General features: G+C 52.0%; 23 protein-coding genes across 35 annotated transcripts in view; 14 read left to right on the top strand and 9 right to left on the bottom strand.

Annotated features, from left to right (window-relative positions):
• The window catches only part of MFNG (MFNG O-fucosylpeptide 3-beta-N-acetylglucosaminyltransferase), a 14,632-nt gene extending 7,450 nt beyond the window's left edge, over positions 1-7,182 (bottom strand). For both annotated transcript variants that reach the window (XM_051785042.1, XM_051785043.1), the window contains exons 1-4: positions 5,849-7,182; positions 778-826; positions 159-261; positions 1-64 (exon numbers count right to left, since the gene is read on the bottom strand). The exon at positions 1-64 is cut by the window's left edge and continues 90 nt beyond it. In XM_051785042.1, coding sequence (XP_051641002.1) covers positions 1-64; positions 159-261; positions 778-826; positions 5,849-6,187 — 555 coding nt within the window. In that variant the 5' untranslated portion in view covers positions 6,188-7,182. The remainder of the gene's footprint in view (positions 65-158; positions 262-777; positions 827-5,848) is intronic.
• A 3,337-nt stretch (positions 7,183-10,519) lies between these two features.
• CARD10 (caspase recruitment domain family member 10) lies at positions 10,520-27,117 on the bottom strand. Its single transcript, XM_051785034.1, has 21 exons — positions 26,911-27,117; positions 24,777-24,995; positions 24,270-24,407; positions 23,610-23,935; positions 21,621-21,803; positions 21,107-21,262; positions 20,840-20,965; positions 20,516-20,710; positions 20,280-20,417; positions 19,402-19,517; positions 19,108-19,148; positions 18,309-18,429; positions 17,645-17,825; positions 16,715-16,838; positions 16,133-16,373; positions 15,780-15,849; positions 15,320-15,419; positions 14,692-14,850; positions 12,916-13,037; positions 12,162-12,277; positions 10,520-11,915 (listed from the first exon to the last, which is right to left on the bottom strand). Exons 1-21 carry the CDS (start codon positions 26,915-26,917, stop codon positions 11,708-11,710), a joined length of 3,087 nt encoding a protein of 1,028 aa, XP_051640994.1. The 5' UTR covers positions 26,918-27,117; the 3' UTR covers positions 10,520-11,707.
• Positions 27,118-40,001: 12,884 nt separating this feature from the next.
• Positions 40,002-135,347, bottom strand: LOC127470004 (arf-GAP with dual PH domain-containing protein 1-like). 2 transcript variants are annotated; one of them, XM_051785039.1, is made up of 11 exons: positions 134,965-135,347; positions 133,867-133,997; positions 132,877-132,968; positions 132,706-132,788; positions 131,881-131,993; positions 130,169-130,315; positions 128,413-128,496; positions 128,008-128,070; positions 127,425-127,496; positions 126,705-126,936; positions 126,050-126,616 (listed from the first exon to the last, which is right to left on the bottom strand). In XM_051785039.1, the coding sequence occupies exons 1-11, from the start codon at positions 135,053-135,055 to the stop codon at positions 126,588-126,590; spliced, it is 1,137 nt and encodes a 378-aa protein (XP_051640999.1). In that variant the 5' UTR covers positions 135,056-135,347; the 3' UTR covers positions 126,050-126,587. The 2 variants fall into 2 exon arrangements, with proteins under 2 accessions (XP_051641000.1, XP_051640999.1); XM_051785040.1 differs by lacking the exons at positions 126,050-126,616; positions 126,705-126,936 and adding an exon at positions 40,002-40,011 and having other exon boundaries at positions 127,296-127,496.
• On the top strand, positions 40,980-49,294 carry CDC42EP1 (CDC42 effector protein 1). Its single transcript, XM_051785038.1, has 3 exons — positions 40,980-41,376; positions 44,890-45,778; positions 46,823-49,294. The coding sequence occupies exons 2-3, from the start codon at positions 45,337-45,339 to the stop codon at positions 47,617-47,619; spliced, it is 1,239 nt and encodes a 412-aa protein (XP_051640998.1). The 5' UTR covers positions 40,980-41,376; positions 44,890-45,336; the 3' UTR covers positions 47,620-49,294.
• On the bottom strand, positions 50,495-69,527 carry LGALS2 (galectin 2). 7 transcript variants are annotated; one of them, XM_051785049.1, is made up of 7 exons: positions 69,297-69,524; positions 64,081-64,182; positions 63,773-63,844; positions 58,283-58,389; positions 52,195-52,277; positions 51,801-51,960; positions 50,495-50,700 (listed from the first exon to the last, which is right to left on the bottom strand). In XM_051785049.1, the coding sequence occupies exons 4-7, from the start codon at positions 58,286-58,288 to the stop codon at positions 50,554-50,556; spliced, it is 396 nt and encodes a 131-aa protein (XP_051641009.1). In that variant the 5' UTR covers positions 58,289-58,389; positions 63,773-63,844; positions 64,081-64,182; positions 69,297-69,524; the 3' UTR covers positions 50,495-50,553. The 7 variants fall into 7 exon arrangements, with proteins under 7 accessions (XP_051641009.1, XP_051641007.1, XP_051641010.1 ...); XM_051785047.1 differs by lacking the exon at positions 64,081-64,182; XM_051785050.1 differs by lacking the exons at positions 63,773-63,844; positions 64,081-64,182.
• GGA1 (golgi associated, gamma adaptin ear containing, ARF binding protein 1) lies at positions 71,479-81,929 on the top strand. The gene is made up of 17 exons (XM_051785036.1): positions 71,479-71,646; positions 72,037-72,121; positions 72,414-72,489; positions 73,085-73,183; positions 74,454-74,577; positions 75,061-75,161; positions 76,117-76,197; positions 76,609-76,746; positions 76,886-76,967; positions 77,180-77,287; positions 77,587-77,742; positions 78,508-78,572; positions 78,714-78,892; positions 79,000-79,283; positions 79,485-79,654; positions 79,898-80,008; positions 80,180-81,929. The coding sequence occupies exons 1-17, from the start codon at positions 71,616-71,618 to the stop codon at positions 80,288-80,290; spliced, it is 2,001 nt and encodes a 666-aa protein (XP_051640996.1). The 5' UTR covers positions 71,479-71,615; the 3' UTR covers positions 80,291-81,929.
• SH3BP1 (SH3 domain binding protein 1) lies at positions 83,248-93,221 on the top strand. Its single transcript, XM_051785037.1, has 18 exons — positions 83,248-84,034; positions 85,827-85,869; positions 86,242-86,346; positions 86,735-86,811; positions 87,094-87,205; positions 87,297-87,373; positions 87,751-87,886; positions 88,509-88,577; positions 88,972-89,062; positions 89,354-89,496; positions 89,592-89,703; positions 89,800-89,881; positions 90,184-90,264; positions 90,375-90,491; positions 90,930-91,021; positions 91,203-91,332; positions 91,501-91,616; positions 91,785-93,221. The coding sequence occupies exons 1-18, from the start codon at positions 83,973-83,975 to the stop codon at positions 92,117-92,119; spliced, it is 1,980 nt and encodes a 659-aa protein (XP_051640997.1). The 5' UTR covers positions 83,248-83,972; the 3' UTR covers positions 92,120-93,221.
• On the top strand, positions 93,351-95,753 carry PDXP (pyridoxal phosphatase). Its single transcript, XM_051785045.1, has 2 exons — positions 93,351-93,965; positions 94,227-95,753. Exons 1-2 carry the CDS (start codon positions 93,389-93,391, stop codon positions 94,550-94,552), a joined length of 903 nt encoding a protein of 300 aa, XP_051641005.1. The 5' UTR covers positions 93,351-93,388; the 3' UTR covers positions 94,553-95,753.
• Positions 116,350-119,944, top strand: LGALS1 (galectin 1). Its single transcript, XM_051785046.1, has 4 exons — positions 116,350-116,473; positions 118,072-118,151; positions 119,149-119,320; positions 119,736-119,944. The coding sequence occupies exons 1-4, from the start codon at positions 116,465-116,467 to the stop codon at positions 119,877-119,879; spliced, it is 405 nt and encodes a 134-aa protein (XP_051641006.1). The 5' UTR covers positions 116,350-116,464; the 3' UTR covers positions 119,880-119,944.
• Positions 122,288-125,982, bottom strand: LOC127470006 (urotensin-2 receptor-like). The gene has a single exon (XM_051785041.1). The coding sequence runs from the start codon at positions 123,383-123,385 to the stop codon at positions 122,291-122,293; it is 1,095 nt and encodes a 364-aa protein (XP_051641001.1). The 5' UTR covers positions 123,386-125,982; the 3' UTR covers positions 122,288-122,290.
• A 917-nt stretch (positions 135,348-136,264) lies between the features above and the next one.
• NOL12 (nucleolar protein 12) lies at positions 136,265-139,678 on the top strand. The gene is made up of 6 exons (XM_051784360.1): positions 136,265-136,377; positions 136,472-136,577; positions 136,663-136,711; positions 137,117-137,259; positions 138,196-138,302; positions 138,924-139,678. The coding sequence occupies exons 1-6, from the start codon at positions 136,301-136,303 to the stop codon at positions 139,093-139,095; spliced, it is 654 nt and encodes a 217-aa protein (XP_051640320.1). The 5' UTR covers positions 136,265-136,300; the 3' UTR covers positions 139,096-139,678.
• Positions 139,679-144,656: 4,978 nt separating this feature from the next.
• Positions 144,657-150,974, top strand: LOC127469841 (serine/arginine repetitive matrix protein 1-like). The gene is made up of 8 exons (XM_051784655.1): positions 144,657-144,770; positions 146,091-146,224; positions 146,620-146,731; positions 147,256-147,457; positions 147,862-148,213; positions 148,995-149,127; positions 149,491-150,471; positions 150,744-150,974. The coding sequence occupies exons 1-8, from the start codon at positions 144,657-144,659 to the stop codon at positions 150,861-150,863; spliced, it is 2,148 nt and encodes a 715-aa protein (XP_051640615.1). The 3' UTR covers positions 150,864-150,974.
• A 1,223-nt stretch (positions 150,975-152,197) lies between these two features.
• TRIOBP (TRIO and F-actin binding protein) lies at positions 152,198-166,619 on the top strand. Its single transcript, XM_051785069.1, has 14 exons — positions 152,198-152,449; positions 156,177-156,233; positions 156,583-156,651; positions 157,097-157,186; positions 158,027-158,136; positions 158,584-159,148; positions 159,745-159,855; positions 161,829-161,976; positions 162,481-162,592; positions 163,067-163,226; positions 163,572-163,685; positions 163,995-164,081; positions 164,932-165,095; positions 165,814-166,619. The coding sequence occupies exons 1-13, from the start codon at positions 152,444-152,446 to the stop codon at positions 165,091-165,093; spliced, it is 1,791 nt and encodes a 596-aa protein (XP_051641029.1). The 5' UTR covers positions 152,198-152,443; the 3' UTR covers positions 165,094-165,095; positions 165,814-166,619.
• Positions 166,620-172,177: 5,558 nt separating this feature from the next.
• LOC127470026 (histone H5) lies at positions 172,178-173,129 on the top strand. The gene has a single exon (XM_051785076.1). The coding sequence runs from the start codon at positions 172,361-172,363 to the stop codon at positions 172,937-172,939; it is 579 nt and encodes a 192-aa protein (XP_051641036.1). The 5' UTR covers positions 172,178-172,360; the 3' UTR covers positions 172,940-173,129.
• Positions 173,130-175,328: 2,199 nt separating this feature from the next.
• GCAT (glycine C-acetyltransferase) lies at positions 175,329-180,870 on the top strand. Its single transcript, XM_051785072.1, has 9 exons — positions 175,329-175,558; positions 175,645-175,775; positions 176,358-176,459; positions 176,980-177,126; positions 177,430-177,584; positions 178,901-178,983; positions 179,359-179,530; positions 179,963-180,084; positions 180,515-180,870. The coding sequence occupies exons 1-9, from the start codon at positions 175,345-175,347 to the stop codon at positions 180,664-180,666; spliced, it is 1,278 nt and encodes a 425-aa protein (XP_051641032.1). The 5' UTR covers positions 175,329-175,344; the 3' UTR covers positions 180,667-180,870.
• Positions 180,871-183,007: 2,137 nt separating this feature from the next.
• LOC127470024 (noggin-like) lies at positions 183,008-184,808 on the bottom strand. Its single transcript, XM_051785074.1, has one exon. It carries the CDS (start codon positions 184,602-184,604, stop codon positions 183,570-183,572), a length of 1,035 nt encoding a protein of 344 aa, XP_051641034.1. The 5' UTR covers positions 184,605-184,808; the 3' UTR covers positions 183,008-183,569.
• Positions 184,809-186,545: 1,737 nt separating this feature from the next.
• On the top strand, positions 186,546-189,086 carry GALR3 (galanin receptor 3). Its single transcript, XM_051785073.1, has 2 exons — positions 186,546-187,213; positions 187,783-189,086. The coding sequence occupies exons 1-2, from the start codon at positions 186,864-186,866 to the stop codon at positions 188,663-188,665; spliced, it is 1,233 nt and encodes a 410-aa protein (XP_051641033.1). The 5' UTR covers positions 186,546-186,863; the 3' UTR covers positions 188,666-189,086.
• Positions 189,087-196,051: 6,965 nt separating this feature from the next.
• Positions 196,052-203,619, bottom strand: ANKRD54 (ankyrin repeat domain 54). Its single transcript, XM_051785075.1, has 8 exons — positions 203,282-203,619; positions 202,890-202,937; positions 200,644-200,742; positions 200,129-200,200; positions 199,676-199,723; positions 199,442-199,566; positions 198,468-198,575; positions 196,052-197,787 (listed from the first exon to the last, which is right to left on the bottom strand). The coding sequence occupies exons 1-8, from the start codon at positions 203,601-203,603 to the stop codon at positions 197,713-197,715; spliced, it is 897 nt and encodes a 298-aa protein (XP_051641035.1). The 5' UTR covers positions 203,604-203,619; the 3' UTR covers positions 196,052-197,712.
• Positions 203,620-203,712: 93 nt separating this feature from the next.
• Positions 203,713-213,532, top strand: EIF3L (eukaryotic translation initiation factor 3 subunit L). The gene is made up of 13 exons (XM_051785071.1): positions 203,713-203,992; positions 204,097-204,145; positions 204,256-204,466; positions 205,084-205,163; positions 205,408-205,469; positions 206,812-206,881; positions 207,596-207,669; positions 208,476-208,647; positions 208,909-209,063; positions 209,828-209,998; positions 210,968-211,465; positions 212,465-212,545; positions 213,283-213,532. The coding sequence occupies exons 1-13, from the start codon at positions 203,960-203,962 to the stop codon at positions 213,319-213,321; spliced, it is 1,695 nt and encodes a 564-aa protein (XP_051641031.1). The 5' UTR covers positions 203,713-203,959; the 3' UTR covers positions 213,322-213,532.
• Positions 213,533-216,552: 3,020 nt separating this feature from the next.
• Positions 216,553-237,978, top strand: MICALL1 (MICAL like 1). 3 transcript variants are annotated; one of them, XM_051784004.1, is made up of 16 exons: positions 216,553-216,758; positions 222,867-222,915; positions 224,914-225,055; positions 226,130-226,233; positions 226,936-227,072; positions 229,296-229,876; positions 230,417-230,480; positions 231,554-231,936; positions 232,214-232,692; positions 233,176-233,310; positions 233,627-233,753; positions 234,119-234,209; positions 234,938-235,011; positions 235,403-235,517; positions 235,852-235,898; positions 236,188-237,978. In XM_051784004.1, exons 1-16 carry the CDS (start codon positions 216,613-216,615, stop codon positions 236,307-236,309), a joined length of 2,796 nt encoding a protein of 931 aa, XP_051639964.1. In that variant the 5' UTR covers positions 216,553-216,612; the 3' UTR covers positions 236,310-237,978. The 3 variants fall into 3 exon arrangements, with proteins under 3 accessions (XP_051639964.1, XP_051639963.1, XP_051639965.1); XM_051784003.1 differs by having other exon boundaries at positions 216,554-216,758; positions 231,551-231,936; XM_051784005.1 differs by lacking the exons at positions 216,553-216,758; positions 222,867-222,915 and having other exon boundaries at positions 224,953-225,055; positions 226,134-226,233; positions 231,551-231,936.
• Positions 237,065-242,161, bottom strand: CUNH22orf23 (chromosome unknown C22orf23 homolog). The gene is made up of 6 exons (XM_051784006.1): positions 241,996-242,161; positions 241,692-241,754; positions 241,136-241,312; positions 240,525-240,659; positions 239,319-239,419; positions 237,065-239,024 (listed from the first exon to the last, which is right to left on the bottom strand). The coding sequence occupies exons 1-6, from the start codon at positions 242,144-242,146 to the stop codon at positions 238,920-238,922; spliced, it is 732 nt and encodes a 243-aa protein (XP_051639966.1). The 5' UTR covers positions 242,147-242,161; the 3' UTR covers positions 237,065-238,919.
• POLR2F (RNA polymerase II, I and III subunit F) lies at positions 242,142-245,393 on the top strand. Of its 2 annotated transcripts, XM_051784008.1 has the most exons (6): positions 242,142-242,256; positions 242,371-242,440; positions 242,568-242,698; positions 244,265-244,336; positions 244,621-244,712; positions 245,204-245,393. In XM_051784008.1, exons 1-5 carry the CDS (start codon positions 242,237-242,239, stop codon positions 244,685-244,687), a joined length of 360 nt encoding a protein of 119 aa, XP_051639968.1. In that variant the 5' UTR covers positions 242,142-242,236; the 3' UTR covers positions 244,688-244,712; positions 245,204-245,393. The 2 variants fall into 2 exon arrangements, with proteins under 2 accessions (XP_051639968.1, XP_051639967.1); XM_051784007.1 differs by lacking the exon at positions 244,621-244,712.
• Positions 245,394-248,557: 3,164 nt separating this feature from the next.
• Positions 248,558-259,233, bottom strand: SOX10 (SRY-box transcription factor 10). 2 transcript variants are annotated; one of them, XR_007904067.1, is made up of 5 exons: positions 259,063-259,233; positions 257,421-257,877; positions 251,440-251,705; positions 249,310-251,046; positions 248,558-249,267 (listed from the first exon to the last, which is right to left on the bottom strand). XR_007904067.1 is itself a non-coding variant. In XM_051784509.1 (4 exons), the coding sequence occupies exons 2-4, from the start codon at positions 257,828-257,830 to the stop codon at positions 250,331-250,333; spliced, it is 1,392 nt and encodes a 463-aa protein (XP_051640469.1). In that variant the 5' UTR covers positions 257,831-257,877; positions 259,063-259,233; the 3' UTR covers positions 248,558-250,330. The 2 variants fall into 2 exon arrangements, 1 of the variants encoding a protein (XP_051640469.1); XM_051784509.1 differs by having other exon boundaries at positions 248,558-251,046.
• Between the last annotated feature and the right edge of the window lie 12,323 nt (positions 259,234-271,556).

The following is a 271,556-nucleotide window of genomic DNA, read 5'->3' as shown; positions in this document are numbered from 1 at the left end:
GGACAAGAGCTTCAGGAGGGCCTGAGGGTTCAGGTAGTTGTCATCATCCAAATGGCAAAACCAGCTGGGGAAGATAGGAAAACACAAGAGGTTTGTGGCAAGGAAGGTGCCTCTTGCTCTCAGGGAAGCAAGAGCTTCCCACACCAGCTCTGCCTCACCTCCGGCCGCTGACCAGGAAGGCGTCAAACTCAGCTGCCATCTTGCAGGAGAGGGCCAGATGGCTGTGCTCGGCAGAGCAGTTGGTGAAGATCACATGGTCACCTGCCAGAAGAGGGAAAGCACTGTCACAACGGAAAGCAGTCACAAGGACGTCTGGGCAGGAAGGAAGGAGTTTGTCCACAGCCAGCCTCCTCATGGCCTCCCAACAGGCACCCCAGTCCATGGTGACATGGGTTCCAGCTTTCCCCCACCAGGAGATGAAACCTGGACAAAGCCAAGTAATTTGGCCAAGACTAGAAGACCTGTCATCCGCACTTCCACCCTGCTCGCTGCCAACCATGATGCAGAGGTTGAGGGGCTCTGTCATGGGCAGCTTCCACCCACAGCTTTAAGGCAGGCAGCACCCTGCCTCCAGTTGCCTCTCCTGGGGCAAGACAAATACACCAAATCATCACCACCACAGCTCGAGGTCCTCCCACAGGAAAGGCAAGGGACATATTTCAATGGGCAGTGATGGTGCAGGAGAGCCAGCCTTCATGCCAGACCCCTTCTCAAAGCTGTGGCCGTTCAGAGGCTGAAAGCAGGGTGGAAACATGGTATTATAGGATAGATCATTACCCATTCTCCTTCTCAAGGCATCATCTTCTTCATCAGTGAAGACGTAGGTCTGAGAAAACAAGGAAAAGAGGTTACTCTCAGGAATGGACTGGTGCTGCTCCTGGATGCCCACTCCTTTCTTCCACAGCTGGACACACACGATATGGTTACTCCGACCCAGTCCTCTGCTGCTGTAGCCCGCTCCCAGGCAGCAGTTGAAACAGCAGTTGAACAGAAGGAGGGCTATGCTCCCCCTTCCTGCACAGCACAATCATCAGCACTTTTGTGGCTTCATTTCTGCCCCCATCCCACTGCCTTGGGAACAGGGGGCCCATGACACTGAGTGAGGGGGTGAGGAGCCCTGGCTTAGGTGTCCGTGGTAGAAAAATTAAAGCATTGTGGTTAAATGATGCTTGGATTAAAAGGAGAACATCTGTCTGTGTGTTAAGTGTGCATAGCCCCCCGCCACTTTCTGCCCCTCCTCCTCCTCCCAGGCTTCTCTAACCCCCCTCGCTGCCATTATGTGGCACATCTCCCCCTCTTCAGGGCCTGGCGAGGATCAGGGCCAGTGGAAAAAAGCTTTCCTCAGGCAGAAAATGAGCTTTCATGAAATCAAAAAGGAGTCGCGAGCGGTAAACAGTCTCCCCACCAGCTGCCCACAGGCTGGTTAAACACAGCACCTGCACAGGGACAAAGGGAACAAGGCAGGCAGACAACAGCCCCAGGAGCCATCATTTCTCCCAAAGGCTCTGGCAAGGAGACAAGAGTCTCTACATCTCCCCACACCCACCCAGCATTTGGGAGATACATCCCTATCAAGAGGACACAGCAAGAGAAATGTTCCGTACGTGAAAAGAAGGCAATGAAGGACGCTCAGAGATCACCTGGCTCAAGCAGAGGCAGCAGGATGGTTTCATGGTCTCAGATGTATGTGCCACAGTGGCTTGGTGAACTACTCTCCCACAGCTGAGCTGCAGCAATGGAACATGCACACATTCCTACCTCCCCCACCAGTAAAATCTCTTAGTTAAAATCACTTTCAAGATAATCATGGGACAAGAAGAAATTAGCTAAGTTTCAGGTAAAAGAGTTGCTCTGGATCAGGGGACTATATCACAACCTTCAGGCAAGGCAGGGATTGTCAGTGTCATGGGATTTCCCTTGCCAGCATGTCAGTGTCAGAAATTTCCACTGTGACAAATATTTCATCTTAAGAAAAAACAAACTGTTGAAACTTTCTGACATTTTCAAAAACCCCAAGAAATATTGTTGCTGGAAATTACTTGCTTACAGATATAAAACCAACCAGAAATCATGTGTCTACCAAACATCACATCTGATTGACTTAAAATAACAATCTGCATCTTTTCCCAAATTTTCTAATTCTGAAAATATTCTGAGATTCCTACTTTTCTCTTGATGCAAGAAGGGAAATGTCTTTTTACAGACACCCAACATGTTTCTTTGGGAACCCAATGATGAAGGTACACTGTCACCATGAGCAACACTAGACTGTCCAAAATAACTTGAAAAAGGGAGTTATGAGTGTGGGGACTTGGCAAATCTGATTTTTCTGGCTCTTCCAAACTGATCTCCATGGCAAACCTGGTTACAGTACTCTAGAAATGCTAAAGAAGATCACAATAGCTCAGGCAGTTGCCTCCATCCTTGTCTCTCCATCCCTCACACCCCTGAGAGTGGGCAACCTGGAACAGCAGCTGCTGCCAGCATCCAAGTGACCACCACCATGTGTCCCTCAGCAAAGCCACACACGATGGTTGGGATGGAAGAGAGAGAAAACAGCCCTGCCTGGAGACCATTTGGCCCAGTTACGCAGTTCCTTCTCAAGGAGACACCAGTCACTGTTGTCCATACTAATGGAGTCTGGAAGAGATTTAGAAGGTCTCCTACCAGACCTACTCCACCTGCTGGGGATGTGGGAGCAGAAAAACACTTGTCACTTGTACCCCTGCAGGCAAATGGGCTAGACAGGAGTAGCCTCCCTCTCATATCCACTCTCCTGTTCTTCATCAGGGCCATGCAGGATCTCCAGTCGTGGTGCCTCTGCACACAGACTGGGCCAGGACAGCTGTCAGTGCTTCAGCAAGACAGCCAATCTGGGCCCGATGAGAGATGAAGTACAGAAAGTGTCCCTCCATTCTGGAGTGGACAAGATGTCTGGCTGGGAAATGATGTCTGCTCAACAGCAGTGCAAGCAGTGATATGGAGCCACTGTGTCAAACAGCTTTGCCTGGCAGCTCTTCATGAACATAAGAGCCCATTCAATGGATAAATACTATGCTCTGAGACCTCCTGACCCCAAACTGGGGAAGCAGGCTAGCAAGGAAAAAATAGGAAAAGGAAAAAAAGATGTGGAACCTGACAATCCAAGGCCAGGTTCATCTCCCAGGCTCACAGGGTATCCCTTGCCTATGAAGAATCCCCCTCCAAAAAGCAAATACCTCAGCAGGGTTACTGTTGTGTCCTACCCAGAGTACAGACTCAAAATCTACAATGCATTCACAATACTGAAAATCTGAAAGCCAGTTCAAGATGGGTCATTCAAAGGTTTCATTTAATTTGGCTGGATATGTGGGCTTCTAAAAGAGGGGGAGTTGCTAGAATTGGTTTACATTACCAAACAAAATGCCATTTCAGACCAGAAAGATAGACATACCTCCACCAAAACTACGGGGGCCAAGAACGTAAGTGACTCCAAGATTCTGTCCAGCCTAAACAATCATCAAAACCAACACTTCTATTTAAATTAAACTTTTGCTGAGGAAAAGGTCTTTTGCTAAAATGACTTTCATGTCAACCTCCTGTGGGGACTTTGTCATGGATCAGTTCTCAAGAGGCAGAGCATGGTCCAGCAAAGAGTGCCCATCTCACACTTCCCCATCTCTCACCAACTGCACATCTTCTCTTTAAGCAGTCAAGTTTCAGAGAAAATGTCTCTCTCTCAGTGTCTACCCCAACAGAGTCCAACACAGAGGACTTTTAATTTGGCTCCCATACAGTCTGTCCTAGCGATAAAAACCACAGCTGTTCCTACCTCCTGTTACAGTCACCTAAGCCCGACCTATGAGGTCTGGGTTGCTTCCTCCAGGAGGACACCACGCAGGTAATGAGCTCTGAAGCCAGGACGGGCATCAGCAACGCGGCCAGCTGCTAAAATTTCCCTGCTGGCCACTGATGGAGAAAGACTCACTGAATTGGTCTCCCGCCTTGAATAAGGGCAAGTGAGACAGAAAGATGCTGGGTCAGCCTTAGGAGGAGGCAGTCTTTGTCCATCAGGACTTCTTAGACCTGGATCTCTCCAATATTGGCTCCTAAAACCAACGCCTCTCCATAAGAACTCAATAATAGGTCTGGTGCACTATCCCTTTCCCCACAACAGTTACATGAACTTTGCAAACTGAAAACTTTTTTTTTTTTTTTGCTAAGTGAGGTTTTCTGTATTGTAAAATTTTCAAAACTAACCTTTTCCCCTAAATTTCAAAAAACCCCTCAAGCAGGAATATATTAAAAAAAAAGGGGGGGGTTTGACTTTCATGTACTTCTCTTTATCTCTCTTCCTGCTCCCGTTCCCCTTCTCTCAAAGCCATTTAGTAAAAAGAGCACAATAAAAACATGGAAAATTGAGGAGGGGAAGGAAAATGCTGAGCTTACAACAAAAATTGGTAACATTGGAAAAACACAGTTTAAAAATGAGTGATGCTCCCACTCTATCCTTCCTTCCTATTTTCCTGCTCAGTCTGTGAAGGTTTACCAGAGGCTGGCAGCAGCATGGAAAATTCAACACCTCTTCCCAGGTTTGGACATCACTTACATGCCAAACAGAGAGGGTCAGATGAATATGGGGAGCTAGCATCTAATTCCTGTCATCAGCAGAATGGTCAGGTTTGTCAAACACATGAGGAAAGAAACTGTCCCTTAAAAACTCACTCCAAAGGCCCCAGTAACAATATCTTAATGCTAGTGCAGCCACGTGGTTGAGTTTGGTTTCTCCAAAAGTTGCTGGGCTGAGGTTGGATAGAGAGAAGTGCTTCTGGAGGAGGAAGCAGGGCACCTCAGATGCTGAGAGGGACATGCAGACAGGAGAGGAAGCGTGCTCAAAATAGGACACGGCTTCCTGTGACGACCGCAGCAGACCAGACAGTTGCAGTGCCATGAAGTGGAAAACCATCCTTACCCAGAAAACCCTGCATTGCTTCAAGCGCTCTCCTACCCAGTTACCTCCGCCCCCATCCCCCTTCCTCACTGAGGCCTGAAAGTGCCTTCTAGGCACCCATCACACACAGGCAGAGGCAAAAAAAACACCCCTCAGGGCAGCCACAGGATTTCTTTTTTCTTGAGGAGCAGCTCTGTGAGGGAGGGAGAAAAAGCACATGGGCTCTGGGGAGTACTCCTGCCTACCAGCAAGCCAGTCTGCACAGCACCACTAATGTGGTGCCCCACATCAGCTCCTCTAACAGGAAGGAAACGCTTCAAACATGGTTTTAGCAAAGGCTGGAAACATCAGACCCCCAGTTAAAAGAAATATTTTAAAAAACAAATATACACCCTCATCACTTCAAGATCATGCACCTAGAAGCATCCACCCAAGAAAGGCAGGAATGGATTACACTGATGTGCTGGGGAGCGAACAGGGCTGACTCTAGGAGGTCTTCCAGGTCCTTCTACCTTGTTCTCCTGCCCACTGCACTCCACTTTCCCAGGGCAACGAGTGCCCAGGTGCAGTGCAAGCATCCCGATGGAGAGCCAGGAGAGCAAATCAGCGCCAAACCTAGCAAACTCATGGCACTAGGAGGTAGAAAACCACCCTTTCATGAAGCCCCAGAATGGTCAGTGCACTCAGTCTGGTGTGGCCTCTCTGCCAGCCTTTCCCATGAAACTAGTGAAACATTTTGCTGGGTAGCATCCCCCTTCCAATGTGAAAAGAAGTGAGAATTACAGAAAATGAGGCAAAGTGCTGAGTGGGACTACAGTGCCATCCTCCCCTTCCTTTGGCTTTTATACCCCTACCCTGACACTCCATCCCTGCCCCATTACCAAACACCTTCTCTCTAGTTCGAATCCAGACGCTCACCTGCTCACTGGCCTGCGATATCCATGTGTCCAGAAGCAGCTCCATCCTGCTCTGGTGAAATCTCTTGGTTGTCTTCACAGCTATAAAAACGTCTCCAAGTGTTAGGCTTCTCTCAGTCCTGTATCCTTCCAGAGAATGGACTTTGAGGTCCTTCTGCCCCCTGCCACCAGCTTTCTCTGCACTCATTTTGCTTCGTTGCTCTGGCTTCTCCAACATCCCCTCCCTGAGCCTTGGATACCGAGCTGTTTCCTGAGCCCCACGGTGCCGCACGGAAAGGAGAGCCACACTGGCGAGGAAGATTGCGGCTCCAGAGAGACCATGGATGAGCCGACGGCCCATGGCTCCCAAACTGTTCCCACCGCAGTTGGTATCCTACTGAACAAGGACAAACTCTCCCTGTACCTCCACGTGAAGCTGTCCACTCTTCTCAAAGCCTCTGACACAGCAGGATCAGCCAAGAGCAAGGTCTGAGCAGGGTGTAGTCAAGGAATAAGGGGGGTGAAGACCAGGAAGCCAAAGAGGCAGCAGACCTGGAGGATGCAGGTCAAGCAGGGGGAATTTTCACAGACTACAGAGGGCTCAATGACCCAGTGAGGCAAGGGACACATGATGGGAAAATACTCCGAGGCGACTGGCACGTGGCTAGCACAGCCTGCCAGGAGGAAAGTGGGCATCCCCGCTCCCAACAGAGAGACCGAGGGTCCTAGGCTGGGTGTTGAGGAGCCGGCAAAGGAGATCAGAGCCATCGGCGGGAAGTCTGGACCGAAGGCATCAGTTCCCCAGCAGACACCAGCCCAGCAATCCGAGGCAGGGGCTTGGGCGGCAGGCGAGCGGCGGACGCAGGGCTGCAGGAACGGGGCCGGGGGTCCAGCGTGCGGCTGGACTGCCTCTCCACCTGCTCTCTCCCGCAGCTCTTGCTCCCTGCCAGCCCCGGTCCCGCCTCCGGGCACGGGGCGGGGCGCCAGCCCCGGGGGAGGAAGAGGATGGAGCGGGGGGAAGGATGGAGAGCGGGGAGCCCTGGGTCTGACAGTGGGTTTGTCTCACCAGACGTCTCACCTGTGTCCCCCACAGTCTGGGACACCTCCGAGGTGACAAAGAACAGATCTGGGAGGACAAACCTGTTGCTTGACTGTTTTCCCCGCTCCTCTGTTTCAGTCCAGCCCGATCTCTGCAGCCCTGCTCAGCCCATTGCTCCTGAAGGAGGAGGGGACGGTGGCATTGACGTGGGCTCTGGTGAAGGTAAGGTGCAGGGTCCTGTATTGTTCTTGGGAAGATCGTTTTTTACCCCAGGAATTCCCTCAACCCCAAATTTTTCCTCTGGACACAGGTCTGAATTGCTGCCCCTGCCCTTTAATCCCAGCCTGCCTCCCCAAAGCAGGACAGTGTGTCCTCTTCTGCCTCCCCCCAGCCCCCCATGCCCCAGAGTCTCAAGTTGGGGTGTGAACCCCCCTTCTGACACCCATCTCCCAAACCATGATCCAGATACTCTCTGATCTTGAAGGTCCTTTTTCCTCTGCCTCCAGCCACACAACCCCCGCCCTCCACTCCATCTCACATTCCCACAGGATGCCCAAGGACATTCTGCTGCCCAGGTGACTGCAGAACCAGTGACATTCACAGGAACAGGTACACTAGATAGTGTGACGGAGAGCCTGCTGCCTCCCTTTCAATCATAGAATGGTCTGGGTTGGAAGTGACCTTAAAGATCGTTCAGCTACAAGCCCCCTGCCATGGACAGGAACACTTTCCACTAGTCCAGGTTGTTCAGAGCCCTATCCAACCTGGCCTTGAACACTTCCAGGGATGGGGCTCAGCCTCACGGCTGAGTTTATATCCCACCCAAGTCCTTGCTGCTGTAGCAGGGCTGAGCTCAGCAACTTGTCCTTTGTGGCTCTTGTGTTGTCCATGATGGAGCTTCCTTTTCCCCTTTCCTGGGCAAGGAAGGGGGGTGTCTCCTCTCTTTGGAAAACCCCAGAGACCCATAGGCACAGCAGCAAAATGTTACCTCCAGCTCCTTCCTCACTGCCCCCCTGCGCCATCGGACACAGGTGTGCATCTCCCCTGTGTCACCCTCACTCCCAGCCATCTGATTGCCAACAAGGGATAGGGATATCAGAGACCCTCAAAAGGTATGAGAGCTCCTCCCAAGACAAAGACCACCACAGAGGGGATTGCTGCATTCTGTTGCTGGTTCAGTTTGATATGGGGTTGATGATGACCATGCAGGTCCCCTTCACACTACCTGTAGGCCACCCTACAGAGCAGCCAGGGGGGTACAGAGAGACAACCAGCCCAGGAGGGGGATGATATCCTTACCCCCACCCCAGCTTCTCTGTAGGGGGACAGCAGGATGGTAGTGCTCTACATAAGCTGCCAAAATCAGAGCACCTCCTCAGGGAGCTGCAAGCTGTGGGCATCCAATCTCAGCATACTAAAAAAATAAAAATAAAAAGTAATAAGAAGGGGGCTCAGGAGAAATGGTGGGGGTGCAGAATGGCTCCATGTGGAAAAGGGCACCCCCTCCCTGTGCACATGTCAGACCATAGGACCTTAGAAAACTGGAGCAGGGCAGGGATCAGGGTCCCTCTGTTCCACGCTCCCACTGTGTGTCCGGACGTAGACACTTTCCAGGCACACAGGGAAGATTGCCCCACAGGGCTAAAACCATGTGCTCAGTTTCCCCAGGTCTCAGACACACACTTTCACCCTAGTCTTGTCCCTGGGTACAACTTTTTTCTTTTGTAAGGAAGAAACCACTGAATCCACTTCCCTCCCCCACTGTATTTCTCCAAGTCTCTCTCTAGCCTTCCCCTGAAGCAAGAACATCTCCAGAGCATCTCCCATATCCCTTTGGAGGGGCCCTGCAGGTTTTATTTTTAGATTCCTTTGAATAGTGATGCTTACATGGGGCAGGGAGGAGGAGTCATTCACCTTCAGGCCTTACATTACTGCAGGGATTTGAACCTGGTGTGACTGATCCACTGCCTCTATGCTCAATACTGGGATTGCTCCCACAGCTAGCCACTGCTCCTGAACCAGAAATTAACCTCCCCACGTGTTCCTGCCACACTCCAGCAGCCCCAGGCAGTTGCAAAGGCAGCTTCCATGGCTCCCAGGCATCCTGCAGCACTTCCCAGCCTGGCTTAGGAGATCATCTGGGAGGGAAAGATGGGACAGAGGCAGAGGAGCCTTAGTGATGTCCCCAGAAGATGTTACAAATATAATTCAAAGCTACCTTGTACAGAGCATGGTGCCAGAAAGCTCTGCTGGGACAGGGGGCCAGCATGGACAGGGCTGGTGACTTCCCAGGGTGACACACATGCTGCCATGCCGATTCCCTCTCTGGAGGGAAAAATAGTGTTCTTGGTGACTCTTTACAGAGGCTTGCACAAGGCTGTTACAGCTGGTAATTGGTGCCCAGGGCTGCTAATTGCATTCTGCCTGTTACCTAACCCATGACTCATTCCTCCAAGCAGGCAGCCACCCCCCCCAGAAGTACAAAGAAGGTGGTTTGGGGCGTGCAGGGCAGTGGGAAGGCATTTATGTTTGCCTTGGAGACCTCTGCCCCGCTTCTCACCTGTGTCCAGAACAAATTAAAGCTGGATTTTGAAAGCCTCGGGGAAGACAAATTGGATAAAGAGAGAGCCTGGAAGAAGCCAGGAAGCAGGCAAGGCAGTGCCTCCTGCTGCTCAGCTACCTGAGCAGTGCCAACCTGCCTCCCAGCAACCTTCTTTTGCCTCCCTTTCCCTCCAGCAGATGGCCCAGGGAGGTGCTGGGGGACATGTTTCTTTGGGCACCAGCAAGTGCTAAGCTGGGAGCACAGCCTGACTCCCCAGAATGGGAGGGCTGGCTTTTTACCACCTTCAGCCTAGGCTATAGGGTTGGGGCTGGCTCTCAAGTGACAGCAAGGCTAGTTGGAATTTTCAAGCCCCAAGTCAGAGTGCCTCATACAGAGTGTTTTTCCTGGATACTCAAGCACTACGCTTTTTCCTGCAAAGTTGCAAATTCTAATCTCCAAACCCATGACAGGATGGATGGGAGCTTGTTTTGGGACTTGTCTTCTCATCAGCTCAACAAGAGTCCCACTTTGTTTGCCTGCAGGGTAAGTACCCTCCCAGGGGGCTGGCTGTGCTGGGATGCTCAGGCTGCATCCCCCAGAGTGGGTGCCACTTGGGAGCTTTCATCTGGAGCTATGTGTATGCCAGTTCCCCCTTCCCTGAGAGGAGAGTTGCATGGCTCCAGGGCAGACCTAGGATTTTGCTCTACATTTTAGTGACTGCAAGTTAAAATCTTCGTTTTCTTTCCTCCCCCCTTCACTGTCGTCCTCATAAAAGACACAGGCAACTGGTTTAGAGCCTGAAATAACACCTCACAGGGGACTCGTGAACATCAGCAAGTTAATCTTTGCTCAGAGCTTTAAAAGTGCATGGCACTAGCAGTGCCAAATCACAGGGGCAAGGAGGACACAGAGAGGACTTGACTCTGGTGCTGGTGCCCATCTTCTCCCATTAACCTCAGAATCAGTGGACCCAGCTCTCTGCCTGACCACACGCCCCACGAAGTCTCACAGAGCCACAGATTTCATTTTCTTCTTGCATGCCTCAGGAAAGATCACCTACAACCACCTCTCCGCAGCATGGGTATCCCGGCACCCCTATCCCACAGTGGGTCTGATAATGGCAATTGGTCAGGAATCATAGGTGAGCACTGCTGCAGCTACCCAAACCCTCTGTCTTCCCTCTGCCAGTCTGAACCCATGCTTGGCCCCGTGTTAAGGTGAGAACCACCTCTTTCAGGGGCACCATCCCCCCTTCTCTTAGCAGCCTGGCTGGGCTCAGTCTCCCTGTTGTCCCTCAGGAGGATGAGGTAACTGGCTCGTCACTTAACACTAATCAGGGCATGGAGGGATGTGAACCTCTAGGGACTCAGCCAGACACATCAAGTGAGCTTTTCCCTGACTTTCCTAAAGTAACCTGGCCAACGTCAGCGCTGGGGAGAGGCAAGGGACTGAATGCCAGGGAGCAAGTAGAAAAGAGAGGGCCCTTAGTCTGTGGCACACTTAGCCTGTCCTCTGCCCACACCTCTTGCTGCCCTACCACAGCAAATTCAGTGCTCCCTCCTTCCCCTAAAGGGCTGGCCTAATGGAGAAGAAAAATATTCCATTGTGCATCAACCATACCTTCCCAGTAACACACAAGCCCACAGCCTGCCACCCATTCCCATTATGAATGGTATTTAATTCTCCTTTACACACGGTTTGCCAATAAAAGGCTCCATTAATAATTTACAAGCAATAAAGAGTACAGCTCCTATAAAACGAGGGTTTGTTGCAATCTTAGTGTCACTCCAGCTGCAGTGAGGCATATAAGCCACGCTCCCTGTGCCCTGGGGCCAGAGGTGAGGTAGACAGGGGAAGAAGGAAGGCAGAGCACACAGTGCCACAGGGCAGGGGATATGGTGGCGATGGGAGAAGGACTTCAAATGTGTGTGAGAGATGCTCCTACACAGCCTGATCCCACACTTTTCCCCTGCGTTCCCTATCTGTCAATCTGACCACGTACCAGAGACAAGGGCAGCCCAAGGTAATGGGGAGCAGCCCAGGAAAGTGGCTTCCACCGTGATGGCAGAAGACATCTCTCCAATAAAATACAGAAGGCTCAGATGGGGGAGGCAGTACGTGTTACTTCCCAGTCCTTGGTGGCCCTCAAGGGACCAGAAAAGCTACCCTTGGGGGCCTTTGCTGCCAGCATCCCCTTGAGGGAGAAGAACATGCTACCTGGAGGGGCTCAGGGAGGCAGGGACCTCCGAGAACAGCTCTTAGGGACAGTAGCTGGCAGTACCCGCTCTGCTACCCCTAGCTCAGTCGTTGCCCTCCTCAATCCACAGCGGGCGGGTTTGCTCCTGAAAGATGCATCCACGAACAACCTTAGGCAGCTCCTCAGCATGGGTCCAGGCATGGGGCTCCACACGGGCCCAGGAGCACGGCAGAGTGTGGAGAGCCTGCTCCACACCACGGCACACCTTCAGCACCTCAGAGTCCCGCTGGCCCGCCTTCTCCAGCAAGCTCCTGGGGAAAACACAGGGACAAATGTTACCCTTGGCACAGAGAAATGGGGTGACAAAACCACCCAGGAACTCCCTCACATGTACAAAAAGCCAGTTTTCCTGCCTTTGCTCCCCTCATAGCAGCCAACCCCAACACACATATCAAATGCTCTCACCTGATCCTTGTTCTCCCTCTGAACAGAGCCAAGCCTCTGGACATCTCTCGTCCCGTGATACCCTTCATCCATGCCACTCTGTCTTTTCTTACCTGAGTCCTCTAACATTCTTCTCAGTGACCTCGACATGGATAACGATGGGGTATATTTCACTTTTAATTAGATCCCTCACACCCTCAACTCCCAGCTGTAGCAGGCAGTGTTTATTCTGGAAGGGAAATTGAATAGATTTACTGATTTAAATGGAGAAAAAATAACCCCAGCCCCTGACAATTACATTAAATCAAACCCCATACTGTGTAATATCATTGCTTTTCCAATACTAATTCCATTAAAAGTGAGATTTATGGACACTATCAAGCGGGAAGGGGAGAATTAAATAGCAGGGTCGCCCATTCCATCACTGCCAACCCGATCCAAGAGCCCACTGGACCCCTCTCTCAGCCACAGCCCATCTTCACATCCCCTTTGTCATTGCTGTCACCCACAGCCTCACACTTCTCTGTCTGCCCTGTGCAGAGCTATTGCCACTTTGGTGAAGATGAGGAATATGAGAGCAGGCAGGTCATTTCTGCATATGGCATGTCCCACCACCTCCCCCACAAATCCTCATTTGCCATTTATTTTATCTGAGCTCATCAGACTCAGGGAAGGAAATGTCCATATCTGCTGCTCCACAACTCCACAGCACCTGGATCTAAAACACTCTCCAAATTACACAGCCCCCAAGCAAGCAGCCCCTTCTCTATCACCACACAACTCTCCCTCCTCCCCCGTTCTCCTCTTCTCCAATCTGAATGAGGTGACCCATCCTAGCTCTCTCTCTGCAGATGAAAAGCTGAGCACCTTCTCCATCGCCTCCCGGATCATGCGGATTTGCCAGCTCTCCCTTGGGTCCTGCGGGGCAGTTCTAGACACAGAGTACTCCTGAGCATGGGTAGCGCTGGGATCTCCTCCTGCCAGCTTCTCTGCAAGCCAAGAGGAGATATGAAAAGGGAGACGTCAGTCCCTTCTCCCTCTTGCAATACTTTCTACCTCTGATCCTGCACGTTTGCTGGTGAGCAGGTGTTTACTGAGTCCAGTGTTTATGGATTCTGGAGAGCAAGTCTAATTATACAACATTATGTGCTGGCATGGATCTCCTGCAGCTTTCTGGTATGGAACAAACAAGATATCACAGCTGAAGACACCTTTCATGGCAAGAGTAGCACCTTGTGTTGCATCACAGCAGCCTAAGCTGGCTCACGGACATTATCCACCCTCCTCCCCACTGCTCCACCATCCCAACCCTCCCAACAATGTATGGCAGAAAAATAACCACCCTCTTTTGCCAGTTAGTTTTTCTGCAAGGTTTGAGAGCTACATGGCCTCATAGATGACTCCAGTGAGTAGCACGGCTGTGGGGAGGTAAGAGGAGTGTGCATCCGGGCATGGAGAGTGGGAGGAAGATGGAGAGCAAGTTGAACCTCCTTTTGCTGGTGGTAGCCTGAGCCACCTCCCCTGCTCAGAGGCAGAGGGAGAGCACCCAGCAGCCGAGCCAGCGCCAGGCAGGAGAGCAGTAGAGGTGATGCTGAGACAGAGAACTGCAGGCAGAGCTGGCAGTACAGCAAGCTGCAGTGTGGTCAAAGCAATGACTGCCAGATGCAGTAACTCACAACAGAAGCTGACACAATGCACACCTGGCTTGGGAGCCACAGGCTCTGCAGCCCAGTGTGGCTGAAGCAGGTGCTGGGCTTTACCTGCTGACCATGCTGCTCTAGGCAGCTGCTCACACTGCCACGGAAACACAAGCAGGGAATATAATAAGGCTTTTAGCAGCTGCTCATTCCTAAGATAGAAATAAAGTAATATATTTAGGAGAAGGCATGTTTGGAACTGGGTACAGAGCACGTTTCAGTTATCCCAAGGCCCAGGCTGGCTGGGCATCCTCTGCTACCTCTGGTTGGTGGCACAGGTACTTCCTAGGTAGACATGGATCCTGCAAAGCCCTGTTTCCTTTGCAGGCAGCAGGCTCCTGTGGAATATCAGCTGGCTGAGGAGTTCTTCAAAGGAAAACAGAGGCAGCAAAGAAAAGAGGTATGGCTTGGGTCTCATAGATTACTTTCCTTCCTATGAAGCAGGCAAAACTGGCAGGGGAGGATGGTTTTTGCCCTCAGTGTAAATTCCCATCTGCAGTAAAAGGCATCAAAGTGGGTCCCCATGCAATGTGAGAGGGACCCTGCAGAGGGCTCAGCAGGACAGGATACATGGCCAACTCACTCAGCTAAGAAGCCCAGTGGCCAAAATTTTCAGAGCCATGCTTTTTCAGCAAAACAGAGATTTTTCAGTACCTTCATAATCACCCCTCCAAAAAATATACTGACCCATTTTTCAGTCCTGCAGTTGGCAAAAGAAGAACTCTAAACACTGGGAAAGGAGAGCAATGAAGAAGTGAGGAGCAAGAAGGAAAGAGGGAGTTGTCCTCTTTAGGCAACATCTTAGCTTCCCACTGTATGGCTAAGAAGTGGCAGGAGATAAAAAGGGAAAGTAGCCTTTGGAGGTAGGAGACTCTCGTTCTTTACCTCATTCAGCCACAGGCTACTAAAACAGCCCTGGATGTGCCAACCACTCATTTGTGCCTACCTGCTGGGCACACATGGAAGTCCAGGCGAGAGGTGGGCAAGTCCAGCAGGTTCCTGATGAGCCGTGGTACAATGCAGTTTGGTGACAGCACCACAGGACGGGGTGCCTTGACCACCACAGGGCGCACCAGGCTGTAAGGCTTCAGGTTCATGTCTGGGTCTGGCGGACAGGAGCGAAGAAGAGAAAGCCAAAGGTGAGAACGAGCCTACAGATCATCCCATTCTTCCTGTGCCACCCCCTCATCTTGAATTCTGTAGGTACCTACCAACCACCTCACATGCCAGGAAAGATCCTACCCCAGTTACAACATTTGCTCATGGGCAGATACCCTAGATGTGGACCCCCTGCCCATTTCCTGGGACTCCCTTGAGTTACACACCAGTTTATTCTCCATAAAAAGTTAGATGACCCCAAGAATGACAGCAGCAATGGAAAGCCCCAGAAAAGCAGGGGAAAGGGGCAGAGACTTTAAATATGCACAAACTTCTCAAAATTCCATTACCAGAGTTATAAGAGGGATCCTGGGCAGAAAGACTGAGGCATCTCAGATGCCAGTGTCCCTTCAGTGCCCACAGGGCACAACTGCGTCTCCAAGAATGACAGGGCAGGTGCAGGGCTAACAGCTCACCTGAGCAGGGGTCCAGCCACAGCTGCTGAGGGGGCTGTTCTGGGCTCCTCTGCGGTTTGGATTTCACCAAGCGCAGTTGGTCCAAGGCCCGTTTCTTTAGCTGAGGAGAAAGTGAAGAGAATAAGGCTGAGAACATTGACCTTTTCACACACACACACACACACACACACAGAGAACTGGCTGCAGAACACCCTCTGGCAAAAAGTATGGAGCACTCTTACAAAAAGTATGGGCTTGGATCTGCTGCCCATGGGGTTCAGCCTGAGATGTGGGGAAGTGCTAGAAAAGCAGCCACAGAACAGTAACACTGCCTGGGCTATAAGCCCCTGCTTTGCCTTCTAACCCATCTGCCACCTCTGTATGGGTTGCTTTACCATAAGAGTGGGGCAGATTGCATGCTGAGGTGGTGGGATGGCTATGAGCACACACATGGCTCTCATCGCCTGCTTCTTTGGCTTACGTTATTTCTTTGGCCTCTCTGCTGCCCAGGCATCTGGCCCTTCTCCTGGATCTTCAAAAGCTGGTGAGCCCTGAAAAGACAGAGAGCTTGCACTCAAGCAACTCCAAAGGCCCCAGGGACCATAGCCTGCTGTGATCTTCTTCACCAGCCCTATAGACCTGCTGAAGCATAGGCATATCGCTCAACCTCCCGGTCTCTCAAGGGCTCCCAAACACTACCGCACTGGTCCCCATGCAAGGCTTGGGCATCCCACACCACTGAGAGGCCAGTCTGCACTCCTCATGACTGCTAGGGGATGTTCACCACAGGTAAATGGAGCAGGTACCCCCCACCTTCCTCCTCACCCTAGTTACCTGCTGTAGTTGGGCACTGTCCCCTTGTCCAGGTCCCGCATGGTCAAGGGATCAACACGCGAGCAGTACCACTCCAGACGCCCTTTGTGCATGGTGTCCGTGACATGGAGGATCTCCCGACACTTCACACACAGTGCATACGGGTCTGATGGCTCCAGGAGGGACAGGTTGGTGCGTACGTAGAATGAGTCTCCAGAAAATTTCTTCCCTTCTTCCAGGGCTTCTCGCAGAGGCTGGTATCCTGGAGCACAAAACAGATGGTGACACAGGAGACAACCATCATCAGTAAGATAGGCCAGTCCCCAGCACAGTTGTGACACTACGGATTGGGGTGGGGGGGGTGCAGAGGAGGCAAACAGACAGAAGGTCTGTACCTCCATCCCGTAACTCAGAGAATGCACAAGTCACACCAGACAGGGAAAGCTACTGGAGCTATGGCCAACCCGTGTCAGACATGGTGGCCTAGGACCAAACAGGAGAGGAGAGAGAATAACTGAGATTTATCTCCAGGGCTGGGTGGAGGGTCTAGAAGGAGAGGCAGAGAGCTCAGGCTCAAAGGAGACCCATCTGCTAGCACCTTACCTTCCAGGTCCAGCTGGAAGATGAGACTAGAGGGCTCATCCCAGTGCAGCAGGCTCAGGTAGGCAACCTCTCGTGTGCAGTTCTCCAGGGAAAGCACCTCTTCCTTCAGCGATGGCACCCTCAGCTAGCAAGGACCCAATGCTGTTAATCATAAGGTCTGGAAAAGCAGGCTCCCCCCAAGCTTCCTCACCCATCAGGGTTACACAAGAAATGTTACAGAGTGAGACCGGTCTGGGAAAAGCTATACCTGAGGGCAAGGCATCTTCAGTCTGCCTCTGGCTCCCTCTTCTGCCTCTGAAATACCTGCTGTCGGCCACTACCCACTCTGGATGCTGGACTGCCATGAATGGAAATGCGTGTGCATGAATGCGTGTGGGAGCAGGAGCACTGGTTTGTTTTCTGTTACAGGTGGGATATTAATTCAAGCAGTGTAGCTGTATTTCAAGTGGTGTCATTCTTAGCAAAACAAATGCCCTTCCTTCCCTCCAGGAGTTTTCTTCAGAGCAATTATTCTCTGTAGCTCAGGAGGGTCACAAAGGTCTGAGAGATCGTGCTCCAAAATTGATTGCTTTGCAATGGGCATGTGCAGGATGCGAACTGCTCTGAAAACCTAAAAGGTGAAAGACAACTCCAGGAACATACACATCTTAATCGTGTGACTCCTTTTTGTTTCTCCCCACCCACAGCTCAAGGAAGTGTTTCAGAAGGTCTCAGCATTTTTATATGCACAGGGACACTCGAGTGCCATGAGACCTGGATGGATGTTTGTGCTGTATAAAGCTCTAGGCAGAGAACAGTCCTGGGAAACAAGAGAAATGGAGGTGGACTTAAAGTTGGGTAGAGGTCAGCTTGCACTGGGGATCACTTCACACCCCTCGCAACATCCCAGGTGCCTTGCAAACCCACGAAGGGAGCCCTTCCCAGACTCACCTCAATAAGCCGGCACCCTTCCCTGAGTCCTGCATCCTTGACCCGTGAGCCTGGCTTGACCCACTGGACATAAATCCCTGTCCTGTTGCCTCCAAGGATGGAGATGTCTGATCCGAGCCTCTTCTCCTGGGGTGAAAGGTTGCTGGGGTGACCCACACTAGTGAGCTGTACCACCAGTGACCTGGCAAGGAGAAATGCCAAGTCTGGCAACTGAAGTTTACTGCCTTTTCCAAGAACCAGTCCCCCATGCCTTGTGTCCAGCTACAGGGTATTTACTGCAGTGCAGAGCTCGTGATTCACAGTGTACCCATCACCAGGGCACACAGAGCTTACAAACCCACACAGCCCTTTCCAACCCACCAGCCCCAACACTGAAGCCAAGCTGGGCCCCCATGGTCCTTTCCCTACCTAGACATATGCATGTCCAGCCCAGGGCAACATCCCCACACCCCTGCCATAACAAATGGGACAGTACAAGAAATTGCAGTCCTGCTAGGAAGCAAGGACTGTAGGGTCTTCATTTCTCTCCTCTCTCACTAGTGAGAAAGAGCCTGCAAGGGGAGAGGCAGAAAGGAAGGGTCTCCCAGGCATGGTCTCCTGACACCACAAAATGCCCCCTCAAGCAGCTGGCAACAGAGTGCCTGGGTTAGAGAGCAGCAGTCACCTCCTGGTGACCTCCTTGTGGCTGGGAAGCGTGGACAAGCAGATCTCAGACTTCACCCTGGTGTAGGTGCTGCTGGAAGAAGAGGAGGAGGCCCCAAGCAAGTTGCTAGCAAAACCGCTGCCTAGGAAAGAGCAAAAGGGAGAGAGGGAGCACATCACCTCTCCTAACATTGCAGGGAGCTAATGTTCTCAGGGTGGCAAGGATCTGTCACCATCTCCTGGCTGTTTTCTAGCATCTAACTGGAAAATTGAGGCTGCAGAGAGGCTTTGAACAGTCACCCTCATGGGAAGGACTTTCCAACAAGCAAATCTTCATTCCCTTCGTCAGCATTTTGGTCAGAAGGCAGCAGCAGCCTGGGCCACCTGGATGTGCCCAGAGATCAGCCACCAGTGCCCACCACAGGACCTGCCAGCATCAGGAGCTTCACTCCAGAAGATTTACAACCCATCACCCAGGCAGTAGCAGACAAAGGAAATATCCAGTAACAACCCAGGGCAAGGGCATTTCCCTCTCCTGTTACCTCCTCCCCCAAATCCACACCATCAACATAGTTTTCGATGAATAAAACAGAGCTGATACGCATAGCTACCCGCTCTGCAGAGGAAAAGCCAGCTTTTCCAGCTGTTGTGCCTGACAAGGCATGGGGGGATGTGTGGGTCCATAGCACCCTGCTACAGCTGCAGAGCCCTCACACTGAGCTGCACAAAGGTGTGAGGGAGGGTCAGTTGTCCAACCTCTCTCCCCACAGCTACCACTTCTTTTTAGCTAACCCCTTTGTGGAAAGCCCCCACCCTGGTACCTGTTCCATCTTCAATGCTGCTAAATGAGCCACAGGACAAGCTACAAAGGAAACACAAAACGGATCTGTAAGGCCGCAGCTTTTCCAAAGCCTGTTTGCATTCTGTTCTCAATCCCACCTCCACAGACTCCCTCGCCACCTACAAGCACCCCCACAGCCAGCACACAGCTCCCAGCCAGCCTTCCTACTCTCAGTTCCCACTCCAGGTTCTCTCCTAACCGTGCCAGGCAGCTCTCCCTGGCCCCCACAAACCCCACAGAGGAGACCCAGACTCAAGTAGCTCCCAGCAATCACCTTTTGTAGGGCATGCACCTATCTTCCCGCTGCCGACGGAGGATGGAGCCAACGCAAGGAGGGAAGGGGAAGGTGGAAAGGCGGTTGATATCCTTCTCACTCTCAGGAGTCACGTCCTTGGGCAGAGTGAAAGACAGATGCTTGCTAACATGAACCCAGCACCAACTCTCCCCTCCCATCAGGCCAGGTTGCAAACAGCTCCTTGGATACTGCATCCATCTTTAGGGATAACCTACATCCTTCCAAACTCCCAGGGGCACCTTGTTTTCCCAAGCAGATAGCTCAGATAGAGATCCATGGCTCTGCATCCCCATCTTTTTGCAATGTACAAGCTGTGGGAGCAGTAGCAGATGAAGAGAATATCCAGTCTTGCCCTTATATTTCACTTCTAGCCACTGAGCACCTAGAGGTGTGAGTAACCTGTGGGACTGCCCATTTGTGGGTGCTCTAGGATGATAGTTCAAGGAGTCAAAGGAAAGAACCCGACTCTCTTAAAAACAATGTGATGCTGCTACAGGATTCAAAAGAGCTTGGATTTCTCCCCAAGCATGCATAGATTAAACAGTATTTTGGGGAGGATAATATATTACATAAGGCTGTTGATTTCTAGCATGTCATACAGGACAAAGAGAGTTTTCCTTCCCCCTCTTCCCCACTCGGTTGAGCGCTGCACACTTTGCAGCATAGGCCAGTTTGTCAGAGACTGAGAGAGCAAAGCTTTGCAACCTAGATCTGTTCACGCCTTATACACTATCCCACGCCCAGCCTTCCACCAAGTCACAGCCCCATGATGAACCCACTCCAAATGCCTCTCCTGAGCAGTGTGGGTCTCCGCTGCCTTCATGTTGAGGGTCAGCCTCTCACAGCCAAGCACTCACCATGCTCTGAACAGCTGAATCCCCTGGGAATGGGGTAACAGAAGTCCCCAGAGCATCCATGAGTCCAGTCGTAGTGTTGTCTATGAGACTCCAGGTGCTGCTGAGGTTGGAGCAGAGGGAGTAGGAAGAGCTGCACATCTGGGAGAGAAGGGACTCCATCATCCCATTATATTCCCCAGAAATGAGTTCTGACCCCTCTGCCTTCTCTCTTCCCTCTTCTTTCTAGCCACTCTCACCTTGCCCAGGATGCGGCTGCCTTGGCACCGCTGCAGCTGTGCCTCCAGCGTACTGTTCAGCCCTTCTGCCTGGCTTAGCTTGCTTAGGAGTTCATCCCGCTCCTCCTCCAGGGCCCGCACACGTTTGCGGTACTGGTCCTTCTCAATCAGGCTCTGGGAATATTGTAGCTGTATCCCATCACGGCTCTGGATTGCCTGCAAGGAGCTAGAGTGAGAAAAGGCAGAGAACTCCCACCCTGGTATGGGTGGACAAGATTCACTGGAGAAGGAAAGGGTATCCAGAGCAGATACAAATGCCCTGCTGGGAGGTGGAAAGCAATTTACCTGGTCCCGCTCTTTTTCGATCTCCTCCAGCTGCAGGAGCACTGTGTTCATACGATGCTTGTAGAGATCACAGTCCTTCTGCAACGTCCGGTATTTCAGCTGCAGATCTTCCACCTCCTGTAGGTACTGGTAACAGCAAGCAGCGAGCATTAGCTCTCCTGAAAGTGACTGCTGTGGCTTCACAGCCCCCTCCCTTCCCTCTCTTCCAGGCCCTGTTAGGTGTTCAAGGACGGGGAATGGTGATGGGGGCAGTGATGGATGCTCTACCTTATCCCTCAGTTCTTCAGCCCACTGCAGCTCATTCTGCAGGGAGTTGAGTTTCTGACAGAGATCCTGCCGGTCATCTTGGGCTTCCTTCCAGTCATGCTCCAGGATATCCAGCAGGATCTGCTCAGAGCCTGGCACTGGACCCTCACCGGGTGTCTAGAAGGTGAGAAGGCACTGTCACTGCACCACAAGCACCAAGGGAGTACCAGACCAGGGCAACGACTGGCAGATTGGCACAACTGCCATCATCACTCCTGCACTGATGTACTGTGCACTCCAAGGCACTAAGTCACACCTGTGAGCACATCCAAGAGTTACAGGGCTGGAAACAAGGACCCATCACTACCCAGACCCAGAAGCAATGGCAGCCACCACAGTCAAGCAATATGCTCAGAGGACAGGACAAGTCAGCCCAAAATAATGATTTCCCCCTCTTTCCAGTGCCTATGTAACCAGCACAGGGGGTGGTCCAAGAAAGGAGGTGACTTGGAGCCTGCCCTGCCCTGCCAGGTACCTGCAACATGCCCTGCAGCTCCTGCAGCGATGCTGTGAGGCGCTGGTTCTCAGCCCACAGCTCAGACACAGTGTCGGGGTGGCCCTGCTCCTCTGCCTCCCTCTGGGGCGGCGTGGATGCCTGTTTCCGCAGCAGGCTGCACTCCTCCTCTAGGCTGGAGACTTTGCATTTCAGCTGGTCCACCTGTAACCCAGGGAAGGAACACGGTCTGACACACACAGCCCTGCACCTCTGCCTTAGCGGGAGAGTGCAGCAGAAAACAGGCCTAGAGGTGAGTAAAGCAAAGGCTGGGCAACCATGTGAAGGAGTATCCTACCGCTGGGCCAGGGTTAGCAGCACAGCTGCACAAGAAAGCTTTTCCCTCAGGGAAAGGAGAACAATATACTTCCGTGAGCACATACAGTTTCAGGATCCTCTCAGTACAACAACTCTCTCGCTACCCTGGGGCATCCCCAGTGACCTTGGACATGGTAGTCTACGTGTGGACATGGGACCTCTGATGCGCTGCCAGGGCCTGCAGTTGTGAGTGTCTCAAAGGCTCCTAGAGCAGCTGAGAAACAAATTCACAGCAGAAAAATCCACTGGAGGCTATTCATTGTGGGGAGGCCAGCTCTGGCCTGGGAAGTGTTTGAGGCTCAAGTTGCCAGAGGCTGCAGGGTACCACAGAGGCATTCTCACACCCTGGCCTGCTTTCACACTCCTCCATCAACATGTCACTGGGGACAGTGGAGGTCAGTCACTGTTAGGAGGAAGAGAGATCCTCACAGACCTATAACTGATTAGACTGATCAAAGAACAGGAGTTTTACATCTAAGTAAGGCTTTGAGAGGAAATGGGGCAAAGCCACCAAGAAGCACTGCCAAAATTGCCAAGGAGGGATTCAGGAACTGAATTACTTCTGTAAATCTGCATAAAAGATCTAGAATGACTTTTGGGAACCAGTCATTTCTGAACCCCAGAGTCAGGAGGGGAGGGCAGGCTGCGACCCTGCTTCCAGGGGGATTTCTTCAGCCCAAGTTACCTACAAGTGATTCACCTCCCTTCTCCACAGAGGCCCCGGAGAGCTGGCATTGGCAGAAATACCAGATAAAAGGTAAGGGAGGATCCCAGCACTGGCAGAACAGAACGAATGAAAGGTAATCACAAGGCTGTGTGAGAGGTCCAGGCCTAGACTGGTAGGGGGAATGCCAGGAGGCAGCAGAGCACTGAAAAACGTCAGCTATTAATAGGTTCAGGGTAGGGCTGTCCTTGCCCAGGCAGGAAATGGGCGAATGTTTGCTGGAGGTGAGAGCTTGGCAGCTGGAGTGCAGTGTCACGAATTCCTTCAGCTATGCAGGGCATGAGTCTTACAAACGTCATGAGAGAGACGAGGAGGCGGTGGGGAGTGGCTGGGGGGATGGAGTCTGGGCCAAAAGGCTCCTAAGATCAGCAAGGTGGGCTGGGCGGCTCCAGACAGCACACAGGCACCCAGCACAGCTGCCTGCACAGCCACCATCCTCACTAGAGAGAGGAAAAGGCAAGCCCTTTCCCAGGGAAAAGGTAAATACAAGCACACAGCTTGACAGAATCAGCTGCCTGCCTGTGCCGCCTGGAGAGAGCAGGCAGCACAGGGCAACAAGTGCAGGCAGGAACAGACAGGGCACCTTGTGATACCAGTGGCCAGGCTGAAAGCTGAGAGATGCCAGGGAAGGCATCATCCCTATTTCTGGCTCCTCTAAGTAACATACCTCCAGCTGTGGCAGGAGCTGGTGATGTATCTCCAGCTGCCCCAGGGCAGTGGTGAGCCTCCTGCACTGTGTCCATGACTCGGCCTCTCTGCAGGGCACATTCCCATCAAAAGCAGGGGCATGAGCCCCAACACACGTCCCTCCTGCCATCAGCTCCTTCACACTCACGAGCCACCACGTGGGGACATCCGTGTGCATCCTTCTCAGCCGCCAGACCCCCACCACCTCCCAGTGCCAACCCTTGCGCTCCTCAGGATCATACCACCAGCTGCAGGTCCCTGCTTCGCAGCACGGCCATGTTCTTCTCCTCACAGAGCTGAGCATAGCGCATAGCCATCATGTAGTTCTCATCCTTCAGCCTCAGCAGCTCCACACTGTTGGAGTCCCACTCTTCTCTAAGCCGCTGGCAACGCTCCTGCACCTTGAGAAGCTCCTTCAGCTGCTGCTCCATCCGGGTCTGCTCTTGCTCCAAAGCCTGGTTCTTCACCTGGAGCTGGTGTTCCTTCAGCAGGTGCTCTTTCCGTTGAGCCCTCACCTTCTTCACCTCCATCATCAGGAACTGAGTTAGTCCCTCAGGGCCTTCTTCATCTGGGGGGAGACAAAGAAGGATCTGTTCCTGGTTGCTGAAACAGGGGTAACCCCAAAAACCAGATTTGCCCAACACTGTCTTTCACCAAGAGGTGCCAAGCTCTCCTGTCAGTTTGCAGCCATTGTTGTCCCAGGCTTACAGCACCACAGTCTGTCACACCTGTATATGTGGCCCCCTTCCTGACAGTTGCAGAGCACAGAGCTGTCAGGGCTCCTCACACACCGGTAGCATGAACCTGGTTTTTATACAGGCACATGCACATGCACCTGCACAGATTTCTGGCCCTCCCCATGCAAGCAGCAACTGAAGGGAGAACAGAAGACCAGCTCCTACCCAGGATCATAGAGCAGCGCTGGGCTGGTTCCCTCCCCGTTAGCCGTGTGTAGTGCTCTGGGTAGTAGAACTCCAAGGATTCCAGGAAGGCTTCATAGCCTCGCTTTCCACGGCGCCGAAGGATGTCCATCAGGTAACCTGGAAAAAGGAAAGGAGTTAGGATGAATTCTGTGCAAAACAGAAAGAAAACAGCATAGCCTAGCTTCATGATATGAAAGTAGCATCTCTACCAGTTCCATTTCCATCCACAAAAATGGGAATGGCTAGAGGAGAAAATGGGGGTGAGAGTACTACCCTCATCTGTGTGCATGCAGGGGGAGGCCCACAGAGGATGAGAGGGAGGTCTAGGTGCAGAGCATCTCAGAGAACAACAAAGCTGAAGTAGCAGAGCAGTGGGAGGGAGCAGAAAGCCACCACCACGTGCTGGGTAGCCTTCATTGTCCATCAAAAACAGGTTGTTCCCCACAAATCAAGCCACACTAAGTGCAAGTTTGTGTCTTCCCCCACCTGTCTGGTTGCTCTTGCAAGGAAATCGGCAGGAGTTCAGCACCTCCTCCTCATCCTGCTCATCTATCACGCGGCACTGGCGCAGGTATGGGGTGAGCTTCGCTGGGTTCAGGGAGCGGGTCAGCTGGTGTCGTGCACTCTCGATCTTCTCCCAGATGGAGTCTTCTTCCTCCTCCTGCTCTGAGAGGCTGCAGGCTCTGAGAGGGGCATTCTCCACGGCTGGAAGGATAAAAGGAAAGGATAAAATGACAAGAAATGACGGAGGAGCACAGAAGGTGTGAGTAGGCATGGGAAAACGTGGGTCAAGGTATGATTCTGCAAATGATTTGTTAGTCTTGCAAATGGGACTCAGATACATTGGAAGACATTTTACATACAAGTCGGTTCAGCAGGATCTCGAGTGTCCACCTCAGGCCTTAGATATGCAGAAGGCAAGTGGTGCCTTAAGGGAGGAAGTCTACTGCAGGAAGTCCAGGGAAGATGACATCTTCATCCCTGAAGCATTTTTAAATTTCCCCCAACCATCACACATCATCCCTTTTTCCCCATCCCTGAGAATGGGAAACTCTCAGGACCAAGAGTTTTCACAGCCTGGGACGTGCTCTCTCATAGTGGGGCTGGAAAGGCTTGGGAATGAATCCCTCAGGATTCACTTGCCCTGTGTATGCCCCAAGCATCAGTGACCAAACTGAAGTTCTCAGGGACACCATTCTAAAGAGCAGCTTGGCTACAAGTACTGGAATCAAGGGGGAATCACATAAGCATGTCTTTCACATATCTTCCACATAGCAGTATGGAGTCCTGAAAATACATAGCAACAAGGCAACCACTCTGCCAACCAAATAAAACAAGAGGGACCCTCAAGTCAATGGGCTGAAACCCCTTAGAGCCGTGATGAACCTGCTCCATTAAGTTCTACAAGCTGTGATGGAGCAGGTATGTGCAAGGAGCTCTCTCCCCAGCTGTGGATCAACTCAACCAGTATTATCTATTTTCACTTGAGAAGTAAAATCTGCTCCACAGGCCGGCACAAATCCTTTTAGCTGTCAAGGCAAAGCACAGCAAAGATCTGCTGAGACTTAGAAGCCATCACTCCTCCAAAGCATGCACGGTCACCTGCCACTCTGGTGCTGGCATCAAATCCAGCTTTCGTACCCTAGGCACACAAACATCGCCGGGGCGGTGTAGAGGTTCACGTTGCATGGGGGAAGGAAATGTCTCAATCTTTGTCCTTTTCTTTGGCTTTCGGGGTTGTGATTTTTTCTCTTCTTGTGGTGAGAATATCATGTTATTTCAGACAGACAAGTAGCACAGCAAGGAGGATGGCTGAGAGAACTGTGCAGAAGGTAATCCTCCAAATACAAACAAAGGAGGCTTGGGGTCTGGTGGATGAAGAACATCGGGAAAAGAGAACTGCTGATTACACAGAAAATACTCAAGTGTCTCATTTCCAGCATCTAAGAGCTTAAGAGCCTAAATACGGATACAGTTCTGGATTGTCCAAGGTTGAATAAAAACAGCGTTTCTTGCAGAAACTAAACTCTTATTTGAGACAGGGTCGCTTGCCACACGGACACAAGTACGCAGGAGGAGGACGCAACGGCAGGATGCAACACAGATTGTCAAAACAGTTGCGCTGTTTTGAACTCCGCTTCTCGGCTACAGATTTATCACTATCAAAGTGTTTCTCCAAGAAACTGGAAGCAGCGACCAGCTTCTCGGCAGGCAGGCTCGGCGGACAGGGAGAGGCGGGAGGGTGGCGGGGGTGGGGGCGGGCAGAAGGTTCTAGGAGCCAGTACCCCCCTCGCTCCCGGGATACCCCCCCTTCCCGCCCGGAGTACTCCTCTCCCGCGGCGGGGCGGGCGGAGGGACACAGCGCTTCCCTTTCGCCACTCCGAAGGCGCTGTTCGAGAAATGCCGAGCCGGAGGCCATTCCTGAGGAGGTGGCCGAGAAAGAGGAAAAGTGGCGCAAACATCCCTCCGACCACCCCCACCCCAAACCCGAGCCCACGCGAAACCCACGCCCTGGGGCGATGCCGATGGGCGCGACAGCCGCCAGTTCCGCGGGAGAGGGGGCACAGTGGGGCTCCGCCGCCCCCGGGACCCCGCTCCCGGGCGGAGGCTCGCCCCTTACCCGCCATTCCCGCCGTCGGGAGGGCTGCTTCCCGCTCCGCTCCTCACTCCGCTCCGCGCCGCCGTCTCGCCGCCCGGCAGGTGTGTCTGAAGCGCTCTCCCCACCCCGCCGCACTTTCCCACCCTCTTTCCCTCCCTCCCTGCCACCCTCCCTCTTCCAGCCGGCTGGGAGGGAACCGGCAAACCCCTGGGCTATGGACAGCCTACCTCTGCCCACCGGGGGTCGCGGGGGCACTCACCGGCGGGGCGGGGGCGGATCCCCGTCGGCCACTCCCGGTTTCTGAAAACCTCCGGCCGCTCCTCACCTGGGCGAGCCGGGGAAGGGTTCTTCTCTGCGTGTGTCCCGTCCTTCTGACCCTCCTTGGTCCCCAGCCCCGGGATGGAGCTGCTCCCCGGAAGGATGTGGCTCGCTAGCCACTTCTCTTCCGAAACTCACCCGGCCTCACCTCCCGACAGACGGGCGGGGGAAGTGGGGGGTAACCGGCTTGGCCGGGGCTGTGCCCGGGCAGGATGGCCGGCTCTCTGGGCAACGCGCAGCCCCCGTCCTAGCTCTTCCTGCAGAGAAGAGGTTTGTAAGGAGGGGCTTTTTTTGCTTAAAGGGCTCCAGAAATTGTAGCCAGATCACCCCAGGTGTAGGGCAGGCTCTGGATGGAGGGGGGGATCCAAGCAAGGGGAAAAACTGAGGGTGCTGGAAAGAAGCCTGATCCAGGGCAAGAAAAGGTCCCACAGGCTAGATTTTGGTTCTAGTCCTCAGCTGTGTCCGTGGGTGGAACTGGGCGTGGAGGCACCCCGGGGCAGCGTGTCAGAGATGTACTCCAGGACATGCAGGGGCTTGTAACCCCCAGCCTGACCCAGCACTGAGTTTCCCAGGGGTGGGATGCGGGAAAGCCTTCCTCTGGCCCGAGTGGACTTGTGTCCACACAGCATCCCAAAGAGTTTGCACAGAGTAACCTCCAAATCTGCCATGTACTCAGTTGCTCATATCTGTGCATACCACTGCAATAGAGGGCTCTGGAGAGATGAAATTGGACAGCATGGGCCAGTCCTAACATCATATGCCTCCCCCTTCAAGGCTAAGGTGTTTTTAATTTTCTCTAGCAACCCTATCTCACTCTTATTTTATCACTCTCAGCTGTGTCAGACCTCAGTGGCCAGGGCAGACAGTGCAGGCTCTATGGAAGAAATTCCCAATGCAATATCAAGCTCATTAGAAGTGGTAATTCCCCAATTTCACCCAGCCTTTGGGTCAGCCCACAGGGTAGCCCAGAGTACTGCTGAGCCCTATATCGGTCCTGCCCCTGCCAACACACTCCTGAAAGGGAGGTGCCCTCAGCACCCCAACAGTGCAGCTTCTAGACCCCACCTTGGCATGAAAATCTTTCCTCCTTCAGATAAGTGAAGAAATTAAAATTAGGGGAGTCTGGAACAATCTTGAGGTAGGAACTGGACTCCTTTCCCTAAAGGATTCCTGCTGCACCCAAGTTGAACCTCTTCATTTGTTTCTCCTCCAGGGCCAGCGGCAGATTCATCCCCTCTGGTCCCCACAGGCCTCCTGCACCAGCTTCAGTAAGGTGATTTGAGGGAAGAGAGGCTTTAGCAAGACCCTTTCCCAGTGCTGCTAAGTTCTTTCTAAGATCAAGCAAAACCACCACCTGAGAACTGAGAGTGTACCTGTGCAATGCCACGAAGCACATGGCCTTTTTGTTGCAAAATACACAAAGGTGTTGAACAAACACTGGGCACACGCACGCACGTGGGGCTCTCAGCAAACTGCTCTTGAATGGCATCCATCCCAACAGGCACTGGTTGACACCCTGAGCACATGAATTTTCTGTTGACTCACCCCCCCTGCAAGGGGTCTCAACAGCCCCTTGCCCTCCCTCGTAAGCCCAGCACTGCACAGCTTGTGCCCAAGAGCACATGCTAACTCAGGACCACTAGCAGCAGTGCACAGCTCCTCTCTCCAGCCCTTACCTCCAGCCAGAAGCAGCCAGCTGAGAGATCAAAAGCAAGTACAAGCAAGGCTGCCTGTTGGGAATCTGCTCTGACTCAGGCCATGTCGATTTTTGCCTGCTAGTTATTGTCTCGCAAACAACTCCGGTCTCTCTCCCTCTCTAGTGAAAAGATTTCCTGAATTATGTGGTGACAGAAGATAAGATCTTCCCAATCCTAATAAAAGTCCCAAAGCAAGAGTTGGTTTCTCTCATTCACGAAGAGAGAGACAAACTCAAGGCTAATGACAAAGAAATCCTCTTCCTCCACCCACCCTGACCCCACAGGCAATGGCTGCCATGCTTTGTGACTCAGAGCACTCAGACATCAGACAGAGCAGGTCCCATGTCAAGAACTGCTGAAGAAATATCTTAACCCTAGCTTGCCCACAGAAGGGTCTCAGATATCCAAGTCCAGGAAAAAATAAATAATTCAATAATTGAATGGTACCTCAATAAGGACAGGTCCTTAGACTGACTAAATTACTAATGTCCTTTATTTTCTTACAAGCTCCACTAGCTGTTCTCCTTCATGGAGAGTCTCTGAGCTCAGCAGGTACCCTAGGAGCCAGCAGACCACCCCTAAAGGCTCTGTTGGGTAGGTGATCCCAACAGATCAGACAGACAGTTCCTGAGAGGAAGAATATGTTCCATGCCTGTTTTTTGGCCAGGGTGTGGAGGCACAGAGATGCAATGCTCACCCTTTTTAGGGAACCTGCAGTCGTACAAGACAAACTGAATTTGTTGGAGATACACAGTCCCATCAGACTGTAGGTGCTCAAGCCAGGTATCACAGTTCCAAAATAGCTTTACCAGTAGCAGTCATTTTTGTGCTGGCACACTTGAGTTCATACTAGGAATGTCATTGGTGTGTTTAGGTGTGTTTTTTGTTGTTGAGTTGTTGATTGGGTTTGTTGCTTTTTTTCAAGTCCTATCCAAAATAGTCACACTGGTAAAACTTTCCAAGCCACATCAGCTCACACAGGAAACCTACAACAAGCTAGCAAATGGTGAACCCCATGTCCTTTCCACCACCAGACGAAGGGCTTAGCACACATGGCCCACAGAGTGTGACAGGCTTTTGGGTTTTCTGCAGGACCTTGCGGTGTGGGGCTGACCGATGGCACTAAGGGATCAGTGGGATCCCTCCAAGGTGAGTGAGCCAGTTCTGCTCAGAGCAGGGCTGAGTATGCCACAGTACTGCATTGTTTGCCCCCTCCTGGAAACAGCTTTAGGAAGGGCGGGGAAGGAATTCAGTAAATTCCTGATTGTGTGGCTAAAATGCGGTCAGTATAAAGGTCAAGCTGCAGCTACAGATGCTGAACTTAGATGCTTTGTAAAGTCTTACCCTGGGTTTTGGGAAGCACAGTATCTTTACTGTGATACTGCCTACCCACACAGTGTCCATAACATGAGCTACGCAGAACATCTTCAGTGATGTATTCCTTGCTTTCTTTTTTTTTTCCTAATCAAAATATGCCGTTCTTCTTGCAGCCTGGTGATTTGCAAAGACTTACAGCTTCCAATGAAGTTCTAGGGGGAAGGTTTGCTAAGGTCTCCAGGGTGGTTTCCCAAGTCAGCTGGAGGAAGCAAGTTTGAAATAATCCCCCTAATAATAACTTCCACCCTGCAATAGCTGTCCCAACATGATTTGGTGTAGTGAAAAAACTCTCTACAGTTTCTGTTCCTGTGTGGAACAAAAACAAATGCCAAAAATGCAAAAGAACTTGTGAAACAGAATTATCAACTCCAGCCTGATCTAATCGGCTCATATGCTGCTTCACACCAGATTAGTTAATGCACATGGAAAAAAACCCTTTTCCTAATGACACTCATCAAACTCAATGTTTATATTAACAACCCTTGCAAGGACTTTGACTGTCTTCTCCTCAACACTTTTCATAGCAGACTTAAGACTACTGTGGCATACTGAGAGTGGTTTATTCCCTTCACAGTGGTGACTGCAGAAGGGAGGAGAAATGAGGTTTCCCCTCAAAAAAAATTAGTGGCATTTATAGCAGGAAGGAAATGCATGTATCTGTGTGTGGAGATAGCAAAACAAGCAAATATTTCCTTCAGCATTCCTCCCCCTCACCACATGAACACACCCATTGCCTGGAGCTACAGGAGGCAAAAGCACGTGGGATCTTTTTGGTAAGGTATTGGCAACACATCTCTGTCTTCATTAGGGCATCAGAGGTGTGCAGGGTGGCAAGGAAGACCTGAATTAGAGCAGAATGATGGGATTAGAGTCACTGGGATGAGCTTTCTTACTCCAAAGCTGCCCACCTAGCCCTGGCAAAGGGGTTCCAACTCAGCAGGGCTGAGCCTGGAAGTCTCGTGCTTGGCTGCCACCTCAGCAGCTGTTGCCTTATTCTTAAAGCATTATCCCTACTGGATTGGTCCCAGCTTTTTTTTCCCTCTGTCTTCAGAATATGGGCCAGCTGGGAGTCCATTTCACTGCTCATTGTGAATCCAATCTGGTTGGCTGCTTCTGCATCACACTTCACAAGAGGACCACTAAAGTCTGCCCTCCACTGCATAAGAAGGGTCTAAACACACAGAGGTTACAGAGAATACAGGGGAGCAGTGTCTGCTCTCTCCAGATATGACCCACGCTGTTTAGAAACCAGGAGTGAATTCAGCTCTTCAACAAAGGACCCGCCTTTGTTTTCTAGTGGTGTATGTTCAAGCAGAATTTGTTTCTCAGGGAGGGGAACCACATGGACTGAGGATGTACACACGAAGATGGGTAAATCACACCTACTTTGGGAAGAAAACAAATGACTGTCCAAGAGGCAAGGTGATGGGGGTTGGAGCCTAGAGAAGCAATAAACCCAGCGGCATTTCAACTGCAGCAGGCAGCAGCTCACCAAACCTGCCCCGTTTTCCTTAGTGCCTCCTTGCACGCCAAGGCTGCAGCCACCAGAGGTCAATGTGATCACACCAACCTCACCCAGCTGTTGGGTGCTGCACAGAGCCCCCTTTGAAACTGGGACGTCAAACAGAAATATGAAGTAAGAAGTGTTTTCCACCTTTTAGGACAAAATTTTGGGGCAGATTTGCATGTAAACCAACATTCAAAGCATTAATCACAGCATGACCTCATCACTATCCAGGAAAAAAGGTCTTGAGAGGGTTGATCCTGCAAACACTCAGAATTGAGACTCTGTTACTGCCACCAAGGGATTAGCTGCTGAGCTGGGAGCCCTGCTCAGCCTAGTTCAAAAATATTCTAGTCCCTCATGCAGCTTCAACAGGAGGAAAGGAAGAAGCATAGATAGAAAAGACCGCTTCCATCTTCCCTTCCTCCTCTCTGTGATAATCAAAGTCCTGTATGGCTCCTCTCCTGGGCTGGTACATAAGCATGCCCCAGGGTGTTTGGCTGCCAGATTTCTCTGAGTCACTGTCAGGCTGAGACTGGCCAGATGCTGATGGAGAAGAGGCAGGAGGGGTCATACCATCCCACAACACTCGTTAGACTAAACATGTGCCATACCAAGGAAAGGGACAGGATTCATGTGTCAGGGAAGGAAGCTGCTGCTCTTTCAGACTTATCAGCAAATTTGCTCCATAAGCAAAAGGTAACATAAATGAAGTCCCAGAAAACTCCCTTCTGCTACAATAGTTGAAGCTTTGAGGGCGCGGGTTGGTGGTGCATGGGGGAAGACATGTTGGCTTTCCAGTCTGCAGTACATCAAAGCTCCAGCAGCCACTGTCAGAGAGCAGATCCTGGTTCACCTGTGAACCTGGTCTTGTAGTTCATGGTTTGGGAAACCAGCCCAAGCTTGGTGGTTTTCTAGTCCCAGGAATACCTGATTGTCCTTGGAGGGCAATGCAGTGGCAAGAGAGAGAGGCATGCTGAGAATTCTCTGGGGTTTCAGTAAATCAGGACTACACTAGAACCTTTTCCCCTTGACTGGAGAGCAAACCTGTCCAGGACACGGACAGAGAAAAGAACTGAATTCATGCTAGCAGGACAAAGCCTCTCTGGAGAGGGCAAAGACCAGCCAAGTGCCACCAGCTCTTGTAACACTGCTCCAGGGCCATAGGGTGGCACCACCGCACCATCCAACCCCGTGGGGAAGGAGGTGGTTGGGCAAAGCCCAAACGCTTTGGGTCAGCGTGGCCTTAAACTGGAGCCCTTGCAAAGGGAAGGATGTGAGGAGCCAAGGGCTGTGCCTGTTCCTGCCACGCAAACCTGCCAGGGCTCCTTACTCATGACTGCTGAGGCCTTTCCCAAGCCTTTTCATGGAATAGCTTCAAACTGACAGAGGGCAGATTTAGATTAGGGAAGAAATTCTTTGCTGTGAGGGTGGTGAGACACTGGAACAGCTTGCTCAGAGAAGCAGTAGATGCCCCATCCTTGGAAGTGTTGGATGGGGCTCTGACCCACCTGGTCTAGTGGAAGATGTCCCTGCCTATGGCAGGGGGGTTGGAATTGTGTGAACTTTAAGGTCCCTTCCGACCCAAACCATTCTGTGATTCTATGATTCTATGACCTACACTGGGCCCAGCTATTCTTATCCTACAGCTGACTGGAGATTGCTGCTGCACTGAGCCAGGCCTGGGCTTACCTCTGGGACAGCAAAGAGGCTATAACTCCCCTCTGCTCCTCTAAGTGTTGTCTAATGGTGTGTCCTCCAGGACATCTGTCAGAGGTGGCACAGAGCACCCCTCAACCCATGCTTAGTGTGGGCCAAGGACTACAAACCAAAGCAGAGACACAACAAATTTGGTACAGATATGACCTAAGCCAGAGCAGTTAGGTGCCAGAGGTGTAGACAAGAGAACAGCATCTTGGATCTCATTTCCTCTTCCACATACCACCATGGCCACACCAAATGCCCTGCAGGATGTGACCCTAGATAATGTGGGAGGTCTTGCAGCCCTTCTGTCTGCTGCATGGGATCTGTGCTGGAGCCATTGTGGCTGAACAGGCTGCGATTTGTAACCCTCCCCTAGGCACCCCTCCATGCCTGGCACTCCCAGAGCTCCCCATTCCTCTGTCCCAAAGCTAAAATACCCAGCTACCTCCTCATCTTGGCCTGAGTGGCTCTTTGCCCTTCAGACCATCCCAGAGACCAACATCAGCAAAAGTCAGAGAAAACCACAGGAGGATCAAAGCCTGGGGTGTAACAGGAGCTGTCCCTCACTTCCCAGGAAGCTAACTGCAGCCTCCCCTCTACACCAGAGGTTTTCAATGCCCACGAATGTAACCCTAGCCCTCCCTGGAGCTGGATGCCTGTTTCCCCTGGGAAGAAGTCACACCCTGCCCCATAGATGCAATCCCTGGGCTAAGAGCCCAGTTGCTTAAGACAGTTGCTTGCTGGAGCTCGCCCAAGAGCAATGAGCTTTCCAAGTCCTTTCCCTTTCTTGGGGGTCTGGTAGTCACATAAACAGGAAGAGCCTGGCCCTCTCCCTCCGCCTTCCACGGCTCTGCCTCCCTCCCCTCCTCTCTGGCAGACGCCACATGATGCAAGCCCCAGCGTTGGGCTGCTTGGCCTCCACGGGAGGAGCTGCCAGCTGGCCCCTGACCTCCAGGCTCCGCATTTCCTGTGGCAGCCAGGGAGGGAGACGAGGCCCCTTCTTCCAGACGCTGGGGCTGGGCGTAAAGGGGCCTCTGTGGGCCGGCCTGTGGGGGAAAAGGAAAGGTCATGGTGGTCCTTTGACAGCAGCAACCCGAGGTCGGAGGAGGCAAAGATCTCTGCTGCCCTGGTAGAGCTGGGAGCATTGCTGGGACAGAAACCTCCACCCTAAATGACAGGGTGAGGGCCATGCTTATTTTTAAAAGCTTTGTGGCCTTTTTTCCTAAAACCAAAGGCAGCCACACCAGGTCTGGGCTGCTGCCCAGGACGGACCAGAGCCGGTGCCTGCAGGAGAAGTGTGCAGCTGCAGAGCCCAGTGCTGCTAAACCCAGCCGCAGGAATACGTGCCCATCCTAAAATGAAAAAGCTGGACTGCTGCCTAGGAGGGTGTCACCCCTTTCCCCCAGGTCCCTCTAGGGAGGACTAAGTTGAGACAGGCATCCCCTGCCCCTCCACACATCTCCCATGGGTCATTACGGGGAACAGGACTGAGATCTGTGGAGGGAAGGAGAAAGAAGAACAGAGCCTTGCTGAAGGCATTCAATTTGAGAGGTAGGTCCCTGTTTCTGGGGTCCCCATCCATGCTTGGGCTCTGTGCCAGCCCTGGCTTTTAAAGACCCAGGAAGCTGGCCAGATGTGATGCCCACTCTTCACAACCTGGCAGGAGGTGCCAGATGCCTGAGGAGAGCAGGGAGGGGGGATGGCATCCCAGATGGAAACCTCTGGTATGCCTCTGTGCTGATCTCCACTCTGCCCTGGAATGCGCCCGCCAGCAGCATGTGGGAAAGTGGAGTCAGCAGAGACCTTGGATGTGTCAGCTCCCCGGCTGAGTAAACAAGAGGAGCCCTGGCAAGCATTCAGCCCAAGTATCCAAGACCTTGAAAAAAGGGGGTTGGAAACAGGGAAGTTCTTCTGTCCCCTCCTTGCTCACCCCTTGCAAAATATGTCCTAACCTCTCCCCTACCTCAGGTGCTAACACCACCTCCTCTCACCCCTAGTAAGCCTGGAAAAGTGTGGGGACAGACTTTCCCTGCGGCATTTCCAGCACCATGCTGTCAGATCTGACATCCAGGAGAGACACTGACACAAAAGGAGGGTCTAGAGAAGAAAGAGGTGGGATAAAAGAATTTATCACCCCCCACCATGCACACATATCCATGCCCCTTGGCTGTCTCCCAGACAGCAGGGAGCACAGGGCATGGAGAGAGCTTCCACCAGCAGTACTGGCACTGCCTCAGGGAGCACAGTGACAGCCAGGACAGAGGCACAATACAGCTCCCAGATAAATACCTCCCTGACCCCAGCTGGGGACATTCCCACTGGGGGGTGCAAGCTCCAACCGCACTCCAGATTTCATAGGCTCAAGGAGAGGCTGCAAAACAGTGCATTTCCCAGTGCTGGTTGGAGACATGCTCCCACCACTCTCTGAGTTGCCAGTATTGCCTCCCTTGTCTCCTCTGTAAAGTGCATCCACCAGAGTCAGCCTCTCATTCCCTCTCCAACTAGGCACAGGAACGTGCTTTTGAGTCTGGAGAAGAGGAATGGGCTGGGGAAGGTCCCCCTGCATCCCACCAGTGGACCCCATCATCTTCTGGGGTAAAAACTCCTGCAGAAGTGGCACTAGGAGGCTGTGCTCGCCTTCTGGCCACCATCCCACGTCCCCCCTATCGCTCCTCGGCAGGCGCAGACTCCCAGAGAATGAGCCATTGTTCCCCAGCCCAGCAGCCTCTTCCTGTCCCTGTAGGGCTGTGAGACAAACAAAAGCAGAGCCAGACGCCATGGGGAGAAGGCTGGACCTGCTCCCCTCCTCCAGATCCCGCAGAAACCCCACAGGCAGGCAGGCAGACGGATGCCCGCCTTGGGGAATGGGCAGGGACACCCCTATTTTTAGCTCCCTCTCCCCTTCCTTCCGTGGGCCAAAAATACACAGGCTGGATGGACAGGCAAAATCATTATGATGAAAGAGCTGTCCAGGCCTCGTATCCAACCATTCCCCTGGTTTTCACTTCTTCCCTTTGACCAGGACACATTCCCCAAGCATAGTCCCCCTCTCCTAACATGGATGACTTATCTCTTCAGCCCCAGCCCTCATTCCCTATATCCCCACATCTTCTCTTCACACATCTCACCCTTCCTCATCCCTGCACCCCGCTCCACTTCTGCTCTATGGATGCATACCCCATTCCTTGACCATCCCCTCTCCCATGCCACACCAGCCCTGGGACCTACTCCCTTTCCTTTGAGATCTCCCAGCTCCTCCCTTCCCCAAAACACCTTTTCCCACCTCCTCACGCAATTCATCTCCAAAAGGGTCTTTCCACCTAGAGGCCTTCTGTTTCCTGCTCCTCACCTCCATTCCCTGTGCTTCTTCCTTCCCGACCGCATCCCTTCTACCCTCAACATCTCCCCCTTTCTCTCCCAGTCCCAACAACCTCTCTCCCAGTTCCAACAACAAGCTCTCTCCAGCCTGCAAAGGCTTTAAACTCCTGCAGATGTGCTCCCCCTTCTTATCCTGCCAAAGGAACATATTGGGGGGGGGGAAGTGACCCCCAGATGCCCACACACACAGAGCTGCTACTCCAAGCACCAAACCGATATCTAAGCCCTCTCCCCAGTCCCTCCTGCATAAACTTTCACAAGGTCTATGAAAAGTAACTGGAGAATCAAGTGGGGGGGAAAGGGGATGTTCTGGGGAGATGTAGTCTACATACGTAAATATAAATATTAATACATATTTACATCTCCTTTCCTAGAACCTGAAATCACAGAGGTGTTTCCAGGCCACAGGCAGCTGTTCCTGGATTGCTTCTGGTTTATGCAACATCCTCCCTCCCCTCCCAACCACGTCCCAACCCCCCCCCTTCCCTCTCCTCTGTGCCCAGGGGAAAGTCGGAGGGAGAACATAGATCAGGGTTCTGATCTGTGTCTGGGTCTGTCCCTCAATCCTCTAACCCACAATACCCCTACAGCACCCCACATCCTTGACCAGCAAACAGGACTAGCATACCAGGATGAAGCTGGGAAGTCTGGGGGGAGGAAGAAAGACGAAAACATTTGGGATAGGAGGAGATGGGCAGAGGGAGGGAGGCAATCCGCCAACAAGCCTGGGAACTCATCCGTACCTCCTCCTGGGCTTTGGCAAACCCTGAAACTTTGAGTTCCCAGCCCAGCTCCCCAGGGAAAAGCACACATTCCCCCTTTGCAAATCCCACAAGCAGGACATGGTCAATCCCATTCCTTCAGCCTCCTACTCCTCCAGGGGAGGGGAGCTGGAGGAATCAGTGGAGGAAATTAGAAATGGGCTTTTACAGAGCTTGGTCTACCCCTCTTCTAGCATGAGTGGGTCTAACTCAATGCTGCTGCCTGCCTGGTGGTGCTCACGACAACCCACCCACTTTCCTTCCCCAGTGCAGCACAAGCATGCTGGGAATCAGACCACTCTGATCTCTTTCCCTGGTTATCTCAAAGGCTGCAGGCACAGTGTGGGTGACCCACAGCACAGTCCCAAAAGTGGGCTGAGCCAGGCCCAGCACATGCTGCCAGAGAGAAGTCGTCTTGATGAAGAAACCATGGGGCATGAGGGGTCCAGTGCCTACAAAGCCAGAGCTGGCATCAGACCAGAGATGCTCTTGGCAAGACGCTGGGTGCCTTACACCTATCCCTTGCCCCAGGGTGTCACCTCCTGCCACCACCCTGGCTTATTCACTCTAAAACTGGCTTTGCCTTCAGCTCATCCCCAGGGCAGCAAGAGGTGGACTGGAGGCAGCACTGAGGGCCACGGGCTGGGAGCAGGGAGGAGGGACCTGACAGCACCAGGGTGAGGGGGTAGATGGATGAGGCCATACCAGGATGTGTGGTGGGACAAGGGAGCCCCCTCTCCATCATGGCAGGAGTCTGTCCCCAACCCCACTGCTGGCAGTATTTCCCATACCCACGAGGTATGCACACTCATGGCCCCTGTGAGGAGAATGGAAACATCTGGAAGTCACCCGCAAACAAGCAGCGCTCTCAGTTAATGAGGAAATATGAGCCAGAGACCCTGGGCAGCAACAGGATATCTGCTTCTTGTGCACTGAGCAAGGCACCCCCTTCCCACTGACCTCATCTGCAAGCTGGGATGCCCTCATTGCCTTCCCTTGGTTCCCCTCAGGCACTGGGAAAAGGGAGAAGAGGGATTTTTCTTCACTGGAGGGGAGTCCTGCATCAGCCTCCTTCAGGCATTGGGTCTGCAAGCAGAAGGGACTACAAAGTGAGATAGGAGGAAGGACTGAGCACCAGGAGGTGTGGGGCAGAGACTTCAGGCCCACCTCCACCCCCACACATCCCTCCCTTCCTCTCTCCATCCTCATCACACTCACACACCCATAAGACCTCAACCTCATGTCAGAGGGATGAGTTCTGGGAAGACGAGAGGATGCAATTTGCACAGCCCAGTCTTTGATATTGTGGTAATCAAAGCAAATCCTTCTCATCCAGGAAAGCTGCTGGGTCACTTGTCTGCTCCATGATAAGCCCAATGGCCAGTCTCACTGTAATGGTGAGACTGGTACTACTGCCTGGGGCTTAGGGTTACAGACGGGATGAAAGGTTGGAGTGACTGAAGGTAAACAAGGTAGCTGGGCTGGGAGGGGTCCAGGCATAAGCTCCTGCCCAGGGCACACATGAGTGGTACAGTGGCTCTGCAGCACTGTCCAGGCTCACAGCTACTTCTCATTTACCAGCCAGGGTGGATAACTAGGCCAAGAGGGAGGATTGGACAGATTCACGTTCCAGGCAGTTGTATATGAAAGAAGGGGGTATCGGTGTAACCAAGCAGCCAGAGGCCAGGATGGGTACGGAGACCTGGAGCTGGCACACACCATGGAGGTCTCCAAAGCACTTCAGGGCTAGACTCAGGACAAAAATCAGAGCCTGGCTGGCATGGCCACAAGATCACAGGTTTGGGGAAGAGTGCTGAAGATGGGGGATTTCCATCTGCTTTCCTGGAAATGGAGCCCATCCTGGCCTGTAGCACAGAGATGCTTGGAGCAGGACTGAGGAGGAGGAGAGAGTGGAGAGCCGGCAGCCCCGCAAGAAGCAGAACGTGGCCCCTGTCCCATCTGGAAAAGATTTGTTCTGCATTCCCCAGCGGAGACGGCTGCTGTCGCTGGGCTCTGCTCCCTGACACAGCCTCTCCTGCAAGGGTGTGGGGATGGAGGTGAGGGGAGTGAGGGGGAGCCCCTCAGGCAGGGTGGGGGGAGATGCACTGGCAGCAGTGCAGAGGGGGAGACCCAAGTAAAGAGTCTTTTCCTGCCTCTCTCACCACCCCCATTAGCTTCCTCTGAGCAGGACCTGGGGGAAGGGATGCCTACTATACCTCTGACAAGCAGGGAGAATGCAGGTCATGATTTCTCCTCCTTTCCCTGCTGATGGCAGAGCTCCCCCATCAGAGCTCAGCTCCAATCTTCCTCCAAGACACAGACCCACTAAAGTACCACCAACATGCACAGTCCATATGCTCTTAATTCCCAATGGGGAAGACTTCTACAGAAGGCAGAAAACCCAACTTCGTTTCACAGAAGAGGAGCCTGAGGCTGAGAGGCTGAGAACAGTGCCAAAATCCCGCTACTACTTAGCAAACCTTTGAGCAGTAAGGTGCTGCTGCCTGGGCACCCCAGTAGGAGCCATCTGAGCCCAGCAAGAGGCCAGGCTCCATTTTGACATCTCCTCTGCAGACATCTTGTCATCCCTTTAGCCAGGCCCTACTTAACCCCAACAAGTCTTGTCTCGCCTTCACCAGCAGAGACACCTCCCTTCTCCTCCAAAGGGCTCTGAATAAGTGCTTGTGCTTGGCCAAGTGGTCCCCAGCAGAGCCACTGAGTCTTGCCTGAAGGCCATGAGGGTCACTGATGGCACTGGTGAATCCGCACCCACCAGCAGGTTGCCCCTCATAGGCACTTATAGGGTCTTCTGCCCTGTGACCAGCAAGGATGGATGAAGCAAAATGCCAGAGGGATGTGGTGTTCTGTGTGTGGGCAGAAATTCTCCCTGGTGCCATCAAAGAGCACCTCCTTGCATTTATCCATTGCCACCCCCTCACCTTCGTCTGACGCACTGCCACTGATATGAAGCTTGTCCCAAACCTGTGACACTCGTCTTTACTCTGTAACAAATGCCAGCCTGGCCCACGTGGCCTTCAGGGAGGCTGTTATCCTGCTAACACCCAACACAATGCTATGGACAGGTCCTGGAATGACCACCCCACCCTACCCCCCCCAGTCCTGACTGGCACTACTACACCACAGACACTGGTGGGGACTTCTATCCAATATGGGATGAGACGACCCTATGTGATACCCGAGGGGTCACACACACAGAGAGGTCAAAGCCCTTTCCTTTGTGCCCCACCAGGCTCCCCTAACCAGGTTAGCCAGCAACCTGGGCTTCCCCCTTCCCCCAAACCCATTGAAGCGGGCGCCCGGGAGCGGGAGGCAGCAAATGCCGGCAGACGGGAAATGGCACTGGGGAAGTGGGGAGGAGGAGGGGAGCGGCAGAGAAGTTCCTGAAGTTTTCTGTCCTGGATAGTTGGAATAAATCTCATTTTCTCTGGTCTTCTTGCCGAGTCGAGGATTGGCTCGGCAGTGCTGCAGCCCGCCCTCCTCCTTCCCACGTCCCCTCCCCGCCAGCTTCGCTCCCTCTCTCCCGTGGCATCAGGGCGTCAGCCTGGGAGAGCCAGCCTAGAGGGGACAGCCGTGGGAAAAGGGAGGGGGGACATGCCTCCCGTTTCCCCCCACCTCCATTCCAGGACGCAGCACCAGTAGCCCTCGGAGCAAGTTACAGGGGCCCACGGGGAGTGTCTCGCAACTTTTCGTCCGGAGGACGGGGAAAAATAACTCTGGTTCGAAAGAGGTAAATCCTGAAAATTTTGATTCATCAGTCTGTAGAGCTGGGGAGGGGGAGGTGTTGGGAGCAGAAGGAAAAGGGTGGAGAGGGTGGTTGGAGAGGGGAGAAGCGGGGCGGGGGGAGGGTGGCAAGGGGATAGAGAGGGGGAGGATGGCAAAAAAGAAAGGGACAAGAAGGCAGGAATGCAACAGGAAATGGGGAGTGAGGAGAGGGGACGCGGGCCAGGGGAAAGAGGCAGGAAAGAAAGGGAGTGAGAAGAGGGTCCCACAGATGGGGGAAGGCAGTGGGACACTGGCTTCCCAAACTCTGCTCTGGATATCCTTCAAAACCCTGCAGGCTCGTGGCGCCTTGATTTCGGAGGCATGGAGGAAGAAAGGGAGCACTTTATCGTAAGAGGGCAGGAAAGGGATGATTGGAAACTGCCCACCTTCATAGTCTTGACCTCCCTCTAAGTCCCAGCACGTCTACTTGGAAAAATATCCTTGTTATACTGAGAGATATCACTATGGATATATATAGCAGCCAGCAGCACAGGAGTTGGATTTAGGCGTCTGCCTACTGCCCGGCACGGCTCCAGGGAAGCTGGAAGAGGCCCAGCCCAGCCAGCTAAGCCCCTTTCCCCCTTCCCCAAAAGCCTGTCCCTGCTGGCTTTCCCCATCCCAGAGCAGTCACTCAACAGGGGAACCTCTGCCTCCCTTCCTTTGGGGAAAGGGAGGTTTTTTGGCACTTGGGAAGGCTGGGAAAGCCTTCCTGGCCATCCACAACAATTTCCACCCGCTCTTCCCACTGTTGAGACCACCCCAAATTACTCACCCTCTTTTGGAGTATGTCCCCTTTGGGAGAGGGGGGTGTAAGGAGAGGAGGAGGAGGGAAGCGGCTGCTTTCAGCAGCTCCAGCCAACTAGACATCTGGATTATTTTCCCCCCCTTTCTGGTTTCCGCTCTTCCCAGCAAGCAGAACAGCTCAGGCCATTCCTGGCTAGTGGAAAACCAGTGGTAACCAGCTGAACTCAGGGTGGAAATGGGGAAGGCCAGGCTGGAAGTAGGAGGAGGAGGTGCTGGTCGTGGGTCTTTGAGGGCAGGGGGCTTCCCAGAGGAGGCGAGGAGGGAGCCAGAGAGAGGATGCCGGGGAAGGGGAGGTCGTGATGGGCTGTGGGCTTTCTGCTGAGAATTGGCGAACACAGAGGGCTGCCAGATGGAAGCAGTGGCACCTGGACAGACAGATGGCCAGGCAGAGTGGTTCCCTTGCCCAGTGGAGGAAAGGACAGCACACAGGTCACCCTTTGCCCGCAGAATCACGAGTTTCCCTGGCACGGAGAAGTCTGGTTGGGTGAAGGAGAGAGCTCAAAGGGGCACAGTCCTCAGGGAGTCATACCAGGGGCAGAGAAAAGGAGAAAAAAGAGGAGATTGGAAGGAGAAAAAACCCAACAGGCCTGCCAGAAACCTGCCATCCAGGGAGGGTTGGGCACCAGCTGCCTCGCTCCCTCCCTCCCTTCCTCCCTCCCTCCCCTCCCAGTGCCTGTTGCCTGCCAGCAGGCAGGTAGAGCCAGGGGCCAGGTACTAGCTTGCTTCCCTGTGGTGACCAAGGGACAAGGAAGGAGAAACTCTTTCCTCCACCAAGCTCCCCACTCAATAGTTGTCCAGACAGGGAGCAAGTTCTCCTCCCACATCCCTCCTTCCCTTGCCACCCCATCCCAAGATGTGATGTCCCCCGCAAGGGTCTGCAGGGCACCTCTGCTGAACAGGGGACCTGGGGTGAAGTAGGGGAGTTCACCCCTCAGAGCCCTGGCCAGTGCAGCACAGGCTGAAGGGCAGAGTCCCCACTTTGTGTTTTTCAGGGGCTCCAATGTGCAGAGGGAAAGGAAAACTTGAGGGCTGTAGCTCACCTAATCCCCTCTTCCAGGGTCATGTGCCTTCCTGGGAGACCCTGGGGACAGCTCAAAAATGGGATTGCATCTCTCTCCCTGTGGTCCCAAGACTCCCATTGCGCTGCAGGGACCACCCTAGTAGTTTCCTTGCACTCCAGGAGAGCCCTGACCCAGTGGCTATGGGTGGGCTTCTGCCAGAGAGAGGAAATAGCTTCCCAGTCGTCCTCCCACCCCAAATCTACCATCTGCCATGTCCCGGCTGTGAGACAGCATTGCATGGCCTCTGTGAGCAGGATGAAGACTTGAGCTGCATGAGCCAGGGAGCTGGGGGCCAGCAGGAATCCAACCTGCCCTTCGTGCCACCGGCCGCTGCCACCCCGGGAGGCAGCCAATGGTGCTGGGCACTGCTGAGGGAGGTTTGTTTTCCCTTCCCCAGGCATTAACCCCTGGCAGATAAGAGGGGCCCCAGGTGAGCAAACAAGGCCAGGGCAAAGCAAAATCACGTGTAGCCAGCCAGGAAAACTACTTCATGTCCAGGACTCCCCTTCACTAGAGCCTTTGCCACCCTGGCAGTGCCTGGATACTCTGAAGTGACACGGGGACAGGTGGGAGAGGCAGGCAACATGACAGGGGGAGACAGACAAAGCCATGCAGCAATGGGGGTCCCAGCATATGAAGATCAAGGGATGTGAGGCTTCTGCATCACCCTTTGTCATGCTGTCCTCCAAACCAGCCCTGATGGAGGGACTCAGCTCCATCCTGTTCCCCTGGCCCCAGAACTGACCCCAGGGAGGGACATGTCCCCAGGTGGCTACCCAGAGCACTGATACTCGGAGATGCTCCGTATCCAAATCCTCTCTTTTCCCCAACCCACTCTCTTCCACCTGCCCACATGCCAATGGGGAATCTGCCCATCTGAGTGTCCTTCTCACTGACTGGGGAAGTCATCGCCCTGCTATCATGCATCCAGCTGCTGCTTCCCGCCTGCTCCTCAGTGCCTCCAGGACCCGCCTGAGTGCAGGGTCCCATCCCACCTTCTCCTCCAACCTTGAGCAATCCCCTCCCTTGCCATGCCTCAGTTTCCCCTCCCTGCAAAGCAGCTGCTTTCTCCACACTGCCAGCTCCCTGCTTCTCCAGCACGTCTGCCCCGTACCTGGGGACCCAGCCAGTGAAGGACAAACAAAGCAATTTACAAATATTGCATTTTTGCGTCCCACCACTCCTCCCTGAGAAGCACACAGTCCCCAGGCCTCACCCTCTCCTCAAGGGTTCATCTGAATAGCAAAAAGGAGGGAGAGGTTTCTCGCCTCAGGAGCCGGGGCAGCCGGGCAGGGCACTACTCTGGGAGGTTCTGCCTGCGAGGGAAATCCTCAGCCTGTGTTGTGGCATGGGTCTGGCCAAGCTGCTTTGCAGATGGGGGAAACTGAGGCACACTGAGGGAGGTCAGAGAGGTGAGGGACAGCATGTGTGATTTGGAGGAAAGCCTTATTCTTCCTTCCCAAGAGGAAGGCCAGGCAAGGGGGACAGCCAGTAGCAACCTCCCCATTGTCTTATACATTGCCTTTAATCTCTCCAGACAGTTCAGGGGGTTCAGTCAATATGGCTGGGAAAATCCTCTCCAAGGCTTTAACTGTTCCTCTTACCTTGTTTAGGTGGGAAACAAGGGGACCAACTCACTTGCCCTGCCAGTCCACTCCAAGCTCCCATTGTCACCCGCTGCTTCATCTGTGACTGGCTTCCACTCTCCCAGCAGTGGCAGAAGACAGAGGATTAACCCCTAAAGCCCACGGCCAGACACAGCTTCCAGCAGCCTCTGCAGAACCGGGGTTGACCCAGACACCTCCTGGGGACACCTCAGTGCCACCACTGTCCTCACCACTGAGGAAGTACCCCCTGAGAGTGATTTCATGAGTGCGACATAGTGCAGAAAAGCAGGAAACCTGCTGGAAGCCAAAGTGACATGAGCTGTTACCCCAAGAGAATCTGTGCAGAAGCAATGGGAAGCTCAGGGATGTGACAGATCACCTCAGTGCTGGAAGCCTGTTGAGGGCTGATTTTTGGGGCTTTTCCAGAGGCAAGGGTGAGGTGAAGGGTGCAACATGAGCCTGGGGAAGCTACCAGTGCTCAGCTGGGTGTCAGGCTCCCATGGCAAGCGGCGGCTGAAGTCGGAGCTGACGCCAGACATGATCAGCCCACCACTGGGGGACTTCCGGCACACCATGCACGTGGGGCGCGGCGGGGACGTCTTTGGGGACACCTCTTTCCTTAGCAACCACGGCGGGGCTGACACAGCCAAAGCCAACAACTTCTTCACCCGGACGCTGCGGCACGTCCGCCGGACGCCACTGAAGAGACGGGGCAGTGGGGGCCAGGCGGGGGCATCGCCCGCCCCCCCGGCCATCTCGCCCATCATCAAAAACGCCATCTCCCTGCCGCAGCTCAACGAGGGGATGTATGATGGTGGCGGTGGACGCAGCTTGACCAGCAAGTTCTCCTTCAAAAGTGCATCCAACAGGTTCTCCAAAACGCACCAGGCCTATGGTGAGTGAAGCGCAGGGCAGAGGCTGGCACCCCGGTACTGTGCATCCTCTGCAGCCCTTCTCCATTGCTCCATACCTCAGTTTCCTCCCCACTGAGGGACTTCAGGCTCTCAGGAGAGATGGAACATTTAAGAGTCCCCAGTCCTGATAATCCCTGTGAGCAGATAACCCTAACCTTGCTCTGAACTATGGTCCTTGCTCCTGCCCTTGGAGGGTCTCCTCCCAGGGTGTCCCCCAAAGTGGGGCATGGATGGTTTCTCTGTTTCTCCCCCTCTCCCATAGCCCCACACAGCTGGCAGCCTGTGTGGAGTAGTTGTAAGGCAGTGCCCTCCATCTAGCCCCAGCCCTACACCTTTACCATAAGCAGCCTCCCTGAGGAAGCTAAGAGGGTGATGGGACGTGGAGCAGTGCCCACTCCAAGGTTACAAGGTCAAGGAGACTCATGGCACGGCTTCTCCACCTCCACACAGGTGCTCTAGCCGCTTGCTTGGCAGTGCCAACCTCTACATCTCCATGTGCTGCTCCTCACAGGACTCCATCCACCCTTCTCCAGCCTTCCCACACAGCCAGGGTCTCCTTTAGGGAAGGGTTGTGGAAAGGATAGGATGGGACAGCTATGTGCCTCCTCTCCAGCCTCACAGCACTGGGCTGTGGCTCAGGTTTTCCCCAGGGAGGGAGGTCTGGAGTAGAAGGTCTTGGGTCTGGGGGGGTTGATCTGGGGGGCCTGCAGCAGGCAGGGGAGGTGGCCTGGCTCAGAGGGAAGGGCAAGCTGACGCAATGCTGCCATCTCCTGGTCCCACCTGTCTGGCTCAGCCCCCGCTGCCATCTTACCAAGCCCAGAGTGCACCTGGATACCCTGCGCTGTACTCTGAGCTTTGGGAATGTCCACAGAGACACTGGCCTGTCCTTTAGAGGCCAGTGCCACTGACGGGAGCGTGACCTGCGCCACTGTGGCGGAAGTGTCCCCTGTCCCTGCAGAAGTAAGGTAGGCTTCCTCCCACAAAGCCATCCCCTCCCCTCACCAGCCATCCCTTCTGCTTCACAGGGCTGGAGTCCGGGTTTTGCACCATCCCTCGTGTCCCTCGCTTGGAAAAGCCCCAAGAGAGCACCTTTCCTGGAGAAGATGAGCTGGATCGCTCAGACTCCCTACTGTCCTTCCGCCTGGACCTGGGGCCCTCCCTGATGAGCGAGCTCCTCCAGGTGATGAGCTTCTCTGAAACCAATGGGAATGAGGTGGGGGAGGATGGCCCACACCTCTTGTGTGGTGAGGGGACCAAGGACAGGGTCCCTCCAGCAGTGGGTGCATCCCACGAAGAGGACAAGTCAACATCCAGCTTCTGGGACCACTCCAGGCAGAGCAACCTGTCAGGGGCCAGCTCACTGCCAGGTCTGTCAGTCCATGCCAACGGAGAGGCACATGCCATCGAAGGTGCTGGAGCGGACTCTGTGTGGGCTTCGGGGCCAGGGGCAGCGCCCAGAGGGACCCCGTGGCAGGGGCACTGGAACGACTGCACCATTGAGGCGGGAGAATTTGATCGAGCGACCCAGGTCCTGGCCCGCCATTACGGTGGGACCAGCACCCCACGGAGCTCAGAGAAGGGCGAGGGTCCCCGGCAGGCCCGGACACAGACCCTGTGGGAGAGCCCCAGCAGCATCTTGTGGCGGTCACAAGTGACAAAGGAAAGCCAGTCTCCTGAGGTCAGCTGGAACCAAGGAGAGGAGGAGGAGGAGACCAATCTCTCCAGCCGGCAGGAAAGCTACACTGGTGTCCGAGGTGGGCACAGCAGTTCCTTCGAGTATGCCAATGAGGAGGAGGAAGAGGATGATGAAGTCAAGGTGTGAATGGCCACCCCTCCCATCACAGGCCCCACCAGAGACACTGGTGCTGGGGTCTTTGCCCGCCTCCCCATGCCCCACCCTCAGGTGCCAATGTCACCGGCAGACACAGTGGGTGACCACCTTGCCAAGCTGGGGACACTGGGTGGGCCGGAGAGGGGCAGGAGGAGAGCCTATCTCGTGGGGGGCTCCCTAGGTCTGGGCCAGGCTGCTGCAAAGGGCCAGTGAGCACTGCAGTGCCAGGCATCACGCCCCTTCTCTGGCCTCACTGCCATTAGACACCAAAGAGACATTCCCATGTGCCAAAGAAACCCCAAACTCCTTCCTACCCCATCCCATTCTCCCCAGTACCATCTCTCCCAGCCCTTGGCCTGGCCCCACCAGCATGTCTGCGGACATACCCCATCCTCCCACTGAAGCCCTCAACCTCCCCCTGCACTGGCATGGGTGCCCTCCCAGAAATATTCCCACCAATAGCTCTGGCATGTAGGGGATGGGAATCTCCCCAGCTCCAGCTAGTGCAAGACCCTTCAGTATAGCACATCTGTGTGCTAGGGGAGGTCAGCTGGGGACCCAAGGGGCAGGCAAAGACCTAAGGTTCCTCTTTTCCCCTTTCTCCCAAAAAGCTGTGTGCTCAGTGTTCAGGAGGTGAGAGCATGCACAGAGATAATTTCAGGAGTCTTTCCACTTGCCTCCTGCTGCTGGGCATCACTCAGGATGGCTTCTTTCCTGACTCCAACCCCTCTCTGCAGGGAGGGAAGAAACTTCTTGGCTGGTTGGAAGCAGAGGCAGGTTGTCAGGTCACCAAATTCTGCAATTCAAATCCTGAAACTCCCTTCCTTTTCCCCTGCCTCAGAACAAGGAGACTCCTCCTCTGAAGCCACTCAGTTTGTGCCACCATCCTCATGGTGGTGGCAGGCATTTTGTGTCTCCATCCTTGCCCCTCTGCCCGTTCCCCATGCACACACCCCTCTTCCCAGTACACCCCTTCCCAGGGGTAAGTGTGGACGATGGAATGTCCCTCACCAAGTGGCCCTGGGCGACGCAGCCACCCTGGAATGAGCTGCCCCCCACGCTGCCCCGCGTGCAAACTGGCCCTCACAGAAGCGCCTTTGTGCCATGGTGTGGAGCCAGCATGCTCGGGGTCTGAGGTCACCAGAGGGACCCTCACAGGACCCCCCTTGTTCTCTGGGACAGGAGGGGGTGTGCAGCGGGGGGAGATGCTGGGCCATGGCTGCAAGACTCTGCTCCCACACAGTTCAGCCACGACCTGGCTGCTTTTGGCAGGGAGCTCTTCAGAGCAGAATAAAGAGCTCCGGGGTGCACACATATTGCTCATGCAAGTGCCACTCACAGTCAGGCCACCGAGGCTACGGGCAAGCCCATGTTCCTCAGCCTCCCTGAGGGGCTGCCTTGCACCAGCCAGCAGCACCAAACTGGGGCAGGCACCAGCTTCAAGAAGTCCCCAGCTCTGGCCACTGATACCCAGCAGGATCAGCCTTATCCCCACTTCCAGGGCGGGGACCCAGGCTCTCAGGACGAGCTCCCCTCCACCCTCTGCTTTCCACACTGTAACACAAGCTCCAGACCAAAGACCCACATCCATGGAATTATCCTTTCTGCCTCCACTCTGTATGCCATGCACTTATTATTGTCCTTATTAAAACAGTTTTGATACTAACTTCTCTGGTGCCTCCTCTTGGCTGCCGTGACCTTATCGTCTTCCTTGCTATGTCTGCTGGTGCCCCAGCCACCAAATCCTATCCTCTTTACCCTCAGCAGGATCTTCCAGCACCTCTGGGATCCCTGGATTAATAAACCTGGTACTTTGTGCCGCTCTCTGGGGCACACATAAAGCAACATCCTATCCATCTGGGCCCATGTAGCATACAGGAGGGTGAAAAGCTTCCTGTCCAGCTCTGCAACAATTCATTTGCAGCCTGGAGCAGATCAGTACCATTCCCAAAGCTGGCTCAGGTACACCTGTCCAGCCCATCAGACATCAGACATCCTCAGCCTGTTCATTCAGGCAGCAGCAAGTCCCTCCAGCTTGGGCAGCAAGGAAGTGGAGAGCAGGGGCAGGGGCAAGGGTACTGCCACCTTCCCAGGCTCTCCATTACATCCTTTTCTACTCTGCTCTCCTCCCCCCCAGCCTACAGTGCCCTGACATTTTCTGTCACACATCAGTTTCACTTTAGACTGGCGAGGTACTTTTCAATTAGAGCAGAAGCATAAAATAATCAGGACTTGCCTGTAGTCCTGTGCGAGGGACACAGACTTGGAGGTGCTGAGCCACATAATTCAGTCCAAACCTCACTGCCTCCCCTGCCTCACTTTCCCTGAGTAGGGTTTGCTGTGGAAATGTCAGAGTAATGGGTAACCTGACTGGAATGTGCCAGCAGATAAGTGAGGTGAGGTAAAGAGGAAAGTGGAGGAGACACTCTCTTATCTATGGCAGGAATGCTGGCTGGGGGCACACCTGTGCTGCCCTCCCCACATCACCTAACTTTTAATTAGGTTGCTCTTTTGTGGTGCAAAATGCCACATCAATCACATCCATGCTTTTCTGCCCATTCTTCTATCCCTCCCTCCCAAAAGCTCAGGTGCAGGAAGAAAGGGAGCACTGTGAAGAGATTACACAACCATTTCCCAAGCAATCATATAGTGACCTCCTCCTCCTCCTGAACCCCACCTACAGCCTGCTTTGGTTTATCTACTACCCATTCAACCCCACATCCTCTTCTGACCAGGAAAGCACTTGGCATTATCTGGAAGCTATTGCCATCCAACAAGGACTCTTTTTCTGTTAGTGGGAAAACCTTGGGCTTTGACAATGGCTTACACAGAAGCAGACCCAAAGATCTCAGAGAAGACAAAGCAGATGGAGCAAGCAGTGTTCCACTGGCTTGGTCTTTTATTAGAGCTGGGAAGTGGCATCCATCAGCTCAGCTTGAAGGAGGTGATCTTGAAGCCTCCCATGATGTTCATGTAGTTGATCTTGCGGTAGCTGTGCCGGTTGGAGAAACACACTTCATGCCCATCTGGTAGTTTCACACGGAATTTGTCTGTCAGCATTTCAATGAGGAACTGGGAAAGGGAATTGAGGACAAGGAGGGTATTCAGAGGTCAGCATCTAAGCAAAAGACCTGACTGAGAGGGTCAAACCTGTTCACTATAACTTTAATCAAGGTGCTGGGGGTTGAGCTGAGGGTGATTCAGGAAATGAGCAGTTGATATCAAAGGTCTAAGCTGGTATACAAACTGTGATTTGGGGACAGGATCTCTCCTGAGTCTGTTTCACCTACTGAGATTGTAAACTCAGAGCAGCTAAACCCAAGTATGTCTTTACATGTCTTTATGGAATGTACATGTACACATGGAATGTATATGCCACTGTACTGCTTTGAACAGGGCAGATTAAACCTGACCCCCCAATGCCCTCAGCAGCTCACTGGGACCTGGAAAAAGGAACTTTACTGATAAACACGCACAAGCAGACAGGACGAGAATGCATCACTGATCATTGCAAACCAAAGGGAATGTTCTCCAAAGCCATCATCTCACCACCCCCTCCCCAAGAGCCCATCATGCCTGAGGAAACAAGCTTTCTCTCCACAGCAATGGAAACTGGACTTCTCCTAAATTCAGCCCTGTCAACAACTTGGGACATCAGATGGGGTGAGACAGCAACTAGGACAGCATCCCTGGCAGGAGAAGAGAGAGGACAGATTGGCAGCGTGGATCCAGGAGTAATGAGGACAGAAGAGCTGATGGAGAGGTTTTTGGACTTTGCTCCAAACTCTGGGTTGCCTTAAAGCCTGTGTTTACACAGGATGGAATTAGGGAGAGAAATAAGGTAGAGAGCAGAAAGATCCTGCTCCTTGGAGACTCCTTTTAACTTCATACATGCCCCTGGTACACTCACCTGATGGGCAGGTAGGGGGGTCAGGAAGCACTTACAAAGCCTGAGACAGACAGGGCTCACACAAAGTTCCCAGAAGCAGCATTGGGATTTTGAAGGAGGAGTGGAAATGACAATCAGGACCAAAAACCAGAGGATGACAGGCTGTTGTGAGGAAGCATGAAGTATTGGATGGGACTGGGAAAACTAGGGTATGGGAATCTGCTAACCAGGGGTTTCCCCCCACCACATGCACACCCCCCAACACCCAGCACACACTCCTCACCTTGACAGTGCAGCCCCTGAAGAAAGAGAAGTGGTTGTCACGATGCTCTTTCTGCCACACATTGGAGCACTTGGAGTTACAGACAATGACAGACTCATTGAAGCGGGGATTGAAGTGAAGTGCCAGATCTTGCAAGCTGGAGCCAAGATTGATGCTGAAGCTGTGGATGAACAGAAGGAAGGTCAGCAGCATGCACAGGAGAGGGTCTTGGAAGACTTGAGATCCAACACACATCTCTGCACCCAGTTCCTCCAACAGCGTGGCAGGTGGTGGCATAGGGGTTCCTCTAACACAGATATGCTCACACATTTTGTATCTGGGGACCTTGGAAAACCACCTACCTCTACAGCCCACCTTCAATCCTGGTAAGTCAAGGTGTTTTCTTTGTACTTACCCAGAAGTATCAGCAGATATTTTGCCCTTGATCTTCAGGGTGTTCCCAGGCTTCATATCGAGGTTTAAGATTTCAAATGCATCCTAAGGCAGAGAAAAATAATCTGTGAGGCTCCTTCAGCCATTCTTCCTCAGCCCCCGTAAGTGAGAGGGTGTTGCTTGGAGAAGGTGCCCCAGCCAGGTGAACATCTACTGCTCTCAGCTGGTGCTCCCCTCATGGCCAAAACACCTCCATGCTGGAGGTCTTGCATGAGCTTCTCTCACAGTGAGGGAAGAGTGGGCCGAGTGAAGCCCACAAGAGAGAAAATACATCAGAGAGGAGATGAAAACAGGCTTGTCCTGAGCAGAAGGAAAGAAAAGCACAACAGCAGAGGTACAAAGAGAGTTAAAGCAGAGGGGCATTACACAGGGTTTGGTGGAAAGTCAGTGTTGCCCAAGAAATGAAAGTGGTGAGAGTGGGTGTGACCTGCTGGCCCCTCACTCAGCCTTGCTGAGTTGAGGACCCTGGGTGACAGAGGACAGGAGCAGCAGCCCTTACAGGCATCTTCCTCAGAGGGTAGAGTAACCAGGCAGGGAGGCAGTTTAGCCCAGAAATGCTTTGCACAGAGAACCTAACATCCCTAGACTTCCTTGTGGCTTACACATTAACATGCCCCTTGCCTCTGCAAAGCTCCAACAGCTGCTATTAAGCCAGAAGACTTTGATCCAAAGAAAAAGCTTCCTTATGTACACTTCTCATTAGGGACTTCAGGAGATTTAACCAATTTCCAGCCTCTTTGGTGGGCTCCCAGTGGAAGGACTACTATGCACAACCCCTACAGGTGCTACTTCAGACACCACACAGGACAAGCATCTTCCCAGCTGGTCATGGAGGTGTGACCACCATGTTCAGTCCTTTTCTGTGTGTAACAGCTCAGCCAAAAGAAGCATCCCAGCTCCTTCCTTTTGTCACAAAACGGGGCAGCTCCCAAAATCCACACCAGTACACCAAAATGGTGTACACCATCCTTCCCCACAGTGCTCTCAGGAAGGGCTCAAAGGGGCTTGGAGGAGAGGGCAACCAATGTATGCCCTGTAGATGGTACAAACTATGAACAGTCCTTTGCAGCAGTGACATAGTGGCATCCCAGCTCCTTCCCTTCTTGTGGCTCTAGATTCAGCCTCAGCTGGATGGACTGCAACAGCAACATGTGGGACTCTCTGCATCTCTCCCATCCAAGCCCCATCAAGACCTAAATCTTTTAGCCTGAGAAGCGATGTTTATAACGTCCAACAGCCCCATCCTCCCTAACCCTGAGACATGGGAATGTTGTCCTTACAGAGGAGTATCACCCCTGCTGTCTTCTTCCCAGGTAAAAGCTACGATATAAGTCAATAGACAGTATCACAGATTTGTAAGTCTCCAAAAGTCAAGTGGAAAAAGGAGAAGAAGGAGAAGGTCAAGTCTCAGTAGACCAGCAGTCTCTCAGCCGCCCTCCGCAGTCCTGCAGAGAGCAGCTGAGTGCAGTCATCCTGCTGATGCACGGCCAGCTGGTAGACAGCTTCTGCCCTTCCCCAAAACATCCTGAAGCAAGGAGAAGTGCTGATAAGCACTCCTTCCCCAGAGGTGTTTCCTATGAGCAGGTCATAAAACTCAGCAGGCTTGGGGAATTTGTTTGCTGTTGAGGACACTGAAACCATTGGTGATATCTCCCTGGGCTGATTGTGGAACCAGCAGAAAGAGGTGCTGGTGATGGTGTTTTCTGCCATTGGGTCTCTTTACCATCACGCTCTTGTGTCCACGACACACCTGTACACACCTTCACATCACCCTGCTCCCCTGCAGCCATCCCAGGGAGAACACAGAACTGAAACCTTGTTTCCTCTGTGGTTTGTGCATAGGCACCCACCACTTTTTTCCTGAAACAAATTTTGCATATACTGCAAAGTCATTAACCCTTTCCTTATACTACCCCATGACTAAATATCAATCAGCAGTCATTGCCTTCAATCATCGTCTTTGTCCACAGTGGTGATGTGCATGTAGCAGACAGAGGGAGAAAAGATGGATGAAGCAGAAGGGATAATGCAAGAAATCGTACACTGAACAACTGCAATTCCAATCATTTATCCACCAAGTAAATCTAATTAACAACATCATTCCAATTTGCACTAACCATGAGCCCCACCCTGTGAGTCTCAGTGATCAGACTACACACATTAAACAAGAGTTGGGGCTCCAACCTTCAAACCAGTCATTAGGTTGTGTGGATTGGAACAATTCTGCAGTTTGGTCAGCTGTTTCTTTCCTTTTGTCTCGAGCTTCCTCAATGGAAGTAGAAGCATTATAAATTCTAATAAAACATTCAGTATTTGTTAAATTTAACATTCCACATACACCTTGCTTTTTAAGTAATAATGCTAACTGATTTTGTAAAGCTATTTTTGACACTTGTTGGACTTGCAAGTTAACTCCTCAAAAAAGATACCTTGTCCACTTGCCATATTATGTTTTCTAACACCCATTGATGTTGTCTGATAACTAGATAAGGTGTAAAAATTATCTTAAATCCCAAAGCTAACTTTTGTCCTACCATATAATAATCTGCGGCATGTATATCAATGATCCATTCTCAGCTGTGTTCAGGAGAACTCAGCTCTCATCATGTCCTTCCCACCAATAAATAATGACAGACACGATTTGGGCAAAAGGATAGGAGTACCATCCCACATCTTAGACCAGTGTGCTGAGTTAGGCTTAACCACAAGTTAAAACTTTCCATCAGAACATCCTCAAGCTAATCCAAGTGGTGCAGGATAGCTGCTCATCCTCCAAGTCCAGGTGTTGTTACAGTCCATCAAGTACATTTGGGGAGGTGACAGGATCAGAATGTTCTTTTATAGGTAGTAGGTGCAAGGCATTCCAGAATACTGAACCCGTTGGATGTGGGCCCAATGCGTCTTGAAATTAGCCACAGAATTACACAACAGGTCTTGATTTTTAAATCCCATAGAGGAGTATCCCCAACAGGTACACATGCCACGTATTAAAACACATATCGAAAAATCTATAGGTAATACTCCTACCCTGCTGAGTATTTCTACACACCACAAAAAATAACTTATAAATGTATGGTGCTTCATAATAATCCGGTTGTTTTAGCAGATGAAAAATGGGATCAAAAGGGAAATATTGACAAGGAATCCTATTAGTCGGGGATTTGGGACATCCCTGGTAATAGCGGACTTCCCCTGATCGTCCCAGGTAGGTCAATCTCTTCAGAGTTTAGCGAGGAGATGGCTTCCGGATGTGACGCATTACACATATTCCAACCCTGAAGTCCCTCTGTGTTATTGTAGTATGCAAAATATGTATCACTAAGTCTCACTTGGTGTGGGAACCAGGGGCATTCAAAAACTATAGATATTCCCTCAATTAATAGGTAATGGGCCCTCCATTTCAAAGGTAATTTACTCTCTAACCACCAAGGGGTAGGTACCAGAATATAAGATCATTTCCATAGTGGGGGTTCACTTAAATTGACTGGTAGATCGTGAGTGTTACAAAAAATCTTGGGCCCTACTCTGCTGATGTAGGGAAAGCTACACTTATTCCTTTGTCTGTTCGATTCCAAAGACATACAAATCCCAAAACTCTCATATGAGGTTGATAGAATTAGCACTTCTGTCCCCTGGGGTTGATTTCCCCGTTTCAGCAGCGGACATAATCATTTACATAACAGCACAAACATGCTAGTATAATAACTATTCCTACTAATAGAAAAACAAAACATATTATGGCATAAACTACAGCAGGAATTCCCTCTTCCTCCTTTTGGCACCTGGCCTTTACCTTCAAAAGATCAAATAAACAACTCAGTTCAGCTTTGAACCGGTTCAAAAGGATGGGATAATCCATTGAGTATTAATTTTATGTTCCTTATTGTGATCATCTGCAGCTATCCAGACATACTTATTCAGCGGACTTTTAAAAATCAGTAGCATTTTGGTACTGATGATGGGAAAACTGAGTGGCTGGTTAAACTGCACAGTAATTTGTTTTTTATTTGAGGAGTAAGGATTCACTATCTGTAGGATATCCCAGGTATTCCACAGTCTTTGTAAGAATACCCATTGGAAGGAGGTCTTCTACAGATTTAGGCAAAAGCAAGTAAGCAGTAATCACTTATTTTCATTAAGTATAAACATATTAAACCAAGGCATATCTTTCCAACACAGGTTATAAATGCCACACTTGTTAACCTTAATTACTTAGTTAAATTTGTAAACAAAACTTACAGATACACACACCAATTAAAACCCCCAAAATATACTACACATAAAAGCAAACAATCCCTGTGGACACTTGGAGTTGGTATAAAAGAATCTTCAGTCTGATTTCTAACATGCAGGATACCTATAACCTGGAAAAACCATAGAACAGAATTGCTTGGTCTCTGTCTAACCAGTGCACAGTGGGTTAAAAGGAGGGCACTATCCATCTGATACTAATGTGATGGACTTTTCAAGAAGTATCTTTTACTTCTCAAGGGTGACACGGAAAGCTTTAATTTTGTGACCAACCCATCAACACCTGCAGTAAGGGGTATATAATCAAATCGTGGTTTAGCTTTTGGCTTTGGTGTGGTGGTATAAATTTGACATACTCACTTGGGGGTTTCAGCTGTCTTCCCAGAGGTCACTCCAACCCATCCTATTTCCTGGACAAATTCATACCGAGTAGGTATGTGAATTTGGTCTCTAGGTGGTTTTGCTGCTGCAGCAGCAACTTTCATGATCTTGGGCATCAGATACAAATATTTTCAGGCTATCTGGAAGGCCACAAAGGAGAGGAGTTAATCTGGCCAGATCAATGGGAGCTACTATAGGGGATTGCCTTAACTGACATCTTTCATACATTGTTTGAATACATGCTGCCTTTTGCACAGAGGCTGCCAGATCTGAGAATCCTGTAGTCTTAACAGTAGTAGGCTTTCCTCTGTCCTGTGGGTCTATGCCTCCAGCCCAATAAGGAGGTCTGGCAGTTAATGAGTAGTTATGGTTACCTGGAGTAGTAGTTAAAAATACTTCTGCCTCGTCTTCACTCAGCAAGATTTGGTCTCTGCCTGTAAGGGAAACTCACTACACATACTCAGGTTCTGATTTCCCTGGACACTTGGAATATTTTTCTTGCAATTTACCTAACTCTGTGGGGGACCAGGGAACAGTATGAACAGTAGTGTGGGCTTCTCCCTTCCCCTCACCATCAGTTTCAGTTTTAATTAAAGGCCAAACTTTTACTAGTGCTGGGATAGGGTCAAGGTCTTCCTCTAAATCATCAGCATTGTACCAAATGTCCCCATCTCATGTTTTGGGATCCTAATTTTCTGACTTCAAAGTCATATATTCTACATCTGCAACTCTTTCAGGTGGCGGGGAGCTTTTGATTTCATTTTGCACACAGGATAAACAAGCTACCAAAACTGCACAAATAACTTACCTTTAATGAGTAACTTACCTTTTCCTCTTCCTCTTTTTCATTCGGCAGGCAAACTAGTAATGTGATCAGCTATTGCCTGTACATTACCTCAATTAGTTTGTGCCCATTCCGACCCAGGGGAGAGGGGTGACTATCAAACTTCTCCAGGAGAGAGAGTAAAACATGACGCTTACACTAGTCACCCTGGGTAACCATTTTACTTCAGTCTCCCTCAGAGGCAGACAATCTGTGCCTGCCAGGCAGCAGTCTCCCTCAGAGGGAGACAATTTGTAACAGTAAAAGTTTGGTCAATCTCCTTCAGAGAGAGACAGTGCCCACCAGGCAGGAAGAAGAACAGCAAAAGTTTGGAACTGTTAAACAGCACTTTGGGTCAGAGAACAGTATATCCTGTCCGTGATGCCAATTAAAATCTTATGATTTGATGTTAAAGTTCTCTGCCCAAATTAAGGTGCAAACGAGCCCAAATGCCAGTTCAACAATGCCAACTTTATTTTACAATTATTTTACAATTTATTTTACAATTTATTTTACAAAATTAATTGTACAGGGAAAAGAGAGAGAAAGAGAGACAGGGAGAAGGGGAGAGATAATCTAAGTAGAAGATAGTCACCGCCATGGATCCAGCAGCACCCCGTTGGTCCTTCAGTGCCCGGGCTTCTTGGTAGTGGGGTCCAAAACGGTTCACTCCAAGTCATTTTTATGCAGTCCCTTATATAACTGAAAAGCGAAGGTACAAGTGACTTTCGGTTCCTCATTCACATGAAAGATGAGAGCAGGCATGGTTTCAGTGCTTGTCTGGGATCTATTCTGGGGGTTGTGCAAGAAAAGTACCCCAAAAATCAAGTGTCCTACCGGTGACCCCACTTACTGCACTTGTGCAATTATTCACTTGTTACGTCACATACCACAGTGAAACTTTGACATAAAAAGCAGGGCCAGAACCAAAATCTTGTTTCCTTTGTGATTTGTGCATAGGCACCTATGGCTTTTTTTCTGCACCAAGTTTCACCACCACGCCTGTTTAAGGCATATACTGCAAATGTCATTATCCCTTTCCTTATAGCTGCCCAGGAGGGAGAGCAGTATGTGTCTTTTACTTTGTCCAGTTCTGGGTTCCTCAGTACAAGAGAGTCATGGAGCTGCTGGAGTGGGTCCAGTGGAGGGCTACTAAGAAGACTAAGGAAGTGGAGCATCTCTCTTACAAGGAAAGGCTGAGGGGACAAGGTCTGTTCATCCTTGAGAAGAGATGACTGACAGGGGACCTCATCGATGTGTATAAATATCTAAAGGGGCATGCCAAGAGGATGGAGCCAGGCTCTTCTTGGTGGTGCAAACCAATAGGACAAGAGACAATGGGTAAAAACTGATGCACAGGAAGCTCCACCTGAATGTGAGGAAGAACTTTGCTGTGAGGGTGACCAGGCCCTGGAACAAGTTGCCCAGAGAGGTTGTGGACTCTCCCTCACTGGAGATATTCAAGAACCATCTAGACATGATCCTGTGCCATGTGCACTAGGATGGTCCTGCTTGAGGAGGGAAGTTGGACCAGATGATCCCCTGTGGTACCTTCCAACCTGACCCATTCTATGATTTTGTCTGAGGGATGAGGGAAACTACCCACGCAGAGAGTTGTGCGCAGAGCCACGCGTACCACAGACGTGAGAATATGCCAAAAGGGAGACGAGCAGGAAAGAGGCATGAGCTGCTCAGAGAAGGGCCATGAGATTTTATCAAGATTACATTAACCCCCTTCTTACAATGCTCAGCAGGGGCGTTCACCCCCCTTTTATTTGCCACTGGGAACAATAGTGGGAAACCAGGCAGCAGCTCTGCCAGCGCTGGCAACTTCCTTCATCTGCTGAGTTGAGCCTCCACATTGTCAGACACCAGCCCTGTGCTGATTGCCTCTCTCATGCAGGGGTATGTGCTCCCCACATAGGAAGGGGATGAGATTTTAGGGACCCCAGAAGAGCCAAAATTCTCCATTGCAGTTGGAGGTGGCAATTGGGATGATGAAAGGAGGGTGGCGGGGGCAGGTTGATACTTCCCTGCTGACACTGCAAAGCAGAAAGTCTGCGGAAACAATGATAGCATGGGAATGTAAATCCCAAAGAAAGAGGAAATCCGGCTAAAGAGCATCTGCAAAAGAGGTGGAGGGTCTGTGCAGTAAGGAAAACATAAACAATAGCTGTGGAAGCTGGCAGCCACTGGTGCAAAGGATCCAGGAACCCTTCGCCCCTCAGAGATGATCCTATAATAGGGTACCAAACTGGGAGTGCCCCTCCAGGGCCCCAGAGAGGGCATTTGGCCTGTACTAGTGTGGGACACCAGAGGGCATTTGGCCTGTACTAGTGTGGGACACCCATGTTCACATCACTGATGCCAGAGGAGGATTTGCTGCATTTCCAGAGGGATGGCAGAGACCAAACAAGTAGTCACTCAGTGCGAGGGTGGGGGCATATGCAACCCAAGGGAAAGATGAGTTTCCAATAGGGAGCAGGTCTGCAATTTTGCATGGAGAAAATAAAGAAAACCTAAAACCATATTTTAAGGAGGGAAGAGATTAATTGCAATTATCTTGACTTTCAGCCAGAAGGGTGGCAGGGCAGGTCCTCTGCAGAGTATTTTCACCCCATAAAATGCAGCAGCTCTATTTGCAGAGGTCCCATACAATAGATTTCAGTGTTAACAGTTCTTCCCGGCCTTCCTGCTAGGTCCTAAGGAGATCTCAGGCCACCAGGAGCATTCATAGGATCTCAGGATCCTTGGGATCCTCCAGACAGCAGTACCTCATGTACCATAGCCTCGAGCTGCCACTTCTACCACAGGGCACCCACACAGCTGTTGAGAACAGACTGAATGCCACCCTCCCCAGCAGGCTGCCAAGATCCTCAGCAGCATCATTGCTGGCAGCAGTATTTATTTTGGTTTCTCACTGGGGCAGGAGATAAGCCAGCTAGGTGTGAAGCCCTGAGGAAAACCACGGGTTTCCCCACTTCCCAGCCAAAGTAGCCAAACTGTCTCAGCTGTCAGAGGTTTCTCAGGGCCTTTTGTGGCAGGGGCAGCCTCCAAAATCCACACCAGCACACCAAAATTGTCCCTACCATCTCTCCCAATGGTGTTCTGAGGAAGGGCTGCAAGGGGCTCAGAGGGGAAGGCAGCCAACACATTCTCTCTAGACAGCATGAGCTATGAACAGTCCCCTGCAGGACCAACATGGTCATCACCAGATGTGAAGCTCAGTCCAGAAGGAATGAGGAAGAGAGGGAAAGGCAAGGCAGCCATGCCAGGTGCATGGATGTCCGTGCCACTGACCTCACATCAAACCAAGCTCTGCAAAAAGAGGAAAGAGATTGCCTTAATACCCCCGTGGAAGGCTGTGATTTCAGCTCAGTGCTAATTTGAAACCAAAGAAGCAGCACTGGAGGACAACAACATTGCAGAGGGGATAAGGTGCCTGTCCAATATTGCACTCAAGGCACCAGGGAGCCTGTGCCTTGGACGAGGCATCAGCATCTGCTCAAGGCAAAGGGAACTGGAGAGACCAACCATGCATTCTTTCTTGGAGTAGCATCTGCTCACACTGCTATTATTTCCTACAGCTTCATATAATTTGTACTCCACAGCAAGCTATTGTCCCTTTCCACTGGCTATTTATTTCCTTGAATAGCCTCTGGGGAAAGATTTCAGTGCGGGAGTAAAGAAAAAAGAAAGACTGCACACAATAAATATCAAGTAGTGACCTGATTTAAACTGTGTTCTCTGACCTCATCTGGACCCTGGTTGTGGTTCCTCCCAGCAGTTGTGATTAAGCCCTGTTTCTGCCTTGGTGTCCCTCATTCATGAGGCCTAGAGGGTGAATGCCCCCTACCTTAGAGGACTGTGGGGTGGATTTTCAGCAGCCAGGGCTCAGGACACGACTGAGAAGCTTCCACCACCTCCTGATGGAGATGCTCAGTCCTCCAGCTTCCAGTCACAGAAATTCCCAGATAGGTTTGACAGAACTGATTTCCCCTTTAGTCAAGAGGTGTTGGTTGGCCTCTCAGCAGACAGTGCTGCAACCTTCAGCCAACCGATCCCTAAGCTCTGAAAGCCAGCCAGCTTCCTAACGGAGGAAAACCAAGAGAACAAAGTGTACTTACCTCAGCCAAACTGAGGTAAGCAAGAGACTGGGTAAGTAGGTCTGTGGATCTGAAGGGCATGTAGAGGAGAGGACTGTCCAGGAGATGTAGGAGAAGCCAAAGCAATGATGAGCACAAGGAAACTAGTGCCCATGAGCACTAAGCTCCTGCCTAAGAGGTTGACCAGAGAGGGGCTGCTCCTTTAGGGAAAGCACTGAAGCCTCTGCATTCAGATCAAGTAAAATGGGAAGGAACAAAGGACTGGAAGAGAATCTTCCATCACCCTTCCCGCCCCAGCTACCTGACAGTGGGAAGTACGGAAGTAGCATCCATGCTCTGAACCTGGGGGCAAGAGATTAGAGGCCATCAGCATCCAGTAGGCTCTCCACAAACATCATCCCCCTTCAGCTGTAGGGGGCAATTTCTCTTCCTTAGGATGTAGGGAATAAGGAGGAGGAAGGAAAAAGTTAGCTAAAGAACTAAAATGTGGAAAAAACCCACACCTTTCTTCAGGGCTAGGGGCAGCAGCGAAAGAGGGAACCTGCACCAAGAAAGCAGATCAAGAGCACAGGGAACAGACTCCATCAGACTCCATCTCTCTCTTTACCCTATCAGAAAGGTGGTGGTGCAAGAGTGACTGGCATATCCCATCTCCATGGGGAGTTCAAATGTGCTCTGCTGGATGGTTTCCATCCCCATAGCCAAGTTATGTCCTTATACCTTTGCAGGGAACCTCTCTCTCAGGCAGCTCTGAAGTCTGTGGCAACATTTTTGTATGGTATGAGTTGCGCATGAGGAAGGGGATAAAGGTGGTTCGTTTGCAAGGAAGCTGGTTCATAAGGCACCAGGGCCATGTCATCAACCCAAGCAGCCAGATGAGTCATGTCTTCTGAGTCCCCAGCTTGCCTGAGGGGCAGGAGAATGAACAGAACTGGCACAGGGTGGGGAAGGGAGGTCAGAAAACTGATTACATGCCACCCAGTTCCATTTCCAGACTTCATTTCTGTAATTCTTTCACTCATGGGTGCATGCCAGGAATGTGGGTTGTGGGAAAGGCTTTCAAAAACATGCCTGAAGATAAAAATGCACTTGTGCTGAAAGCTTCCCTACTGGCAAAGAGATGTATAGAAGGCTCACAGCTTCCCCCTCTCTGAGACTTTTGGGATCTCCCAGCTTTACCCAGATCTTCTGGATGAGATATTATTAGCTTAATGAGAAAAAGATCTTCCAAAGAGCTCTCCACAAAGGATCAGCTTCATGAGGTCTTATGCTCCACTTGCATCTTGCACTCAAAGATTAACATCTCCAACAGTTTTATCTTACCATTGAGTATGGCAGATAGCAGCTCCCTCATCTTGCACATGATGAAATTGAGGTACAGACACCCACATTCACATCCAAAGCCAACTCTTCTTTGCAAACCTCTGCAAGAACCTAAAAGGATGCTGTGGTCCCCTAGCTGATACAGCTGGAGTATGAGAGATGCTGATCTCTGGTCACACCATTTACTACCAGCAGGAGGTATTGAGGCATTCAGTGCCTCTGGAAAAAATTAGCCCTTGGGTGGCTCCAATTAAGTCTGAAAATCAGAGGCATTCAAAGAACAGAAGCCTTCCAACAGTGGAAGCCAGGGGACTTCCAAGATGCTCCAAGCCCAACTTTGCTGACTGCAAGGGGATCATTTCCCACAACAGAGACAGTATGAGACCAGTTGGCTGGAACTACAATAAGAAAAATATTGCACCATACACAAATGGTCCACGGGGACCTCTCTGCTCTGAGCTCCAAACAGCCATCCCAGATTCAACCCCACAGGACAGCAAAGGCATGAAGTGAGAGTGACTGCCGAGCCCCTGCGCACAGCACTCCATCCCACACAGGGAGAACAAGGCCACTGGCACTGCATGACTCGCTTTGAGTGTGTTTCTCACGGGTTCCAGTGCTGAGCTCAGGCAGGTTGGACAACTATGAGGACTTACGGGAATCTTTCAGACAAGCAGAATCCATCTGAGTCACATGCATGAGGCACAATGCCAAGGGTGGCTCTTCAACTGGAAAAAAAAAAAAAGAAAGAGAGAGAAAGAAATGCTAAGGGATAAATAGCAAGTTTTGAAAAGCCACAAGAATTAACAGCTCATGGGCTGGAAAGAATGGGAGGGAAAAAAAAAGAAAAAGTCTGTTCTCCCATGCTCACGTCACTAAAGCCAAGTATCCCTCATCCCCACTGGGAAGCAGCAAGCCACCTTACCACACATCAGCTTTGAGAGGGTCTGAACAGGCAACCTACCCTGGATCTAAGGGCATGGCTGAGGTCTGCAGAAGAAGAGGTTGTCAAGTCAAAACTATCTGTTTCTCCAAAATCAGCTTGAACAAACTCCCTTTGATGGCCCTGCAAAATGAAATAGTAAAAACCAAACCAGATGAAAATGGGAAAGAAAAGCTGCCAAAAAAAAGGGAATCCAAATCCCCAAATGATTGACTCAGTGCAGGAAATGGGCATCTAAAGAGGGAACTGCAGGCATCTAAAGGAGACCTAAGAAAAGATCAGGCCCACACGAAGGACTCTGTATTCCTTTCCTCACACTTTCCAGAGAGAAGGGCACCAGAAATATTCGAACCCATGGACCTTCAGAGCAACATACAGGGAAGAGAACTGACCCTGACCTACTGCAAGAGCTCCAAGCACAATCAATGTCCAGAGGAGGTTCCAGCTTCCACCAGCGCAGGGAATGTTAAATTACTTTTTCCCTGCTTCCCAGTGAGGAGTTACATCCATAGTCTTGCTTAGAGTTGCCACCAGGTGAAGGAGCTTTCAAAGCCAGCATTAGAGCCCAGAGATCTTTCATCTCCTCGAGGTACCTAAAGGAGCGGGACAGCAGCTGCTTGCAGCTGCTTTGCACTGTTGGGACACCTGGTCTCCCTTTCCAGCACTATACTGGGCACTAAAGGACACCCCATCCTATTCAGGCATCCTGTCCCTTCTCTGGACTGCGCCCATGAACTTCTACCCCTTTTCTGATCCACGTATCCAGTAGTACATAAGCCCTCACTTGACCACAGTGAATATTTATTCCCAACAGTCATGCCAGACTATTTGGTCTCTCTGGTTCTCTTTCCATTCCTTCCAGTGTGTGGCTTTTCTGCTGTCCTTTTATTCCTCACCACTGGCCAGAACCTGCCTGTGTCTCTAGCTGCCCCCAGGTTTCCTTGTGCCACTCTCCTCCCCTCCCCGAAAGCCCCCAGTAGCAGAGCACACACCAGGCTTTAATTGCAGTCAGATTCCTGGATGGAGAATGGTTGCTCCAGAGAGGGGAAAAGAGTATTAGAAACTAAATGCTTTAAATGCAATTCACCCCAGACTAATCTTATCATATCCCAGGCTGAATAGCCTGAAACACATTGCCAACAGACTTGCCAAGCCAGGGGATCTGATAAGGACAATGTGAGGATGACAGGCAACTGCCAGGCAAGTTCCCATCTGCAGGCAGATAGCTTATCTCTTCTGTCAAGATGGGACATACATCCACATCTGCTGCACAACAGCGGGAAAAGGCTAGTGGAGACCTGCTTTCTGCTCCTGAACACGCACGTAGCACTCCTAACAAGACCATCCCTGAGGAACATCTCTATTACTCACTCGGCCTCATTAGGAAAGGGGTGGAAATCTTTCCTGAACAGCTTTGTCAGAGAGACAGCTCCCCAGAGGTCTGGCTCAGGATGAGCTGAAGAGTGCCTCGCGCTAGCTCTGGACACCAGCAAGTGGCTGCTTGGCTGCAGGAGCAGCACAGCAGCAAGACAGCAGAGGGAAGAAGTCTAATAGCCCACTCTGGAATCACACTGTGACACCACTTTTAACCCCATCAACTCCCAGTGCACATCCTCCTCCAGAAATTCAGCCAGAGTGCCGCTGCAGGGAAGCAAGCTACTCAAGATGCAAAGCTACTCTGATCGAGGAGGGACATGGAAAGAGAAGCAGCCTCTGCTGGGAACGTCTCCTTCTGCATAGAGGAAAGGGCTTGGGCTGCAAATCAGGGACAGCAAAGATGCAACATGGTTGCGTCAGGACCCACATGCAAACAGTGCCTTCGAAATGCCGCTGAGCTGAAGGGAACAGTGTGTTGTTTGAACACAGCCCCTCCAGGTAAATACAAAGCAGAGGCTGGTCAAACACCCCCAGAGGTGTTCACCTGATCCTTCTCCTGGCTGGGGGACATGTCTGTCAGCAACTCATTAAATGGGGGATACACGAGCTCTGCCCCCATTCTGCTCCTTGAGTTCCCAAACCTGATGTAGTTTGGGGTGGCAGGGGAAGCAGGACAGAGGTATGCACACATGGGAAGCTCTTGCAGAATCGCATGCTCCATAGGCTCCTTCTCTTGCCTGCTCAAGGCAGGAGATCCAGAGGGGCAATTTCAACACGTCTGTGTGTCCAGGCCTCTCTAATCCCCTGCATCCAGGAGCTGGTCCCCACACCCACATGATCTCATGTGGCAATGTTTTCTCATAGCATCTCTCCCACCCCTCATGGCAGTAGGTCAAATACAGTGATCCATAGCATGGGTTGTAGGACACTGAGTCACAACCCAGTGTTCAGCTGTAACCAGCAGACAGAGCATTAGCATTTCCCAGTTTCAGTCTGGTGCACACGCTCCCATCCCACACACTCACCTACAACCTGTTACATGACATTTCCCATCTTCGAAGAGGGAAACAGTGGAAAATTAGGGGGTAAATACACAGGCTGCAGGCAACTGTACTTCAAAAGCCTGCCTTCTAAGAGACCTGGGCTTACAGGGTTTAGCTGTTTCACTCTTAGCCCCAAAAGCAAGGAGCAGAACGCAGCTCCCATTTATGGGGTTAAATGCATGGTGACAACAAGGCTCTGGTGGGAACAGTCCCCAGTCCACCCTGTCCCCCAGCTGTGCCTGGGTGCTGTGGCACTGCTAGCTAGCACTGCCCAAAACCAAGGCAGGGAGGTTGCTAACAACTGCACAGCATGAGCCAACATCCTGAGGCAGTGCTTAGGCCCAGCCATGCTCCTGTAGTGCTTACTAGGACAGACGAAACCAGAGGGACTAAAAAGGAGCATGTGAAAAGTCAGGTCCTTGGGAAATCTGCATATGCAGACTCTGAGTCTCCCTCCTCCTCCTCTTGGGTCACAGTTTTCTTTTCATTCCTAGCTTCACGTCCACCATGCCCCAGCGCTGGGATCGCTCTGCCCTGCTGATCCTCACCGTCACCAACCCGTCACCAAAAGCTAAGGGCAGAAGCTGGCTGCAGTGCCAAGCGGCAGAGACTCAGCAGCCTGGATGGAGGGAGAGTGCCACCGGACTGCCTCCTCTTGCTGTTTCACAGTCCCGACTTAAGCCAGCACTGAAGTTTCCTAGGGAACTTGAGGCAGCTGCAGCCAAAGCAGGATTGCTGGCAGTGAGAGATTTTCAAGCCCAGGCCAAAACCCATCTATTCAAACTCACCAGCTGCCACACTTGAGCCAGCTGCACAGCTGAGTACACATGCATTCAGCACTGGGGCACCCTGCAGCAGGAATACCTCCTCCCTGTGCCACGTTGTGAAAGAGAGGCTGCACACGGCTGTGCCTCTGAGCTCCCCGGGCAGCTGCTACACTAAATATTCCCAGCAAACACTAAGTCACACTTTGCTGTCACCGCAATGCAGGGATGTATTCATCATCCAGGTTGGGGGATTTGCCACAGCTGGGCTCCCTGTTTTGCTTCAGGATGCCTAGTTTCCTGTTGCCAGTCTCTGCTCAGATCATGTTTGGATGCCCCTCAGAAATGCCTTTGCAGTAGGGTTTTTCTCCTTCTCCCTCCTGCTGTTCTTTAGAGCCAAACTATATCTCAGTAAAACTCATGCTCTTAAACTACTTTTTCCCCCCAATACTTGTGCTTTCTAATGATGCCCCTTCCATCTGTTAGCAACAGCACAGCAAGTGAGGGCTAGAGCAAGAATGGGTGAATCTGTTCACGTTTTCTAATGCCTCTGTTGACTCCTGAGTCCCGAGTGCACAGTATCGGTAGCGGATCTGTTCCAGTCTGGAACTGATCTCATCAGCAGTGCTGTGAATAACTCCACCGAGGCTCCCCCTTGCGGGCTCAGGGCCTGCAGTGCCCACTTCAGCCCCATAAATTTAAGCAGCTGTCTCTAACCTGGCAGGTCTTCCTCTCCCTGTTCAGGTTTTGGCTCACCAGCTACATAACCTATCAGCCCCCAAGACATGGCTATGACTAGGGCTTCCATTCTGTCAGTTTTATTTCATCACTGCCTGCTGCCAATAATGTTCCTTGGCAGCAAGAGCATTCCCACATTCTCAGAGCATCCCCTGAATGTCCTGGACTCTCTTGGGAAGAAGCTTTCAGCAACAGTAAACCCATGTGAGCCTTCCCCAGGGTGTAAGGAGGCAAATTCACTCCCCATACTGTCCAGAAGGGCACTGCTGCCAGCTCAGTCAAGGGATTGAGACACCCCTTGAGCTGCCCAGTTTGGAAGGAGAACTCAAACACCAGGAAGCAGCAAGCTGCACAGCTCACCTCTAACTCTGGTATTTGCTTCTCTCACTTGTCTTGCTGAGCCAGTTGCTCTAATGACAGAATCAACATGGAAAGGAAATTTGGTTTACCGAGGTCAAGGCAATTCCCCGAAGGAAGCAAATGCAATTACCCCCACGCTAACAACCAGGGAAACTGAGGCAGTGAGCATAGGTGAGCATTTCCCTGAGTCTTGCTCCAAGACATGCCTAATTGCAGAGATCTAGCCAGCAGGTTTTCTGATCCCTTATCCAGCATTCTGTTTCCTCATTCTGCTCCTATAGTTGCAGAAGGATGCCTTTGATCACGGGGGACAAGTCTTCCTACAGCTGAAAGGGAAACTGCTGAAAGAAATGGAAGGGAGCAATCCTGGTGGATGACTGCATACCACAAGAAAGTGCTGCATATGAAGGAAAGGAGACATTTCCTATTAGATTAAAGGAGCTCAAACCTGCTCTCCCTCTAGAGAAGTATGCAACTCTATACTTGTCTCTCTAATTGCAACCTTCCACTGGGAAAGATGCTTGAAAGTATTGCAAAAGTATGGAGATTAGCCAAGGTCAAGGAATGGCAGGGCTGTAAATCCAGAGGATTGCATAAAGAGGTGCATGGTCCGAGATGATGTCAGAAGAGGTACTGCCAGCCTGTTCCAAGAGAGAGTAGCAGAGTTAAAACTGAGCCAACCCCCCAGGAACTGGCTGCTGCAGTCAGCCAGAGCAGGAAAACAAGAAAAGGGAACAAAAGATGACGGTACCAAGCTTCAGGAAAGTGAAAGGTCTCTGGCAGAACGCCTTGCCAAAGAAAGAAGAATGTGACGGGGGAAAGGGAAGCTCACGTCACGGGTCAGAGCCGACAATCCAGCAGGAAATACACAAAAGCTCTCGCTGCCCCACACAAGCGCATCTGAAAAACATGGCAGGGTTTACATAAACACACACGGCAGAGAAACCAAACAAACCCTGGGACAGAGCAGGGGGTGCCAGCGTGGTTTTGGCTGGCTGAAGACGAGCTGATGGATGGAAAACCCCTCTCCCAGGCGACCCGGCCACTCCTGCGAGGCCACCTTCCCTTCCCGAAGGACTTGGGGCTTGGTTTGCTCGGCGATTCACCTCAAGTGCACGGGCAGCAAGAGCGTTTGCTGAGCCCGGCTACTCAGGCAGGCGCTCCCCTGCCTTCTGGTGCCCTCTGCGGGCGGCTGCTGCAAGGCCTGCCCAACTCGGGACCTGCATCCCTCTGCTGAACCTGGGACCTATATCCCTGTGCCAAACCCGCGACCCGCACCCCTCTGTCCCCGTGAGCTGTGCTCATCCAGGCCTCTGGCTTGGCGTCATCACTTTCCTCCGCATCTGGCTACAAGCTAATTATAGTTCCAGTACTTTCCCTCTGGAGCGGTGTTAATTACCACATGGAGCGCCTCACGCCGTCCAGACCTAGTTGGAAATTCCAGCTGTCGGTAAAAATAAATCGAGGGAAGTGAGAAAGCTTCTTCCTCACAACATCTAACCACTGTTACAGGGAGCAAGATTCAGACTCTGATCTCTCTTTCTTCTTCAGTTGCACTTAGGGTCCTTGTTATATGAAAAGCAGATGTAACCAAAGGGGAAAGAGACTCCTAAATCTATGAGAAATAAAGGCAAGGTCGCTGCTGACAGGACTGTTATGCACGAGTTCACTCGCCATTGTTTGCAACCAGCTGAAAAGTGGGTGCAGCCTTCCATTCATCCTGGACTTGGCTAACTACTGGGTGTTGCCAAAGGTAGGAAAACAAACAAGCTTGAGACTCAGACAGACCGAAACCTGAGCAAAGGGTGTAAAACACCAGCCTGCTAAACTCCTCCTTCAGAGGCATCGCTGTGGGGGGTGGAGAAGAGACATGCATGCCTTCTATGCAGATGGTACATGACCTGGAGGGCTCCTAAAGATGACTTCAGGATTCTCAGAAAAATCAAAGAGGTAGTACTGACAGGCAAGGCTGACTCATAAGATTAAAATAACCCGTGTTAAACGTGCCTGAACAGAGCAGAGGGAAGGATGTTGCAATTTTCTATGAAAGGTGCTTAAAAAGGGCTTTGTGATGCAAGGCAGTAACAGTTAAAAAAAGAACTACATTCAAGCGCCAAAATAAGTGCTTTTTAATGGCCAAAAAATCCCCACCGAAACAATGGCTATCCATAAGGAAAAGCCATTAGGTGTGACAACAGGGCAGTTCCCTCGTCAGCCATGGGATTAGCACTGTAAATGAGTAACCCAGCACGGGACGGCTCCGGCTCAGACGCCTGTCTCCAGGATCAGAGCTGGAACGCCGAACAGGCTGCATTGTATAGGCTGCATTGTGCTCTTATCGCCGACGTTCCCTGGCAGCCCCAGCCTCAAACACCACCGCCGACAACCCAACAGGGCACTCCTCACACAGGGGGAGGCTGAGGCTCCCCAAAGCTCGCCGAGCTCGTCCCTTCCACCAGCGCTGAAGTGCAGGAAAGTAAACAACGAAGGCAGCGAGTCGGGGAGAAGACGCGCTGCTCCTGCCAGGGCCACTGGAGCACAGAGCAAACAGGCGGTGTCAAGTGTCACAGCTGGCGCTGGCCTAGATTGCCAGAGCCACGAGAAAAACGAGGGCAAACGAAGTTTGTTCTCCTGGAACCCTCCAGCTCTCTCCAGGGCTCCACCGACATCCCCTCACACGCACGCTGCTCAGCAGAAGGTCAGGAGATCACCCGCTACTTAAAGATCACGGCAGGGGAGCTCGCTTAGTAGCATTTATATTATATTTATATTTATTACGGGCTGGCACCTGGTCGCCCTCCATCTCCGGGGCGGGGGCGCACTGCGCATGCGCCGCATCCGGCGAGCCCGTGTCCTTTGAAAGGACGCCGCGCGCCGCCGGCCGGAAGTGCCCGGTCTTTTTGCCGGAAGTGGCTTCACCTGCCAGTATGCGGGTTGTTCCGGGGAGGGTCGGCCCAGTGGTTTCCGCGCGGCGGCCGCTTTCCGGCGCCCCGCCCCGCCCCGCGCTCGCCTGCCCTCCGTGCCCTTCGCCGAGAGGCTCTTCCGCTTCCTTTCCCGTCCCGCACCTTTCCTGCCCCCGCGCGGGTGAGCTCCATGGTGGAGCGGGGGCGCGCACCGGCAGGGGGCGCGCTGGCGGCGGGGTGACGCTCTGGGCCGCTGACTTCCGGGTGTCAGTGGTCAGAGGGATCGGGGCCCTCCATGGCGCGGCCGCGCCGGGCCCGGCGGGAGGGCGGCGGAGCGGCGCTGCCCCGCTGAGCAGCCGCGGCCCCCCGACATGGAGCCCGAGACGCTGGAGGCGCGCATCAGTGAGTGCGGTCGCGACCGCCCCGCCGCTCCCTCTGGCGCGGCTGGCGGGGGGGCTGTGAGGGAGGGGGCGCCGGGGGTCGCGCGTAGCGGGGTGTGGAGGGCACGGCTCCGGGCAGGTGCGGGGCCCGACGCGGGGGGTGGGTGTGGGCGCACCCGGGGGCTGCGGGGAGCCCGGGGCGGGCGGGCGGGCGCGTGGGGGTCAGCGGGGAGGAGGGGGCGAGAGTTTGTGCACAGGGCAGGGAAGGGGCGAGTGCACACCGGCGTGTTTCTCCTCCCTCACCATCCCCCGCCACTGCACCTGATGGAGCTGGCAGGGAGGGAGTGAGTGGGATCGACGTTGCCCCTCGCCTGGGGAGGTTTTTCTTACCGTCCCTTCCTCCCGCCCGCAGACAAAGCAACAAACCCCTTGAACAAGGACCTGGATTGGGATGGTATCAATGCATTCTGCGAGCAGCTCAATAAGGAGCTGGAGGGGTAAGTGCTTCGTCCTTTCCAGGTCACAGGCCTAGCTGTGATCCCTCGCACAGTAAAATCCAGTGGGATTGTCCCAAGAGCTGAATAGGCACAAAGGCCCTCAAGGTAAGGGTAGGTGGGGGGGTCCCGATCCACTAATGGAAGGTACCCCCCAGGTTTTGAGGTGTCTTGGTGCCTTATCAGTGTCTTCAACTTGCGACATGCTTTTCACCCCTGGATTCCCAGACAGGAAGACAGGGACCAGGGTTTTCATCAATAACTGCCTACTTTTTTTTCCTCTCACTCCTTCCAGTCCTCCACTTGCCACCCGACTTCTTGCCCACAAGATCCAATCTCCACAAGAATGGGAAGCTATCCAGGCCCTCACGGTAAGGGCATCTGCAGGCTTGTAGAACTAGATGGAGGAGCAGGGCCTGGAGATGCTCCGGCTTTACTGGAGAAGTATGGGAAGCTTTGAATTCCCTCTAAGAAAGCCCTGGAGCACCCGGGCCCTTGGGTGGGAGAGGGAGCAAAGGTGGTTCCACAAGTCAGGAAAGTTACTTGGTTACTTCCTAAGATCGTATCCTGTTGATAGGAAGCTTTTTGTTTTTTTGTTACGGTGGTCTTGGCAGTGCTGGGTTAATGGTTGGACTCCATGATCTTGATGATCTTTTCGAACCAAATGATTCTATGATTCTTAATCGTATTGTGGATCCACACTGTGAAACCCTGCTGTGACTTCTCTAAGGGTAGCCCTTTCCATGGGCTGTTGAGCCATGTCTGCAAAAACTGGCTCCAAAGAGGAAAATCTTGTTTCTTTGTGGGAGGGTGCTTGACCACCCTGGGATGGGGGGAAGGGGATGTTCTTCTGCTGCTGTGACAGGAGCCACAGGCCCCACACCTGGTGAAGGAGAAGGAGGAGGGAGCTGCCTCCTGATCCTGCTGCTGTCCCCATGCTGGGACTCACCTGTCCCCTCTCCTCAGGTGCTGGAGTCTTGCATGAAGAGCTGTGGCAAACGCTTCCATGACGAGGTGGGCAAGTTCCGCTTCCTCAATGAGCTCATCAAGGTGGTGTCACCCAAGGTGGGTCCCAGGGCATCGTGCTTGAGAGGACTCCTGGTGACAGGAGGGCTTTGGGAAAAAGTGGTGGCTGAGCAGAAAGGCCAGACAGCCACTGGAATGTAGGGAAAACAGGACAGTGTTAGTATGAGATCTAGTCCTTGTTCCCTGCTGAGTTTCCTGGTTGGAAGGTGAATTTTCACCCCTCTGTTCCAGGCTGATTGTTGATGTAGGAAGCTGAGGGCCAGCTAGACGTGATGCAGCCAGCGCTTGTGAGACAGCTGAGCTCACATGCGGGCCTGGAGTCACCTTCTCTGCATTGCTGTTGGGCTCTGTGCTGCATGTGCTCGGGAACCTCCCCCAGCTCTGACATCTGACCATGTCTCTCTGGGGTGTCCCAACCTGATTGAGACACTCAGGGAGGACAAGCCCAGGCCTGGTCAGTAGTGTTCTGGCGAGTCCTCCTGAAGGACCAAGTCATTACCTGCTCCTCTGCTGATGCTGCTGTTCCTGCAGCAGAACAAGCTGTGTGTGCTCCCCTATTCAGTCAAGACAGTGAACACCAGCAAGTGTAGGGTTAACGGAACAAAGACTATGACTAAGGAAAACATTTGTCTGCCAGTCACAGCTTGTGATCTGCAGTGATGAATAACCAGGAACAGTGACAGCAGCATCCTAAAGTCCTCTCGATTGGCACCCTAGAGCATGTCCTCTGCCTTAAGCCACTAGACTCTGGTGGCACATGCACTGTTTCTGTTACCAGAACTCCCAGCAGACCCACAGGGGAAGGGTGAAGGATGATTGCATGGCAGGAGGAGAGCTGTAGCATTTGGATATCTCCCTACTGTGTACTGGTCATCTGGGGCTCACCTTGCTCTAAAGGATGCCAGGCACTGGGCCCTGCCTCAGAGACCATTAACCACAGTCCTTCCTCTCCCAGCCTTGCTGTACCCTGTTCTCGAGGGCTCCCTTGCTGAGCAGCATCTGTTGGCAGGACCCTTTTCTTCACAAGGAGGGGACAGAGACCTGCCTGAGCCTTCCCACCTATCTCTGTGTGTTGCTAAGGGGCTGCTGCTACAGCACTTCTCACACCTATCGTTTTCCTGTTGTGGAAACCAGGCACAGCATAGGATGTGTTGCAAGGCCCTCATGAGCTTCCCTACTTGCTTCCTCTTTCCTCCTCCTTGTGCCGTTGGAAATAGTCTCACTTCTCCTGGGGAGTGAGAGGAGAGGAACAGGCCAAGCTTGCAACGGCTCAGATCAGCTTAAAGCCACCTCTTTTCTGTTCCTCTAGTATCTTGGCAGCCGGACACCAGAAAAAGTGAAGTCAAAGATCCTGGAGCTGATGTACAGCTGGACACTAGGGCTGCCCCACGAGGTGAAGATCTCAGAAGCCTACCAGATGCTGAAGAAACAAGGTCTGGAAGGGGAAGGTGGATGGATGGTTTGCCCTCCCTTGTTTTTTGTCTGGACAGAATCTGAAATGAGCTCTCCCTTCCCTGTGCCCAGACCCACGACATCCATCAGTCTGGCTCAGCCCTAGGGTCAGGAGAAGGACTGGGTGTCTTGGGGCTCCTAGCTGGGCAGAGGGAGTTGCTGGTGGTCCAAGTTGCTGGGTGGGAGGACATATCTGCCTGCTTCTGTGGGAGATGGGGCCCTGGAAAGGTCTGGGGCTGAAGGGCTACGAGTGCTTTGGCAGTAGATGCTGGAATTTTCTAAGAGAGGATATTTATGGGGAGTTCTTGTGAAAACACTATCCAGGGTCTTGGGTAACAGGAGCAAACCCACACACCGTCAGTCCCAGCTGAATTTGGTGGGCCACTAGGGAAAGAAGACCTGGGTGGCGGTGCCATCCCCAAATGGGTGAATTTTGCTGATCTCTGCTTTGGTGTCTACTGTAGGAATTGTGAAGTGTGACCCAAAACTGCCCGATGATGCTCCTTTTCCACCGCCACCCCCTCGGCCCAAGAACATCATCTTTGATGATGAAGAAAAATCCAAGGTGAGGGCTCTGTGCAAGGAGAGGGACAGCAGGCAATATCCTCCTGCTCCAGTATCTCATGTCCCCCTAATGTGGAGGCCCCTGTTCCACATGCTCTCCTTCAGAAAATTGCATCACAGGAATGCTGAGGGACTGCTCCAAAATCATGACAAAGGAAACGGACAGAGGTGGGGCATGTGGGTCTGTTTGACCTTTGACTTAGCTGAGTTACCTGGCCACAAGGTCTAAATCCAGCCCCAGATGCTGCTGGTGTTATCTCTTCCCCACCCCAGCACTGCAATCTGCTTATTGCCTAACTACTTATACCCTCCTGGACTCATCCTTTGTTGTCTTTCCATTGGAATTGTGTCAGGCAAACTTCTGCATTATCAGTGCTGATACATTTAAACAAGTATTGAGCTCCTCTGGGTCTAGTTCTGCAGCCAGTTTGCTGTAGGTGACACCTTTTGCCTCCATGGATCAGAGTCTGCAGATGAGGATTTATAGGTGGCTAGTGGGACTGTTCACTGACTTTGGAGAGGGAGAGAAGGTGGGAGCTCTCCCTCTTCACCAATTGCACCTGCAGAGGCATGTTAAGAGGTCTGAGTCCATTGCAATCCCATGGTAATTCTTGCACATACCAGGCTTTCTCTATCTCAGTGCTAGTGCTGCTGCACTCTGGACTCTCTGTGGTGGGTAACAGGCAGGTAGGAGCAGGGTTTGAATGCAGGGAATCTTCAGGGAAAGACCTATCTCACATAAACAGAACCATAATGGGAAAAGGAAGGGCAGTTTTATTTCTTCTCTGCCTGGTCTCTGATAGCTCCTGTGGCTGGGCTTTCTAAACAGCTGGCATTGTCCACTGCTTCTGCCAGATACAGGTTTGGGGCAGGGGGAACCACTGGCTCTAGCGTAGCAAGAGTGACTCTGGCTGCTGCCCCTCAGCTTGGGCTCAGAGGTACCTTCTCTTTTGCAGACACTGGCTCGGCTCTTGAAAAGTTCCCATCCCGAGGACCTCCGGGCTGCCAACAAGCTCATCAAGGAGATGGTTCAGGAGGTGTGGCTGGGAAAGAGAGAAGCTGGGGGGACATGGTCTGGGTCGTGATGATTGGCACTAAAGGAGCAGTGGCTCTGTGACCTCATGCAGACATACAGAGCTTCTGCCCAGAATTTTGCTGTAGCAGCTGCTAAAGTGTCCATGTGTGGTTTCTGCCATCCCTTGGCTTCTTGGAGGAATGGCTCTGGGTGCATTCTGTGGCCCAGGCCCTGTTGCAGCACTAGATCTGCAGCAGTTCCTTCTGTTTGGCAAGTTATGGCCCAGAGATAACCTGGAGTTTTTCAGTGGAGTGGGAGCTGTTTTGAGGGCAGTATTGCTGTGCCTTAGACCGGGGAGTTGGTGGTTGACTGGCTTCCTCTCCAAGTTATAGCCAAGAGCAAGGACATCCTTCCCCATGTGCTTCCCTTCCAGGACCAGAAGCGCATGGAGAAGATCTCCAAGAGAGTGAATGCCATTGAGGAGGTGAACAACAATGTGAAGCTGCTGACAGAGATGGTGACAAACTACAGCAAGGGGGAGACAACAGAAAGCAATGAGGACCTAATGAAGGTGAGGGAAGGCCATCCCAGCATCCTCTCTGGGCATAGCAGAAATGGGTGACCCTTATCCCCCTGTCCTCCTGCCTATTTTGTAGCCCCAGCTGAGCGTCCTGCTGCTTACCTCAGCACCCCTTTCTCCTCTCCTCCAGGAGCTGTATCAGCGCTGTGAGCGCATGAGGCCCATGCTCTTCCGCCTTGCCAGTGACACAGAAGACAATGATGAAGCTCTGGGTAAACAAATCTGGCCTTTCTCATTCCTGCTGAGACTGCCGTGGAGGTGTCAGTGTACCCTGGTGCATTCTGCAGCAACAATGGCAAACACCCTCTCTGCAGTGGGTTGTTGCAGCTCCTTGGGCCTTGCTTTGACAGAATAGGCAGAATCAGGGTATAAAAGTCACTCTCTTGACTGTTTTCAAACTTAGTTCCCACCTATTCCATTTCAGCGGAGATCCTGCAAGCCAATGACAATCTAACACAGGTGATCAATCTCTACAAGCAGCTTGTACGGGGAGAAGAGATCAATGGGGAGACAGTGGCTGGTCCCCTTCGAGGTGAGAAGACTCGGGGAACTGGGGACAGGAACATCAAGCAGAGAGACCCTATTGCTGGTTTCCTGCAGTGTAAGAGGAGATTGAGAGCAGTGGAAAGGTGAAACCTGCAGCAGGTCAGAGTGGGGCTGGTGAGATGAGAAAACAGCATGTGAGGGTGACTGATGCATGAAGAGAGGGAACTGGAAGGGAGAGCAGGGCATTCTCCCTCTCCCAGGTGTGCGGAAGGATGGGAACTGGCCTCAGCACACTGTATAAGGACTGGGTAAAGTTTTTGATTCTCAGCTTCTTTTTTTTTGCAGGCAGCACCTCAGCGCTTCTGGATCTGTCTGGCCTGGAGCTTCCAGCAACATGCCCTTCCTACCCAGCCTTGCCCACCGTTTCAGGTGGCTCAGCAGTCCCCATGCCTGACCAGGCTGGCTCTGTCTCCTTGCTGGATGATGAACTCATGTCTTTAGGTGAGAAATCCAGAGCAAAAGCTCTTTATTCTCTCCTTGACTCTGGATAGTCTGTATGGGTGGTTCTTCTTGTGGCAGCAACATTAATAAGAAAGAGCTCTGGGAGAGGGGAATAATGAAAGACAAAGAGATGTCCATCATTTAGCATGAGGGAAAGACCCTGCTATGATTCTGAACTTCAGTCCCAAGGTGTTTTCCTAGCTAGTCAGAGAGAGCCTGCAGGGATGCCCCCACTGATTTGCTCTGGGAAAACTGACCTGGCAGGTAAATCAAGCATGATGCAATGGCCATCCCCAGATGGGATCACAAGGGTGGGTCACCCTCAGCTCCTCATGTTTACTGCTTGGTGTTGAAGTCATGAGCTGATAACAGATGCATGGGACTTCCAGAACTGTTCACATGGAAATCTTTTGAGGACTCAATCCTAGAAGGCTTTAGAGTCCTTCTTTGCCCACCAAGGTGTCTGTTTGCTAAGACAAGTGTTTTGAGTACAACAGCATGAAGTAGACATCATGGTCAGCCAGACTTGTCAGCCCAGTAGTATTCACTTTTCTGCCAATTGCAGTGAGAACTAGACTGCAAATGAGGATCTCTGGACAGAAAAAACTACTATCACCTTCCAGGCTCTCCCCCATGCAAGGATGGAGGCCAGAGATGGAGACCACGTTGGTGGTTCTGCCCTGCTTCGTCTCTTTTATTCAGGCCACGTTTATTGCTCTTACCCACTTGATAGCTAAGCTTCATGTTTGCTTTTACTCCTGGCAGGCCTGAATGACCCAGCACCACATGCTGCCCAGGCCAGTGACACCAGTGGCTGGAACAGCTTCCAGGTAATGCACTGGGAGCCATGGCAGAGGGTGGGGAGGGTAGTAAAAGCAATAAATGAAGAAGTAGGGAAAGATCCCAGATCTGATGGTTGGTGCTGAAATGCAACCTTGCTTTGAGGGCTCTCCTGTGCATTCTTTTTACAGTCATCAGATAGCAATGAGCTCGGTATCACCCCTATCACAGCAACACCACCAGTCAAAGCAGATGCCGGTGCATCCTCCCCCAAACCTTCTCCTAGCAGCAGTGGCCTGGATGACCTGGACCTCCTGGGCAAGACTCTGCTGCAGCAGTCTTTGCCTCCAGAGTCTCAACAAGTGCGATGGTAAGCAGGGGCAGTGCAATCTCGCATCTCTCCCCATCTTTTCCCGTTCTGGGGTGCTGGACACAGCACTTCAATGCCCTGTTCCACACCTTGCTCTTTCCCTACAGGGAGAAGCAGCAGCCACCCCCTCGGCTCACCCTGAGGGATTTGCAGAACAGGAGCAGCTCTGGCACCACAGCCCACAATCCCAGCACTCCACCTGTGCTCCAGAGTGTTTCCCCTAACCCCACACTGCCCCTGACCTCAGAGCTGCCTGCCCCTGCTACACTTCCGAAAGCTGCCACCACACCAGCAGGAAGTACTGCAGTGCCACCACGGCCTCCTGCCACTGCGCTGCCCCAGGAGATCTCGCTGGCCAACATCACTGTGCCTCTGGAGTCAATCAAACCCAGTGAGCTGGGGACAAAGAGGGGGGCAGGCATGGGGGGAACAAACGCTGCACACATGGAGGGGAAGAACGTGAAGAAACTTCTTGCTTGTTGGATTTTGTGGAGGTTGAGGAGGAATGCTGTCTCTGTCACTTGCATGGAGTTTGGGTGATGGGGACAATTCCCTCCTGGCTGACTGCTGCCTGTCCCTGCCTTTCCCACAGGCAGCATTCTCCCTGTGACAGTGTATGATCAACATGGCTTCCGTGTCCTCTTCCACTTTGCTAAGGATGCCCTGCCCGAGAGGCCTGATGTGCTTGTGGTGGTGATTTCTATGCTCAGCACGGCCCCGCAGCCCATACGCAACATTGTCTTTCAGTCTGCCGTCCCCAAGGTGAGCGAACTGCTGGGGCTGAGGTCCCCAGACTGAGCAAGAGCGTGATTCTACTTCTGCAGGAAAAGCAGGGTGGGTTGAGAGAGCTCTGTGGGCATGGGAGCAAGTTGTGTTGCCTTCAGATTAGCGGGAACCGGCACAATGTTTTTCTCTTTGACTAGACAGTGGAAGCTCCCCAAGTATAGGAGCAGAGCTTCTGGCTGCCAAGTCACTCAGGTGTGGGATGCTCTTCTCTCTCCCTAGGTAATGAAGGTGAAGCTACAGCCTCCCTCAGGCACAGAGCTGCCAGCGTTCAATCCCATTGTCCACCCCAGTGCCATCACCCAAGTCCTGCTGCTCGCTAACCCACAGAAGGTAATGGCATCATCCCTGGGGCACGAGCAGAGGCTGGTTTTGGTGCCTAAGCAAAGCCTCCTTACCCTGTCCCCGTTCCCTCTCAGCATTGTCTGACAGACATAAATGGTTTGTGCCTCATGCCTTTCTTCCCCTCCTTCTGACAGCTTATCCTTTCTCCTCCATCTCCAGGAAAAAGTGAGGCTACGGTACAAGCTGACCTTCACCATGGGAGAGCAAACCTACAATGAAATTGGGGATGTGGACCAGTTTCCCCCACCAGAGTCCTGGGGAAACCTCTAGAGCCACATGTTGCAGGCACTACACTGCAGATTCCTCGGGAAGCCAACCCTGCAGGGCTGGAGCAGCCTGAGGAGATGGGAGGGTGGGTGGGGGGCTGCTGCTCACGCTCTGTTCTCCAGGCAGTCAGGCGAGGGCCCGAGGGAGTGTGCCTCGAGGAGGAGAGCAGAGATGCCAGGAGATGTTCGTCCCACAAGACTAGGAGCAGAGTGGAAAGCTTCGTGTGTGTGAACAGTTGCCTTCCCTGCTCTTCCGAAGATGACACTCCCTCCCCAGTCTGTCCAGCTTCTCTTCTAACCCTGCTTTCCTGCTCTAGGTGCAGTGGGGAACAAGGACAGGGAACTTTAACAGCCTCAGCACAGGGCAAGGGCTAGCAAAGGAAGATCCTTTTCTGCTCCCTCTGCATTTCCCAGCTTTTCAGCTACTTCGTGCTCTATGGTGCTCCCTCTTGTCCCCCCTTCTCCCCTTCTTGGAGCTGGGCCCCAGTGTTTCCCTATCTGTTGGGATCACACTGGTATGGAACAAGGCTGGACAGAGGCTAGGTATCTCTCCAGCACCAGAGAGCAGCTGCCCTTGCTTTGGGGGGGCCAGGGAGAGTGATCATCACATCTCTCTGTCTTAGCTGCTTAGAGAGCTGCTTGTGGGAGGTGAGCCCAAGGGTGGGACCCTGGGGGCTGGGAAGGGCTTGCTCTGTGCCTTCCCAGCCCCTTTCAGCTGGAGTTCTGAACCACAGTGGGATGGCCCGCACTCTTCCCACATTTTATCTATCATAACAACTTCAAGAACGGGGGCTGGAGAGGGGCACACTATATGGGGTAGTCTCCTTGCAGCCTCCTGACACATGGGGAGAGGAAGCAGCACTTAGTCTTCCTCCACTTTGGCTGGACTGGAGAGCTTGGAGGTGTGGGGAGCTTTCTCAGCTCTTCAGTGTCTTCTCGCAGTGGGGTAGGTGATGGGCTGGGAGCCAGGGAGAGACGGGAGCCCAGCCCATCACCACTAAGCTCTTCACAGGGGCGTACGGGGGGGGGGGGGGTTCAGCTGTGCCTTGCTCACCTTTGCCCACAGCTGAGGGCAGGCCTGGCTCCCTGTGGCAGGGAGGGGGCTAACTCCAGCCACCTAATCACTGTGACACAAGAGCGGGGATCTGCAGGCATGGAGGAGACTGGGGAATGGCACATCCCAAGCAATCCTGATTCCTCATGGGACTTGAGACCACAGGAGCTGCTTCCCATTTCTAAGCTGGTTTTGAGAGGGCCTGAGCATAGAAAACAGGCAAGCTGTGCCCTGTGTTGGCTTGTCAGAGCCAGAAGGAGGCTTCTGTGAGGTGGAGACAAGTGGAATGCCTTGCACTCTTGGCTCGGGGCAGCAAAGGTGATGTGTCTCAAAGCTGGGCACAGCAGGCAGTAGAGGACAAGGGGAAGCAAGGTCTTTGTGCTGGGGTTCTGCTGTGTCTTACTTCCCTTTCTGGTCTGTTAAGGGTTTTGTATGGGTTTTTTCCTTGCAGATCTTGTTTGGTTCTTGAATAGACTTGTATATATTTTCAGTGCAGAATTCTGTAAATGGAAGAAAACAAACATTTAAAATTAGACGCCCGGCGCGAAGAATCAGCTGTATTTATGGGAAATAAAGAGTTCTTTCCTGATCCTGTCCCTCTGCCTTTTGACCCAAGGAATACATTCTCACACCTCACCTTCCCTAACCTCTGAGGAACTGTATTGCACCCTGCCCAGGGTCCTTTCCAGGGAGAACCTTGCCGCAGTGATTTCCCCACTCCTGTGAGCGGGGAGCTGGGATGGTGGAATTCCCCCAACAGTTCTCAATTCCTTTTCTGAGAACAATCAGTTCTAGGCTGCAAACTGGGTGCTGCTTACTTCCCTCCCCACTGAGAGGCGGTGGGCAAAGGTCTGTGCCCCACAGCCCATGGGAAGCAGGGGTTGACCTTGTTCCCATGCCCCACATGACTTTTTGCAGCTTTACCACTGATGGTCGCAGCACTTCCTCCTCTTCCCCCAGGCTGCCTCTTGGAAGCAGTTCCAGGGGTGCAAAGAGGGGGATCTGCTCTGGCAAACAGCAGCCTGAGGCTGGGAGTGGGTCTCTTGACACTGCAGGGGCGGAAGGGCCTGGCCACGGACTGAGGCAGCCAGGGAGGATCTGGGCAGGGCTTTGCTGCATCTTTGCGATAGGTGCTGGAAGTGGATCAGGGGATCAGATGCGCTCTGCCACAGGTTTAGAGCAGCCTGGTGTTTTGGGCAGGGAGAGTGGTGCTCCCTCACCCCATAACCTGCTTGAAAACAGCTACCAGTGCCACTTTGCCATACACTCACTGGAGACTTGACTCTTACCAAGAAGCACAGCCCAGCAGCCCACAAATTACTGCTCCTTAGGCTTTGAGGCACAGGCAGAGTGGCCCTTCTGCCTCTTTTTCCTTTTCTGCTTGCCTGTTCTGCCCACAAGCAAACCGCTTCTCATTTGGGCTTCGTTTGCTACTTCCTTTGCCAGCCATGTAACCCAGCCAACAGCAACCTCTCCTCTCTCTTAGAGCAGGAGGAGGAAAGTCCTAGGTGCAAGCGAGGTTTACATTTCATAGAGCCAGGGCCAAAGGTCATGGTGGTGTGAGGGGGATGCTTTTAGAAAAAGGAAAAAAAAAAAGTGTGAACCTTGTTGCAGCTCTGCAGAGAGCAGGAAACACCCGAGCCTGAGAACAGGGAGGTTGTGGTCCCCGTTCAACTGTGCAAGTGCTGCTGCTCTGCACTGGGCCCACCCGCCCTGCTCGGAGGAGCTCTGCTGGTGGAGGGGGAGCGGGGAGGAAGGGGCCTCCCCAAAACACAAGGCAACTGCCGTTTGCCACAGCTTTGCTGTGGTTCCGGAAAGCCTCAGCGAAGGCAGGGAGGGAAAGCAGGGTGAGGGGCGCAGGAGGGGTTGCACAGGTGGCTTTGCTGCTTCTCCTGCTTTTGCAATGGCAGGGGGGATACATCACAGGGGAAGAGGATGGAGCACCCATGAGCAGGGAAAGGTGCCTGAGGAGTGTTGGCAGAGTGTGGGTGACCAGGTAGGGCAGGGAGTACACCAGGCACCCAGTGAACCACACAGCCAGCTGGCACCGGCAGGGGCTGCCCCGCGGCACAGCTGGTGGTGGGCAAGGCAAGGGGGGGAACCACTCCAGCTGAGACAGAGAGCAAGAAAGAGAGCGTGGGCTCTTCGCTTGGGCTCGGCAGTGGCATGTGCTTGTCCTGCCTTGTTTTGTGTATGCTGTAATAATATTTCCCCTTTAAGGCTTGGCTGAAGTTATTTTTACTTGTGGGGTGGTGACAGGAACACAGAACGGAGCAGGAGCTCTGAACTGCTCTTACCTGATCTGCGGCAGAGGGGCGGACGGAGGAAGAAGGAAGCTCAGAAAAAGAGAAGGAGCAAGAGAGGGGAGTTCAAGGGAGGAGAAGAGAAAGCAGGCAGGGCATCCCCAGAGAGAGACTAGGGAGGGGGCCAGCTGGGGAAACTGAAAAAGGGGGAAACGAGGAAAGGAGGAAGAAGAGGAGTAAGGAGGGAAAGGTCCTCAGGAAAAAGCAAAGAGCCAAGCAGCTCCTGGGAGCTGAGGGGCTGCCGGCATCCAATGCCAAGCATTACTGAGGGGTGCTGAGCAGGTACAGTCAAGCAGAGTGGCTCTCCTGGTCTCCTCTCAGCTCTCAAGATGATGAAAAGACAGTTTAATCGAATGCGGCAGCAGCTCTCCCATCCCAACATCGCCACCCGGTAAGGATTTCTGCACTGCCTGTACCAGAGGGCTGAGAGGGAGAGGGACATGGGTTCTGGAGGGTTTGCACCGGGGCTGTACTGACTTCCTAGTGACAGTGGCCCCGGGAAAAGGGGGAAATAACCCTGACTTTAGAGCATCTTCAGCATAAGCTGAGAGGCTGTGACCTCCCGGCACCTGAGGGGCAGTGGGAAGGAAGGCTGCGCTGGTGTTGCACAGCAGTGATTTGATCCCCAAGCCCAACTACCTCTCCCAGGACCCACAGGTGCTGCATCCACCTGCAAACAGGGCTTTCCCAATCTTGGCTTCCTCAGGATGTGGGGCAATGGGGCAGTGGGGAGGGACCTTCCAGCCACATGTCCTCGGCTGTGTGGTGACCAGAAGGGTGTTAGGAGCTGGGGCTTTCCCTTCCCCCTGAGTCTGGGGTGTCTCATGACTCTAGGCAGCCCAGCAGTATGGGCATCCCGAAATGCCCTTTGAGGAGAGGACTGGGGATCCTCAAAGAACCTATGGAGGACTTACAGCTTAACACAAATCCATCTGTCCCCATCCTACATCTCCCGCTTCCTTATTTTTCTCTTTGCCTTTCCAAAGCTTTCCCCTTGCAAAACCAAGAACTGAAATTACAGAGCTGGGCCCTCCCTTCCCACCCCCCCCACTCCCTCTTTCTTACTGCCACCTCCACAGGTTCCCCAGTGCTGGGTGGCTGAGTGGGACCAATCATGTCCTCTGGACCACAGAGGTCATTCAGCCAGCCCAGCAGATCGGCCACAGAGAAGCAGCTCCTATATCCTGGTGGCCTCTTGATCTTCTTGCATTCCCCAGAGGGGAGCATAACCCCCTTTCCAATCCCTGCTCCCTCAAGATTTCTCATCTCCGTGTTAGACACACCTCCCTTTTGCTTAATGCGAGACAGGCAGCTCATGGAGTCCAGGAGAGTTCTTTACCCTCTGCAGAGCCTCTCCTCCGTGGGCCATGACCTCATGTGATCTTGCTTGCCTTCAACCAAACCACCCACATTTCCTGCAGCTCCACAGCCTTGTCCCATATTGGCTTTGGTGGGCGGTGAAAAGAGAGAAACATGAACTGGAGAAAAAGCAGCAGCAGAGAGAAAGCAAACAGGGTTCCCAGGACATAGCAATGACAGCAGGCTGTTGAAGCAAGTCTTCCTGTATGAGAGGCATCAGGGAGGTGTGGGGGTCAGGGTGGCTGGTGGGTTTTGAATTTGCTTTTGAGAATTTGATGCAAACCATAAGTTTCCTTTGTCAGATTCGCTGCAAACACCTGCTGCAAAATCAAGCAAAAGCTGGTTTTGTGGGGGTGTTTCTGGAGGGGCTAGTGTTGGTCTCAGACCCCAGCTTGACCACAAGGATATCCTTGCTCTGGCACAAGTGGTCTCATAGCCAGTGGCTGCACTGGCCTGCAAAGATGTGTAGATTCACCTTCAGGGGAGAGGTGAGCAGTCAGGATCAACTCCTGTTGTGGCCCCCATCTCCAAAACCCAGGCCACATCTGGGCATTTTTACTGAGGTGCTCTGAACTGGAAACTCTGTCTGATGGGGTTGTCCACCACTCAGCAAGGTTGGCTGCCTTTGCCCTGCTTCTGCTGCTCTTGTCCCTGTGGGCTTGTTTTACCCATAGCATTGTGTCTCGTGGTCCAGGCTATAGCCAAAGTCTCCTGCTCCCAGGAGCCCAAAGAGAGGCAGGTAGGATGCATAAGGACCTGCCTTTCCAAGGAGGCTGGTGGAGGTCATCCCCATTTGCTGATGGTTCTTTCTCCTTCCTCTGCAGAGCTCAAGAAGCAACCGAGCTCCTGTCAGAAGATTTGCTGCAGGTAAGGCATAGGCTGGGCTGGCAGGCGTGTGTCTGCTTGTGTCTGGGCGTGGGAACCTGTCCCACTCCTGCCTGCCATTCACCCTGCCAGCACATCCAAGTCATGGGGTTGGGATCCGCCTGTGTGCCGCAGGGTGATTTCAGGACCATGGCGTTAAGGGAATGGCAGGCTTCTGCCACTGGAAAGGGCTTCTCAGGTTGCCCACAGAGGGATGAATCCTGGCCAGGAATTATGTTCCCTTTTCCCTGGACCGGGGATGCTTTGGGCTGTAGCAGGCAGGCCACCTGCACCCAGAGCTAGGTAGTGGGGAAATGGCCTTGAAGTGCCCATGGTTGATGAAAGGGCTTCTCCAGTCCCACCTTTCTGCCCCAGATTGAGCAGAGGATCGAGCCAGCCAAGCGAGCAGCTCACAGTGTGTCCAAGAGGCTCCAAGCCTGCCTGCAGGGGCAATGCGGCTCTGAGATGGACAAGAGAGTGGTGAGTAAAGTCCTCCCACTGCAGCCTGTGCTCACCCCAGCTCTGTCCCTCACCAGCAAATGGGATGCCAGGCCCCAGCTTTGCCAGATTTGTTGAAGAATGGCCCAAAGCTGTGCCCTGCCTAGGTCCCATTGCCAGCAGTGACCACCAGCAGCCTGGGGTGAGCAGTGCAGGGCAACACTTTCAACCATCACTAACTTGGGACACTCCTGAAAGAGAGACAGTGTCTTTGTATTGAACAACCTTCCAAAGCCCTGGTTGCCTATCCCCCTTCCCAAACCCCTGTGAATCTCTGGCACCCACTGATGCCTTGTGGTGAGCAGCACCACAGTGTGGCCAGGCACAGTTGGTATCACCACTTCTCTCCCGAATCCTTGGCTCTGTGCAGAAGAAGCTACCCTTGATGGCTCTGTCCACCGCGATGGCTGAGAGCTTCAAGGAACTGGACACAGAGTCCAGCCTAGGGTAAGTACTGGTGGGGAAAAAGAGCCAGGGTGACCCCAAAAGACGCCAGACTCTGGCAGTGACACTGTCTTGGGTCAGGAGCACCCATGGCTCAAACCCTGTCCCAAGAGCAAACACTGGCATTGGAGTGGGAGAGGGGACAGCCAGCACCTTCAGCCTCCCATTGCAGAGTAGGGCCAGGGGCTGGCTCAAGGTCCCAGATGGGTGCGGCTACATCAGGGTGTTGGGTCAGAGAGGGGCATGGCTCCAGCCTACAGTCATTTCACCTCTGTCCTCACACAGGAAAGCTCTGGAGATGGGCTGCTGTATACAGAGCTCGCTGGCAAAAATCTTGGCTGAGTTTGAGATTGCACTGGAGCACAACGTCCTGCAGCCACTCAACAAGCTCAGTGAGGTAGTCCTGGCTGCCCTTCTAACTCCCATCCCACCACTCCTTCCTGTGTTCCCAAGCCTCTTCCATTCACTCTGGCCACTCTATCCCCCAGGAGGAACTTCCCATCATCCTGAAGCACAAGAAGACTCTCCAGAAGTTGATTTCTGACTGGAACACAATCAAGAGCAGGTATGGGGCCCACTGCAGCTTGGGTGGCCAGGGCATACAGAGCACAGCCCCCTGACAGGTTGGGGGAGAGAGGAAGATGACTGCCCTGGGGAGTGAATTTCCAACAGCTTTTTGGGAGCACCCAGCCAGACTCTCTCTGCAGGTGCATCCTTGCTCTGGCTTGAGCTGGTTCCACGGCCTGAGAGAGAAGGGCAGTGCCACTGCCAAAGGCAGCAAAGTGTCCCAGTGCTGCTTGGTGCCACTGAGATTGTCCAATTCCAACTCTTGCCAGTGGCAGCCTGTGCCATGCTAGATTTCTCTAGGAGTCTGCACAGCTGTCCCACCCCATGTCCCTGGCACTGAGGCCGTGAATGTGCCTCTTCTCTCCCACTCCAAAGGCTGAACCAAGCTGCCAAGAGCTCCAGTAACAGCACTGGAGCTGGTGCTGGTCCAGGGGCATCTTCTGCTGCCAACAAACTGGAGATCTTGAAGGAAGAGGAGGAGGAGGTAAAGAGGAAGGTGGAACAATGCAAGGTGAGAATGTCACTGCTCTCCTCCAGGGGCAGCTCCAGGGCTGCAGACCTGCTTCCCTCCACCAGTCTTGTCCAAGGTGACCCCATGGTGAGATGGGTTGCAGCCAGCCAACGTGTCCTGCCCTCTGCAAGCAAACAGGCTCCTCAAGCAGAAACAGAGAGATGCCCCAGGCCCAGGGAATTAAAAGTGTAAAGGATTCAAAGAGTAAAGGATTCTGCTTTAGAGGAGGCTCCAGGGGCTATAGTGGGGAGCTCCTTGGGCTGAGAACCAGCTGAGCTAGAATCTGCTCTGGGTGGCAGGAAAGTTTCACATCAACTTACTCCTCTTCTGCCCTGTTTCTCTGAAATGCCCAGTATCTTGTCTGGCAGAAGCATGAGCTCACTGGAGCTGAAGGTGCAGGGACCTCTTATCCCTGAGCCACTTGTGCCAGGACCTTGATCATAGGGCAGGTTGCTGCCACTACCCAAACGAAAGCAGTGGAGGCAAGGAGGAATCCCCACCACACACAGGGACCCTGTCTAGACAACTCACAGATGAGATGAAAGACTTCATGAAGGGGTCTCCTCTTCCTCGGGTGCCAGAGGGGATGGAAGATTGCTCTTCTCTGTGTCTCCCTTCCCAGGATGAGTACATGGCAGACCTCTACCACTTCTCCACCAAGGAGGACAGCTACGCCAGCTACTTCATCAAAGTAAGTCCTTTCTCACACTTCTCCTTTGTGTGTGAACATCTCCTGGGGTATGTCTGAGCCCAGCCTTGTCCCCATCCACACCAAGTCCCCCACCCAGGACAAGGAACAGACTGAGGCATCAGCAGATGCCTATAGCTGGCCTTGCTCCAGGCACTGCGGGTTAATGCCGCCACTAGCACTAACTGCAAACAGAGTGGCTTGTCCCAGTGACCCCCCTCTCCAATTTACCCTCTATCCCTCACTACAGATATAGTTTCATGGACCTCGGGTGGGTTCCCTTTGCAGCTCCCTCTTTGCCCTGCCTGCATGAGGGTACAGTGTCCTGGTAATGGGTGTCTCTCTGAGAGGGGCTGGTGCCAAACTGAGTGCTGTCTGTCTATACCCTGTCTGGCAGCTGCTGGAAATCCAGGCCCAGTACCACCGGCAGTCACTGGAATCTCTGGACACAGCTCTGGCAGAGCTAAGGGAAAGCCACAGACAGTCAGGTACCTGCTGGCTCTCCACACAGCCCAGAGAGGGCTGCAGCCGAGCCTGGGGGATATAAGTGTGGCCAGCAAGACTGGAAAAGGCCCATTTTCCCTCCCTAACATCTGCTGCTCTCTCCTGTGTTTGGCTGGTGGGTTGGGGACCGCAGCCTGAGGTGAGCTGGGTATGCTGCCTAACCTGTCTCTGCCCCCAGCCAGCTAAGTTTGGATTGGAGTGAGATGTTGCCATGGCCAGATGCTGGATGGCCCCAGTGGCCACCATCCCTCTTGACATTCTCTTCCCTCTTCCAGAGCCCTCCTTCAATGCAGACACCCCAGTGGCAGGGTACTATGGTGTGTCCCTAGAGACCCACCTCAAGAGCTTGGGCCGGGAGATCGCACTGCCCATTGAAGCCTGTGTCATGATGCTGCTGGCCTCTGGCATGAGGGAAGAGGTAGGGAGTGCTCCAGACCCCCTCACCACTATCCCCCCCAAAAGGCACCCCTCTCAAACTCGAAGTGCATCCCTTCCCTCTTTGCCTCATCCCAGGGTCTCTTCCGGCTGGCAGCGGGTGCGTCAGTGCTGAGGAAGCTGAAGAGCAGCTTGGCCAGTGGCTCCAATGCCCTGGAAGAGTTTTACTCAGACCCCCATGCTGTGGCTGGTGGGTGCCAGTGAGGCGGGGTGGGGGAACATCACTGGGCAGTCCTTGCCATCCCCCAGCTGCCATCAGCCCCCGCTGCTCCCCCTCCCCTCCCAGGCGCACTGAAATCCTACCTGCGGGAGCTGCCCCAGCCTTTGATGACCTTTGAGCTCTATGACGAATGGGTCAAAGTGGCCAGGTGAGTCCAGACACTGGGGTGGAAATGCCTGGCTGGTCTTAAAAAGGCCCCAATCAACCCCCTCCATCCTTTCCAGCACTTGAAGCAGGGATGCTCAGCCTCATTTGCCATGTCAGGGGTATAAAAATGCAGCTCCTCCATGGATGCCTACCTTAGCTGCTCAATAAAAGCAGGACATCTCCATCCCCAGGGCTATGGCCTACATGGGGTGGCCAGCGCTGGTCTTCCTCCTTGCCCACCGTGTCCCTCTCTGCCATAGGGAGCAGGCTGAGCTCTCCATTCCTCCTCCTTCTCTCTTGCAGCTTAAAGGACGTTGACAGCCGTGTACAGAGCCTGCGAGACACCTGCAGCCGCCTACCCCAAGAGAGCTACAACAATCTGAGGTGTTTTGCTGAAGCAGGGCTTCCTTAGCCCTGCAAGGAGCAGGGCAAGCAATCACTGGTAGTGGCCGTTTCTTCCCCAAATCCATGCCTACTATACCTTCACCCCGCAGGTATCTGATCAAGTTTTTAGCCAAGCTGGCTGAACACCAGGAGGTGAATAAAATGACCCCCAGCAACATCGCCATTGTGCTGGGCCCAAACCTGCTGTGGTCGCAGCAGAGCACAGGGTAAGGTCCAGCTTGGAGGGATGGGATGCAGATTCCCAGCCCCAGCTCGGGTGCCGTGAATACAAATGCCATGGGAAAGGCTGATCCAGCAGCCTTCAGGCGGGTTTGAAGCACCTGCACCTCTTCCATTCTCAAGTCCTGTGTTTGTTCCCAAGTTGCATGTCCCTTGTGTCCTCTTAGCCACTCTGTAAAGCAGTAGAGGAAAGGGCTGAGACCTGAAGCACTTGTGACATGGATGGCTTTCAACACCATTGGCCTCCAACACCAAACCAGGGTTCTCAGGACAGGGAACAAGGCCCATCTCACACCCTGCCATTCCCCTCGGCTGGGCTGGCTTCCCTTCAGGCTCTGGCCCCTCAGGAATGAACACCAAAAGCCATTTGGGGTTAATGCCCCCCAAACCCCTTTTCTGATGCCTACCCCATTCCTGTCTCTCAGAGACCCCATGCAACTGGACTTGGCCTCAGTCTCCTCCATCCAGGGTGTGGTGGAAGCCCTCATCCAGAACGTGGACACCCTCTTCCCCGGAGGTAGGGCTAAGGCACCACTTGGTGGGCCACAGCACATGGTGAAGGGTAGAGGAAGGGAAAGGGACATTTCTCCATCCCCAGGAGGAGGGATTTAGGGGCCTGCTCTGGCTCCCTGCCATGGGGTCATTGCTCTGGGCCACAAGTTCTTCCTCACAGGGTCTCCTCCCTTCTCTCCACCCAGAGGTAGATTTTAATGTCTCAGGATTGTTCACACTGCCTGCAAATAGTGGACTTAGCAAGGCTGCCCCAGTGGAGGAGCTGACCCCTGAGCTCCCTCCAGCCAGCACTCCCACCCTTCCGGATGGAGAGACGTAAGTCTGCTGGGAACTAGGGGCTCTGGCTGTCCCACCTCTCCCTATGTTCTCCTCCCATCCCACCATGGGATGGCCAGGGGCCATAGCCTCGCAGGTGGATGCCTGGCCTCGAGGCCAGGACCGCCATGCCCAACCAAAGCCTGACTTGCCTCGTTCTCTGCGCAGGACATCGAGGGACCCCGAGGCCAAGTCCCAGCTGGCATCCCCAGCACTGACCAAACCATCTCCTGAAGTTGCAGAGCCAGCAGCTCCAACAATGACTGAAGATACCAGCCGCAAAGGTAAGGGTGCCCCAGATGGCACAGTGCTTGGGAAATAACACCCCTGAATGCCACCTCCTGTAGTTTAGCCTTCATCCTGCCTGACCCATGGCTGGCACCACAGCTGCCTCTGCCCTGCGGAGACACACCAGAGGAGGGTACCCCAGCCCAGCCCAGCTTTCTTTTCAGGCAAGCGCCCGGCTCCAGCCCGACCCACGATGCTGCCACCGCCTGTGACCCAGTCCCGGAGCACAGCTCCTGCCCCAGCAGCCAGCCCCAAAGCCCTGCCACGACGGATGGCACCCAGCCGAGCCCCCTCTGTCCCACCACCGCTCCCGCCACAGCCGGCACCCCGTCACAGCCGAGATGTCCCGCTGTCCCCCAAGCCTTCCACTGGTGAGGCTGACACAAAGGCTGCCATGGACTGTGTCCCAGGAACCACAGATGAAGGGCAGACTCTGCCTGCAGGAGAAAGCAGCCCCTTGGCCATATTGGCCCCAGCAGGACAGCCCACAGAGAACTGAGTAGGGCGTGGGGGAATCACAGGCTGGGGAGACGGGGTCTGGCGTCCATCTGGGAACCCAGCAGGTGCTGTGGAAACACCAGGATGGTGGCCTGAGGGACTCCTGCACCTCCACCTTTGTCCCTCAGCTTACACCACCTGGCACGCTCCACCTGCCTCCCCTTGCTCTCCCGCCTCCACCTTCCCCCACCACCCTGTCCCTGCCAGGGCCCAGCTCCCTGCCCAGCTCCTCCATCGCAGGCCCAGGCACTGCCTGCAGCTTTTGGGCCAGCGGGGGCAGCTTGGCCTGGCGGGGTCATTTGTGGATGCTCAACCATGACCCCAGCCCCATTTTGCCTTAAAACGCGTTGCCCCACCCAAGAACATACAGACGAATACATATAAATACAAATAGATATGTATATATATTTATACATATGGAGCGCGTGTCCTGTGAGGAGCAGCTGAGCGAGCTAGGGGTGTTTAGCCCGGAGCAGGCTCACGGTGGCCTTACCGCTGTCTACAACTGCCTGATAGGAGATTGTAAACAGGTGGGTGTTGGCCTCTTCTCCCAGGCAACCAGAGGCAAGGCGAGAGGACATGAGGAGGAATTTCTTCCCTGAAAGGGTGATCAGACATTGCAACGGGCTGCCCAGGGAGGTGGTGGAGCCACCGTCCCCAGAGGTGTTTAGGGAAAGACTCGATGTAGCACTCAGTGCTGTGGTCTAGTTGACGTGGTGGTGTTCGGACATCGGTTAGACTCGACCATCTCGGATGTCTTTTCCAACTTAACTGATTCTGTGTCGGTTTGCCACTATTTGAGGAGCTAGTGTCAAATTCGCAGGCAGGTGTGAGCAGGTGCTGGAGGCCGCAGCCCTCGCGGCCGCAGCGGGAAGAAGGTAAGGGGGACACGGCCGAGCCCCGGGCCGGGAGGGCGGGGGGCCGGCCGCTGCCCACAGCCAGCGGAGACAAGCGGCCGGGCCGTAATGGCGATCGCACCGCCCTCACCCCCGCCGGCCAGCAGGGGGCGCTGTGCCGCCGCGCGCCCCCGCGGGGGGCAGTGGCCGGGGAGGCGCCTCCAGCCAATGGGCAGCGCGTCCGGCCCCGGCCCCGCCTCCTCCGCGCCATCGTCACTGTGGGCGCCGGCCCTCGGCCCCGCCCCGCCCTCTGGAGGCCGTCAGGGTCTCCCATTGGCGACGACGCGCGGGCGGTGGGCGGTGATTGGCGGCGCGGCGGGGCGGGCGGAGGGCGGTGGCGCGGCGGGGCGGGCGGAGGCGGCGGCGGCGGCAGCATGGCGAGCTGCCGGCGGCTGAGCGGCGCGGGGCTGCGCGAGGTGCTGGGCCCGGCCCAGGGGCTGCTCTTCGACTGCGACGGCGTCCTGTGGGCGGGCGAGCGCGCCGTGCCGGGCGCCCCCGAGCTGCTGGAGCGCCTGCGGCGCAGCGGCAAGGCCGCCCTGTTCGTCAGCAACAACAGCCGCCGCTCGGTGGCCGAGCTGGAGCGGCGCTTCAGCCGCCTCGGCTTCCGCGGCGTGCGCGCCGAGCACGTCTTCAGCTCCGCGCTGTGCTCCGCGCTCTTCCTCCGCCAGCGCCTCCTGGGCGGCGGCGGGAACGGCAGCGGGGCCGGGCGCGTCTTCGTGCTGGGCGGCGAGGGGCTGCGCGGCGAGGTGCGCGACGCGGGGCTGCGCCTGGCGGGCGAGGGCGAGCCGTCGCCCGGCGAGCCGGTGCGCGCCGTCCTGGTGGGCTACGACGACCAGTTCACCTTCGCCAAGCTGGCACAGGCCTGCAGCTACCTGCGCGACCCGCAGTGCCTGCTGGTGGCCACCGACCCCGACCCCTGGCACCCGCTCAGCGACGGCCAGCGCACCCCTGGTGAGCCCGCGCCCCGTCCCGCGCCGCCCCCGGGGGGAAGGGGCTGGTGGCGGGGGTCTCCTGGGGTGGGGTTCGCTGTCCCAGGCCCCGGGCGAGGCAGGTCCCTGAGCGCCAGGACGGGCAGGGCTGCCCTGGCGCGTCCCTGCCGGCTCTCGGAGCCGTGCTGCCAGCGCCTCGCTTGCCTGTCCTCGGGCTGGACCCAGAGTGCTGAGCTGCCCGCGGCTACTTCTTTTTCTCCTCCTTCCCCCCCCCCCCCCGCAGGGACTGGCAGCCTCACAGCCGCGGTGGAAACTGCTTCGGGCCGCAAGGCGCTGGTGGTGGGGAAGCCCAACACGTACATGTTCGATTGCATTGTGGAGCGTTTCGGCGTCGACCCGTCCCGCACCCTCATGGTGGGAGACCGTCTGGAGACAGATATCCTCTTCGGCAAGAACTGCGGGCTTGCCACCATTCTCACCCTGACAGGTGTTTCCCGCCTGGAAGAGGCGCAGGCCTACATGGCCAGCGACAGCGCTGCTGCCAAGGATCTGGTGCCCAATTACTATGTGGACAGTATTGCAGACTTGATACCAGGCCTGGATGAGTAGCAGTCTGTATGTGTGAGGGCAGAGGGATCAGGTTCCCCATCCCAGATCTCCATCTGTTCCTGTTTCTCTCTCACTGCCCTATTCCCTCAATTCCGGGTTTCTTCACATTCCAGCATCCTTCTTTGGGGGCAGATGGGAGCAGAGTTGGCAGGAGACAGGCTTTGAGTTGTCTCCTTTCTGCTGAGAGCTATCCATGATGGACAGAGTCCTTCTCTCCTTCATTGCCAGCTACCAGCATCACTGAGAGAGAGATGGAGGTCTTGAGGCTGACAGGGGGCTCAAATCAGTGTGTCTGTGTGGCCTCTCCCCCTGCAGGAGTTAGGGACTGGCTGTCTTAGTATTATTTTTCCCTTGGATAACCAGTGGTGGCCTTTCACTGCTGTCCTTTGGCTCATAACTCTTGACTTCTGAGCTGCATCCGTGCAGTCCTTTTGGTAACCTTGCGGGGGGCGGGGGGATTATCACCCACCTGGTCTCCATCAGTGCTAGGGCATGTGGAAGGAGTGTGCCAGAGCTTTGGAGTGATGAACGAGAGCATCTCTGCCTCCCACAAGTGAAAGAGAGATTGCCTCATCTCTTTTCTCCCCCCATTCCTTAGAGATGTTTCCCCCACTACTGCCCTGACATGACTCGGTTAATAACTGTGCCAGTGTCTATCTGAAGGACAGAAGAGACTGGTTTTAGGGTTTTTTGTGCCAAACAGACAAGCTGTGACTGCGCACGGCGGGTCTGCGGTTGTACCTTGTTTTCAAGTACCCTTTCTGAAGGGGCTTGTGAAGGAGAGAGGGCTCCTAGATCATGACAGCACAGTACTAGTGAACTGTATGACTCCCTGGTTCCCCCTCCTCAGTTGGATTTCTTCATAGTACAGTGAGAGAAAAGGGCTGATGGGGGTCCGTGCTCCAGCTGCTGGTGTGCAGGTGAGATGGTGATGGTGTTGTCACTGCTGTGAATGTGTCACAGTCCTCAAAATCATTCCTTGCTGCTTTGTCTTTCTACGTTTTTTAATTTCTTGATTTAATTTATTCAAACTTATTTATTGTTCAAATATTGTATTATTTGTATAAAGTATGCTGATTGGTTGCACCAAGGGGACAGGAGGCAGTGCCTTTGGGCCTCCCATACTGTCTGTGTCCCATGTTGATGTTCTTACACTCACCGTGTCTCTGTATATAATAAAGTGTGAGCGTAGGCTGGAAATGGCCTTCTTTTTTTGCGTGTGGTCCCATCAAGATGAAACTGCCCTAGGTATCCTTGAGCCCTCAAAGATGAGGACATGGCAAGACCTTTCCTCACTCAAGAGGGTGCTGCTGGGTAGACAAGACGAGTCGCTAATGTCTTGTGAACAGTGTCTTTGAGCTGTTTGCTGCTGTCTCACTGGTGTCTCAGAACCAGGGTCAAGGGTGGAGGTGGCTGGTGGGGCTGTGGCGTAGGGCAAGAGGTGAATTGGAGCAGGGAGTGATATGATCCTGCCTTTGCATTTCACAGTGCAGGTGATTCATGGAGAACAGTGACTTCTTGTGCTGTGCCTGAAGGCTGCCCACTGCTAGCCAGGGGGATCCCAGGTGGATGATCTGTGTGGTCCTGCCCAACAGTGTCTGGCTCTGCTAGGGTAGACGTGAGGTGCCATCTCTGTCACTTGCATATAGCTTGCAGGGGGATGAGAGCTGCCCAGGGAAGGTTTTGCTGTGACCTCTCCCAACTACACTCAGCTTTAAGTGAGACCCTAGCCCTGGAGTGACCTTCACCAGACTATAACTTGCCATGCCCTGCATCCTCTCCCTGGGTTTGGCTGTGGTCCCAGCCTGGAGGGGCAAAACAGATTGGGTAAGAAGAGCTGGAAATCACTCAAATGTATTTTGCCTCCCTTCCTCATAAGGGAGCCGAATCCTCCCCTTTGTCAGACCCCTTTAACTGCTGTTAATGGTAACCAAGCACCACATCTCTCACTGGAGAGATCAGCTGTTCAGCTCAATAACCGTTCTCAGTGTAAGTTAGTGCGGTGTCAGCTCACGTGATAGAACTGGTTGCAACTTATTGTCTCTAGGATAATTCCAGGTGCTGAGTACCTTTTTTGCTTTTTTTCCTGCCTCCAAAATAACTTAGGAAACAGCCTTCCAAAATAAAAGAAAATCCAAAGAGCTTTCTGAAGACTGCCTGTCTTAATCAGTCCCCTTTGTATATGCCCAACTCTCTCTTTTGTCCCGTGTCCAATTAGACTGCCAGAGAACTGGAACTCCGTTAATGAGCACTTGACCAACATTCGCATCATCAAGCAGAGCGAGATCGAGACCTAATGTGTCTGCTAACTTGGGCTGCCAATCTAGAGATACTCATTTATTTTTCAGAGCTCTCATTATTGTATCAGGCTGAAATTTGAAGTGCTGTTGTTGTGACGTGGGACCACAGCTGGGAATGCTCAGCACACTGGTAAACTGAGGGAATTCAGTAGCTAGTCAGAGTTTGGGCCCTCTCCAAAGAAACTTTGGAGTTCATCCTTTGGATCCCAAAAGCCGAGACTGCAGTGTAGGGTTTTTTTCTCCTGTGACTGAAAACAGAGCTCACCAGAGGTGATGGCTGATCCTTATCTCTTGTGACCACATAGCTTCTTTTCATCTGGTGCAGCTCTCCATGAGGACTTTGCTATGAAGCAGAGGTGGACTTGGAGCAGAAGGGAAATAGGTTTACCTGTCCTTCCCTTGCTTCTTCACATAGGTGAGGGCACCAGGCAGGGGTGACCTCTGTCCTGTAAATGTCCACAGGGTTGTTCCTGCTTTGGATGGGAACGGAGCAGCTCTGTAGGGGTCCATCAGGTCTGCTAGGCTTTTTATTGCTCCTGCATGTAATGAACGTGAGTGTGAGCAGATCTTATTAGAAAACTAGACTGGAAGGGCCCCTGAGGTACGATGAGTTCTCCATCCAAACCTGTCAGACATCCATTCAACCACTGTCAATAAGGGGTCTGTGATCTTCATCGGAGGTCAGGCCTTGGTTCTCTCTGGGTTAGGCCTGGTGGGTCTGCAGAGAACATCTGCTGTTGAAACTGGAAAAAGTGATGGCTCCTGCCTGGGTAGCCTGATTGCTTCTTGTCTAATGCAGTCTTTTTTCTTGGGTCGTGTGTTTAAGGAAGCAGTGTAGTTGCCAGGGAGCACAGGGCTATGAAGAGTAGAGCTGTGGCAGCACGTGGGAGGGTGGAGCAGATGGGAAGGCCAGCTTGGTGTAGTGTAGGGAAGGGTATTTATTTTCTCATCTTCAGAAAACCGCATAGTCCTTTCCTGCCGTGCAACAGGGACAACACCCAGGCAGGTGGCAGTCGTTCCATTACCCCAGAAATCTCCTATCCTTCATCCATAAGTGCAGTTACTGTGGCAACCGCTGGCTGGATGATGTAAGCAGCAACCTGCTGAGCATCGCCTGCTCTGGGAAAGGCTTCAGTCTCTTAGTCATCTTCATGCCCCTTCCCTGGACTCTCTCTCCAGTATGTCCATGACTCTCTTGTACTGGGGAGCCCAGAATTGGACCCAGCACTCCAGGTGTGGCCTCACCAGTGCTGAGTAGAGGGGAAGGATCACCTCCCTTCATCTGCTGGGAACATTCCTCCTAATGCAGTCCAGGATACTGCTAATGTTCTTTGCTGCAAGGGCACATTGCTGGTTCGTGTTCAACCTGGTGTCCAACAGGACCCCAGGTCCTTTTCTGTCATGCTGCTTTCCAGCCAGGTGGTCCCCAGTATTTACTGGTGCCTGGAGTTATTCCTTCCTGGGTGCAGGACTTTGTACTTCTCCTCACTGAACTTCATGAGGTTCCTGCCAGACCATTTCTCCAGCCTGTCAAGGTCCCTCTAGATGGGAGCACAATCCTCTGGTGTATCAGCTGCTCCTCCCAGTTTTGTGTCACTAGCAAACTTGCTGAGGGTACACTCTGCCTCATCATCCAATTCATTAATGAAGATGCTAAATAGACTCAGACCCAGTATTGACCCCTGGGAGACACCCCTAATTACTGGCCTCCAGCTAGACTTTATGCCACTGGTCAGCATCCTCTGGGCCCAGCTGTTCACACAGTTTTCAGTCCACTTCACTGTTTCATCACCCAGCCCATACTTCCATTTTCTTCTCTGGGAGGATTATACAGGAGACAATACCAAAGGCCTTACTGAAGTCAGCGTAGATGTCCACTGCTCTCCTCTCATCAACCAAGCCAGCCATTTCATCACAGGAGGTTATCAAGTTGGTCAAACGACTGGCACTTCAGGAAGTCAACAAATGGGCCCAAAGATATTAATTGATGAGTAGGTGCCTTTAATATGAGGAAATAGTGATCATCCTGATGGGGAAGCTGGAAGTAATAGAACTGGGAGGTGTTGGGACTGGCAGGACAGAGAAGGATTTTTTTGCATGGGAAAGTGCCTCCAGAGCCAAGAAAGGATCATGATCCTAGGAACTCACTCGATACTTGCCCAACCTGATGTGAGAGTCCCCGTTTGCCAAGGCAGGCAGCCCTGGCGCCACCCTGTCCCGCAGCAGCTGGAGCAGGGAGGAGGAGGAGAAGACGAGGAACACCAGCCTGTTACTACCTGCCCAGGGGAAGCAGCTAGCATTTGCTCTTCCTCCAGCAGCAGCGTGGGTAGAAGTCCCTCCTCTGCAGCACAGTTTCCCACTCCTTACTCCCGTCCACCCCATAACATGGGCTTTGCCATCCCTCTATCCTTTTCTGTTTTTTATCTTCCTTACTGCTGCCTCATTTGCTCTATGAACTCTGACCCCAGCAAACTCACCAGGCAGCCCAGGAGAGTTACATGGCTATGCACATCTAGGAACTGCTGCTGTGTGGTTGGACTCTGCCTGGGAATTGTGTGTGGATAATGTATTGGAAGTGCCCCTGGCAGACAGCTGTTTTGGTGCTCCTTATAATCCCTGGGAGATACTGAACAGCTGAACTTGCTGAGAGCAATTTAATAATTGGTGGAGTTCTTAATGGTTTTTGAGTAATACTGGGTTTTGTAGCCTCAGTATACCATCACTGGGCTGATGCAAAGCACTGTCAGCTCTGTAAGCCTCCAGCATGGAGACAAGGGCGATGTGATGCCAGGAACATTCCCAGATCACAGAGCAGCTGCCTGTGATGATCCAGGTTGTTCTGCCCCGTGATTTAGCCTGCTAGATGTGCAGCTCCAGCAACTAGCAGTTTCCAGTCTGTATAGGATATTGCTGAGCACTGAGATGCTCTCTTCACGCGTTAGGGTTGAAAGAAACCTGTCTTTTAAATGGACATGGTTGTCTATCAGGTCACCCAAAGCCCTTTGCCAGCCCTTCTGTTCGCCAGCCCTTGCTGAACCTCTAGCCTGGTTCCCACAGAGGCTGCACAGAAAGTGGTACCTGGATAAAATTCAGAGCATGAATTGCTTCCACCTGTTTCAAGCAACCTGAAACAACTCAGATACAGTTTTCTGTTTCCTCCAGGTGTACTTTGCTGTTGTACTACAGCTGCCTGTAATTTATTCCTGTGGCGTGGCAGCCAGAGGAAATTGAGACTGTGGGCTCCCACCTGCCAGGACAGCTTGATTGTGGCCCTGGCAAGGTGCCCTTTCTTCATGAAACAGAGGTGTTCCTGACTTGCTGTCCTTCTCTGGCCTAATGCTTGGAGACTGCTGATTGAGCTAACTTTGGGCAGAGCCTAGGAGTGTAGGAGTGGCACAGAGCGGTGGCAGTCCCTATTTGTGCACTTGCCAAGTTTGGGGGTGGAGGTGTGAAGGCTGGCAGTATGGTGCTGTTCAGCACTTCAATATGACTAGAGGACCATGTGCCTGCCACAGCCTTGGTAACCTGGAGATTGACATGTCTTGTGAGACACGGTGGCCATACTCCTTCAGTGGAGAGTGTAGGCTGTGCTTATGTTGAACTTCACGATGCTCACTGCCTTGCAATCCACCACAGTTTCATTAGTTACCTTCCCACAACAATTTCAGGGGTGAAACAGCCTATGTCATTGAGCAAAACACAATGTATTTTGACTCCTGTTTGGCCACAAGCAGCTCTGAATGCCCTTGAGCCAATGTTGCTGGAAATCTACCTGTTGGTGCACGTTTTTGAACAGCTTTCTTGTTATGTGTTTGAGCAGCATGATATTAAGGATTCTTACGAGAACTCTCTACAGGCATAGTCTTCCTCTTGGTCACTTGTCACTTGCTGATGACCCAGCAGCAGCAGAACAGTCATTCCTAGTGGAGCATACCTGATCTTCAGGTCAACCCAGGGATGGATATGGCTGGTCATTTCAAGTAGCACATGGTCCTGGCAGGCACATCTTTTAAGTGGCAGGATCTGAGGCAGACCCCATGGTACTGCCTGCTGATGCAATACAAACGTCTGCCATTACTCCTTTGTGTGTGTTGTAAGCTCTCCAGAACAACATCTCCAGCAGTGGGATACAAACAGCAGCAGGAAAATCTGTCTGATCCCTATAGTGACTTAGGAAGAGATACAACTACCTGGAAAAGGATTATGTGAGTTACCGTAGGACTTCTAGCAGCAAACCTACAGGCTCAAAACAGGGAGGCATCCTGTCTCATATGTCCTCATATTTCCTCATCTTACCCAGGCAATGTTCTGCAATGCAGAAGAGTAAGACACCTGCAAAGGATCATCCTTATCTGCTCCTTGTCTCTTGAACTTGGATGCTCTGCCAGGTCCAATAAGAAAATTAGACAACTGCAGTAAGGCATCTGTCTAGGGATCTCATTCTCCCATCCCCTGGACTATTGTTCTTTAGGCTGAAAATAAATCTAGAAGTAGGAGGCTCCTGTATTGTGTTCCCATTATGCTGGCTGTAGTGAACTGACACCAGATTTTTCTTTCATTTCATAATATTCATGTCAAATATTCTCTTTCCTTTTTTCCTTTCTATTACAACCACCAGGCTCCACTGCCTGTCTGTTCCTTGTATAACAGAGTGTGAATTGTGCATCCCTGCTACCATCCAACCCACAAGGACCAGTTGTTACCCTGTCCTTTAACACACAGGTGGGTGATACCAAGAGAGAGAAAAATACAACTGGATAGAAAGAGGTGCAGGTGAAATTGCTTTCCAGCAAGACCTCTCTTTCGCTGTTGCCTGAGCCTCCTGTCTGTCTGTGTGTCTTAGTAGGAGGGAAGGAGTGGGAGGTTCCACATCAGAGTTTCTCCATAGATCTGTAAACCCAATGCAAGCTGGTGCTGCAAACCCCACAGTTATTTTCACATCAGTCTGATGCTCAGCAACAGGAATGTTTTCACGACAAGAGAGGAGGCTGTGCCAGGCAGGGGCAAACAGCTGAAGGTTGGAGAGTGGAATGGGATGGTGTGGAGTGTCATCCTGGCTGATGTGAGCTCACTCACAGAAATATGAGGTGATAAATGGCAACTGGTTGGGGAAAGAGTGTGAAATCCTGTCCCTTTGCACATTTGAAACCTACATTCCTCCAAGCTGTTAAACAAGCCCCCTTCCCGAGAGTCGAACAGCTGGATTTACAAGCACAATTTTGGCTGTATTTTGAGTGTCAGCTTCTTTTGCTAGATGTTGTTGACACTGCAAGGCCCCTAACTACTGCTGGCCCCCTCAGTGCATCCAGCAACCCTGCAGCTGCAGCTCTCTGCTTCAGAGCTGTTTCTCATCACTGCTCATCCTCACTTTGCCCCACAGCCCCAGCTGGCAGTGGCTTGGTCACGCAAGCGTCTCTGCTCAGGAGGGCCTGGTTGCTGGCAAGCACAAGGCTGTGTACTGGAAAGCAAATGGCACACAATGTGTCCAACAGCCCTGCAGTCTGCATCCAAGTCACGGCTCTCCTTTGTGCATGCTTAATCAGCTCCTTCTGGGACGGGCATCTTCTGTCATGCTTCCAGCTCCCCTTAGCGGGACCATGCCCTCCACCTACGCTCTATAGTTTCCATGCTATAGATGTATGTTTTCCAGACTGCACATCATTCTCTCTTCAACAGTTGTCTTACACAGTTCTTCATCATCTGATGAACGCCAGATACCCTGCTTTGCTGCTTTACTTGCTGCTTCATCAGCTGCACCACTACAAGAATCTCATTTTCTGTTTTCCAGAACATAGCATGTTCTTTTTGCCTTTCCAAGTCAAAGTGAAGGAGAACCTAATCTGTCAGGCACTGCTGTAAAGCCCTTAGCAGCAGCTTCAGGTGGCTAAATCTCTATGAATCAGACGCAAAGTCTGGAGCAGCAGGATGGGGAAAACAGCCACCCACAGTGTGCTACCTGCAATCCCCTCTGAGGGGTGCAGCAATCCCCAATCCATGTGCAATGCCCATTTTCAGAGTCACATGGAAGGCAGTTTTTGATCTCCAGGCTGGGTGAGCAGCCAGATTGCACAGAACGACCAGGTAGTGCCTCTTGTCTTCTGCACCGACGCAGGGCTGACCAGGCAGGGGCAAGAAGAGCACCTGGGACAGGATACTGGGAACCTGCATGAATGCAATCTTGGCATTGCAATGGCAACTTTCACCTTCATCCCAGCTCATTCACCAGTGCCTGGTTGGTTTGCCCTCAAGGGATGATGTTTCAACAAGAGGAGGCCACAGATGCTCAGCCAGAGCAGGGCAGCTGCCATGCCAGTGAGGTTGCCTCCACGGTGTGCCCAGCCATTCCAGCCCTGGGAAAGCCAGAGCTGCGGTTAGAAGTCCCACAGGCACAGCTTGCAGTGAAGTTGGGCTTGGCATTCTGGTGCAACATGGAGAGGGAGCTCACTGCTCTTCTTTACGCAGAGCTGGAACACACCAGCTGGGCAAAGGCTTGCTGAAGGGCTGGGGCCTGTCAGCGCTTGTCCTGGTTGCAGACAGAGTAGGACAGGGACTGGGTGGTGTTGAGATGCTACCAGCAGTGGGAGCCAGGGGAGCCACCTGCAGAGGTGTGAGTGAGAGGCAGGTTTTCCCTCAGGCACCCAGTTTTTCTGTGATAAAACTCAACGTGCTAGCACTCTGCAAAACGTCCAGTCAAAATTGCTTTGGGGGCTGATGGGGAGGACCCAGAGCTGGGGAGAGTGCTATGGCTACTGAAAAGGAGTGGTATTGCCATGCCCTTAGCATCCTCCTCCATTGTTGGTGGAGGCAGGAACAGTGGAATATGGTAATCCCCCAGGGAGGAGTTGCCTTGAGAGGTCCCAGGTTCCCTCTTCTCATCTCAAGGCACTGTTCACCCACTGTCCTCTCTCCCCCTGACCAGGCCTTGTCTGACTCTGCCTCTTGTGCTACACACCTAAGCCTGTGCTCCCATCAGCTCTAATGGTGCTACTGAGACCTGGTCTATGATACTACAGTGTTGGGCGAACCTCCTTAGTGGGTCATGGTGTTTCCAGAATTGTGCACACACAACCCAGAAGCCTGAACAATGCTGCATTAAAAAACAAAGTAAGAAACAAAAGCAGTGCATTTCAAGTTTCAGCCTCTTGGAGGGACCAAAGAGTATCCTGTCTTTAGAAATACCACAGAAAGTTAAAAAAAAAAAAAAAAGCTCGTCTGTGAAACTAATACATGTCCTGCTTTCTGCCTTCCCCTGGGATTCATCCCTCTCTGCCCACTGCAGGTACCTGCACCCTGGCACAGTTCTGCATGGCTGGGCTGAGCCACCCGTCCTTGGGCACTCAACAGAGAAAGGCCCTACAAACATACAGGGGTGTCATTCTGCCTTTGGCAGACCTGTGCCAGGCCAAAAAAAAAAAAAAAGGAAGCAAATTTTTCTGAGCCATGTGTGAGTCTCCCCTGAAAAAGGGAGAGCACATGCCCAGCAAATTAGGACATCCCATCAGCAGCAGCTCTCACCCCTTGCCCAGAGGGTGCTCCTGGCGCACTGTTTGCCAAGAGCCTACTTTTCTGGGAACATGTCCTGTTTTCCCATGGAGAGAATCACTCTGAGCCAATGGTCACCCTCCTGCCTGAAAGAGGGATGGTCAGCTCCCAACATGGCCAGGCATCCTCACCCACTTCTGTTCGGGAATAGCAGCGCAGAGCCCAGCATCTCAGTTTCACTCTGAGGGGTTAAACCAACGGTCCCCCAACTGAGCTAAGATGCAGCCATGTGCTGGGCACAGCCTAACCTTTCTCCAGTTGGAAAGCGAGTTTTACAAAGGGGAAATGGCAACTCGATGGGGAGCTGGTCAGCATCCAGGGCCAGTCCTTGAGTGTTCCCAGGCAGCTGCAGCACACCAGCTTCGGTCAGTCATGCTCTTCACTTAGGTTGCATGCTTTCAAGAGGTTGAGCCCTGCAGTTTTGAGGCTGGCTTGACCCAAATCGCAGCAACCCTGTGATCCCAAAGGGTGGGTGTGTATGTGGAGGGGTTAGTTTTCCTCCAGCAGGGCTGCTCCAGCTGGCCCAGTGCCCTGGGCTTTACCACAGAGCTGTACAGACAGAGTTTGGGAGTACCCTTGCTCAACTAGGGACTTATCATTAGATAAGGAGGCCCTTATCATTAGGAGGAGGCCCTGTCTCTGGGGACTAGATTTCATCCCCATCTTTCTCTGACCTTTTTTTCCTGGGCTAATTGACACTTCCCTTTGTCCCCCATTCCTGTGTCTCAAAACATGGGGTGTGATGGCTTCTCAGAATTAGTTATTGTTCTTTGGAGAGATAAAGTCTTCCTGCAAGCCATCTCCTTCACAATATAAGGCTTCACAAACCTTATAGGCATGGCAGCCCACCCTCTAACCCTTATTCCAAATCCCTTTATGTGCCCAAGAGGCCAGAGGAGCTTTGGGATCAGATGGTCAGAGACATCTGCTAGCCACTCCTCCAGCCTCCCATGGCCCCATGCAGCTGCATCTAGCCTAACCAAGCAGTTGCAGGAATCTGGCCTGTCTCTCCCACCAGCCAAGAGTTTGACAACCCAAAGCCACCCTTTCCCAAAGCCCCAACCCAAAGCCCCATTGCCTGGAGTGAACCAGTCCCAGCACAGATCCTGACCTTGCGCAGACGACATTACATGCAGGGCCCAGGAACAGCAGGTTTGTTGTTCCCAAAGGACAGAGTTGCCCCAAATCAAGAATGGCTACTATTGGTTCCTATCCTCTTGTCCTCTTGCACTTTTGGAAGAGGACAGGCTATTGGAAGCTCACAGGACTTCCCTCACTGGTCTTGGGAACACGAAGAGGTGTTTTTCAGGAAGTGTCAGCCTGATGGACATTGCACAATGCAAGAAGAGATGAAAGCTGGTGTTCAGTGAGACTGGATCCCTCTAGCACAGTTCTCTGGCCTTCCAGGGGGCTGCCATTGGACACAAACTGCAGATATCTGGAAGTGAATATCAGTCCTGGGCTCTCTGCTCTTTTCTTTCTCATTCAGGTCCAGGGCTGTGCTTGGAGGGTCTGAGCAGCAAGGACAGATGCTGGGTCCTGCCTTGGAGGGTCCTTACCTGGTGGTCAACCCACTGCCTTGCCCTGGGGGGTCCCTGCAGGTAGGCAGTAAACCCGAGGCAGAGGTACCGGGAACAGGTAGCCCAGAACATGTGGCTGGGCAGCCTGGCACCAGGGTGAGAGGCTCAGCCCCAATGCCAATCAAGAGATAGTGTTGGCACTGGTGTGACAGGCTCCCAGCACAGCCAGGGAGCAGGAGGAAAAGGGAGTGCAGCAGCAGCAGAAGTCCTGCATGAGCCCCCATCTCCTCCCCAAGCCACCAGCTACATCACCGGGATGCCGCATGGCTCTGTATCAAGGCTCAGCAGTGGGTGTTTTGGCCAGAGAGATTTCTGGAAGGTGCAAGGTGGTGTCTGTGGTGTCTCTGCCGTGCGTGGGGTCTGTGCAGGACTGGTGGAAGGAAAAAAGTAGATAGTGATGAAGCAATGGTGAACTTGAAGGAAGGCCAACTGAGACACCTGAGAAAAAAAGCAAGTAATAAAATCCTGGAGAAAAACAGCTCTCCGCGCCCAGCCGAGCCCACTCCTGGAGCTGCCAAAAAGGCATCCTTGGCTCAGAGGTAAGAAGTCATAAAATGCAGGGAGATACTTCCCAGGGAGGGAAGGTTTTACCTGTCAGGCAAGTTCATGAGTACCCTCACCCACCAGCTGGGAGTGTTGAGCTTGGCGGGCAATCATCCCACCACAGCCTTCAGCACAGCAGGAGGAGGAGGAGGAGAGGGGGAAACACAGCCCTGTTTCCTCTGTGGCGCCCAAGCCAAGAGACTAGCTGGACCATTCTGAGAGGGGACTAACCCCCAGGGAATGTGGGTTGGGCTCCTGGGCCAAGTGGGGTAACCTCCTACGATCAGTGAGGAGCCAGCTCAGGAAGACTGAGTGCCTTCGCAGGTTTTGGCAGGCTGCTTGTGTGTTTGACCATCCTCCTTGGACCCAAACCTTCATGGCTGGAGAAGTGATTCTGTCCACTCATAGAACTGTCCCCCAGCAGCCTGACCTCATCAGACCTGACAGGTCCTTCTCCCAGCTACAGCTCTGTCTCCTGTGCTGCTCATCTCTGCTTGTGGGCACAGGTCCTCATGGACTTGCTCAGCAGGTAAAACATTCCCTGTCCACAAAGCTGAGCTAGTGCCCCCAGGGCAGCTGAATAAAACACCATGTGGGGCAAGGCTGTGTTCTGCTCTCTGCTGTTTTTCCTTCCCTTTCCCCCAAATAAACAGACCACCACAAAGAGAAACAAATGCCTTTGTTTTCCAGGCGGGAAAGACTGTCAGAATGGCATGTCTCCCTGGATCTTGTTAGGGGTTAGATAAGTCCCTGAGAGCTACAGGGAGCTCTGTCACACAGCACAAGTCCTTGCTGACAGTGCTATTGTTAAGAAGGGGTGCATTTTGGGAGGGCTGGGACTTTTGCCCCCTGCTTGTTTCTCTCCAAGAAAGTCACAGCTGATGCCTGCTTGCCCAGGGAGACTTCCCTCCCTGACAGTTCTTATCCTGAACAAACAGCAGCTTGGGATTAGCCAAGGAGTGTGGAGGGAGGCCCCAGTTTCTGGACCTCTCCATGTGCCCCTGGGCTGGCAGGCACTTTGTGGGATGCCAAAACTCTAAAGAAGTGGCCTCTCTCGAGGCACGAGCACCAAGCTCATGCCACTCCAACCCAACATCTGCACCCCACTGTGGCCCTTGGATTGCTCCTGCAATCCAAGCTCTCAGGTAGCAGAGCCAGTGAAACAAGACCAGGATACTCACCCTGCCTGCTATGGGGGACGCCTCACCCAGAGCTTGGCTTATGGCTGGGTCCTGCAAAGGTCCTGTCCCTTTCAAGGCAAGTTTACACAACAGCAGACCCTGTAGAGACACATCTTTCCCTTTAAGGTTACATTCTTATCATGGACTTGACCTGGGGACTACTCTCATCTCCCCATCTTCCCTTTGAATGGGAGGAGGTGCATTATACTACAACTTGAACCTGCCTGACTAAATATAGTCAGTGTAGAGACCAGGAGAACCTCCCTAGTTTTCCCTGTTTGCTTTGATGGGAATGCAAATGATGAATCCCAGCTGTTGCCTGCTTCTGGAACAAATGCCTGAGGGCCTTGAGGCCAGTACCTCTTAGATGTCCATGATTTTTGAAGATAACCTATCCTGCACAAGGAAACTTTCAAACAGTGCAATGGCCCTTGGCCTCACAGTGTATCTGGTGAAGCTGCTGTGGGCTGAACAGACAACATGGACATGCCCCACAGATTAACTGCCTAAGGGATATAGAGGGTACCTCCAAAAATACCTGTCTGGCTGACTGTCCCTTAGCTTCTGTGCTGGGTGAGAAGAGCAGGCTTCATTCTCATGTGAGCAGCTCTTGCCACTGAATCATTGGCACACAGATGCTGCAAGTGAATGCCCATCCCTCTTCCCCCAGTTTCCAGCTGTGAAGAGGAAAAGCAGAAACTGATATGTGATCCTGCTCCCTACCAAAACATCTCTCAGCCAGTAGCCCATAGGCTAAATATGCTTCATAAAATCCTCAAAGGTGTCCCACAGAACAGGCTCTCCACCCATGCACATGGCCAGGCAGTCAGCTGGCATGTCAAGATCAACCCTTTCTCCAGCAGATGTCAGGAGTTTGTCAGTGTTCAGCCTCAATGTCCATCACAACAAGAGCAAGACTACAATCCTGTAGAACAATGCCATGTTGTTTATTTTGGTGTTAAATGCATCAACATGCTTCCTTCCCTTCTCTCAAGTCACACAGTTCTACTGGGACATGAGCTGGTCCTTGGCTTTCTTCCAGAAAAATGACACGGACCTCTGTTTGGGAAAGGGTGAGGAGCCTGAGCGATTTCTGCCCAGGAGTAGATGACAGAAGAGAGGGAGTGTCTGTGCTGCCAGTGCTGGGGGAGTGTGAGCTTGTGTTCCTGACAAATGACCTACATTACCACCCCACCAGCTGCTGTTGTGAACCTGCCCCAGCTCTGGATCTGTAGGAGGGAACCAAGGAGATCCCAAGTGTGGATCCTATCTTTTGCATGAGGTGTGAACAGTCGACACGTGGACTGGGCTAAGCACCAAAGGCTGACTCTTCCCAAGTGCTGCAGGCTGGCAAAGCCCAGTTTTGGTGTCAGTGGGGTGCTTCAGCACCTGTTTTCTGCCTAAGAAGCAGAGGAAGCCGGAGGATCTAGAGGTGAGGAAGAGCAGGCCCTGGGGTGTGGGTGATGGGTGGACGTGCTTGCTGACAGGGGTAGAGATGGCTCTGCAAAGGGCTTCCTTGGAGAGATCCACTTGCAAAAACTCCCAAAAGAGTGACACAGCCTCACCACAGCAGTGATGTGTGTGTGTCCACCAGCTCCAGAGGGTGCCTGGGCCCCCTTGCAAGGGGGTGGGAACAAACAGCATTACTGGGGATGACACATCCCAGTGCTTTCCACAGCCTCCAAACTATGATAGCATCAGAGAGTAGCGCCCTGCTCTATCCCCAAATAGCATGAGCCTCAGGCAAAGGAGGGTGCCAAGCCCTGCCAAAACACCCTCCCATTTCATCAGCCGATCCTGGCAGATAACAGAGAGCTTACTAGGGTAATTGTTCCAGCTGGCTGTAGGACGGCAGGCAACAGCTGCCTAACAGAGATCATTACCACCTAACTGTATGGAGCACAAGTGAGCGATGACACATGTTACTGAAACCCCCAGGGGAGTTCTGGGGGACTGGGGGTTCCCAGTCAAGCAGTGGAGGAGAGTCCCAGGCTGCACTGACTCTGGGGCGCTGTCCCTGTCAGGAGGATGCATCCCTGTTAGGGAATGATGAGCTGTGCTACCCATAAGAACCCCATGGAGGGCAGCTGCATGTCTGCCCAAGGCAATTCTCTTTTCTCCAGCCCTTCCTGCCTAGCAGGGCCCCATTCCCCCTTGGAAAGGCTAAGTTGGTCTTTTGCCTGCCTTGGCTTCCACTCAGCTGTGCTGGTGCCATGTGGTCCCATGTGCTTTGGATGCTCTCCAAGCACGAGATATGCCCCTAATGCTGGCTCGTGGGCTGGCTGCAGACGAATGTATTTGCCAAAGCAGATGCAATGGCCCACGCAGGGTACGGCTCAGCAAGAAAAGCCTGACATGCTCCAAGCTCCCTGCCAGTCTCACCTCCTGAGCATCTCTGGTGCTGTTTCTGCCACGTGTGGAGACTAATATCACAGCCCACACCCTAGGGTACCACTTCCCATGCACAAAAAAACCAAACCAAACCAAACCAAACCAAAAAACCAACAAAAAAACCCCGCAAACCCACACGTGTGTTTTCAGGCTTCTTGTCATTCCTGCCAGAAAAGCCTGTTCATGGCAACCCCTTTCTTCGGGATTATCATTCCACACACTGGTTTTTACACACATTACTTGCTGAAAAATGTCATGCAGCTGAGTTTCGGTCTCAAGGGTGTGCAGGAGAACGTGCCTGTGTTTCATGAACATACTTCTGAGCACTGTTTGTTGGAAGAGCTGAAACCAGCATCTGGGTTGCTGTAACATGTTCAAACACAGCATCCACTTACAGTTTGCATATTAAGTACAGCAAATAAACTTCTGCCCAGTGGATCTCAAAAGTCTCTTTAACAGACAAAAATCCGAGACAGGGAATATGCCTCAGCAGGTTGTTTCTAGGCCTGAAATAGACTCAATAAATGGCACTGCAAGGACACCAATTTGGGTATTACAGCAGTGCAGAGCCGGTGGCCACAGTCAGTCAGTAGCCTGCAGCTCTCCTGCTCCAGCACACCTGTGACGAAATATCTGACCCTCACGCGTGGAGCTGCATTTGCTTGCTCTTGAACTTCCAGCACTAATGAGTAGCACAGGAATCATCCTTAGCGTCAGATTTTAGCACAATATTACCTTTCTATCCTGCAGCGGTGGTGCTGGGCTTATGTTGCAGGCCCTCTGGAAGTCATTAGCCAATGTCCAGACAAGCGGTGGCAATGTTTTCCCCTCTATAGTCAGCATTTGCTGAGCTTGCAGCTCTGCTTTCGAAACATGTAATTTCTTACAGGTTAGTTTGAGGCCTTCACTACAGTGCCTGCACAGCCTGCACAACACATGCTGCCCCCCAACTCATTTGCACTTCTACCTTTTCCATTCTTTCTCTTTCTTCCACTTGATTTATTTAAAGAAAATTAGAAATTCATGCCACCAGTCAGAAGTTGATTTTCCATTTTTTTTAAAATAAGAAAAATATTATCAGCTTCAAAGTGAGTGGAAGAGTTGTATGGCATCCATAATTGTACTCTGCCTACAGAAGAACTTAAGATTTGCTCCATTCACCTTCCAGTTCTCCCCAGTTTGCTGTTCCCCTCTGGCTCAGCAGTGACTGCCTGCCGTGCTGCAGGGCTTTGCCTAATCTGCATTTGCAGCTCTTGGAAATACTCTACGTGCAGCAAGTCCCTGGTCTGGTCACTGAGAGCGACCTCTCTGTGTCAAAACCAAGAACGTGCTTCCTAAAGCATCAGGACACCTCTCTTTGACTTGCCTTTGCTGTGCAGCCCTGGGCCAAGTCCCCTTAAACTGACAAACAGATGGCCTCAAGCCTTCCCAACCAGTCACAGCCTGGCTGGGATTAGAGATCTGCTAACCGCCCTGCTCCAACCTCACAGTCAGGATCCTTCACATCCAAGTTAACTGAAGGCTTTTGTGCTGTGTTGTCAGTATTTCTAGCGCTATCAGGCAAGGAGTCCTCCTTCTTGTCACCCCAGCAGAGAGAGGAGCTAACACACATCAGTAGGTGGCTTCTCACTGTTCTCACATGCCAGAAGGGCACTTGAGCAGCTTGGGCCAACCATCTCCATGGGCTGACACAGGTTGATCCATGTTGCCCACGCTGCCCAGTGCCCAGCTCCCTCCCTGCCTTCCTGGCCAGAGTGCTGGGTCCATTGCGCAGCCACAGGGACACCACCCAATCAGCAGATAAGAAGTCCCCAAGTCCATTCCCCAAGTCCTGCAAAGCCCCACTGGCTGTGTCCAGGGAGGGTTTACACCACAGAGATGAGATGAAGCCCAATGCGAGCAGCCATGGGTGTGGGGGAGGAGTTGGAGAGTATGGATTTGGGGAACTCCTAAGATGCACACATCCCAGCGTCATTAGGGTGGGGAGTCATTCCTGCTTCCCCAAGCTGTAACTTCAGGCTCATCCAGATAAATCACTTTGTTCAGGTACCCTTTGATAACATTTACAGGATTATCTTCACCACTTGGGAACATATTTCCATACTGATTTAATGAAAGCAGAGATTCTGGAGTCAGCAGAAGTTGGAGCCTCACAGACGGCTCCTAATCCAGGAAATTGGATGTGGTTGGAAATGTTTCAGCAGTCAAAGCTTGGGAGATCCTGCTCGTTCCTGATGTGAGGCTCCATGTCTGCAAGATAATAAATCTGTATTTAGAACACCTAATCCTGAGTTTAAAATACCACAGGCCACATAAAACTAAGTGACTGAACAGGTACAAAGGTTCTCTCTCAGTGGAAAGATGTTGAAAATCACTGAAAGAGTAATTGCAGCCAAAACAGGCTTTTGCCAGCTGAAGAGCACTCTATACAAGTGGATTTCGGTCACGTAGTCCACAGGCTTTTCAGCCAGGCCCTTTCCCATTCCTCCAAGGTCATCACTTGGGATGCCCTATCTATCACTGCATGCCTCACAAGCAGACTTGGGGGCAGATCTTCCCTCTTTTGCTTCAGACACTTGCCTGACTGGGCTACTTCTTTGGCAGCTGCCAAACCACTTTGGTTAGAGCCACTCAACTGCTCAGCTCAGTGTTTCAACTCAACCTCAGAACTTGCAGTAGCTGGACTCCAGCCCTCAGCACGCAGGACCAGTCTGGGTATGCTGAGGCATACCAATGCCTATCAGCTAGACTAGAAGGCATGCCCAAAATCAAAGCTACTCACAATGATGAAACTCACTTTTGGCAATCATATTTCTCCCTTCAGCCTAAGCTACATTACAGCTTGGAGGTTGGGAGGTGTGAGGATGTCCATGAGGAAAGTTGTGAGCTTGAGAAAACATGCCATCTCAGCATGGAGAGATCAGCAAGGGCTCTTTGGGTATCAGGGAGAGTATAGGAAGAAGGCTGACGCCCTGGGAGAAGAGCTACAATGAACATCATGAGCATCCCTAGCTACAGATAGGGATGGTTGGTCCCTTCTATGGGAATGATGGGTCACAGCCACCACTGGGGGATGAGTTCAGGCCCCAAAGTCATCAGAAGTTCTTTGAGGACCATCTGGGATTGCTCACTGTACAAGGGCAATTTGCACTTTCCAAGGACGAGTGAGCAGATAGGATATTGTGCAAGGAAAGGCTAGGGAGAGGGCAGCAAGTTGCTCCCAGGAGCCAGGCTGTCTCTGAAGCACAGGCCACACTGGAGGCATGCAGGGTCAGGACCTGGGTGGGATGCCTACCTCTAGCATACCACATGCTTGGTAGGGTGATTTCTGGCCTTGCACATGTGTGCTGGCTGTGAATTTGGGCTGTCCCTGTCATGGCAGCTGGCTCTCCTACACCTCCTTTTCCTGATCCAGTCCTGTCCAGGGCACAACACCCGTTTGGAGAAAGCAGATGCAGATGCAGATGCAAACACCACCTGCCTCACCCTCATGACCAGAGGTGAGGCACTGCTGAAACACTACCTCAGAGTCATTACTCATCTCTCCACACTTATGGCTCCCCCTGGCCAAGAGTTTGGCATGGACAAGGGCACAGTTTGCAGCAACAACATCACATCCAGTCACTCCTTTGGACTCAGCAAAGATCTTCGATTCTGAAGTTACAATGCAGATTCCTGACTCTCCCCCTAATACAAAGTTAGGATTCACAATGTGATGCAGGAGAGCTCTCCTGGGAGGAAGGGTGAGGAGAAGAGCCCTGTCCCACTGTTGAGTTCCAAGATAGCAGGATAAGGCCATTACAGCAAGATCCTTTGTGATCTGTCCTCATTTGCTCACCTCAACCCTTTGCAGAGTGAATGGGCTGCTAACCCTCTGGCACATCCCCCAGCTGGCTGATCTGCTGCACACTGATAAGGAACAAAGTAGCAGGAGGTGAGGATTGCCAGCTCTAGCCAGCCTGGCTTGCCCTTCTTAACCCACAGCGACTCTTCTTATACCACATTGCTCCTGAAAATAACAGACAAGCACCTCTGTGTCTTCAGTGTGGTGGAGCAGCTGCCAGTACACCTGGGGACATCATCTCTGCCTGGTGTGCCACAAGGGTGAGCTGGGACTTTCTGTCCCCTGAATTCAGCCATACCTTGTGAGGACACTGATGTTAGAGATTTTGATTTTGTCACCTCATCATGGTGTCTCCAACCCAGAGGTAAGAAGGCAGACATGGCATTGTCCTGATGGAGATGGCCTGTGGCCTACAGGCAATGGGACATCCCATGGCCCCCTTGCCTGTGGTATTATCCTGTTGTGCTTATGCCATTTAATTCAAGGTTCCTTGAAATCCAGCAGAGACACCTGGACTTCTATCAGACAAACACAGGCTGCCCGAGGCAGACTTAAGACTGAAGGCTGAATTTTCTTGATGTGAATAGCCCTTCAAGCCCTTGTCTGGAATGGCATTCTCTCCTTTGTTACCATCTGTTGTTCTTTAGATGGTCTCTAATCTTCCCAGCAACATTTGGAGTAAGGTCCCTGGACAGGCATGACTCAAGGACCTGGTGGCTGCTAAGATTCTGTTGGAGTGCCCAGCTGCCAGAAATGCTGCAGAAAACACAGAACCTACCCCACACCTTTTAAATGGCCCTCTCAGTCTCCATCTCTACGTGAGCAAATATTTACATACTTCCCTTCCCTGTCCAACATTTTTTGCAAGGGAACAGTCCCTTCTAGTCCAGCCCCTAGACTATGACTTCAGCCGCAGCTCATGTACTTGAGGAGATGTCTGGGGTTTGGTCTCAAAAAATCTTGGATTTGAAAGGAACTGATTTAATTACACACACATCCTGAGCAGAGGGAAGCTGACTCCATTCACTTTTTCTCCTGCTAGTATGGAGAACTTCTTCTCCTGCACCACATGACCCCTCTATCAGGCTCAAAGGCTGAACCCTGAGGCAGGTTACCAGAGGGAGAAAGAGGGACGAGGCATGTTAGAGCAGAGAAGACCACTTTGGCCTTTACTCCAGCCCCTTTGTGTCATGGGGTGATCAGCAACCTGGCCAAAGTCTGAATCCTGCACCTGCCCTCCCCAGTTCCAGCAGGCAGGAAGGTCTCCCTGCTGCTACCTCTGCTGGCACTGATGGCAACAACTGGAAATAACCAGGAGTGCCAGCTTCTGAGGTCATACTTAGTCAGGTAAGAGGGCTGGGGACTATCACATCTTCAGCAGAGGGGGAACTGATGAGCCCCATGGAAAAGGAAGGAGAAAGTGTTTCAGTGAGTTTCAGTTCTGGGCCTCTTAAGGAAGTCACAGAGCGTCTTGTGATTTAGAGAAAAATATGCAAGACAAGGAGAGCTCTAAGCCACAGGCTTGGCACACTGCCTGAATTTTTCCCTCCTCTTTCAGTGTAATTACAGTTGAGCCATGTAGTAATTGGGTAACTTTTTCCAAAGGAATCCTTTCAGCCAGAATGAATCATACTTGCCACAAAGAGAACATGGAGGCAGATAAAAGACATATAGATCCTATGGCTTATTGTGACAGAAGCATTTTGCCCTCATCCCCTTCTTCCTCAGCCCCCCAGCTGCATTCAGGGTAGGTGCAAGAGCCAGGCAGCAAGTTTTCTTGGATAATTCCTCCCCAGCCTTCCAAGGCAGCTTCCTCCTGGTTTGCTGTGCCCTACAGCCAAGATGAACTGCATAGTTTTGAGGGTGTCTATGGATTCTGTAGAAAAAGGACTGTTTTCCCTCCTTTTGGTTCCTGTACCTACAAATGCTGGTGGTAAGGGCTGAATCAGCAGCTGGACGGCCTCTGGGGACAGAAAGGCTTGATACTGCAGCTGGGTGACCCTGGATCCAGAGTCAGTTCTCTGCTCTTGGGGTTTCACCTGGACCACAAAGAGTTTCTGAGGCACTGTGTGTGCTCAGTGACATTTCTTCTGTTCCAGACAGCCTGAGCTGAAGAGCCCAGCCCTCCCCCCAGACCCTTCCTGCCAAGTCTCAATACATCTGACCCTTTTCCATGTGGGATAAAAGTCTTGGATAGTAAAACATTCATTGTAAAACTATTTTCCATTGGATTCATGGCCACACACAGCTGGATCTCCTCCTGGAGTGGCCCGCAGCCCGCCTGGAAGAATTGCGCTAAGTATTTTGGAGAGGAGACTGAGCGAGGGTGGGAGGAGGCAGCTCTGCCTGGTAGACCCTCCCTCCCCCCTAAAAGCAAGCCCTTCCACGCTTCCCATTGGTGCCTGAGGTGGAGAAGGGCTGGGGCAACTCAGTTCTCCATCTATTTAAAGGCAAGGGTGGGGCTCTGAGAGCTACTTGCCTGGGATTGTTGCACATCCGTGGAAAGGAGCGTTATCCTGCAGAGCAGCACCATGTCTTGCGTGAGTAGAGAAAGGGATGGGGCAGCTTTGCTGGAGGTGGTGCTTCATTAGTGGGGCTGTGGAGAATGTGTTGGCTTGCTGTGAGGGTGCTTGTGCTATCCTACTCCACCTGCACATCAGCCCCTGTGCCAGAGGGTCTGATAGAGCTGGGTGCCTGCTGCTGGGGGTAAAAGATCCCTGCTGCATCCCCTATAGAGGGGTGGCTGCTATTTCGTGTTCTGAGAGGAGTGGTTCTTTGCCCCTGCCGGATCCCTTTAGGGAAGTACTTGGGGGGGGTCCTTGTTGGGTTGGGTCCTAAGCTGGGGTAACCTGTTTTGCAGCAGCTTGGCTCTGGGAAAGCAGCTGCAATAATCTTTATTGCTGCAGCAGCTTGGCTCTGGGAAAGCAGCTGCAGTAATCTTTATTGCTGTCTGAGCATCTTCTCTGGGCAGCCGTGCTGCTTGCTTCCTGTCTGAAGTTTTCATTAGTCACCGTATTGTTATTTCTCTCTTTCTTGGAAGGAATGTGCTTTACAGAAGTGTTCTTCTGTGAACGTCAAGGACTGCATTCAAATATCTTAAGAACAGGTGTCAAGAGAATGGGGTCAGGCTCTTTTCAGAGGTGCCCAGCGACAGGGGAAGGTGCAACAGGGGATGGGGCAACAGGCACAAAATTAAATATCAGTTATATCTGAATATTAGAAAAAACTTCATCACTGTGAGGATGACAGAGCACTGGGACAGGGTGCCCAGAGAGGTTGTGAAGTCTCCTTCTCTGGAGATATTCAAAACCCACCTGGACATAACCCTGTACAACCTGCTCTAGGTGAACCTGCTTTAGCAGGTTGGTCCCTTCCAACCCCAAACGTTCTGTGACTGCTGGAGAAAAAGAGTGATTACAGTTCTTTGATTAATTTATCTTTCCTGAGGCTGAAGGTGATTAAGCAGGTATTGTCCCAAGTGCAAACTTATTCATTAAAGTGGAATGGGAAAAGATTTTCAGTTTTCTTGGGGTCTTGCCTTTGCTGCGATAGCAAATGAATACAAATAGGTTTGCCAGGAAATTTTAGTCCTAGAAAGAAGATGGGGAAAGATGTGTATGTGGAGCAAGAGAATATTCTTGCAAATGCTAAGCTACAAAAAACCCCCCAAATCTCCAAGCCCTTGGGAGCTGGGAAACAAGGTATCTGAGTCCTTTGACCTGGGCAAGGCTTGAAGTTCAAAAACATGCTAGGGGAAGGGACTGGAGGCTCCATCCCTGCCATCCATGCCAGCCAGACTTGTACAGGATGATGCGAGACCCACAAGGCACATGGGTGTGTTTGGAATGGGGTGGGTGTGATGGGAGAGTGCAGGTACTTACACTTCATGTCTGTGAAATACAGATATGCTGATGAGAGCAGCAGGAGAAAGGTTGGGAAATTGGTCACATGTCCCATGTGATTGAGGTAACTTCTCTGGGATGTCCCTGGTGCAGTGCCCCAGGAGGAAGGGAGTTTCCCTGTCTCTCCATGGGTCCAAAGCAATGCATCCTCTTGCAAGGCAGCAGGGAGAGCTGCCAAGTCAGAACAAGTGAGCCAGCAGGTACTGAGCTAATGTCTCTGCCTCAATGTTCCCCAGGGACCAGTGTGCACCAACTTGGGTCTCAAGCCTGGCCAGCGCCTCACTGTCAAAGGGAAAATCTCACCAAATGCCAAGAGGTAAGCTGTGCTGTGCTGCCCAGGGATGGCCAGGGCACCACACTGAGTTGTCTTCTGCTGGGGGGGGACAAAAGGAGTCTGTCCCTTGGGTAGGAAAGGAGAAGGGGTTAACACCATCAGTGCTTCCCAGTGAGTCATCACCTAATGCACATTGCACACACAGTACTGCCAAGGGGCTAAGCCAAAGCAGATGTGAAGCTCCAGCTGCACGCACTGGCAGTGACCACATCCTCTCTAGTGCAGGGTAAAGGAAACAGAAGCTGTGCCTATACTGAGATTTGGGTTGAGATCATCCACTCAGCCACATCCTTTGCCCTGCACGAAGATGGCCCAGGAGCAGGGGCACCGTAATGATGGAGTTGCATCTCATGTGCTGGTGGGGAAGGAAGGAGGAAAGGTGGTGAGCAGACAGGTTGGCTTAAGTGGAAATATACTCCTAAATGTGCAGGAATTGGGGTGCCTGGGGCCCCCACCAAAGCCTCTGCAGCAGTCTCAAGCCCTTGTGCAGGTCTGTGGCTGATGGAGCCCCTTGGCAGGAAGCAGCCACTGTACCAGCACTAGCGGTGTTCCAGAAAACAGGTCCCAGCACTTCCCAGTGCCTTTGAAGTTTGATACTGTCAGAGTGAAGCCTCCCAGGCTTTCTCTTGCCAGATAATATGCCTCTTCTCATCTGGGTAAGAGGCCTAGAGGCAAGGTGGATGCTAGGCTAGGAAGTTTCTTCTCACTGCCGCTGTGGATACTTCGGGATAGCTGACCATGTAGTAATTATTTCAGCTGCCTGCAGGATGGGGAGAAGACAGTGGCTGTCAGGCACCAGCTAACTGTTTGGGGCTGAAAGGAAATCTGTGGAAAGCAACTGACACCTTGAGAACTGCTTTGGGTGCAGGATAACTCTCCACTCAGAGCTCTGTGTGCTGAACGTTCAATACTATGGTAGCATGTTTCTCATTACCTTTTTTTTTAAGCAGTGTTGATGTCTGGGTTTTTTTCTCTGCAGCTTTGTGATGAATCTGGGGAAGGATGCTACTCACCTCGGACTTCACTTCAACCCCCGTTTTGATGCTCATGGTGATGTGAACACCATTGTGTGCAACTCCAAGAAGGTGGAAGAGTGGGGTGCAGAGCACAGGGAGACTGTCTTCCCTTTCCAGAAAGGGGGCACAGCAGAGGTGAGGCATGCATATATATATATATATATATATATATATGTACGCACATATATACTCTGTACATGCTCTGGTGAAAGAAGGGTGTTTGACACAGGACACTCAACTGCAGGGGCTGTCTCAGGGCTGTCTGTACAGGAGGTGGCTGGCTTCTCCTGCTTGGCCAGTGCCACCACTTAGGGCTCTGAGCATGATGGAGGGTGGGGATCAAATGTGCAAGCTCCATCTGGCTAAAAGGGATATTACTATTGAATGGAGCAGGGAATAGGCATCTCTTGGGAGACTAGAACAACACTCCTACTGTTGAAGAACAGGTTATGCTGCTGAGCATGTTCACCCTGCAGAGTGGAGGGTGGTACAGGGAAAAGGCTTGAGGGTGTCTTGGCAGAAACTTTTGACTTTTCTGTTTGTCTTGTAGATCACTTTTGGTGTCAACCAAAACGATGTGACAGTCCACCTACCAGGCCACCAGTTCACATTCCCTAACCGGCTTGGTCTCGCTGTCTTTGACTACTTTGATACACAAGGGGACTTCACGCTCCAATCCCTCAGCTGGGAATAACTTCCTCTGATGCCTCCATGTCAAAGATGCAGAAAAAACAATTAATAAACAGGAGTTTTGGTCTAGCCAGTCTCAAAATCTAATTTGTTCCTGCAAGTCATCATGGGTTGGGCATCTTGCTGGAGGAGTGGGTGGATGAAGGTAGCCAACTTTAGGTACTATAAATGGATGCAATTGTGTCATCCTTGGCCATGGATGGAGAAGAGGGTGAGGATTAAAGATGGAAGATGGAAGTTAAAAAGTCCAAGGAGATCCTCAGGATGAAACGCTGGGGCTAGTTGTGACTGGGAGGGAGAGTGAAAGGGTCTCTTAAACAAAGTCACCCACTCTTGAGGTCTGGACTGACACCTTACCCTGCCTGAGTAAAACTGGTTGATTAAATCTATCTCTCCCTAAATTAAGCATCCCTGGCTGGCTTCAGACAGCATTCAGTTGCCGTGCTACGTAAACCTGGTGGGGCATGGAGTGAGAGGAAAGTCCTCAGTTGCACTAGCTTTGGCTGTACCCCTCTGAAGAGGCGGGTCCTACTCATGACAGAGCTCTCCTATGTCATCTTGGGACCTCTTGCTACTGCGTGGAGACAGCAGTAGAAAAGGCTGCCTTGCTGGGTGTGGCAGGGTATGTAGAGGGCTTCTCATCCAAATCCTTTCTTCCAATAGCTGCAGAAGCACAAATAGTGTTGTTTTGTGGCACTTGAGGGCAGTACCCTGGAGGAGTCTGGTTTTATTCTGCCCTGAGTGCTTTGCCTGGTCCATCCAGAGCTGGGAGAAGTAGCAATGCCCAGCTGGGGCGTGGGATGCTAAGGATGTGTACCCTATGCTTTTGTTACCCCTTCCCTCACATTAGCCCAAATGAGCCTGAGCACTTCTCAGTCTAAACTGAGGCTAGACTCTGAGGAGTCTGAGATGATGAGGCATGTTTGATGTTACTGCATAGCTGCCTTGGGGGCTCTCCCAGTCTGATGCTACCTTGGCAGCAATGATTACTGCTGTTGGGCATGCTGTGCCTGCTGGGCATAGGAAAGGTGGGATCTGCTGTTTCCACAGTGCACAGCTGTTACCAGGTAAGTCTGGGATAAAAAGGCCCAATTTTTGTGTCCTCACATTCAGGCTTGGCCATGAGCAACACAAAGCACTAACAATTTGATGTCCTACAGGATTCCCTGCAGGCCTGGCTCTGCAAATCCCATTAAAGAGTTGCAGAGCAGATGGAGAACAGCAGCAGCAGCATCTCCTGTTCCTACTTCATAATTTACAAGGCTCTGCCAGGTGCTGTGTCCTAGGTACTCAAGCAGAGGGAGGCTAAGTTGTTAGGAATTGTGGGGCTGAGGAGGAAGATAGAGATGAGAGCTGAGCTGAGAGGCAGGAACACTTGGGGTGTACAAGCAACTTGAGGCTCTGCAGCTGGATCTCACTGAAGCCCTGTGTTGCCCAAAGCCAGTCTGCTCTGGATGATCACATCACACTCTTTAGGGCTTCATCTATAACAGTACGTGTGACATTTGACATTTGCCACCCTGTGCATAGGCGTAGCTGGGGGACAGTATAGCTTAGGGACTCTTCCCATGGGGTGATACAGATGAGGCCATCCTTTGTGGAGAAGAGAAGAGTTTAGTTGTATGGAATTGAGCCATGCTAGGCTAGATGACTCAAGGCAAGAGACCTGGCCGAGTTTACACAGTGGTCTTGACACAGTCTGGCAGACTGGGGTACATTTAGTAGACCACAGCAGGGCTGTGGTGCTGGTGAGGTCACCAAGAGCTGTGACAATGGATACAGAGTGGAGCTCTCTCCTTGCAGCTTTCTCTTCTGGGCTGATCTTGAAAGCTAAGCAAATGTGCTGACCTCCCTGAGCTGTACTTCGTGGAGATCTCACAATGCCTCTTAACTGCACTTGGCAGTCTTTCTTTAGAAAAACTCTTCAAAGATTTTTTCGTGAAGGGTGGATGAAGAAAGCTGAGTGGTAGCTTTACCACAGGAGTATGAACCTTAGTCAGGTCTCCTGCCAGCGTGGCTGCTTCTTGAAGTGACTCACTGCTCCTGTGAAATCTATGACTCACTGTTGTCCTGACTTTGTTATGGCTTGGCCCGTTGCTAGCGAGGAGGTGAGGGGTGGCGAGGGTTCCCCAGCTGTATAATTTAGATGTATCAAAGCTGACTGCTCCCTTCCACCCACTCCCCAGCCTTGCGCAAGGTGGAGGTTGGCATGAAGGACTTGAGGATGGAGTCAGGAACCCCAAGACAAGCATTCTCCCCCTCCCCACAGATGAGCAGGATGAGCATCCATGTAAAGGGGAAGGCACTGCAACAACAATAGAAGACACTGCATCCTACCATGGAAGGTGATGCACTTTTATTTCTTGACCTGACCCCAGACAAAGGCCAGGAGATGTGCCCGACCTGGGTCACTGCTCACCCCTCGCTTTCCCTCAGAGACCCTGACAACTCCTTGAAAGTCAGGGGGAGGCTGTGGCTTCCTGCAGCCTGCTGGGAGGGTGCTGCAGGCTGTGCCATGCCCATCCCACTGTGGCCAGGGCGCCGGTGGTAGCTGCTGGCAAGCAGGGTGTAGAGGAAGGGGTTGACACAGCTGTTGCCATATGCCAGGCAGGTGACACCAAAGTTGAGGTAGGCCTGGGCAGTGGGGCCGATGCCCAGCCCATCCTTCTGGTACAGCCCAGCCAGCTGCCAGGCCCAGAAGGGGAGGAAGCAGGCCCAGTAGGCCACCACAATGGCAGAGATCCTGGAGAAGAGCCGCCGGGAGGGGGCCCGGCCGGCCACTGGCAGCCCCAGGCCCCAGGCTGAGGCCTGGTATGCCCAGCCCAGGCGGGTGTAGACGATGCCCAGCACCACACCGGGTGCCAGGATGCTGGTGGTAAACAGCACTGTCAGGTAGAGCCGGAAAGCTGCTGGTGTCCAGGTGGGGCTGCAGATGCGCTTGTGGGGCCTGTCCCCCTCCTGCAGCTGGGTCATCACCATCATGGGGGCCGTAAGCAGGAGCGAGAGGAGCCAGAGGACGGCACTGGCCAGTTTGCGGTAAGCATTGCTGACCCGCCTGGCCTGCAGCGGCCTCGCCACCGCCCAGTACCTCTCCAGGCTCATAGCGGTCAGAAGGAAGATGCTGGCATGCATGGTGAGGAGGTCCAGGCTGAGCAAAAGCCTGCAGCCCACATCCCCAAAGAACCAGTCATGGGCAAAATAGGTGCAAACCACGAAGGGGATGGTGGACAGGTACAGGAGGTCAGCCAGGGCAAGGTTGATCACATAGACCCCCAGGGAGCCTGCTGAGTAGCCCACCACCCTGCCAGAGGCCACCGCCACTGTGTAGATGTTCCCCACCATCCCAGTGAGGCACATGATCAGCAGCACTGCACCCAGTGGCCCCGTGACCAGGCTGTCCCCTCCCAGGACACTACTGTCATCACCCCCACCGCTGCTTTCCTCCAAGAAACTACCACCCTTGGGATCCTCTCCAGGCCTTGCGCTGATGAAGGAAGGGTTGTAAGACATCTTTGAGTAGGGTGAGCAAGAACAAATCAAACTCTCAGAGACCTGTTCCTTCTCCACTCACTGTATGGGACACGTCTAGCCTTAACAGCAAAGCAGTCAAGGGAAGAATGACGAGAGTTCATCAGACATAGACAGGTTATCCAGAGAAGTCTATTCCTCACCTCCAGCTGCCCAGTCCATTTTGCTGATCTTGTCCATCACAAGCTGTGTCCGGTCGTTTCCCTTAACCATCAAAGGGCCAAGAAGGGGACACTGCCCTCCCCTTCAAGAACAATAGGTGCAAGATAACTTCTGCCAGCCAGAAGGAAACGTCTCTTCTCTTTACCAGCTCCTCATTTGTTGCTGGGCCCGGGGAAACCAGCAGACTTGGTGAATAAGCGGATTTCTGCTCCCAAGTCTGTGTCGCCTCAGCTTAGACAGACTCTGGAGAGGTGAGCTCTGCCCCCTGAACCAACTCCTGAGAGCTGCCTTGACCACTGCATGCAGGAATGTGTCTGACTCACAGCTTCACACACCAGTGCGAATGCAGTCCCAATTTATACTGCGCTTTTAGCCACTAGCTGAGGAGCCCTGCTGGCTCCCTCCTCTTTCTGGCAGACATGATTTCTTCCCCTATATCTTCCTGCACTTTTCTCCTGCTCCCTCTTCCTCTTGTTATTATTTCCCTTTCTTTGTCCCATTTCCCCTTGCACACTTGTCCTCATTTGAGAGAGGAGACAACTGAAAGACGAGACTCTGTAATATGGTAAGGAAAGGGAGAAAGCACATGATGTTGTAGCTTTAGAAGGGAAACAAGGGCCAGCCCTGGAAGTGCAATAGGCAGGGAGCAGCCACACTGCTCTCCTTGGCCCTTAGCCAAGCCAGGCAGAGAGAGTCTGTCCCCCATTCCCTCTCAGGGACATCAGGGCCCTTTGAGCTGTAGACAATCGATGTAGTCCCCAGTTTGCAAGTAGGTCCATCAGATGGTAGGACATCTCACATTTTCTGTCCTGGGCCCTGTTCCACCCTTGCTCTCCAGCCAGCAGGAAGTTCCTAAAGATTCAAAGAGCTTGATATTTTAAACCTAGTCTTTCCTCCCTCTCCACAAAGACTTCCTCCTCCTCTCCTCCTCCTTCTCTAAGCTTTCCTCTCCTTCCCTCCAATCCCCTCACAGCAGGGGGCAGAAGCCCATTAGGTAGGCACAATCACCTTCTAGCAGGACGTCATCCTGTGACACCGATGCCAATGTTACCCTGCTCTTTCCTTGCCCACATCTGAGCCTCCTCATCTCAAGGAAGACACGGTGGGACAGAATTGGTAAAGCAGAGACAGATGCATCATACTAAATATGCTCTGCTGTTAGTTCACAGGGGTTTTCAGGCCACTCTAGCCACACTCTTTCACATCATTAGTGTATTAGCTTTGTTGTGGCTGAGTCAAATGACTCTGCTCATCTCCATCAGCAATAACTCAGCAGCAAACAGGAGAAGGAAGCATCCCATCGGTACTCCCCTCACTGTGCAATGGCCTTTGTTTTTTAGGAAAGTCATGTTCCAAACTGGGAGAGATCAGCAAACTGCAGTGAACATACACTGTTAGGTGGATATTTCCATTGTGCCATGGCAGCAGCATGAGTGATGCTGCTCCTCATCCAGGAAGTTGGTACTCCCAGCAGATTGTGGTAGTCTCAGCACAGAGAGGGGTCCCCAGAGAATCAGCAGGGGACCATGACTTTGCCCATTTGCCTCTGATGGGAATAATCACAGTCCACATGCCCCAGGAAATACAATGAATAGCTATGGCTCTTTGCTCTGACTGATTGTGCTTTTTTTTTCCAAGAAATGACCTCATATCTTAGCAGTTAGCAGGTCAGCTAGTTTTGGAAGTTAAACTAAATTAAAATGGGATTTTTTTTCATTTATTTCTTTAAGAGCTAATTAAAATACTGGTAGTCTCATTAATTCTAGTTAGCTCCCCTTAATACACAAGATACCTTCCCTCACACTGCTTGTGAAAAACTAAACACATCAGACACTACAGTCACCAGCAGAACTCAGCTGATCCTTCCATTATGTGAAACACAGCTCTCCTAGGGGAAGCTTTAAGAGATGAGCTTTAAGACAAGACCCATGGATTGATGTAGTGTTTTGGGCTGTTACTAGAAGAATGCGAAAATACAATTTCCCTGTTATACTACTGCATAAAATAATATGTATGTGTGATATACAAGATAAATGTATGTAATGTGTAGGTCCTAATGAAAGTGCCAGGCCTTTGACATACAGAGAACGAGGGAGCAGAAATCCATGCATTACTATATTCAGACACCAACCCCCAGGCTCTAGTAGAGTCAGACTCTGAACTCTATAAATGCTATAAGTTGCTTTCCGCAGGACCCAACTTCTCTCCATTGGTTTGAGTAGAGACTCAAGCTTGACAGCTGAACTTCAGTGGCATGAATATCCCTCACAGTATCTTCCCTAGGGCAGTATTCTGCCTCCCATCACTTTTTGTTATGTGCGCGCACACACACACACATTATCCACACACTCAAATGTATATTCACACATTATTTTTAGATGATCTCTTAATCTCCTCTGTAGCAATCAGAGGACGGTCTGCACACAAATGCAGTCTGAAGAAACTTTCAAGCCCATACAGAGCAGAAGGAAACAAGGCCTCACATTTGGCTGGTAGGTTACATTTTTTAAGTGACCTTTCTCAACTACAGCTCTAACTGATCGGATATCTAGATGTTTCACATCTCTGTCACCAGCAGAGATTACATTTCTTTTAAAGGAACAGGTTCTCTTAGTCCAGCAGCCCCTGCAACCTGCTGGGGTGCCTGGCTCCAGCCAGGCAGCTGTTTTCTTGAGTAAGGTAGGTGGCTGTCTGCAGTTTCATGCAGGAGTGATGATAGGTCCCATGTCCAACATAGTAAGTGCCAAAGTTTTCAAGGTCTGATTGATAGGCAAGACCTGCCAGCATCCAGTCAGATCACAGCAATTTAACAGGGACAGGTTGTACTGAAGATTCAGACTCAAAGTCTTGCACTTGAAAGGAAGCAGCTTAATTGGGCCCTCAAAACAAGTGGACATTCTGTGGGGGCAAAAGTGCTTCAAGGGTGCTTCAATAGCACAGTGTTTCTCTGATGTCAATCTGCTCTCCTCTCCTGACAGCCACAGGACCGGGTAGAGTGGAGTCATAGTTCCTGAATGGTTTCCTAGGATTTAAACTTGAAGTAGGCTTCAACTGTAGTAAAGGAAAAAAGGTGGTGAACTAGGGCAATATTCTGAACTGGAGTGGCAGGAGGGGAAGGAAACAGCATCCAGGCACTTACTTGCATATTCCTGTGGTGTCATGGCCTGGTTGATGACGCTAGTGAAGGCTTTGATCCACTCCAGCTGGTCAGTCTCTGTCTCGCAGGTGAAGAGGTATTCCCGGTCAGGGGTGACAATGGTGATGCCATAGTGCCAAGAGAAGTTGCCCTGTGTCCCTGAAGGCAATCCCTTCTGGACACTATAGCCATTCTCTTTGCTGCCCACAAATACCTCACCCTTAGCAAATGCATCCTGCAGATCAGGAGGGAAAGACAGTGATTTATGGAAATCCAGAAGAATCAAGGAATAATTACAATGCACCTAAGAACAGGAGAGAGTGTGTGAGGACCAGGGATGTAGCAACAAAAAGTTTTGGAGGTGGTCAGGGAATTCAGAAGAGTAGGGAGTCTATGCTCAACAACTGTAGTGAAAAGGAATGTCTAAGGGCATAGGTCTTGAGAGGTCTGAGAGAGAAACTGGTGCTCCTGTCCCTCCATGTCACCCTTCCATCACCACCTTTACACTGCTGCCCTCCCTGTTACCATTGTTTGCAGGCAGTGAAACAAACACAGAAAGCATGTGACCTGAGTGGGATGGAAAGGGGAAGACACAGAGCCCATCCAGAGCAGCTGGGGAACCTGCAAGCCACCCTAACTGAAGAGCAAAGATTCTGTTTGCACTTTGACCCTGCCCTCAGCACGGTTGCCTGCAGCTGCCCAGCAGTCAGATCTCCCCCTCACCAAAGGATCCTTGAAGTACATGAGTCTGCGGTGATCCAGTGTGAACCAGCGCTTCTTAAAGGCCTCTCTCTGCTGTGAAGGGAAGAGGGGACATATGTAAGGGGACAGTGCCCTCTGCTGTGAGCAGTACGAATGGATACCCAAAATTCATCCCAACCACTTAAAGCAAGCCCCTGCCTTAACTGCAACCTCCTCCTCGCCCTTTCTCAGCTGAGAGTGGGGGTCAGTATCGGGTTTTTCAGTCCCAGCTGCTGTCCCCAACTCTTGGACTGTGGTGAAGGGCTCCAAAGTTGAGACAGGAGAAATCTAGACGCTAAATACCTGTAAGGTCAGGCACACACAGACACATGCAGAGAGATCTGTCGCTCTGGGAGAAAGCAGGGACTCTGGCTTCATCTACTTTCACATGTGTCCTTCCCCTTCCTTTAATTCTCCCCTCCCTTGGTGCACACACACTGTTCCCACGGGTGTCTAAAGAGTCAGGGGGGAATGGGGAAACAGCAGGAGAAAAACACTGAGGTTGGGAAAGCCAGTGGCTCTCTGGCAGGTCCCTGTTAAGATTTTTTCTAACATAGCAGCTCACCTTGGGACCAGTCTTCTCCATGTATCCCTCCTTCAAGAAATTTCTCGTCAGACGATTTTTAATCTGACAAAAAGGCAAGAGTAACATTCACCTAGCTGTGCTTCTTTGCTATTCGTTTCCCCTCTGCCCTTCCAATTCAGGCACCTTCCCTCAAATTCAGCCATCTTCTAAATTCATATTTCCTGAACTGCCTAGCCAGGAGTCACTTCTGCTTCCAAAATGCCCAGAAACAGCAGAAAGCAGTTGTTTTCTGACCGCCACAGGCCCTTTTAAACATACATTCTCATCCCTCTATCTAGACACTGCAATTTCCACTTCTGTACCTGGGGTTATAATAGTAACTAATGAACTCCTTTATCACATAAGCAATGGGAGACTTAGCACTGCGTTCTAGTGCTGTCTTACCTCATTATCGCTGGCAATGGGAAATGCTACCTTCAGATAATGGAACTGCACAGAGCGAATGGCATTGAACCAGTCCACTACCTCCTGAAAATGGAAAAGGACAGGATAGAAAGCTTAGCCAGAGCAACAGTGAGCCATCTAAATTCACCTAGCCCTATGTTAACTACAAACTCTTAGCCCTGCACAGCACCATCCTCAAGAGTCACACCATGTGACCGAGAGTATCATCCAAACACTTCTTGAACTCTCTCAGCCTTGGTGCTGTGACCACTTCCCTGGGGAGCCTGTTCCAGCACCCAAACACCCTCTGGGTGAAGAACCTCTTTTTAATATCCAACCTAAGCCTCCCCTGGCACAACTTCAGGCCAGTCCCTCAGGTTCTGTCACTGGTCACCACAGAGAAGAGATCAGTGTTTACCCCCCTTCTCCCCCTCATGAGGAAGTTGTAGACTGCAATGAGGTCTCCCCTCAGTCTCCTCTTCTCTGGGCTGAAGAGACCAAGTGCCCTCAGCTGCTCCTCACACGGCTTCCCCTCAAGGCCCTTCACCATCTTCGTTGCCCTCCTTTGGACACTCTCTAACAGCTTAATATCTTTCTTATACTGTGGTGCCCAAAACTGCACACAATATTCAAGATGAGGCTGCCCTAGTGCAGAGCAGAGCAGGACAATCCCCTCCCTCAAACAGCTGGCGATGCTTTGCTTGATGCCCTCCAGGACACAGTTGGTCGTCCCAGCTACCAAGTGCTACCAGGGCACTTCTGACTCATATTCAACTTGCCATCAAACAGGACCCCCAGGTCCCTTTCCATGGCACTGCTTTCCAGCATCTCATTCCCCAGTCTGTATGAACATCCAGGGTTGCCCCATTCCAGGTGCAGAATTCAGCACTTCTCCTTGTTGAATTTCATATGGTTGGTGATTGCCCAGCCCTCTAATTTGTCAAGGTCTCTCTGCAGGGCCTCCCTGCCTTCGAGGGGGTCAACGGCTCCTCCCAGTTTTGTGTCATCGGTAAACTTGCTTAGTATCCCTTCCAATCCTACATCCAAGTCATTTATGAAGATGTTGAAGAGCACAAGGCCTAAGATGGAGCCCTGTGGAACCCCATTCGTGACAGGTTGCCAGTCTGATGTTACCCCATTCACTATCACCCCCTATGCTTGACCCGTGAGCCAATTGCTCACCCACCACACGATGTGTTTATCCAGCTGTGTGCTGGACACTTTTTCCAGAAGGATACAGTGAGAGACAGTATCAAAAGCTTCACTGAAATAAAAAAAAAATTATATCAAATGGCTTCCCTTGATCAACTAGGTGGGTTATCTTGTTACAGAAGGAAATCAGGTTTGATAAGTAGGACTTTCCTCTCATGAAACTATGCTAGCTGTGACCAATGACTGTATTGTCTTTCAGGTGTTTCTCAATACCTCCCCAGGTATTGAAATACAACTTTCCCAGGCACTGGAGTGAGACTGACAGGCCTGTAGCACGGCTGACCCGTTCCCCACATGCACAGGCAGCACATATCCACATGGTCTACAGCAGCTCCTCCCACACAAACCAACTCAGCCAGTGCTCTTGCCCTGCTCCCTGCAGCAAAACTCTCCCACAGATACACAAACACAGAGCCAGAACCCCCGCCCTGTTACCAACTCACACTCACACACCCCATCCTACCCATGTTTCACACTATTTAATATCAGCAGCTTCTCAAAGCACCTCATTGGCTTTGCAGTGTTTGATGCTAAAACCAGATACCTTTCCACTTTCATGGTAGACAAATATATTACGGGTCTTGTTGTCTTTGAGATAGGTGATCTGCAGGCCATTGGGGTTCCCAATCTTCTCTGGCTGGAACGTAGCATTGATGACATCTATTTTAACATTAAGTTTGGGTTCTTTGGCCTGAAAACAGAATGGCATTGATCACACATGAGCAATCTAGAAGAAAGAGACCTGAGCTATTGACTAAGTGGGGCAAGGCAGGGTCAGAGGATCTTAAAAAGTAATAACTGACCCTTCCCAACAAAATGTATCACACACACCCTTCACTGTGTGGTGTGCTCAAGGCCAAACAGTGGCCGAACCCACCCAATTTAGATTTGAGCTGTGCCTACTCTGGAAGTGCCAGTGAAACACTGAGAGTGTTTTTGACTTTACAGCTGAGCCAGTCTAAAGGCTAACTGATCTCAAAAGGAAAGAGCCCACTCTTTGAATCATAGAATCCTAAAAGCATTTGGGTTGGAAGAGACCTTTAAAGACCACCTAGTCCAACCCTCTCTGCAATGAGCAGGGAACTCTTCAACTAAATCAGGTTGCTCAGAGCCTCAATCCAGCCTGACTTTGAACTTTTTCAAATAGAGTGTCCACCACCTCTCTGAGCAATTTGTTTCAGTGTTTCACCACCTTCATTGTAAAAGAATTCTTCCTTATATCTAGTTTAAATCTATCCTCTTTTAGTTAAAAACCATTATCTCCCTTGTCCTATCACAACAGGCCTGCTAAAAAGTCTGTCCCCATCTTTCTCATAAATCCCCTTTAATACTTGAAAGGCCACATGAAGGTCTCCTCAGAACCTTCTCTTCTGTAGGCTGAATCCCAACATTCTCAGCCTGTCTTCACAGAAGAAGTGTTCCAGCCCTCTGATCATTTTTGTGGCCTTCTTCTGGACCTGCTCCAACAGGTCCATGACCTTCCTTTGCTGAGGGCCCCAGAGCTGGATGCAGTGCTCCAGGTGGGGTCTCACAAAGGTGGAGCAGAGGGGAAGAATCACCTCCCTCAACCTGCCTGTCACACTTCTTTTGGCACAGCCCAGCTTACGTTTGGCTTCTGGGCTGCAAACGCATGTTGACAGCTCATGACCACATTTTCATCTATTATCCCCCTCATCCCTCTCCGCAGGGTTGTTCTCAATCCCTTCATCCTCCAGCTGGTATTGATACCAGGGATTGCCCAACTCAGGTGCAGGACCTTGCACCTGGCCTTGTTAAACCACATTGGCCCACTTCTTAAGTTTGTCCAGGTCCCCTCTGGACATCTCCTGCTCCTCCCTACCCTGAGCCATCCCCTCCTTTGTGACAGCATATTAGCACTTGCCCCACTCATTTCAGGGAGATGAATGAGCAGAAAAGTAGCCCTTCTCAAAACAAGCCAGAGAACAGGTTTTTACCAACTTGGCTCACAATGGGTTGGTTCCAGGGATGGTGCAGGATTACACATCCAGGGAAACGGATAGGGTGAAAGATCAGTCCTTTTCTCAGTGGTGAGGGAAGCACAGAGGGAGAACATGAGGAAATGTCCCCCTGACAGTGGAAAGGGCACCCCTCTCCTCTGTGACATTTCTGTTATCATCCCCGGGCTGGGCTAAGTAAGGCAACCTCAGAAACATGCGTAGGAAATCAGAACATCTCTGTGACCCTGCTGCTCTGGGTGGAGTACTCACTGAGGTGGGAGTTGACCACCATACTCACATCCTGCTTGGTGAAATACTTCAGACATCCCTCTCTCTCAGACAAGAGGAACTTGCGGGGTAGGAACTGCCCATTGTCTCGACCTCGCTTCCAGAGGATGCCTTCCTTCACCCCTAGGAGCAGAAAAGCCGCTTTTAATAGCACCCCCCCATGAGCACTGTAGGCATCAGAGAGCTGCACACAGCCAGGGGTCCCAGCCACCCCTCTGGGATAAACATATGATGGACTACTGCTGAGAACAAACACTTGAGAGGTGTCACCTCTGACTTACAGCTGAAGATGGTGGTGTTCCTGGGTTTGCAGCCCAAATAAACGCTCACCAAAAGACATTCCCAGATTTTTCCCACCTCTTAGTCTTTCTCTCACTGCTGCCTCTGACAGCATGAGAGCTGTCTCCTGTGAACACCAGAGTCCTGGCCCATGCAGACTCTGGTGTGGGACCAGAACTCTTCCCACTTAACTTTGCAGGCCTTTGGGCTGCAGCACCCTTTGCCACAGCACTGGCAGTGACATTTCAAAGCCAACAGCCATGGTTAGAGAGGGTGGCATGCAATAGGACAGAAATTCCTTACTGCAGAGGTCTGTCTCCATCAGGACATCAAATGCCCTTAAAAAATTCCAGCTGGTAATACCAGGATTGGACACAACCTGTGCCAGTGCCAGCCTATGCTTCCCACAATTTAATCCCCCCAAGACAACGCCAGTAAGTACCAGTTTGGTTCTCAGGAGTACTTGTGGGATTTGCAACACTGACACTTCATGATGGTGGGAAGTTTCCAGCAAAGGCAACAGTCAGGACATTTTGATGCTGTGCTCTGCTCTTACCATCAGAATATGGTAGCTGTTTTCCCAGCTCGGTGAATTCTTTGCGTTCATATTTGGCCCGTATCCACTGTTCTCTCAGCACTCTAAGGAGAGAGGTGACAGGTAACTCAGAAACAAACTAGAAGAACTGACAGAGAATTGCCCTTCCCCCTTCTGTATGCAGCAACTTACTGGCAGTCATTGTAGGTTGGCTGGTAATAGTAAATAGGGATGTGAGCTTCGTATGTGGCTTTAGTCACAGCATTCCCATGCTTGGCCAGAAACTGTAGGGTTAGACAGAGAGTTAGTGCCTTGCCTTTGATGCAGACTCATGTGGACCTTTTTCTTTTCTAACCCACTACAGGGCTAGAGGCATATCTAGCTCTAATGGAGCATTCTCTTTCCTCTCCATTGCAACATCCCAGCAGTCTGGCTACAGAGAGGTGGGTCTCAAAGGTCTCATCTACTCTCAGACGTTACACTGATTGCACCTGAATCAACAGCATGCCATAAATGTCACTTCTGTGGGGCTGGATGCATACACATTCAGTGGGTTTGCTGCCATGCCCCACATCTCCTGGAGAGTTCAACAACAGCTCTGCAACGCCATCTGGGAGGCCATTCCAAACCTCTTCGGTCCTCTTCCAAAGAGCAACAAGATACAGATTATTTTCTTTGGATCTCTAGAAAATATTTTCAGTCCCCTGGAGATTAGCGAATTGAGGGGACTGTAACGGGGAGAAGTCAAGTTTCTATAAATGCCATTTTTCTCAAAAAATCATATTATATCTGGAAACTCTTCTCAGAGAATGGAATTGCCCAAGATTTTCCCCTTGGACTGTTGAAATCAAAAGGAGACATTGAGATTGGATGGTGTTGGCAAGTGGAAAATAAGTAACCTGGAGCAACAAAGACCCTTAGCCTGATACATTGCAGGAGCTCTGCCTTTGCCATAAAGTAACAGGGCACAGGGAGGCACATAAGGCAACTGCATCCTCCCGCTCCCAGTGAGTTATGGGGAGCTATCCCTGATTGAGTATCAGGAGCATGAGTAGAAAAGGAACAGGTTAAATCAGATTACATCTCCAACCCTGTGAGGTCAAAGGGCTAATTTTTCCAGGACACTTGGTGTATAGCCTAGACCCAACCCACCTGATGTACCAATGGGGATAAAGATCTCACCTGCACCTGAGCATCATCCCAGTGGTCCATCTTCAGGGATTTGACTTTGCTGATGCTAGGGATGTTGCGATGAATTCCTGAACAGCTGAGGCATATAAAGACACCCAAAGTAGAGGATGCCCAGTCAGGATCTGACAGTATAAAAAAGGATATGACTAGAAGTGATGAATTTTCCTGGCAGATATGCCCCACCTGAGAATGTAGTCCTGAGAAACAGAGAGCTGGGTGATGACAGTTTCATCTGAGCTGATTAATTAACACCCAAGATACAGATGCCAGTCAGGAAAAAACACAGCTATTAGTCCCTCATTCTCTCTGTTTCAACCACTTTGTCTGAATCTTTATTAATGTATACCTTGAAAAACTTCAAAGTGCTCCCTTTGCATAAAGGGTCACCCAAGATGAAAATAAAACCACCTCTGGGAAAAGACTCTAGGAGTTGTTTAGTGCATCATAGCAAACCCTCAACAGTATCTTGTTCAGGAAGTGGAAAACAACCTTGAATCTAAAATTTTCCTGGAAGAATTTAATAAGATAAAATGGTACTAATTAGTCCAGTCCTAATTTGGCTTGAGTGCTCCGTTTGGGGGTTTTAGCAGTATTTGTAGGACCTCAAACTGGGTACCCTTTTGAGAGGGCTAGCCCTTCAGTAAATGTAATCTCCTAGGCGAGTGTGGCAGGTTGTCAGTTCAGAGCTGAGTCATGGAGGAGACAATGCCCTCCTGAATCATGCCTTCTTTCTGGAGAAGTTAGGATTTCACTGGGAGCTTTCCTGTCAGGTCCTGACTGGGCATGACCTTGATTTGTATTTGAGAGCTAACATGACTACAACCCACAGTGCTGCAGCTATGCAGCCCCTGCTTATCTAGCACTCCCACATCCCTGTCCTTCTTCCCACCAGTGCTGTTGCAGCATCTCCTTCCTGCTCCCTTGCCAACACACCTCCAGGGAGAGGAAACGAATATCCAGAGCAATGTCTTCCCTTCCTCTCCACCCCAGGCTCCTGTGCAGTCCAGATAGCCAGCATCAAATAGCTGCTAGAGACCAGCCCCAGCTCCTTGCTTCCAACTCTTCCTCCAGCATCCTTCGACCACTCACCTGGCTTCCCGCAGTCTGCGCACAAAGAGTTTTCTGCTCTTTTCCACACCTCCTTCAGGGCCCTCATGCTCCGCTCGTTTCCTCCGGCCATCCTCTCCTAATAGTATCCCCGCAGGCAGGGCAGGACAGGGCCAGGAAGGCAGCTGCCTGTGCCTTATGCACCTGCAGGCCAACGCAGTGGGTTGCCCAAGGGAGAAGGAGCCACCAGAGAGACAAGCTCTGGCAGACGGAGGGAAAAGGGGAAGGCAAGAAAAGCCTCAAGGTTAATGGAAAGGGTATGGAGGCCTGCCGGTGCACCTGAGCCGGCTGAGCACAGGCAGGGGCAAAGAGGCTGGAGGCTGAAGTGCACCCAGACTGTGAGTGAGGAGGAGGAGGAGACCTGCCCCATGGGCGTGGAGGGAAGTGCAGCAATTAACCACAGAACTGGTTTTTCCGCATTTCTGCTGGCGAAAGGACAGGCCAGGAAAAGAGCACAAGCAGCAAGTGAGCTGATAAAGGAGAGCTGGCTCTGGACAAGTGGCCTCCAGGCTGTGACAGGACTTGTGTCAGGGCTTGTCACACTCTGTGGACTGGTGGGAGTTGGCTTTGGCTGCCCCTACAGCACTTCAGGAACTTCTACCAAAGTCAGCTGGCCAACACAGAGGCATTACACCCATTTTTAAGGCAAGAATAGGGGGGCAATAAAGGTTCAAGAGTTCAGCCAAAGTCACTCTTAGCCATCAGCCAAAAACATAGCAGTCTTGATGCCCCCACATATTCGTGCCAGTACCTTTCACCACCACTACAAAAACCACAGCAGTCCAGCCAGGTCCTGCATCTTGGATACCCGGTGTCAGAGCCGTCCCTTGCAATTGCTTTCCCTGGCTAAGAGGAGCAGCACAGGCATCACTAACACCAAGCAATGACAGTAGCTCAGAGCTTTATTGAAGCATGTTCAAATGAAGAATTGCAAATTTAAACTATTTAGAGAAGAGACCCTTATTAAAGAGATATAGATTTAAATCACTCAGGAGCGGCAGAACAAATCTCAGGGTGTGAGATCGGGTGCTGCACTGGCACGTCCGCACCGGGAAGTGCCATAAAATCTTTTGCTAAGAGGGAAGCGAAGAGGAGTGGAGCTGGAGGTCCCCATGCTTGACGCAACCCCCTGTCCACTCTACGCTGGATGCTAAGGCCGGGAACAGGAGCTTGGGACGCCCATGACCCTGGCTACTCTGCCCTGCTCGAGCCGGAGGGGGCGGGCGGCACAAAACGTCGGGCGGGGCAGGGGCCGCCCCTCGGGCCCCGCGGCGGCGGAAGGGGCGGGCGGCGGCGGCGGCAGCAGCGTGGTACCGCCATGGGTCGCAAGAAGAAGAAGGGCCCGGGCGGCCGTGAGGGGCGGCTGGTGCTGACTTTCGACGAGGAGAGGCGGAGGTGAGGCCGGGCGGGACAAGGGCGAGGAGGGGGGAAGGACGGCATCCCCCGGTCGCTAAAAGCCGCGGGGGGGGCTCTGTGTTGCTGGCGGCAGGGAGTACCTGACCGGCTTCCACAAGCGGAAGGTGGAGCGGAGGAAAGCGGCGCTGGAGGAGATCAAACGGAAGCTAAAAGAGGAGCAGAGAAAGATGAAAGAGGAGGTGAGAGAACGGTCTTGTGTCCCCCCGCCTCTCCCCGCCGTGGTGGGGCGGCAGAGGCGCCGCAGTGACCTGTTCCATCTTTCAGCGGCACCAGGAGTACCTGAAGATGCTGAGCGAGAGGGAGGAGGCGCTCGGTACGTGCTGGGCAGAAAGAGGGATGCCTGTGGTCCTGGGGTGATAAGGGCTGAGGCAGGGATGCTCGCACATTGTCCCGAAACAGCAGCTGCTCGCTCCTCCCATGTCCCCCTGGGAAGCTGGGCAGCGATCTGAGCGGTGACCCCACAGCCCTCTGGCCCTGGGGGACAGGAGGTCAAGTGGGTTGTACAGAAGGGAAGGAGGCGGGAGGGCATCTCCAAGGTGTTCACCCAGGTCCCCACAGCAAGGAGAATGAGCTTGCCCTCCATGCCTATAGTGCTGGTGTTCAAGCCCTGCCTGCGATGGCTGGGTGTCACCCCTCCCCAGCACAGTGCAGCAGGAACAGCAGTGTAAATCGTGACAAGTTTGGCACTTTGCAGTGCAGGATTTCTTTGTCTTCCCAGATGAGGCTGATGAACTGGAGCACTTGGTGACATCTCGGACAGAGTCTGTGAACATTGACCACCCAAACCACATCGTAACAGTGACCACCATCAGTGACCTCGACCTCTCAGGGGCACGCCAGCTGGGACTGACCACCCCTGTGGTAAAGCCTCTTGCTACCTCTCTGATTGTATCAGCTGTAAACATTCTTAGGGCTGGCTAGTGCTCCCTGAATATGCCTAAAGACTTGCAGCTGGCTGGGAACAGGGATGAAAAGGGAAACTCATAACTTTCGTATTTTTCCACAGCTTATGTTGGGCCTCTAAAGAGGAGGAAATGTCCTGTGTGAATAGTTCACTCCAAACTCCCTGGAATCCTTTGCTTGTTCCACCTGACCTTGATTAAGTGAAAGGTGGCACAGGACTGGATGGCAACATTGTAGTACTTTAAAAGCCGATACAACACAACAAGCAGCAAGATTTCAGACTTTGCTGTGTGGACTGTCCTCAAGCTCTTTCCCGTGTCCTGTCCAGAAAAATTACTATTACTGTTAGGAGGGATTTCTCTCTCTATGGTCCTGTGCTTGGACCACGTATAAGGAAACCATTTAGTTCTGGTTGTGGTTGCTTTTATTCTCAAAATACATTGTAACTGAGATCTTATATTTGTTTTATAGAGACTCTCAGGTACTGGTTGACTTGATCTCTTTTAATCTTCGTGACTTGTGGCTGGATTTGAGCTCTTTGGGGAAGTGTCTGTGTTAACCTTTTACATTTGTAAGGTCATCTTCTAATCTGAAAATCCACTTAAAGAGGTCTTGATAGTAATTTAAGAAAAAAGCTGAGACCTTTGGTTCATAATTCAGACTTCATTTGCATGGCCATTAAGATCATGCTGAAGTTTTAGGATCTTAGGGTGGATTACTATAGGTCACTGGTCATCCCTTTCCAAGGGACTGTGATAAGAAACCTTGAGACTTGCATAGCAAGGGATGTGGAGAATTAAAAAGTCTTCATCTGTGACTAGATGGTTCACAAAATAGGATGAAACTGAAAAGTCAATGGAAATGCCAGAACCACAAAACCGTTTTCTTTTTAAGGGAAAAAGTGATGGATCAGAAGAAGAGAAAGAGAAAGGGGAAGAGGTAGCGAACAAGCCTGTAAGAGCAATGCCCAAGAAGTCCAGAAACCCCTTCCTGTCTGACAAGTATGTATAGATTCATTCAGGCTTTTGCTGCTGTTAGTCTCTGGAAGCTGATCCAGAGGACTGGATTTGCTTTCCGGATTCGCGGCGTGGCTGCAGGAGAGGATGCGGTGCTGCCCGGTCGCTGCGGGCAGGAGCCAGCAGGGGCCGCTGGCGGAGCACGGGCTGCCCGGACGCTCCGGGCCCATCCCGCGGGCTCCGGTGACAGCGGCTGGAGGAGGAGGGTGGGCTTCGTGCTCTCCTCTTTACCTAGTCCTTCGTCTCGGCACATACTACAGGATGCAGAACTTCCCTCTAGGGTTGAAGGTCAAAAGATCTTAAAGCTGAAAGCTTTGGCATTCTCCACATTTTTCAGTATCCAGGTTTTATTACTACTCTGAGGGTGTGGAAAATTACTTAACTCTGTAGTGTCTGGGCAGCCCACTGATCCCAAAATTAATTTTGGTTGTTACTGCACATGGAGGCTTGCAGGTTTCCTGCACAGCTTGGAGTTCCTCTCGGGCATGCCACGGCTGGCGTCCTTTCCTGCAGAGTCACACAAGGGCTCTTCTGCTATTGTTGTGGTGTCGCCTTGTTTCTGCAGCCTTTAGTCCCCAAACATTTTTCTCTTTCTGCCCTGCACAGAATCTCTGCTCTTACTGCCACGCTGCACATGCACAGCCGGAAAAAGACGAAAGGAAAGAGATCCCAACGTGGGCAAGGTCCACGGAAGAAAATCCAGAAGTCCGGCACGGGGCGAACCACCAAGACTCAGCGACGGAGACTGACGGGCAAAATGGGCCGTGACCAAGACTAACGGAGAAACTAATGTTCAAACCACCAGCTGGGACAGTGCTCCACGTCTGGCCTGCTGCTCTTTGGGGCCCTGTTGTTGTGGGCAAGCAGCTTGTTTACTTGGTGCTCTGACCAGCAGTGAGCCCAGTTCAGCCTTTCTTTAGCCTCTGGAGCACTGGCCAGGATGACTAGACACTCTTCCTATTTATTTCTGCATTGATCTCCAGCTAAGTGTCTGAGTGCCACAGAGTCTCTTGAAAACTTCTTCTGAGGGTCACATTTGCTATTTGGTGTAACCCTTGTGTCCTTGGGCCTCCCCTTTCAGAGCTGATATTTGGCGTTGTCAAAGAAAAGGATCTAGGGCAGAGTGCAACAGGCACATCGTCATCACGGCAATTTGAGAGACTTGGAAGAGCTTTGCTTCCGCTCCTGCATCAGTGCCCTGGCATTTCTGCTGTGCAGTAAATCCTTTTTCCATGGAGACATGGTGTCATCTTGTCTCATGCCACACCTGAATGCAGGCGTGCTTTTTGTTTTGTACCTGTGCCAGGTGAAGTTGGGTAACTTTTTGAATAAATCTGAAGTCTTTTGCTAAGAAAAAAAAACCATTCGTGACTTATCTGAAGCATAACAGGAGCTGTGCTAATGCCAGTACCAGCTGGAAAGAGAGGGAGGTAATTCCTGGTGCTTAAAGGATATTGAAATCCACTGGTGCTTGGAAAATGGAATAGCTAGGAGCTATTTCTGTGGTAAGGCAGAGCCAGCCAGAGCAGGAATGGCTCATTCCATTGTCTGCTGAATATGCCGATCTTAACTGCGATAGCTCAGAGGAGTATGAAATGCCCTAATGCCCTTGCTGTATGTGGGTGGCCCTCTCCAGGGTGGGAGTGGCAGAGGCTGCCCTTGCCCTTTACCTCAGGGCTGCTGCAGTTGTTAGCAGCTAATTGCCTTTCTTCTTAGGACTTAAGTGTGTGTTTTTTACTGTGGTTGCATTTGGCGGGTGGGGGAAAAAAATGTTTGCGTGGCTGAGATTGAGGAATACTGATGGCAAAACTCTGAGTGAATCCTCTGAGGAGAGTGAGCCCAGGCAGCATGCTGGCCTCTGTCCTGGAGTATCTGTAGGAAATGGCCGTTCTGCCTCTGTCAGCCAGGCCTCCTCCCATGCCATATGTGTACTGGCAAGGAAATGACAAAGAAAGAAAAGGCCTCTGTGTCCAAAACCCACACCAAAAAAATTTGGAACCCAGAAACGGACAAGTAAATAGATTCCTCATGCCAGAAATGGGAGGGAAAAGAGTAAACCAGTGCCTGAGGCTTTGTGGAGGAACATCAGAACAGTGTTGATGGCCACCAGCCACTAAAGCAAATGGCACCATCCTCCATGTATCTCTCCATAGTTTCTTGGAGAAACTATGTGTGCACACACAAATTCTTCAGTGTGTTAAGGAGGAGAGTACAACCTCAACACTGACAGCAGCAACACAATTTCTGCTAAGAGAGAGTTCTAAAGGGAGCTGCGTGGCTCACGTGCATATGGTAAGGAATGGGGTCCTTTTGTACCTCCCTTTCCCTTCTGAAGAAGGTAAATGCTGGGGAAGTGGACACTTATCCCATGTGCCAGGGGTGCCTTGTATGCTTGGATTCCAAGTCCCATCCTGGGATGAGTTCTTGGGCACTAGTGCTGCATAATCTCAGTCACATCATTAAAGTGTGTGTGGTTTCCTTGCTTCCAAAACAGTTCTTAAACACTGCCTTATAGACCACTCCAGAAAGGGTATGGGCTTTAATGCATGACCGTAATCTATCTACCTGTCTCACTTGGGGTCATTGGGTGTTTCAGAGATGCAAAACCAAAACTCAGGCAAGGCCAAAAGTCTGATGCTGGACTGGATCTCATCCAAAGTGTCCAAGAGGTGCTATGTGTGGAGCATAAAATATTTCTTGTTCTGGTTTGGGAGTTACATGCTCTAGGGTGTTCTGTGTTGTTTGGTTTAAGAGGGATGGAGTAGGGAAGGAGAGGGAAGTTCTGTCTGGAGAGGTGTACTACACCAAGGGGACTGCAGCTCAAAGCTAGAGGACAGAGTGTAACACCATTGGTCTGGATTTTAAGGCAGCTTTCCCTTCTCTCCAGGACGTAATGCCTTTGTGGAGTGACCATGGTCAGAAGGTGCTTCCGCATCCAAGGAGTTTGCTCTGGACCTGGGAAGGTCACTGTAAAGGAAATGCACCATCTGTCTCTGAAATCTGCTGGAGTGTGGACTCTGGAATATGGTCGGTTGCCTTCCCCAGCCTGTAGACAGCCAGCCTGGCATGATAGCTGAGACAGTGCTAGATGACCTCATGGTAATCCTGATGGGATGTTAAGAGTGACCTCAGCAGCAATTCAGTTTTTGTCATTTTGCTGCCAGGTGAGCTGGAAAAATCTCACTTTTAGTTTGCTGTTTCTCTGGCCTTAATAACATCTTTCTCAAGTGTCAGCTGAAATCTCCAACAGCCTCCTTGAAAGCTTCCAGTTCCTGCTGGAAGATGAGTTTTCAAATGATATTAAAAAAAAAAAAGCATATGGAAAAACTGAGAACATAACTGTTAAATCTTGTGCTGCGTTAACCATCAGGATTGTTCACTGCACTATTGATTTCTCCATTTGATCGACTAAAGCTTTATTTTGTAATGTAAATTACTGACTCAGCCCTAGCCCACTGTCTTTGTTAAGCACAGGGTGTGCAGTTGGGCTACCCCAGGATATATTGAATCCTGGATATGAATTCCCACATGCAAGTTAGTGAATTGTTTGCCAGATGCATCACAGTTCATACCAGACTCTGGCTTAAAATTCTTGTTTGCTGCTTCCCATTGTTTTCAAGATGGATTTGAGCATTTCTGGTTCCCCTGCCCCACCCCAGCTGCTCACAAACAAGTTCAAGCTGTTCAGGAGGAGGCCACTTCCAAATATAAGGTACCTGCAAATATTAACATGTTAGTGCAGCTGCTGCTCCATGAAGGAAAAGCAGAGACCAGCAGCTCCCTGTGAACTCCCTTTTCCACAGGCTTTTTACGCGTGGCTCTGCAGCTGGGTCACCTCGGGCACCTGCGCGTTGCTGTGCGTGTGCCCCAGGCACGCACAGAGATGCAAGGCTTTGACGTGGGCTGCCACACTGGGGTTTCCATGCATGATGGCTTTCGCTGGCTAGACTGTGATTCCGCACACGTGCACACATAAAAATATAATTGGGATTACAGAGGATCAAAACTAGACTGAGAGCCAAAAAGGTCAGACAGTTGGGGAAAAATTGGAGCGCAGCGCAAAGGAAGAATGGTTGCAGCGTGTGCATGAGATGTGTGAAAGTGCACTGTATTTATTGCTTTTGTAGCATATCAAGCTCAAGGCTGTACTCAGTACAGCCACACTGCTGCTTCCAGCACTGTTTTCCAGAAATGAACTCAAGGAAAAAAAGTTACTGGAAGAGTGACAAGAACTTTTTGGGACTAAGGGAGCTGAATAAGGGGTTGTATGGGGAAGATAGGTTTGAAGAGTGGATTGCGAACTGCCTTCGATGAGCAAACAAAAAGTGAAATCGAATTTTTTGTATTGCTTACCAGGGTCAGGAAGAGAAGGAATTTGGAAGAGAAGGAATTTGAATTGTAGCAGGAGCAATGGAGGATGTTAAGGACCTTCCAGTAGAAATAGCAAGGGTCAGGCAGGGTTTGTGCTTGTCAGGTAAAGCCCAGCTTAGACAAACCTCTCTGGGAAGTGTTGCGGGTAGGCATGACCTGTTGGAGCTGTGCTGGGAACACGGTGGCATTTGGCTCTCTCAGTGCTCGCGGATGAGTCCGCTGCTTTGGCACCTGTTTCGGGCTCGGGCTAACTCCTGAGGTGCTGCCTCCGGGGGAGCACTGGGGCAGACCGTCGGCAGGCGGTGGGGCGGTCCCTGGGGAGCTGCAGCGAGGGGTAGGGCGGGGGGCTGACCCGCGGCCCGGTGCCCCCGCCGGGCGCAGCCTCCCCCCATCCCATCCCGGCCGGGCCGGGTCGATCGCGCGCCCGCCGCCACCGACACGTGCGCGCCCGCTCCCGTGGGCGCCACAGCCGCGCGCGCCGCCGGCCACTCGGGGAGCGATATGCAAATCACTGCTCGGCGGCAGCCAATGAGAGGGGAGGGGGCGGGGCCTGGCGCCCCGCGGTTCCCACGGCGAGCTTCATTGAGGGGGAAGCGCGGCGGGCGGCGAGGTGCTGGGAGCCATAGGGAAGCTGAGGTACTGGGGGCACTGGGAGCACTGAGCATGGCTGCATGCATGCATGCATGCCAGGAGCCCTGGGGATCAGAGCATTATCCTGGCAGTAGGCCCCGAGGGATGTGGGGAGCAATGATTTGCCCATCAGGGGCTCTAGCCACGGGTGGTAGTTCGTGGGCAGGGGAGGGCAGCGATGTTGGGGTGTTTCGTGTTGCATCCCTGGCAGGGGTTGCTTAGGCACCTGTCTAGCATTTTGTGTGAACGAGTCAGAAAACATCCCTCAGTGAGACGAGGGAGGCTGCAAGACCGGCACTAGTGCAACTTGCTGTATTGCAAATGAGTGCTCTGAGAAACAAAAATTATAACTTGATTTTGGTGTTGACGGTTGGCCCCAGTTAGTTTGGGGAGCAGCCTTTGGTCAGCTGCTCTGACCCGAGTGCCCATGTTTAGGGCAGCAGTGGCATGTTCACCTCAGGGATGCTGGTCTGACTTCCTGTCCTGTTGGTGCCTCCTCCGAACAAATTAGGCAGAGCCCACCCAGCATAGATCACATCCTCAAATCGAAGGACTCACTCTCAAACCCTGCAGAACAGAGAAGGTGATAGTTGGCAGGATGCTTACAAAAATCAGGACAGAAGTGCGGAGCCCAGCTGTTGTGTTAGCAATGCTTGTTGCCCTTCACAGTTTCCCAATCAGCTATCTTAAAGGTCTCAGAAATTTTAGTGGGAAAATTTTGGCACTGAGAGAGCTAAATGCCACCGTGTTCCCAGCACAGCTCCAACAGGAGGTCATGCCTACCCACAGCACTTCCCAAGGAGGTTTGTCTAATCTGGGCTTTACCTGACAAGCACAAGTTTAGAAATAGTCTCAGTGGGTTTCCAAATTTCTTAAGCTGCTTATAGCCATCTCTTTATGAGCAACATAGTTAAGAAGAAAGGTTTTCTTTTTGTGACTTTTAACAGAGCTTCAAGAAAGAAAATTTCCATCAAACACAATAGCAGTTCATGCGCATCATTCTCTCTGTTCACAAGGACTCCCAAATTGGGGAATGTCAGCAGTCATTTCAGGGTGCAATACCCCCTTCTAAAAGTGGTCCCTGCTAGAGCACACCCTTTTATTAGCTGTAATTATATGGATCATACTGATCACCTTGTACCTGGGTTCCCTTCGATTCCAGTATTGAGAGCTGAGAGCAGGAAACTTCAACCTGGAAATAACATCCCTGCTTCCACAGGAGCCTGAGGCTGGGGGACCCCAAGCTCTGGTCTTCTGCTGCTGTTCCTTCCTCCTTTTCCTCCTGGCTGCCCCCTACCAGGAGCCCAGCAGCCAAAAATCTTCATTTGTTATGGAACCATGTCTGATTCAGTGGATGACGTGCCCTGCATGAACTTTGAAGCCAACATATTTGCAAAGAGCCTGTGTCAGCACTGTTTCCGAACTGCAGGGGCTCACCAGCATGCTATTGAGGTGAGCTACTCCATCCCACCTGGAGACTATGCATACTTCATTAAGGGCCCCTTTGTTCTCTATTGGGACTCCACCTATCTTTGTAGAGATGGAAATCCCTAAGAAAAAGGCTCAGCCAGGATTTCTAAATGTCCTGGGGGGAAAGCTGCATGGGGAGAGAGTCTTTCTAGGCACAGCAATCCCCTTAACTGTGCCTAGACTAAAGCTGGGAACCACCTTAGCGGGGAAGGGATGGACACTGGGTGCAAGGGAAAGATCCTGGAAGGGAAAGCAGGGTTGTCACATGTGCAAAGCTATAAGGAGGGAAGTGGGGACTGGCAGAGCAAGGATGCACCCTGGATTAATCTCTGCTTGATGCCTGCTGGCATTTGCAGTTTTCCTCACCTTAAATATGGTCCTGGTCGATTTCCCTGTGGCCTCTGCTGTTGGCTTAGGGCCAGGGCTGAGTCCTGGCCCTGGGGCAGCTGCAGTGAGCTGTTCCAGGCAGGGAAGGCATGAGAGGGTTGAATCTCATGGGACCTTGGACTCTAGATACCTTGATCCAACATGGTCCTTTGAGATGGGGCTGGACGCACAAGCTACTTGGCTGTCTCCGACTGGGCAACAGCTGGTTTCATGTTCACAAAGGGTTTCGTGTTGTTCGCCGTCCTCCAGGAGCGACTGGCCAGGGATGATGAAATAGTAATGAGCCTCCCTCTCTCTTTCTCACCCTCTCCCTCTCTTGTCCTGGCCCTGGGCCCTCTAAGGTTACCTCAGCCCTCCACCCGCTATCTGCTCAGAGCTGTCACCTCTGAGTGAATCCCAGTGCAGGCGAGACGCTGGAGGGAAGGCAGTGCAGACAGCTGACTCCCTGGAGCCTCCCCCACTGCTGCTCATAAGCCCTGCAAATAACGGGGCCGGGGAGGATGCTGAGACGCCTGCAAGCCCTGACAGAGGCAGAGGCTGGGACTACAGCCTTTTCTGCAAAAATTTTCCTTCCTCTTGGTTCCACTGACTCTTCCTGAGCTACCCTGGTGGCAAGGGAGAGCAGCTGCCAGCAGCATCAGCGTCAACATGGGGGGACAGTTTCCCTGAGCCCTCATCCACACATGCAGTCTCTGGGATGTCTGCAGCATTCAGCATCAAATAGGAGCTTGCTGGGCCTCTCTGGCCTCTTGGAATAGGAGAAAAATCTCAACGGTGGGCTGGATGAGATATCAAGAGCCCTGGAGGCCAGGCTGCTCTCAGAGGAGGTAGAAGAAGCAGGCGTTTCCGAAGGGCACCATTCATCCTCATCCTTGACACGCTGACAGCACCACTGCATCCCCTTCTTCCTCACAGGAGCATGCTGTGGAGGTCACAGGGCGTGATGCCTGCAGCAACCCAGATCCAGGAGAGCCCTGGGACGCCCTCCATATTTTAGCCCCACAGTGCGAGGTGTACGTGTGCGTGGGCCCAGTGGAGGGCACAGAGCGGTGAGTACCAGCTGGGAGCCGTGCTGCTCCAACCAGCCCCTTTGATGGGAAGAATGGAGGAGGGGGAGTGGGAAGCCAAGCAGGAGGAAACTGGACACCTTCTCCCTGATGCTCTGCACACTGGTGCCTGGGAAAAAGGACTGAGAAATCCTCACATCATATCCTCTAACCGTTCCTCTTGACTGTCCCAGGAGAGGGCAGGGGGCCCCCTGAAAGAGTGTCCTCCTTCTTCACTCCCTCCAGAGCAAGGCCGGTGGTCCCAGGATGGGCTCTGCCAGCCTCTGCCCGTCCAGTAGAGAGTGAGCCAGTGTGACTTGGGCTGCCAGTGCTGCCACCTGCCCCTGAGCTCTGCGGGCTCTGCTGACCACCAGCTGTCCTCTCTCCCTGCCCCACAGCTGGCACGAGAGCAGGCGATATCCCCCACTCAGCCCCGGAGCTGAGGGTGAGCACAGAGAAACTGGCACCGACCCTAGCACCTGTGCTGATGCCAACTCCACGCTTGCCAGGGTGAGATGGGGATCTCTTGCGGTTTGGGTTATTCTGGTCTCCTCAGTCCCTTTGGCCCTTCAATGTCACTTCTGCTGGGCACGTTCAGAGGGTTTCTGCGCGCGCTGACAGGTTGAATTCACCCCTCTGGCTCTCCCGCAGAAAGAAAAAGGAGCCCATCATGTGCAGGGAGTTGGATTTGATGGTCCTGATGGGTCCCTTACAACTTGTGACATTCTATGATTCTAAGGTCCTGAGATGCAAGGGGGGATCAACCGAGACTCTTAGTCCCCACAAAGGAGGCTCTCCTCCTAAAGAGCACATGAGATTCACTCTTGGATTCCCCATGTGGACTTTCTATGCTGTTTCTTGTCATTGTTGGTCTGGGGTCATCTTACACTCACGCAGCTGCTTTTCTGGTTCCTTTTTACTGGCAGCTTTGGGTTGAACAGGTTGTAACTTTTCATATATATGCTCGTACATCCTTCCAGCCCACAAAAGCTACTGGTCCCCCTTGCAGATATCTGCCCTATTTTGTCTCCCAGGAAGGGGAAATGACCCGGTTGTGGGACAACACTTTGGGATCAGGCAAACGGGACATGATGAGCTACATGGGCCATAAGGAGGAGGTGCGGTCGCGAGCCCCTCAGGCAGACAGACCCAGGTGGGCTCAGCCCGTTCGTTCTGGATCCTGGGTAAGAGCTGAAGCCCAGGGGTCTAGGAAAGAAATCTGCCCACTGAAAGCAGGTACTCTTGCTTGTTCCCGTGTGAGATTCTAGTTCTGGTTTGCTTTCTACCCAGGGGTCTCTGAAGTTCACAGCAGATCTCTATTGAGATTTAGCATCTCTTTATCCAGTTGTGGTCCCAGAAGGTGTTCGACACCTCCATGGGCACCATGTGAGAGTCCATCTCTGTGTGTGCTGACCACAAACCCTGGATCTCTCAGGTGTTCTCTGTTTGCATGGTTTGGCATGCCCTTGGCTCGCAGTGCTGTGTCCCAGAGCTCCCACCCTGCCTGGAGGGAGTCTGGGTTTTATCTCTCCCCTCCTGGACCATTTCTAGCTCTCCTCCGAAGACCTGCTTTGCCGTGGACGTGGTGGCATCCCGTGTCGCTCGTGCCTCCCCCAGTAACGGCCTTCTCCCCGTCCCAGAGCACCGTCCTGCCAGCCAGAAACGTGAGGAAATCTGGCCGAAACACCGGAAAAGTGACCCTCCCTGGGCATCTACCCTGCCGCATGCCCCAGCAGGCTCCCCATCGGCCCGCAGCAACCCCTTTGGTGGCAGTGGGCACCCTGCTGGGTCTCGGGTGCGGGAGTCCCGTGGGCACCCCAGCAGTGGGGGCACAGAGGGGCGGCACGGGCTGGAGAGGCAGGAGTACACAGTGCTGGCAGACCTGCCCAAGCCCAAGCGCCTCGCACAGCGGGATGCTGTTGACCGCTACGGTTCCCGGACACTCAGCCCTGGCCGAGTGGAGGTGGAGAGGATATTTGGCTGCGAACGCAGGTGAGAAGCAACGGGACCCACAGCGGTCAGAGGGCCCCTCTCTGCTCTCATGGGGCCCCCACCTCCTAATCGCCATGCCTCATAGGGAGAGCAGGGATAGATGGCAAAGCTCAGCTTTCAGCTGTGCTTACATTTCCCTTAAAGCAAGGATTGGGTTTAGGCTCAGGGCCATCCAACCTGGGGAGCTCACCCATTGTGGCAGGCATTGGAAAGGTGGAGCAAAAGCTGCACTGATGGAAGGGACCTGCCCACCTTCCTCATCCTCACAGTCACCTTCTGGAAGCTGGAGGATGTGCTGCAAAGCAGGGCTCCTCATGGGAAGAGGGAAGGAAAGCAGTGTTCCCCAGCCCCACTGTTCCCTCAGTACCTCCCCAGGGATCCAGCATCCACTGTAGATGCTGTTCAGGAAAGGATGAGGTATACCAAGAAGTACATAGTAGCTGGTTAGGTCTTGGCTGGAGAAGCAAGAGCAGCTCCAGTGTTGGTGGCATGGGGCAGGAGGGGACATAAACAGAGACTGGGGAAGTATCCCGGACAGGTGGGTGGGATGCAAAGGACCAGATGGAGGGAAGATGAGGAATGGTGTGAAGAAAACATGCGTGAGGCAGCAGAATACAAAAGCTGAGGTGGCTGAAGTGATGGGGACAGGGAGAGGTCATGGCGCACAGTGTCTGAGACAGGTGGAGGTCTGTGGGGTCAGGCTAAGGTGGAGCAGGATCTACAGGGGCTCTGCCTCCAAGCTGAGCATGGTGACAGTTGGACAAACTGTGTGTGTCCACAGGAAATCAGAGACGCTGGAGGCCTTCCAAGCTCTGGAGGAGGGCCGTGTGGACCGGCTCGATGGCAAGACACCAGTGCCACTCAGCAAAGGCCACCTAGTTCGGAGGCAGTCCAGCCCCAGCCTGCCCAGGGAGGTGAGGCTTGGCAGGACTTCATCCCAGCTCTTCAAGCTGGGTTGCTTTCTCCAGCCGCATTTTCTTCTCTTTCTGCCACATGCTTCTCTCTTTCGTTCCCCTGCTCCCCCTTCGCTCTAATCCCAGCCCTTCCTTTGTCATAGACTGGGATCCTTGGCTCTTAAATTGCAGGAGCCCTTTCACCCTTTGGGTGCAAGAGTCTTCTTTTCAGTATGACCTGGCTCCATACATAGGGATGCAATTGCTCTCTGGGCAACCATTTGACCAAACCACCTCCCAGCCCTAATCCTGTCTTGTTCTGCTAACTAGTGTGGGGGTTTTTTTAAGAGGACTCTCTGCTCTCTCTCTCCTTAATGACCTTAGAGTCAGCGAGTCTCCTGGCACTTTGAGCAGCGCAGCAGAGACCCCAAGGAGCCCCTGCGCTCCCCCAGCCCAGCTCGGCACTCTGAAAAGGCCAGCAGAAAGCGAGGGGACTCCCCGTGCCCTGCCAGCCCTGGCTGGCTGGAGAGAGGCAGTCGAAGCCCACGCTCTGCAAGCCCAGCCCACAGGTTGGAGAAGAGGGTAGGGGAGACCGTGAGCCCCCCCTGTCGCTCTGAGAAAAGCTGGAGAAGCCGAGGGGAGCCTGGCCATCCCCCAAGCTCAGAAAGGGGCCGAGCCACTTGGCAGGCAGGGAGTACACGGCAAACACTGGAGAAGAAGAGCCGAGGGGACTCCCTGCACCCCACAGGTGTTGGGAAGGTCTCAGATAACAGCAGGCTGAGCTGGGCAGGGCCACCCCCACAGTCCCTCAGTCCTGCAAGATGTATGGAGAGCACAAGGAAAAGCCAAAAGGAGATCTCCCCTCCCAGTTTGGTGCGGGGAGCAGAGAGGCAACGGGTGAAGCCAGGGGAGCCACTGCACATTTCAGGGCCCAGGAAGCCATCTGAATGTGGCTGGCAGAGCCTCCGGGAAAAGCTGACATCCTCCCAGCCTGGAAAGGGCACCAACAGTGACTGGAAAGGCCGAGGCAAGCCCCTGCGCCCCACGAGTCCAACACGACCACTGGAGCAAGACTGGAAGGGTCGGGGGGATGTCCACCAAGCACAGGTGTGGGAGAAGGACTGGAAGCGCCAAGAGATGACTGTGTGCCATGCAGATGTGATGCGCCAGCTGGAAAGAGACTGGAAAAGCCCCACTAGAGGTCTGGATGTAGGACTACGGCCAGATGACAGCTGGAAAAGGCCTGAGAGCCCAGCACAGCATCTGGAGGAGGACTGGAAGGGACCTGAGCACACCCGAAACACAAACAACCCAGAGAAGCCATTGGAAAGTGACTGGGGGAACAAGAGTCTTCTCATTTACCATGTGAGTAGGGCAGGAGCCAGAGGTAATGGGACTGTGGCAGGCATAAAACTGGCAAGCACAGAGTGCGTGGGTCCCCTGGGTTGCATTTTGTGCATCCTGACTCCCTTGGATCCTCTGCTTCTCCAGGGGAGCTGAGCTGCCTGGCTGGCACTGGGAAGAGGGAGGATGCTTTCTGTCCTGGGCCATGCCAGGAGGCAGCAGATGCTCAGATCTGGGAAGCTGAGTTGAGGACTAGACCCTGATGGCTTCAGCTCCTGCTCTTTTCCCTGCAGCCCCAGCTGGGTGGAAGCACCTTCCCACTGCAAAGCAGCACCAGCTCCTCAGGAAGCCCGCAGCCACATTTGAATGCCAGTAAGAAGCACAAGGTAGGGGCCAGCCCCTGGGAATGGTGAGGAAGGGCAGCTGCCCTTCCTTGGGGAACACTGTGGGCAGGACCTAGGTCTCCAGCACTTGATCTGAGCAGGCTTAGCATGTTGCTGTCTTCCCATGACCTCCTGGAGACCATGGCCACTAACACTCCCCTTCACTACATCCTCTGCCCATTTCTTGGGGAAGACAGGGGAAGGGGGAAGGCATTGAGTCACAGAGACTGTTTATAAAGCCAGAGAAGGGTGAGTAACAGGCTTAGGACTAAAATCTCAGTGTAGCTGCTTTCCTTCACTTTATTATTGCCTGGTGCTATGATGGCACCAAGGGTTTTACAGGGATGAAGTGGGCTTTAGTGGCATGAAAGAAGATATGGTGAATTGTGTTGGTGTTCCTGGGATACCAGAAATGGCATGAGCAGCTTTGGAGAGCTGCAGAAAGTGTCCCGGGAGCCCATGTAGCTGGCAGCTGCACCTGAGTTCCTGCCTCTGTCCCCCTCTGTGTGCATCAGTCATCTCGGCCAGGTTGTCCTCTGCTTTGTGCTTTATACAAGGACAAACTGCAGCGAGGAAAGAGGCTGCCAAAGGCCTCTGAAACCGGTGACATCCCTTCCCTCCCTTCACTGCCCCAGGCCAGAGAGGAGCCCAAAGCCCTGAACTTCCTACATACAACTAGGCCAGATCACCCTGCTTGTGCCAGGTTTCTTCAGCACTAAGCTCTGGGCCAGGCACCTTCTCTTTGCCTTGCAGCAAACAGCATAGCCTCGGTGTGATTGCAGAGTAGAACCTGGCATTTTGTGATACACAGCCCCTGCCCCTTTTCCTTTGGGACCCTCTCTAGCAATTCCCCTTCCCGAGGCCAACTGCCTTTCCAGGACCACCAGCAGCCCCCACATGACCTGCTACCACCTCTGCCAAGAGTCTAGAGGAGTTCATTTGAGGGGTCAGGGCATAAAACCGAGCAGCTTCAGGAGCCAAGGCAAGAACCCCACTGCGTGCACTGCTAAAAATCCCTGCCTGCGAAAAATTCCAGCCTGAGAGCAAACCCTGCCTGGTAAGGGCTGGGCACCCGACGGTCCCTTCCCGGGGCAGCAGCGGCTCAGCCCGTCTCTCTCAGGGCTTCACCTTTGCCCGGGCCTAGGGGTCGGAAAGGCGACACTGCTCATCCCCAGCATCGCCTCCGTCCCGTCCCGTCCCGTCCCTCACCTCCCGGAGCCGCCGCCCCTTTCCGTGCGGACCGGCGGCCTCGCCCGCCCCGGCGGCTCCATTGGCTGCGGGCGGCCGGGGCGGTGGCGGCGGCTGCCATTGGCCTGCCCGGGCCCTCCCAGGAAGTTCGGGAGGAGGAAAAAAAAGTTTTTTGGGGGTGGTTTTCTTTTTCTTTTTTTTTTTTTTTTTTTCCCTTCCTTTCCTTTTCCTTTTTTTTTTTTTTTTGTTAAGAAAAAAAAAAAAGGAAAGAGGCGAGCGGGGAGCGCGGGGCGGGCGGCGGAGCGGGCATGGTGGGGCCGTGGAAGCCGCCCGGCCGCTGAAGCCGCCCCGCCGCCCTGGCTGCCAGCGCCCGGCCCCGCCGCGACCCCGGCCCCGGCCCCGCCGGCCGCGGCGCCCCCGCCATGACGGTGAGTCGGGACCGGCCCGCGGGGCTCGGGGCTTGGCGGGCGGGGATCGCGGGGGCTTCTCCCCCGAGGCTCGGGGCACAGCCCGGGACTGGGACTGGGAGGGGGCGGTGGGCCCCCAGCTGTCAGCCGCCAGCTCCGGGGGTCCCTCCGCTCGGGGTGTCTCTGGAGCCGCTACTCCCCGGGGACTCTGGCCCCGGGACTCAAGGGCTGTGGCGGTGCCTCCTTGGCTCCCTTTCCCATCCCCGGGGCTCCCCGTGGCCGCTCGGTTCCCGGCGGGCACCACCCCACCCAGATGAGCGGGAGCGTGGACCGGGCTGAGGCCGGGCCAGCTCACCGCACCGATGACCGCAGTCGGACGAGAAATTCGTATCCCTTCGGGAGTGGGGAACTCCTGCTCCCTGTGGGAAACAGATGCGGTTTGGGGCAGGGAACATCCCGCCCCTGGGGCGAACCTTCCTTGGCACAGGCGGCTGCCGGCCGCGGGAGGAAGGATGTTGAGCAAAGTGGGGTAATGGAAGTGACAGGCTGGGCTGTGCCCGCCGGCGTTTCGCACGGGGGCGGTGGGAAAGGGAGAGTCTGTCGCCCGCTGGCTCTCGCTGCACGTGTAGGTTCGGGAGCTGCATGTGTGCCCCAGCCTGGAAGCGATTTTGCTTTCACCAAACTGAGCTGGAGTGATTTTGCTTTGTGTTTTGGCCTGGGGCCCGCGCCTTGTGGAGCGGGTTCCCTTTTTGGAGAAGAGGAGACTCTGTGCTTTCCGGGAGGCTTGAAAGCCCCTTGCACCATTTCCTGGAGATGACAGAAAGCAGTGCTCCAGGACCTGGGGTCCAGAGGAGCCTTTGTGAGCAGGAAGAGTAGGAGGCACGGTGATGGCAGAGGCTGGTGATGGAAGGAGACATCTGATCATCCCATTTGCCCGCTCCGGCACTGAGCCTTCTCAGCCTGCCACAGCCTCTTCTCCACTTCTCCATCTCGGCGCCTTAGTACCACCCAGGAGCCATTCCTTCGCTCCCACCCTGTCCCTTTTCCTTCTTTGGTGTTTACATTCTTCAGATACTTAGAGGCTGTTATCACCTCCCCTATAGCCCTTCTTCAACCAGAGCAGGCAACTGCTGCTCCTTAACCTGCTGTTGCAAGCCAGTCTTTCCAGATCTCACCTATGTCCCCAGCTGCTTGAAACCCCCTCCAGTGCCTCCGACTGGTCAGCTACAAGGCTGAACATAAAACCTCTGACGGGAATGGATGCAACTGGGCAAAATTGCTGCTGCCACCTCCCAAGCCAAAGCCTCACCATCTGCAGCCCTGAGCTGCGCTGCAGGGCCGTGCATTTTGCTGGGGGTGCATCCTGCCACATCACTGTGTCTCCGGCACCCGGATCTCTCCCAGCAGCTTGGCTTTCCTGGATGTTTCCTCCTCCCACTGTTGGGCCATTTCCTCTGAGGGGTTCTATTTGAACCCCGCTCTCTTCTCTGCCGGTGTCCTGCGCTTTTTATGCTGGATGAGGAAACTGGATTTGGCTGTGGGGAAAGGAAGAAAAATGGCTGTAGGCACTTTGAGCATCAACTGATGCCTCAACTTATTGTACTGGCCCCACTATGACAAGAATAGTCCAAAGATGATTCTGTAGAGCTCTGGCTCTGTGTCTGGGGCTGGCAGGGAGAGCAGAAGCCCTGTGCAATTCATCTGCCTGGGAGAAGCCGTCCCAGGGGAATTTTCTGGCCTCAGCACTGTGTTAGGGGCAGTGGTTCTGGCAGGACTTTGTGGAAGTTTTTCCAGTGGCATACATCCCATTAATATTAATTATTTTGGCACCTAATGCTTTGGGATTGTAAATCCTCAATGAGACCCAGCTGATCCATACGACAGCCCCAGCCAGGGGTCCTTTCGCTCCCTCTCTCCCTATATTGTTTTTCCGCCTCTGTGGAGCCTGCCCATCTCTCTTCTGTTGAGTGCACATGTGTCCCAGGAGGGAGGAGGTTGCACTTTGATGTTTTGCCTCCTTTCCTTCCTTCCCACTGCTCTGAGTTTGGAGTTGAAGTCACCGGATTGGAAGGAATAACGGGAAAAAGGGTGGAGCTGCTGCCATGGGGAAAGAATTAATTTTCAGGGTGCTTTCTCAGGGCAGCAGTGAAGCCACCAGGATGTCTGTGTTGATGAGGATGCATGCATCCCCCTCATCTCCTAGCTGCCAGCAGTGCCTGTCACCTCAGCAGGAGGTGAGGTTTGGGAGCCCCCTATGTCCTTTGCTCTGGTTTTCCTCCCTTTCAGGGAGCTTGGGACTGCCGGATGCTTCTGGCCAGGCCTGAAGCTGTAGCAGCCACTGACCCTCCCCTTGGCATGTCTCCCTGCTCCTGCTCAAACCAATAGCTGGAGCGCCAGGGTGGGCCGGCACATTCTCGGCTCTTGCTGCCCCATAACCTTGGGTGTAACCCAAGAGCAGCAGCTCAGGGAGATGAAAGCAGGGCAAGCCTCATCCTGTCTGGATGACCAGGGAGCTGCGCTTGTGGGGCAGCTGTGGCCAGCCACTGGGCTTGTTTAGGGAGTATGAAGTGGCCACCCCTTCTCACTATCTCAGTCTCAGCTGATGGTTGTGACACATGGGGACTGCTGGTGGCTTCCCTGGGACTGGCAAGTCTGGTGCTGTCACTTCTCCTACACTGTGCCTGCCTGATTCAGCTGCAGAAGAAGGGGCAGGTTGGCAAACTCCGGCTTCTCGAGGAGAAGACATGTTGGACTGAATTCTTTGGTGGTGCAACTTCCTTGGAGCCAACAGAACTGGGAGGAGGGACTGGCTCAAGCCTGTTTGGCTGAGGGCAAAGCCAGGGACAGAGGTTCCCCTGAGTCAGCTCCCTGGTGCTCCACCTTGGAAAGGAGATAAACTGGTTGGGATGCTGCACCAGTGGCATGAGGTTGGGAGGAGGCAGGGAGTATGGGGAAACTCTGGCATGGGATAATGGGGGTGAAATTCTCTTCATCCTCATCTTCAGTAGCTGTGGCTGGGCAGGAGGCAGCCTCTGTAGTTGGAGGGAGCAGGAGCTGAATAAGGGAAGGGCCCCCAGAATCTCAGAGAGGGTTGAGCCTTGGAAGGGGTTCAGTCTCAGACAGGACGAAGGATCAAGCACTGGTTGTGGCTCTGACTTCATCTCTTCCCTGGGGCACATCGTTTAAAGGCAACATGTTTTCACAGCTGTTGAATTGCCTCCTATACGTTTTTGGTGAGGGCTGTTTTGTAGAGAGCTACTCGTCTTTAATAACTGATCAGTAGTGAAGTTACTGGAGGGACATAGCTCTGCGGAACAAACAGACAGGGTTTGGACAAGGTGTGTCTGGTTCTTTGTGACTTTGCCTCCATCTCTGAGGCAAGCCCCATCAGTGGTGGTGGAGCACTCCCTCCTGCCCACTCTCCTTGTCTCTGCCTCCCTGTGTCTGAATAAATACCTCTGAGGCACCTTGTGGAAACCTTCCTGCTGCATATTTTCCTTTTTTTTTTTAAAACCCCTTTCCTTATCTCCTCCTCCCTCTTACAGGAATGACTGCCTGCTGCTGAGAGCTATGCCCAGTTCTCCTTTGCTATCAGGTCATATACCCCCATGAGTTTCCTAAAAACTATGCCAGGATATTCCCATTGTTGTTCTGTCACTGGGGACTCGCCTTCTACCCCCTGTCATAAAAAGTGTTTTTGTGGGTCGCTCTAAGAGAGTAACTCTCTGTTTTGTCCTTTTCTCTCCAGCCGGATCTCCTCAATTTCAAGAAGGGATGGATGTCCATCCTGGACGAGCCGGGAGAGGTAAGCCTGAGACATGAGTCTGCTTCTTCCCCTACCCCTCGCTGCTAGAGATCCCTTGTGAGCCAGCTGATTTCCTTCCCCCATGCTTGCTGAGGTCTCTCCTGTTGGGAAAGGCAGTGGGAAACCTTTGGTGAAAGTGCCTCACTCCATGTGTGGATACAGAGTTTCACAGAGTGTCTCTCTCCCATCTGAGGAGCACAAGGGGGAGCTGGGAGGGAGGAGGGAGAGGAGAAGGCTGAGAGGTCATAGCGCGGAGAGTCCCTCCCTGTTCCTACACTTTTCCTGGTAACTGCCTATCCATTTCCCTCCTGTCTTTTCCCTTCCCTCTCCCTGCCTGATCCGCCTACAGTGGAAGAAACATTGGTTCGTGCTGACCGACTCGAGCTTGAGGTATTACCGGGACTCGAACGCAGAGGAGGTAAGCATGGCCAGTCTTTCTCCAGCCCTTTCTTCCTTCCTGTCCAGGGGGTAGAAGAGCACAGCCCTGGCGTGACCAGTGTGCTCCAGGGAGAAGTGGCAGTATCATGTCCTCCTGAAGGACACTGGAAGTGGCAAGCTGCTCTTTGCCAAGGGGTGATGTGGGGTGGTGAAGTCTGGGGGGACTGCTGGTGGTGGGAGGTGAGCAGAAGGGCTGATTCTGTGGCTGGGCATTTCTGATGCTTTCCACCCTGCTGGCTGCCCTTGGATTAGAAGAGGTGTGCTGTAAAACTGAGCCTGGCTTCTGGAGAGCTGAGCCTGGCTCCAAGAGAACTGTGGGGTAAAGACGGAGGTGGCCCGCGCTTTGTTTAGGGTGCTGACAAGTGATGGAGGCTTTTTCAAAGCTGAGTGAGCACTGATGTCCTCGCGGGTGGCTGTGCTTGCAGGCTGATGACCTTGACGGAGAAATTGACCTCCGCTCCTGCACGGATGTGACAGAGTTTGCAGTGCAACGCAACTATGGCTTCCAGATACACGTGAGTGTCTGGCACTGCCTGGGCACAGAGCAGTACCACCAAGGGATGCTGGGTGGGAATGTGTGCTCCCTCCCCATGCCAAGATGCTGAGAGGCAATTCGAGCAAATCCTTTGCCAGGATGGTGGCCCAGCAAGGCTGGTTTGGTGACACATGGGTGGCAGTGCTCAGGGACACAAGTGCTGCCCGCCTGCAAAGGAAGGAGAAGAAAGAGGCTTTGCAGGGCTGGCAGAAGGCTGTGCTGGAGGCAGTCCACGAGCTAAGCTAAATGCCAGGAGTGTTTAACTGACCTGTTGGCCAAGACAACTTCTCAATAGCCGCAAGGAGGGAGTGGCGAGCACTACAGACCTTGGTGTAGCCTGGCTCACTGTGCTCTGAGTGGCAGCCTGTACCCTGGGTTCAGCCCCAGTACAGTCCTGTCCTTGGCTACTTGCTGTAGCAGCAGGAGGCAGCTGCTAAGGCAGCATAAAAAATGGTGGGTGCTCAGGACTGTGCACTTCATGGTCTGGGTTTCCCTGTGGCCTGCTGCTGTACCCCAGGGCTGGCATCCAGCTCCCAGCACCTGAACAGCTGGATTGCACCAGCTGGCTCAATGTGCCAGCAAAGTTTCTTTTGCCTTTGCTTGGAGATGGTCTCATAGAGGATGTGTAACGAGCTTCCCCTCAAGCAGTGTGTCTCCTCTCCCACCCCTCCACGTGGCCACAAGAGCCTGAGACAGCAGATGGCCTTTCTAACACTGTTCACTACCCGTGGAAGTGGGTCCTGTAGGTCTCAAGGAGTGAGTGGGAGCTGCTGCATCTCCACTGGGCACTGACGGGCCCTCTGTCACCTCCCTGTTGCAGACAAAGGATGCCGTCTTCACCCTGTCAGCGATGACCTCGGGCATCCGGCGCAACTGGATCGAGGCCCTGAGGAAGAATGTGCGCCCAGTCAGTGCTCCAGATGTCACCAAGTAAGAGCTGCCCTGTGCTGCTTCTCCTCTTCCCACTTGCTGCCCTTCTACCCTGGCAGACAGGGACCAGGAAGACCCCTCTGGAAATCTCATCACTCCCAGATCAGCCCTGCTCTCTGCTTCTCCTGAAAATGGCTTGGTTACACCAGCTGGTGACAGGGATTGACAGCCCGATGGCTTCCTGTCTTGCACTGCTTTTTGCCTCGCCACATCAGTTTAGCCTGGTTTCTCCACCAGCATAGCTGCAACCAGGGTCAATCTTCCCCACCCTGTGGAGGAACCTATTTCCCTGAGGGATGGGGTGCTACAGGCCCAGCTCCATGCTCAGGGTGGGGTTTCATGAGGCTGGGCTGAGAGAGGGCTGAGCCTTGGGCAGTTGGCAGTGCCTCTGCTGGCATCCTTTCCCAAACGGTGCCTCTGCTTCACCAGTTGCTGCTCTGGTTTCAGGCTCTCTGACTGCGATAAGGAGAACTCCTTCCGTAACTGTGTTCCCCAGAAAGGCTCACTCCGGATGGAGGAGCAGCAGCGGCCAGGCTCGGGCTCAGGCTCCGAGGGGAACTCGAAGGGCAGTCACTGGAAGGCAGATGGGCAGCGCCATGCCTTTGATTATGTGGAGCTGTCTCCCTTGCCACAGGACCCCGGGAATCAGGGGTCCTCACAGAGGACAAAAGGGAGCTTGAGGATCTCCGACCGAACTCCCAAGTATGAGGAGCTGGAGCGGGATCTGGCCATCCGTTCGGAGGAGAGGCGGAAATGGTTTGAGACCCCTGATGGCAGGGTCACAAACAGCGATGGCCCAGCAGGGGACTCTTCCCGCAAGGTCGGGGAGCAGGACCTCCCCCCTCCACCACTTTCAGAGGAACAGCGGATTCGTCTGAACGAGGAGATAGAGAAGAAGTGGCTGGAGCTGGAACGCCTGCCTTTGAAGGACTTGCAGCGAGTGCCCTTGACAGCACTGCTGAACCAGAGCAAGGGGGGCCATGGAGACACCAACGAGGCACTGAAAAAGGAGGTAAGCATCCCTCCTCTCTGAAACTGGGATTCTGGTGGCCCCTTGGTGTGGTCCCTGGCAGCAGGAGGCTTTGCAGAAGAACAAGGCAGAGGTTCAGGAAGATGTTCATTCTTTCTGGCTCCATTTGCCACCTGTCAAGTGCATGGAAGCTTTTGCAACATGGTGAGGCCAGAGGCCTGCTGTCACACACCTGGAGAGGTTCCCCAGACCACGTTTTGGTTCAGGATAATTTATTTGTTGTCACTGTTTGCATGGAATGTTTTTCCTCAGAACACATGCACAGCCTTTCTTTGGCTGTTCCCAAGCCTACAAGCACTTCACCTGACGGTCTTTGAAAGGAACCATGCAGTGGTGGTTTCCTCCACCATGAATCCACCTCTGGAAGCTGGGATGTCTCCTCCCTTTCTTACTAGCACTCACCAGGCTGGGGCTGGCTTTGCCAGTTTGGGCCCTTGGCAGGCTACCAGGGAAGCAGACGTCCCCACTGGCCATGCATGGCCCTCCCCATCCTTAAGCCCAGGGTTTGGATGCAGCGTATTGGTCAGACCATGGCACTTTTCTACTCTTGGCTGACCATCTCTCTCCTCCCTCCACAGATCCAGTCACTGCGGGCACAGCTGGAGTCCTGCCGGGCCAGAAATGAGAGTCTTCGAGAGGCAGCAACATCCCAGGGAGACAGCCATGTGCCCCGAGGGTACATCTCACAGGTGAGCAGGATGCAGGACACAGGACCCTGGGATCACTCCCAGTACCAAACTGGGAATTGTTGGGACTCAGCTTATTGCTGAGCAGGTATTGCTAATCATTGGGTTGTCATGGTGACCCTAACTGGGCCCATTTGTAATCAATGTTAATTACATAAAGGCTGGTGGATGTTGTCTGGCCTTAAAGGGACCGGAATTATAAACAAAGAGAAGAAGAGTTAAGGGAGAGGTGGAGGATCTGTCCCCCACTTTGCACATGCATACAATGCTGGCCTGGCCTAGGCTGGGGGGTGAGCTCGTGAGCAGGTCAGCAGCTTTCTGCAGAGCCTCTGGTGCATTCTCCTGTGGTTTGCTGCTGTGGTTCTTGCTAATAGGGGCTCATGAGTGCCTTTAAAAAGCAGTCAGTCAGTCCCTGGGGAGCTCTAATCCCTGTCAGGACCACTCAAGTCCTGAAGGTCACTTTGACAACACAGGCCATTTGTTGAGGACGGCACGTGGGAGAGCTGCTAAGCAGAATTTGCTCATGCTTCAGCCTCTCTCTTTGCTTTGTTTATTTATTTTTCCCTCTCACAGACTCATCCAAAGTAAGCAGGGTCACATCCCATAGGGATTTCCTGTGGGGAGGCTGCTGTTCTACCATGCAGCGGGGTTTTCAGGATGTGCCCTGTGTGTTGAAAGATGCCGGGATGAGGAGGTTGGCAGGGCAGGAAACGAGCTGGCTAAGTCTGTTGCAGTGGGTTGGCTGTACCTAGCCCAGATAAAGAAACCCACAAGCCCTGTGGCACACAGCCTGGACACTTACCAGTCTCTCTGTCATCTTGATTTAATATTTGCATCTCACAGGCCTCTTTATAGTCAAAAAAAGCAAAAGCAGTGGGGAGGAACTTCCTTATCTTCCTAATAACTTTTCTCAAAAGGCCAGCATTTCACATTTGAGGCCAAACTTGACCTTTCCCCAAAGGACTTGTTCTCTCTGCCAAGGGTTGCAGCCAGTTCGTGGACAGATCACCAAATTGATTCCTTACCTTTTCCTCTCCTTTGGTTGATCTGTGAGCTTCTCTCATCTCAGTAGAGAAGAGTAGCCAGCAAGGACTTGCATTCATACACTTGTCTTGCAGTGTCCTTTGTATCAGCCTTTGCCTTAGTCCTGGGTGAAGGAATGGGATGGCAAGGGGCTGTGGGAGGATGTGATGACTTCCTAGCTCTCTGCTGTTGTCTTTGAGCCCCAGGCTTTTTAAAGAAAAGGCATGGTTTGGTGATGAACAAATACTTCTTGAGAGGCTTGGGGTGGTGCTGGAGGGGGAGCAGAGATGTAGTGCCAAGGTGGGAACCGCTTTGCTTTGCTCTATCTTGAGTTAACCACGGCACTCAGCGTAGAAAGAACTATCCCCCTGGTCTCAGAGCTATCAGAAAGGAGGGCGATTTGTGTGAGGAGGATCCCTAACCATTAGGCTGTGGGGAGGGCTCTTTCACAGCCTCTGTCGGGCCTCAGGGCAGTGCAGAGTGTCACTTTTCAGGAGAAGAGGCTCAGTTTTCATTGATTCCGGGAGATGCTGCTTCATTTAAAAGGCAGATACTGAGATGCAGTTCCCTCTGTTGATCTTCGGCCAGGCAGTGCAGCCTGGTGGAGGGTCAGGACTGTGGCGTTGCACGTTATTCCCAACTCTTGGCCCAAGAGGGATGTTCCTGTCTTGCTGCTTTAGTTTTAAGAGCCAGAGGAATGTTTCTTCCTCTGTAAAGTGTCAAGGGGTTGCAAGATGTGTGTCCCTCTCAAATGGTTGTGTTCAGAGATTAAAGTGCTACTTCACTTTCAGAAGGAAAAGACCCTCCTGGGAAGTAGCCTTACTTCTCTCAAAGTGTCCCTGGACTTGGGTGAGGTTTGCAAAGGCAAACATCAGCTGAGCCAGGTGCTTGTCCTGGCCCAAGCCCTTTTGTCTTCCTTCCTGGTCTCAGCCCTCCTCTCCTCCACACAACAGGAGGCCTGTGAGCGTAGCCTGGCTGAGATGGAGTCATCCCACAAGCAAGTGATGGAGGAGCTCCAGAGGCACCACCAGCGGGAGCTGGAGCGACTGCGGCAGGAGAAGGAGCGGCTTCTGGCAGAGGAGGCAGCGGCGACAGCAGCAGGTAGGAGCACACACCAAGCTGTGCCCCTGCTCAGCTGGGTCCCTCCCACCTCTCCCAAATGTCTCTTGCCAGAAGCCAGTCACTCCAGTCATCTGGAGCTACTCTGTTGATCTTACTGGTGTGAGACCGATGCTTCTTGGAGCATGAGCTTTGGTGCTCCTTGGACCTGTGGTGCTGGTGGAGATGGCATGGTAAAGATACTGCAGGAAATGGTGTCTTGCCTCTGTGGATGGGTGGAAGGGGACCAGCGCTTTCTTGTAGGTGGGTAGGGCTGACAGAGGTGGTAAGAAGTTCCCACATTGTGTTAGTCTCCTTGGCAGCATGGTGATCCTGGGGTTTGGAGAAGGTGGGGGCTGTCCTGAGGGCAGAAGAGGAGGAGGGGGAATCTGCAAAGATAGATCTGGGAACTTGCAGTGGCAAGAGCTTAGCCAGTTCCCTGTTGTGGTTTCCCTGACTAAAGCTGACACAACCTGATCCCCCATCTCCCATTGTCCCCCTCTGCAGCCATCGAAGCACTGAAGAAAGCCCACAGGGAGGAAATGAATAAGGAGCTAGGCAGGACACGAAGCTTCCAGCAATGCAGCTCTCTCCCAGAAGCCCTCCAGAAGCAGCACCAGTAAGAAAGCACCTCTCTTGCTCCCCTTTCCCAGTGATGCTGCCTTGTGCCAGTGTCACTGTACCCTCTCTGCAGCTCTAGCCCCCAGCTGTTCTTCCTGCCACCTCCCCAGTTCTCTCCTCGGGGGTGATGGGTACCCAGTGGTGAATCCCAGGGCTGCTGGAGCTGTAGAGCAAGGAGGTTTGTCTCCTACTTGGTGCTTTTCCCTGTAGCACTTCCCTCTTCCCTACAGCTTTTTCCCTCTATTTTCTTTATGGAAAGCTCCTAGATATCTCCTGCATGTCTTGAAGCTCCTAGAAGCACCACACTCAAGTGTGGGAGTGTGGAAACTGAAGCCTTGGTCCACAAAGAACATTGTCGTGTGCTAATGACTGATGTGGGCAGAGGCTGGCCATGGCAGGGGGGAGGGTGATGCCGGTGGCCAGGAGCTGGAAAGGGTTTTGGGGCAGTGATGAGCTGGTGCCTCTTTGGCAGGTTGGACGTGGATTCCCTGAAGCGGGAGCTGCAGGTGCTTTCTGAGCAGTATTCCCAGAAGTGCCTGGAAATTGGGGAACTCACCCAGAAGGCAGAGGAGCGGGAGCAGATACTGCAGCGCTGTCAGCAGGAGGGGAAGGACCTCCTCCGGAAAAATCAGGCAAGAGAAGGGCTTTCCCTGCTAGCAGACACTGTGAAGCATGTTTTTCCCTCACACAGCACAGCCCCTCTGTTAGAACTCCCCTATTTTTTCATATTTCTTCCCTTCTGAGATCTTATCGTCAGAAGAAGATTAAGAATGAGAGATTGTAGTTGGGCTTGTCATAACTGTGGTGTTAAATATGGCAAATGTATTCTGCAGATTGTAGATGCTGCTTTCAGCTGTGGACAGGGAGTTACGAAATGGTGTCTAAGCTGGAGTAGGGCTGGAATGAAGATGGAAGGGTCAGGACAGTAGAGAGGCCTGTGCCATGGCTACTCTGACGTCTTTTGGCTTTGGCTGCAGGAGCTGCAGACCCGCCTCTCGGATGAGATCGGGAAGCTGCGGAGCTTTATTTCGTCACGGAGCTCTGGGGACCGCTCTTCGCACAACAGTGAGCGGAGTTCCTGCGAGCTGGAGGTATGGGGGTCCCCCTGGCTGCCCCACTGCCTCCATCCCTACCCGCTCTGGGGAATCTTCTCCTCTCAACGGTTTTGGCTTAGAGCAGGTGGGGAGTGGGGTGCCGGATGGAGCAACGGGGATGGTGCAGGAAGCAGGAATGCAAGCTTCCCCTCTGCCGCTCTCTCAGGCTGTTTGCACCGTTTCCTGCCCCAGCCCTTCTGGTCCTTCCTTCCTTTCCCACCATCGCGCTTGCGCCAGGGCCTTCCAGCCCTTCCGAGATGGTGGCTCTTGAGTCACCTCTGGTTCCTCTCCCACTTTCTGGCCCAGGTGCTGCTGCGAGTGAAGGAGAACGAGCTCCAGTACCTAAAGAAAGAGGTGCAGTGCCTCCGGGAGGAGCTGCAGATGATGCAAAAGGTGGTGTTTTCTGGGAGTTACTGGGAAATCAGCAGGAGAGGGGAGGGAGGGGGGCACCAGGGCTTCATATCAGCAGGGTTCAGCTGGGTTTAGTGAATGCTCAGGACAAACCCTCTTGTGCTCCTTGTCGTTGCTGACTGCAGAGCACATAGCAGCTCCAAACAGCATGGGCTGGCATAGACTTACCTTGTAGAAGGGAAGTGTCACAGAGACTTCACTGCTGGTTTACCCAGATATAAGCACATAAAGCATGGACAGGCCAGGAGCCCTTCTTTTCCAAGTGCGAAACCTGGATGAAGCCTGCCTAGCACTCTGCTTCCCTTAGTTATCCCCTCTCTGGGTGGATGTATTTCCTTGGGTGTTGTTTCTGGGCCTGCTGCTCCCTCCACTGGCAGCAGCTCATTCAGAGGGATTTTCAAAGACCCCTGCCAAAGGAGGACCTAAAAGAGGCTTTGAGATTCAGTGATGCTCAAGGAGATTATAACTTACTCATGTAAGTTTTTTGCCATATAAGCAGCTGGGCCCAACTCTCTCAGTGGCCTGCATCCCTGGTGGTGGTTTTTTTCCCATATGGCTGCCTCCACATGTACACAAGCCATGGTAAGGCCCACATTGCCTCATCAATCCGATGCTGCAGATCCCCACTGCTGCGGCACCAGAGTCTCTGCCTTCCTTCCTAGCCCAGGTTTTGCAAAGTGCTACCTCCATGTTCATCTTCTGAATAGTTTCTGCATGGCCCAGATTGGGATGGGCTTCAAACCCAGGGCTAGCTTTCTGCTTCTCACCTGCTGGGCTTGCCTCGCCGCAGCCCTCCCTAATATCAGCCCAGAATCTCTCCCTCCCTTGGCAGGACAAGAGATTTGCCTCAGGGAAATACCAAGATGTCTATGCAGAGCTGAATCACATCAAGGTGCGCTCAGAGCGAGAGATCGAGCAGCTGAAGGAGCACCTGCGCCTGGCCATGGCGGCTCTGCAGGAGAAGGAGTCGCTGTGCAACAGCGTCGGCAAGTAACGGTGAGCACTGAGGGTGCTGTGATGTCCCCTGCGGGTGCAGCTGGCTGAGACTGGCTGCTGCACACTGACAGGGCGATGGAAGCTGCCAGTTTCTACTGCTCCACTCAGTGTTGAAACTTTAGGCTTAACCTCTTCCTTCGCTGCTTCTTGCACCCCTGGCCCTCCTGTTGTCCCTGACATTCTGCCAAGGGCTTCAGCCCCCTTTTCACTGTGTTGCTCTTGATGCAGCCAGCACCAAGTGCTGCTCAACCAGGCTGGATGTGGGAGCCAGCTAAATGCTGGTCTTCGACCTGTGGCTTGGGTGACAATGTGGGGGCAGTTGCACATCCCCCGTGTAAGGCTGTGTTTCTGCTCTGTTCACCTTTGAAGTGGTTTCCCTATCACAGAACGGAAATTTTAGGTCTGCATCAAAGCAGCCCTGACTAGACCCAGCCCTTCTCCCACACTCACCTGCAGATATCCCTGCCGTGGCTAGGGAGGGAAGCAGGGTGACAGGAACAAGGGCATCCTGTTGTCCGTACTGCTTCTGCCCTTGCTTGGATGCCATGGCCATTGGAATTGGGGTCACCCTGCTCCACCAGCGCTTGCTGATGGGCACTGAAACGAGTGGGTCTGTAGCAGGGCACCAGACAGCCATCTCTCCAGGGAGCAGGAAGGTCAGTATTTCTGTGCTCAGTGGAGTCTTTCTAAACCATTTCTGTTTTGTCTCTCTCTCTAGGTCTGCTCTACGTTTGTTATCTGTTCTAGTTTTGTATTTGCTCCATTCCTCACTTGTGGGGAGAGGGAGGTTGAATCCCATCCGTTATCGCCTTGGCAAGGAATCCCACACACCCCCAACCTCCTCACTCCCTTCCCAAAGCTTTTTGGATGAACCCTTTTTGCCTGCATACCTGAGCACATTGTTTGGACTGGCTCCTTACATGCACCTTCTTCAGGATTTTTATATGTGAAAATTATATTTTATAGAGGAATTTTTCCCCCACAGGAAGAAGGGGAAGAGGAGGAGGAAAACTTTTACTACATCACCAGCATTTTTCTAACCTGAAAAAGAGAATCTGTTTTTTTTTCCCCCTTCCCCAGCCCCATTGCTCCCAGCCACACAGCCACCTTTGGCATGTATTCCCTCTCTTCCAAATGTCTCCACGGTCCCCTGGGATGTACGGCAAGGACCATGCTTCCCCTCCCTGTGCCACCCCCCAGGACCTGCGGAGAAGACATGCAAGCCATAGGAGGGAGACGCTGGGGCCACCTGCCATGGATGTGCTTGCCTGGGACATTTGAAAGAGGACACCTTGGCAAGAGTCCGCATGATCAAGCTCTCTCCGTATCTGCCCTTTTGGCTCCTTCAAGAACCCGCGTTGGCAGGAGCCCAAAGCCACGGGGCTTCTCCTTTCTGGAGAAGAGGAGCTGTGAGGCTGCTACTGCACCCGCCGGAGCCAACCTCCCCAAGGTGGCAGCTGCTGCTGCTCTGCTGCACCCTTCAACTTTTAACTTAATAAAATCTTCCTCTTTCGCTGAGAAAAATGTGTTCCTCGAGGGGAAGGTTTGCCATGTGGCCCTAATCCACAGGGGTGAGGGGAAGGGTAATTTCAAGGTTTTGGGTCATACTGACCAGTTGCTTCCCTCCCTCAGGGTTTGGTAAGGGAAAGCAGCAGGAACACACCCAGCCCCTGGCTAGAGAGCGAGAGGAGCCCTGCAGTGCCATTATCCAGATGTTTTCACCTTTGGCTTTGAGGGGGGTAGTAATCTGCTTCACCACACTGCTCCCAAAATTCCACATGGACTCTCACCTCATGGAGGAAGAGCTGAGCCTGAGCTCCATTAGTAAATCCAGTTTTGGGAGGGCACATGGCACTGCAAATTACTGGCAGAGTAAACAGTATATATAGGTCCTGGGGGAGATCAAAGGGATCTCGAATGCTTTCCTCCTCCTCTTTTTTGGATGAAACATATTGCTTTTTTGTCCCAGTGGAGAACCTGAGGGTGACTATTTCTTGTTCAGCCCCATCCCAGTGTAAACAGGAGCTATTGCTCAAATAGGCTGCTGGCACTTACAGAAGAGCCCCAATTGCAGGTAATTGCTGGGGCTGGGGGCAACATCTGAAGAGGAGAGGACGAAGGGGTCAAGGAGGATTCTTGGATAGAGGCAACAGATGTGTCAGCTGGGAGGATGGAGTACTGTGAGACATGGGGATGGAAGCGGAGTGTAAGAACATGGTGGCAGCCAGAATGAGGGTAGTTAGGGCAGCACCCTTTCCTCAGCATGTGATCACCTTGCCATGGTATTGGCATCCCCTGGGGCTGGGCTGTGCAGACAAATAGAGGCCCACTCTTTCACCGAGAAGGGCTACGACAACTGCTTTCCCTAGGTAAGGCAAACCTCTTCGTAAGTCACAAATTCTGGTAAAATTGGGTGGCAGGCTTTGGTCAAGTGCACAAGGCCCTTGGGCAACCCAATGGATGGTGCAAGAGTCCAAGCAATGAGCTCAGCTCCCCGCTGTACCTGTGGAGCACCAGGGCTTGCTATAGATGGTTCTTGGCCTCCTGCCCTTGGCCTAGAAACCGTCCTGTCCCTGTGCTGCTCAAGGTCCAGGCTTTTTCCTCTGCCTCACAGCAGGACATAGCTGTTGCCATTGAGTTTGGGATGGGACAAGCATTTGGCACACAGGAGGCTGGGATGGGAAGGAAGGCGAGAGGTGATAGAGCAGGTCAGGGCAGCTGCTTCCAGGCTGCAGGGCTTGGTCTTGCCATGCGGATTGGTAGGAACCAAATAAGGAGAGAAAAAAATGGGGTTCAGAGCACAGTGTGGCAGGTTGGGGGATGCCTGGGAGGTTTTTAGAAAAAAACAACCACCAAAACAACAGTCTGCATGGTTGTACCTACATCTGGGAGACAAAACCCCCAAAAGTGGGACATGGGGCAAGCAAGGAATGAACTGCAAACTGCTGTTTTGCACAACGCTCACCCACCCCTTCCCTGAAAGTTTGGTATCTTGTGTTTGGGTTGGTTTGTTGGGGCAGTGTGTTGTTTTCTTCTGCCTTTCGGACCAGGGCTGCTTAACCCCGATAAATGTGTCGTGTAAGCACAGGCGAAATGTGTGGGCGCGTGACATGTGGTAGAGTTGTCCCTCCTTGAGGCTCTGCGACTGCAGATCAGCCACCAGCAGGGCACAAGCATCCCGTCATCCCAGGGTGATGGGGGACTCCGCCTCCAAAACTGGCGCGGCGTTAATCAGGCTGCCCCTGTCTCGCCTGTGTCGGGGCGATATGGTCACCCCGTCGTCTGTGTGTCGTTATCTCCTGAGTGCAGGGGAGCCGGGTGGGGGAAGAGTGGCAGGGAGAGGAGGTGACCAAAATGCCCGTGGATGATAGGCATGATGGCCGGCAGAGCCCCAAAAGCATCCCAAAGCAATGACTGTACCCCATTCGCTTGCCCCCAGCTGGACTGTGGCTGTGAGAAACGTCCCAGCCTCAAGCACAGGGAAAACCTAAAGCTGTGCAGCACTGTGGTTGCATGAGAGCCAGCATCCCAGTTCCCACAAGGAGCTTGCCCTTAAAAACCAACTCATAAATCTTTTAAAACAGTGGTAATAAGTCCAGCAGCCAGAGACAATGCCCCTTTGCTGTTTATTTGCATCTTTCAAGCCAGTAGCACTGGCCAGGCTGAGCAGCTTCATGCTGGGCTGACCACACTGCATTGTATGTCGGGGGCTCAGGGCTGAAGCTCTGATGAACATGGCTGGAACATCAGCCAATTTCCCAGTTTTGCTATTAAAAAAGGACAGAAGCACTTGGATCTGACTGCTGCCAAGACCAAGTCCCACTGCTGGTGATTTTGAGTCTCTTTGAAAATGGAAATTGGGTAAAACAAGACGTTGTCATTGGCAATAATCTCCAGAAGTGCCTTGGTGCGCTCGGATGCCTCTGAACAGCTGTCCTGCCCCTACAAGGCAGAGACTGTTACCCAGCAGATCTGTAGCACATCCAGTGTGGACAGTTTGACCATTTAAGACAAAATTTGCAGCTGGAATTGTGTAAATCCCCATGGGGTCTGGCTGAACACAGTGCAGGGAGGGAGGAGAAGGTAAATAGGATTACAGAGAGGATTCTTCTGCCAGGCTCTGTCCTCTGGAGTTCGTCGGAGAAGTGGTATTTCCCAATCTCTGCTGACTAATGCCAGAAATGGGAGGCACAGGAGGCTTGGAGTGGTTGGGTAGCTTTTACTGAGGAGAAAAGTGACTGCAGGGTGTAACCCACCCTGTCCTGGGCATGGTGGCAGGTTTCTGTGGCCAAAAACACAGGCACAAGCCCAAGCTGGCCCATAGGAATAACTTTTCCTTCTGGATGAGCCCTCCTGTGCTACCTGCAGTGGGGTGCCTGCAGTGCTGGACCCCACTTCCCAGAAGCAACAGGACTTGCATTGCTCTGCAGCATCTGCATTCCACCTCCAGCCTTGACATCCTACCAGGGGCTGGAAAATCCTCTCAGTCTTGAGCAGTTCGTGTTAAGGATGCATAGGTAAAACAGTGCAAGGTTCAAGGGGTGTTTTCCAGCATCAAGTGGGGTGCTTAGGGGTTACCTTGACCAGGTTACCCACCATGTACAAGGCCAACAGCAGCCTGATGAGCTGTGACCACCTGTCTACCTTCCCTCCAGCAAGTTGCTCAGGGGCACAGGATCTTCCCTCTATTTTGACTGCCTAAAAGTTAGGGAGCTAGTCCAGATGAAAGGGCCAGAACCACCATGTATGGGGGAGAGGGTGTTTGTTTGCCAGCAGCGGCACCCGCCGGAGGAGGCTGAGCAGCCCAGATCAGCTACAGGAACTGCCCAGGTGAACAGCTGAGATTAGACCCCTAAGATGTCCAAAGTTAGGTAAAGCATCTGCCCCCTTCCTCTCTGTCTCCTTTCCTCCCCTCCCTCCCGCCTTTGCCCCCACATCACTGCACTGTATAGATAATGACTGCCTGGGTTTTAAGGCTGGAGGTTATGCGGTCAGACCATGGCACTGTGCCAGCCTCGGGGGCCAATTCCTAACCCCCCCCCTAAACCTTCTCCTCTATCCCCAGAGCTTGGAGTATGGGTGAGCTGCTTCTGACAGTTAAAAACTTGGATGCAAATAAAAGCAGATGGTGCCTTATCTGCATGTGCCTGGGTTGCCTACGTGCAGGCAGCCAGTGCTGGCAGTTTATTCCCAGATAGGAAAAATGAGACGTCCTCTGGCCAGGCAAAGTGTTGTACAGAGGCCACCAGAGCCCCCTGCCCATGATCTCCATATGGGATGAAAAGCCATGTATTCGCTAGGTCTTAAAACAAAAGCAAACCCCAGGGGAGGTGAGAGGGTGGTTATTTCTCTCTACCATTAGGAGCAATTTGCTCCTAAAAAAGTCCAATGCTGAGAACCTTTTCCACTCCCCAAATGAAATGGGGCATGTGAAGCTGCACCAGGAAGGGAGGCACAAGGAGATGCCCTCGGTGGCCCTTCCATCTGTGGGAAAGCATCAGAGGCCCGAGTATCTCCTCCTGGGCTAGGCCCTCACACAGTACTTGTATTCTCCAGGAAGAGAGTATCAAAGGCTTCTATTCTATTTCTATCTCTATGTAGTGGTAGGACAAGGAGGAACAGCTCTAAACTGAATGAGGGCAGGTTTAGATTAGATGTTAGGAAGAAAATCTTTGCTGTGAGTGTTGTGAAGCACTGGAACATGTTGTCCACAGAAGTTGTGGATGCCCTATCCCTGGAAGTGTTCAAGACCAGGTTGGATAGGGCTCTGAGCAACCTGTCTAGTGGAAGCTGTCTCTGTAGGAGAGCTGGGACTAAATGATCTTTAAGGTCCGATCCAACTCAAACCATCCTATGATTCTATGATTCTATTTCTAATTTCTATTATCTCTATTTCTGCTATTTCTATTTGTTCTATTACTTCAATTTCTATTATTTTGGTATTTATATTTTGTATTTATGTATCTATATTGATTTTTATGTGTACTTCTGTGTGTCTCTGGCTGGTGGTTTTCATGGCCCTGGGCACCCAGGGTACATAGAAGTTACCAAGAGGTGCTCGCTGTGTACATTAATGCTATGCTGGGGCGTTGCGGGATTTGGAGGCACAGGGGTTCACCTCTGAGCACCTCATGGCGTGTCAGTGGGCACCAGGTGGCTGCACCCGCATGTTTTTAAGAAATAAGGGGAAAACATCTAAATCCTACTGGCAAGATGATGATAGTGGCTACACTTAATCTCCCAGGAACAGCCGACTGCTCATCCAGTGGGGAAAGGATGGCTGATTGCCACTGTTACATGTCCCTGCTCTGTCCCCTCACAAAGAGTTGTGTGTGTCCCCTAAAAATAAGGGGCCAGGCTGTTACTTGTGACCCCTCACCATACACATGCTAGGGCTGAGCTGGTGTCCCTAAAGCACCTGGTGGAAAGCAAAGGGGGAGAGGAGGAGGCAGAGGTATTTGGCCGTGGAGTACTGCTGCTGAGATGATTTTGCACCCAGTGCTCTCCCTTTTCTCCTTGGTGAGACCCTCAGTGTCTCCTCTTGTGTCCTTCCTTGTCCCCTTGATGTCTTGCCTGGTGTTCTTCCTTGTGCCCTGGTATTTTTCCTGGGTGTCTCCTTGTGTCCCTGCTAAGTGTCCTTCCCCCACCCCTTGTGTCCTCCTTAAGTGTCCCCCCGTCTGTCTTGATGTTGCCCTGAGTATCCCTGCCATGCCTGTCCCTGTCTTCCCAGTGTCCATAAGTACTCCCCACTGTCTCACCATGTCCCATTCACTGTCCTTCCTCGTGCCTACTCAATATCCTTCCAAATGCACCTTGTCCCAGAATGCCCCACTCAGTGTCCCTTCCAAGTGCTTGTCCTTTGTTATCCCACACTGACTCCACCGGCGTCCCTCCCTGTCCCAGTGTTTCCCCCCAATACTCTTCTCGATCCCACACTGTCCCCCGCACTGTCCCTGCCTGTCCCTCCTGGCGGGTCGGGACTGGGCGTGGCAGGGGACACGCGGGGACACCGGCGGCGGGTGGCGCGCGCGGGGAAGTCCTCCCCGCGGTCCGCACCGCGGCTTTAAAGGGAGCCCGCGGCGGGCGCGGCCGCAGAGGCACCGGCGGGGGCACGGGAGGCAGCGCGGCACCGGCTGTGCTGCGGCTTCACTCACCCACCGCTCCCTTCCCAGCCTCTCCCCGCCCGGGGGCGGGGGTCCCCAGCCAGGCGGACCACGCTTCCTGCTGCGAGGGCATAGCGGGCATCGCGGAACGAAGCACTCGCCATGAGCGACAGCCCGATCCCAGCCCCGGCTCCGGCCGCCAAGCCCAAGCGGGCCCGGTCAGCGCGGCGTCCAGCAGCCCACCCCACGTACACGGACATGATCACGGCAGCCATCCGGGCTGACAAGAGCCGTGGCGGCTCATCCCGGCAGTCCATCCAGAAGTACGTGAAGAGCCACTACAAGGTGGGCCAGAACGCCGACGTCCAGATCAGGCTCGCCATTAAGCGCCTGCTCACCGCCGGAGTCCTCAAGCAGGCCAAAGGGGTCGGTGCCTCCGGCTCTTTCCGCCTGGCCAAGGCCAGCAAGGCAAAGAAGTCCCCGGCCAAGAAGAGGAAGAAGGCTGCCAGGAGATCCACTTCACCCCGGAAAAGAGCTAGGTCCAGGAAAGCCAAGTCACCAGCAAAGAAGCCCAAATCTGCCGCCAGGAAAGCCAGGAAGAAGTCGAGGTCCAGCCCGAAGAAAGCCAAGAAGCCAAAGACTGTTAAGGCCAAGTCGCTGAAGGTGTCCAAACCCAAGAAGGCAAAGCGGTCGAAACCCAGAGCCAAGTCCAGCGCCCGGAAGTCACCCAAGAAGAAGTGAAGAAGTCTAGAGGCGTTTCGGTACTCTCCTTGTTGGTTCTGTAAATAGCTGTTGCCTTTATTTTTACCCCTTTCTATTGCATTTTATAAAGAATTGATCTATTGCTGAATGGAAATCACTAAAATAAGGCAGTTAATGAATGAAAAAAAGGAACATCTTTAGTATGGAGAGTTCCCATTTTTAAGAGTTACTGGTCTGGTTTTCATTTTGATGTCTCAGAAATTTCTTGTGTGTATGTCTTGGGTTTTTTTAGTGCTGGGCTGCTTGTTGTGTGTTGAGAGTGATGGTGATTCCGTATGTCTGTTGGGGCCATACAGGATTTCAGTTCCTGATCCTGCCCCAATTCCTGGGGGTTCATGTGTCTGCTGGGGCCAGGCAAAGATTCTGCCGACATTGGTGGGGAAGTGGGAACATACGGCTGCAAAATCCTCAGCCTTCCCTGGAGGAGGAAAAGTGGCTCCCTCCTCTGCCCTGGGTATGTTGGGCTGCTGGGTGTGATGTCTAGCTGGTGCTGGAGATAACCAGCAGCCAGCTGGGCAATGGGGCTGCCTGTCTGCCTGTGGAGCTGCCTCAGCACAGCTGGGTGGTGGCAGGGATTCTTGGGGCAGGGACAGGATGGAGGAGGTGGAACAGGGCCAAAGTCTGTCCACCTTGGCTCTCAAGGAGTTGGAGGTGCCCATCAAGTGGGAAGCAGGATCACCCTGGGTAGAAAGGACAAACATGGCCATAAGTGGCTTGGCTCCCTAGAGAGGAACATCCCGAGCACGGCAGTGGCCAGCTCTGCCGGAAGGCTTGGATGGGCAGCCAGGACAGAGTGAGGCAGGACTGCTGAGCTTGGCCCTGCTGTCACCTGGGGCTCTGGCTTTGTGCCCAGTGGGGGCTGGCAGGACTCCAGGGCCTGCCTGGCCCCTGCCAGAGCCCCTCCCTGGGCAGGGCGGGGTGATCCTGACAGCTAGGGCTGGCAGGGAGCCTGTGGGCTGGCCCCACTGCTCAGTAGGGTCTGAGCTTCAGGCAGAAGTTGTCTAATCCTTCTTGGTAGAGATATCTAACCTCTTTGGACATCAAGATTCCCAAACACCTGGGCCAGGAGCTCTGAAATCCCAAAACCTCTCGGTGCCCCATCCCCTTGGGCTTGCTTGCCTAAATCTCGTGAGCCCAGCATCTTCACCCTCCCCAATGGATCCCAAATCCTTTGGCCTCTTGTTCCTAAATCACTTGGGCAGACAGTGCCTGACTATTTCAGCCATGGAGGATTCCAAATTGTGTACTTCAGGGTACTGAAATCCTTGGCCTGGAGGCACCTAATCCCTTAGGGCTCTTTTCGTAAGACCCTTGGACCAAAAGCTCCTGACCACCTAAGCTGAAGACCCTGAATGCCTTTCAAGAGCCTGGTGCCTAATTGCCCTGGAATGAGTGGCCTAAACCACTCTAGCCATAGTATTCCCCAGTCAGCTGTAGTGGAGGATGGAGATACTTTGTCCAGCTGGAACAGGTTGCCCAGAGAAGCTGTGGAAGCTCCATCCCTGGAAGTATTCCAGCCAGTTGGATGGGGCTCTGAGCAACCTGGTCTAATGGAAGATGTCCCTGCCCACAGCTGGGGGTGTTGGAACTAGATGGTCTCTAAGGACCCTTCCAACCCAAACCATTCTATCATTCTATGACTCCTTGTGTTTAAAGCCCCTGGACCTGTGGCTCACAAACCCCTTTGGCCAGAGGCACTCAAATTTCTTGGGCTTGGGTATCTAATTTTTACCTGGTAAATCCTAAACCTCTCGGTCCAACAGACCCTCAGCTGGATGCACCCAATCCTACAGACCCTTGGTTCATTATCCACAGTGGTGGGCACCCATAACCCACTTAGGATCAAAGTCCCTTGTTCTGAGGACCTCAAATCCCTTAGATGGGGGCACCTAGTGCCCCTGGGCTTGTTGATCCTTAAAGTCCATGATTCCCTGTTGCTCCAAAATCCCCAAACCCCTCAGGCCCTAATCCACGACCACCTTACAGTTCCTAAATCCCACGGGTGCCTTTTCTCCAGGATTCTTTAGACTCCGGGCATCCCAAATCGCCTGGCTTTGGGCTGCCTAAACCCCTTGGGACAGAGCCTCTCCTCCAAAGAAGATGCCGAACGCCTCCCAGGGAAGGTATCCGAGTGCCTTCCAGCCGGCGGAGCGGCAGCAGCCGCAGCAGCCCCACCCCGCCCGGCTCGGCTCGGCTCGGCTCGGCTCGGCTCGGCTCGGCTCGGCTCGGCTCGGCTCGGCTCGGCTCGGCTCGGCTCCTCCCCTCCCCGCCCGCCGGGGGGCGGTGCCCCGGCGGCCAATGGTCATTGGTCTGTAATTAACCCGTGGTTAATTACCGCCGCCTGGGAGCCGTAGCCCCGCCCCGGGGCGGCCCGGAGCGGCGGGATGTGGCGCTCGGCGGCGGCGGTGCGGGCGCTGCGGGGTGGGGGGGCCGGCGGGGCCGGCGCCCCCCGGGCCGCGTCCGGAGCGGCGGCGGCTCGGCTCCGGCAGCGGCTGGAGAACGAGCTGGAGGACATCCGAGGCGCCGGCACCTGGAAGAGCGAGCGGGTCATCGCCTCCCGACAGGGTCCCCACCTCCGCTTGGCGGGCGGCGGAGGCGGTGCGTGCGGGGCGGGCGGCGGCGAGGGGGGCTCTCGGCCTCCTCTTCCCCCGGTGCGATGTCCCCGCTTCTCTGTGTTCCCGCAGGGATCATCAACTTCTGTGCCAATAATTACCTGGGTCTCTCCAGCCACCCCGAGGTGATCCGTGCCGCCGTGGAGGCCCTCGAGAAGTTCGGCGCTGGGCTCAGTTCGGTCCGCTTTATCTGCGGTACCCAGGTACCGGGCATCCGGGCAGCATCCCCTGCACCGCGGTAGTCTTTCGCAGGGTGTCCACGCAGACTCCCCTCCCGACACTCGCATGTGTGCACAGCTGTAAGGTACACGTGGCTCGGTGAAAAAAAGAACCTGCTAGGTCCCCACTAGCCAAAGATCTGGAAATATGCCAGTTTAAACCATTACAACACCTGAGAGCAAAGAAACGAAACACCACTCTGAATTCAGAAAATTAATGTCTTTTTCCCTCTCTTGTTGGTCAAAATTACAGTCAACCTGATTTGAAGTGGCTCTATCAGACCCACCCCAGTTTATCCCTGCTGGAGCCCTTTCAGAACGCTGGCTGGTTAAGTGCAAAGAAAACTCAGAGCTGCTCCCCTGTGCTTGGGGAACTCCCTGCTGAGGTTTTGGCATCCAAAACCATAATCATATTTTAGGGAACACAACTAACTTCTCCCATGCACACGCACTTTTTCTGAATAAAACCTGTCTGTTTCCTCCCCTTGCAAGTCAGCATTTAACCTCAGTGGGCAAGCAAGAACTTGTGCTGCTCCACCTCTGACTTTCACTCTCTCTTCCCTTTAGAGCATTCACAAGGACCTGGAGGAGAAAATCGCACGCTTCCACCAGAGGGAAGATGCCATTCTCTATGCCAGCTGCTTTGATGCCAATGCTGGTATCTTTGAGGTTTGTAGGGCTTCCTGTGTGTTGTGCATGGAGGAAGGAGGTGACAGCAATGTGCCTGCTGTGTCTTCCAGAGGCTCTGATGTGAGCTGTGTGCGCCAGAAAAGTTGGCAGTGACTGGTGGTGAAGAGCCCCGACTTAGGGTCCTTGGACTGGGGAAGCCATGCAGAGGCATTTAATCAGCCTTCACCTCCCCTGTCCCCAGCCAGCTCCAGCTTTTGGGGAGGGCTCTTGTTTCCTCAGAGATCTGTACTTCCCCTTAAAGTGTAGGTGAGGGAATGGGTGATCCCCCAGGCTTGCTAGGGGGGAGGTTTTGAGCTCAGAAGCCACAGGCAAGAACCTGGCCTAAAGAAATCAGGGGATAAGGTGGCTGGGAAGGAAAGTGGAAAATTTAGCAGTGCCAGGAGAGACATGGCAGCTGCAATCAATTGCAGCCTTGTCCTCTGTGCCGAGAGGGGCTGAAACATCTTGGTGAGGTGCCACAACAGAGCTAAGGATGATCCTTTCTGTTTGGTGTGGCCAGGCCCTGCTGACCCCAGAGGATGCAGTGTTGTCGGATGAACTGAACCACGCCTCCATCATTGACGGGATCCGCCTGTGCAAGGCCAACAAGTACCGCTACAAGCACATGGACATGCAGGACCTGGAGGCCAAGCTGCAGGAAGCACAGGTATGGAGGTCTGCTCCCATCCAAACACGAGGGCGCTCACTTAGCTGTGCTACTGTGCAGTAACCAGCCCTGAATGGTGAGCTCTGCCTTTTCCCATGCAATAGGCATTGTTTATGCCGACAGGCACAGACAGGCATGGATAGACAAGGTGGCAAAGCAGCTGGTTGCAATGCAAATCCCCCCCATTTCAGTTAGATATGTCGACTCCCTACAGGAGTTAAGAGTATGTCCCGGTCTCCTTTGCCAGCCCTTCTCCTCAGGGTGAGATCCTCACCCCCGGGGATGCCTCTTTCCCTCTAACAGAAATATCGTCTGCGGCTGGTGGCAACTGACGGTGCCTTCTCCATGGATGGTGACATTGCACCCCTGAGGGAGATCTGCCAGCTGGCCCAGAAGTATGATGCCCTGGTCTTCATTGATGAATGCCATGCCACGGGCTTCCTGGGACCCAATGGTCGGTAAGTGACTGTTTCTACTCTCTTTCCCCCCCTACCCTGACTGATCCTGAAGCAAGGCCAAAGGTGCTGATGACCAACATATTTTGTGTGGGGACTCCCAGAGTCACCATTTCTTGGAGGCTTTGCACCTCACCTTTGGGTTTGAAGGGAGATACTTTAGTGATGACCCATCCCAAAGTAACAGCTGCTTCTCAGTGTGTAAGGGATGGTGTGACCATCTCATCTGCCTCTCCTGGCAAGCAGTTGGACTTCCTGATTCTCAAATCCTTCTCCTGTCAGATATTAATTTCCAATTCTTAGGTTTGTGGAGCTAGCTTGCACAGATTGATTAGTTTCCTCGGGGCAGCTTTTGCCTCCATCGCCTGGAGCTCCTCCAGATGCCAAGCAGGGCACATGATGCAGATGTTTGCCAAGAAGAGATGGTTCATGTGTTGTTTTGAGAACTAAGCAAGGACACTTGCCTTGTTTTCTTACCAAGGCCATAGCAGGTGTTTCATCCTCCCTCAAAATGGTGGTGCAAAAGGCATCTTTTAAGAGAAGGGATACCACTCCTGGTGGCACTTCATCAATAACAAGAGGTGGCAGAACTCAAATATATTTCAGACCCTGTAGTTGTACTGAACTTTCTCAAATATAAGTCATCATAAGGATCTATGACAAGACTACAAGACAAATAGATCTATTTGTCTTGTAGTCTTCCTTCCTTGGGGCATGGTAGTCATGAGTTGAGGTAGATCTTGTCACTCTGTCCCAGTGGTCTCTGTGGTCCCACCAGCTGCAAAACCATCTGTCTGACTGCACTGAGGTGTGTAAATGCACAATGGCTTGAGGAGGAGGGAACAGTTACTGAATGCTTCATGAGTTGTGCTAGTCTGGGTGTGAACGTGGTGGTGTTGTCGACAGCACTGTTTCAAGACAGCTCACAGCTGGATGGCCATGCCTCATCTTGCCTTTTTGGGTTGGAGAACATGAAGCTGCAGAGCACATTTACTACATCTGGTTGGTTCCACTAGTGAAACCTACAACAGCTGACGCTTTGTTTGGACTATTAAACTTCTGTGTGGGAAGTTTGAGCACTCTCCCATCTGTAAGGGATGAAGAACCCATGCTCTCATCTCACAAGATCCCAGCGTAGCCTTTCTGCAGGAGAGGAAGGTCAACACTTGTGTGGTACTATCACAAAGGGCTGTTCTTCCTTTTCCTGAAGGGGAGACACCAGAGACCTGGCTAGTGGCACTTTGTTTCCCTTGAGGCATCAAGCAACTTCCCTGGTGTGTGCTGTCACAGCTGATAATGTGACATTTCTTTTTCTATAGGGGTACTGATGAGCTCCTGGGAGTGATGGACAAAGTCACCATCATCAATTCCACCCTGGGAAAAGCTCTTGGAGGAGCTGCAGGTGAATGCATTTTTCTGTTCAAGATCCTGCATACCCTTAAGAGCTTCCACAGCATTTGCTTATGTTTTCTTCCTCTACCTAATGATACAGCAACGAATGTGTGTTGTCTTCTGCTGGTGGCATGAGGCTTCGTTTGTTACGCTGCTGCAGGGTCAAGGGAGATCCTGGCACGTGCTCCTCCCACTGTCATCCTCCTCATGCATTTGCCTTTGGTGTCAAAGTGGAAACTTTTGGTCAAAAGCATCAGCTGTGATTTTTAGGCCTGGTTTGTACTGAAATTCCTGCTGTAGGAGCCAGTTTGGCTTTATTGAGAAGTCCCACTCTCAACAGGTCACCCCGGGGTGCCTTGTCCAATTCTCTCTCCTTCATCTGCAGGTGGGTACACAACCGGTCCCAAACCCCTCATCGATTTGCTCCGCCAGCGGTCCCGCCCGTACCTCTTCTCCAACAGCCTACCCCCCGCTGTGGTGGGCTGTGCATCCAAGGCCCTGGACCTGCTCATGGAGAGCAATGCCATTGCACAGTCCATGGCTGCCAAAACCCAACGGTGAGAGGGCCATATTGGGGTGGGAGCAGGGACAGCTTCATTAGGAATGAGTTGTCTGTGTGTATTTATTCACCCCCACCTCCCTTATGATAGCTGTAAAGGTAGCTTGCAAGTCAGAGCTCTGAGGTGCTCAGGGGAAGCTCCAGGATGTGCCTGTGTGTGTCAGACAGATGTGCAGGCATGTATGTCATATCTGGATGCCCTGTGTGCTGGGACACATTTGCCCCTCAAGGATCTACAGTCCCATTTTGGTGAGCAGGACATGGCAGGAGGTCACTCCAGGAAGAGACATCTTTTCCCTGCCCAGAGGCTGCACAGTGGAGCAAAACTCACCCAGCCCCAGTGGCCAGGGCTCCCAGGGGAAAGAAAGGCAGCAGTCCCCAAGGACAGGGGTGATGAGGTTTTTACTAATCCTCTTGTTCTCCTCACCAGGTTCAGAAGCAAGATGACGGCAGCTGGCTTCACTATCTCAGGGAAAGACCACCCCATCTGTCCGGTCATGCTGGGGGATGCTCGTCTGGCTTTGGTCATGGCTGAGGACATGCTGAACAGAGGTGAACTGGGGGGAGAGCCCTGTGTGCAGGCACATTGCCTGAGGGAAGGGACAGTTGTTGGTGATGCTACCACCAGCCCTCCTCCAGAGGATGTTTCTGGATGAAATCTCAAATTGAAGTCATCATAAGGAACTCTTCCACTCTCCAGCTGCAAACATCCTCCTGGTCTCCCCCAGATGTTTCTTCTTTCTCTGCTGGGGAGGGGGTTTAGATTGATGCTCTTGTCCTGCCATGCTGGACTCCATCCCCCATCACTTGCTGTAACCCTCATTTCCATGCTTGGGAGAAGATGGCACTTGAAAACCCTGAAGGCTGGAAGTGGTTATTGAGAGGAGAGGGAGGATCCAAAAGCCGTTCTATCACCCAGTACCCATCAACCTGCCTCTCTCCCTCCCAGCCAGTTCTGACTCTCCCTGTGTTTCCTTCCCAGGCATTTATGTCATTGGCTTCAGCTACCCCGTGGTCCCCAAGGGAAAGGCCCGCATTCGGGTCCAGATCTCAGCTGTGCACAGTGACGAGGACATCGACCGCTGTGTGGACGCCTTCACCGAGGTGGGACGGAAACACGGAGCGCTGCGTTGAGGGGCCAGCAAACACCTCCTACGGCACCATCCCTGCCCACAACCAAGCACCTCTGCTGGGGGGAAAAGGGCTTGAGCAGCACGCTGCCAAGAGCAGGACTGATCCTCAAGGCACGGCAGCCTGCGGGAGGCCGTGGCTGTTGCAGCGTGCTGGCAGTAGCGCTGGCAACCAGCTCTTGTGTCATTAAAGGTGTCCTGCAGTGCAGTGGATATTTGTCTGCCTCTTGTTTTCTCATTCAGGAGCTGCACCCCATCCCCTTCCTCTTGTGGTGTGACCACACACTCTGCCGTGTCTTCCCTGAAGCCTCAGTCCAGATGCTGAAGCACTGCAGTTCCTGTTCTCTCCTGCTGATGGAAATACAGCGTTGCTGGTGTGCTTTGAGGTTGCCTATTTCCTCTATGCTCTCTTCTGGGTCCAGCAGCATCACTGGCAGATCTGCCTGTTGCAATTCCCCACCAAGGCAGGGGTGTTTCCCAAGCCCTTTGCAATCTGTACCACCAGCAGCTGGTTAGGGAAAGAGGACATGGGCCAGCCAAAACTCCAGTATTGCTTTCTTTCCTTCTTGCTCTCGGGTGTTAGATGTGAGGCTTGCTTGGTCCCCAGGACCAGCTATAAGGCTTTGCCAGTTGCTGTGGTGCTCCCAAAACTGCCCTGGGAAAGGCATCTTGCCCCAGAGGGGCCATCAGGCAGTGGGCAGAGGCCAGCAGCATGGCAAGAGGGTCTGTGTCAGCCAGAGGCAGAGCAGGGGACAGAAACTTGTAATTTTCCTCCATCAGGCAGGAATCTCTGGATTTGTTCCTCCAAGCTGTGTTGGCGTAGCATTTGAGCATTAAAGCAGGTACAAGTGGGTCCTGGGCATCACAGGATTGCTTTGTTTGCATCGGTTTTGCTCTAAAAGTCACGTGTGTCCTGCCACCTGCCCACGTGCTGAATGAGTACTTGCAGCTGGAGACAGATTCCAGCTGGAATGGAGTGTGCTGTGCCTAGGTGCTGGAGCACTGAGTCACATCAGCAAAGACCTGCTCTGAAATTGCTACATGCCCTTGGGCAGTCAGGGAGTGAGCTACAGGGCAATAGCATGCCTGACCTGAACCAGAGCAACTGCAGAAGAATACCGGAGTTAATCCGGGGTTGCAAAGGGCAGGGGAGAAACGTGTTTCTGATAGGGCTGCAACCAGACCTTGTTAGAACAGCTGGTAGCATAACTGCTGATTTTGTTTAATTTGCCTGCTGATAAACTATGATACAGAGTTCCCCTTCTGTGGCACCAGACACACTCACAGTGCTGCAAACCCTTTTCAACAGGCAGTATTTTGACATGGAGAATGTAATGGGGAAAGGGCACGGGGATGTGCTCAGGCCCCTCTTGCAACATGGAAGAGATGAAGCTTCAGCCAGATGGGATCTGGTATAGGGGGTTGAAACCCTAAACTGAATCACTGTTGTTTTAAGCCCAATGCATGTGCACACCCCCCTTTGCTCCCCCCTACCTGCACACCTCCACTCTACACCTGTACCATGCTCCCTAGAACCTCTCTCCTGCTGGTCCCCAGCCCTGGTCTCCCCCTCTCCCCTGACCTTCTGCGGGCAGTCTTGCTGTTGTCTCTGCTCTGTCCATGGCAGCTAACCCAAACAGTTTAACCCTGCTCCAGCTTTGAAGTCCTCCTGAATGGGAGAACAGCCATACAGATGTCTTGCTGCTCAGCTGCAAGCCAGAGCAGCAGCAGCCCCCCTCCTGTGACGCACACAATTGTTCTTGTGTGCACATGGGGGCTCCCCCCTCACCAGGTGCACCGACCTCCCTGTCTCCTCCATATCTCTCAGGCCCCTCGGCAGCCAACTCCCTACACTGTTCTGCCTCTCTGCCTGCTTCAAGGCCAAGCTCTGCTGCAGACTGTGGAGCTGTCTGGGGAGCAGACTGGGGAGCGCTGGAGCCCTGGGAAAGAAGGAGGGTCAGATGATGGCATGCTGGAAACAAATAATGCAGTGCCCATCAACTGCAAGGCATCATGTTAATATTGCAATCCCAGGCAAAGCCTCCAGCTCTTTATTTCTTAAAGGCCTCCCAGCTTAGATGTGATTTACAGCTCCATGCAGCTTTTTGCCCAGAAAGCAGAGGACTTTTTGCTGGGTGGAATGAAGAGGCAGACACTGCTTTTCAAGGATGCAGTTCCCAGCTTAGGCTCCCTGACCCACCTCAGACCTTACATGCTACTCTGACAGTCCTGAGTCTGGAGCTGTCATTCACATCACAGGATAGGTGGGGGGTTCATGTATCTTACCCAGTAGAGGACTGTCCTATCCCATCCCATTTCCATATGCACCCTGCCCTATAGATGCTTCCAGCCCTGGGTCCCTGTCCACCCCCTACTTCTATCCTTGTTAGGCTGCCTCGTTGCAGTCCCAAAACTGCCCCTCTACCTGCTGATGCCCTACAGTCTCTCTAACCACCACTGATTCCACCCTGAGCTGTGACCCACCTCCCTCTACCCCTTCCCTGCTGACATTTCCCTGCCCTCGCTCCCTGCCTGCTCCCCTACCCAGGCAGGCAGGGATGTCCCAGCTTGGACTGAGTCATCTGGGGCTGATGCAAACAGGGTCTGAGCCTGCTGCTCAGTTCCACGATTTTCCCATTCCTCATCCTTTGCTGGAGATAAATGCTGCACAAGGGCCTCCACTGGTGCTAATGCCTCCCTGCAGAGGGCAAGGGGCATCCCACCCAAGGCTTTTGGCAAGAAAGAACAATGACAGCAGCCGTCTGCGCTTCCTTTCTGGAGGTTTATTTCTCTGTTTGGGGATTCCCCCCAGATCCAAGGGTGAATCCAGGCAGACTCTTGCCTTTTCAGGCCTTTTGCTACAAGAACAGGTACCATGGGGTCCCTCCATAGCCCCCTGCAGCCCCCTCAGCGGCAGGAACACTTGCAGGCAGTCACAACAGGGTAGGGGATCTGCCGCCAGGTGCAGTTTGGTGGGCCTGGGTGCTGGGGGACCCAGCAGTGCCAGGCCAGCAGCTTGATGCGAGTGAGCTGTGTGGGACGGCAGATCATGCCAGGGGGCCAGGAGCAGCCGGGGGGTCTGGTGTCACAAGCAGTGTGGCGCACCCAGCGGGGCCAGAAGATGGGTCCCAGGTCAACCCAGGTGGAGGTGAGGCGGCAGGCAGCCAGTTCCACTAGCCACTGCCGCAGGTGGCGGGACAGGGCCCCAGGTAGCTCAGGGGGCAACCCCGGGCCAGGGGGCAGCAGGTTGGGCAGCTCCAGTCCCTCCACCTCTCGCCACAGCTTGCGGCGGTAGCGCCCAGCACCCTCTGCCAGGTCCCTGCTCATGGACTCCAGGTTCTCCTCGAGGATGCTGCTGTTGCGACCCCGGGGCTCCTCGGTCGCCATCCAGAAGGGGTCGAAGGCTGAGCCTAGGAGCCGGCGCAGCCGCCCAGGGCGCAGATGCCGGGGCTTGGGGGAGTAGTGGTAATCCTCAGGGGACAGCGAGAGGCTGTAGGGCCGCACTGGGGCTGAGGGGCGGCCGCGCAGTAGGTGGGCAGTGGGGTCAGCGGTGCTGGACAGTGTCAGTGGCAGATCCTGAGGTTCCTCCAGAGGCAGTGGTGGGCTTGGAATGCCCAGTGGTGGGAGCAGGCAGAGGAGGAGGAGGAGGAGGTAGCAGCGGTGTGGTCCCTCCATGGTGAGCAGTGCTGTGGCAGGGTACAGGCTTGTGCTCCGCCGCATCCCCCGGGTTATCACCACGTCCCAAGACATGGCCTTCCCCTTTTCCCTGGTTACAGCAGCTGATAATGAGCTGGCGGGGACACCATGCTCCCTTCTGCCACAGAGGCATGTGGGATCGAGAAGCTGTATGATCCCTTCTGTCAGGCCACAGGGTTCCACTGACCCCAGAGGGCTATCAGGGCTGCTGTGGAGGGGAAGGGACCAGCACCTCCTTCTCCGCATCCTGCTCCATCACTGGAAGAGGCATCCAGGACCTTCCCAGCGAAGGGAAGCTGGTGGCCTTTGAGTCTTGCTGGGAAAGGATCACCTAGCTGCAGTCAGTCTTAGCATACCTGGAAGTCCTCAGGGTATAGGTCCTGTCACCAGGGTGGACATGGCAACAGGGCAGGAGGGCTGTGTGGGTCACTGTCATCTCTTGGCACATCAGCCAGCACCCATGCTGTCCCAGGCAACTGTGATAGAGCTGAACCTCTGGAGATAGCCTCACTTGGTGGCTTGTCCTCCCTCCTCACCCTGCAGTGCCCTGGCAGCACTGGTGGTGTGCAGATCTGGGCTGGATGGAAACCAAAACCTGCATTCTCCTCCTTCCCCAGGTCAGACATTGCGTGAGAGGCTCAATCTGCTCAGAGCCATGCTATTAACAATAATTAATAACAGCCAGTAATAGCAAACTAATAAGCAAATAATTGCTTATGCTCCAGAGGGTTTAGGGCCCTATCCCGAGGACAGGACAGGGATCAGGCTCGCTGTGGCGGAATATTCTTGTTCTCTGGAGGTATTGGATAAGACATCCTGAACATTCAGCACTGAGGGGTGGCCACCAGGGTCCATGGGACCCTTCCCCCCTCCATTCTCTCTCTCCCTCCAGAGAATAGTGGGCTTTTTCTCTGCCACCCCTTCCTCACTGGAACAAGGAGCAGCTGAGCCTGCAGGAAAGCTGGGCAGAGAGGAGTTAACTCCAAACCCAACCTCAGAGAAAGGGGAAAAAAAATCAACAGAGATCTATGGTTCAGCAGCAAGAGCAGAGGGAGGGAAAAAGGGGGAGACAGAGAGAAAGGAGAGGAGTTCCAGAAGGAGAGAGAGCAGAGCTGATGGCAGGCAGGGGGAGGCAGCGGAGCACCAGGCAGGAGTGACTGGAGTGACCAAGCTGCCTGGACAAACTCTTTGGTAGTCTGCATCCTCCTTGTCACCATCACCTGGGCTGGACCAGAGCTCTCCCCCTCCCCAAGCGAGTGGCAAAGCTTCAGGCCCTTCCTTGAAAAGGTGAGTGCCGGCTTCCCAAGCTGAGAGGTGGCCTCAGGCTCCCTGAGAAGAGACACCCTGGTGACCATGCATGCCCAGAGGGAGGCCGGGCTCCTCTGCTTCATTGAGGAGATCTCATGGGGCTGGATGGATAGTTATTGGTAGGACAGAGGGGACAGAAGAACCAGAGAGGCAGAGAAAGTCTTTTGATGTGATACACATAGGAGCTGGGAAAACAAGGTGGTGTGAGCTGAGGTGTGGGGGAGCATGGGGTGAAGGAGCTTGCATGACCCAAAACCGAGTTAATTGCATGTCAACAGTAGCTAGATAATGGTGTCTTTCCCTCTCAGTTATTGCTCGGAGAAGGACAATTTGTTCTAGTGATAGCAAACAAGGGGAAGGCTCGTTTGGAGATAGGCTGTTGGCACTCCCTGCCTGAGCACAGTGTTACTCAGGGCTGGAGGAAGTTTTGCTGCAGATCACAATACCTTGAGCTGTGGTAATAACACACTTCTTCACAGTGTTTGTCGTTGTATTTCAGGCAGCTCCTCACCAAGCTGCCACCATCCAGCCCATTACCACCCCTCAGTATCATGAAAAGGTGCCCTTAATTGCCTCTTCTCTGCAGAGCATAGCTACTGCACCGGGAGCAAGGAGCAGCCAGTTCTAGAGTGGAGGTGGTCCCAGCTTAAGGAGTTCCCTCGTGATAAGAGTATGTTGGGGTGCTGCTGCTGTGGAGTGTGATCCAGGCATCAGGTCCCTGCTGACGGAGGTGGCACAGCCCTGGGCTGAGTGTGCCAGGACCACTCACAGACCATGGGAGCCCCCTTCCCCCATGGCCTCGTGGACAAGCCCGGTTGAATACTAGCCAGGGTTTAGACTTGCCAAAGCAAGCAATCCCAAGAGATTTAGTAGCTTTGGGATTGTAGGAGGAATATAGAGGAGGCCAAGTGGTAGGGCAGCGGGGATCCTTCAGGGGGCTGGGAGCACAGGAGATGCCATGGTGGGAATGTGAATTTGGGCAGGAGAAGGGGGCTTCAGCTTTGCTCAAGCCAGGTGTGAGCTGACTGATCCCAACAACATTCTTGCCATGAGGATCATGAGGATCTTAGTGTCATCATTTAACCAGCTGGTTGAGATTGGCATCTCTGGAGAAATATGGGTGTCAAAGGCTAGAATCAGGCACCTTAGAGCTTTCTCTCTTTCTTCCCATGCAGGTCCCCACGGTCAGGTGGGGAGATGCCAGAGGGATGGAATATCTCTTCTGACAGCCTGGAGCTTCAAGCAGCAGGGATTATTGTGCCCATCATCTTCTCCCTCATCTTCCTTGTGGGTACTGTGGGGAATGGGCTGGTGCTGGCTGTGCTGCTGCAGAATGGCCAAGTCAAGTACACCACCACCAACCTCTTCATCCTTAACCTGGCTGTGGCAGACTTGTGCTTCATCATCTGCTGTGTCCCTTTCCAGGCCACCATTTACACCTTGGATGGGTGGCTCTTTGGGGCCTTTGCCTGCAAGGCTGTGCATTTCCTGATCTACCTCACCATGTATGCCAGCAGCTTTACCCTGGCTGCCGTCTCCATTGACAGGTAAGTCTCCCCTTCCCTTTGAGACTCTCAGCTCAGAGACAATGTGTTTGCCACTCCTGAGCTAAGAGGTGGGAGAAAGGCTGCCCTGTTGAATGTCCTGTAAAAAGCAGGTTGGGTCTCCCCAGGGGCAGAGCCAGCAGAGCCAACTCTCCATGCCCTCACCTTCCAGGAAGCCAAGTTCTCAGCTTGATTACTGACCCTCACTTGGGAAGGAGGAGTGTCCACCATGCATAACCAAGAATAGCAAAAGCCCCGGGACAGCAACACACCTCAGGGGAAACAGTAGAGTCTTGCTCCTATCTTTCTCTTCCCTGGTTCAGGAGACACACTGCTTGCCCTTCCTGAGCTAGTACAGCAGAGTGGATGATGGAGATCTCAGCCTCACTGTTGTAATGACCCTGATATAGCTGTGAATTCACTGTAACCCTCACTCCCAAGAGGTGGCAGAGGGGAGGGATGGGTGGCTGCATGGGTAGGGGTGCACAGATGGCATCCCCACAGGGCAGGAGAAATACCTCATCTCACCCATCTTGTGTTTGGTCTCTCCATCTCCTTCCCCTCCTTGCCAGGTACTTGGCCATTCGCTATCCACTGAAGTCCCGTGACCTCCGCACCTCCCAAAACGCAGGAGTGGCCATTGCAGCAATCTGGTCACTGTCGCTGCTCTTCGCAGGGCCTTACCTCAGTTACTACCAGACAATCCACTACCACGGTATGCCCATCTGTGTCCCCATCTGGGAGGACCAGCGCCGAAAGGTTCTGGACATCCTCACGTTTGTCTTTGGATACCTCCTGCCCGTGACCGTGGTGAGCCTGGTGTACATTAGGACCGTCAAGTTCCTGTGGACCTCCGTAGACCCCATAGAAAGAATCTCAGAGTCCCGGAAGGCCAAGCGTAAGGTCACCAAGATGATTGTGGCTGTGGCCATCCTGTTCTGCCTCTGCTGGCTGCCCCACCACCTGGTCATCCTCTGCTTCTGGTTTGGCCACTTCCCCTTCAACCGAGCCACTTACATTTGCCGCCTGGCTTCCCACTGCCTGTCGTACACCAACTCCTGCCTCAACCCCATTGTCTACGCCCTCATCTCCAAGCATTTCCGCAAGCGTTTCAAGCAGGTCTTCACCTGCCTCTTCTTCCAGAACAAGACCAGGAAGAAGAAGAAGAGAGTTGGAAGGAAATTCCATATGGTCAATGTGGACAGAGGTTTCATCAACAGCACCAGAGGTTTCTATGGAGGCAACACTGAGGTGACCCAGGTCCCAGAAGACACCAGGAAGAGGGACCATGAAGGTGCCAGTCATGCCAGAGCATGGACTCAGCAGCTTCCAGATGCCATGGTCTCTGTTAAAAAGGGGATACTGGAGGAGGAACATTTGGCAACAGCTTGCCATTCCCTAAACATGACCACTTTAAGAGGAACTCAGGAGTTTCTGACTGTTCACCACAGATGAACTAAGTGAAGAAACACATTTTCCAGACCGTGAGTAGCCACTCTATTCCCAAACAGGCCAAATAATGTGAGGCAGAGGGGAATGGATGCAGCAGAGCCACCAAAAGATCCTGTGGCAATGGTAAACCCATTGCCCCATTCACCTTCACTCGCTGGCCCACAGCATTCACCTAGGAATGTCACAATCCACCTAACCAGATGCAGAATAGAAGGACATGTTAATATGATGTCAAGTGACCTGAGCAGCATTCCTGCAACACATTTTAAGGACTCCATTTCCCAACTTCCTAACTTGCTAATTTTGTGCAACGACTTGAAACTCTGAGAGGGAGGAAACCAAAATGAAAATATCCTGGTAGGAAATCCAGGCTGTTAAGGTCACATCAGAGCATGGGTGGGAAGGGTGGAGTTCACAGGGACCTGAGTCTGAAAAGAGTAGCTGGAAGCCTCTCTTCCTGAGAGTCCCAAGTGGAGAAACACTGTCCCCTGCCCACATGCCCTTCTTTTCCTATGTGCCAGGGGCAGCCTTCATCCATCTCTGCCCCCTTCCCTCGCCTCTGCATCCAGATCAAAGGATCTTTGCCAGTACTGAACTGGTGCACAAGGAAGTCAGCTGTCTGTGCCAACAGCTCGATGACACAATCTGCACAGCATTGTTCTACCTGATCCACCCCTCTGCTTACTTTCTGTTTGCCTTTCTCAAATTTCTGAGGGATTGCTGCCTCCTCTTTGATCTTTGCTTGCTACTTGGAATTTCATCCCTTCCTTCTGGGGCTGAAGGTCGTCTTGCTCTCAGAGCAGTGATGTTATTCAGCGATATTAGCCCCACACGCACTGTTTATTCACTTGGCCAGACATTTTTTTTCTATGTGATGATGACGATGGTGAGTGAATTGATGGCAAAAGAAAGTAGCCAAGCTGCAAAATGAGCTGTAGAGCCAAGTGACAATCATGGTGAGGCAAAGGAGAAAGAAACAGACCCATCACCCCCATGTGCACTTAGCTCAGTCCTTAGTGCTCCTTTCTACATGGTGGAGAAGACTTCCAGGAGAGCATGTGGCCAACACCACTGAGGGGGTTGGGATATCTTCCAAGACTGGCCACTGTTGTGGGATAGCTGTGGGACCCATGTCCATCTGGGAGAAAAGCTTTCCCCTGCTCTGTCCCTGCTGCCCCGAGCAGCTGCAGAGAAACCTTTAGCTGTGGCAGCAGCTCAATGACACCCTGTAGCAGGGCCAAGAATCCTCCCAGCCTGACAGTGGGAAGTGCTGCGGGGATGGCAGGGTGGGACAAGAAATCAGAAGTTGCTGGAATTTCTCCCCTGCTTGACCTTAATAAACCTGGTAATTGCCTTCTCCTGCCTTGTTTGCTGTGTGTTGGATACAATCTCTGCCGTGCACAGGGCTCTGCAGTTTGGGTTGGAGGTGGTGTAGGCCGCATGAGCCATCTGACCACAGACTCACTGGCATGGCGGCAATTGGTTTATTTGCCTTTGCAGACACTGCAAAAGTGCCCAGAAGCAGCAAAGCTGAGGGTTTTAATATGACTCCAGCACTGCCAGTGTTTAAGAGAGTCATAGAAGGAGACAGAAGTAGAGAGAGGGAAAGGGAGGGATGGTGAGAGTACCTGGTGTGTGGGGGGGGCAATATAAATGAGAAATGTGTGGGGCTGGGTGAGAGCCATTTCCAGGGACAGAAAGTGGTGGTGAGAAGGTAGTGCAAAGTGAGGGGCTACAAGCAGATGGCAAAAGGGTGGACAAGAGGGCATGAGGGAGATGGGAAGCAATGTGTTGGCAGAGCGCTCATGTTTTGGCAGGAGACTTTTCCGTTTTGGCAGGAGACTTTTCCGCACACTAGCAGCATCCTGCTGCTCCAGAGCTGGGGTGAGCATCACTTGGTTGTGTTGGGACTTCAGCCCCACAACATCTTTTTCCAGCATTTTTCTGCATCATCAGGCTGCCAGAGAAGCCAATGAAAACAATGTCCAAGCAAGGCCTTTGATCAGTCTAGCACATGTAGGAGGGAGGGAGCCAGTGGGATTTGCATTGCTGCAATGCTGTGGTTTGCTGCGGTGCCTGGCTGACCTCACATAGCTCTCATTTTGTCACGTGGCCATGACATGAGTCATGAGAGGGGAGGGGAGGACCAAGCAGGATACTCAGCTTTCCCAGTGTGCCAAGTCCATGTGCTGCAGGTGACTGCAGCCACCCAAGGCCACCCTCCGTTGGATGAGACAGTTTTGCTCTGGGAACACAAGGTGTGTGATGCCACCTGACTTGCAAGTGTGAGCAAGACAGATCCTGTTTGCCAGCACAGATAGAGCCCCTGAGCCTCAGTCCTGTGGCCTGGGAGCTTTTGGTCATGCTGTAGAAGAAAACCAGGAAGAAGCCCTAGAAAGGGTCTAGAGAGGCAAGAAAGGAATATCCATTAGCATCACAGTTTCTGACCACATGACAAGGGTTTTCAGGATCATCAGACCCACACCTTATCCCCACTGAGATGGTCTTAAGTTGGCAGTGAGAGATGAGCTCGCTCATTCAAACCCACTGAGTTCAAGTTCCCCAGAGCTCCTCAGCCACCTCCTCCACAATCCTGTAGCCATGTCTGAGACCTGCCATCACCACTCACAACATTCACAGTAAACTTAGTCATTGCAACAACCCTCCTTTTCCTTAATTACATATGGAATTTAATTAGTGCTGTATGGATCCTGAGTATGTAACTCTTAACATGAGGCAGATCTGCACCCATAATTTCTTAATAGCAGGTTGAAAGAGGGAAAGCTTGGCAAAAAGTGTTTGTGGAAAGCAGTGACATTGTGGGGCACACAGACTTCCACACTGAAGATGGGAAACAACTACAGATTGTCATGGCACCAGTAGGTTTCAGAATGAACACCTTTGCCCTGAACAAGGCAGATCATTCTCTCTCCACAGCAGTTCACTTTCCTACACCCCACTGCCCACAGTTATCATGTTCATGGAGATATCCCTCCCAGCAAAGGCCTATGGGCTGACTTTCCAGGTGGAGATGCAAGGACTGGGTGCTACAGCAGACTCTGTAGCCTGGAAATCTGGAAGGACCACACTCCTCTCTTTCTAGGTAATTGAAACAGCGAGGGAACTCATGCTGAGGAGTCCCAGCTGGCAGAGAGGAGAGAGATCATCATTGGGAGCCAATTGCCAGCACAAGGCTGCATCAAATGCTAAGTTGTGGGAAGCTATGCAGTTGCCATCGGTGGTGTCCTGAGCCCTGCATGGCCTGCAGAATCTGCTGGTGTCTTCACTTGTCCCCATGCATGGTGCTGGAGGTTGTGTAAAAAGTAAAGGTGTTTTGGTCCCAGCAGTGCCCTCCAATGCTGTCAGTGCTGTAGACATTGTGCAGCAGGGCTGGGTGACATCAGGCAGCTTGCAGAGCTGTGATGTGTGTGAGCAGAGCCACAATCTCCCCCTTATTTCTGTTCTCTTTCTATTCCCTACTTCCGTTTGCGTAAATCTTTCCTTATTGCTTTGTCCTGCCTGCTCTTAAATTCCCAGGTGACGTGGTATTTCTAACGCTTGCTGAAGCTGTTGTAGACCTTGCTGGAGCTCAGCTCCAAGGACACCCGTTTTTCTGTGTGGAGGCCAGCTGAAGAGCTGTGCTGGGAATTAGTTTTCTTTCTCCATTCAAGTGCTTGATGTTGCTTTCTGCACTTCGAGCCTCCCTCGCCTCCTATCCCTGCTTGTGATTTTCCAAGCTCCCTCCCTTCATGATGGCTGCCACTCCTCTGCAGTTGATGCTTTTCAGAAACATGTCCAGATTGCCTTACCCACCTTCCCGGGACAGCAAGTTCTACAGCCACCCTTTGCACATGATGCCATGGCTGGTGGCCAGCTCACATGGCCTCAACCCACCTCTGGGCAACACAAATACCTACATCATTTCTGTGGGTGAAGACTCACTACACAGCCTAAAGCACTGGAGGGAAAAGGGAACAGGAGTCAGGAAGAGTGATGTGGCACAGCTGGATGCTGCCTGTTCTTGCCCAGATGCTGTTGGGCTGTTTCTCACCCCGATCCTGCTCCTCCTAGTCCCAGCTTGCAAAGGAAGCAGATCATCTCAGAACTGACTGCTGCACATTTGGGTGAAGCCTAAATAAAACAGGGCAGAGAAGACAAGGAAGACCTTAGGAGAGGGTGCATTTAATGTGACAAGTGGCTGCAAGCCCCAGGCCCCTTCCCTAATCTCTGCCTGGTGCTAAGCCCTGATTTTGGGGAGCATGTGAGCAGGATGGGCAGGCACTAAGTTTCAGTTGGGAAGGCTCTGGAGCCAGGAGGGAATTCCTGTCTGCCCAGGAGCAGTGTACATGCTCCAACCGGTTTCTCAGCTCAAAAGCAGAGGTGAAGCAAAGATGTCACATCCTTGATATAGTTAGATTTAATTAAAGCTGAAGGAGCTTCATTGCTGCTTTCCACGCAGCCTTCCCTCCAGACTGATTAGCATTCTGCAGTCTCTGCTCCTAGCTTCTTGCCTTAATTAATGACTCCTTGCTTGTATTTTCTTTCCTACTTGTCATCACCCAGGCTGATGAGCTCATCTTTAACCCTGCAGAGGCTGATTTGCCACATTAGCTGAGTACTGCCATTCCAAGAGCTGAAACAGAGATGAAATGGGAGAGGTGTGAGCAGGTTGAGGCTTTGTGGCTAGGGGTCAGCACCATCTCCTCTCTGTGGAGCAACTTAGTCCTGCCAACTGTGCACTGGTTCTGGTGTCTGGCATCTCCCTGGCATGTGTGACATGAGCCCAACACTGCTGGGAGGTGTCAGACCCAGATGCCAAGAAGCTCATCGTGCTTACACCCCTGCATGCAAACCTGGCAGTCCTGGAGTGGGAATTCTGGTTACTTGCTTTTGGGTTTAGCTGCTGGTTGCTAATCGGCCTTAGCAGGTTGACAGCTGATTATGTTAATTCTTCCAACAACCACATGCCCTCTTCCCCTCTCAGAGCTTTCAGAAAAAAACCAAAGGAATGCTGTTTGCCATACCTCTTTTATCAGCTTCCTAATCAAAACTTACTGACTCTTCCACCTACTCACCCCCTAAGCCCTCAGCTGCCTAGGTCTGCTCTCCCACGTGGGCCAGGCACACCGCATGAAGAAGGCATCTTTCTGTAAGTACCTTCCTGTGAGGAAGAAGAGATCTATCTTGTTCACAGAGTGAGCAGAGGAAGCAGATGAAAGGGTGGGAGGTTTGCCGAAGATGCTTCATGGGGTTTGCCAGAGATGCTTCATTTGGCTTCCTTAGCAGCACAGATAATTGCAGTGCTGGATTTGGAGTGTGCTAGAAAGGCAAAGGTGGAGGAAATAAAAGAATTCAGATGTCAGAGATTAATTATTTCAGCCGCTGAAGAGCTGAACAAACTCTTGATGTTCACACACATTACAGTGCGCGCTTCACATTCGCTTGCATGGGTGAGTGGCTGCTTCAGAGAAAGGCTTTTGCTTAGCAACATCCATGTGGCTTTGCTGGGAGGTTTTGTTCAGGGCTTCTGCTGTGAGTCCTCAGTGAGACACAAGCAGGTTTTCAGTCTTTACTCGCTGGCTTTGGTACCACCTTACAGCACAGCAGCGGCTGTAGAGCCAGGGAGGTTGCTGCTGGGTTCAGTAGCTGGGGATTCAGCACATCCCTGCAGAGCCATGCTCTGAATGAGGAGGGGAAATGGAGGGTATTTGGAAGTCAGGTAGGGGTGAGGGGGAACAAGGCCTAGAGTCAAGTCCCAGTTAATATCATGGCCCTGAGGACAGGGATGCATCATTGCTCAGGAAGGGATCTGGGAAGTGCGTTTGATGGTGTGGTACAAAGAAAATAAGGAGGTTGAACTGATTATAACGGCAAAACAAATAGCAGAGGGAAACCTGTGCTGTTGTTTCTATTCTCCATTGCTGCAGCAGACACTGCTGGGAGATGCAGAAAGCTGCCACCAGCCTCATGGGTTGTGCAGGGAAATCTGTGCACAGAAATCTGTGGCCCAGGGTGCAAGGATGGGGGGAATAGCTGCTGGGAGAAGCTGAATTCTCCAAGCCAGGAGCAGCAAAAAAACCAGACAGTGCCAGTGAACAGCTCTTAGCAGCGTGAAGCCACCGTCTCCTCCTCCCCTGGAACCTCTTCTTTCCTTCTTTCCCTCCCCAGCACCTAACTTGTTCTAGATACAGCTGCTGAGCATGACAGGGTAGTTAAGGTTTTGGCATGACCGGCTGATGCAAAGAAACATAAAACTTTTCTCCATCCAGTACCAAACACATGATATGGCTCTCAGCAGCCCAGTGCTTCATTCCCAAGGCAGGAAAGCAGAACTAAGTGTGGTGATTCACAGAATGTGATTCCTACATGATGCAGTTTTTTCCCTACTGAAAACCAGATACCCTTTTGTCTTTCTTACCTGGTCTTAATGTTAAAGCAGCGGCAAAACTTCCTATAACCCTGCTTGTTTTATTATTGATTGTCCTCCCATGGAAGGAGCAGTGCTGCACAAGAAGCAAGATAATTGCTCCTGGCTGTCTGCAGCACCCCCACCTTTCCCCTGTCAGGAGCTGTTATGAAAAAAACCAGTGCCAGGAGAGACTAAGGCTTGAAGAGCTGTTGACAACATCACGTGTGCCGAGGCTAAAAGCTTCACTCTGAGTCCCGGCTGGATGTATTCCCGCTTTGAGGTAAGCTTCCAAGGGGTGTCTAGTTAGCAGACAACATCAGCAACTAAAATAACTGCAGAGTTAAAGAGCATTTCAGCCACCTGCTCTTTGAGCACCTTAATGGTCTCCTCAGCAACAAGGCTGTTGAGGGCAGAAGCGCTGATAGCTGGGTGTATGTGGACACCAAGACTAGGCTGTGAAGACAGGAAGAAATAGGGTAAGTAAAGGCTGGACATGAAAGTCACCTGCTCCTTACACAGGGACCACACTGGAAATTCTCTGCACTGCCCAGATGTCCCTCCCCAGTCCCTCATCCCTTTGCTGCCTCTTCACAGCACAGCCATTTTATCCAGCATGGGGCAAGGCACAAATTCAGCCACTACCTTCCCACCAGCTCCATACCTTTGCAAGAGTGCAGAAGCACTTCTGCTGAGAATCTCTCTCCTCTATTTGTTCGGTTTTCACAGCAAATACCTAGATTTCAAGTTTGGATTTCTTGTCTGTGGGAGTCAGGATCAGAAAAAGTCAGTCAGCAACCATGTACTTTGATCTGCAAACAGAGCAGTGTTTGAATTCAAACAATTTTGTGTTGTCGCTTCTGATTTCAGTACCAGCTATGACAGTAGCAGTTACCAAGTCCAGTGCTGTGCGTGGGGCCTGGAACATACAGTAAAGAAAAAGAAATGGGCTGCTCTGAAAAAGAGAATTTGGCTGAGGAGTCTTAAAAGGCTGACAGGATTTTATTGAAGTTTAAAATACAAAAAGGTCAGATTGTCTCCCACCTCCTCGGCATCCTTCCCATCCAGCACATCATAACGAAGTACCACTATCCATAGTGACAGCTCCAGCCCAACCAACCACAAGACTGCTGGTCCCAGTCATGTTCTCCAGCACCTCATGGATGAACTCATCTAAAAGCCATGCCTATTTCTGGTATTTCAGCTTTGAACACAGAGGTCCACTTAATCTCTTCCTGGACAAGAGGCAGATATCAGAGAGCATGCTGATCTAAAGGTCTCTGAAGAACGCTCCAAACTGTGGCTGCTGCATGTTTAAGCTGAATCCTAATAAGGCACTCTTCCAAACCAGTGATTCCCAAGCTGTGGAATGGGTATGGCTGCCAGCACTACCACAGTGTGGTACACAGGTAGGAATTCAGATTATTATTGGGCATGTTCCTGCTCCCTGCTGCTGTTGGCACCCTATCAATGGGATTTCATGATCCCTGCTCCAAAACAAAGTAATCTAAATCTTCATTACTAACCACAGGGGCAGAAGTGAGAGAGCAGAAAGATCAATTCACTGCATAGCTGCACCACTTCAGACTCCCAGCAAAAGTCATGATTTGTTTCTCACACTGCACTTAAGGCTCTGCATGACGAGCAAGAAACACAGGATTGCTGACCAGTGGGCTTGGTGCTGCTGAGGCAGACATAAACCCATATCCATCCCAGCCCAATAATACGGCTGCACGTGCAACACCTCCTGTCACAACGGGACCCCTTGCCTGAGACTGCCAGTAACAGGAAACACAAAAGTCAGTTATGGTGGGGTTTTTTTTGCAAGATGTAGATGTCTACCTAAAACTATGTTAAGATTGTCACCCCCCCAAACCTTATTCTTGCATCAGGGCAGCTCTGACCTGCTAGCTGTGTACCTGGGTATTTTTTGCAAGTGTTACACTCTAGTATCTAAGCACTAACTTGCAGCAGTGATTTAAAAAATGAGGCCAGCAAAAGCTGTATCCCATTTGTAACCAGACAGATTCTCTGCCCTCTGACCACAGGCTATGGGGAAGGTGAGGATTAAGCCTCAGTGCATGTCTCTCAAAGCAGTATGTTTGCTCAGCTGCTAGCATGCAGAATTAAGCGTGTGTACTTCTCACAGCACAAAGCCTTCTGTTGTCCAAGGTATTCACTTTCTCTCTCAGGCAATTGAGCACTATGGAGGTGGCAAAAAGTGCCCGTTTCAAGCATTTCTGTGATGCTGGCCAGCTGCTGAGTGCACTAGTCAGGGCTGTACATGACATCAGCCACCACCTACATCAAGCTGAAGTACTTAGAAGAAGGCAAAATATCTCTGGAAAAGGTATCCTATTCATCACCAGCCCATCTGATAAAAAGTAGAGCAGTTCTTTTACCCCAAAGTCACAGATGCGGCACTCTGTTGTCTCTTGCCTCTGTTGTCCAAAGCCTGCTGCCTCCCCGTGAGGCAGCTGTGGCAGCACCAACAGGAACAGTCTGAGCACCACTGGAGAGTCAGTCTGGCAGGAAAGGCCGCTGGCAGCAATGTTTATTCAGCGATCTGGGAAGCAAGCTTCAGCTTCCTTTTTTTCTCTCTAAGGCTTCTCCTGCTGCATCAGGAAGATGATTTGGAAGCCCATTACCTGTTCTCCATCTTCTGCATCTGCAGGCTGAGCGATGTGAAGCTGGCCAGGAGGTCTGTAACCTCATCCACCTGACAGAAGAATACAGCTGGCTGTTAGGCAGGGGAATGCAGCTGTACAGCCACTCGCCACCACAGAATAAACCGCGACACAGCAGGGACTACCCCTGAATTAGGGTTGCCAGTAATGCCCGTGCTGAGCTTATGCTAGGACAGGATCCCTTTGGTCCCAACAATCATGCAGAAGGGCTCTTATCCTCATGATCAAACAAGCCCTAATGTAAGGCAATGGGAGTTCTCCTCATTCCTCAGGAGGTCGATGCTTAACCTCCACCCTGTGCGATTTAGCCAGTCCTTAAAATAAAAGCATGTTGCTGCATTACCTAAAACTCAGTGGTATCAGGGCTGTTTCCTCTAAGCCTGTTTCTAAGGGCCAATCCTTTGTAGGAAAAAAACCAAACGCCCTGCAACCTGGTGTGGTTGTGCTGATCCTGGCCTTAAAATGACTGTGCCCTCAGCCTATCTGATGTTCAACTTCTCTCCTGAGCTGCTAGGCACAGCAATGCTTTCTGCATTTTCAATTCCAGCCTAAAGGAGTACGAGTCATCATGTAACTTGCCCACTTGACCCAATGTGAACAAAAACATTTCCATAACCGTGTCTTTAATGTCATCCACTGCTCATGCAATTGCATTCTCCTACACACAGGAGCCACAACACAAGGTGAGTCACAGTAGCTCAACGACACCTACCTGCTCCTTTGTGCTTGTCATCTGTAACCTGGAACAGAGGTCATCCAGCTGTTCCTTTTGCTCATGCCTCCCCAGACGGTCCAGGTATTCCCGCAACATCTGGATAATCTGAAACCAAGAGGCATACAAGGCAGACATCAGAGAGCTGCACCAAGCTGAGGCGTTTTTACAGGAAAAATTAAATTGCACTTAGATCACCAAGTACACAGCCTTGATGCTGCAGCACATGGCAGAGTACGTGATCCTTAGAGAAGAACAAATGCAAAGCAACTGCACAGCACTAATGGCAGCACAAGAGCCCAGTGAGTCACCAGAGGCCTTCATCAGCCACAGACGGACTACTTGTGATCCTTGTGTCTGGTTTAGGAACAGGGAAGAGAGACAGGCCCAGCTGAAGCAGCATAAGGCTTAGCCCTGAAAGCATCAAGCTTCTCTTTATGGCTAGCTAGCTTCCCTCACTGTGAGGAGCAGGAACTTCCCACTCCAGCAGGATCTGCTTGTGCACAGTGGATGAAAATCCTTGTGGCTCCTATAAGGCTCCTGATGTGAGGCCCATGCCGTGTGCATTCGCAACCTCACAACTGCTTTCCTATTCCATGGCTCCACATATTGGAGCAGGGTAGAATGTTCTAGAAATACAGAGTCCCTGCATGTGCACACCATAGCTACAGCCTCATGCTGCGGTCCCTCTCCTGCCACAAGGCATCTGTCTTACATGGTGGTTGAAGAAAAGGAGTGCTCCATACAGCCCGAGAATTAGGATATTCAATGCATCCTTGGCCTACCAGAGCCAAGGGAGGTCCTGCAAAAATTTAGAGTAGAGATTGGAAAAAAGGAAGGTCTCTGAAAATGGGAGGGAAAGTCAAACTCTCCCCACAGTGGTCAAGAACCTACAGATAGGTATTTAAATAAAGGGTGCAGGATGCTGCCAGGGGCTGTGCCACCTTACCAGAACATGGCACTGTTTCTTTTACCTGTTTCACTTCCAGGCGTACGGCCTCCAGGCTGTGGGACAGTCCTTCCTGCAGGATGTTCAGCTTCGATTTAGCGAGGTGCAGCGGGGTTCTGCCGGCTCGATCCAAGGCGTCAACTCTGGCCCCTGTAAGATGCACGAGCAAGGACAGAAAGCGAGATTTGTTGTCCCTGGGGAGTATCAACAGGGCAGGCAGGAAAGGGACAGGCTGTAATTGTTATAGAGGAAATGTTACCTCCGCGCAGCAGCATGGTGATGACAGGAACGTGGTTCGTGCAGGCAGCTGGGGAGGGAAAACACAGGACACACAACTCAGAGGCACTAGCAAAAACGAGTTCCTGCTCAAGCGCGGAGCTTGCTGCTTCCCAAAGGCTTCTTTGCCATGGGAAAGAGGAACAGCTCAAATGCTAAGACAACGTCACACTCAAGCCCGAGTACTCCCTCTAGAACAGAGCTTGCGCTCCTTGGGGCTGGCAGAGAGAGGGAAAGCGATTCTCTCAAACCTTTTTTCTGACCCTAAACTTTGTGAGGAGTGAAGCTAGTGAAATTCAAAGAGCTCCTTCTAGGTCCTTAAATCTAGGGATGCATACTCTGAGGCACAGGGAAGAGGAAGGTGGAGAGGAAAGGAACAGTAAGGTGGTGTTCACCTCACCTCTCTTCATGCAAAACTCATCTCTGTGGCACTTACCCAAATGTAGGGGGGTGTTGCCCAGCCCATCTCTCTGGTTTGGGTCAGCCCCATGGTCCAGAAGCAGTTGCACTGGAAACAAGGAAACAACCACATCAGTCCCTTCCCTTTGCCCCACAGGTCAGGCCCATATGGGCCACAGGTCCACGCTACAGCCACCAGGCTGCCTACAGGTGCTTCTCTTCAGCTCTTCCTTACTGAGACAGGGAACAGGGGTTTGTGCAGCAATGCGGAAGGACCCAGCTCAAAGTCAGGCAGTGCCACTGCCCTTGGGCTCTCTGAGGGGAAGAATGGGGTGGAAGGACACCCTTCCCTCTGCATCAGTACAGCCCTAAAACTGGGAGGTCCTGCTCCCCCTCCAACAGGGGGACATGGGAAGCCCTGGGGCCAGAGTTCAGCTGGCAACTTTGACACAAAAGAGCAATCTCTGTCACATGCTGAATCAAACTAAAGAGCATCCTTTGAAATCTCTGCCACAGAGAGGTTGGAAGGCAGAACTCCCCCTCCCCACTCACCAATGTGATCGTTGCCATTGCAGGAGGCAAAGTGCAGGGCAGTCCGGCCTTTGTCGTCCGCAGCACAGGGATCAGTTCCATCCTCCAACAGTTGCTGCACTGACAGCACCAAGGAGGAGAAGAAAGCAGGTAAGCTGAAGGGGCACCTGATCAGAGAGGGGTAATGCTATCTGCTCTTCTGGGGTAGATATATGTGCTGTCAGCTGCCAAGTCAATGGGACTTGAACCAGCATCCCGCTCAGCAGAACCAGCTGAGGCAGCACAACCTCCACCCTCTGTTTCAGCCTTTACCACCTTCCATACGTTGCCACAAAAGATAAGCCAACAACCCTAATGGCTAAGGATCCATCTAGCCAAACTTTCAAGTTCCAAGGACAATCTGCAGCAAATGCCTAGAGAAGAGTATAAAAAGACAAGAAGGATGTGGGGCTAACTCTCAGCTTTACTCATTTGTATCTCAGGCACTTCCCAAGCTAGAGTTAGCATCCTGTGCCTACTACCCATCCGTGGGCTTTCCCCATAGATTTGCACGGTCCTTTTCTGTGCCTGTGTAAAGTTTTCACACCAATATGGACTCGTGGTCAAAGTTTCACAGTGTAACTATGTCTAGTGAGAAATGCCATTTTTTCACACCTGTTTTGACTATGCCCCTTCCCAGATCCATCCGAAACTCCTGGTTTTTTGCCACACTCGGTGTGGCAAAAGTACGGGAATGGTGGCTACAGTATGGGTAGCAAGCAGGGGAGTGCACTGACTCTACAAGAGCAATGCAAAGAGACCAGTAAAGGTTGCAAAGATTAGGTACATAAAAATAGCATCTGTTGCAACATGGGTAAGAACAACTGTAAGGGTTATTACTTCTGTTGTTTTGAGATCACCCTGACAGAGTAACCCTGATGAGTGCATAAAATAGAGCTCGCTACGTAGCTGTTAAAAATGCTGACAGGTTCACTATATTTTGAGATCTTTAGCAGCATATCCTGCAACAGCCAAGACTGTCAAGTACTGGAGACAGAAACTAGATAGCTCAGACCACTGAAAGTCACCGTTCATCTCAGCTTCCAGAGATCGAATTATAGCCACAGTTGAATTTCCTCCTGTACACCTCCTGCTTTAAGTGTGGCACAGAACTGAAAGGAACACCTGAAAAGATGGAAGTGGCGTTAACAGGGGATGTTTGATACTCCAGAAGAAAGACAAGGAGCCTGGAGTGCCCCCAGTGAGAACCATTAATGGGGAACACTTTAGCTAGTCCTCCCCTGAAGCCAGTAGGAATGATATAACCTCTCCCACCCAATGCCACCACAGGAAACAGCAAAGATGTTTACTTGTTGATGAAGAATAAATTAATCATCAGGCACTTTCTCAAGTTGCAGAGTGCAGAAAACACATCAGGATTGTAAATAGGGGAACCTGTCTTTCACATCCAAGATGGATTGAGAACGACTTCCATAAAGCCACGTTCTTTCATTCTTGCTCTTGACTCACTGACTGAAGCCCAGCCCTTCTGTACCGACAGAACCCACAGATGAACTTTACCCATTAGTTTGTGAAAGAAACAAATTGTGGAACTGAAGGACCTGAAACCTCCCCACGATCTGGTGGACTGGGATTTTCTACAAGTCGAACCAGTTTCCAATTCTGTTCACTGACTGGCCTGATAAAAGGCAAGCACAGCTGAGGGGACAGCACAGTCTAAGGAGGGACAATGAAAAGGGGCAGATATTGTTGCAGGACACTTCATATCAAACCCCACCTAATCCACAGTCTAGAAAGGTAAAGAGAGTAACAGATAGGCCATGAGCCTTCTCTGAGTTCACTGTGAGAGGCAGAGTCCATCTCTGGTCCTGGTTCTAATCTACTGGGTCACACTGCCTCATCTTACAGGGCATGGCTTAGATAATCACAGTTTTTCCACCTTAACCAAAACATTACTCTCTTGCTGCTTACAACTGGGCAAAAGGTACATTTTAAAGCAGCTGGAACAGTGCAGTGTGGATTTAGCTCGAGGCAGTTGGAAAATTAACTCTATGAACCAGCTGCAGTGAAAAAGTGAACACTATAACCAGCCCCACTCTGATCAGAGAATGAAACTGGGCTCCAAAAGAGCATTTTCTAGATCTGAAGCATCTAAAGCACCACGTCCACAAACTATCAGCACCCATTTTGTCCTCTCCTAAAATAAGAGTCCTTGACATACTGCCCTTCCAGGAAGAGATCCCAAGTGGGACTGACAGAAGCCTTACCTGTGTCTAAATCATTGCTATTGGCAGCTTCACGCAGCCTTTTCAGAGCTGTGGAGAAAAGAAAGCAATTACTAAGAAGCACAGAAGAAAAAGCTGCGTTTCCCTGCTGGAACATCCCGTCCTGGTGCTCGAGCCCAGCTGTGGGGCCAAATCGCACTGCTGCTCCTGGCTCAGGAGAAGGGGAAGCCGGAGATCAAGCCACCAGGTAAGAACAGTTCTCCTCGTGTTCTATGGAAGCCCTCCCACTCCTGACCGGCACCCTCCCCTGGCAGGACCAGGGATGCCTTCCCAAGTCCCCCCCAGAACAGATCCGACCCCCTTCCCATGCGGAGCCGGCCGAAGGCAGAGCTGTCCCGGGGCGGGACAGCGGCTCCCCGCCGCCTCCCGCTCACCGTGGGCCTCCTTGCCCGTGGGCCCCAGCCGGCGGTGCAGGCGGGCGGCCCTGCGCAGGCGGCGGGCCGGGATCTTGCCCGCCGGCTCCTCCCGCTGCCACAGGACGTGCAGGTACCCGAGGGGCGCGCCCGCCGCCGGCCCCAGCGGCAGCCCGGGCTCCAGCAGCGGCAGCCCGACCAGCGGCTGCGGCTCCGGCTCCGGCTCCAGCTCCGGCTGCGGCTGCGGCTCCGACCTCGACTCCGACTCCGACTCCGGCTCTGGCCCCGGCCCCGGCCCCGGCCCCGCGCCGGGTGCCGCGTCGGCCCCGCCGCCACCCTCCATCCTCTCACGGGCCGGGCCGGGGAGAGGGGCGGGGCGTCACCATAGCAACAGGGCGGGCCGTATCCGCTCGACCAATGGGAGGCGCCTCGCTCTCTGCGTGCAGCCAATGGGGAGGGCTCAGGCAAGGAGGAAGACGAGGAGAGAGGCGGTGACCAGGAAAACCTGACGGGCAGGCGCGTTCTCCTATCAGAGGGAGGGACAGACCACAGGCAGCCCATGGTGGCTCAGGGAGCTGAAGACGGACAGTTGCTTTAACCAATGGAAGTGATCAGCCAGCCGCTCCGAGCCCCGCCCTAGTGCGCGCCCCAGGCCCGCGTTTCCGGCCGGGGCCCTTTCCGCACCGCGCCGCCGCCGCCATGGCCTACCCGGGGGAGGACTACGACAACGAGGTGCGGTCGGGGGCCTGGGGCGTGGGGGGTGCGGTCGGGGGCCTGGGGCGTGGGGGGTGCGGTCGGGCTGCTCGCGGGCACTCACTGCCGCCCTCTTCCCACAGGCCGCCTACGACCCCTACGCGTACTCCAACGACTATGACATGCACACGGGTGAGTGCTGGCCTGGGCCGGGCCTCCGCGGGGGCTCCGGCGCCCGGCTGGGTCTGTGGGGCCGGGCCAGGCCGTGCGGCGGCTGCTTCATTGCTCCACCTTCCCCGCAGGAGACCCGAAGCAAGACCTCGCCTACGAGCGCCAGTACGAGCAGCAGACCTACCAAGTGATCCCCGAAGTGATCAAAAACTTCATTCAGTATTTTCACAAGACCGTGTCAGATCTCATTGACCAGAAGGTGTACGAGCTCCAGGCCAGCCGAGTTTCCAGTGATGTTATTGACCAGAAGGTGTACGAGATTCAGGACATTTATGAGAACAGGTACAATACCATCCTCCCTGCAAGTGGGAATCACTGTTTAAACTGGGATGAAAGTGCACCCTGCCCTTAAAAGGAAAGGCTTGCCAAATCTTGCTGCTACCTGTGTTGTTCCAAACTTGGGCTTTCTCAAAAATAGATTTGGTTTGGTTACTGGGGGGAAAAAAACCCAGATGTTTCCAGCCTGCTAGGCTAACATAAGTATAGGTGAGTTGTGACCCCTCTAAAGAAGAATATCAGCCCTGGCCTAACAGATATGGAGGCTACAAAAAGGAACCTCAGTCATGCTAGCCAGGCAGTTTGCAGAAAGCTGTGAGGTGTAACTTTTGTGTGTGTTCCTTACAGATACACTTCCACTCCTGCTTGTAGCTGTGTCACCTTGCCATAAAGAAAATGTGGAAGTAACAAAGTAACATGCACGGCTGTTCCGTGACTGAGGGATAAACTGAAGACTAACTGCTTAGTTTGCAGTTCTTGTTCTTTGCCTCAACACTGGAGTTACAGGGGGTGGGGGTGGTGCTCAGCCTTCATCAAACCCAAGGCGCCTCTGTCGTCATCTCTGACTCCATCACTGTCATACTGAAAAGTGGTTTTTCATACCACGTGTGCTTGTCTTTCAGCTGGACAAAACTGACAGAAAGGTTTTTTAAGAACACCCCATGGCCAGAGGCTGAGGCCATTGCCCCTCAGGTTGGGAACGGTAAGTCTTTTTCTTTGGTTGTTGGAGAGAGAAGGAACTAAATCCTTCTGATCCGTGAGTGAGCAGGTGCACAGCGTTGCTGCCGCCTGAGTCAGTTGTCTTTGTCCACTCTGGCAACTCCTTCAGCAAGTGCCTGGCAAGGAGTCAAACTGCGAAGTATCCTTATGTGCTTCCCTTTATGATTGTGGCAGGAGGCTAATAGGCCTTGTGGCTTGCTCATGTCCCCTTCTGTCATCTTTTCCAGATGCTGTTTTCCTCATCCTATACAAGGAGCTGTACTACAGGCACATCTATGCCAAAGTCAGCGTGAGTGTTGGCCCTTTGTCTTCCTGTGGGTTGAATGCTGGTTTCTTTGTGCCAGCAAACTTGCCAGATCTTGCTGCCACCACAGTTTCAGTGGTCCCACAGTTTTTGCAAGACAGGATTTATGGGTTTGTGAGCTGTAAGTCACATTGCTTCTAGGGAAACTTAGAATTCTTGCCTTTTGTTAGTTTGGTAAGGATTCACTGATTGCTGGAAAGCAAGAAAGACTTGACTGTTTGTCTGAGGCTCATTAACCGTCTCTTCAGGCTTGGTTATAATGAGTGTGCAGGGTTCCCTGATAGCTCAAATGAATCGGAAGACAGATCTGAGTTTTCAAGAAGCTGTTTGTTACTGACATTCAGTGCTGCTCAGTGAGTTAGTTAGGGAGTTAGGGAAGAAGGAGGTTTTGGGAGGTAATTGAATTTACATTTTAATTGCTTTTTTTGTGTGTTTCTTCGTGACTCTTTGTTCTTCAGATGAGCAGGTGGATGAGGGGAGTTTCACAAGAGGAAGGTGCATTATTTGTGATTAAAAACCCCTCATGGGGTCAGAGTGCTTTGCAAAGAGGGAAGTATGGATACCATAAAGGATACAGGAGGAGGAAGTGGAAGGAATAATGCTCTGTGAAACAAAACAAATCCCTCAGGTTTTTTTTATTTAAGCTGCTTTAAAGTCAGTGAGAAAATCACAGTACTTGGTTTTTTAAGGAAAAAAGCTGAACAGACACATGACTTACGGGGCATATAATAACTGCAATTTTACTATGGACCAGAGGGTGGAGAAATGAGCACTTTAAAAAGTGCTGTGTTAATCCAAGGCTTTAGCAGGAGAAACTGGTTTCTCAAACTGTGCTGTTAGTGGTTCTCAGACTCAGTGTCTCCAGGCTGAACAAGAGAGATAACTCTAGGAAGAGAGTGATTCCTTACCAGTAGGTCAAAGTGTTAAGAAATGCTGTCCAGAAACAGAATCCTTGATTTATTAAGGCCTCTCGTAAAGGGAGAAGGAAGGAACGCTGGTGAAGGTATAGGAGGTTCTTAAGTCTGGGCAGCAGAGAGGGGAAGAGGGAAGGTTAATGCACAATATTCACAGGAATTTTGACTGCTCGATTGTCCTGGGAGAAGCTACCTGTACAGGAAAAGTCAGCCCTGCTCTATGGGACAACAGTGATACAATTTCAGGCTTTCTGGGTGATGCTGGTGGATGTCCTAGTTGAATACTGGCTGTAACACTTCTGAAAGAGACCCTCCACTGCTGTGACTATTCAGTGTCCTTTGTATGCTGTTGCCCATGAACTTCCCTCTTTGGTGCTCAAAACAAAGCAGACTGTGCTGACTTCTCATTGCAGGGGGGGCCCACATTGGAGCAGAGATTTGAATCCTACTACAACTACTGCAATCTCTTCAACTACATCCTCAGTGAGTTGCTGCAATCCATGTCTAGTTTGTTATTTTTGGAGAGGGAGAGTGGATGGAGAGGGTGGAGCTGGAGAAAGGGTCAGAAGAACTGCAACATGTTTGTGTATAGATCGCAGAGGGAGAAGTAGTCTACGAGCTTTCTGTATGTTTGAGTTTGCTGAATGAAGAGCAGTCTGCATCCATGAATTTAAAACCCAAAAAAGCAGAAATAGTTCCCAGTGCTTTCTGAAACACTGTAAAGAATAAAACTTATTTAGCTTTCTGTCTTCCTGAGAACTGCTTGATCTACTTTTATTAAAAATTAAAATGAAGCTAAAGAAAAATTAAGCTAAAGGAACTTGCAGTGTCTTCACAACTGTTTACTGTTGTTGACTCCCCTTGGAGCAAATTTTAGTGTTTGTGACTCCCTGCCAGGCTTTTTGTGGAGATTAGATCAGTTGGGATAAACCCCTACAGTCTGTGTACAGCTTCTGAGAATTGCTGCTGCAGAGCCGTCACACTTTAGAGATTAACCCTGTGCATGTTCATAGTCTTTGAAAGTGAAGGCAGCTGAGGTAGTAGAAGCTACATATCACACCCCTAATGGAAGCTTCATTCATCTATTGCTGCATCTCCCATTTCAGGGAAATTCTTGTGTTCTTTAATTTATCTACTCCTCCAGTTCTGCCACTGTTCTTGCTCAAGGTATTGAGCCTCTCATCTATTCTTCTGCAGATGCCGACGGCCCTGCTCCCCTGGAACTGCCCAACCAGTGGCTCTGGGATATCATTGATGAATTCATATACCAGGTATGTGGCTATAAGTCTACACCATTTTGTGGTGGCTTTGTCTTTATTAGTTGTATGAATTTTCCATCTCTTCTCTTGCTGTGATTTTCATAGTGAGGATACACTGCACGTAAAAAAAAAACTTTGGTGAGCTCTTTAGGGAGTCCTGAACTTTTATGGATATTTCTGTTTCAGAACACAAGTTTTGTGTTTCTTAGTCAATTGGGCCTTTATGCTTGCACTGAGAGATTGATGACCTGCTTTGAAATAAGCTCTGGTCTAAGACCTTAACCTTAGGAAATATTTTTACACTTATTTTTCTGAGTGCAGCAGTACAGATCTCAAATGCTGTTGTTTTTTCTCTGTAGATTCTTTTATCTGTAACGTTTTACTATAGAGCTGCCTGTAATTCCTCAAATGCTGTCTTGTCAAGCTTAAGGATGAAAAAAGGGATATGTGCATATATAGAAAAAAGATGTGTGTATGCAGACTCATCTTCTGATTTGGTCATTCTCTTTGCTACCTGTTCAGACAGCAAATTTGTGTTTAGTTGCCTGTCCTAATTGTCTAAGAGATATTTCTCTGCTTCAATCTACTTTCTGGCCTTTTCCCTTTGTACTGTATCATTTTTTCCCCTACGTGCTTTAAAAGTGATATAATTTACCATTTTCATTTCCAGGTGATCTCAGATGAAACTCTTTTTATTTTTTTCATGCAACTTTTACTTTACTATATTACATTTGTGTGAGCAACTTGTAAGCCTAGTGCACTCAGCTGAGCATCTGCAAACAAGCTGTTCATCATTGAATCTCTGCTTTTTCCTGCAGTTCCAGTCTTTCAGCCAGTACCGCTGTAAGACAGCCAAGAAGTCTGAAGAGGAAATCGACTTCCTTCGCTCCAACCCCAAGATCTGGAACGTCCACAGTGTCCTTAATGTGCTGCACTCTCTGGTGGACAAATCCAACATCAACCGACAGCTGGAGGTCTATACAAGTGGAGGTGAGCTAGCTGGGTGTTGCCAAGCAGCACTGGTGTCTGTGCTGCCTTGCTTTGATTTGACCAAACTCAGTTAACTTGGCTGGGAGCTGGATCAAACCCATTATCAAGGGTTGGATTGGCTGGGACCAGGTTCTGTTGTCCTTAGCTGAGAAGTGCTGGTGATACATTTGAGGCCTTGCTCCTTTTGCCTGTAAACATAGTGGTGCTGAAAGGCAAGCTTGCTTTCTTGGAGGGTGTCAGCGTGGTTCCTTATTTTCCTAGGTGACCCTGAAAGCGTGGCTGGTGAATATGGTCGCCACTCCCTCTACAAGATGCTGGGCTATTTCAGCCTGGTTGGGCTACTGCGTCTGCACTCTCTGCTGGGAGATTACTACCAAGCCATCAAGGTGCTGGAGAACATCGAGCTCAACAAGAAGGTAGTACAACATGTTCTAAGCCGTCTCTTGCAGTCTTCCAAATGCCTCTATTCAAACACGCTGGTGAAAGATTGCCATAATGAATCTTCCAGCTGAGGATACTGTTTGTATCTGCTGTAGTTGTCAGGAGTTTGTAGTTGGGCTCAGCTGGAGCTTTGGCATTAAATCAAGCCATATGATAATGCCTGATGCTGTTGCAGCACAATTGCCTAGTTTTTTAGGGCGTTTGCTGTGTTGGGAAGGCCGTGTTGTTACGGGGAATATCATTGGAAATGTAAGCAGTAACAGTGGTAACTAGCTGAACACACTGTTCCTGTCTTTGTCAGTGGCTCATTCTTGTATTTTTGGCTTTTGTTCTCACCATGCCTGTTCCCACCTTGTGTAGTTTTGCCCTAGAATTGGGTGCTGCTTGTGGCTAACTGAAGTCCAGCAGCAACATGGGCTTGGCCCAATATTTGGCACAGATCTATGTATGTGCTGTCTGGCACAGGATGTGGAATGAAACAGGGGGAAAGGGAATTAGGCACACTGCATGAGTTCTCTGCTTGCAGGAAGCTGAAACTGGAAAACATAGGAAATGGGATGATCTAATTAACAATGAGGAAGCTGCTGCGGGGATGGGTGGGAGGTGAGGTATCCTGAATTAACCCTCTCTTTTCTATATTTGGGAAGGGAGTGAAAGCAGAGGTGGCTGGGTTCTGGGTAACGAGTTGTTTGGATTGTTGTCTCCCCTCTAACATTGCATGTGTATTCTTCCTTGTCAGAGCATGTACTCCCGGGTGCCCGAGTGCCAGGTGACCACCTATTACTACGTGGGCTTCGCATACCTTATGATGCGGCGTTACCAGGATGCCATCCGTGTCTTTGCCAACATCCTGCTTTACATCCAGAGGACCAAGAGCATGTTTCAGAGGACGACCTACAAGTATGAGATGGTAAGAGATAGAATATACTAGCCTTCCCAAAAGAAAAAGCTCTTCTTTCCTGCCCCTCCTCCAGCACTTGATAGCCTACGTTGAATAGTCCAGCCTTATTTGCTGGCAGTGGTGACTAGGGATCCTTTGAACTCCTTTGCCATTTGTGGCAATATTTCCTCTTAGCTGTGTTAGTAGTTACTTTGCTTGTTCCCCACACTGTTGCCCCACCTCCATTTGCACTCTTCCCCTAGGCAAGGTTGTTACCGAATATCAGCTGCTAATGATCTTCTTGTTGACACTTCTTCAGACTGAGTCATGTTCTTAGTCCAGTTCTGCACTTCAGGTTGCTACCATTGTTGGATATATTTCCATTATCTGATAATCGTTCACAGATATGGCTGTAACAAAAGTTCCTTTCTCCTTCCACCTAAGCTGTCTCTGGTACCTATTTTACCACCTCCTGCTGCTGTCTTCTTTTCATCCTCATGATTTATTTCTAACTCTGTGTAGCCGAATCCTGCCAGTCTTAATTCCGTGACACTTCAAAAATTTGATATGTCTCTTTCAGCCACACAGCTGTCTGTTTCATTACACACTCAGATAAATCTTCCTTCACAGTTTTTGCTTCACTGACCTCCCTGATAACCATCCCTTGCCAGAACATGGCTGTTAAACTATCTGCCTTCCCTTCTCTGCACTTCTTTGCACCAAAGCAGTCAAACCTGCTTCTGGCCATCCAGGTTCTGTATGGCTCTGGATGCATTCACTCTGTACTTTCCTTTTGTCCAGCCCTCTTTTTCACTGGTGAGAGCCTTGATCTGTCTGCTTTGCCCAGAGGTACTGCTTATTGTGCTGTCCCCCTTGAGCATTAGAACCATCAGTGCTTCGGGTAAAAGTCTGTCTCTGGAAAATGCAGCTCCCGGCTCCCTTCAGCACCCTGGAGCCTGAGCACACTGTCAGGCTGACAGGTTCTCCTCTCTGTCTCAGATCAACAAGCAGAATGAGCAGATGCACGCACTGCTGGCCATCGCCCTCACCATGTACCCCATGCGCATCGATGAGAGCATTCACCTGCAGCTGCGGGAGAAGTACGGGGACAAGATGCTGCGCATGCAGAAGGGCGACGCACAGGTCTACGAGGAGCTCTTCAGTTACGCCTGCCCCAAGTTCCTTTCCCCTGTGGTGCCCAATTACGACAACGTGCACCCCAACTACCACAAGGAGCCCTTCCTGCAGCAGCTCAAGGTCTTTGCTGATGAGGTTCAGCAGCAGGCCCAGCTCTCCACCATCCGTAGCTTCCTCAAGCTCTACACCACTATGCCAGTGGCGAAGCTGGCTGGCTTCTTAGACCTGACAGAGCAGGAGTTTCGTATCCAGCTGCTCGTCTTCAAGCACAAGATGAAGAACCTGGTATGGACCAGTGGCATATCTGCCCTTGACGGAGAGTTCCAGTCTGCCTCTGAGGTTGACTTCTATATTGACAAGGTTGGTATCTGCCCTTGCTGGCTAGGAAATTCTTTTACCCAGGAAATTGTGGAATTGGCAGCACCTGGTCTTGCTCCATCCTGTGTGAAACATCCCTTCTTCCTTTGCCATGTGAGGGGCTTGGCTGCCCACAGTAAAGCTGTAGTCCTGCTTAAAAGGAGAGTCAATGGGTAAAGACTGATGGGATGTCACAGACAGCTTTGGCAGTCGGCATACCTAAAAAACAAAGGTCCTAAGTGTCTTCCCCAGGACACAGAGAACTGTTTATTTATCAGTGTTTTCTGGGAGGTGACAATTAAGTGACAGTGCTGTCAGCGGGCCAGGTGGAATTGTCAATTTCATAGGTGTCCCCCACATCTCTCCTTTACTTGATGAAGCAGGGATGTTTCTTGGTCATGTTACAGATCCACTTTTCATTGAAGGAGCATTTATCTCTGGCTAGAAGGAATCTAAACATGAGGTATATGGACATGTCACCATACTGCCACTGGAGCTCCAGCAGCAGAGGGTGTAGCAAAGAGTTTTGGAGAACTTAATTTTTAGAGAAGACAGCAGTAACCATTAGGATTTTTGCTAGGAAGGAGACTAGGTTGCCCCTTGTTCTTGGCTCTTAGAGCAGACCTCTTTCTGCAAGGTCTCATGCTGTGTCTCAGCCTAGCACTCCTGTTATATAGTGTGACTCTTAGCTGCTGAAAGAGGGAAGCATGAATTGGGCTTGGAACTGTCAAACTGCTGCAAAGAGAGACAAAAATAGGCAGAGTATGCGAGAATGTGAGATGTGAATGCAATGTGATTTGGGGACCCATGACAGGCAAAGGTATAGGGAAGGCTGCCCACAGAAAGCTGAGTGGTTACTGTGGTACTAGCACAGGTTAGATATGTGTGATGCTGAACCAGGGCTGGAGCGAAGCCCCTTAGTTTGCTCCTCATGTTTAGCAGTTCTTGTTGTCTCCATGCTAGCACAGTCCTTTTCCTGACCTCATGCTGTTCTCTTCCCAGGACATGATCCATATTGCAGACACAAAGGTTGCTCGACGCTATGGAGATTTCTTCATCCGCCAGATCCACAAGTTTGAGGAGGTGAGGCCCGGGCAGCAGAGCTGTGTGGCTCTCTAAGAAACATGGAGCAAGCACTGGGCTGTGCAGGCCCTGGAGTAGCTGTGCTTGGGTGAGACAGCTGTGTGATTCCTTGCTGGGGTGAGCCTTTGCTCTGCAAGGCACTGGGCAAAGGCAGGTGTTCTAAGCAGCAGCTGCTGGCCTTTGAAGAATGGTATGTTTTTCTGTGAGAAGTGCTCATCTGAGCCACAGTGGAAAAGGAAGAGGGTTTTACTGTCCAAGGACACTGACTCCATTGTCCCTAGACTATTGCGGTGTTTCTGTCAGTAATACAACCAAAATCATATCTCTGACCTCATAACTATGGCTCTAGAAACTAGCCTCAAAGATTCCAGGAGCACAGATGACCTCAGCATTGTGCTTGGCCAGGAGGTGACATTCTGTCACTGCTCCACTTTCCCAACAGAGGCCGTTGTGCACTGGAAGCTTAGACAGCAAAATCCTGAGATTTGGGGACTTGAGCAATACAGGGTTGTGATACCAGTGCTAGAAGTTTGCATCCTCTTTTCTCCCCACATCTTCCTTTGCTGTCTTGGAGAGGAGGAGAGTTTTACTTGTTCCCCTTCTACTTCACACACTGCACTTGCTCTCTTTGTCAAAGAGTTGGAGGAGTAGAAGCATTGAATAAAGTCTGCTGAGGGGAACAGTAGTGTATGTGAATCACTATGTATTTTTCTGACCTTTACTTTCTCTAATTCCAGCTGAACCGAACCCTAAAGAAGATGGGCCAGAGACCCTAAAACTTCAGTGGATGCAGTGCAGACCTGGGCAGAGAAGTGGGTGGGAGAGATTATTCTCTTTGTGTTGAGGGAAGGGAGCTCAGGGTTCTGGCATTTCTGGAATCTCCTGTGACTCTGAAGGGTTTTTGTATTTAAATATGCAGACTTGTTTGGCTCAAGCTATCTCACCAAGGACAAGACATCTAATAAATTGGTGGAATTTTTCTGGTGAGCATTTGGTATCTGATTTACTGATTTAGTTTTCCTCTGTGGAAGAATATAACTGCATCTGGAGACATGGGCAGCTGCTGTTGGTTTGTGCTCTCTTTGGTCCATGCTGTTGCAGGTAACAGAAGGGAGCAGATCTCTTTCAGGGCCCTGTACAGTCACTGTGCACAGCAAACAGGGAAGGCTGCAGAACTGGTTAACAGGGAGAAAACAAGCTGTTCCACAGTGTCTTCACAGAATACAGAAAGAGCTATTACACCACACATTAAATAAGCCTGAGTTGTAGCTGCTTTCCTAGAAGTTTGCATTTTTGCCTTTCTACCCCTCTTTTTAGTTTTAGTTGCTAAGATGTAGAAACACTCCAAAAAGGATTGATGTGTTTTTGAAGGAAGGGGAAGGATTTTTGTAAACATTCAACCAGTATTAAATCTCGTCTGATGAGATGTCCTTGCTGGAGGTTGTGTTTTATTTCAGCACAAGTGATGCCCAGTGAATTTCCAGAGAATTCAGTTTCTCTGGAAAACTCCTTAAGGGCTTTTAATTTATTAAAACTCTTTAAATGCAAATTTTCCCAGCTCTCCAGCCACAAATTTGCAGTGCCTTGAAAGAGGAAAAAGTTGAAAACTAGCCCCATAAAGGGAAATCAAGGACGTGTAAAGAAGGGGAAGAGAATGCAAAGAATGAATCGCATCCCTCCACACCCTCTCTCCCCTCTCCTCTTGGTGTCTTTAAATAGTTTGGTGTTTGAGTGGTGGAAACAGGTGCAAGAGGAAAACCTGCATGTGTAATAGGAAAGCTACACAGAGCGTATTTCAAATACACCACCTGCCTCTCTGTACCTCTCCCTCTTGTTCCTTTCTACTGAGAGAGGGGTCCTGGCAGCCCAGTCTGGCTCTGTGTGTGATTCTGTTTAGAAGTGGGGAATAATTAACCTTTGTTGGATTATATGCTGTTTGAATGAGCGTCAAGTTTCCAGTGTCCTAGATACTGCTCAAAAGTAAACTGTTTTCCACCACAAAGTCAAGTATCCTGGACAGGCAGGGTACAGGCAGCACAGAGTGAGATTAAATGGGCAATTCTTGTTGGCCTTCTAGCTGCTGCCATTATTGTTATGGATGCTAAGAACTTACTACCTCCAGTTCTGGAGGGTTTGAGGCAGCCATACCATTAAGAAGTTAAAAGACTGAGATGCCATTGCGTTGCAGCATCCCATGGAAGCCGTGTTCATACCAAGGAGAATCTGCTCCCTTTTGTTTTTAGGGTTGTCACTTTAGCTTCTGTGTATTTACCAACAGCAGCACAGTAAGCATAGCTGTCAACAGCAACTGCCCTACTTTCTTATTATCCAAAGCCTAAATCTTTCCCAGAACATGTGCTCAGGTGGATGTGATACGCAACAGGAGAACCTCTGGCAGGTATCTCCATGATCAATTATAGTTCATAGCATAGCAAAGGAATCCAGTGCATTACTGGGATTTGGTCTGGTTTTAATCTGTGGTCAGCATGTTGGAATTACAGACTTTTAATGCATATATTTATCATCTGAAACGCTCCAGTGGTTACAGGCTGATCTCAGGTAGCGTAAATATGCTGCTGCTTTGTTTCTGTCTGCCAGAGCAGCTTCCACTGATCTCCCTGGCTCCATGCCTTCTCTGAGGGACTGCCGAAGGTTAACTGAGCGGGACTGGCACTTGGTGGAACGGAGCCAGGAGGAGCTTGAAGCTCTCACAGGGCGGAAGGATGGGCTCAGTAAGCTGTGGTGCCTGGCACTGCTTGAAGCTGGAGGAATGCAGGGCATTCAGCAGCATCAACAGAACCCCACTGCTGCTGGGAAGGCACTCAGCAGGGAGATGGGGGGTGGTTGGAGCTCAAGCCTTGCCTGCTGCAGCGGGGTTTGCTTAGTGGAAGTGGTTCTGGACAAAATGATTTTATCAGAGGGAACCACAGTATGGGGTCATGTACTCTGTGTCTCTGTCTCTGACCTACAGTTGTGGAGGGGGTGAGTGTGATTATGGAACCTGGAAGAGACAGTCAAGAAAACATCTCTGATCCTTCTGTCCCTTAGGATACATCAGGAAGACGCTGTCAGGCAGCCCTGGGGGATGCAGAGCAGCCAGCTCAGTGGTTACAAAACTGAGACAATGCTTCATTTCCTTTTTCGCTACAGAGTAGTTTTTCTTGTGATTTACACCACAGCTTATCTGGGGCACTGAAGTGGCAGCTTGTGCAAGCCATTCAAAGAATTTATTTCTTGTTACAGTTCTGGGGCCGTGAACTGATACAATGAAACAGTGTAATAGAGGAAAGAGAGGTGCTAAGCAGGAGATCTGAGTAGAGAAAGGACTGGAGAGGAGGGACTCTTGCAGATTTGGAACTGGCAGCAACAAGCTCAACATCAGTGTGACGGTTTGGTCTTTCAGAGAGAGAGCTATTGCCTCCTTTTGCCAAACTGGAAGTGAAAAAAATGTTTTGCAAAATACAGTAGCATTTAATAGTGTGCTTCCCTCCCTCTTGTCAAAGCATCACACTGAGCATACATGCCAGCTCTCCTGACAACCCATCCCCTCGATGGGTTCCTGAGATTGTATCGCACTCTTCCTCCGGTTCTTCCACCGCTTCCTGTGAAGCGCTGCCTGTGACTCCAAGTGTCCTTATCTTCAAAGCTCTCCTTGGCCCTGAGCCTACCCTGGGAGCCACCTACGTCCCACACGTATTCCGCTGCCACGGCTTATGCCCCTGGGAGTGCTGAGAGGGGGAGCAGCCTATGTCTAAGACTGAGGAGGATCCAGAAATGAGGTTGCCTGGTGGGTTTTCCAGTTCCTGCCTGCAGTACTCCCCTTGCTTCTGGGACTGAGTGTAAAAAAGGCTGCAGCGTCTGTCCGGGGCTTTCCTCTGGAATTCAGCTTTCTCCGAGCGGGTGCTGTTCCCAGCATCCTGCCCTGCTCGCGGGAAGCGGAGAGCCCGGGATCCCGCTGGCTGCCATGTGTCCGGCCCCCGCCAAGCCCCGCCCCGTTAAGCCCGGCCTCCTTAGGCCCCGCCCGCCCCGGGCAGGCGGCGGCGGCGTCGGTGGGAGCGGCCGCGCCGATGTCGGGTCCGCGGGGCGCCCTGCAAGCCTGGTGCCGCCGGCAGTGCGAGGGCTACCGCGGCGTGGACATCCGCGACCTCAGCGCCTCCTTCCGCGATGGGCTGGCCTTCTGCGCCATCCTGCACCGCCACCGCCCCGACCTCCTGTGAGTGCAGGCCGCGCCGTGCCCGCCGCTCCCGACGGGGCGCCGCGGGGCTCCGGCCCCCGCCCGGGGACCGCGGGGGTTTTGGGGGACGGGGGTGCCGGGAGCCCCGTCTCTGGAGGGGCTGGGCCGCCCGTGCCTCTTTGCAGCGGTCCCGGGGGCTGCTGGGGGGCTCGCAGGGGGCTGGGGAGGATGGAGGCTCCGTGGGAAGCGACTCCAGGCTGGCTGGCAGGGAGGGACGGAGTCTCCCTGGGCACGGACGTGAGGGGCCCAGGGGCAGAAAGCACAGCCGTGGCTCCGTCGCCTTCTGAAATAATTGGTAAAGGATGCCATGCTCCCAGGAAGTGCTCAAGGCCAGGCTGGATGGGGCTCTGAGCAGCCCAGCCTAGCGGAAGGTGTCCCTGCCCGTGGCAGGGAGGTTGGAACTGGGTGATCTTTCATGTCCCTTCCAACCCAAATCGTTCTGTCATTTTGTGTTTCAGCAAACAAAACTTTCTGAAAGCAAACCAGCTTTCTGATCTGGTCCTGCAGACCCGTCAAGGTCAGAGTTAGAAGTTGTGTGATTTAAGGCCAAGGAGAGCGTGGAGGCGGGCTAGATCCATACACCCCACTGAGAGCTCTGCCTGCCAGGGAGGAGGCATGGTGTTGGCACCTGGGAGTGGGAGTGTTTCGCCTCAGCAAGAGATGGGCATTCACACTTCATGAGGACCAGAGCCCTGCCTGGCACAGGAACATTCCCAGCTGCCAGAGGCAGCCGCTCTGAAACATGTAGAGCCCTGAACCAGGTTGCTGCTTGCATTTGCTTCCAGCTTGTTTTCAGTAGATGCCGCAGTGAAAGCAGGAGGTAGCAAATGCCAGCAGGGGTGTGGAACCTCACTAGCCTCCCCCAGCTTGGGTGTCTCTGAGGGGGAATGTGAGTTTCAGGAGGCAGACAGTGAGTTTGGGATTGCTTGGGGGCACGGTGTCAGGCTGGAGAAACTGGCTGAGCTGCTGCAAGGAATCTGCCCCAACCTGCCTCTGTAACCCTGTGTGCCCCGGCAGTGCTGGGAATCCGGCTCCCATCTGTTCTAATCCTTGGTAGCCCTTGCAACGAAGATAGGCATTGCCCCACCTTGCCATGCCTCCAGCGTGCATGTGCTCCTTTGCCAACAGAGGTGATGTGTCCCCTGCCATGTTCTGCTCTGGGACTGGCAGTTCCTCCTCTGCGGTTGCCCAAATTGACCAAATTTTCTTTTCTGAGAGGGCCAAGGGATGGCAACCTCTGTCAGGCAGAGGATTGACTATGAGTCCACTGTGGAGCTGCGGTGCCTGCGAGAGGGCAAAGCAGGCCTGTGTGTCCTTACACACAAGAGCTGAACAGGTGGGCTAGAAAACAAACTCCTGCCTGCTGAGTTTCAGGTGGCTGCCACAAAAGCCTCAGCACGATGTTCTGGAACCACTGAGAGCCGAGACACACAGTGCCTTTGCATCCCTCTTGCAACCTGGGTCTTGAGGGAGCCGTGTGGTCTGTGTCCTGACAGCTCCCAGGTGGTATGGCTCTCTTTGACCCTAGAATAGAGATTCTGAAAACACTCCCAGTTGCAAGGCTGCTGGAGGGGAAGACAAAAACTAACAACAGGAACACTTGCAATTATTAATATTTTTTGTAAGTGGCACAGTAACTGGGAACTGAAAAGCAGAGGTTCAGCAAAAGCTTACGATAAATACCACTAAAACCACCTGATGGTGGTTTCCCATTAACCATATTTACCATCCCATTAAGCAGCAGCCTGCTCTTTAGTTGTCAGTGGGCTTAAATCTGCTCCTGGCAGACGTCCTAACTACAGGCTTCACAGGTCCTCTGCACGAGCTGAATTGTAGAGACAGAGCCCAGGGCCTTACAAGGACATGGCATGCTGTAGAAGGATTTTCAGACAGCCGTCGGGAGAGCAGCATCATTTCATCTGATTCCAGCTTCTTCAGCCTGTCCCGATTTGGAAGTGGGAAGATTGGATCAGAGGCAGTAAATCTCCTGACGGCAGAGGAAAAGTGGTTGCCCTTCTTTTCTTCTAAAGTGCTTTTCAGTCAGCCTGGTAATGGGACTTGGCAGGGATCTGCGAGTGTGTTTCTGGCCCCGTGTGGTCTTCCTTTGTGCGGGGCTCTCCTGGCCCGCACAAGGCAGCTGCGCTGCTCCCCAAAGGCTGGAGTTCCTCTGTATGCAGCTGCTTCCATGCTTCCTGCTGGCTTCCCCTGGGGTTGCAGAGGGGAGGAATAGGCTCATCCACATAAGAGCTGAGCTGAAGCTCTTTTCTCTACCTGTGTGACACCACTCCTCTACCACTCTGATCCCCCCAGCCTTTTGCTGCTGTGGTGGCCATTGGCCTGTCCTGGTTGTCTGACCCTGCCCAGATGCACCCACACTGTGCTGCTGTGCTGGTAGGGGACAGGCTGAGGAAGAGGCTGTCATGAAAGACCATAGGGGTAAGTGAGACTGAAGGCAGTTTTCCGCATGATTCTTGACTTGAACACAGTTTCATCGGGATAAGGCAAATGGTATCAGAGAGATGCTGCCCTGTAGAGCTTTGTAGCAGGTCCCACAGAACTCCTGGAAACAATGTAGGTTTGGGGTTTTTTAAAGAAATAGACTGGAAATGCTCAGCATCTTCTGAATCCAGCTAAAGGTGCCTTGAAGTGACCACCAAGGCTGAGGTACACACGTGTGGGACCTGTGTGTTGAACCATGAAGATGAAAGCCCCTGACTCTAGCTTCACTGTTGTACACACCTCGCTGGACTTCACAGCCTCACTGTCTCAGTCAGGGAAATGGGAAACCTGGATTTAGCCTCTGACCACACTGCTGGCTGTGTGATCTCAAGATGAGACATTTAATCTCTCCTTTTCCCTTGTCAATTAAACTGGAAACATCCAGACCAACTTGACAGTGGACTCTGGGGATTAATGAGTTTGTTTGCTCAATGCTCTAGAAATCTGAAGCATGAAATTAGTGTTTACAAGGGCATTTGCTGCAGCTTAGTGAAGCAAAGAGCATCTTTCAGTGTCCCAAGCTGTACAGCCTCCCTGGAGCTCAGGGGAGGATCTTGGCATTCAGGGGTGAGAAGAATAAAAGAGCATGGCACATGCCTTTTGAGTGCTGGGAGAGATGGAGACTTGAGGAAAACAGGAGATGAGAGCTGTTTTAGAAACGCTGTTTTGTGTCCCTAGAGCCGAGGGTTTGGTTACAGGCAGGATCACAAATCTTGTTTGTTCCCTCCCATGTACTCCCTGACAAGACCTGGAAAGCTGAATGGCTTATTATGCGGCATTGCCATTACAATGCTCATGATTTATGTTTGAGGAATCCAGGAATTTGCTCTGGTTTTAGCTGTACGGCACACCCTTCCCCCTTCCCCGGGTCTGCTGTGCTGCCTGGCAGCTGCCCTAAACCCCAGAGTGCTTAGTGGCTCTGCATGTATCTAATTAGGTAAGTGCCTGGGATGTTATTTGCATAGAAATATTACTCCAGGATATGGTATGACACTGGGGTTTGCTGAGTCAAGACAGTTGTTCAGCTGGGATAGCCAGAGTCTTGCCTGTTCTTACATCTGATCCCTTGGACCAGTGTGTTGTCATGAGAGGAACCTGAGCATGGCTGGATGAAAGATTGCTGAGATCAGGGCAAGGAAATAATGTGACATGCAGCCACATGTCACAGAACTGTGAAATGGCAAGTTCTGGGCTCTCTACAGAGGAGGCAGTTTATAGAGAGGACAGGGATATGTCTGGGGTGGCTTTCCCCCATGCCTGAGAGCCCATGCTCCTTCTGCGTTGGTACAGGGAATGTGCCTGGAGCCACAGGGATGCCCCACGTGACCGAGTGGCATATGGGAGTGCTCATGTGGGGAGTGATGCAGGTCAGCATGGTCCTGCTTGGCTTGTTCGGAGAGGGAGCTGGGAAACGCAGTGGAGAGGAACTGAATTAAACTGATCCCTGGGGCCTTGTGTTGATGGACTTCAATATCTCGGGTAAAGCTGAGAGTGTGCAATCCTACATTAGTGGAAAAAATTTTCTAATGCCTTGCTGCTTGGTAGCCCCTCTTTACCTCTTGAGCTTCACATCCTCTCTGCTGGCATCCACTTTCCCTGGTGGATTTACCTTGGTTTACTAAAACAGCTCTGGTGTGCTGGAGCAGAGTGGAATGGACATGTTGTTTTCTCTGACAGAAAATACTCTCCCAACTCAGCCCACCAAGGAGTCTTCACGCTTCCAGCTACACCACTCCCATATCCTGAAAGTGAGGGCATTCAAAATGAAGGTCATGAATGTTTAGAGGGTAGTTGATATATAACTGGGTTGTCATTGCTCTCCTGTGTTCCAAGCTGGCATTTTCTTTAAAAGAAAAACACAGCAAGGTTAAAGGCATTCTCTAGGCAAAAACAAAACAAAAACTTAGGGAAAAAAACAAATAGTCTCCCAGTGGAGACTATTTATAAGTACAAAAAAGGCCGTAGTTTTCACATGAAAGCGAAGGCTGCAGCTGAAGCCTTTACCCACTAGTGTGTAGAGAAGGAAAAGTTGTGATATTTTGAGCAGGCTGAGCTCTGTACATGTATTCACATCAGCTTTCAGAAGGGTGACAGAGCTGAACATCCAGCCCATCTTCTGCATGTCTGCTGCATCTGCTCCCACAGCAGTGAGCGGCTGCAGCTTCGTTTATCTGCAAGGAAACAGCACCATCAGCCTCTTGCTTTTGAACGGAGGAAGTGTAATATTATGGTGCTGCAAGCAGCTGGGAAAATCTTCCTGAGCTCATCACAGACTTCCTCTGCATCTTTGGGAAAGCTGCATGAGGGGCTTCGAGAAGGGGCTGGTTCCCCTGCCGTGTGACACCGGGATGGGCTGTGTTGATGTTACAGGAAAAGGCAATAAAACCCAGAGGGGGATAGAGGAAGGGAGGTTTCTGTAGCCCCTCTTCAGGGGTGAATGGCTGAGGATTTACCATCTTGCCCTATTCCCACACACCACCTTTGGGGTGAGGCTCACACTCCCCACCTCTAATCTGAATTGTGTCTCTGGGCCAGTGTCCCAGGCTTTGGCACCTCTCTGTGGGCCACTGGGGTGGCTTCACTTGACCCTCAGCCTCTCTGGACTGTCTCGTCCCCTGTGAATCCAGCTTGCAGCACACCAAGCTGCTGCATGAAGGTTTTTTTTTGGTAACAAAGCTGACATCCTTGGCAGGAAGGGGCTGTAAGCAGTTCAGCATGATGCTGTTTTCACACATTATACCCACATACACATACGAAAGGCATAACTACTCCTTCCTGTATTGCTCCCCCTCTACTGAAAGCTTGCAGACCACTGTAATTCTCTGCCCTCTGCTCCTCTGGTGAAGGCAGTTAATCAGTCCCTGTGGCCTGACTGACTTGATCCCCCAAAGGAATCCAGGCATACAAGGGAAATGCGCAACGTGCCTGGGTTGGGAACTGCTGAGGTTCCCCCTTGTGCCCTGAGCACCCTGCATTCAGCTCTAAAGACTGCAGCTGAGGATGTGTGCACTGCAAAGGTGGGGGAGATAGCAAGGACAGAAGTGCAGTTTAAGATCTTCTGTGTCACCCCAAATTCTGGAGTGACCTTAAATCCCTTGAGGTGTTGCAAGGAGGTTTGTCTAAGGACCCTGTTGGAGGAGCAGATATATCACAGGTGGCTCCTTCTCTAAAGAATCTGCATCCCCATCCTCCTCCCGCTGTTGTGCCAGTGGCCTTGGAAGAGCAGGTTTGGGGTGATGTCGTGCACCCTTCAGTGCAGCAGTGTTTGGTGCTGATTGAAACATGGTCCTGGTATTTCTGCAGCCTTTAATCTCAAGGGCAGAAGAAGCGGGTAACGAGAGACAAGAATGACATTTTAATTTCCTGATCACCACCCATTTGGGACTTGCTGTCTTTTTTTAATTGCAATTTCCCTTTGATTTCTTTGTCCCTTTGCAAGCTGAAATGTGCTTTGTCAAGGTTTTGTTTATCTCGAGTCTTACATGTTGAGTTGCTGTAAGGTTGGCTGTCCTGGGAACCTGCATACAATGGCATAGGGGCACTTTTGCTCTGCACCTCATGTGGCTTTTTTGTGCTTTCTCATTTCAGAGACTTTGATTCTCTCTCCAAGGATGACGTCTATGAGAATAACCGCTTGGTAAGTCCCCATTCTGCAACAGAAGGAAGAAGGGACATGAGAATGATTTGATGGAAGTCATGCAGTGTGGGAGGAGTTTGTGACGGTGGTGAAGGTGTAAGAAAAATCCGTGTTTGTAAGTGACAGGCAGGAGCTTCTCTGGAAACAAGGGAATCTGAAACATCGGCATCCAACCTGTACTGGTTATCCTAACAGTTGTCAAGACAACATCTCAGGTGAAGATTTAAATGGTGCAACATCATCTTGACATCAGTTGTTCCGGACTTGCAGGCAATGGAAGCTAGTTTTGTTCCAGGCATAAGCAGAGAGGAAGGCCATGCTGGAAACCTGGTCTTCAATGTTACCCTGCTGCTTGGGACAGCTGGAGCCAGTAGCAGAAGCAGGCAGTGGGGAATGGGGAGGTGTCCAACTCCAGAGGCTATTGGTAGGACAGAGCAGCAACAGCCCTGGTTTTGTTAATGAGAGAAAGACCTAATTGCTACAGGCTCCATCTGGTAGTCTGCGGAGAGACCCTACCCATCACCTTTCCAAGATGAGTTGAGCTACATACAAATACCAAGAGGATGAGGCCAGACTATTTTCAGAGATGCCCAGTGGCAGGAGAAGGGGCAACAGGCACAAACTGGAAGTTCCATCAGGAATTCCCATCTGAATACAAGGAATAAAATTCTTTACTATGAGAGTGACAGAGCTGGACCAGGATGCCCAGAGAGGAAGTGGAGTCTTTTGCTCTGGAGATATTCAAAACCTGCCTGGACACAACTCTGTGCAACCTGCTCTGGGTGAACCTGCTTTAGCAGGGGGTAGGACTAGGTGATCTCCAAGGTCTCTTCCAACCCTAGCCATTCTGTGATTTGGATTTATAGGATTAGGACTCTCCAATTGTGTCCTGGCACATCCTTTCCTAGACCAGCTGGCCTCTTTCAGCCATTAGCAGCTATCTTTTTCCATTCAAGACCCATACCACGGGTATCTTGTCTTATTAGGTGGGATCTCTCCTTGCTCCTGGCTTCTTGCAGCCATGTATTCAGCAAGGCTCAGTCCAGAGAACCATCTTAAAGCCAGGCTGAGCAGAGCAGGGTGTCAACAGGTGGCATTTTTACCCCTAGTAACTGCAAATATCCAGGTTTTTTTATTTCTCCATCCCTTTTCTTTAGATCCCACACCCTGCACAGCATCTCATGCCCCAGAGTTGAGGCACCTTCAGTCTTTACCCACACTGTGCACCTGGTACCTCACCATTCAGTGCCCAAACAACTCTTATCTCCTCCTGGCTTACCTTCTCTTCAGTCCCCACCATAGTCTTGCACCCCTGCTCCCTTGATGATGAATGTGGGTATGCTGCCCTCGGCACAGTGTATAGGCAGTAATCCACATACACTGCTAAGTGGGAAGCTCTCAAGCAGCTTTTTCCTTCCTTCTTTCCTTCCTTTCAGGTAGCTGTGTATGCAATTGGAGTTGTGTGCTTCTTATCACAATGTCATTGTTTCTGCTTGCTGAGACACGGAAAAGTACTGACGTGGCTTGTGCATGGCAGGCTGCTGGATGTTGAGTCAGGATGGCTAGGTTAGTGGGAGGGGAAGATGTGGCCCCCCAGAGCATGAAAGGATGGGCAGTGTCAGTATTTCTGTGGGATGAGCCCGTGGGGTGGCTGGGCACACTGCTCAGTAGAGCTGGTGTTTGGTTCTGTTGCTGGAAATGTCTGCCAGCCCTCCGCCCTTCGCGGTGCCAGCCAAGGCTCTGCTGGGCTCTTGCATGAGGGCATTGCTGGTGTGCCCTTTTCACGGATTGAAAAAACACTGGGGTTTTTATTCAATGAAAACTTGAAAGGAACCTTACTTCTGATGCTACCTTTCTAGCCAGATGGCATGTCTGGAGCCTCTGTCCATCAGGGATGCCATAGGTTTGCTACTTCTACAGGGTCCTTCCAGCTTAATTTCTTTGTTACTTTCTGTAAAGCACTGATTTTCTCTCAATACCTCTCTGCTGTTCTTCCAGGCCTTTGAATTGGCAGAGCGGGAGCTGGGCATCCCAGCCCTTCTAGATCCTAATGATATGGTCTCCATGAAAGTCCCTGACTGCCTCAGCATCATGACTTATGTGTCTCAGTATTACAACCATTTCAACAACCCCAGCCAAGGTGAGTGTCCTCCCACCCTTCTGGCTTCCAGTTTGCCCCCATTTGAGTACAGGAAACCCGGCGTTACCCTTTGCTTCCTCTTTCCTGTGGCAACTGGGCACTGTGTGTGCTTGTGGAGGAGGAGAGGAGCAGGTAGTACCTGCCTCTCCTGCATCTTGCTGGTGCCCCTGAGGAAGGCCTGGAGGAGGGAGTGCATTAGGGTGAGGTTTCACAAGAGGTGGGGAGTGATGTAACAGCTCAGGCTGTGGAAAGAGAAACACCTTTCTCCTCCCTCTGCCTGCATTCCTGCTGCTTGGGTTTGGCCACCACCCCTGGTGCTCACTAGACCCCTTTGTGATCTGCTCTAACCCACTAAAATGGGAGAAAGCTAGATAGGAGCCCACCTAAAGCAGCTGATTTTTATCACCTTGGTGCATGTAAAGTGACTGGAGGCCAGAGGGAGTGGAGCCAGGGTGAAGTGTTTCAGATCAGTTCATCTGTCCCTACAATGGCAACTTGAGCTCACAGAGAGGGCTCCAGGTCTCCTCTGTTCTGCTCTCTAGCCACATTACAAGAGATAAATCTCTTCCACTTGCATGTAATTCTCCAGGGGTGCTGGTCTCCCAGCCAGGGAATCCTGCTTGGGCCTGGTATGTGAGTTCCAGCCCTGACAGCAAGAGATGCTTCACAGACCTGCTGACAGCCTGGAAGCCCTGGGCCCCAGTGGGTCACAATAATACATCAGCAGCTACCCCAGCTGCTCTGGGCTTTAACCATTGCTTAGGGAGTCAATTACAAGGAAGCCAAGTAGCATTTGATGAGTAAATAAAATCACAGTGGGAGGCTGGTATCCCTGGGCCACAGAAGGGGATCCACAGCAGGGCCAGGTTCTCTGGCAGCCTTACAGCTGACCCATTATTAGACTGTGTTCGTCTCTTCCACTTAAAATAAGCACTGAAGTGTTGGGAGCGGCAAGTCCCATCCTATGTCACAAGGCTGGATGATTTTATTTTTTTTCCCCTCCCCTTCCCCCACTTGGGTGGTGTGAGTCACCGCTGCTCCCAGTGCCTGATCCGCCTTCCCTTCTGCCTCCAGCCAGCGTCCCTCCGTCTATGAAGCACCCAACTGCTGCCTCCTCACCTCCTCTGCTGTCCCACAAGAAGCCTGTGGCTGCAGTTGAGAGTCCTTCAGCACCACAGGTACCCAATTTCTTGATTCAAAGCCAGCCTGAGACAGTGGTGCTCCCTGCACTGTGGGTGAGGAGATGAGAGAGAGCCTGTCAGAGTACAGTGGATCTTTGCAGGGGGCTGCCTGTGTATTTTGGGAGTTGAGGGGTGTTTGGGATTTTGGTTCCTTGGGGGATCCAGTGGAGAGAGTGAATTCTCTCTAGGAGTCTGTGGACTGTAATTGGTCTTTGGCAGGCAAGAGGTTGGGCAGATTGGTGCTGAATTGGTTCCTTGAGCCACCCAGGGCACAAACACTCCTTCATATTTGAAGATAACCCTGTAGATAAGGCAAGAGCAGGAATATGGGACTGGAAGAGCAGAAAAGATGCCTTTTATTTCAGGTTTTAGCAGATGTCTGGGATGGGACATTTTTCAGTGTCTTCCAGGGCCCTGCTGCCTGGGGTACAGATTAGTCCCTTCCACAGCCCTTCAGCCATAGATGGGGGCAAGGCACTTTTTGAAGTGGCCCCTTCTAATTTGGGAAGAGGCAGCCTGCCTGTGCCTGGCCTCGGGGGCAGCTGTTCTGTGCATTGTCAGCCCCTGAGGTCAACCCCTGAACTGCACCACAAGCCCTCAGCGATGGGCCTTGCCCAGGGAGCAGCTGCTCTGGAGGATCTGTGGTCTGGGGAGCAGCTTGTGGCCCCCAGCCTGAGCTTCCTGTGTGTTGTGTCACAGGATGATGCCCCCTCGGAGCCACTGGAGCGGTCCCAGCGCACCACGCCCAGCAGTACCTGCACAGCCTGCCAGCAGCACGTCCACCTGGTCCAGCGCTACCTGGCCGAGGGCAAGCTCTACCACCGCCACTGCTTCAGGTATGTCATGGCCAGGCCTGGTGGGGCGGCCACTCTCCTTGGCAAACTGAGGTCTGTGGCCAGCTGCACCCCATCTTTGCCTGTCTGTGTCCTTGGGCAATGTGGAGCATCAACAACAGTGCTTGAAATGATACTGAAGATGTTCCATTTCTTGCCACCCGCCCTGTCCCAGAGGTCTGGCTAGCCCCTTGTGTCCAACCCTGTACTCCATTCCTCCCTTCTTCCCTGCCTCACTTGCTGACTTGTGGTTTCCCTCTGGGATCCCAGCCTCTTGAGCTTCTCCTTTGTCACATGAACAAGGATGCTCTGCCTCTTTACCACCTGCCTACCCAGGACCACCCCCACTTCACTTTTCAATGAGGTCTAAGTTATGACATCATCCTACAAATCTCATTCCACCTACACTCCACATCCTCAACTGGATATACAGGCTTCCATGCTGCCTGGGTGGTGCTGAGCTGTCAGGGAGCATTTGGAGAGCTGCAGCTGTTAACAAACTGGGGAATGAGGGTTTAGACGTCAGCAGCTCTGTGGTTACTTCCTGCATGCAGGTCCTTACCTGTAGCACCTGTGAAATCATTTCACTTTGCTTTCACTGCTCTGATGATGAAGGGATGAGATCTCTCCCATGGGCCACAGGACAAGAGCTGGCATCTCAGGACAGAAATATTGAGCCACTGTGAAGATACAGGAGGCCTCTTTCACCTGCCTAAGCCAGTTGGGGATGTGCCATAGAAACAGCATCGCAGGAGGGGAGCTAAGCTGGGGCCCATCAAGCTTCCCGTCTGCACCTGTGGCAAAAGCAGGAGTTTTGGGGTGCAAGTGCAGCATTTCCACTGTCTTCATGGGCCAGGAGTAGGAGAGGTGCCATATCTGCCATAGCATAGCTGATGGCCCTTCAGACTGAGCAGTGAGATCCTTGTAATTTTATCCCAAATGTTTTGCCTCCTCATGCTTTTCTTATCAGTTTTTCAGTTTTGTTTTTTTTTCCTGTGCTGATTCATGGATGCTGTTTGGTCATGAAGCCCTTTGGCAGCATTTTCTGTGGGCTGATGGAGATAAATCCAAAGCAAATCACTTTCTCCTCTTGTCCAAACTTGCCACTCTTCATTTCATCATACCCCTTCTCTCTAGAGCCTCTGTGTCCTCACACTTCTGCTCTCCATTTCAAAGGAAATCCCAGTCAACTGGATGCCCAGAGCAGAATTCCTCACCAAAACTATCTTCTTGCAGTGTAGGGCAACCAGCTGCTGCAAGTACCAGGTATTTGGACAAGAAGGAACAAGCTTGGTTTTCATGGGAGTGCTTGATCAGCCCTTGCCCTTGGCTGTCTTTCATGTATGCTATCCACCTTCCTTCCCAGGTGGAAAAGGGCTGATTTAGTTGCCAATGCTGTGCATTACACTTGTGCCTGAAGGGCTTCATTAGGAAGCATTCAGAGGCTCAGTGGGGAAAGAGTGGATGATCCAAGGAGATGTGGCAGACAGCACAGGACAGGGAAGCTATTAGCCCAGTTTCAACAGGCAAGGCAGAGTGTATGAACAGCCCACTGCTTAATTCCCTTGTCCTTACAGCCAAATGCTGTGGCCCTGTTGGGTGCCATGGTCAGCATTAGTGAGGGTGAGCATGGGACCGGGCCAGCCTTGTGTGCTGTTTCTCCTGACTGCTCTTGAAGCCTCCAGAGCAGGAATTTCCCGAGTTGGAAGTGATGTCATTTTATTTAATAATCAGAGTTTGTGAGGTTTTGTTTTACAAACATGTCTGATGGTTCTTTAACCCACCTGGACCTTTGGCCCCTGCAAAGGAGCCCATCAGCTTCCCTGTGCCAGTTTGGAACAAACTGCTCCCTAATTCCAGTTGATACTCCCTGTTTCATGTCTGTGAATGGTTGATCCCTCTCCCCCTTCCACGTCTGGAAACCATGCCATATGCCAATACTGACTGTTGCCCTTCTACATCTATTAAATTCTTTCTGAGTTGAAGGAGGAACCCAAATGCACACAGTATTTGAGCTGTGAACTCCCCATGGGCTGATACAGTGGCATGGTGACATTTCTCTGTTCCTCTTCTTTTCTGAATGACTCCCCCAAGACCACACTAGGATTTAGTAGCAGGGGTGGGAACTAACTCCATGTCGCTGCAAGGATCTCCCAGGTGCCTTGCCTTCCATGAGGGGCAGGATGGTATCCCCCACCTCATGGAGCATTCTCCTCTTGTTGGCAGGTGTAAGGAGTGCTCCAGCACGCTGCTCCCAGGGTCATACAAGCCTGGGTCAGAGGCGGGGACTTTTGTCTGCACACAGCATCGTGGTAAATTGGCCATGAGTGGGAAGGCAGAGAGGAGGCCCAGCCCAGACCGACAGTCACCAGAGCTAAGAACTGAGACTGGGGCTGACAACACGAGAGAGGATACCCTCCCTGCAGGAGCAGAGGTGGGGAAGGACAGTGGCAACTCCTTGGAGAGCATGGCAGAGACCCATACGCCTGCAGAGGGCCTGGCTGGCCCAGCAGAGAAGGACAGCACACCCAGCAAAGCAGAGACAGCAATGCCCCCTGCTCACACAGGCAGTGGGACACCAATCTCCCAAACTCCTTCCAGACCTCCCCTCCCCAGCAAGCCCGCGGTGCTCACCCAGGACAAAGCCAGCTCACTGGATGGACAACTCAGAGACTCGCGCCCCACCCCTGCCCCAAGGAAGGCCACCGATGCCTCGGCCCTCTCCCCTCCAACCTCTCACCCCGTCCCCCGGCCCAGGTCCACTCTCCAGGGTGAGAGCAGCGAGGGTGGGCCTGGCATAGTGAACGGTAAGAGGGCACAGTGGTGGCAGGGGTTACCCTCCACATCCCCAGCAGCCAAAGTGGTCGGCTGCAGGTTGGATGAGTTTCATTCCTTCTCTGCAGCACAACACTCTTCTACCTCTGAATAAATCTTGGGCTCAGACACTGAGCCCTTGACTGCCAGCCATTGCCAGCCATCCCTAGAGCAGAGAGAGTAGGGCTAGCTTTCATGCCTGCCTGTTCCCTTATATTTCTCCAGAGCTCTACAGAGTTTGCTGCCAGTGCAGAGGGAAGGTGGCAGTGCTAGAGCAGTTTGCAGGTGTGGGGATAAATGGGGCACATCATGTCTCCAGGTGCAGCTCTGAGGGTGAGGTGGGGAGAAAAAGTCAGAGGGAATGTTTGGGGTTAGCTGGCTGCACCAGCTGCAGAAGAAATGCCTTGAGGTCTTCAGAGTGTGGGAATAGCTGCCCACCAGTAGGAATATGTGTAAGAGGTGCCTTGTGTTGATTTAACCTCTTTCTTCATGTCCTTTTGGTGTTGTGACAGTCTGACCCTGTGTCTTTCTAGGTCGAGTACCTGAACCCAGTCCCCCTGTCCCAAAACCTCGAGGAAGACCCTGCTCCTCTGATCGGTACGTCCTTCTGCTTGCAGATCCCTGAAAAATCCATAGCAAGCTGGGGCTATGGTAACAGCACATCTGTGGTTTTCTCTACCACCGCCATCAGCCCCTGTTCCTAGGAGGATGTAGGCTTTGACCATGTCCCTTTCCTAATAGGTGCCAGCCCAGCATGGTCAGGCTAACAGTGTTTGTCCATACCTCCCAGGCCCTTTGTCTCTTAGGGTTTGTAAAGTGTTTGAGGGCTTCATAAAGGCATTTTTGTGGCACGTGCAGATGGCCAAGTGCCTTCTGAAATGGCTCTGCTTATGTGTGCTGAGAAGGGGATGCTTGTCTGCCTTGTGGAGGGTTTGTCCTGGGAAAGGTCCAGTCCAGGGTCATTGTGAGTGTCTGGCTGCAACCTTTACACCTTCTGGGCTCTTACCCAGGAGCCCACTGGTGTTGGTTCATTCTTGCCTGCCTTTGGGACAGAGGTTGTACAAACATCCCACATTTGCAATGGTCAAAGAGCAGGTGTGTGCGGCAAGTGGTGGCCACTTTCCTGACCAGCAGTGATTCACTGAGCCATGGTGTGGGCTGTGCCCCCAGAGGACCAGCAGTGTTTTCAGCCACAGGAGTTAGCAAAGAAGAGTGCATCCCTGGGACTCTTGGATGAACAGCCCTCTGCATGTTGGAGAGGAATGTGCCACAGAGGGTATATATCTCATCTCAATTCCCCCTCTGTCCACAGCTTGAGGAGCAGAGCTGGGTGTAGTAGTGGTGTCAGGGAGGGGAGACCAGCTATGCCCATAAAGCTCAGCCTTTACCACTGCCTAGCAGATGGAGGTAGTAATATTCAGAAACCAAAACACTGGGTCCAGCAGGCAAGTCAGGCAGGCTGTGCTTCCCTCAGGCCCATAGGTTTGCCCATGGAGAGCAAGACACTGTGTCTGGGGAAGACTCATTGGACAGTAAAGCTGCTTCTGCATGGGAGATATCCTGTTCCATCTGTCCTTTTCCCCAAGAGCTAAGTCCCTCTCCAGTGCCTCACCATCCCTGCTTGTCTCTGCTCCCTGCCACCTCAACTTCTCTTTCTCTTCTACCAGTAGTGGAGCTGCTGCAAGAGCCAAGGACCCACCATGGATGGCCTTAGTGCAAGCAGAGCCCAAGAAGAAGCCAGCTCCCCCTCCTCCCCCAGGCAACAGCCATGAGACTCCAAGTAGGACTTCAGAGGAGGAGGATGGGGAGGAGGTGGGGAAAGTCAGGAGTGAGGAGAGCAGGTCTGATGCCACAGAGCCCAAACCTTACAACCCCTTTGAGGAAGAGGATGAGGAGGAAGAGGAGAGTGCAGATGCCCAAAAGAGCACACCTGAGCAGGAGCAGAGCGAGGCTGCTGCCAAGCCTCTCCACCCCTGGTACGGCATCACTCCCACCAGCAGCCCAAAGACAAAGAAGCGGCCAGCTCCACGAGCTCCCAATGCTTCCCCACTAGGTGAGCTTCCCCTTGCTCCCTTATCCTTCCTCTGCAACCCCTGTGCATCCCCTTGGAGGCCCCCCCTTCCCAGGTGCCTCGGCATCACTGGCAGGCCAGGCCTTTATGCAGTGATGGTTGTGCTAAAACTTGCACTAGCCATGTCCTCTCTACCCACTGGAGCACAGCATTTGCAGGCAAGACTTTTGTGATGACCCCTGTGTCCAGTGTATACCACTCTTCCCTTCTCTCCTGGCTCTCCCTTCACTCCTTCCTGAGCTCTCCCTTTGCTTTGCAGCCCACCACCCCATCTCCAGGCTGTCACACTCTGAGCCATCATCCTCCACACCATCTCCAGCCCTCAGCCTTGAGAGCATCAACTCTGAGAGTTCAGCCAAGGTGCTGGGAGACACCGATGAGGCCTCAGTGCCCAAAAGCTCCTCCGAGCCCACTGTCCACACGCCGACAGCTGCCAAGACCTCTAGTGCTGATACGCCACTGGCCAGTGTCTCTTCCAGTGAAAGCCCTGCTGCCCCAGCCAGCCTCTCTACCAACTCCTCCTTCTCCTCCTCCAGCGAGCTGGCCAGCTTCAGTGGGGAGATGCAGCCCAGCACCCCACATGCCAGCAGGAGCGTCTCCACTGGCAGCTTAAAGACCAGCCCCAGCCGGCTGCCCCCCAAGCCTCCAGCTGGGGCCAGCCCTACACCCATCCTCTTGGCTTCAGAGGGGGGAGCTGGAAGCCCCAAGACACCCTCCTCACCCAAACCACAGCTGAAGGTGAGATAGTGACCTTCCTCCCGTCCAGATCAGAGGGCTTTTCTTCCCCATCCATCACTCAGTCACAGGGGGATTGTGATTCCAAGCTTGCCCCTTTGGTAGGTTTGATGTGTGACCCCCTCAAAGCAAGGTTCAAGTGTATTTTTTTTAAATGGTGTCTCTGCTTGTACTCTGCCTGCCCCATGCTAGAGAAGTGGCAGGATGTCATGTGATCAGAGCAAATAGGAAGGGAACTGTGAAGGAAAATAATTCAGCGTGCTTGTTGGAGAGAAGTTGGGGAACTGATGCCAAACAGGAGCACAGCTGGCTTTTTGCCCCATGGCTTAGCAGCTGGTGAAGACAAGTGCTGTGTTCCTCCTTTAGGAGGATGTGGGGCAGGATAAACCCTAGGGCTGCCCTGTCTGCTCATTCACAGCTGTTGGAATGCTGTATCCATTCTGTTTCCTCGATTCCCATGTATTTCCTTTTGGCCCTCCTCTCCAGTCTTCCTGCAAAGAGAACCCCTTCAACCGGAAGCCATCACCTGCCGCCTCCCCCTCGGCAAAGAAACCTCCCAAGGGCTCCAAGCCGGTGCGTCCTCCTGCACCAGGTCACGGCTTCCCACTGATCAAGCGCAAGGTAAAAGGGCCCTTAGAATCAGGGAGGGAAAAGCCAGCTCTCTGCTACCCCCCAGGGCTGTAGCAGTATACATGCACCCTGCTGATGCATCTGTGGGCAGGGACGCAGCGGGTGGCTGTGGCTGGGGAGGATGGTGTGTAGACTAGACCCTGTTCATGGCAGCACCATGGTCTCCCTTTGCTCCAGAGTGGGGTGGGGATTTCAGATCCACACTTAGGTGGAATATTCTATTGTTCTTCTGGCCCTGTTAGTATTGACCAGCTGGAATCTAGAGTTACTGCTGGAATCTAGAGGTTGGTGGTTTATGCTTTGGCAGGTGCAGACAGATCAGTACATCCCTGAAGAAGATATCTATGGGGAGATGGATGCCATTGAGCATCAGCTGGACCAGCTGGAGCACCGTGGGGTGGCTTTGGAGGAAAAGCTTCGCAGTGCTGAGAATGGTATGTGGGGAGAGCTGTCTGTGGGTGTGGGGCAGGATAGACCTCAGAGCTGCCCTCTCTCCAGCCAAGGAGATTGCAGCAATGACTTCCTCTCTGCTGATGCTGGGGTTGGAAGAGCAAAAGAGGATGTGCTGGGCTCCAAGATTGGTCACAACCATACCCTGGACATGGAGATGTCCCTAGAATTAAAACAGGTGGGAGAAAAGCTAAGGTCTCTCTCTGGGACTCAGGAACAGGCTGAGATTGGGTTGGCTATAGCCTAGTGCCCGTCTCCTGGCTTGGCAGAGCCCAGCCTGCTGCAGTGTGATGGGGTGCCTGCATCACCAGGGCTGAGAATGGCTCTGAATTGTCCCTTTGCTTGGCAGATAACCCTGAGGACAGCCTGCTTGTGGACTGGTTCAAACTCATCCATGAGAAGCACATGCTAGTGCGCCACGAGTCGGAGCTCATCTACATGTAAGTGTATGCAAGTGTGTGGAGAGGCACTGACCCTCTTTCAGGGAGCCCTTTCTCAGCCCTCCTGAAACAGTGTTTCCAAGGGAGAGCCTGACAGGGCCTCCTTGCCTAGAGAAGGGAGGGAGAAAGGGTAAGCAGACAAATCTTTCCAAATATACCCAACTGATCCACAACAAGTCACCAGAGCCCCAGCAGTATCTCCTTGAGCAGCCAGGGCTGTGACAACGGCCAAGAATGCACTCAGCAGGGAAAGGCACATGGCTACTTTATTCCTCTCAAATGTTTCTTTTATACTCTTTGTATACTATTGTGCTACAAACATAATTGGTTAAAAGTCTCAAACATAAAACACTGTATATACTTTCATTGGTAACACAGAAGACACTGTACATACTTTCATTGGTGACACTGAAGACACTGTGCATGCTGTCATTGGTGACACTATACACATTTTGATTGGTGACCTTTGGTCTCGGCTGCATTACCTTTGTTCCATCCAGCATTGCAGTAAATATTTCCTTAGAGTTGTTTACATTCCTCTGCAACTTCAGAGCTGCAACTGCTCAAATTCAAGGCCTACCATCCAGTCGTTTCCCACATTGCTGGTGTTTGGCTCCCTGGATATGCAGGACAAGATCAGCATCTGGGTGGTTCTTTCCAAGCTCACCCCATACTTTGGGGTGATGTTCCTGCTCTCTGGAGCCTTGCAGTGATTCCTTCCCTTGCAGCTTCAAGCAGCAGAATCTGGAGCAGCGGCAGTCAGACGTGGAGTATGAACTGCGGTGCCTCCTCAACAAGCCAGGTAAAGCACCACTCTGGGTGGGGTTACCCCTTTTTCTGAATCAGAAGGGACCCCACCAGGATCATTTTTCCCCTGGGCATCATCTCCCCTCTGTCCAGGTGGGTCTCAGGTGAAGAGAGGCAGATCTGTAGGGATGCTGGCACAATCAGCTGGGTCTAGAGCCGCTGTCCCATCTCATTGTGTGCCCCAGCATTGTGCAGGGACACGTTCCTTTTGTCCCAGTGGGATGCCACATGCAGGGCTCTGTCCCCAAAGCACTGCCAGCTCAACTGGCTCCACAACATGGCAGGGTAGAGGGGATCATGCTGGGGATCTCTGCCCCAAAGCTCTGAATTTCAGCGCTCCTTCAGCCCTGTAATTGCCTGTCCTTCCTTGGGGTTTGGGTGGGTAGAGAAGGACTGGACTGACGAGGACCGAGGGAGGGAGAAGGTGCTGATGCAGGAGCTGGTGACCATCATCGAGCAGAGGAATGCCATTGTGAATTGCCTGGATGAGGACCGGCAGAGGTGAGTGAGGAGTGGGGTGGGCTGGAGGAGAAGGGAAAAGCATAGCCCATCTGACTCAGCACCACATGAGCAACTTGTGGGGGTGTCCCAAGATGTCCATGTTGCTGATGTCTTTCTCAGGCTTCCCCATATTTGTCTCTTTGAATGCTTCATGTGGGAAAGACAGGTCACTAAGTGCAGCATGTGGGATTTAACCTGCTGGTAGCAAATGCTCACAAGACGGTGATGGATCTGCCCCTCTGTGGCTTCTAAGCAGGAGGTTCTCTAGCCTTAAACAATACAGCAGCTGTTTTCAGGGCTGAATTGCTGACCTCTTTCCCATTCTTTCTTTCAGAGAAGAGGAGGAGGATAAAATGTTGGAAGCCATGATTAAAAGGAAAGGTAAGAAACAGTTGGGAAGATTTTTGGAGTGATGTTTTCACTGCTGACCCCAGCAAGGGGCAGCACGAGCCATTTGTGAAATTGTGTGCAGGAGAGATTGAATCTATTCTCTGTAAACTCGGTAGAATTTCCTGTAGGGCCGCAGTTGTGCTGCTCCCTGCTGTTATCAGAGAAAGAAGTGTGCATACAGTGGAGGGCTTTGACTCATGGCTCTCTTGGCTCTGTTGTCATGCATGTGTCTGTACTACCACTGACATCCCAAAGTAACAACCTCCCTTTGCAATCCCAGAATTTCACAGGGAGACGGAGACTGAGAGCAAGAAGAAAGGCAAATTCAAGCCCATGAAGGTGCTTAAGCTGCTGGGCAACAAGCATGACTCCAAGAGCAAGTCACCCAAGGAGAAAAGCTAGAGCAGGGGAACACCAGCAGTGGGAGGGAAGTGCTTGCCAGACAGCCCTGGCCTCTCTGCAGCTGGCTCGCCTCTCTCCCTGCTCCCTCCCCAGGGAGACGCCAGCCCTCAGCCCAGAGTGGGGGAGTCTGACCAAAGTGCTCCCCTTCCCAAGGCTGCAGAGGGGCATGGCCATCCCCTCCATGAAGCCTTGCTAACGAGGCGGGGAGAAGATGGATTTGCTTCTCAGATACATTACCCCGTTGCGCGTTCTTGTCGTTAACTGAGAAGCAAGCCAAGGAGTTTTGTGTTTGTGGGAAAACTTGCACTAACTGCACCCCGTCCTTTCTCCTGCTCTAACTGTGACAGTTCCATGTGCCTCTGACTTTTGCCAGGACTGGGCCTCCCTGTCCCTCCCTGACTGCCCGCTCTTGTGCCCTTTCTGTCCCGTTTTTAACTTCGGGAGAAAACTCTGACATTAGAATCAGGATTCTTTGGGTTTTACTGGCCTAAACTAAAAGGTTAAGAAAACACTCCCATGTCACAAGGCTCTAGAGCCATAGCCAAAAAAATAACTGGTGCCCTATTTATTTTGAGCTGTCCCCTCCCTTGAGTGCCAGGGCTGGGTGGGCTCTGTCACAAGGCTGAGAGGACCCAAGGGGACAGTGTACAGCTGCTGGGACATAGCACACACACCCTACTCAGGACCCCCACTGCTGCTAAACACCACTGCTGCCTTCCTGGGGAGGGAGGAACGTCCCTTTTCCGGGCAAGGACAGAAAAGCTCAAGACTGACTCAGCGCTGGCAAGGGGCACTAGGCCGTGTCCCTGCTCACCAGTGCCACCCTTGAGCAGCTGTGGAGAGAGGCGTGGTCACAACTGACCATTACCCAGCTTCGTCGGTGTATACTTTAAAAGTGTGCAGGTGTTGGCTGGTTATTTTTTACACCTCCTTTACTAGATGAATTCAAACCCATCCTAAAACTTTAAACCCCTTATTTTATTTGTTGTGTGTGTGCGTGTGTGTACATTGGAGGAGGGAGTGGGGGGTGGTATTCTTCCAACCATCCCTTCTTCCTTCCATTTTTGTTTCCTGCCTTCTCTTCCAAGGCGAGGAGAATTATTTATTGAATTGCTGGATCAGCCAGAAGTAGAGTTTCATGGGTGTTTGGTTGGTCAGCTGTTCATCATGCCTTCTCATTAGCAAATTAGACATAACCAGCCCTGAGCCATCTGCTGCAGTCCCTTCTAAAAACCCAACAGGCTTTAGCCAAAATGCTCTCAGAGCAGTGCCTTGCAAGGTGGCTGGCATGGCATTCTGGAAAGGGATCCTCATTTCCCAAAACCAGAGGGACCCAAGCCCCTCCTCAGCCCCAGTGTGGCCCCCGTGGCTGGGAGCTGGCCAGCTCAGCCCTGCGCTGGTGATGCCATCTCGCCTTTCCCTACCCCAGCAGGCTGATGAGGAGCAGTGGTAGGGGAGATCCCAAAGCACAACCCTTCTCCAAGGAGAAACAGACCTGCTTTAGAGCCTGCTGTCATGTCACTGTTGCCAAAGGCCATTGGGATCACTGCAGCCTGACACCCCTTGGCCCCACGCCCAGTCAGAAGATTGATTTGTAAATTATACTGTACTAACTCCATGACTTCCATTCACCTGAACAGAAATAAAAGAAACATTGGATTTAAAAAATGATCTTGGTTTAGGTTTCTGATTCCTTTGTGTAGTCATGTTGGACAGGGCATGCTGCCTGGCTTTGGTGAGTGGCTGACAAGAGTATTGCTTAGAAGCAGAGGATGGGATCTTAAGGAAATTGGAAACTGGACTTTATGCTGGGATTTGCACAGGAAAAGCAAGGCATCATGCTTCAGTCTCATGCTTCAGCCTGCTAGAGTACAAAGGTGTGGGTATGTCTGAGGTAAGCAAACAGCCATTTCCAGGCTCTGTGGGAAGCTGATGGCTATTCTGCATACCGTGCTTTCAGGAACCAAAAAACCACAGCAAACCCACAGCCAAGAGCAGCAGGCACTGGTCTGAAATCCCCTCTCCCTGCTCGGCACAGCTGTGTTCCTGAGTGACTGCCCAGCTCAGCTGCTGCCAGAGCTTTGCTGATGCACAGTCACACTGACCTGCAGCAATGTCGGGGGGGCTCATGCTTGCGCAAGACCACACAGCTGCATCCTCCTCCCTGCCTTCTGCCAGCAGAGCCGTTCCTGAATTGTTCCCTGAGTCAGGAGGGACAGGAGCGAGTGGGCTGCAGGTGTGGGTAGCAGTGTGTGTGTTAGCATCACGCTGTCATGAGAAACCTCCACCTCTGGGTAGATGGGAAGGAGTGGCATTTCTACGGGTGGATTGCTGTACTGAGGCATTGCATAGGCAAAGGAGGCTCTGCTTTGTCATGTTTTGATTGCCACGTGTTTCCATGTCTTTAATATTGTTGAGCAAGAGGGGATCCGGTGTGTGGGTAGGATTTTACAACAACTTCTGTTGCCGTTTATGTACAAATTGGTCCTGCCCGCTGGGCAACAGATGGTGCTGCCCCCTCTTTGGGAAAAGACCAGTCCTTAAGACTCCGATGCCAAGAGTCTGGGAAGAAAAGGTGGGAACAAACTGCACTCGTGTTTTGTCCTTGGCCTAATCATGGAGATCAGATTTGTTCCCACCAGGGAAGTCTTTTGTCATCATCTTTCTAATTTCCTCACTTCTCTTCTTGTCAATGATCTCCATCTCATGCATTTTCTGCAAAGTACAAAGAGAAAGGGCTGAGCAGGGAGAAAGCCATCAGCTTTTTTTTTTTCTTCTTTTGCCAATCTCAAGAACAAAAGTTCAATTTCCCTGATTGAGTTACACGCAGAGATGAAAAGAAAGGCTAAAAACCTCTACCCACCATTCCCCAAATTCACGCCTGAGCTGTACCATGAAGGGAAACAGCTCTCTGTCCCCTCCCCTGCTCAGATACCAGAGGTCTCTGCTTTATGGTCTCTGACACAAGGCATTCCCTCCACTTACTGTACAGACAAGACCCTTGCGTACCTGTGAGATTTCAGCAAGGACAATCCCTTTATACTCCTTGTCCTGTCCTAGAGCTTCCATCTGCGCCAGGAATTCCCTCCTGTCCTGAATTTCATTCACCACTAATGGATAAGAGAAAGAACTGTGGAAACAGGATACAACCAAAAGGCAAGAAAACATGTTTCTGTCTAGTTCTGAACCCCCAATTTCCTAGCTCAACTTGAACAGCAGTCCCACCAGAGGCAGGGTGATGTTCTTAACACTCATTTTGCACATCTTCACAATACCCCAGTAGACCCTTCCACAGTGGAAAATGTCCCCTCTGCCCAACTTCTTCCTCCTCCCCAACTTCCAGGAATGGTAGGTTTCTGGTTTTCTTTGTACAGACAATTCTCTGTTGCTTGTGGGCAATTTAGCCAGTCTGTGGATGGAGAGAGAACCTGCTGTTGAGGTTCATTAGTTGACACACATCACCCAGTTATCTCAACCATCTCTGCTCCCAGGACCAGGCAGGAAACATTAGCTGCTGTTTTGCAGCACAGACCTGCAGCCAGCTGATCCAAATCCTGTCAAAGATGTGCGAAGGACAACACTCAGCTTGTGTGATGCCAGCTGCACTGGCTCCCTGCAGCAGGGACCTGCTGTACACGTTATTCTGGTGTTGCCCATCTTTGTGCTGTCCTGGCTAGCGAAGGGCTGGCTGGGGCGTACACATACATTGAAGATTCAAGCTCAGAGAGGTATTAGGCAGGGTTCTGCTATCCCAGCATACTCTTCAGGCCAAAGTTTTTCACTGCTTAAAATTTTGCTCAACATTTAAGCTTTGCTAGTGTAACTGCTGTGATCCTAGAGTGAAACAGCCCAAACCATAGTCAGGCTGGAAAGTGACCTAATCTATGTTGAGTTATGCTTGCTGGGGAAAGACACACAGTATCTGGGCTTGCTGCCCAGGTCACCCTGCACATCCTTAGGGTATTCCCCTGCTGGCAGAGTTCATTTTGTGCAGGCAGTCCAGGGAGCTTTAATCTGCCAGCAGTATAGGCTCTGCAAGGATGGCTGGATCTCAGCAGCACAGCAGCAAGGCCTTTCTCTTGGAAACTGGGCTTTGTGCCTCCTTCTGCAATGGGCTCCAGGTTACTGGCAACACAGCCTGCCACCCCAGCCCTTGGAGGGAGCTGGCTTCCGAGGCTTCCTGCCTGCCTCCCTCCAGGGGATGTAAAGACATACATTCTTCAAACCGGTCAGGCTCAGGTATTTCCTCTTCCTTTGTCCGAACCGGCACCCGTTCCACCTCATCCTCCACCTCCTCCTTCCCTGTCGCTAAGATGTTTTGAAGTCTTTGCTTCTCCTTTTCCAAATCTCCTGTGAATGCCAAGGGAAAGGAATTTATTATCAGCCTGCCTCCTCAGGGAGGAGCCTGGCCACACCACTCCCCTGCTAACAGTCACAGAGGAGGTGTTACATTAACATCAGTCCATCCCGGGACTGAACTGCTGAAGCACCACACAGGTGGACAGAGCCAATCAGACCAACATCAGAGGTTTGATTCACATTTATGTGCTAGAAAGTCACATAGTACTTCCTTCTTACTCAAGGACTGTGCAGGTCCCTGTTGCCTGTCCCCACCCCAAGCTGAGGGGCAGAAGTCAGCAAGCACTTAAAGTAGATGTTCTGTCAGAGATCCATTTCTAAAGTGTCTCTAAAGACCAAAAGCATGAGGACATGGAGCAATTCAGATACACTCTGCCACTACTGAGACTGCAGGCAGGGGATGGACAGAAGGGGAAGAGAGGGTCCAGGGGTCACTGTGTATTTATCAGCAATGTTTGCCAACTTACGTGTGGGCTGTGGCTTGAACTTCTCTCGAGTGTAGGCATCTCCTGCCTGGCACACCTTGGCAGGTCGGAGATGTGGTCTAGCTGGAAGCCTGCTTGGCTGACAGGCTGGTGGGGAGGAAGCAGGCACTGGCTGTTTGCTGGATGTGGAGGGCCACTGGAGGGGCAGGGCATTTCCTCCTGGGGAAGAAACCAAAAATAACAGTAAGTGACACAGAAGGGACCACAAGGATCCTGGCCTAGTGCCAGCAGAAGACCTGCCTGTTGATCTACTGTAGCATCACAAGCAAAGACTCCAGATGCCACAGATGCCTCACCCTGGTCGTTGGTACAAGACAGACTGTGGTTCAAGTCACCATGTTGTGCCTTGTTTCCTGGATGACCCTTAGGGACACCTCACCCCTCACATCCCAGCGTGTCAGCAGCTGCCGTGCTGCTGTTTTAAAGCACTTGCTCATCCAAGCAGGCTGCGGACGAACGCCCCCGTCTCAAGGTGAGCGGCAAAAGCTCTTCACCAACAGCACAGCAGCGGTCGGGAGAGCCCGGGCGCCTCACTCACGTTTCACACAGTCCATCAGGTATCGCCTCTGGGAATGTGTCAGCTTCAGCTCCTCCATCATCGCTGAAAAACACGACGTGTGGGTGAAGAGGCAGCGGGGCCGGGCTGGGGAACCCGCCCCGGGGCCACCCCCCGTCACGACCCGAACCCAATGGGGAACATGCAGGTTTAGGAGACTCCAGCCGGGGCGGCGACACCAGCGACGGGCCCGCCCCGTTCCCGGACCACGGTGGGACGCTCTCCTTCGGGCGAGGCACGGCGGGCCGGAGCGCGGGGGCACGGGGGGGCCCCGCTCCGCCGTTACCTCTCAGCAGCTCCCGGGTGCCCGGGCTGTACTGGGCCGACCTGCCCGGCCTCGAGCCCCCGCCGCGGCCCGCGGTCCCCAGCGCCTCCATCGCGACGGGCGGCGAGCGGCGCGACCGGGCTGGCAGACAGGACACGGAGGCGGTCGCCATGGCAACGGCACCGGCTGGGTTCCGGCAGCGTCGCGGCAGCGCCCGGAAGTGGCTCCTGGAAGCGCCTCCCAGTTCCGCCGGGCGGGCAACATGTCTGACAACGAGGACAAGTGAGAGCGGGGCGACCGGGGGCACGGAGGGCGGGCGGCAGTGGCGTGTCGCGCCTCAGGGCTGGTCGGGGGGAGGCGGCGGCCCCGCGTGTGACGGTCGTGTCTCCCCCGCAGCTTTGATGGGGACGACTTCGACGATGTGGAGGAGGATGAGGGCCTGGAGGACCTGGAGAACGCGGAGGAGGTGAGTGCCCCGCGGCTCTGCCGGTCCCGCTGGGCCGGAGCTGGGGAGGCCTCGGGGGCCCTCCCGGTACCTCAGGGCCTCGGCGGCGGGCGCAGCTGAGCTGCGGTGCCGATCTGCTTTCTACCAGGAAGGACAGGAGAACGTGGAAATTCTGCCCTCGGGAGAGCGACAGCAGGCGAACCAGAAGCGGATTACAACACCCTACATGACCAAGTACGAGCGAGCCAGAGTCCTGGGCACCCGTGCTCTCCAGATAGCGTGAGTACTGCCCGCTGTGTCCCCACCGCCGCCACAGCTGCGCCTCCCTTTGCACTGAAACGTGCTTTCCTCTTCCCTTAAAAACTCCCGGATCCTTTGCATGGCTGCTGAGCTTGCATGTCATCCTCTTGGTCAACACTGATGCCCGGAACCGTGGAGCTCTTAGTTGCACCTGAAGTCTCTGTGTCTCTCTTTGGCTGAGACTGTGCTACTTGTGCCTAGAGAAGGGGAGCATTTATTAGCCTCAGTGAATTTTTCTAGGTCACAGGCAAAAATTAGTACAGAATGGGACATGCCGATTCTGGTTTCTGTCTTTCCTAAGAGAGCCAATGTGGACTGGAAAGCTCATAACTGTTATGTAAAAGCCTGAAGAGCAGGATGCTCCAAAATGTGTTCAGTTGATACCACAGGGCTGTAGGAATTGGGACAGGAGAAACCAACCTGAAATTGACTTTAAATGCAGTTCTGTTGTGGCGAGCTGTAAGTTTTTTAAAGTGCAATAATGTTTGCACTTGTAAGTTTTTAATGTGCAATAGTAAGGCTTCACTCATAATAGGTAATAACATTTAGAACCTACCTATTTTAAGTGCTGTCAAGGCTTGCTGCTCTCAATTTAATCAGTTTTCCTATTTAGATTTATTATAATAATAAATATCAAAAAATTTTGTGCTTTTGGAAAAACTGCGTTTTGAATTAGATTGTTAGGCAGTGACAAGTTTTTGAGTTTCATCTTGGTTATATCCACCCTTGAAATGAAGCCTCTGTTCTGTATTGTTTAGAAGCTCGCAGGTGGTGATCAGATCTTTCCTTACAACTTTTCCAAGCTGTTCTCTGCACAGCCTCTGCTCTGTGAACCTGTTTTGTGCACTTCTTTCAATTGGCAGAAGGCCAGAAAGATGGGGGGAGATGAGATGGGCCCATGCCAGGCGTTTAATCCACAGCACTCTGCCACCTGGTTCTGCTTCACCTGCATCTTCTGCCTTTGGTGCTGAACCCAGGCGAGCAGCCCCCGTGGCCTCACCCACATATAACGTGAGGTTTCTCTGCTGCCACTGCCCAGTAGATGGGTGTCATCACAATCCATTGCAAAATGCATCATTTTTTGCTTCCTAGAGGTAAAGTATGTTGTAAATCCAGCCCCTCTCTTCCCCTGATAAAAGCCTGGAAGCTGTGAGCAAGTCAGAACAAAGAGATGTGCTGGAGTTGCAGGAGGCATGCTCAATATACAGCAGTTCCACCCTTTCCATTGGATTAATTGTAGAACTGCTCTTTTCCTCATGTTTAAGCACAGCAGAGGGAGATGAGTGTGGGTTTGACCAGTCCTTGAGCATGAGCTGGTCAGCAGAGGCTGAGGGATGGGACAAGAAGAACACTCAAGTAAAAGTTCTTTCTGTAGCCAGCTGGGAGAATTTTCTTCTTGAAGTGCATAACAGAGCAAATCAGTTTTGCCGGTCTCACCCTTCTCCTTTATTGGCCATTGTACAGGTGACAGAGGCAGACAGATGTTGAGCTGTCCCTTTTTTTCTTCTGTGTGTTTATTTAAGTGGTTGTTGATGTTCTTCTCAGGATGTGTGCCCCTGTGATGGTTGAGCTGGAAGGAGAGACGGACCCCTTGCTGATTGCCATGAAAGAACTCAAGTAAGTCACAGATTTGGTGGTGAGTGTATTGATTCCCATAAAGCCAGCAATCCTCTCCTCATCCCAGCATTTAGCAGTTTATTCCAAGACGAATTTGTCTTCCTTCAGTAAGCTCTATAGTTGCCTTCCCCTTTTTTCACACTGAAGCTTCTCCACAGCTGCTCTCTTCCATCCTAGTTGCTTGTGCAAATACTGATGATTAGGAGTGCTCTGGACCTCTTCTACTTCACAGTCCCAGTGTTCTTTATTTCTGTGATGCAAACTCAAGGTCCTCATCTTTCCAGACTCAGTTTAATTCCCCAAATGGAATTGTTTCAAAGCAGCCATCTGAACAGACCTGTGTTCAAATGAAGTCCTGGCAAAAATTAAAATAAGGGTCAGTCTGGTGAGAATGTGTGTTTCCTGCACCCTTGCGTGCTTGGCTTATTGTGCTTGGCCCCTGCTTACAGAAAGGTAAATAAATCCTTTCTGACTGTAGCAGAGGCAGCTTTTGGATGACCATTTGCAGGCCCACCTTTCCACAGCAGAGCTCCCTGCTGTCCCACAGTTTGCTTCTCCCCCTGTATCAGTGTTAGATGCTTGATGTTGTCTCATAGTGGGTTCAGATCACAGGGCTCAATTCCTGCACTAGCAACAGAGGTCTGACCTGTGGGTCTTTGGTGTTTGTAGCCTAAGGGCGCTCAGTGCTTTGCACCTACAAAAGACAAAAGGTTGTTGGGACTTCGCTATATCATATCAAATCACTGGTGCTACACAGCCCTCAGTTAAGTATGATGAGCTTATTGAAGCCACCAAGCATGTGAGTTCCCATTGCCTGCTAAAGTGAAGGCTCTGATATTTCTGTTCACCTCTGTGTCTTCCCTGCAGAGCACGCAAAATCCCCATAATCATCCGTCGTTACCTGCCAGATGGGAGCTATGAAGACTGGGGTGTGGATGAGTTAATTATCACAGACTGATCAGACTCCAGCCACCAGTTGTTTTTTTTTTCTTTTTCAGGAATGTTTCTAATTTTGTTTAGTATTTATGTAAATAAATTTTAAATCTCCTCATTTTAAGTTAAATGTGTTTGGGTTTTTTCCCCTCCCACTTCCTCTTTCATCTCAGTCCTACATGCCCCAGAGATGACTTTCTGTGTAACAGCTTGGCTATTATTCTTTCTCTCTGTGTCATGGGCTGTATTAGTAAAATTAGGGACCCAAGTGCAATGCTTTTTTTGCAGCTTTTTTTCCCCCTTATCTTTTAGCTAGGCTAAAGTCTGCAGGAACTACTTCCTCCTCCTCCAGCACTGCTCCTCCCTGGTTATAGGACTGATATACAATTAAACTCCTGCTGTACAGAAATGATCTTGCAGGTACACTGACTTCAGAAAGACTCCAGCCTTCCACCGCTGTTCCTTCTTAAAATGAGAGTGCTGAGACACCTCCATTGCTTCTCCCTAGACAGTTGGGCCTTTGTGCCCTGAGCAGGTTGCTGTGGAAACTCCCAATTTCCTCTTTGGCCAGTGCTGACTGTGGGGCTTCTCAGGAGTATCGTAGAGCACTCTCATCAAATCACCTATTGTTTCTCTGCTCCCACTGCTTATCAGAAGTGGGGATCCCCTTTCAGTGGCACTGCCCCAGCCGGAAGCGCAGTCGCCACTTGCAGCCCCACCAGCTTCACAGTTGTAGGTGGTTGTTTCGCTTGCTCCTTGTGCAGCCGTTCTCTGACACGCGGTGGAACTGATGGTCTGGAGGGGTGGGTGCTCTCCAGCCATCTCACTTGTACATACCCTGGTGGTTCTTACAGTGGCACAACAGTAGTCAAATCCTGAAGTTCCTTTAATCTGTAGTGTGATGGAAGATCAGTCATTTGGCCCCTTTAGGTACCTGCACTCTTACCTCTGATGCGCAGGGAGGTAACATGCTCGAGTGAAGATTTGGGTGGATGCCTTACAATCTGCAAGGGCTTCCAGCCAACAGCTACCTACTTTTCATTTCTTGTTCTGTGTGCATCAAGATTCTTGTTCTACGTGAGGAAGATCTGAGCTCTTGGGCAGAACACATGAAGTCTTTCTTAATTTTCTTACTAAAAAGTGCTCTCAGAATTTTCAGGTTTTATTTCTAAAGAGAAGAAGGGGGAAGGTGCACCTCACCTATGGTTTCTGCCTTATATTAATTTTTTTTTTTCACTGGCCTAGAAAGAGTATTTCCAGCTAATCCGTGTTAAAGCTTGTGCTTGTATATATAAAGTGTTCATTCTCCATGCTGCATATGTGGTCAGTACCTGCACATGAGCATCCATGTCCCAAAGGGAGTTTATACCCACCTGCCTGGGAACTCTGCTCATATAACCAACCATGAATGTCATTCTTTTACTGCTCCCTGTAAAAGCACCAGTCTGAGCATCTTCTGTTGATGTGCACAGGAGGGGCTGGTTTTCAAGGCAATAATGCAAGAATTGAATGGGTCCTGGCCAAAACTGACAGGTCAAAGGGGATGTGGAGGTGCTTGCAGGTGTGGGAAGGGGATTGACTGTGAGGAACACAAATGCTTCCTAGTCCAGGCCATCCTTACCAAGAAAAGGTTAATTTGCAGCACTGTTGCCTTCAGCCCTCTCCCCCCACCCTCCATGGAATCTTTTAATCAAGGTTGGTGCGGTGAAATTTCAGCCCTGAAATGGTGCCTTTGTGCAATCATTTTGGCGTCTGCCATGGAGCGCGGGGTCGTTTTCTTGTCCTTTTTTTTGATTTTTTTTTTAAATGGCTTCTTTGTTCCCTACCCGCCTCCCCTCCCTAGCCTTGCATCTGTATCAGATACGATTAAAGGGATAGGGAAGGATGCCGGGCCAGCTCCTGCTAGGCTGCAAGACGAGTGATTAACCCCTCTGTTACCAGTGGCATTCTCAGTCCTGTCTTAGTTGTGAGCATCCTCCTACATGAGAGGAAGCATTCTTTCCACTGGAGAATGGTCGAGGCAGAGCCTACTTGCTTTCTTAATTTGCTTTATGAGGAGCTGGAGAAGGGTACTTGGGTGTAGTTACAAACCTTCGTTTCCACTCTTCTGTTCATCCATGCCGTGTCACTTCTCTCTCACATCCCTGTGATCAGCTCTCATACCCCTAACTCCATCATGGCTTCCCTTCTTCCCCACACACACTCCTAACCTCATCAGCATTGCAGTAGTTCCTTCCTGGGCTCTTCCTAAAGCCTGTCATTTGGGGTAGAGATTTCTCCTCTCCATAAATGGTCAGTCCTATTTTGCATAGAACTCTTTAGCTGGCATCACTGTTATTAGATCCATTAAGCCATTCTGCTATGGATGCTCTTGACCCCATACAGAACTTCATCCAAATAGTGCTGTGCTTTTTAAAAAGTTTTGAATGTGTTCCCAGATGTTCTGCTCACTCTACTTGCCCATAAAGTGTTTAGTGAACACAAACTCACTGTATTTGCTCACGTGCATCAGCATTGAAACCCTTTGGAATCAGCCTGTAATTGTTGTGGAGTCTGTTAATTGGGCTCCTACCTTCCTGCTGTTAGCCTCAAGAGATGTTCTGAAGCACAGTGATACCTGCTACACATTTTCTTTCTGGAAACTTCAGATACCCTCTCAGATCTGACTATACCCAGAATGTCTTCAACAAGTAAGAAGGTGTATACATCTAATCTGGAATATACTCTGTGTGTGTGAGTGTTTGTTGTATTTACGTTTTTGCTTGTGGAAGGCAAGAGGCTGAGGGGTTGAGTTTCTACAGAGAAACTAAAGGTTGCTTCCAAAATACAAACGTTTGTGTATGTGGGGAAGTTTTTTTTGAAGGTATGTTACCTGCTACCTGGTGATGAGGAACCAAGATGAGAAATCCCACACTTCTATCCTAGGGAGCATTAACAATTACACTAAGAAATTTTTGGGTGAAGCACATGCAAAATAGTGCTCCTTATTGCGTGTGCTGAATTTCAGCTGAAGAACAGAAATCAGTGTTAGTGCACTTCTTACGGAATCAGTGATTGGAGCTGGGGTGTGAGCAGAAGATGAGCTTCACCTCCATGAAAGAGTCTGGTCAGCCAGAGTTCTGCCTGTGTCCTTTTCCTGAAAGGTAGAGGAAGGCTGTGCACAGGATCCTTATGGTGGTGATGTGACCCATCATACATTTACTGGGGGGAAAAACAAACTTGAAGAGAAGACGTCAAAAAAACCCAGACATGTGAAAATGAAACTTTTAAGTTTATTATTCCATATGTTTAATGCAGAGTTAATGGTGCTAGGACAGCATAGAGACTGAGGAAAGGGAGGTGAGGGAGGAAGGTGCTACTTGCATAAATAAGGGGACAGGGCTGGAAGAAGTTACATGCGTACAAGGAGCAAACATTCTACGTGATCTTTTCAGACACCACAAGGATAAGTCATCTGTAGCTAAGGGAGGCAGGAGAGGCATCTGACAGTCATATCAGCAGAGGGATACAGCAGCGCCCATCACAGTCCACGTTTGGTTAAAGTCTCTTTCTAGACTGGAATATGCACTGGACAGTCCCACAAATGTCTCTGTGATCAATTGGCAGGAGTCATCTTTTCCTGCAGTGAGTTTTGTGCCAGTTCACTCCCTGGCATGACAAACCACCCCAGTCCTGAAGGTGACAAAGGAGAAGCAAGCAGACTGTCCTCAGGTGTTGGACTGAAAAAGATTAGTCTGACTGGGAGAGCTGGTTGCTTTGACTTTGAAACCCAAAGGGGAAAATAGATTCCTTTGCACCTAAATAGGCTTCTTTACACCCATCCAAGATTGGGTCTGTATCTACCTTGCTTAAAGCCACAGGAGTATCTTTCCATCCTCAGTGTAGATGGGAGAGAGGTGTTGACTGACTTGACTGGGAGACATGATGAACAAATGAGTGGGGACACAGATCCCATCAGCCTGGGTTTGGAGTGGGGGTTCAAAGAGTACTGGAATCACCTCTGGGTGTTGGAGTGGGGGTTCAAAGAGCACTGGAATCACCTCAGGGTGTTGACAAGTGCATAGTAGCTTTCTTGGTGCCTCTTCATTTCAGGAAGGCACAGTCAAACATGGAAGAGCAAGGACCAAGTTTGCTTAGAGGTTGTTTGGGATTCTGAAGAGATTAGAAAAGACTGAGAGGCCAGAAATGCCCGACATAAATGAATGATACAGAGTAATTTTAAGAGAAGAGGATTCACCCACAACACCGTAGTGATTCACTGGTCCTTCCCCACCTTTCCTCCACCTCCATTCATGAACACACATGTGCACACAGGCTGTAATATGAGTTACACTAAGACTGACAACGCTGTTCCCAAGTCCCATACACTGTTCAGGCAAGGCTTAAAATCCCCATGCTGGAAAAAGTGTAAGATTAAACAGAGACAGGATGGAGAGAGGAGGTGGGGAGAAAAGCTAGGGTGCAGCTGTGGAAATCAGCAGGGAAGCAGGTGTAGGTTGGTCTTCCAAGTGGTTCAAGATTCATGCACGTGTGAATCTTAGGCAGGACTGCTGCACGATGCTGATTGCAAGGAAGCCGTCCATGCCATCCTCCCTACTGCTCCTCTTACACATCCACCAAGGCTGAGCAACCACCCTTCACTTTCGGTAGGTGACAAAGTGCTTGCCATTGTAGCCTGTTGGAAACACTTGCTAACTCCCTGGAGCAATCTGGGGAGGGGAAGGAAAGGACAGTCTCTCTCATTGTACAGTCCATGGTGCACACAAAACCCACCACAGACCAGTCACTCCATGTCTAGAATCCTCCTCATCTAGAAGGCAAATAAGGTGTGGCAAGCCAGTCGTGTGGCCTGCATGAAAGTGGTAAAGGGCAAAAGGATGATAAACCTTCCTCAAGGCGAGTGTGCCAATGATAGCTGGGGTCAAGAAAGGCACTTCGGTATACTCAGTGCATTCTGGTGACTGGATGGGCACTGAGTGACCTTGGAGTTCAGAGGCTCTTCTGCCTATGCTGATTCTTCGGAGCCTTTCCATCGCTGCTTCGGTCACCGTTTCCCATTCCCTATGGTCTGGAGAGAGTCGTGTACACGGGCTGTTCCCAATGTGTGGGGCTATGGGACTGTGGCACAGAGGGTGCAGGGTCAGAGATGGCAGTGTAAAGGGGACGTTGAGAAGGTCCCATATAGGAGAAGGCAGAGTAAAGGCCAGAGGCTTGAGTGGAATGGCTGTAGTAGGGTCCCGAGGGCTGGTGGTCCGGATAGTCAAACTGTGGCCTGGAGATGGAGGGAAAGGCCGAACCGTAGTGGGGCAGACTCAGGGATGTGTAAGCTATCTGGGAGGTGGAGGGCTGGTCAGTGTAATGACCTCCAGGGGTGGACCCCTCTGTTTTCACCTGGGCCTTGGAATCCACCACTGATGAGGTGGCAGTGGACAAGGAGACTCCATGCTGCTTGGAGATCCAGGCAGAGTGTCCACTGGCTGCAGCCAGGGCGCTCCCAAGGCCGTAGCCAGCAGCCGCCGCTGCCGCATAGCCCCCGACATGGCCTGGGTGGCCGGCGTGTCCGTTGGGCGGCAGGTATTGGTCGAATTCATTGACATCAAAGGTCTCCATGTTGGACATCACTTCATGGCTGATCTCCCCAATGTCCACATTGCCAAAGTCAATGTGTGGCTTTCCCCCTTCCCCAAGGGAATGCCCTTCCCGTTTGGAGTCGGCTTTGCCTGCCTGCAGCTCGGTCTTAGGAGTGGTAGGCGGTGTGGGGGGCCCGTGGCTCTGACCTGCAATGTGAAGAAGATTTTGAGGAGGAAAGAGAGAGAAGAGGTGAGTTACTGCTTTATGTCTGGCTCTATACATAACTCTGTTCTTCCCAGTATGCCAACAGCTGTCTGGTTGGAGATTTCAGTGGAGGGAGAAAGAAATAGCCTAAACCAAACCTTTTTATGTCATCTTGTGGAAAAAAGGGAGGGTGCAACGAGACCAGAAGAATGCAAGTGCCTACAAAACTCAGGCACATCCCAGAACTGCTGACACCAGCAGAGCTTGTTGGGTCAAACTCTGTGCAAGGTGTGAACCCCCTTGCCAAGGCTTTCACCATGATGACTTGTCTTTTTTGAGCCTCTGAGTTGACTGTAGCTAAGAGATCAGTAGATTCACAGAGACCTGGGACTCACCTGAGGAGTGTTCTGGATGACCGTCAGACATAGGCGACCCTTCACCGGGATGCCTGTGATCCAGGTGGGCATTCTTGTAGTGGGCCTGGATGGCAGCAGCCCCGCCAGCATCCCCCTCCACCTGGCCTTCACCCTCACCCTGTGTGGCCTTGCCGTTTTTCCGCCGACGGGGCTGGTACTTGTAATCAGGATGGTCCTTCTTGTGCTGCATCCTCAGCCGCTCTGCCTCTTCGATAAAGGGCCGCTTGTCGCTTTCATTCAGCAGCCTGCAGAGACCAAGGTGGTAAAGAGGAGAAGAGGGGAAGGAGTGGGGCAGTATGTCAGAAAAAAAACCACCTATACACAGCACTATGGGACACAGTGTGTAAATCCAAATGCCAGGGTGCTGCCCCACTGAGGGTACTTCCCAGAACAACAGGAAAAGCTTGGAGTGTTTCAGTGGAGACAGTAATGTTTTCCTCCTACTCATTATTATTCATTAGGCTCTGACACTGGTTGGTGCCAGTGTTGGGTCCCCCTTCCCCACCTGTGTGATGCTTCTCACCTCAGTAAGTTCAACACCCTCTCTTATATTGCCAAAGGGCAAAGAGCAGCCTTTCATAGCTGTGTAAAATAAGGTTGGACGAGCTGCTTTCAAAAACCTTGTGCAAATTAAGGGCAGTTGGGATCATCCTTTGGACAAAGGTAGAGTGGTACACCATCACTACCTGTAGTGTTGCCTTCCCCATGACTCTTGCTCTTCCCCAGACTCTGTTTGTTCCAGGTTAACCTCCCACTCTTCCGTAGGCTCTACTCCAAGTTTGAGACTCTACTGAGCAAAAATGGCAGCAACTGGTGTTGGCTCCACAGTATCCATGTTGTTGTCTGGAGCTTGCTAGGCCTTTAATCATGTTGCAATATCCTAGAAGGGACTCAAAGAAATTTTGGAAGGGGCAGAAACAGTGTATTCTGCTATTGCTGTAGCTCCCGCTCACCTCAGACATGGATAATGCAAAAGGCTGAAGCACAAAGGGCCAGCCTTTCTTGAACTTGGCCAAGCAGTTGTAAAAAATTTAGCTTCTATGTTCCTTGTAGAAATAGATGGGCTTTGGTCTCTGGATGAAAGGCACTGCAGAAATGTAAGCTCCTTCTCTGTATTCCTGCCAGATCATGAGCTGCTCTAGTTTAAGATAGGCTCTCCAAGGAAATGGTGAAGTGCACAGGAAGGATGGCTCAGAGCATTTGAAGATGAGATCAAACTCATAGCTCAAGGCTTCAGCAGCGTTTCAGCCAGAAGCACTTCAATTTCATTTTGTGGTTTTCCTCCTCAAATATTCTTGTGACTTAAGGTCATTCTATGTCCAGCCAAAAACCAGTGCTCTCAGAAGTGACCAGTCTTCCCATGACTGGGAATTCTCCACAGCTGTTAAGGAATAGCAGCGCTCACAAATAGCAAAAAAAAATTTCATTTGTTATGTCCCCAGCAAAATAACTACATGGGATGGGACTTTGGCAGCACCTTGGCACCCCTGTAGCCCTTTGCACTAAAATGTGACCAATTCTGTTAAGCTGTAGGCTCTGAGGAAGATATAGAGGCCTGAACTGGCCCAAAAAACTGAAGATGAAGAGGAGGCATGGCTCAAGGAAAACACGGGTAAATCTGGTGGGGGATCAAAGAGGGGACCAGCAAGTAATGGGTTGGTTCCTAAGCACCCACTTTCCTCCTGCTCCTTGTGCATCCCCTCATCTGGCAGCCAGAAGGTGTATGGCACAGGCTGGAGCCCATCATAGTGCTGACCTGGGTTCACTCCGGGCAGCCTAAGCAGGTCGCGGCCACACACCACATTCCTCCACTGCCTTAATCCCGGAGATTAAAGCAATTGAGCCACCATGAATCCAACACCAGCTTTCCTGTCTCCCTCCTGCCACCGTATACCACACTCACACGTCCTGGAGGGCTCTAATCCCTCAGCCTGTGCTGCTCCAGACGGCCCTCCAAGGGCCAGCCCTTGTAGGCATCGTGGACTGGGAGTGACCTTGCCTTGGCAAAACTTTGATCCTTGCAGAACTTGGGATATGGAGAATAGAAGCAAAACCTGCAAAGCTCAACCTCTGAAATCCATCTTGGGTATGGTGTGAACCAGAGCTGTTGGAGGCTATGCAGGAGTCAGATCCCTGCCCTGTGAGCTATGTTCAAGTGCCTCATCTCCTCTCCCCTTGACAGCAGCTCACGGGCAGTGCCACCAGCAGGACAGAGGTAAGTCCACTCCCTGCAGTTTTGTCTTCTGGTCTCTAAGGCTGCCTGCTCCCTCCTCCCTCCTGTCGGGATCAGAACTCAAATCGGCTTTAGCAAAGTGAAACTGGTGCGAGCAGGCAAAGGCCAGGAGATTTGGGGGGATTTGGATTTCACTTGCTTCCTGCCCTCCCCCTCCTGCCCTCATGGTCCCCAGGCCATAATGCAAAGGAATCTCGCACGGGCAGAGAAGTTATGGATCACAGAGCAAAGCCCTTCATGGGGCTTATCCGAGCCCGACACTGAATGCTCACCCCCGAGCTGAGGGGAGAGGGGCAAGCATCCAGCGCCGCACTCTGGGAAGAGAAAGAAGGGCTAAAATCTTTCTGCCCACCTCTTGCAGCCTCCCCTTCTGCTGCCTGGCATTGCGCCGCCCTGCGTGCCAGGCACCTTGGCTCAGCCAGAGGCCTGACCCTGTGCTGGGACTCAGCTGGCAATGAGTCAGTGCGGTGATGGGGTTGGGCGCTGGGGCTGATGCAAGGCAAGGGCTGGCTGGGAGCAGAAGGCAGCCAGGCAGGCTCTCTCCTACGGGTCCACGGCCCTAGATTTTGTGCACGTGAACCAACTCCCTGGGTGCTGCTACCCTCATGCAAAGATACCCTCATTGGGGACCCTTGCTCCTCCCTATTAAGTCTTCCTCCCCTTCTTCCATTGTCTCTCTTGTTTTCCACCCCAGAGGTGGTGCTGGCTGGCATTTTGGCTAATAGTCATGCTGACATTTTCAGCAGCCAGCCTCCATTTGAGATCTGCTCCCTGTCCCACACTGGGGAAGGAAAGCATCCTAGGAGAGATTTCCTGACCATGAAGCACAGAAACATTCCCTTCAGTTTTAGTACCTCCCACTTGGTGTCTGCACCCATGAAACACCCTAAGTGGGTACAGACTTGGGAAGGTGAATGCCCCCTAGCACCACATTTGGGGTCAGGTGCGTAGTGTGGCCATCAGGGCATATCCTTTCAAATGAGGACTGGGGCCTATAGGGGACATGGTGGTGGCACTGAGATGGAGCATATTCTGGGCTTAAAAAAAAAGTCCAGGCCATTGCATCCCATTTTGCAGAGGGGCACATGGGATGGCACTGGGGTTACCGCTCCATCTGCTAGCTGCCTCTCAAGATTTCCCAGCCCCTCTCAGTGACGATTGCTGGGGACACGCTCAGTTTAACAGTGGTCTGCAGGCAGTCTCTGTGCTCAGCTGCATTTGCCTCTCTGCCTTACATGCCCTTTATCTGTATAAGGTCAGAGCAGCCCGCATGGAAATAGTAGTAACCCACATTTTCCAGAGCTACAAGCCATGGCTGTAGGGTTTGGGTGGCCACCCTGTAGGAGTGAGCCAGGGCCCTTTGCAGGGCCCTGTCAAAAGTTTTGACCCTTGTCAAAAGTTTGAGACCAAGCCATCCGGAAAAAATCTTGGCTGCTTGCAGTTGTACTGATGTGTGGGAGCTATACATGTGGGACAGTGTAGATAATGGCAGTGGGAACAGTGTAATAATGGCAGTGGGAACAGTGTAGATTATGGCAGCGGGAACCTCAGTGGAAGAAGACCCAACCATACCATGGCTGGAAGGCAAGTCTCCAGGCTACTACCCTTATAGCCTTTGGGCTACCTTCCCTGGAGTTTTGTGGCTTTTCAGCCTCACAGAAAGACACACACATGAGGTCCTACCAAGGTCAGACACTGCCTGTACCCACAACCCAGCTTACTCTGCTCTGGCACAGCTTAGAGAACCTCAGCCTGCACTAAGGACACTCAGAGGGGAGACATTCAGCAAAGCACCCAAGTGGCAAACTCAGCAGCACACAAGAACACCAGGCCTGACCCCACAAACTTCTCCTGGCTGTACAGTGCCCTAAGAAACACCGAGACCTTGACCATTGTCCAGCAGCAGTGTCCTACTGTTCTGAGTCCCATGCGGCCAGCAGCGGGAGCCATGCCCTTGGAGCAGGGAGGCAGTTGGGTGCACGGACATTTGGTGGCTATGTCTCCCTGCACTCTGAATGCAATACCTGTGGAGTAGTGCTGCTCTGCTATATTTTCAAGGAAAATGCAGTGTCTGGAAGGAGACCATTTCTCTAAAATCTGGCAATATTTTGCAGTAGAGGAATGATACCTTGAAATCAACATTTTTGGAACAAAAAAGCTGGATTCTACACACACAAACACACACACACACACGCACGCACACACACACTCACTCCTTCCAGCACAGCTTCACAGTCCAGAGGCTGGCAGCAGAGCCCCAGGTGGGAGTGAGTGCCATGATAAAGGGAAGGGAAGGCAGAGAGGGTCAAAGCAGGAAATTGCATCAGATTAGACACCTGCAATCAACAGCCTGCCTTTGACTTCCCAAAGAAATCTCTTTTCTGGGGTTACATTAAGCAATGAGGAGTTACAGTAAATGGGCTAACATAGCAGAGGCACAATCTAATGCCCAAGGGGTTGGTCTCTTGCAAGCAAGGAGGTTTGAAGCCAAAATTAAAAGACCTCACTATCAGCTGCTATACGGAGTATGTTTTGCTTCTGCTTGGAAGAATGTCTCCTGGCCCACCCAAGACTGAAGGCTTCCTCTATGAAATGCTTTCAGGGCTGGAGAGAGAATGAGCCTTGGTTTGCGTTGGTTGGTGCAAGGCAGTGGACTGTGCTGGGCACTTGTGTCAGTAAGTATTCGTAACCATTTGGTGGGGTTATAGGCAGACACTGTCAGATGGGATGGAAGTGGCACGGCCAGCCGCACACGTTTGGCTTGGGCACAACAGCTCTCTGCACACTCACAGGCCAGCTGTAATCAGGGCAGCCCATCAGTCTTCTGGAGGAAGGAGCAGAGGGTACATCAAGGACCCAGGATCCGCACTAAGACAAAATGAAAATGGCCACACAAACGGATGGGGCCAGAAGGACAAGCGTGTGTGTGCTGGCAAGAAGGGAGGGCATTTCTCTGGGTGCAAAGGGAGATTCAGCTCATTTGCAAAGAGAGATGTGGCTCATTTGAGTCAGCATACTCCAAGAGAGCCTGCTAAGTCTGGGACTGTTGTAAGTCTCTTCCTTTCTGCTAAGCCTCATACCCCACTTTCTAGCCAGGTCTCTCCTTGCCCATCTTGCTGAACCTGCATGACCTGCAAAAACTGGGACCATCCTGGGAAGGATGGATGTGGGGCTCTGACTGCTTGTCTCTCTTCCCCTGACCTTCATCCTTAGCTGTAACTTGGTTTCCCTCTTGCTTTGTGGCACTGCTCAGAAACGAAACCCTGCTGGCACTGGGACATGAGTTCAAACAGGCTTGAGGCAGACACCAGTGACTTAGGGCTTAAGTCTTAAGCTCAGCCCATTTCCTGCTATGCACAACTTGGCCCAGCAGGGAGGGTAAGCCAAGAAAACGAGATCTCCAGGCAGTCAGGCAGGGGAGGACCAGAATTGTCCTGGCTGGGAACAACAAGGAAACTTAGTGGGAAACACATGAAAAGGTCTGCCACCTAGGATAGAGGAGAGCTCTGCTGAGGAATCCTTCACTACGTTCAACCACTACTCTTGCTCCAGTCAACGTCTATGCTCCCCATAGAGAAGGAAAGTTCCCCATAGAGAAGGAAAGTCCCCTCAAGTGAAATGCATTCCATGCCGCTAAGTCTCCATCCTTCCACATGACCGCACAGTCCTCCACAGGACACCTCCGGACCTCAACCCTCACACATCCCACTCCGCCGCTCGCTCTTACCTCCAAAGCTTCCCCAAGGTCTTACTGAGCTCGGCGTTGTGGAGGTGCGGGTACTGGTCAGCCAGCTTCCTCCGAGCAGCCTGTGCCCAGACCATGAAGGCATTCATGGGCCGCTTGACGTGGGGTTTGCTCTTGTTACTTCCATTGACCCGGACAGGCATGGGCACCAGGGTCCAGTCATAGCCACTCAGCACCTGGCTGACTGCCTCACGGATGCACACTGGGAACTTGTCATCATCTGCCTCTGTGTCTTGCTGTTCCTTCTTGACCTTCCCCATCTCCCCGTTCCCAGAACCAGTGAGATGTGGGGAGTTTTCTGACGCCATGGAGGGTCCTGGCGAGAGACAGTGGTGGTCTTCAGAGCCCACTGGGCTCATCTCCACCTCTGAAAGGTCTTGGTCATCAGCCATTGTTGCTCTCGAGCCTTCTCCCTTCCTTCTCGCTGTCCTTCTTCTCACTGGGGAGGGGAGGAAGGAAGAAAAAAAACAAAGGAAAGAAAGGAAAGAGCGGGGAAAAGAGAAAAGGAGAAGCAACCACCAAAGCTGAAAGGTACTCCAAGGTCTCTGAAGAGCTGACCACGAGTCAGGGGCTGCTCACTAAAAGCGCAAGCAAAGCAATTGCCATGCACACCACAAAACCCGTGATCGATGGGGGTGGGGATGGGTCGGGGCCCCTGATTAATTGGCATATTGCTCCCTATCTCTGCAATTGTGTGGAACTGACATATGCAGAAGGGCCTACAGCAAAAGGGATAAGGAAGGTTGGGGACCTGAAAGGAGAGAGACATGGACCATCCTGCCTGGGCACAGCACCCCACAGGGGAGTGGGATATGGGGGACAGCCACAAAACTTGTGTGGGGAAGTGCTCCTTTCTTTCAAAGATGTACAATGAAATTCCTAGGGGGAGGCATGAGAGGGGAAGCGCCAGCACGGTATTGATAAGTCAGAAGGGACCTATATTCCAGCTGCCAGGGAATCTGAGCGGGTGGTACCACTGTGAAGGGAATCAGCCCAGGCCCTGGGTCCAGACTCAGAGACCCTGATCTCAACTATAGAAAAGTGCTTCTGTGGGAACACCTCATCCCTCACCCTCCTCTTGCAGCTGATAAACCAAAGACTTAAAATACATCTACACTTCATCCACACACACACTCCTGTCTATGTGTATATACGCATATACATACTCACATCATGCATATATCTATAAATATACAGATACAAACAAAACCAAATTTAACTTTGAGACAAGCCAAAGCTTTGGGTTGCCTGCCCCACACACTCCGCCTCTCTCCTTCTGTCTGTAGTCACCTCTAAAAGTCCCTGCTGCCATGCAGTAATTTCCCTCTGGAGAAAGAAACACTCTAAAAATAAAGGCCTTGCTATCCTTCCCATTCAGGAATTAAAAAAAAAAATAGAGAAGAAGAAAGAAATAAAAAAGAAAAAATAAAGAAGCGCTAGAAAAGCATGCCCCTGACTTAACTGAAGAAAAAAGCCAGTCTAGAGCAAGGGCGGCTATCCCTCTAGTTTCAGAGGGCAACACAGACTTTCATTGGGGAAAATGAAAAAAGTAAGAGAAAGTAGGGGGGGAAAGCGCGAACAAACGTGTGCGCGTGTGCAAGCGAGCTCAGGTAGGAAAACTTACATTGCTGGCCGATGTGCCGGGCAAATCCTGCGAGGGCTGTGATTTGTATCCCAATAGTCCCCCTGTTCTCCCTCCCAGCCCCAGCGGCGTCGGGGCGTGCAGCACAGGGAGGCTCTCAAGCGAGTGCCATTCCTGGAGGGAGGCTTGGTTTTTACTAATACCCCGGCTGGATGTCTCTAGCTGGCTTTGCTGCTTAGCACCGGGGGAGGGAAGGGCGGAAGGTGGAGCCAAGCACTCCTCAGAGCCAGAATACAGTCGGTCAGGGGCAGCGGGGAGGGGACGCAAGCAGCCCCCCACCCCACCTCAGTCACCAGCACGTTCCCTGCTTTCCGTGGTGCCAGCCTCTTCACTTGAACTGCTGGCATTGGGCTGCTCTCGGTGGCATGACCACCCCAGAGATGGTGCTGGAAGATTCACCCCTGAGAAGCTGGGGTGGTGGGATGCTGGAAGGGATCTAGGTGGTTTGGGGAGGTGGGTGTGCATCCCCAGGACAGGAGTCCCACGCTTTTTCCCTGATAGCATGGTTACTCCCAAGAGATCTAGTGCTCCCCATGTGCTAAATGAGTCCCCAGTCCTTGTCACAGAGTCTCATGAGGACCCTGCTGTGCTGCAACAAGTTGGCCCAGGACCCTTTCGTGCTAAAAGAGCATCATTCAGACCTGCATCTGTAGGGTGGGGAAGGGGATGCAGGAGATCGGGTGTGTCCTGAGGGTGGAGGACATCAAGTCTAGGGAAAATACCATGCTGCTGGACAGTGGATACCAATTTGAACCTTCTTAAGACTTTTGCAATCTAGGGATGGGCTCATCACAACATGTTCATCTCTGTGACATCTTCCCAAGACAAGCAGGCTCTGCCTCCTCCAACATGCTGAGCTGCTTCTGAAGGTAAATGTGGGGTCTTTCACAAAGAAAGGAAGGTTTCCTGATGAGGACTCTCTCACACTCACCCTTATTCTTGCTGCTAGTGCACTGGGACATGAAGAGGATCTTAGCACTCAATGTACTAGAATGTTGTCCATTACATCTTCCATTTTCTAGCTTGCTTTCCTTCCCAGGTGCTTCTGGTAGTTGATTTCTTTACTTTTCTTTGTTACCAGGGCTAGTATAGACCAACACCAACCCTTCAACCATGAGAAGTCACCCATGAAAATTCTGTTGATCTTTGCAGGCCCTCCTGAGTTATCAATGAGATGAACCTAGCTCTGGCCTCAGCTGCTTGCTGGAGACCCAACCTGAAGACACTTCAGTGCTAAGTCATAAAATATAACAAGATTAAAGGATGTGATCCAGGGAACCAGCTTGAAGGGATTTCAAGAACATTTTCAACTCCTACAGCAGATACTCACTCTAGAAACCTTGTGATGACAAGAAAACTTAGTGGAGAGCCTAGCAAAATATCGAGACCCCGCTTCCTCGGCCAAATCAGCAGCTGGTCAACCTCAAGTCTTGCAGTATGGGATGAGTTCTCTCACCAAGAGAGACCTCAGTTGTAGTTGTCACAAGAAGAGGTCTCGCAGCACAGACAGGAGCAATTTGGCAGATCACCCTCTCTCTGGTGGACAGATAACCAGCAAAAACTAGTGGGGCAAGGTCAGTTTGTACACAGTTGTCCATGGCCCACTGGATGCAGAGTCAGTGATACTGCAGAGCTCATGGCATCTTCCCCCACCCAATCTGCAGGGGCCCTGCATAGGAGGTGTGGGAGAAGTGGAGTGGGAGTTGGTCTCCTGCCCCTCAGGAAGGTAGCCACTGCTGAGAAACGCTGCCCTGCTTGTTCCCCTGTCCGCAGCCAATCTCCAACCCGGGCTGGGGAGGAACAATGACACAGAAAATGGCCAGAAAACCATGTTTATTTGCCCTCCCTTCAGATTTATTTGCCACTCCCAACTGGATAAGAAAGGAATCAGACCCAGAAGGGATTTCAGTAACCCCCAGGGCTCTGGATCAGTGTTTGTCCCACTGCTCACCATCCCTGTCAAGGACTGTTGCCACCTGCCAGACAGGACCCAAGTCCCATTCATGCCTTTTTGGAAGAGCTGTGGGTGCCTCAGCTGCAGAGGGTCAAAGGAGTATGTACCAGCCTCGCTGTCCCTGCAATCTGATGTCCCAGTGTCTGCTCATATTTAAATGACAGGGAAGGGATTTTTTCCTTCATTCTGCCTTACTCCAGTTCTTAGGGTTTGTCTCCTTTGGTCCAGCCTCCACTTTCTGAACTCTCTTTCTTTGCAGCCCTTTCCCCCCTTTTTCCAGATCCCTCCTACAGCACTGAGTGTTTGTATATCCTTTTTCAAGTCTCTTCTGTTCATATATCGCCTCTTCTCTTGTGTTACAAAGAGGCAGATGCAGGAGAGAGAGCTGTGGAAAATATAACTCTACTGTAGCAAGGAGAGGTATGATCTTTCTCTTCGATTGAGGTGAGAAGACAGGCAGAGGGGAAGGAGAAGAGACCATTCCTGTTTCAGGAATCACTAGGGTGGCATGTCTCTTTCTCCTCCTCCTGGGAGTCAGTCCTGGGGGGCTTTTTGGAGGACCCTCTAAATGCTACTGCCGACCACAGAAGCTGACATTGCAGAAGTGGTCTTTCTAAATGCAAGTTTTCCCAATAACTGATCTCTGGAGGAATGCTCAGATAGCGGATTTCCATCCCTTCTTTTCAGCCTATATTTCTATGGACGAGGAGTTACAGGTCCATAAGAAGGGACAGTCCTTTGTGAAAGAAGGGATTCACAAGCCAGACACCTTGGTAAGCCACAAATTTCCCATGACACATCAGTGAATTGCTTTCCTTGGGCCTCAGTCCCCAATATGGAAAGCTGGAAGGATGCCACTTCTCCACCATAAAGCTATGTGAGGAAGAAAATGGTTAAAAGCAAGTGGGAAATGGAGATGTTCCATCAGGTACCTCTGTGTCCACATCACTCCCAAGGGTAGTAGGAAAGACACCCTGCTCCAGGCTGACTGCTTGGAGAGCAAGGTGCATCATTGCAGCAGCACCTCCTCAGTAGGGTTTAAATGAGGGGACCACATTGGTAGGACACCTCCACCACCCAGGTGGGACCACTGAGGTTTCTGGGGAGGGATTTTGCCAGATGACACCTATTCCTCTGCTTCTGTAGCAAGAGAGGAGTAAGAGGGGAGAGCCTGTCCACAGTAGAGGAGCAGCAGGATCCCCAGCATGAGAGCCAGGGCCAGCTTTTGTCCCCTGCCCAACTCAGGGGCACAGGACCGGTATTGTCCCAGGACTGCCTGGGAAAATGGGAGGGGTTCTCCATGAAATCTTTCCATACAGTAAAACAACGTCAGAGCTGGGGAGCGAGGAGGGGACGACAGAGACATTCGAAAAAATACATACACACACCCCCCAGCCAAACAATACCCACAGTGTGCTGAGGGAAAGGGAGACCCATGAATTGGGAGTTTGATAAGGATTTGTTCGCGCGCGCGCCCGCTCTCTCAACAGCCCCTTCAGTTTTCCCAACAACCCCCCTCCTTCCCTTGCTGGCTTTCTTGTTTGGGCCCTAAACAGTGCACCGTCTTTGTTCAGGATACAGGTGAATGACAATCATGTGATTAACACACACTCACACACACACACGCACGCACATAAAAAGCTTTTTAAGAGCGTCCAGCTTGCTCCAGACCCGAAGACGGGAGAGGAAGCTCGGGCTAAGAGGAGCTGAGGCGGCAGCAGTGGTCAGGATGAGAACGGCCACTTGGACGGACGAGCAGGCGCCACCTCCTCTTTGCAAAATCCCCTTCCCGTGGCGGTGGGCACGTGAGGCAATGAGGGGCAGGTGGGGTGTGGGGGGGGCAAGATTTGGCATTTGGGGGTGGGAGGGCATCTTGCCCCTGCTGTCTTCTTGACTGCACCAGGCTGGTGTGGATTTGCACTGCCTGTATCCCCCTCTGATGCTGTGGGAAGGATGGGGAATGACCTTACCAACATCGTGCCAGTGAGGGGAGCCAGGTTTCCCACACCAAAGCCAAGCCCTTGACCTACCCTGCCTCCCTAGTGGGATTTGCATCTTTGCCGATATGAAGCTTGCTGGTCCTACCTGACATGGCTGGAGGGGAGGGCTTGGTGGAAAAATTAAAAGATTTCAAACCATTACTCTTTTAATTTGATGATTGCCATAGTGTGATGCTCCGAGAAAGAGCAGGGAGGAGCAAAGGGAAAGGTCAGTATAATGCTTGGAAAATCTGTGAATCTGCAGATGGTCCCACTCATGAGACATCACGGGACATGACTGATGACAGAGATCAGGACCAGGTCGTACCCTTTGCTGGAGCACCCAAGCCCAGCCCTGTCTCCACCATTTCCTCATGCCCTTCTCTCCAAAGTCCTTTCCCATCTTGATGTCATGACCGTTCTCCCAGGTTCCCAGTGTGTGGATTATTTTCAAGGCCTTTCCATGAAATGGAGAAGCAGAGGGGCCCAGAAACCAGTGTTTGTGTCACCCTCCTGGATTCTCCATGATCTCCAAAGAGCCCTTCAATTTGCCTTGTGTCATAGGCATCCTCCCAACAGGGAGCTGGGCACAGAAACCACTGCTGGGTTCTGGTCTTTAACACCCTGCATCGTTTTTGGCGGAAGCTTCCACTATTGGTCCTAGACCTTCCCAGACCTCTGAGCTTCCAACTGTGGGCCTTGGTGAACTGGTTGCTCACAAGGCAGCCTAAGGAGAAAGAAAGTGGTGTGGGTCACTCAGGAAGCACAACCATACCTGCAGACATACTTGAGTTTTGGCAGCACCGCACAGCGTCTGTGTGGTTACAGGACAGTTACAGCTGCAGGGGCTGTGCAGTGGGTTTTGTCATGGGGTATCAGGGGAAGCACAAGGCAGGCAATGTCTGGAGTCATTTATTGCTGGATGAGTTGTTTGACAACGCAGTGTCCTGCACAGGGCAGCAAAAGAAATGTCGCAGTGGCCGACCTCTTTAAGGATTATCATTCCCCATGAGCAACAAGGCCCGGATGATGCTGATTAGTGCATGGCCCTGCACTCCCATCACCCCAGGACTGGATGGGAGCCCTCAGGAAACTTCTTGGAGACTGGGTCTGGGACATGGTTGCAGAGTCCCATCTGGCTTCAGAGCAGGAGAAAACCTGTTCCCTCTCCAAGACATGATGAGGGCTCCCACAGGTGCAGGATACCATACCACTGCTGCCACTAGTGTGTGGCCTTGATGTGGCCAAACAGACTTTGCTGAGCAGCACTTTTTGCTCTAAACCAGTAGAGTAAGGCACCAGCTGTGCCAGAGAGGAGGTGTAGGGAAAACCTCATGGAGAGTAAAGAGGAGAATCATCCCTGAGCATTGCAAATATCCCAGGGAGCTCCCAGCCCGTCACCTTGGCCAATCCAATGTTTCATGTGCATGACAAGGACTTGTGAGGGCTAAACAGGACAATTTTCCTGCATTACTGGGGTCTGGGAAGATCAAAGAGGAACGGGGCAAGCATGTCTGTCTGCTACCTGCTTTGTTAGGTGGCACTGAGCCTGCCTGGCTGTTAACCCCCTCGTCTCCTGCCAGAGAGGACAGGTGTACTTCCAAAAGGCTGATCTCAAAAAGCATGCACTGAAGGGGTAGAGTTGAGGGAGAAAGAAAGATTTTGCCTTTTCTTGGACAGAGTCTGGCATATCTAGTGTTATGTAATGGAGGGAGCTGGATGCTTTCGGTCTGCACAGCTGAGGAGAGATGCCAAGAGCAGAAAGGAAGGGAATTGTACAAGACTGGGCAGAACAACCAGAAAAGCAGAAAAGGGGACCCTCTCAACAGGACCTGTGGTGGTAGCAATGTTGAGTGATCCCAGTGAGCTCATTCAGTAGTGGTCAAGGTGGCTCCAGAGCGATCTTCACCTATTGCTGGTCCTCTTAATGCAGGGAGGCTCCTGGGGAGCCGGGGGAAGGGTTAAGTTGCGAAGGCTTCAGCCTGCTGCCTTGGCCCCTGTAATTCCTCCAGAGAGTAGGACTGGGAGAACAAGGAGCCCTTTCTCTTCACAGGAATTAATAGCAAAGAGTCATCTGGGGTGTCATTCAAGCCCTGATCAGCTCCCGGAGGAATGTGAGGGAGAGTGAACGAGAGAGCACGGCCTGAGGCCGAGGCACCAGAGCCAGGGCAAGAGCAGTTTGGCTGGTAACCAGAGTTACCAGCCAGTATTTGGGCAGCGGGACTATCTTCCCCTTCACCCCAATCTCCATGTGCCCTCTACCCTGTGCAGGATCTCACCCTGACGCTCATACTCAAAGGGATCCCAACAGCTCCTAAGCTTGTCTCTTATTACCCATCACTTCATCCCCAGGAGGGATGAGATGTCCAAGCCCGTCAACACCACAGCCTCCCCTCTGCTGAGCCTGGGGGGATGTGCCAGGCAACCAGGCGCCAGCACAACCCCACTGCCCTCACACTGCACTTGAACTGCAGGAGGCACCCCCTTTCCAGGGCTCACTCATCACCCCCAGCCTATAATGGCTGTCAGATTTGTCCTCCCAATCAAGTTTGCCCATGGAGAGGGTCTCCAGGGAGCCCTCAATCACAGGATAGCAGGCTGTAGCTTAGGGAACTACAAAGTTCAGTGCTGAAGCCTTTGCTGTTGCATTGTCTCACCCAAACTGCCTTGGTCACTGAAATTTCAGGAGAAAAAGATTAATCTAAGGACTTGTCATGCGACTGTTTCATGGCTTTTCTTCATGGCTACAGAGGAAGGCTTGAAAGTGCTGCACAGTGACACTGCAGCATTGCCTGTAATGACAACCAGCTCTGGAGAGAAAAGAAGAGACTTTGGCCACATCTCTACTGTCCTGAGAAGGAGACTTTGGAGTGATCCATCCTACACCATGACCCCCTGCCTCTTCTCTACCTGGCCACATCACGGGCAGCTATGTGACAACGTGTGGTAGCACAGACTCGAGGCTCTGACAATGCAATGTGGTCAGCTCTACCATGTGGACTAGAGGGCCTTCAGGGCAGCCCTTGTGTCAGCTCCAGGTGTGAGCACAGACTGCAACTTAAGCTTACCAGCCTGGCAGTAAGTGTAGGTTGGGCAGACGGTGACCTGCATGAAATGCAAACAGAACCATGCTGGAGTGCATGAGTAGATTTTGCTGGCCAAAACGTATCCCACCAAAGCCTCCCCTTCTCTCCCCACATACCAGGTTAGTGTATAACCAGTCTTAAGCACTAGCCTGGCATCTCAGCATCCTCCGAAAGATCCATAGTGCCACCGGGATAGACTCCTGCCCCACTCCCTGTAGCACCACCACCACCACTACCACAATGAGTGTGCCTTGTCGTAGAGGGGTTAATAAATGATGCAAGAAAGAAGCCCTTTAATGCATGATGACCTTTGGCCTTTCATAAATCACAGTGTTGGGCTGCAAATACACGGGGGGCACAAGGCGTTGGGGGGAGAGGATGGGAGGGGGTCCATGCAGCTGCGCCACGGAGTTGACATTGTTCCCACCATCACTAAAGTGCAACAAATCCCTCTATTGTGTTCCTGGTTTATCTGGTTCCTCTTGTTTATTAGCAGAGGTTGTTTGGCGCTGGCTCCAGCCCTGGGCGGGTGGAAAGAGTGTTGGCACGCACCAGAGAAGGGGAGGGAGGGAGTGGGGGGGATCGGGACTGGAGGACGAGAGCAGTTCATCAATGGCTGTATTGTCCCATCTTTTTTGTTGCTCCTTTAATGATATGTTCGAAAAAAAGGGGATTAAAAAAAAAAAAAGAGGCGGGGGTGGGGGGGAGGCAAGAGAGGGAGAGAAAGACAAACGGCACAGAAGGACGTGGTAAGAATGGCTGGTCTGGGCCCACAGCGGATGCTGTTGCAGCTGGGGAGGATGGGTCGGGACAGAGCCGCGACGGGGCTGCTCTGTGCCTTTATGCTTCTTATTCAGGTCGAGAGTCGTGATCCCCAGTGGCTCAGGCTGGGCCCACTCGTGCCAACTCTATTCATGGCCAGCTGGGACCACGTGTGCATGGCAGAGAGGATGGGGCAGTGGGAGTGAGGAGCTGGGGCCAGTGGGGAAGGGGAAGGAAGGCTAATCCTCACGTCCCTCAAGACTGAACCTGCCTTCCTACAGTTGGCAATTGGGAGGCACAGTGTCCTCAAAGCATTGTCCGTGTCCTTCATCCTGCTTGGTTATTGTCCCCCAACCTACCCACCCATTATAGTAAGTAACAGGGCCACTTCCCAAATTAGCAGAGATTTTCTTGTGCCCAGACCTTGCTTACACTTGCATTTTTTCCCCTGCAGCAGCCCATGGACACATGACCATGAAGACCTGCACTGATTTTCATGGGGATCAGTGGGGCAGTGCTTCCAGGGATTGCTGGAAGGTGATTACGCTTTGCTTGCCACTTTGACTAAAGCTAGGTGACAGCATGGGTAAAATCACCACAGCCACAGGGGCTTTGCTCGTCATTGCCATGTCTGTTGCTACCCATGAAGCTGAACATACACAAACATCCCTAAGAGGTGCATATTCCACCATAAACAGCCTTATTGAGATCAAAGTGAAATTTATTGATAAAAGAGTGAAATTCTGTCTGGGATGCTCAAGGGCACTTTCTAGTTCATTTCAGGCCACTGCTGGCTGGTTTTTTGCCCCATCACACCGTCTGTTTCTGCTCCAGTGACTCCACCACCTCAGAGGTGTCACATAGGGGCATGTTGACCTGGACACGCAGGAGCTCTGTGGTGATTTTTTATTTTTTATTTCAAATGGCATGACTCAGAGATTGAAACATTCTGCTGAACTTGAAATAGCAGGTTTTATTTTGTGGTTATTAGGCTCTTGTGTCTGACCTCTCATCTTTCAATCTGGGTCAAGTTTTAAATGCAAAATGCCAGCTTGAAATGAAATGTCAGAAATTCACTTTGAAAATGTCCATTCACAGCATTTTGGCATTTAGAAAAGAATAATTCAGGAAAATTGCCTTGAAATGAAATGTTTTGATATTTTAAAAATTTATGTCCCACACTCGCTTTCCAGTCAAAAGTGCTTGTTGGATTATGTCTGGATTTGCAACTGGTTTCATTTCTCTGAAGTCCCATTTCTTGGTAAATTATTTACTAATAATTGCTTCCCTAGTACCAGTCATTCCCACATTCAGATGATGCCACATCCTTGCCATTCTTGGGAGTTCTCAGGGTCTCCACAAAGTGCTGGAGTGTGGTTGGGTTCTTGATTTCCCTGAGTCCCACCTTGGCACAGGTGATCTTGGAACTCACGGTAGGCCTGCCATCAGTCCGTGCCACCTACCCCCTGCAGGTCAGGTGTAAAGCCCAGCACTGGCACAGCTGTACCTCTATGGCCTTAAAAATGAGAGGCTTCAGTTCATTTAATGTGGCCACAGATGTTTGTGCAGCTGCAGCTCAGGGTGTTTCTAAAGCAACATGTGAGGAGTGGCAGGGATGTGAAGGGCTGAGAGGAGGGAACAGGACAGACTATCCCTCATCACATGGATATATAGCAGTGGATGCCGAGGGACCCCTTTTCACCCGAGTGGAAAATGAAGTGTGTCAAAACTAAGTAATATTGCTGACTTAATTAAAGCTAACATTTTTCATACTTTCTTCTCCCACGTAAACATAAAATGAGAGAGTGAATTGGCCACAAAGAGATATGCAAGGTAGTGATGACAGATTGTACAGCTGCCAGCAGCTTCCCAACGCCTCATTTAAAAAGTGGTTCAGCTCCCCACCTCCTCTTCTGCCCATCACACCTCTTCAACAGAAGCCTGATGATCTTCTTCGCTATAAGAAATTATCAAACCTGATTCTGGCTTCCCCCAGTCAGATCCTGCTCCATATCCAGCAGGTACTTCCATACCCAGTGTCAGCTAAAGCATCTTCCTCTGAAAAGAAAGAATGAATAGGCAAGATTCAAAGAATGAATAGGCAGTTGTCTAAGCAACAGGACAAGAGGCAATGGGCAGAAACTGATGCACAGGAAGTTCCACCTGAATATGGGGAAGAACTTCTTTACTGTGCAGGTCACCGCGTGCTGGAACAGGTGGCCAAGACAGTTTGTGGAGTCTCCCTCATTAGAGTTCAAGAACCATCTGGATGCAATCCTATGAAACATGCTCCAGTATGACCCTGCTTGAGCAGCAAGGTTGGACCAGGTGACCTCCTGTGGTCCCTTCCAACCTGACCCATTCCATGATTCTGTAAATAATTCCCAGCATCAGTCAGTATCACTACTTGCTCAGATAAAACATTCAGGTCCACTTGTCCTTCTCTTCCTCTAGTCCAGTGAGAGGGGACTTCATAGGACTTCTACATTAAAAACTCAGAGAGTTACAGGGTTTTCCTTGAAAAAATTTAGTCTCATGATGAGTATAACAGCAAACTGGAAACAGAGTATGGTTTGCCTATGCCAACTTGAACTGGTGGCAATATCAACCCTTCACCTGTGCTGGACAGTCACAGGAATGTATTAAAGCCAAATCCCCTCTGAGACTCTCATGGCTCTCTTTTTTCCCATGGGCAGTCTAAGCTTTGCCCAACCTAAGGCCATCTCTCAATCTCATCAGCCCTCATAGCAGGTGGCACTTGTGGCTTTGAAGGAGAAGTTAGTGTCGGCCCAGAGTAGGTCATGACATGTGACAGAAAGGACAGAGCACTGGGACCTGGATCTATAGCAAGCAAGTGTACCCCTGAGTGTCCTCAAAGGCAAAGTCTAGCCTGAGCTGCTCTCCCTGCAGGCAGCATCAGGATCACACTGCAGATGCCCTTAAAAGCATTCAGTGGGCAGTGATGAGGATGAGTCAGGTTGTCTCAAGGCTGTGCCTGCAAAGCACTGCAGTTTGCAGTAGGGAACACCTCTCCTTCCACATGAGCAGGTAATAGAAAAGAAAATAAATTCTCATCATGTACACGAAGAGGATGTCTCATCCCAGACCACGTGAAAGACACTCCTTGGACACTGAGGTCTCAGCTGTGCTCATGGTGGACCTGACTGCTTCCAGGGGCATCCCTTGGGGTAGGGACAGGACTGTGGCACTCACTATGAACTTCACAGTCTGAGCAGTTGTCAAGAATTTTGCCACTAGGTTTTGTTTCCCAAACCCCAGGGAAGTTCAAGGAACCACTTGCCAAAGAGTCTGGGAGTTTTTAAACGGGTATCAGCATTAAGCTGGAAATTCTTAACAAGCCCAGATCAATTTCCTAATCAAGAGGTACATTTGGGATGTTTTAAATCTAAGTGTCACCTCTTGGGAACAGCACGGGCCCTGTACCTCTGAGACAGTTCAACATTGTGCACTTTGCTCAGGAGCAGGGAAGGAGTCATAGCCTGCCGGGATGTGTGACACGGTGACTAGAGGAGCATGGCACTGCTCGCTGAGCATCCCGGCCCAGATGGCACAGCTGAACCTGGCGGGCAGCAGAACTCCCCGGCACCACCGGCTGCACCAGTGCCTGCTCCCACGCTGCCCACAGCACAGCTGCCTCGTGTCCCCTCCTCTCCCTATCCCCCAGAGGACAACACTGTATCCGTGGTCCCCTGGCTACCAACGTGGCCCCTCTGTCAGGGGTCCCCTGGCTCACTGGTCAGCTCTGTTTGAATCAAGGCATGAGAATTTCTCCCTCGTTCGCACAATCATCTTGCCTTGCCCCCCCAGCCATCAATATCCTCCTTCCCTGCCTCCCTCCTCCTTCCCGCCGCCTCCCCCTTCTCTCGCTGGAACTTCCCTGCAGCTGCAGAGCTGGCCAGACAATCGGGTGTTTTAGAGAAATACATTTTTGGGCTAATTTGCCATGCATAAGTGTTTCTCTTACCCTTTAAAGGCAGGGAACAAAGAGCACATTCTCTGGGAGCTCTGCCCTGTTGTGAGCAGCCCTGCAGCTGTACAGCACTGTGCTACCCTCCGCTCTCCTGCTCCATTCTGCTAACTGTGCAAAGAGATGAGGCTCTGCTTCTCCCCGGGACCACAACATCTCCTATTCGTCACTACACATTTCTTTCTGCTTTGTATTTTTTTTTAAAGCAGAGCCAGAACAAGTGTGGAGGGAAGGGATTTGGCAGCACTGTCACCTAGACTGAGTTGCCAGATCCTCCAGGTAGAGTCTTTTGTGTTGAGACATTGTTTATTTAGAAACAGTCTTAATTTTCCTTTGTTTGGGGCTTAATCCTGTGTCCGAGTGAAGTATTTATTATATTCCCTTGATAAGTAACACTGGGGCAATGTGTTACACACACCATATTAGAATGCATGAAATTTTGTCCTATCAAGAAAACCTAGTCAAAATGTAAGTCCTGTGAGAAGTTTACAGGTTCTATTTTCGCACTTCAAACACGGATACCCATTCCTGTCCATCTCTGGAACTGTTCAAGGTCAGGTTATGTGGGGCTTTGAGCAACCTTGTCTACTGGGGTGGCATCCCCATCCATGGCGGGGAGGTTGGGAATAGAGGATTTTTAGGGTCCCTTCCAAACCAAACCGTTCTATGATTCTATGATTCCGGGATGGGAAGATTTTCCTTTTTAA

This window comes from Manacus candei, unplaced genomic scaffold (assembly GCF_025592945.1).
Source record: "Manacus candei isolate 608988 ecotype Guabito, Panama unplaced genomic scaffold, ASM2559294v1 h1tg000018l, whole genome shotgun sequence".
Lineage (NCBI taxonomy): Eukaryota > Metazoa > Chordata > Aves > Passeriformes > Pipridae > Manacus > Manacus candei.
This window is presented reverse-complemented; position numbering and strand designations above follow the sequence as displayed.

Coding starts and splice junctions, on each gene's coding strand:
- CARD10 (XM_051785034.1), bottom strand. Junction 23,936..24,269: donor GCGCTGCTCTATGATCCTGG/GTAGGAGCTGGT, acceptor GTCTCCCCCCAG/ATGAAGAAGGCCCTGAGGGA. Junction 21,263..21,620: donor AGCTGCAGGGCATGTTGCAG/GTACCTGGCAGG, acceptor CTCACCTTCTAG/ACACCCGGTGAGGGTCCAGT.
- CDC42EP1 (XM_051785038.1), top strand. CDS start 45,337: ATGAGCCTGGGGAAGCTACCAGTGCTCAGCTGGGTGTCAGGCTCCCAT. Junction 45,779..46,822: donor CAAAACGCACCAGGCCTATG/GTGAGTGAAGCG, acceptor TCTGCTTCACAG/GGCTGGAGTCCGGGTTTTGC.
- LGALS2 (XM_051785049.1), bottom strand. Junction 51,961..52,194: donor ATATCTGCTGATACTTCTGG/GTAAGTACAAAG, acceptor GTTCATCCACAG/CTTCAGCATCAATCTTGGCT. Junction 50,701..51,800: donor TCAGGGGCTGCACTGTCAAG/GTGAGGAGTGTG, acceptor TCCCTTTCCCAG/TTCCTCATTGAAATGCTGAC.
- GGA1 (XM_051785036.1), top strand. CDS start 71,616: ATGGAGCCCGAGACGCTGGAGGCGCGCATCA. Junction 79,655..79,897: donor TTCAGTCTGCCGTCCCCAAG/GTGAGCGAACTG, acceptor CTCTCTCCCTAG/GTAATGAAGGTGAAGCTACA. Junction 80,009..80,179: donor TGCTCGCTAACCCACAGAAG/GTAATGGCATCA, acceptor CTCCATCTCCAG/GAAAAAGTGAGGCTACGGTA.
- SH3BP1 (XM_051785037.1), top strand. CDS start 83,973: ATGATGAAAAGACAGTTTAATCGAATGCGGCAGCAGCTCTCCCATCCC. Junction 84,035..85,826: donor CATCCCAACATCGCCACCCG/GTAAGGATTTCT, acceptor CTTCCTCTGCAG/AGCTCAAGAAGCAACCGAGC. Junction 87,374..87,750: donor TGGAACACAATCAAGAGCAG/GTATGGGGCCCA, acceptor CCCACTCCAAAG/GCTGAACCAAGCTGCCAAGA.
- PDXP (XM_051785045.1), top strand. CDS start 93,389: ATGGCGAGCTGCCGGCGGCTGAGCGGCGCGGGGCTGCGCGAGGTGCTG. Junction 93,966..94,226: donor CGACGGCCAGCGCACCCCTG/GTGAGCCCGCGC, acceptor CCCCCCCCGCAG/GGACTGGCAGCCTCACAGCC.
- LGALS1 (XM_051785046.1), top strand. Junction 118,152..119,148: donor ATCTCACCAAATGCCAAGAG/GTAAGCTGTGCT, acceptor TTTTCTCTGCAG/CTTTGTGATGAATCTGGGGA. Junction 119,321..119,735: donor AGAAAGGGGGCACAGCAGAG/GTGAGGCATGCA, acceptor TTTGTCTTGTAG/ATCACTTTTGGTGTCAACCA.
- LOC127470006 (XM_051785041.1), bottom strand. CDS start 123,385: ATGTCTTACAACCCTTCCTTCATCAGCGCAAGGCCTGGAGAGGATCCC.
- LOC127470004 (XM_051785039.1), bottom strand. CDS start 135,055: ATGGCCGGAGGAAACGAGCGGAGCATGAGGGCCCTGAAGGAGGTGTGG. Junction 130,316..131,880: donor AGTATTTCACCAAGCAGGAT/GTGAGTATGGTG, acceptor TTCTGTTTTCAG/GCCAAAGAACCCAAACTTAA. Junction 128,497..130,168: donor TCTACCATGAAAGTGGAAAG/GTATCTGGTTTT, acceptor TTCCATTTTCAG/GAGGTAGTGGACTGGTTCAA.
- NOL12 (XM_051784360.1), top strand. CDS start 136,301: ATGGGTCGCAAGAAGAAGAAGGGCCCGGGCGGCCGTGAGGGGCGGCTG. Junction 136,378..136,471: donor TTCGACGAGGAGAGGCGGAG/GTGAGGCCGGGC, acceptor TGCTGGCGGCAG/GGAGTACCTGACCGGCTTCC. Junction 136,578..136,662: donor AGAGAAAGATGAAAGAGGAG/GTGAGAGAACGG, acceptor TCCATCTTTCAG/CGGCACCAGGAGTACCTGAA.
- LOC127469841 (XM_051784655.1), top strand. CDS start 144,657: ATGTCTGATTCAGTGGATGACGTGCCCTGCATGAACTTTGAAGCCAAC. Junction 144,771..146,090: donor CTCACCAGCATGCTATTGAG/GTGAGCTACTCC, acceptor TCTTCCTCACAG/GAGCATGCTGTGGAGGTCAC. Junction 149,128..149,490: donor GCCCCAGCCTGCCCAGGGAG/GTGAGGCTTGGC, acceptor TAATGACCTTAG/AGTCAGCGAGTCTCCTGGCA.
- TRIOBP (XM_051785069.1), top strand. Junction 158,137..158,583: donor AGTGCTCCAGATGTCACCAA/GTAAGAGCTGCC, acceptor CTCTGGTTTCAG/GCTCTCTGACTGCGATAAGG. Junction 164,082..164,931: donor AGCTGCAGATGATGCAAAAG/GTGGTGTTTTCT, acceptor CTCCCTTGGCAG/GACAAGAGATTTGCCTCAGG.
- LOC127470026 (XM_051785076.1), top strand. CDS start 172,361: ATGAGCGACAGCCCGATCCCAGCCCCGGCTCCGGCCGCCAAGCCCAAG.
- GCAT (XM_051785072.1), top strand. CDS start 175,345: ATGTGGCGCTCGGCGGCGGCGGTGCGGGCGCTGCGGGGTGGGGGGGCC. Junction 177,585..178,900: donor TTCCTGGGACCCAATGGTCG/GTAAGTGACTGT, acceptor CTTTTTCTATAG/GGGTACTGATGAGCTCCTGG. Junction 179,531..179,962: donor ATGGCTGCCAAAACCCAACG/GTGAGAGGGCCA, acceptor TCTCCTCACCAG/GTTCAGAAGCAAGATGACGG.
- LOC127470024 (XM_051785074.1), bottom strand. CDS start 184,604: ATGCGGAGAAGGAGGTGCTGGTCCCTTCCCCTCCACAGCAGCCCTGAT.
- GALR3 (XM_051785073.1), top strand. CDS start 186,864: ATGCCAGAGGGATGGAATATCTCTTCTGACAGCCTGGAGCTTCAAGCA. Junction 187,214..187,782: donor GCTGCCGTCTCCATTGACAG/GTAAGTCTCCCC, acceptor CCTCCTTGCCAG/GTACTTGGCCATTCGCTATC.
- ANKRD54 (XM_051785075.1), bottom strand. CDS start 203,603: ATGGAGGGTGGCGGCGGGGCCGACGCGGCACCCGGCGCGGGGCCGGGG. Junction 202,938..203,281: donor CACGGGCAAGGAGGCCCACG/GTGAGCGGGAGG, acceptor TTTTCTCCACAG/CTCTGAAAAGGCTGCGTGAA. Junction 197,788..198,467: donor TGACAAGCACAAAGGAGCAG/GTAGGTGTCGTT, acceptor TTCTTCTGTCAG/GTGGATGAGGTTACAGACCT.
- EIF3L (XM_051785071.1), top strand. CDS start 203,960: ATGGCCTACCCGGGGGAGGACTACGACAACGAG. Junction 203,993..204,096: donor GGGAGGACTACGACAACGAG/GTGCGGTCGGGG, acceptor CTCTTCCCACAG/GCCGCCTACGACCCCTACGC. Junction 206,882..207,595: donor TCTCTTCAACTACATCCTCA/GTGAGTTGCTGC, acceptor ATTCTTCTGCAG/ATGCCGACGGCCCTGCTCCC.
- MICALL1 (XM_051784003.1), top strand. CDS start 216,613: ATGTCGGGTCCGCGGGGCGCCCTGCAAGCCTGGTGCCGCCGGCAGTGC. Junction 229,877..230,416: donor TGGGCCTGGCATAGTGAACG/GTAAGAGGGCAC, acceptor GTGTCTTTCTAG/GTCGAGTACCTGAACCCAGT. Junction 232,693..233,175: donor CACCCAAACCACAGCTGAAG/GTGAGATAGTGA, acceptor CCTCCTCTCCAG/TCTTCCTGCAAAGAGAACCC.
- CUNH22orf23 (XM_051784006.1), bottom strand. CDS start 242,146: ATGGCGACCGCCTCCGTGTCCTGTCTGCCAGCCCGGTCGCGCCGCTCG. Junction 239,420..240,524: donor GCCTGACCGGTTTGAAGAAT/GTATGTCTTTAC, acceptor CTTATCCATTAG/TGGTGAATGAAATTCAGGAC. Junction 239,025..239,318: donor TCCTTGCTGAAATCTCACAG/GTACGCAAGGGT, acceptor TGTACTTTGCAG/AAAATGCATGAGATGGAGAT.
- POLR2F (XM_051784007.1), top strand. CDS start 242,237: ATGTCTGACAACGAGGACAA. Junction 242,257..242,370: donor ATGTCTGACAACGAGGACAA/GTGAGAGCGGGG, acceptor TCTCCCCCGCAG/CTTTGATGGGGACGACTTCG. Junction 244,337..245,203: donor ATTGCCATGAAAGAACTCAA/GTAAGTCACAGA, acceptor TCTTCCCTGCAG/AGCACGCAAAATCCCCATAA.
- SOX10 (XM_051784509.1), bottom strand. CDS start 257,830: ATGGCTGATGACCAAGACCTTTCAGAGGTGGAGATGAGCCCAGTGGGC. Junction 251,706..257,420: donor ACCTTGGGGAAGCTTTGGAG/GTAAGAGCGAGC, acceptor TGGTCTCTGCAG/GCTGCTGAATGAAAGCGACA. Junction 251,047..251,439: donor TCATCCAGAACACTCCTCAG/GTGAGTCCCAGG, acceptor TTCACATTGCAG/GTCAGAGCCACGGGCCCCCC.